The sequence below is a fragment of the Tasmannia lanceolata genome, unplaced genomic scaffold (assembly GCF_043159265.1).
Source record: "Tasmannia lanceolata isolate RefF3 unplaced genomic scaffold, GAP_Taslan_0.1 ptg000025l, whole genome shotgun sequence".
Taxonomy (NCBI): Eukaryota; Viridiplantae; Streptophyta; class Magnoliopsida; order Canellales; family Winteraceae; genus Tasmannia; species Tasmannia lanceolata.
In genome coordinates, this window is record NW_027518702.1 from 10,393,836 (window position 1) to 10,616,775 (window position 222,940).

Here is a 222,940-nt window from a genome sequence, read left to right on the forward strand (position 1 = left end):
CTCTCTTGACCTGTTCACTGAGCAAACGCGCTCGAATCTTGACGAAATTTTACGGAGGTCTATGAGAGACCCTAAACTACCCCGGGGTTTAATTTGGGACCCCAGCTCACTGATTTGACGAGGCTTTGTACAAGCAACTCGAACCCGGGTCCGGTCAAAATGGGGTGTCTACAGCAACAAACAAACAAAAGGGCGCGTTTATCACTTTATCCCCACAAATGCAAAAATAACGTGAAAAATAGCTAAATCAAACGGTCCTATTCACCCCTTTTCCATAATAATTTGGTCTTTATATTTTGTAAAAAAAATCTAATCTAATCTAATCTAACTACTATATATAATGGCAAAATGATGGGCTAAGTTCTTCCACCCTTTTGTGTTAATTCCAATTGAATTCCATTCATTTTCTACCTATCCTTTATGCATTTCCATTAGGATAATTTTGGCATTTCCTGCTCCTTTGAAAAGTCAAAAAGCATTCATTGCTCTCTTTTGCAAGGATGGGCTAAGTTCTTCCACCCTTTTGTGTTAATTCCAATTGAATCCCATTCATTTTCTACCTATCCTTTTTACAAGAGTATATGAAATTATGTATTTCCATTAGGGTAATTTTGGCATTTCCTGCTCCTTTCAAAAGTAAAAAAAGGATTCATTGCTCTTTTTTGCAAGGATTTGCTAGCCACAACCGACAAAGGAATTTCGCCCTATGTATGTCGCTTGTGAGACCAGCCACATAAGCTCACTTTTCAGTAGCTTTTGTCACGTTTCGTTGGATAAGTTTCTTCATTTCGAGAAAAAACTATTGCTTCGGATGAAGAGCGATAACGAGTGGGACAAGCGGAATTCCTGTGAGGGGTGTGACGTGTCGAGACGAGATGCTTTTATTGGATTGAAAAAAGAGAGCACAAGCGATTAAAGTGGTTGGGAATAAATCTATCCAGTAAACGAGTATCACGTGGCAATGTTCCGTATCATTTGGTGCAACTTGTCCGGATCGTGTTTGAACTGGTCTTTCTTTCTGTGGGGGGGCCCGCTTGACTCTCTCACGATGTTTTGGCAATTTTATACTCGAGATGCTAGGAAGAAGCGCGCGTGGCCACTTGTTCAAGCATTACTATCAATTGATGGGTCCCACAACAGGACATGGGTATTTAATAGAGACCGTCGATCTTGCAGATCATCATTAAGTGGTCCATATTCGCGTCATGAAATGTAGAACGGACATCCCATTTTGAGGTAAATACTTACCATTTAACTTTTCTTGGTGGAATTACCCCAAAGCAAGTGGTATAAATGAAGGAGTCACAATACGCGATCAAATTACTTATGATTGCGGGTCAAATCAACGGATCAGAACACGTCCACGTGGCATTGAACCATCTAAAGTGATCGCCGGTCTTAGTGCTCTTATACAATTTTCCTTGGATAGTTAGGATCACCCAATTATTTCGCTTTTTTTCTTCTTTGCATTGAATTATCTGAAGTGAGGCTTTCCAAGAACGGCTTAGATCAGCCATGGTTTGATTGATGATTGGTCATGAGGGCATGTTTGAGGTCATTAGGAGCGTCATCCCTGGGCCTTTTGTATCCCTCGTCGCAGAAATATTTGCTTGCACAGTTTGTCAAAAAAAGTATACAAACCTAAGTACTATTGAGATCATTCGGAGCGCCATGTCTGGGCCTTCTCTATCCCTTCTGCCAGAAATATTTGCTTGTGCAGTCGGTCAAAAAACATACAAATCCAAGTACTACATGTCATTTTCTTCTATCTTGTTTCTTTATTGATAGAGGAATAAATCTAACAATCAAGTATTTCAAAACGATATGTTTATTTTTTTTCTAATTTTTAAATGAATGAATGAATGTTCTGTACTGTATATAAGATTCCAAAATCTTATATATATGTAATTCTCAATTCGGTTTGATCATGCCATTGAAAATGGATATATTTACTATCCAATCAATGAGTATCAACATGCATTTTTAAACAACTTTAATGACGAAATATTTATCATTAATCAAATATGGCTTTTACAGTTTAATGTGCTAAAATATAAAATAATTCAATTCCGCACGTGCATTTTTACTAGTATACTAAATATATTAAAAAATATGGTTGGGGCATTATGGTCATTTGGAGTGACATTTCGTACAACTTATGTTTATGGTTTTGTAGAGTGGTTTTAGTATAGCCCGCCCTAGAATTTCATGGGGAACACCATTTGATGTGGATAGTGAGGGTCAGATTATGGCGTGAAAGCTCCACGAATGCTTTTTGGAAGTACGTACTTAGGGGTGCAAGTTTGGCTTTGTCAGCCATGACCCGCCCTAAGCCCGAACAGGGTCAGGGCTAGATTTTCCAACCCTGAGGGCGGGTCAGGGTTCATTTTTTTAGACCCTGACTCAGGTCGGGTTGGGTTCTGGGTTAATATCTCGGGTACCTGACCCGGCCGGACCCTAAGTTTTCTATTATAGAATTGAACCATCTGTGCATGTTTCTTTTGCTAATGTTTTCTATTATCTTGGATTGATGTTTCTTTAGATTATTATTATTAATTGTCTATGTTGCCCGTCATGTTGTTGAATTCATATTGTCTTATTTTGTTCCCTTTCTCTGTTTATTGATCATTTTGTTCTATATTATAAGTGGTTGCTTTATTTTTGGCACTCTTAACAGGTATTTGCACTAGGGTAAATTAGGGCCAGCCCGGCCCTGCCCAATCTGGGCCAATCAGGGCGGGCCAGGGCCAGCACTGAGCCCTGTAGAGCGGGCAACGGGTTAAGGTTTTTCGGCCCTGATAATGGGATCCAGGGTTGGGCTAGGGTTTTGAAAAACTCGACCCTGTTGCAACCCTATACGTACTTACATTGGAAAGCTGTTCAAAAGAGAATGATGCGGTTTGTTTTGTTAGAAGTTTTTTTAGGGTTAGGGTTAGTGTTAGGGTTTAACTCATGGGATTCCTTTAAAAGGGAAAGATACATTGGGTTGGGCCCCACTTCTGCTTTATTTACCTATCTAGGCCCGTGATCTATCAAGATTCATTTAGGGTTTAGGCCAGAAAAGAAAGCCAGTACACTTTTGTAGTCATTTATCCTACACATGGAATGTCCATTCAGTATGTGACCAAGACCACGTGCGTGGCCTTGTGATGTTCTACAAGATCACCTGTCGGGATTTCCCACATATGCCCCATATGCCACCTAAAAATGTCTTTTTAATAGTAAAAGTGACTATGCCTATTTTGATGTATATATTTGTTTGATTACAAGGTATTCGCGGGACACGTAAATATAGCAAAAAATGCAGTGGGACTCACACTACATTTATTCATTAATTGGGCCTCTACTTAAATATGTTGTGCCTCATAAATCATCTTCATAGGATGATCCTAACCCTCCAATCTGTATAGGCTTCTAAAGCGGGATGTCCACTTTAAACCTCTACAAATTAGAGGGTTTGTATCATTCTATGAAGATGATTTTTGGCCCACGGTCTATTTAAGTCAGGGCCCAACAAACAAATGGTTTGGATCATCGAAATAGTATGGGCCCCACTATTTTAGTATTTGTAGCTCCTCAATGCCGTGTGGGCGTATAGTCAATCATTTTTCAAAAAGTAGTGGGACCCACTTCATAGAATGATCCAAACCATTAATTTGTTGAGCCACAACGTAAATAGGCTATACCTGGAAAATCATGACCATAGGATGAACCTAACCTTCCGATCTCTAGAGGGATTAAAACCACTATAGATCAAAGGTTAGGATCATCTATGCACATGATTTTCTGGGTGTGGCCTATTCAGGTTGTGGCCCATTTGAATCATCCTATGAAGGGGGCCATTACTTTTGAAAAAGGTGCGGCTAAGGAGATCGCAGGTGGAACCGAGAGTGAACAAATCCCCACATGCCATATGCCATTGGATGTAGGTTTGCCATTTTAAGGGAAAAAAAGACAAAATAAGGGAATAAGATTGCCAACGTGTGAAGAGGCAATTTGATCGATTACACTCTCGGTCTCCAACTCGGCCACCATATCATTATTATTCTCACTGAGGGGGTGAGAATATACATGGTTTTAAATTTATACCAAAATCTAAAATTTTGGATTTCGGTGGAGACCGACACCGAAATCAACAAAAACCGAAATGCTCATTTATTTCAGCCGAAATTTCAGAATTTCGGTCTAAATTTTAAATTTCATTCGAAATTTCGATTTTGCCCGAAATTTAAACCAAAAAAACCTTTTTTTTTATTATTTTAATATTTTACCGAAATTTAATATTGAATAAAATACCATTTTGTTTGTGGTACCGGATTTCGGTCGAAAATTTGAAATTTCAGGGTCCAAAAGCGAAATTTTAAACCATGAGAATATATATAATTTTGCTAAAGATAATGATATATTAAGTAACCAAGAGGCACAATTTTTGGCCAACGTAAATGTGTAGCAAGTTTCCTTCAAGAACAATGATATGGCAACTTCAGGAAAAGTCATTTCGATTGGCTGACTTTTGCAAGTGGGAACAACCACCTCGTATGAATTAAATGAATAAGACAAAATTCTGCTAAAAAGAGAAACGATGGAGCCACCTCTTGCTGAATTTGTCATATTCATTTAATTCACAAGAGGTGGCACTTCTCACGAGAAAAAGAGACGATGATAATGCACCGGTATGGTCCTGCCAAACTTCAGCTTACCGAACTAAAGAAAGAAAAAACAATGATGCAAAATTGCTTCTGCGAAATTGCCTGAACATTCCATAAAAACATTAGTCATAAAAGCACATGTTTTACACGAATTATCTTTAGTGTTTGGTTGTCTTATGATAGAAAATGCTAAACGATAAAACATTCCCACAACGAATTCCGATCGATAATAAACCATACACAGGGAAGTATGTTTTGACGAACCATGCGCTAACTTTTAGGTCATGTTTGGTGACCATGAAAAGTTTTTCCATAGAATGATGCTGGGATGCTGTCAAGAATTACAATATTGTTGTCCAGCCATTTTGCAATGAAAGACTTGGGAGAAGTATCTTTAGAGACTGGAAGAATACGAAGCTTGGATTTTCACAGAAGATATCGACAAGATATTAGCTCGTTTTAACATTGAGAACTCCAAGAGAAGGTTGATACCCTCTAGATATGGGATCAAGCTCTCCAAGAAGATGTCCCCTAAGACATCTGAGAGGAGAAGGTGAGTCTTATGCCTTATGTTTTGGCTATGGCCAATATCATGTATGCCATGCTTTGTACTAGGCCAGACATCTACTATGCGGCGGCCGTGGTCAGCAGATATTTGACCGACCCAGGTCATGACCACTGGGCAACAATTAAACATATTTTTCAAGTATCTTAGGAGGACTAAATATTATTGCTTGGTCTATATTGGAGACAATCCGATCGTTTCCGGCTATACCGACTCGGACTTTCAGTTTGTTGTTGATGGCATGAAGTCTTGTTCGGGATTTGTGTTTACCCTGGCTAATTGAGCTATGAGCTGGAGGAGTTGTAAGTAGGAGACCACAGCGGATTCCACAACTGAGGTGAAGTATATTTCTGCATGTGATGCAGCGAAAGATGTTGTATGTCTTCAAAAGTTGTTGGACGAACTTGGAATTATAACTTATGTCGAGAGGCCCATTACGTTGTACTATGACAACAATGGGGCCATAACACAAGCAAAGGGACCTTGACCTTACCAGAAGTCAAAGTACGTCCTTCAGAAGTATTATGTGATATGTGAGATCATCGGAAAAGGAGATATAACCATCGAAAAAATTGCTTCGACGGACAATGTGGCGAATCCGATGACCAAGACCCTCATACAAAAAGTGTTTGACAAACATGTGGAGGGCATGGGTCCAAGATACATGCATAACTGGTTTTGATTGTAAGTGGGAGATTGCTAGAGTGCATGCCTTGAAAACCAGTCGCTATAGTAGTGAAACCACTATAATTAATAAAGTATCTTGCTTCATGACATTTACTGGGCGTTATATAGGAGTGTGTGATGTGCTTGTTTCCATTTGACACACATTTTCCATAGGCAGAATCGTAGGAATGGTTATGCCCATGAATTCACATATTCTAAGGGTAGGGGAGATGTGACATTTCAGCTCTTTGCAGACCTATAACGTTCCTGGGTGGGGTTGAGACTAGACATCGCTTCTTATACACAACCAGCATCAGATCTGCCTCCATACACACAATGGGATAGCATATCTCATCCGCGGGGGGTAATAGACCCTAACCCAGGTAACATGGGTGCGATGAATGGTTCACACACTGAATTGGATCATTTCAGAATAGCATGTGTACAAGGAATTGGATAAGGCTATTCTGTTTTTGAGGACCCTTAATATGTCCTTCGACCTGAGGGGTTGTATTTAGTTTGTGGGCCCTTGGCCTATTTGACAGTGGTCTCAATTTTCGGATTACTTAGAAATAGTGTTGGGTTATAGCGTAACCCATGGGATCAATAGGGATGCCCAACAAGGAATCCTCAACCTCCTTTAGGGAGGAAAGTTATTTACGGTTTAAATCTTAGCAAATAAGGCACGTTTATCATTTTCATCGTAGATTGGGCTACTTAGGTGTTTAATTGCATAATCGGGATCACTTTCAAAGTCTACTCAATAAGGTGATTCATCCATACGACCAGATTGGCTTGATTTGATCAATTTATGTCAATTGGCCCTTGATTTCTTCAATTTGCAGATGTGGACCCGGGAGTGTTCCGATTTCTCTTATTTATGACCTGAATTACCAACCTACACTTCAAAGCTGCCCCTTGAACATGCTTGTTTCTCTACACACAACTACACAAAAGAACATCGAGACTCACACATGGACGGCACCCTTTGGCACGTGTGAGATATGATAAGGAGGCTAATGTCTTATTCCATCTTCTAGAGATGTAATGAATCCATAAACAAAAGACGACTCCTCTTTTTCCATTTCATTTCTCCACCTCTGGATTGTAAGTATTTTCAGGAAAGTTTGCGAAGGGAACATATTTCCAATATTACCTACTTTATTTACACATGCAAAAGGATAGCTTCAACCAATCCGATTGAAGGAAAGTTTGTGAAGGGAACATATTTCCATAATTACCTACTTGATTTACACATGCAAAAGGATAGCTTCAACCAATCCGATTCACTTTTTACTTAGAGGAAGCTTCAACTTAGGATGATATCCCTCTAAATCAATCATATTTTTATTATTTTCCTCTAAATTGTGGAAAGAAAAAAATAATCCTACATGAATTTTCTCCTTAGAAACATTTTTCTTGCAATCCAAACAGAGCCTAAAGGATTGCCGGCGTTTTCTGGAGAAGTTTGGAAAGGAAATATATTTCTAAAATCAAGTTCTTACTTTTTTAACATATGAAGAAAACTTATACCAACCATATTCAATTTTTATTGGGAGATGATAAATTTGCACCCGGTGTAGGATGATTCACACCCGTTTAAGGTGAATTGACGTAAAAAAAAGCGTCAAAAAGCGTCAGACTTTTAACGTTTTTGACGTCAATTTACGTTGAAGGGGTGTAAATCATCCTACAGGGGGTTTGAATTTATCATCACCCTTGTTATTTAGATGACCACTAATTTATGACAGTATCCCTCTAAATTAACCATAATCATATGGAAAGGGTAATTATACCATCACAACCATGTTTTGATAATTGCATTGATCCATCTTGTCTTTATTATTTAAAGAGCTTCCAACGGTTATTACATATTTACAGTTCTCAAGAAACTCTTACAAACCAATTGAAAAGAAAAGACAAACTGCGTTTGTGCAATTATTAAAGTAAGCTTGTGTTGATATCACTTCCCTATGGCTCTGTTCACTTCTTTTCCCTGGTGTTGTTTTCCCTGGAACACATCCTTTTTTTTCCCTAACAAGACCTTGGCAAGACAGAATTTCTGTGTTCACTTCTTTTCCAGGGAAAAATATTAACAGATGTGGAATTTCTTATTTAAAAGCTGAAAATGACGTGGAAATTGATTTTTTCCCTGTTACTCGAGATTTGGTTTCCGATTAAATATATCGGAAAGAGGCTTTTCAAGGAAAACGAAACATTTTCCTTGACAGTTTCCCTGGATTCCTTTTCCTTCTGCCATGTCACCTGGAAAGGAAAGGAAAATGAAATCCTTTCCTTTCCTTTCCGGGGAAAAGAAGTGAACAGAGCCTATGGGAATGGTATCGACCGAGAATCAGAGCAATGAGAGAGCCCAACAATGAGTATGTGCCAAACAAGGCCTAGGCCAAAATCTAAGGAAAAAAAATCCATTAGAAATGTTTTTCTTACAATCCAAACAAGGTCCAGGCCAAAATTATTCCCAAAGTGAGAAAAAAAAAAAAACAGCTAACTCCAAAACCCAAAAACAGGCACAAACCATCTCACCTCTCACTACATATCCTTCTCCGCCATTCTCTTGTTCTCTACCGATAAAAGCATATCCTTCAAAATTCTCTTCCTTGGATTCTCAACAGATGAGAAAGCCAACAAAAACTAGTTCGAAACCTCCTTGTGTTATCTCGTTTTCCCCTATAAATGACAGCTGGAATGAGAACCCTTTTTCTTCTCATAACAAACTTAAACTCTTCTCTAAAGAAACTCACATAACTTTCATGTCCTTGGAAAAATGGAGACACCCAAAACGCTAACCTTAGATATCTACATCCTCATCTTTCTCCTTATATTTTTCCGGCAATCCGCAGTCGGCGATTACAAAGGTGACGAAAGAGAGGCCCTCTATGCTATAAAACATTCATTCAATCACCCTCTCCTGAATCGGAATTGGAATGGCTTACAATGTTACTTGAATGATCCACGTACTACATGGTATGGAATCACATGCATTAATGGTAGAGTGACCGGAATTTCGTTACCGGACTTGGGTCTCTCCGGCCAACTCAGTCCAAATGTCTTATTCAATCTCACTCAACTTACTCTCCTCAACTTTAGGAACAATTCCATCTCTGGAAATCTCATGGATTTCTCGGCGAATGGGAATTTGACACGTGTCGATCTATCTGAAAACATGCTTGGTGGGCCCATCTCTCCTTCCTTGTTAGGTCTTAATTCTTTGATATTATTGGAACTTCATGACAACTTCTTGACCGATGCAATTCCGGCCTTCAATCAATCTAGCCTTAGAGAGCTCAGTGTTGCTAATAATGATCTTTCTGGCAAGATTCCAGATACACATGTTCTTCAATCCTTTGACGTGTCTTCTTATATGGGCAATCCAAGCTTGTGTGGCCCACCTAGTCAGACCGTTTGTCCTGGCGACCCCGCCGGACCTCCGATCGAGAAGGATAAGAAGTCCAAGAAGATTCTTTCTGGGTCTACTTTGGTTGCCATTTTTGTTGTGGTGGGTGTAATTGCACTAGCAATTATCATATTTCTATTGTATGTTTACTATAAGAAAACAAAACCCACTAAGGGAGATGAGTTAGCGTCTCCAGTAGAGAAAAAAAAGTACAAGAATGAGGTGGGAAATGGGGAGAAGAAAATTGTTGCAGAGGAAGAACAAAGAGGGAAGCTTACATTCATGGTTAATCAAGGGGGCTTTGAACTTGGAGATCTTTTAAAAGCTTCAGCTGAGGGATTAGGAAAGGGGAATTTTGGGGCTTGTTATAAGGCAATGTTGGATGATGGATCAGCTTTTGTTGTTAAGAGGTTAAGAGATTTGAATCCTCTTTCAGGCGAAGAATTCGAAAAACATATGAGGCTTCTAGATGATCTAAAGCACCGCAATTTGTTGCCTTTGGTTGCTTATTACCATTCCAAGGATGAGAAGTTGCTGGTTTACGAATTCGTGCAGAATGGAAGTCTGTTCAGTCGTATCCATGGTGAGTTTACTAACATAGACTCCCCAATTTTAATTCTAGAAAAGAAAATGTCGTATCCCTGACCTAGGGGTGGAACTTGGGTCCGGTTCAACCTGAACCCAAAGTGTTCAACCGGATTTAAACTCAGGTTGCGTTTGTTGAAGTAGTATAAATGATTAAATAACACCAACTCCAATGGCTTAAGCTTTTGAAGGGTATCAGAGCTACAGGTTATCGGTTCAAAGCTTAGGCTTTTGGAGTGACTGATTGTTTTCACTAGGTTGAGTTTGGGTTGGGGTTGAATTTCAGGTTGGATTAGGGTGGAGGCCTTGAGTAACTCACCTGACCTGAACCCGACCCCTTCCTCCTAATTATATAGTCACTTTTTTCTATATCTTAGGTTCATGGTTTGTTTTATAATTTTTCTTTCTCTCTAGATGAAACCCGCTTTACCGTGGTTAGATGGGTTGGGTTAGGCTTAGGGTTGCGAGATTAATATGTGGGTTGAGTTAGGGTTGACCCTTCTCGACCTGAGACTCGGGTTCAGAAGGGTTAGGGTTGAGATAATGCCACCTCGGTTGTGTCTAGGGTTAGCTCAACCATAACTCGGCCGAGTTGCAATGATTTCTATAAAACACCTATTCAATTGAATTTATAAAGTTACCATAGTCATTGGATCTTGTTGTCATCAGCTATTGATCCATGATTGATAGACCAGATGGGCTTATATCCACCCTCTTTCAACGAGGGATTGTGTACATGATTTCTCGTATATATACTTCTTTTTTTTATAACATTAGTTATATATTAATGAAAGGAAAATGATATGGTAACCGAGAAGGTAACCGAATATATAAACCTTACGATGATGTTTTACCGTGTGGATTGGAAATAAAGTGTTTCTTCTATTCTCCTTCGCCCAATTAAATTTACCAAATTACCTAACTATAGCGGTTAATTTCCTATATAACATAGCGAGCTATGATTTGTTCAGCTCTATATTGGGCCATAAAATCGATTTCCCTATTTCTTTAGACATAAAATGGGTGTAAAACAAATTGTAATCCCATTTTAAGTGAAGCAATGTGCATAATATTTTTTACGCACATTTTATTATTTTTGGAACTATACTAAAAATTAGTATTATCTAGCAAGATGAATATTATTTTTGTTCCTTCAATCTCACAGCTTGTTTAATCCATTGTCAAATTTTGAATAAACTTTTCTAGCAAGGCGCAGGGGTAATGATCGAGTTCCATTCAAATGGAACTCGAGGTTATCAGTGGTTCAAGGTATCACTCGAGCAATGGCATATCTCCATGTCAACGCCAAGACCTCAATTACCCATGGGAACTTGAAGTCCTCCAATGTACTTCTCGGCGACGATGACACTGCCCTAGTTTCTGATTACGGATTCAGTTCATTGATCTCTATCTCCGCGATCCAACGAATGGTGTCATACAAAACGCCCGAATGTCAAAACCGTCGAAAAGTTTCTAGGAAATCAGATGTGTGGAGCTATGGTAGCCTTCTCTTAGAGATCATAACAGGTAGAATCCCAATTCACTCTGCTCCCCAAGGATCCGACGGTGTGGATCTATGCAATTGGGTTCATCGTGCAGTTAGAGAAGAATGGACAGCTGAGATTTTCGATTTAGAGATCGCCGTGCAGAAAGGGGCCTCAGATGGGTTGCTAAAATTGCTTCAAATTGCGCTCCGTTGTTGTGAGAAGTCACCAGAGAAGCGGCCGGAGATGATAGATGTTTTGAGGGAAGTGGAAGACATAAAGATCAAGGAGGCTGATGACAATTCGAATGACTCGTATGATCGATCGTACACCGATGACTCGACATCAACCAACGGCTGAGATGTATAGTTGGTGATGAGAGATAATCTCAACCCTTGATTGCAACAATGTCACTTAAATTTAAAGATGTTTATTAGGCTGAGTCTATGTCACTGTAAGTACAATGCCTAGAAATCTATCTAGGAGATCCATGAAGGGGATTGTTCTTAGTTCCAAATGATATTACCTAGTTATATTTTTCATTAATGCTTCTAAAACAATGTCATTTTTTGCTTAGTTACTTTGAGTTCAATAGAAAAATAATCCATTTCCCCCCAATCATTCTTTTTTTTTTAGATGTCTTGATTGTTAATTTGTTAACCACATGCTGCATGCAGCATATTGTTTCTTGAACCTAAAGTTCTCAATTTATGAGCATAGAGTCCAGAATGAAAAATAAAACTTAATATGAGGAATGAGTTCTTTATTTGAGCTTTTATAACGAATTCCAAACCCTAATGCAGTTTCTAAAACACAACACAAGACCAACTTTCTAAAGTTTCTAATAAGGGCATTTTGATCTTTTTACAAGGCGGTATTTTGGTCACAAATTTATGGCATGACCTAGTCTGCAAAATTTCCTCAAATGCTATTTGCAAATTGTCAAACTAGATGACCCTTTTTGCAAATAAAACACATTATTAATGACAGGTTTACATGATTTTCATCCAAAAAAGGAAATCTAAGGTAATGTTCCAAGAACATTATGGCCTTATAAAAGTATGTCTCTCAAAAGAATCATTATTCTTGCTTTTCCCAATAATTTAAGGGTATGTAAATGATGGGTTCTTCATAAAATATGAAAATCTAAATGTGAGGGAGATTAGCATTCCTATTGTTAAATACAAGAAATCTTCTGAATAATGTAACATTCAAAGATAGAAGTTTAAAATGATGGGGTGCCAATATCAAACAAAGGGCTGTAAGTATCGCTTTTTTCTAGTAATATTTTAAAAAATTACATATGCAACTGTACACTAGCAAAAGGGTGTAAGTATATATCTGGTGGGGGTCTGCCTAACCCCAAATTACCTACGAAAAAAAGAAGGGGGTGTACGTATTATTTTTGTTGGGAGATGATATTTTCACCCCCCCTGCATTACATGCACACCCCCCCTTATAACTTGATTTGACATGAAAAGTGGAGCAACTTTATGTCAAATCACATTATAAGGGGGTGTGCAAGTAATGCAGGGGGGTGAAAATATCATCACCCTTTTTGTTTTCTAGTAATTATTTTTATAATAATGTATACAAGTACTAGACACCCAATTAGGGCTCTTCTTTTTAATATTTTTTTTGTGGAAGGACTTGCTTTTTTGGTACATCTAGTGGGGGGCTCAGAACCCTAAACCTCTAAACCCACTAATCTCCTTACATTAAGAGCAGTCACAAAACACACACTTGCTCAAATTCATCTCCTGTACCATGTTTTCCATTGTTTGATTACTTGTATTGACTTGATCAAGTATTAAGTATAGTTCAAGTTCTATATACAGGAGGACTCTTAAATTTATAATGATGTCCCTAAAATTTATCCTTTCTCTCTAAATTGTGGAAATAAAATATTCATAGGGAAAATATTTTTCCATTCATGCTGAATTTGGATTGCTGGATCAAGAATTGGAATTGGTATCCTAATCTGATTCTTAATCCAATTAACTTGGAGATGGAATGGGAAAATATCAAAATAAAAAATTTAGGCTATTGATTCTGGGACTATCATGTTTCGATATTTGCACTAACACACTTGTCTTTTATTATTTAAACAGATGTCACCCAAAATGTACCCAAAAGCCAATCAAAACACAAAGGACAAGTTGAGTTAGTGCAATTATTAAAACATTTTAGTGCCACCATTAGTAGTCAAAATTTAATTTGAAAAAAAATTCAATAAGAATTCCTTTTGTACTAGGGCGAAATCAGAATACCACCTATTGGCAGTGAGAAACAGATACCAACATTTTTTCCCCATTTACGTCTTGTCATCATTAGATGCTGAAAACGAAATGAAATTTGGTTAGTGAGATTGCGAGAGAAAAATTGGGTGATAGACTTATTTTCTAATACTTAATATGTTCTAATATTTCATATAAAAAGATTCGATCGAGAAAATTAATTATAAGAGCACCAACTGTAATTCCCTTAGTGCCATTCTCATCCCTTAATTCCATTCATTTCTTTTGAACAAAACCCGGATTAGGAATAGGGTACAAATTCCAGCTCTGATTCCATCAATTAGACCTGGCGAACGCGACCCGTGCCCGCGGGTTGACTCAACCCAACCGCAAATTTGCGGGCACGAGTCGGGGTTTTAGTAACCCGCCAAAACCGATCCATGGGTGACCCAACCCGCAAAAACACGGGTCGGGTGGGGTCAACCCACGGGCACTTGCGGGTTGACCAAAATTATAATATGCTGAAAGTCTTAAAATAGATCTAAATTCCACTCTTCCCCGCGGGTTGACCAAAATTATAATATGCTGAAAGTCTTAAAATAGATCTAAATTCCACTCTTCAACTTCCAGATTCCAATGTTATATATGCTGAAAGTCTGAAAATAGGTTGTGCTTTGGATGATCCAAATTCCAAACCTTGACCCTAATGTTAATAGGTTGTGCTTTGAACTGAAAGTTTGAAACTCTGACCCCAATGTTATATATGCTTTGGATGATCCAAATTCCAAACCGTGCATTTGATGGGCCAAAATGTAAATAGGTTGTGCCTAAAAAATCATTAGCATAGGATGATTCTAACCCTCTGATCTAAAGAGGGACTCACAATATGGAAACTTCTATAGATTGAACGGTTGAGATCATCCTATGGCAATGATTTTTGGGGCACAATCTATTTATGTTGTGGCCCGTCAAATGGACGGTTTGGATCATCCTATGGTGCAGGTTGTACCGTCCATCTTGAAAATTAGGGGGTGAATTTATCGCCGGCCAAAAGAAACATTGTTTTGGAAAAAATTGCGGGTCGTCCTGACCCTCCCGCACTAGGTATGGGTCAGCAACTAGTGACCCGTAGGAATGCAGGTCATTTTGACCCGCAACCCGTGTGACCTGCACCCGCATGACCCGAGGGTCGACCCGACCCGACCCACCCGTTTGCCAGGTCTACCATCAATCCCACCACATTTCCCGAGAAAATAAGAATTGATAGAGCCGTTAGGCTCTGTTCACTTCTTTTCCCTGACAAGACTTTGACAAGACAGAATTTCTGTGTTCACTTCTTTTCTAGAAAAAATATTATCAGATGTGGAATTTCTTATTTAAAAGCTGAAAATGACGTGGAAATTAACTTTTTCCTTCCACCACATCACATTCCAGGGAAAAGAAGTGAACCTAGGGGTAATATTGCCATAAAAATTTCTCAAGAAAACAGGTATTCATCTGACAGAAAAATATCACCCCAGGATTTCCTTGTTTTAATGCTAGTTTCAGAAATAGAAAAAAAAAAAAAAAAAACAGATATTTATTTTTAGCGATTTTTTATTTTATTTTTCTCTCACACACTACGAGGTACTTTCTCCACTGTATCAGATTCCTCTCTTTTACATTTCTCTGTTTTCACTCCCTTTCATCTTTTTGTCAATCTCTTGTTTCTTCTTTTAATTTTCTGTGTGTGGGTTGGAATACCATTTTAAGGATAAGTTTTTAATGCCCCAACTACTCTTTCTGGTTTTAAGCTCTCTCTCTTTCATGCTTTTTTGTGAATAAGGGCTGCTTTCTTTTTCATTTTTTTATGTGGGTTTTGTTGGGAATCCCAAAAATGGAGGTTTCTTGAAGTGGGTTTTGGGGTTTTTTGGAGAAGGGTTTCTTCTCTTTTTTGTGAAATGGGTACCTGTCAAAATATTGAAAATTGAGGCCTTTTGAAGTGGGGTTTTTTTTTTTTTTTTTTCCGTGGAAAGAAAGACAGTTTTTGCTTTGTTTTAGTACCTTGAGGTACTTAATTTCTGTGTATCTTTTCTCTTAAATTGTTTGATCACATCAAAAATTTGAAGAGTTCATCTGCCCTTTACTGTTATTCCTTTTCCATTTTGATTTACCATTTTCGTCAGAACTCTCAAAATATAGTGAATTTCTGAATGAGGTTTGCTTTGTTTGAAAGTAGACTTTGAATGATTTAGGCATTTCCAAGCTAACTAGCCATGTGGAAAAGGGGTTTATCTGGCTCCTTTGGGGTCCAAAGATAATCCGCATCAGAATCATTCATGGGTCAATAGTATTTTGGATCATTTGAGTCCTTTGTTTTTCCTATCTAGTGTGTTTCAAGCACAGGGGTTGTTGGTTTTCGTACTTAAATGTATCATCTTTCTTTCCATTTAATAAACCAGTAGGGGTCTCCCCCAAACCTTAGCTTACCTACAAAAAAAAAGGTAGATTTCTAGGCCTTTGATACATTCATTCTTATACTAGATATCCTTCAGCAATCGAACAATAGAGACCGCATCGATTTTTAGTGGGAAATGGGTTGTTCGAATTCTAAATATGAGAAGAGCGAAGTTCTGAGACTCTGTAAAGAAAGGAAGAGATTCATCAAACAAGCAATCGATTCGAGGTATGCCTTAGCATCAGCCCATCTTTCTTATGTTCAATCTCTTCGTAGTATTGGAATTGCTCTGCGTAGATTTGCTGAGGCTGAGGTTTTGATAGAGTCCTCATTGTCCCCAACTGAACTGGATAAAACCCCTTCACATTCCTCTTATCCATCACCATCACATTCCAATAATGCCGAAATTGTCGATTCTCCTATAAACAATGGTAGCCCCTCTTCGCCGACCATGAGTTATATGAAATCAGGAGCAAGCGCTTCTTTGACTTTTAGGCTTAATTCTTCATCTATAAATCAATTTGTTGAAGATGAATCTATGGACTTTACTACGCCGCTGCCGCCACCTCCTCCTCCGCCAGGTTCTTCATGGGACTTCTTTGATCCCATCGGGGTCGAAAATGGGTACAAACAGAATTTTGATAATTTGACTGATTTTAGACAGTTTAGAGAAGAGGGAGTTGATCACTTTATAGGAGAAGAAATGGGGAATTGGGAGAAGTTTGGTTTAGTGGGCAAAGATGAAACCTTTATTGGCGAAATAAGGCGGGATTTCGAGAGGGCTCATGAATCTACCAATGGTATTACATTGGATAAATTTTCTGATTTAGAACAAGCTAGGGTTGGTGAGGAGAAAAGGATCCAGTCTGACGACATTGCTAGTGGGTCAGTTGAAGCTTTGCCTAGAAATCTTTCTTCTGAGCCAGGTGGTTCAAAGAGAGAGGAAAAAAGAGGTCTAGAGAAAGAAGTACATGCGGAAAGGGAAGATCCTTCTGAGTTCATCACCCACAGGGCTAAAGATTTCTTATCAAGTATGAAGGACATTGAGCATCGCTTTTTCAGAGCCTCCGAGTCTGGCAAGGAGGTGTCTAGAATGCTCGAGGCGAACAAAATTCAGCTACACTGTTCTGAGAGCAAAGGTAATGTGATAAAACTTGTTTTACAATGTCAAATGCCTGGCCCTTGACTGATTCTTTTAGTAGCTTATGATCTATTGATGAGTAATTTTAGTTTTCTTTTTCTTTTTTTTGTGGTGAATGGTTGGTGAGTAATTTTAGTTATATTTACTAATCATAAGTCTTGGAATTTATAATTTTTTGTTGACTTGAACTTTTCCTGTGGTTGTGAATCATGTGGGACAAGCTTCTTATTACATTTCTTGGGTTCACAGGAACGCCATCTGCATCTTTATTTCTTGCTGCCTGCCATCTAGTTTGTTGCAGGAGAGGGATTGAACCTGTTCCTCATGGTAAGTTGACCTTAATAGCCATTAGCCATTTTTCTCGAGAACTATTATATCGTTAGTTGAAAGACAATCATCCTCCCATATAAATGGGCAGTGATGGTGTTTTTTGTAATTTCAAGAAGTACCTAGTATATCATGTTAAAGTATAAAAGAGTAAATAACGTCATCTCCAACAGCTTAAGCTTTTGGAGTAATTGGTCATTTCACATGGTATTAGAACGATTGCCCTGGCTTCAAAACTCCTTGATATTAAAAATCCACATGTAATGGCCAACCCAAAAGAGGGGTCACATGTGCCACATGTAGGCCAACCCTAAAAAGAGGGGCCACACGTGAGGGGGAGTGTTAAAGTATAAAAGATTAAATAACGCCATCTCCAACGGCGTAAGCTTTTGGAGCAATTGGTTGTTTCACATAACATAGTGCATAAAAAGCTTATGGGAGTATGGGTTTTGGGCCTGCATGGTGATATCTTACCTCTCTCAATGTCTATGTAGAACCTCCCCAGCATGTGACAAAGGTTATCACTTGGAAAAGATCAACATCATCACAATCATCATCTTCGAGGAATCCTCTTGCATCAGCATCGAGAGATGACGTTGATGACAGTGGTAGTGATTTTGCCGAAGAGTTCTGCATGATTTCCGGGAGACATTCCTCTACCTTGGACAGACTATACGCATGGGAGAGAAAACTTTATGACGAAGTGAAGGTACTTGAATTTGAAGGACTCTGTACCTTGAACTGTTATAGTTCCAAGTTTATGCTTTTATATGGTTTATAGTACTTTATTTTCTCTTCTTATGACAATATAAATGATTATTGAGTCCAACTTTAATAGCGTACTTTTATGTTCATTACATTAAGGGAGATGATTTTTTCACCCCCCTGTAGGATGGATACACCACCCAGTTAACGTGATTTGACGTAAAAAAGCCTGCCCACCATTCATGTAAAAGGGGGTGTACCATTCTACTGCCGGGGGGGGGGGGGGGGGGGGGGGGGGGGGGGTGCGGGCACCTGAAAAAATCATCTCCCTTACATTAAACACTTCATTTTTGTTAGTTTCATTTAACAGTGCTTTCTACACTAAATTAATCTTCCTTTCTATTTGTTTATTTACCTTAGGTTTTTTTCTCTTGCTTTTGTCCATTATTGTGTAATTATATTTCCATCAATGTTCATAAATCGAGCCCTACCAAAAACCAAAATGTAAAATGAAAGAATAAAGAACACAGGGGAGTATCAGTTATTAACTATGGAGTGTTTGAATTTTTTAACTATAATGTGTGGGATTAGAAAAATCACCTATACTTTTAGAAAATCAATGTCTCAGTTCATCTTGCTATGTCCTCTTGTGTCACAAGGTCTAATGCAAATTCCTCATGCCGTCTTGAGTAAATGGATAGTTTCGTGGCAGGGGATATCAGTTATTAACAATGTTGTAGTGTTTGATGTTTTTAACTATAATGTGTGGAATTGGAAAAATAAATTATACTTGTAGAACCATTCAAAAAAATTATACTTGTAGAAAAATAATATTTCAGTTCATCTTTGCTATAAGGCTCTTATAGCATGCAATAGGGAAGATTCATGTTTGGAAAAATAAATTATACTTGTAGAATCATTCAAAAATTATACTTGTAGAAAAATAATATTTCAGTTCATCTTAGCTATAAGGTTCTTTTTTTTAAAGAAAGGTTCTTAGCTACATGCAATAGGGAAGATTCATGTTTGCTACATAATCTTGTGATACATTGTCATGTTATACTTCATTATTTACCTTCACTAGCTGGAATCTTGGGGTTTGGATCCCCTGAAAATCATTCAAAAATTATACTTGTAGAAAAATAATATTTCAGTTCATCTTAGCTATAAGGTTCTTTTTTTTAAAGAAAGGTTCTTAGCTACATGCAATAGGGAAGATTCATGTTTACTACATAATCTTGTGATACATTGTCATGTTATACTTCATTATTTACCTTCACTAGCTGGAATCTTGGGGTTTGGATCCCCTGAAAATCATTCAAAAATTATACTTGTAGAAAAATAATATTTCAGTTCATCTTAGCTATAAGGTTCTTTTTTTTAAAGAAAGGTTCTTAGCTACATGCAATAGGGAAGATTCATGTTTGCTACATAATCTTGTGTTACATTGTCATGTTATACTTCATTATTTACCTTCACTAGCTGGAATCTTGGGGTTTGGATCCCCTGATAACAATATTTTAAAAACCAGACTTAACTGGAACTGGTAGGTCTGCCAGTTTGTTTTACACTCAAAAACCATATTTTTGCTTTAAGTTTTGAAAGGTCTAGAGTTTAGACGATCCTGTTCAGATGGCTTTTTGTGAACCTGAAATTATTATTCTCTCTTGTACTGGTCAAGAAAACACTTATGCAAAAAGAATGGACCCCACATCCATTTATAAACAAAGACAAGAGCAGGGCACTTATCTAAAACTTCTTTCAAAATATTTTCTTTTGAATGATGAAGATTTCATTAAAAAAAAGGGGGGGGGGGGGGGGGGGGCGTGGTCAGTATTGGAAAAAGAAAAACAACGAAGGATCGCAACACTTGATCCTCCAAGAGGGAAGAAAATCAAAGATCTCCAGTCTGTCTCTACCAACACCCATCTGAGCTAATCTAACCGTATCAGTGTTGGCCAATCTTCCAACTTGCTTAAATGAACTAGGATAACTGGCCAATCAATCCTGGATCTCATCGAACAAGTTGTCAAGTCTCCAGGGATGAGGGTGACTGCCATCCAACCATCTAATGATATTGAGTGGTGAATTATAAATGATTAAAAACACCAACTCTAACATCTTATGCTTTTGGAGTCATTGGTTGTTTCACACGGTACCAACGCTATTGTCTCACGGCAGGTCCTGGGTTCAAAACCTAACAATTCCTTGATATTAAAATTCCACGTGTACAGCTAACTAATCAATTATCATTGAGATCTCTAACCTGAGCAAACTAAGCAATCCACCGTTACAACATCAATGGAGATCAGCCAATTTGGAAGCAGCTACTGTGGCTAAACCAATGTTACTTGGAACATGGTTTGTTTATGTACACTGTACAGGGTACGATGATTAGTTTGTATGTGATACGATGGGGTTCACTTAGTTGGTTCGATATTTGTGGTTGCTTTGGAGCGCTAATTCGGTTCGCTTAGGTATGTATCATGTATGTATGTATGTATGTATGTATGCATTCATGCATGCATGTACACACACGCACACTAGTATTCCGGGCCCATGCTATGCATCTTTGTAAAATGGTGGGCCTCACCCTAATACATAGTTGTTTGGCTAGAGATGGTAGACCCACCTCATGGGTAAAATAGTTGGCCCCGCGCTATACACAGGTTTTGGGTAGAGATGGTTATAAAATGGTGTAGCCCCATGTCTTCAGAGAGAGAGAGAGGGAGGCTAAGTTGCCCCAAGTCTTCTACAAAACCAAGCATCTGGTAACCAAAAAAACTGAACGCTTACAAAGGGGAATGAAACGTCAAAGTAAATGGCCTTTTAACCTCCATCCGTTTCAGATGTCGTGGTGTTGTACATGGTAGAATTTTAATATCAACATCTGAAAAATTTTTACAGCGGGAAATAAATATGCAGGAAATTCCTCTCCTTGGTGCCCAATGAAAAAGGAGATCGACTCTCCGCACTTTGACTCCTTAAGAGGTGGTGCATATTGTGGATATTTGATCTTAATCAGGAAATGAGGAGATTCACCTGAAGATTGGTTAAATTTATAGTTTGAATTATCTGAAATCTCTCATCCGTTTCAGATGTCGTGGTGATGTACATGAACCCTTACAAAGGGGAATGAAAGGTGAAAGTAAATGGCCTTTTAACCTCCATCCATTTCAGATGTCGTGGTGATGTACATGGTAGAATTTTAATACCGACATCTGAAAAAACTTTACAGCAGGAAATAAATATGCAGGCACTTACTCTCCTTGGTGTCCAATGAAAAAGGAGATCGACTGTCCACACTTTGACTCCTTAAGAGGTGGTGTATATAGTGGATATTTGATCTTAATCAAGAAATGAAGAGATTCATCTGAAGATTGGTTAAACTTATAATTTGAATTATCTGAAATCTCTTATCCGTTTCAGATGTTGTGGTGATTTACACGGTAGAATTTTAATATCAACTCCTGAAAAAACTTCACAGTTGGAAATAAATATGCAGACACTTCGTCTCCATGGTGTCCAAATATTCAATGAAAAAGGAGATCGCATATGCACACTTTGACTTTTTAAGAGGGTAGTGTATCTTGTGGATATTTTATATTAATTGGGAAATGAGGAGATTCACCCGAAGATTGGTCAAATTTATAATCTGAATTATCAGAAATCTCTTATCACTTGTATGGATTTCCAATGCAAAATATGATATAAGGGAATCAGAAACAAGTTTCAAATAAAGTGAACTTTATGAGGAAAGAGTACACAATAATAATAATCAACTGACAAGTTGGTGTGCTTGAATAACAATGGAAATGCCAAATTTTCAAGAGAACAAGATAATGGAGGAAGCATGATATCCGCGTGTAAATTGTAAGCCAAGCAGTTGGAGGGAAAAGCCCATGCTGTTGTCTCTCTCTCAAAGGGTGAAAACGTCTCTTCCATTTAGGGCATGCTCTCTCAATGTATTTTGACACGTGTCTTTCTTTTTCTCTCCCGTGGCATTTTAACGATATGGGTCCCAAATAAACTGTGTTTGGAGGGGTCGTACGACCCGGATCATCATTTTTAGTGATCTGAGTCGCAAATGAACCATGTTTCGGGTTGTGTGACTCAGTTCGTGGGTTGATGGGGAGAGGAAGGAGGTAGCGAGTAGCGACCCCAGTAACACCAGGCTAAACTGGCTTTCTATGGGCTTTTTTGTTTCTTGTATTTTTTTTTTTACGGACAGCTCACATTTTTGTATCTTGTTCTTTTTTTTTGCAATGCTACCTTCTTCAAAAAAAATTTGTTTCCTTTTTTCATATATGGTGAGTTATTGGAAGAGTTTTGAAGCATGTGCTTCTGTTGCATTTTCTTCTTCTTCTTCTTGTTCAAAAAAAAAACTTTTCTTTTTTCATATATTATTTGAATTTATGGTGAGTTATTGGAAGAGTTTTTGAAGCATGATCTATGATTAAGGTGTTCTCTTTTGTTTCTCAAGCTTCTTGGCTGTCACATTGCTTCAAGTAATATATGCACAGTTCTTTCCTCTTGTCAACCATTTATTCAATTTTTGTAGGCTAGTGAGTCCATCAGGAAGGAGTATGACCGGAGATGTAATCTGCTCAGGCACCAATTTGCTAGGGACTTAAACCCCCAAGTGATCGATAAAACCCGAGCGATTGTGAAGGATCTGCATTCACAAATAAAAGTAGCTATCCATGCAGTTGATTCAATATCGAAGCGAATTGAAAGGTTGAGAGACGAAGAATTGCAGCCGCAACTTGTAGAACTGATAAAAGGGTAAATTTCATATTTCTCCATTGTCCAATTTTGAATTCGTTACCCTTGAACCAGCTCAGTTGATGTGTTTTGGTTTTACCTCTATTTCATTTCTAACCTCGTGAATATATGTAGATGTATGTGTGATGCATCTACAAGTTATTAAAATTTAATTACCAATACAAGTTATTAAAATTTGGTATCAGGGATATACGTATGCACTGCAGATGGTATTGGATATCTGTTTTTTTTTTTTTTTTGAACCATTGGAAAGCGACTAGTTCTTTAGTTGCTTAATTGTGACATGGTTTCCTTTCACCAAAACTGTTGGATATTTTCCTAAAAATATGGTTTATCAAGAGCCTTTATCATTGAATACATGAAATTTCCCCATCTGTTATGTAGTGTAAATTCCCATTCTATATACCCCACAGTAAATATGCGATTATGTAATCATGGCTTCAGTAATGGCTTGAAATTACTAGTTGCACTTGTACATGGAAGCAAGGTTTTAAATTTCTGTTTCAGTGTTGGTTTCGGCCACCATCGAAATCGAAATATTTCAGTTTTGGTGGAAATTTCTGCCGAAATCTTGTCGGCGAAAATTTCGGTATTTTAAAAATTTTGGTGGAAATGTCTAAAATTTCAATGGAAATCTTGTTTTTTTTTTTTTTGAAATGGCTCGGTGGAAATCTTGTTAATAGGTGTGAAAACGAAATTTTGGTTGAAATTTTACCCACTTTTTCGAATTCGTTGAAATCTTGTAAAAAATCGATTCAATGTGCATTTCATTTTGTTCTTGACTGAGACCAAAACATTTCTCTGCCGAAACGACATGTCTCGGCTGAAATTTTAAACCATGCATGGAAGATCAGCAAGAGGAAGTTATAACAAAAGCATGAGAGGCAATATCAGTACCAAAGCGGAAAAAAAACAGTGAGTTATGTGATAGTTCTTGTTAGAACATACTTGAGTTTTAATTGTAGTCTTGTAGCTGTTTACTCTTTAGCATATTCAAAACGTCTATTTATAGCAATATCCAATTTCTTTACTGCTGGTACTTCGCAGATTGATCAGGATGTGGAAAACAATGCTTGAATGCCATCATACACAGTACATCACCATCTCACTAGCCTACCACACAAGAAGCTCATCAACTCTCTCCCAAAGCGAGTCCCACAGGCAGGCCGTGGCCCATCTTCAGAATGAAATTGAATGCTTTGGCTCTAGCTTTTCGGATTGGATCAAAGCCCAAAACTCCTATGTGGATGCTCTGAATAGCTGGCTTCAAAATTGCATTATACCATCCCAAGACCGTTCTAAGAGAAGAATGGCCTTCTCCCCACGCCGAGCTCTCGCCCCTCCTATTTTCGTCCTATGTCATGATTGGTTTGGTGCAATCAAAGCCTTGCCATCTTTGGAGCTCTCTGATGCCATCAAAGGCTTTATAACAGAATTGCATGATTCATTTGGGCAGCAGGTAGAGGAACAGAATAAGAAAGAGATAGCTAAAAATTTGGAGAACAAGAGAGAATTGGAGACTAAAGAGGATGAGAAGTGTGAAAAAGTTTCAAACTTAAGCAGTTTACAAGCAAGCTTGACGCGGGCATTTGATCGACTGACAAAGTTCGCGGAGGCATCTCTGAAAATGTATGAAGACATTCGACAAGCAAGCGAGAAAGCTCGTGCTGATTATGCAAACGCTAGAACGAGGTCGTGAGGTGGTGTAATTACTAATTAGATGGGCTCTATGTAAATTATCGGCGGTTGGAAGGAATTTCAGAAATGATTTGAATAAACTTTTGGGTTTTTGACAAGTTAGAACTTCCCAAAGATGAGACTAAGAGCTGTTAAAATCTTCATTTGTTAGGGGTCTGTAAATTTCTTTCTATTAATAAGAGCCTTCCATTAAATGGGTTTTATCCATCTTCCCTTCATCTTTTTATCATACCCACTGGGAAACATTTTCTATAGCTTAATGCATGGAAAAGAGCAGGTTTTGTACAGATCCAAAAACACTTTCAATGGAGCATATCAGTTCATTGATACAGGCACTGACAAGAAATGTTATCAGTTCATTAAGTTTTGAAACATGTAAATCTTAAGTTTTGATTACATTTTGACAAAAGAAAAGAAAAAATACAGGGCTTTCGGGTCCTAAATGACTGAATGAATCTACATCAGGTCATCAAGTTGGTAATCTCTTGCTAAAAATAGGTGGTTAGATGATTCTTTGAGAAGAACTCAAGCTGTAAAAGTACTGTCAGGGAGAAAAGAAATAAGATTCATTGGGTCATGGAAATTTTATTCTCTCCAAATCATGCATCTTCCAGGAAAACACAAGTCTTAAGAGTTTTATTCTCACTATGTAGGGGATAAGAGGATGGATTCCTATAGACTTTGCTCTTCCACATGATTTCGAGAAGAGTGGTGCAAATGGAATGTAGATGGGTCATGGAAAAGTATTGGTTCGATGTTGTAACAACTTAATACTAGTTAAGGATGAAGAGAAAATTAGGTGCCTATAGATGCCCCTCTTTGAAAGAAGACACGGTGGCTGCACACAAAATTTTGTTATTCTAATAAAAAAAACCATACGGATTTCAGTTCCCAAAATTTAACTCCTCACTAAAGAAATTGTATTGAGTCATCAAATCAAAATTTCCCGCTAAAAAGTTAAAAGACTTCTAAAAACATGAAAGCAAGCATTAAAATAAGGGATTTGCTAGGGACCATCGGAGGAGGCATTTTGCGGATCAGCTATTGCATGAGAAAGCAGCCACATAGGCTCTGCTCTTGTCTCATTCATTTAATTCATCTGACGTGGCTGCTCTCTCATGCAAAAGCCGGTCTGCGAAATTCCTTCTGCAAAATGCCTTCTTGACTTCTTATACGTGTGTACGATCACATAGAAGTTCAATGCCCATTGTTGATCCATAAAATAAAATTGGAGTGGGCCCAAATCAGGCTCCCACGTTCTTCTCTTAGTATTGTTAAAGGCGGGCCCACCACTAAATCTATTCCTAGGAGCCCATAACCCACCTTTTTTCCCTGGCAAAGACACGTGACACTCAAAATAGCTTTTCCCTCCATAAGTTTTCTAACTAGAAATCTCTCTCTCTCAAAAATACGAGCAAAGGTTAGTAATCTCAGAACCCTAACTTTTTTTTTGTTGAAAAGGAAACGATTTGAATCAAAATCTGTAAAACCCAGAACATTTCAATCTTTTTTAGTTTTTATGGGATGCAAGATTTCTCTCTTCTCTAGTCTTTGATTTATTTATTTATGATACTGTGATGATTTTGTTGTTTAATTTCTATCCTCCATCGATTCGTCATTTGTAGATCTTTATCGAAAGATAATAAAAAAAATCCGATCGATTGGTTTATTTATTATTTTATTTATTGGGTTTTCTACTCATGGGTTTTTTTTTTAATTTGAGTTATGCTTTGATTTTGTTGAATGGTTTGTTGAGTTCTCTTGAAATTAGAAAGTGATAAGCAGATTAAGTGACAGATGGGTTTTGGACTAATTGTGAAATTTGTAGTTTGAGATCATGATCTCAGGAAATTTTGTCTGAAAACTTCATGTTGTGATCATAGTTTCAAAATTTCCCCAGTGTCATTGTGGACTTCCCTGACTTGTCTCCCTTTTACATTGGCTGCATTCTTGTCTGAGTTCGCATTTTGCCCTACAAAGTCAATCAAAACTCCTTTTTGACTCTCCCTTGTTATGTTCGCATCAACCGAGTTCTCTGTCGTGTCTTGCCAAGTCGACTAGGATTTGCTTTGGCTGCGTTTTGACCTGCATTCACGTTTTGAAACACTGGTTATGATGAACAAAGACAATTCTCGTGATGGGTTTCTTGGACACCATAAGATTTTGGGAGACATAACCAATCGTCATGGGAAAAGGGAATTTTCGCTGGCTGTGGGTGATGTTGTTCTTGGAAATAAAAATGAGTTTAGGGAAAATGTTGGATGCAAAGCTGATGATGGTGAGTTTTCTCATCAAGTATGTCGAAAAATAGAGAATTTGGTTAAAGGGAAAGAGAATGTGAGTCGGGTGTCGATTAATTCTGAAAAAGTAAGCGGGAAGATAGAGAGTTTGGTGAACGCGAAAGAGAACGTGAGGACGAATTCTGAGAATGTAAGCCAAAAGATAGAGAATTTGGTTAAAGGAGAAGAGAATGTGAGTCGAAAGATAGAGAATTTGGTTAAAGGGAAAGAAAATGTGAGTCGGGTGTCGACGAATTCTGAAAATGTAACTGATGGTAACAGCACGGGTTTGTCTTTGTTGAATGCTAAGTGGCTCTGTCATTCTATGAATTCAGTTAATGGCAGTGAGTCCCTGCACAACAATGTAGCATTGGATGTTCCACGGAACCCTGATGAGATAAAGGAACTTTCAACTTTGTTGGATGATGATTTGCATTTCATAAGAGGCCACACTATGATGCATGGAATTGTCGATGGTGATGGGTCAAAAGATAGCTGTGTTTCTAGCATTTCGGTACCCAAACAATGCAATAAAGTTGGCATGGATATTACTAGGATTGATGGTGATATAAACGATACATTAGTAATAGGTGCACATGGTTATAATGACGAGGGAGAATGCGAGGCAGGGCATGGGCAGTTTTTTCCGTCAATTGATAGCAGTTTACACTTCATGGACTCCCAAGAAAGCAAAGTGGGTGGAAGTGAAAATTTAACTGATGCATCCTTGAACAAATCTAGTTTCATTGGACAATCAAGAACATCTGGTTCACAGGGCTGTAAATTGTTCAACTTAGAGAAAGATGTAGAAGAGAATGTTACTCTTAATGGTGAGGGTGAATTTAATACTAATGACAGCTTAGACATGGACAAAGCTTGCTCATGTTCTTTCTGTTTGAAAGGTATTTTCAATTCTTTATCAAGGGATTTGATTATCTATATGTGCCTTGTTTTTAATCTTGTTATAGTTTATAGTTACTCTACTGAATTTAGAATGCCATGGAGTCTGGATTTATACCTTCACACTCACGGGTGTGAATAAGTGGTTAAATTCATGGAACTTAATTTCTTTGTGTTGCAATGTATCTGATATGAAAGTTGTGTTGTAACTAGCTGCGTATCTGTGGTCTGATCTTCATTACCAAGACACCCATGGCCGATTAGCTGGTAAGCATGCAAAAATTATTCTTGAAATATACTGGGTTTTTTTTAGTTCACTTCATTAGCTAGTAATACTTTAATGTGTTTTATGAGGAAAATATTTTTGTAGATTTTATGGGGTGCTCTCTATTTACTTACTTGATGCGCATTACTTTATACAGCATTGGAGAAGAGTAGGAAGAAGGTCAAGCTTTTGGTAGGAAGAAGTTATAACAATGACAGTATTGGCACAATTGCTAGCGAAAACACCAAGAAATCAACAAAACTGGAATTTGATCTCATGCATCAATGGAGATCACTCTTCCTTCACACTGACGATGCCCTCGCACACGAAAAATCCCAGCTTGTGAGTGCCTTTCTTTATCCATGCCCTCTTGGGTCTTGGCTGCCTTGCTATTTCTTTCTGATTTTGTAATAATTTTTATTTCTTTCTTTGGCTGTGGAGTTCTACAATATATATCACTTTTTTTGCTTTTCTTAACAAAGGCCCCCATTAAAGCCCCATATTTTCAATCCTACCCCCTTCACAATACCTATTTTACCCTTCTTTAGGAATTTTTTATTATACATTTTGTCCACAAAGTCAACATGGTGGCGTTTTTTCTTTGCAAAATTACGGATTGGGTGCATATGTTACATAATACTACGGATTTTTGTGAACATATTACATAATACTATGGATCCAGGACACCTTTAAAAATATTGACGAATTCCGGGCACCTTAAGAGGAACAACAATTATGGAGACCTCTATAGATTGGAGGGCTAGGATCAGCCTATGGAAATGATTTTACTGGCACAACCTATTTATGTTGTGTTCCATCACATGGACAGTTTGGATCAACCTATGATGTGGTCCGTACAGTTCTTTGTCGGGTTTTTTACTAGTATATATATATGTGTGTGTGTGCGTGTGTGTGTGTGTGTGTGTGTGTGTGTGAGGAATAAGATTGGCGGTCGAGGGCCCAAAACTCATGTGGGCCCACATTGTTAGGATGATCCAAAGCATTTATTTGCAAGGCCCTTACATAGATAGGGTGTGTACAAAAAATCAGCTCCATAGGATCATCCTAACCCATCCAAAAGTGGAGGACAAAATGGACAGACACCGTTTGCCACAAATCTGCCCATTTTTGCCCTCCACTTTTGGAGGGGTTAGGATGATCCAATGGAGCTGATTTTTTGACACACCCTATCTACTATGGGGCCTTGCAAATGAATGGTTTTGGTCACCACAAAAAATATGGGACCCATATGTTTGGGCCTTCGACCGCATATAACCTTATATGCGGTCGATCGCACACTCCTTTTCCTCTCTCTCTCTCTCTCTCTATATATATATATATATATATATATTTCTTGGAGGGAATTTTGCATTCTTGGACTCTCTCTTGAATTTATAGTATATGGTGATTGCTCCAAACAATGTTATTAGTCTTTTGGTTTTGAAAAAAAAAATTAACAGGTATATAATATGTGTTTGTTCTTTGCTGTAGACACAATCTTGCCAAATTTGTGTATTTCCTAATGATGTAATTGATGTTCCATTTGTTAGAGATAGAAAGAGGGGATTAATAGTACAGTGTTAATCTGTGTTACCAGAAGAATAAATAGGAGTTAAATATTGGATAAACGACATAACTAGTGCTTCTAGCCTATAATTGAATAGAGAATACATTATATTTTTAAAATGGGGATGGAAAATTATATATGCTAAACTGAAGGAAGAAAAGTGTTTGAATTAAGTATAGTTTGGGATGAGTGAGTTTGGCTTTGAAAGAAGAGGAAGTGACAGTAAGTTAGTATCATAGTTACCGGATTCGCCAACTGCCCTTTGATCCGCGATCCGGGGTCGCACGATCCCAAACGTGGTTCGCTAGCGACCCGGATCGCCAAAAGTGACGAACCGCGGCGACTCGCGAGAGAGAAAGAGAGATATGCATGTAGACTAAGAGAGAGATGGAGAGAGAGCTACAAATTTTATATATTTTGGGTTGAATTGGAACTAGAGCTTTATTTTTTATAAAAATATGTAGGGCATACATGAGGTTTTTTTATAAAATGGATGTAGTATTGGACTATGGAAGGATATTCATATATTCCAGGAACTTTCTTTTTGAAAAAATATGTATGACATACATGAGGTTATTATATTTTGTGTATTAAATGTATGTAGTGTGTACTATGGAATGATATTCCTGTATATATATATATATATATGCCCTCATCGTACCGCGTACCTGGCTACCATCATACCACGTACCCCGCACCCGTTCCCGTACCACGTACCGGAACAATCCGCCTTCCAGGTAACATTGGTTAGTATTGCTTTAAAATGTCAACACATACTATTGAAGTAGTATGTATGGCAATGAAACAAGGGCTATCTCTTTGGGTCATGTTAGCGCAATTTGTACAAATCATCCCTTGGATTTTGCACCCTTTCTCCTGTCTTCAGTCTCACTACCTATGGGCGTTCCATTTTCTTTTCATGTTGCTATAATTCCTCCTTAACCGTATGTGAGGTTGCACTTCATCAATATGGGAGAGAGAGAACATTGTGATTGTATGTGAATTGAGTAATGTTATGTTACTATGATCTGCAAGTTGTTTCACCACCAGGTTCTTAATTATTTTTTGAAGTTGATCGTTAGCAAGGGGTGTTTACTTGAGGGAAAGTTATAGTTAAGAGTAGTGATATATCAATACCTAACAAAAGTATCAATGAGATAACCATTGAATATGTGTGTATATACAGTACTATGTGAGTATGAAAAAAAACAATAAAGAAAATGTTTAGAAAATCCGCCAGGCAAATCCGATCTAATCATGCACAAATTAACGGAAAAGATAAAACAATAAAACAAGCCACATGATGAACACCAAAATTTATGTGGTTCGGCCAAGCCTGCATCCACGGGCGAAAACATGATCTACTATGAGAAAAACAATATGCAATGATTACAATGAATCAAACACAAAACCCACAAACCTGTAACCCTTTCCTTGCTCCTCTCACCTAATACTGTACACTGAGAGTTACCCGAGAGAAAACCCCGAAAGAAAGATAAAATAAGGTTATAACACGCGTTCGTAGTATACACAACAATTGGTTCTCAACAAGAATTGAATAAACAATATATTATACCTTTAAAATGAGGATAGACAAATAGACATGCAAAATAAAGGAAGAATAGTGGATGGATTAACTATAGTTGGAAGAGTGTGCGTGCGTGCGTGTGTGTGTTGGGGGGGGGGGGATTGAGTTTGACTTTGAACGAAGGGGAAATAATCATGAGCTAGTATTGCTTTAAAATGTCAACGCATGAACTATTAGAGTAGTATGTATTGAAATAAACAAGCCCATTTCTTTTGACCATATAGTACACATCATCACTTCAATAGATATAATTGTCTAGGTGAATACAGAATGGTTTAGGCCTTCTCTAATGTAGTTGTTGAAGATCATTATCTATGGCTATCCTTTTTGTGCTTCCTCACTACAATAGTTGTTGTAGAAGAAGATGAGATCACGAATGACGAATCCTTACAATGATCAGTTTCAAGGAAATGGATGTGTAGGCTGGGACATAAGAGGCCTTTGTCAAAGACAATAGGTTGTGCTAAGATGCGATCTTGCAGTCCAGGCGAGAAGATGCTTACAATCAAGGTTTCAAAATTTTGTTTTGGTTTCAATTTCAATCAGCATAGAAACGAAAATGTTTAGATTTCGGTTGGAAATTTCGATAGAAATCCTATAGAATCATGAAAACGTGTGGAAACATGTGCAAATGATGGACATTTAAGATGAAACTTTCTGGAAGTGCTAGCATAAGCACAACTGCACAAATACACACTAAAAAATTATCACATAAGCAAAAAAAAAAAACCTATCTATAATGGTTTAACAACGTCCAACACCTAGGGACATGCGCTCTCTGATAATTCAGAATATACCACATTTCACATATAATTTATATAAACATTTATGCGTAACACATGCATCACATTTCACCCGCAATTCATATAAATATAATTACGCAACATATATTGGTATAGTATACCACCATAGTTGTCAACCCGTGACTCGACTCGACTCGACTGTTGACTCGTAAGAGTTTTTGACAAGAATAGAAATTTAAACAATATAATTATATATCAAAAGATGAAGCATGTAAACAATATAATCCAATAGCACATAGGCACCAAACCAAGAATACAAATAACTGTTGTTTGTAACTTGCATGCACAAAAATAATTTAGTTTCAAGTTCCAACTTCCAAGTTTTCAACCATCAAAACAAGAAAGCCTAGGCCAGCGACTTGACTTGACTCGTAGGAGTCTTATTTTTTTGAGTTGACTCCCAGCGACTCGTTCGAGTCTCCAGACGACTTGGACGAGTCTTCAACAGAGGAGAGTCTCCCATTCGACTCGCCTCAAAAGCCCAGTGACTTGACTCAACTCGACTCGAGAGTTGACTCGTAAGAGTTTGACAAACTGCAAGCCATCCATGCAACTCGCCTCGAAAATCCAACGACTCGACTCGACTCGGGAGTTGACTCTTACTATTCGTAAGATTTTTTTTTTTTTAATGACATAGGGTATCCCCACCCCAATTTTTAGGGCGAGACTATTCCTTACTGATGCGCGCAATCACCCATAAACCACACGCATCGGGCAAGCCCGGGGGGATTTGAACTCTCGTCACTGGGGAGCATACCCATGACTTTAAGCCAAAGAGCCACACCTATAGGGGTTTGACAACTATGTATACCACCACTACACTTGCAATTTTAGTTTCGTTGTGTATTTTGGTGGGGATGGAAACAAAAACATTTTGGTTGTTACGTGTCAATTTTGGTGAAAATTTAAAAGCATACTCACAAGACAAATTGCATAGATGGTCAAGTGGCTTTTTTTTTTTTGAATAGTAACTGATTTCATTAAAAGGGGAAGACCGAGAGAGTCCCCCCCCACACACCACATTACAAACACGCCCAGACAGAGAAAAATAGATGGTCAAGTGGCTATGGTGGTTCTTTGCCTTTCCAAGAGAATATGTGATGACCATTTGAAGATGCTTGTGCCTTTTTTTGTGGCAAAAGAGAAGGGAAAAGAATTGTTGGACTCTTCCATGATGAGATGGTTTCTCAACAGGTAAAAAAGAAAATCTTTGGTACCTCTCCCCTGTGGGAATCGAACATGAGACATCAGATAATGCTCATGAACCCTTACCACAAATATAACTGAGGGATTGGTAAAGAATGTTTTTTGAATTTTCACCCAAAGGGAGTCTTCCTTGAGGGGTTTGTGAGATGGGTTTGCTCAAATAGAAAATGGTCTTTTAGTAAGAAAAGAACACAAACTAGGAGTTTTGGTTAAAAGAAAAGTGAAAATTTTCCATTTCAAAAAAAAAAGTGACAGTTTTGATTCATTTTCTATTCAAAAAAAAAAAAAAAAAGGAAGAAGAAGAACAGAAAAGTGACAGTTTGGGAAATTTTTAGTAAGATTAATATATGCAAGAGAGATCTTTTGGCTTTTTGTTTCCAAGAGATTTTTCTTTTTTCTTTTTAATAATTGAGGTCTTTACAGGTTTAAACTTTATTTTCCTTTATTGTTAATGTTCATGTCAGCACTAATGTGATCTTTTCTTTTCTACATGGCAGCAATCAAATCTACATAGTTTAAAAGAATTGAGAGGGATCTACAAGAAGGATCTAGAGATGATTGAAGGGGCAAGTTCAGGTAAAACATAACATAAGATGTTTCAGATGATTTCAAAACCAGGATAACATCTGTAAGTTGCCTTGTTTGGCATTAATTTACACTGAGGTGTTAGTGAGTCAACATTTAGAAGATTGATTGAGATTTTTTTTAACTTATCAGTTATCACCATTCACATGGTTCTTGTATTTGTCAAACACCCATAACCTTTTATTAATTATTTTCGGCCATCTGTTTTCAATTATTAATTGGTTTCAGTGATGAAACCACTTCACAGTTTCCTTTGTCCTATGAAATGATATGTTTGCATCTCTAAGGTTATAATTGTTGTCTGATACATCTTAGTATTTTACACAGTATTGGCTCAGGTGGCATTGCCGTGGCAACCCAAGCGGGGGGGATTTGATTTAATAACTTTTTGTTCCAATTCTTAAGTAAAATAAAAAAAAAACAAACATAATTAAGAACTAGGAAGATAAAAATCAAGATTCAAAAGGAATATAAAATGAGTTAAGAGAAGTGCACCAAGAATTTTATAATGGTTTGGCCCAATCCCGGCCTATTTCCACTCTCATAGGGAAATTCCTACCTTGTGCTTTCACTATCCCAGTCTTCTTACGGGTGAAGACCAAACCACTTACAAGCTTTGTAGCCAAGCTCCTTCCGAAGTTGATGCGGTGCGTCCCACCAAACCAAGCTTTATCTCCAAGCTTTCTGACTGAAGGTTGATGCAGTGTCCTCACCAATTATAAGAAGAAAGGAAATAGTATTCAGAAAGGCAAATTCACAATTGAAGCATAGACACTCTCAAAGAAAATATTACAAGTTGAATCCTAAGCTAATCCCTCAAATGGTTGAACTTTGATGGTTCTAGTTTGGGAAATCCTGGACCAGCTGGCATTGGAGGACTATTGAGGAACGAAGAGGGGGTGGTGATTTGGGCCTTTAGAGGCCCCATCAGAGTCGCAGACGCAAATGGGGCGGAAGTTCACGCCATTGATTAGGGCATTAGGATGCTCCATAATGTGGATAAGAATAAGGTGGTTGTGGAAGGGGATTCCCTCAACATTATCAGATGGCTTCGGGGTGCCAAGGCAGTTCCTTGGAGATTTGGTGCCTATTTTGATGAAATTAATGATAATATTGCAGTGGCAGCAATCCCATTCAAGCATGTTAGGCGGTCTGCCAATGGCGAAGCGGATAGTCTAGCGAGAGCCGGGGTGCACAAAGAAAGCCTCGAACTGTTTGATTTGCTTCTTCCTTAGTTCTTTCTGTATGTTTTTGTCAATTTTTTCTGATTGTACTCCTTTCCAGGGTCCTTCTCGGTCCCTGTTTTTTAATTAATCTATTTGCCATAAAAAAAAAACCTCTTGTAATATGATTCAAGGTAAGCTCAAGTGTCTTGGACAAGTGTTTAGGGGCCTTAGGACCCTTTTTATAGAAGTTTGGAACCAAGATTAGCCGTTATAGGCTCCCAACGTTCAGATTGGACGATCCACGGACAACCGAGGTTTGTCCGTGCAACTAGCCATTGAGTTTCTCGTATGGCCGACCATGAGGCCCACGGTCGTCCGTGCAAGGATCTGTTCTGGTTTGGCCAATTTCCACAGTTTCAGGCCAGTTTGCACAGTCTCAAGCCAATTTGCACAATGTGCAGAGTTTTAGTCCTTCTAAAGCCCTGAGTGTGTTCCTTCATGGTTCAAACTCCACTCGGCTATTCGGATTTGTGTGCAATTCGTCTTATGTCCAATTTGAGCTTAAATACCTTTGTTTTAGATTATCCCTAGTGCTGTTAACTTACACACATTAGAGATTAGTTTCATACAATCAAAGACTTGACTAGTTAATCTTCAATGAACACTTCAAGTCTTCACTCCTTAAGCTTCCATGGATGTTTTTTAGGCATTGAGCCTTCAACTTCAGCTCCACTCTCCATGTCTCAAAGATCTAGCCTTCCTAATTCACTTGCTTGAATTTGACCTTTAACATAGTATTCTTAGACAACATTGAAGGCATTAGTAAAACACTAATATAAGTAACATATTGTTGTCATCAAAACAAGATTTGAGAGAATGACCAAGGTTGAACCCTTGGGCTTGCTTCTTTGAGTGCCAAGAATAGATTTCTTCTTAGGACTGAAACTGATCATTTAATTTAGCCGTCGACAAAACTGATCTTTGAGAGCTGGGAATTGATCATTTTTTAGGAATAAATTTTACGTAATAAATTTTACCCATAAGGGGAATAAAAGTATCTTAGCACTTTATATTGTATGTTTATATTTAAATCATGGACGCTTAATGCTCCTAGCTATTGCTTATGAGCTTGTCCTACATGGGTGTACTTTTCCTTTGCTTCACATTTTAAAAGACTCCAACAATTTTTTTTGAATGGTAACGTGAATTATTTGAAGCATGACTTCACATTTCCCAATAGTGAAGTTATGAGCAATATGCTATCTTTGCTTTTGTACCAAAAGTTGAGTTCGGTTCGCCTACGAGAAACAACCAATTACTCCAAAAGCTTAGGCCCTGTTCATTTGAGATTATGATAACCGATGGTGAGCCCCCAAACTATTTTTATACCAAGCAGTTGTTGGGGTTTGAACTTCCATGAGGCAATAGCTCTGATACCATGTGAAACAACCAAATACTCCAAAAGCTTAAGCTGTTAAGAGTTGTTGTTATTTAATCATCTATACTTTAACAATCTCAAAGCGTGCTCTTGGGAGAGGATAGTGTTTTAGGAAATGCTTACATGGCTTTTATGCTTCTGAATTATAATCCCTTATTTAATCTTGGTATAGCTGATTACTCCTTACTACTATGTGTAACCTTTATTTTCCAATATACAATGAAAGCTTAGGTCCTCCGTTTTGGATTCTGAGAACCGATCTTGAGTCCAATGATCAGTTTTGGACTCTTCTCTAAACATAGCCCAACAATCCTCCTAAATTTATATAGGGTTCCTCTGTTGCTCTTGTGGCTAGAGAATTATGCCAGGACTTTTCACCAATACTTTACAGTAAAAATACTGAACACCCACTTGGAATCAAATATGAAATGCTAAGGGCCTGTTTGTTTTGGATTTGAGAACCGATTGTGAGTCCAAAACTGTTTATTGGATTCAAATTGAGTCCAATAATCAGTTTTGGACTCACAATCGGTTCTCAAAATCCGAAACAAATAGGGCCTAAGCACCTTCTAGAAGCTTCTGCCAGCTTGATCCACTGGCAACTTGTTGGACTGTTCGTTTGAGATTATGATAACCGATGGTGAGACCCAAAACCGATGCTTAGGCCTTAACATTCACATCTATCTGAGCTGTGGATCATGAATGAGTGCAGGTAGAAGATTATTTATTTATTTTTTTGAAAAAGATAACTTTATTCCAAGTGTAAAAGAGATTATAGATTCACATCAATGGGAAGAGAGGACCTCTTGTAAACTATGTCCCTCAAAGCCCCAGATTTAGCCAATCTATCCGCTAGATCATTGGCGCTTCTGTGGATATGAGAAGGAAACAAAACTTTTGTTAATCAACTAATCTCAGACTGCAGGTAAAAGATTATCCACCTTATGAGTGTTGGGGAGGGTAACCTAGTGTGTGGAGGCAGTCAAAATGTAGCACATTGATCGGCATTTGGGGGACACCAGTGGCGGTGTTGTTAAGGTGAAAAAAAGTAAACACCTTTGGTCTTATTGGAATAGACCAAGGGGAGGAGGGAAGCTACACCACCACCTCCAGTTGTGCTGATATGGGTTGTAGGGAATGAGTGAAACCAATGGCTTTTATGCCTAGCTAGTTTGGACCACAGTCTTAAATTTCAAGAGAAACTGATACAAAATGTTATATTCCGACTGAAACAACCGAAATGCATAAGCCAAAATCATAAATGTAATAGTAGCACGTAAGCACGTGGCTTACGAGTGATTGCGCCCATCCATAGGGATTAGTCCCGCCCTAAATGGAGTGGGAATATCCAATGTCAAAAAAGAAAAATGTAATTGTAGTATACTAATATTAGGGATTTTCTAACGTCCACCGCAAAAGGCATTTCGTAGATGGTCTGTCACATGTCAGACCAGCCACCTCGTGAATGATGACAAAATTTGCTGAAAAGTGAGTTTCTGTGGCTGCTCTGACATGCGACAGACCATTTGCGAAATGCCTTTTGCGATGGACGCTAGCAAATCCCACTACATTAATATGTATTACATAATTATATAATTCCACTAATTATATTGTAGAAGGGATTTCTCGGGCCGGGGATTAAAAAAATTTCTCGAAGCGGGGACAGGGATGGGGATGGCTCTGGCCTGGCCCCACTCCACACCATATTCCCCATTTATAAAATTACATAAATAATCCATATATATCTTGAATATTATGAAAATACCACCATAAAGTGTTATATTTTAGTTTGGAACTTTATATTCTTATTTAATAATTGTTTGATTAGATTAAAAAGGTAGACATTGTTATTATAGAAGGGCAGAGATGGGGCGGGGAATTCTTCCCCATAGTGTGTTGGCTGGGACGGAGATTAGATTTCTCCCGGGGATGGGGATTCCCCACAATCCTTGAAGCGGGGACGAGGAGGGGATGAGGAATTTCCCTTGAGGTGAGGACTGGGATTGGTTCCCAAAAAAGCCCTCACTAGAAAAATAAGATATAAAAGACAAGCTGAGTTTCTGCAATTATAAAAACATGATTGTGCTGATATCATTTCCCGTTCGGCTCGTCTCGATTTTTATTAGTGAAGAGACCAAAATGTGAAAATACCCCCTTCTAGGCTTCTACTCTAAAGAAACTATAGGGGCAATTTAGGAACTTCAGTTCCTATAAATACAAGCCATTTCTAGGGTTTGCTTCATCTTCTATCTCACCTTTTCTAGGGTTTGCTTTAGTCTCTCTCTGCTGCTGGATCTCCGATTCAAGTAAGTTTCTCCGCCGAAACCCTAATTTTTCCTTCGATCTCTTCGTAGATTTGTTGAATCCCTATGAGAATTGTGTTATTCTCAGCGATTGAGCTCTTTTTTTCTCCAACTTTTTCCGATTCTCTTTGTTTTCTCATGTCAGATTTCATTTTATGGTGAGATGATTCATCTTCTGTATTTCAATACGGTTATTTTGTTGTTGTTTTGGTTCCGATCGTGTTGGATATGAGATTTGAGATTTTAGGGTTTTAGATTCCTTTAATGCAATGTTAGGGTTTTTTTTTTTTTTTTTGTTCCTTTTGGATTTACTGTTTTGCATGATGTAATCGATGCGATGGTGGTTTGAGTAATTTTATTTTGTTGTAATGATTGATTTTATGGAATTATTTTTTGATGATTTCTGTGTTTGTATTGTTTTCTGATTCTTTTTAAATTTTCTCTGGTTCTAGAAAATATATCATTGCTTTTTGTTTAGATGATTTGGAGTATTTATCATGATTTACAAGCTCTCTATTGTCTCGAATATTTTTTATGATTGAGTCTTTAAATCCTGTTTTCATAGTGGATCCAGATTCACCGTCGAAAATAAAATTATGGATCGGGATTTTGCATTTCCATGTTTTTGTGGTTGTCCTATGGTGAATACATGATTCAGCATCTATTTTATTTCTCAATATATATATGCTAGACATGCGATCCTAAAATCTATCTCTAATCTTACCTACTTTTTATATTGAAGTTTCTTTTGTATGCAGAATGAGAAATAATTGGAATTAGGGTTGGCAACTGATGTTGTGAATGTTGAATACTGAATAGGGGTGCAACTCGGGTCAAGTTGGATCGGGTTGAGGGCAACCCTAACCCAACCCAACCCAACCAGAGCCTCGGGTTGAAGATGGCCAACCCTAACCCAACCCGCCTCTAAATTTCTCAACCCTAACCCAACCCATCTACTCGAAATTGGGTCGGGGTGAGTCGGGTTGGTTCTGCTTCACCTTGGGCAAAATAGAAAAATACAATAACCCAAAGAAAATTGAGATAAAATTAGAGGACGGAGGTCAAGTTCGGGTCGGTTCGGGTTGCCGAGGCCTAAACCCTAACCCAACCCGAAATTAAATCGGATTGGCTTTTTCCAACCCTAGGAAATGCCAACCCAATCTGAGACAAAATCGGGTTGATCGTGTCAGGTCTGGGTTGAACCTGACCCAAGTTGCACCCCTAATGTTAAACCTCACTCATAGTTAGCAAAACACTGTTTTAAACGTCGTTTTTTAAAACATGTTTTATTGGTTTGCTGTTTAATACTCCGTTTGAAACTGTTACAGTAAAAAAAACTCCATTTTTTTAGAAAAAAAACATTTTAAACACATGTAAAATGCGTTTTTAGCAAACTTTCCAACTTTACCACAAAATTTTCAACTCATTTTTTTTGTGTTTCCATTTTTTTAGTACATTTTTTAAACCAATACCGTATTAAACTTGGAACTTTTCTCGTCCTGTGTTTTTACCGAAACACGTTTTGCTAACTATGACTACACTGCATGAGTGTACATAGTGCTTTTGAGGTTGTTGAGTAGGTGAGTGTACATAGTGCTTTTGAGGTTGTTGAGTAGGCTTTATAAAGAGTAATGAACGTATTTGAGGAAGTAGGAAGTATGCAAAATTGCAAATGACTGGGATGCCTTGCTCATTTCCTATTTGTTCCTTTAAAAAATTAACATTGTTTTTATCTGTTGTTGAAATTTACCTCTTCTATCTTCTATTTTCTATGAGTGGCTTGGAATTGCAATGTGATTCATTTTATTTTATTTTTATCCTTTAGCTTTTTAGTTTTACGGCAAAGCAGTAATGGGTAAGGAGAAGTTTCACATCAACATCGTGGTCATTGGTCATGTCGACTCTGGAAAGTCGACAACCACCGGGCATCTCATCTACAAGCTTGGTGGAATTGACAAGCGTGTTATTGAGAGGTTTGAGAAGGAAGCTGCTGAGATGAACAAGAGGTCATTCAAGTACGCATGGGTGCTTGACAAACTAAAGGCTGAGCGTGAACGTGGTATCACCATTGACATTGCTCTGTGGAAGTTTGAGACTACAAAGTACTACTGCACTGTCATTGATGCCCCTGGTCATCGTGATTTCATTAAGAACATGATCACGGGAACATCCCAGGCTGACTGTGCTGTCCTTATCATTGACTCAACCACTGGTGGTTTTGAAGCTGGAATTTCAAAGGATGGCCAGACCCGTGAGCATGCATTGCTTGCGTTTACACTGGGAGTCAAACAGATGATCTGCTGTTGTAACAAGGTAGCTACTTTTTCCCCTTACGTCATGTTATTGTTAATTTGCTTTTTAATTATAGGGGTTTTCTACAATTAAATGGTGCTAGTAAGCTGGTAGGAGTTGCTTTTGCCTTTATATTCTCTTTGAAATAACTCTATGGCACTAATGGGATAATAGAGAGATGTTTATATTCTGAAAACTGTGAAAGTACTCATAATTCTGGTTGGCTTTCTGCCTCCCTGATTTTTGACGGTTGTATGTATTTTAGTTTTGCAGCAGCTTTGTTGTAGCCTTGACTGTCTCAGTCGCAGGGTTTCTTTCTCTTCTTTTTAGTAGAACTCTCATCATTAAAAAAATCGGTTGGCTTTTTTCCCTATTGTAGCGAGCTAGATGCATTTTTATTTTTGAATTTTGAAAAAAGATATAAGTAGTACCTGTCCTAGTTTTTACAGGTGAATTATTGCTGTCAACTAAAGTTCTGTTTCTTTAATTTTATTGGAAGACTTTAAAAGAAAATTCTTTCATTCTAAAGGAGCATTACTAGTTATTCTGTGACATGCTTTTGGATCCATGGTACAATCCATTTGCTTAGGACTGGGTTTTTTATTTTGGGGGATCTAGCACAATTTAATTATTCATGTTTGTTCCCTTGTAAATTTATTCCTTGAGAATAGTTAAGCATGTTCATGTTGCCCTGCTATTAGTTTAGCCATTGACGATAAATGAATACATTTCTCCTCAGTATCTTCGTGCATAAATAGTAATTGGAGTTTCTTTCTTTGATTGATCTGTTCATAGATGGATGCTACCACTCCCAAATATTCAAAGGCAAGGTACGATGAAATTGTGAAGGAGGTCTCTTCCTACCTTAAGAAAGTCGGGTACAACCCAGAAAAAATCGCGTTTGTCCCCATATCCGGTTTTGAGGGTGACAATATGATTGAGAGGTCCACCAATCTCGAATGGTACAAAGGCCCTACACTTCTTGATGCTCTAGACATGATTTTGGAGCCCAAGCGTCCCTCAGACAAGCCACTCCGCCTTCCACTTCAAGATGTCTACAAAATTGGTGGCATTGGAACTGTCCCTGTTGGTCGTGTCGAGACTGGGACCATCAAACCCGGCATGGTCATCACATTCGGCCCCACCGGTCTCACCACTGAGGTTAAATCCGTGGAAATGCACCATGAAGCCCTCCTTGAAGCTCTCCCTGGTGACAACGTTGGCTTTAACGTGAAAAATGTTGCAGTCAAGGATCTAAAACGTGGGTTCGTTGCCTCAAACTCCAAAGACGATCCTGCTAAAGAGGCAGCTAACTTCACTTCCCAAGTGATTATCATGAACCACCCTGGACAGATTGGAAATGGGTATGCCCCAGTTTTGGATTGCCACACCTCGCACATAGCAGTCAAGTTTGCAGAGATTTTAACCAAAATTGATAGACGGTCTGGAAAGGAGTTGGAGAAGGAACCCAAGTTTCTTAAAAATGGAGATGCTGGTATGGTGAAGATGATCCCTACAAAGCCTATGGTTGTGGAGACATTCTCAGAGTACCCTCCTTTAGGGCGTTTTGCTGTTAGGGACATGAGGCAGACAGTTGCAGTGGGTGTCATTAAGAGTGTGGAGAAGAAGGACCCATCTGGTGCTAAGGTCACCAAATCAGCAGCAAAGAAGAAGTGAACCGCGGCAGGGCTAGGCACTATTAGTAGTTTTGAGTCAGTTTTGAGTGTTTGGATGCAGAACTGGGTGCTTGATCGTCGGTGGCGAAGGTATGTTTTGAGTTCCCCTTTTCTGATTTAGAGACCTGATCATTTTGAGTACTTTTTCCAGTTATCTTGCATGGATTCTATGTTTAATTTTGGTTGATGCTTGTCATTTAGATGTTTGTTTTGAGTGTTAGTTTGAAGAGAGTATTAAATAAAATTAGCGTTTTCGTATTTGAGAGGTTTATTTGATCTTGCAGCATTTTGTCTTCTCTAATCAAAGTAGATTTAAATGATCATGTACTTGGGGTGCTTAGCTTTCATGTATCTATGCCCTTAAACTACTACAAACAGAATCCCAGATGCTCTTAGGCCCTGTTTGGAGGGATTTTTTGGAGAAGGTTGGAAAAAAAAATATTTTTTTTTTTCCAGAGTTTCCTGTTTTCCCATTATTTGATTAACACACATGAAAAAAGAAACTTGGGCCCCCGCAGTTCAAATTTTACTTACAGTGGTGGACCTTCAATTTATGATGATATCTCTCAAAATGAGTCATCACCATTTCCCTCTAAATCATGGAAACAAAAAAATTCCACAAGAAATACTTTTCCTGGTATCCAAACAAGTCCCAAGTTCATTAGTTATTAATCTGCCCAGAAGTCATCATTCTCCTCTGCTTTATCAGTGGAAAAAATGAGGGTGAAAAATTGTCCTCTGGTCTCTGTTTCTTTCGATATAAATGGGCATAAAACAAATTTTACTCCTATTTAATAGTGGAAAAATGAGTGTAAAAAATTGTTTCTCCCATTTTATGTTGAAAAAGGAAATTCAGCCTTGGGGGGTGCATGGAGCAGCAGTGAGGGCGGCGGAGAGGTATTTTGCTGAGATGAATTTAACCCACTAGGAGTTAGGTTGGGTTAGGACTGCCATTCTAAGCTTCACCATGAACAGTTCATTCATGGCATAAGGGGGACAATGCCTAATGCCTAATGCCTATCACCAAATGTAACTTTTGTAAAGTTGAGCAGATCATCTGTAAACAAGAGTTTTAAAATATTGGCCATGTTTCAGCAAACCATGATTTTTTCTCTCCATGGAATACAAGTTTCTACTGTGGTTTTTTCAAAAGGGTGGGAGAGACTTGGGAGGGCATGAGTGGGTTGAGGGTGATAAAATGCTAGTAAATAAGGGAAAAAATAAATTTTGATGGCACTCTTAGTATTCTGTGAACCTGCTATCACAAGAATTCCAAAACCTTATTGACAACCTAACATGAGTATATAGCTCTACAATTAAGGAAAAGAGTTTCGTTTCGAAAAGCAATGAAAAAAAAAAGAACTTATATCCAGAGCTATATTTTGATAATGGCACTCGTGACTGACTCTTTCACTCGACACGGTAATTCAAGATTTTATTTTATTTTTTTGAAAAAAAGAAGAAGAAGATTCGAGCTGCGCAATTGAATCGATAAACTTTAGCAATTGTGTGTGATCTTTCAAATGACTGTAAGGAGAAGATTTGGGTCCAAAATGATCTTGCATTGTCACTAAAAGGTCATGTTTGGATACCACAAGATTTAGATTTCGATTTCTCGCATTTGCAGTTGAGATTTGGAACTAGATCAGATCCTTAGATTTTCAAATCAGCTACAACAGTGAAAAAAAAGTTAAATTTTCAAATCTGTTCTGCAAGGACATTATTTGGAAATCAATATTTGTGGCAATTACCTTCACCATCCCGCTCCTCGACCTTGTTGCAGCAGCAGCAAGACCCCGACACCTCCTCTCTCATGAGGATGATTGATGTAATTTGTATCCAAAACTCAAATCCAAATACAAAAGCATGAGGTATCCAAATGTGGCCTACTTTTATTTAGGAAAACATTCAAATCTTTCTAAAATCCTAAATTCATGGGAGGTGAAAAGGCAAAAGGTGAAAATATGAAAGTTTTATAATTGGGCATGGAATCGGATCGCCAGGTAACAAATACAAGATGGCATTGAGCAAACCAGGTAACAGATGGTGGGAAAACTGTCTGTCACGAAAAACTGTTTTGTTGTATAGTTACTAGGGATTTGCTATCCAATTTCGCTGAAAGCCATTTGGCGACTCACTTTTACAGGAGATAACCTAATCTCAGATGAATTAAATGAATAAGACAAAATCTGCTAAAAAGTGAGCATGTGTGGCTGATCTCTCCTGCAAAAGTGATCCAATCTGCAGATTGGCTTTCCACAAAATTGCCTAGCAAATCCCCTAATTACTAACTTACTATGATGGTGAAAGGTGTGGGAAGGCCCGGATTGGGATATTGAAGTATCAACTTTTCCCAAAGGTGAAAATTAGAGTTTATCATTAGTTAAGACAAAAAAAAGTGAAAAATTGCATACTAACCATTCGTCTGCAATCGATTGTCAGATGTGGGACCCAGCACTTAGTCAGCAATCAGACCCAAATCAGCTAACAGTCAGCAGGGTCCCACCAGCATGCAGCTATATCGTCCATTCCCACTTGGGATTTTTCTTTCCATTCTAAAACCATGAAAGATGAGAAGGGTTTGGAATCTCCTCTATGAGGTTTTGCTTACTCTGAAAAGGACCCAATGTCACTCCCTTTTGCTTGCTTTCTTATCTCCAAAGATAAGAAAATTTGGATGTGTCTATAGGAAACCCACCATCTCTTTATTGTTTTATTCTTTTCCCTCAACATGCAAAATACCCACAAATCTAGCTAAGGTTCACTTCTTTCATTAAAGCTTAAAATTGATGGGCAATAACCGACGATAGATTACAATAACTGGAAACTGTGAAAAGGGTAGATTAACAAAAAGAAAAACTAGCCTCATTAATTGCTTAAACTTATTTCATTAGTAGTGAACATGAAGCCACCAATCCTTTTAGAAATCTACTCCATCTCTCAAGTCAATTCCATCTTGTCCTTCCCTTCCAATCTCACCAACCCTTTTGCAGATAGCCATTCAATTGTCAACTAGAAGAGCACCATGCAAAGTTGACCATCAGCTAAATTTTCCGATTTCCATCTTCTTCTTGATCGCCCTTTGGCCATGGTATACGAACGAATCTAATATTCCAGACACTGTAAAAACACCTGAACATAGGCAAAAGTTGTAGAAAATTCAGTCAAAATTAAGAAACCCAACAAGATTATCGAGACCAGGGCACAATGCCCCAAGCTTGAAACTCAAAAATCTTTAAATGTTGAGATGTCTCTAGGTTGAATCAAATGACAAAGCCATCTCATATTTTCTAGAAACGGCAAAAAAACGTCTTGAATTTTAAATGAGCAAAGTCTGTAAATGATGGCTTCATGCAGAACTTCCAAAATTTTCAACACTAACAATGAAAATCCTAATGAATTTCTAAGAAATTGCTAGTGTCTGAGTTAAGTGCATAAGGATAATACGGAACACTAAATTTTAATGATTTAACCCGATCCAACTTTCCAAGAAATTCCTAGTACATGGCATCGAAAAGGAAGCACAATATTTAGATTGAAGGATCCAGAAAAAATACGAAAAAGGTGGAAAGAATACCTACCTCCAACTATAGCACAAACGTTTGTCAGGAAGTGTAAGAATGGCACATGTTCCTCAGTGAAAGTTACCTGCAAAACACATTCCTCTAGGATGAAAGAAGTCCACTAAAGTCGATGAAAGGTAATCAGGATCACTTGATCAATATTTCACGTGCTGATTTAGAGTTGTAGCATGTGAGAATCAAATAAACCGGTTTATTATCACTTTATCAGTTCAGAAAGGTATGGAAAGAATAACTACTATAATAACCAGAGCTAACAAATAGTTGTTAGCTCTGCTATGAATGTTAATTAACATATAACATTCACCAATTGAAGAGCAGTACAAGCAAGAATTTATGACCAGACTTCAAATATTTGGGGTTAGAATGAGAATTCCTCACCTTAATTGGAGAAAGGTCATAAAAGAAAAATACTCCAGGAAGAGACTGAACACGACCAAGTGAACCACCCGTAAAATGCTCTGTTACAGAGAACTGGAAAAACCAGCACTTGAACATATTAAGTGGTGATCATAAAATAATGGAAAGCAGAGAATAACGACTTAGATGTGTTAGTTGCACCTGATTTGACTGGATTGTGTGCCCATTTATGTCAGTGTAGACAGTAGGAACTACCTGAAAACCAGCAAAACCAAATAAAAGATAAGTCAACTCTTAGATTCTTAATTAGTGGATGGCTAAATAGATCCACTGAAAAGGCCAAATGACCCAGCTTCCACGAGAACTTAAGGGAGGTATAGCAATAAAGAAAAATTGTCTTGTGAAGAATAACCTTGATGAAATATTGATACATCCCATATTGTGTTTGTTGCATCCACTGCACCCTAAAAATTTCGGCAGTCAAATGCATGTCAAATTCCATTTGAACTCAATTGATAGAGAAAGAGGACATTCAAATAATGATTTCAAATTTCAAATGATTGAACATTTCAAAAGGATGAGAGACATTACCCATCAAGAGGATTGACGACACCTGGGAAATATTCTCCAAAAGCTAATCTATTAATTTTGTGGCTAATCTGGAACCATTAAAAGTGGATTTTAAACAATGGTTATCGTCGGATATAAGAGCAAATTGATGGGCAACAAGGAGATGAAAATTTTCAACTTTACTAAAATGAAAATTTTAAGCATTTCTTTTACACTAGAAGTTTTATGTATGAAAAATTGATCTTACATTAAAACTATCCTTCTGAAATGCCAGCAAATCATGCACGTGAACATTTGACTGTTGAAAGCTTTTCCCAGGGGCAAAATGAAAATTTCCAGCTACCTTATTAACTTCCAAGAACCCATAGATATTGCATCCTTCACCTTCTTCATCTTTAATTCTTTGGAGGAAACCCTCTCTTTTGCACTAAAATATTAAAAGTGGAGTTAGAATCACATCCATATGTATCTATTACAAATTTAAAACACATCATTACAAAAATAACAAGGCCTATCACATTATTTCCCATGGTAGCACAAATTGAAGCAAAAGAGCTACTCATATTGAAAGATATAGATGTTGTGCTTAACATTTTCACAAACTCTGTAGAATGATGTCGGAAATATGTTTACCATGTAATGCATTTGTCAAAATAAGGGTCCACAAGGCCAAGTGTAAGTGCCATTCCGTCCAACTACCTGTTGATAGTCCTATAGACCATAGCATATATTTCAACGGCGTGCGCGTTGAATCGTAGGATCATTTGAATCCCTCACCCAGTAATTTCCACATGCACTGTAACTGGCTTGTGTATTATGAATAAAGCGTTTCATTGCCAAGGAAGGATTGCCTCCAGTTCCTTATCTATTACACGTGATTTGTGCAATTTGCATGTGTAGATAGTGCTGTGCGGCTGAAGCTGCAATGTTGTGAGGCTAACTTAGTGGCACATGTGCTCTTTGAGTGCAGTATGAACGTGCCAAATAGTTGATTCATAAGATGGAAAAAAGTCATGCATTTCTCAGCTCACTGGGGTAGCGTCATCTTCCCTCACTTCCTGTATATCTGAATGTGGTATATTTTTTGTGGTGTTCATTTTTGTTTTAACTCTTTTAGAAGGGAAGCTTGCTTCCCCAAAAGCATGCTTCTAAGTTCCTCTAGCTTCCCAAATCTAGGGGAAGTGCTCTTCCCACACGCTTCCTATACGCTTCCTCTTAATTAAGAGTATGCTTCTCATTTAGGTGGTTAAATTTTCCTAAGATTATTTCTCAATTTGATAATGCTCAAGAAGCATATTTGAAATAAAGAAAGTATTTAAAACTTAAAACCTCATCTTATGTTTCAAATACACGCTTCCCATATTTTCTCTTTTCTAAACCACTCGCTTCCCGCATCGCTTCTCGCCCGCACTTCCCCCTCTGACAATTGAGTATTATAGTATTGACTTTTTGGAAGACAGACCTCCTCCAGAGAGTTTTTCTTTGGTAAATAAGAAAAAAAAATTCGAAATAACAGTAACATACAAAAATAACAAAAATGCATAAACAAAAAGTCTAAATCTGTGCTAGTAGCAATAGATACATCATATTGAAATGCACATCAAGACATATCTGAACACTTTTCTTAGGGTCTGTTCCAACAACTAGCGGCATAACTAATCTGCAGTAAACATCCAACATAAGTTCCCTTTGAAAGATCATATGGAGTCAAAATGATGTTTAGAGAACTTGTTGAAATACAAACTCGTAAAATAGGTGGCTACAGATATGATCTCCAAGAAGAGCACCTTGTTTCCAGTCCATAGACACTTAGATCCCAACAAGAAAACAATTAAGCACTAGCATTCATTTTGAAACCAATCACTATTCATGTAAGAAATTTGTGTGTCCCATATGAAACCTTGACGTGGAACAAATCTTGAAATCAAGACGAAATGCATACATAAAGCAGCTACAATAAAGTGAGATCAGATTTTTATATTGAGTGCCTTATGAACAAAATATGAAACGAAAATAATGGGTTTCATCCAGATAAAAACCTGGTCAATTAGATCAGGATTGGACATCCCCCAACCTTTCTTTCGATATGCTTCACGAACTTCTTCACAAGAGTTACAGCAGTCTTCATCAGACTGCAAAAGGAAGGAACTCAGAGACAATACAAATAAAGAACACACAAATAAGTTACTGGTTTCTTCTTTAAGAAGTGGAAAGCAAAGTGAGGTACAGAGTTTAAAGCAATCAAAATAGACGAGATAGGAAATAGCATACAACTACTTACCGGACTTTGAAGTGCGAAGGCTTTTACAAACACATGGTGTCAATCGTAGGCCAACATCACAAATATATGTAATTAAAGGTGCTAGAAACAAATTACGGTTTAAGTACTTTTGTTGTGTTTTGCTATGTGATGCATACCTATTTCGTCATAGTTCTCCACTATTATGGCATCGATCTAAAGTTCGGCATGGAGTATCAATTCTCTCTATTGCTCTTCTGAAGTCCACTGCGTCACTAGATATCCCTTAACACTAAGAAACCAATCCTCCCCAACCAGGATTCACAAAGCCATCAGCCACCTAATTCACTTTCCCAAGCGCATGAGAGATACATACACGGAATCCAGCAGTGGGTCATAAAAAATATGGTTAAGATTCCGAGAAGGAGAGACATAACTATACCACCTTATGACATTAAGAACATGTTTTTTTTTTTTTTTTGAATGGCATTAAGAATATCATGGTTGCTACCATAAAAAACATACTCGAAATATGCCTAGCATAGGAGCATTAAGACCATATATCATAAAGACCAAAAGGACAGGGAGAAGTCCATAAACACCAGGTCAATTATTCTCTTTTAAAAAAAAACCCATGTTTTGAGACAAATATTGAATTAGCATTTTGGGTTTCCTGAATTACTTCTCGCTTGATAAATGATAAATGTGCCCCTTTCCATTACTTGGGACACCCAGCTGCAGTGTATAATGCCAGTCAGGTCCCTGCATTCCTTCCCATGTGATGTGCATCAGCCACTTTGCAGTCATAGATGCAGTGCAGCTGGGTGTCCAAAGTAATGGAATGGGGCGCATTTATCATTTCCCTAATAAAAACAAGATTGCAAGTGCACTTCAGGGGCAAGGATGACCCCAAATACAAGGAATGTCTAAGTGCTCCCAATTTGGCCAGACGATCTACGAATTCGTTAGCATTTCTAGAAATAAGAGAAAAGGAGAAAGGCTTATCTTTGCACATCTCTTTAATCTAGTCTATGAATTGGCCTGGTCTCCACGTGCCCTCTCTTTTGCTCGATGCCCATGAAAAAGAGTTAGAAGAGTCACATTCAATACCTAGAAATCCATTCATTTGATTGAGAAAGATGCTAATGCCTCTTTGAAGAGAACTGACCTCCACTTCAACAACTGTTAGGCCTACTGGGCCTGCAAAGGAGTAGATGATGTTGCCCTCGGAGTCCCTAAATACGCCTCTTAGGCCTTCCTTGTCAAGGTTACCAATAGAGCACCTGTCTATGTTGAGTTTTGAAGCATTCCCCAGGGTGGTTTCTATTTGGCGATCACTTTAAATCGCTGAAGGGAAAACTTTAGCATCGTTTTCCAATTTCTCAAGAAGACGCCTATGGAATAGCCCAAGAAGTGATTGAGAACTTGACTTTCCAAACACAAAAATCTAGGGTTGGAAGCTCTATCTTCGAAGATCCGGCTGTTTCTTTCAAACCAGATTCCCCACAAGACAGCCATGGGGTGAGATGTCAGAGACTCGCCCGCATGGATATGAAACCTCCAGGATGCCTTTAAAAATCAAATTTCTAACCGAGTTTGGTAAATCTCACTGAATACCATATCATTCGAATACCTGACTCCAAATGAAGGAAGAAACTTTGCAATGAATGAAATAACGGGAGAACTCCCTCCTCTTCGCAAAGACAACACCTGTTCACCGATTAAATCCTACGTCTCTGGAGCCTATCCATAGTATTGATTTTGTTGAGCACAGCCAGCCACCCAAATGCTTGAACTCTCAGAAGTGTGAGTGGTCTCCAAATCTTTTGCCAAGGGAAAGACGTCATTGCAGGCAAACCCAGAAGCGAAAGAAAGATCTAAACGTAAAACAGCCCCGTGGGTCGGGGGTCCAGATTTTCCGGTCTGGATTATCCATAGATATGAAGGTTTCCTGCAAGCTAAACAAAAGGTTAGCGAAACGAACAATTTCAAGGTCTTTGATATTTTTACAGAACTCTAAAACCCAAACCACTAACTCCCCTACCCTTCGATAACTGTCAAAGACCTTGACTTCTTTATTTTTTTGCAATCCTATAGACTCAGATAGGCGTGTGACAATGGTCTATCCATCTATCATTCCAAAACCCCACTCTCTTCTCGTCTCCCACTCTAAATCTAATCCCTTGGGACAAACTTTTGTGAATAGGACTAATAGACTCGCCGAGCTGCGACCTCTACCTAGACTACCCGCCTCCCACCCATCCCTTGATTTCCCATATTTTCTTTCAATGGCTTTTTTCCATAGGGCATCCTCTTCTTCCAAGCACCAAAGCTATAAATTGCCAAGAGTGCTCAGTTTCTTCTGATTGTGCTACCAATCCTAAGCCTCATTCGCCCTTTGGTAAGAAAACCTGATCCCATTTAACCAAATGTTTTTGTTTTCTTTCCTCCCTCTTTGCCTTCCCACAAAATTTCTCTTCATAGTTTTTCTATTTTCTATGCCACCAATGTCGGGATCATGAACATTGACATGAAATATACCAAAAGATTAAACCATTCAAAAACAAAAACAAAATACCAACATATTAGAGAGGGTAGCTTTGATGAGAGCAATGTGCTCCCCTAGAGAGATAAACGACTTTTTCCACCATGCTAGCTTCTTTCCCATTCTCTCCACTATCGGATTTCATAAATTAGCCGCCGAAATGCCCAAAGCTATAGGCAACACGAGGTCAGTAATCAGCAAAGATGAGGTCAAGCAACCTAAAGTTTTGGTGAAGATTTGAAGAAGGGATCTATCAATGTTGCAACTTGCTAGGAGACTTTTTCCCAAGTCCACTTTCAGCCTGAACTCCAGATACCACTTCGAACCCTCTCAGAATGATATGCAAATCATGAAAGGGGATCTGGTTCGCTCTGCAAAAGATGATGGTATCGTCCGCGAATTGGAGATGTGATTGACCCCAATTCTCTTAATTCCAACCCTTCTAATAATCCAGCCTCCTCTACTTTGATTAGCATGCTGCTAACACTCCTTCATCCAACTCTTCTCTTTGGCCCAAAATGCATTCTACCAAGGAGATAGTCGACAAAGTGTCATTCCTCACGATTGTAAGCTTTGAGAAAATTGTTAACAATGGATCACCTTTAGCATTGAATCTGACATGTATTCAGATGCCAATTGTAATACCAGATGAGTATAAACTAGGTGACTTGATAATTCCGTCCAAATACTAACAAAAGAACAAACAAAAAACATAAACAAACATGGAATTCAAAAGATGAGAGACCTGGAGTCATGGAAAAGTCAAGGAACAATTTTAGAATTAAACATGGTGTTTTTACTTTTTAGCATAGTTAAGGAAGCTCCTCAGTTTGGTCGAAATCTCTCTTTGGAAGTGAAATTCTTCTTGCTTATGATAATGCCACAGGTGTGTATTTAAAAGTATAAAAATCCATCTTAAGTTTCAAATAAAACTTATGAGAATCTTTCTCCATAAACTTAATATTAAATCTAAATGAATAAAATATCAAGCCTGTAAAACTATAAACTCTAAAACTTGTAAAACTTTAAACCTGAATAAAATATCAAGCTTGTAAAACTAGAAATCTCTAAAACCTGCAATTCTAATCAGTTGTGAAGCCCTTTTTACTACTTTTAACCCTAACTATATTAAGCCTTCCTCCATAACCTAATATAACTCTCTTTTTATATGTTCCTTATTTGCTTCCAATAAGGCATATTACATGATCCATGTTGATTTCCGATGACGGTTCCCACTCATTCACTTCCCTCTGTGTACTTTCCTTACTACCTTTCACTTACTGCATTTTCTTTGTTATAGACCCCCCACTTCCCACTTCCACTTACTAGCTTCTCATACTCACCTGCCACTTTGGGAACTATGGCTTTTAGTGCGAATTCTACCAAAGAGGAGTCATCAAGAGTTAAATGCAAGTTAACTATCAAATGTTATCAAGAGTTAAACACAAGTTAACTATCAAATGGGGCCTACTTGCTAGTTGTTTCTTAGAAGATTAACACAAGTTCTCAAGCAGCACGGAAAAAAACTTACAGCTTCAGCACCATAGCAAGAACCACAGTATGTTTCATTGTGTTCAAGCCTTCCACCATGTCTCTGTAATGGTTTATCAATCTGTACAAAACAGAAAGATGACTTATCAGCTAATGCAAAAAAATAAGACAACAACAAAAACCAAATGTACAGCTGCATTATACAGAATTTCACAAATAGAGTATTTTAGCATTACATAACTACAATAGAATGTAAGAAATGATAAATCAAACTAGAAATAATTCTGCTAATTTAAGAAAATAATTGATAAGAGCCTACTCTCTCCATTAGACATAAACAATATTGCTAGTGCTTTCACACATTAATAATATCATATTTAAGAAAAGGACATAGGGATTTCTTAGCATTGTGTAACAAATAAGAAGGGAAAAAGGCCAACTAATAAGTTGGACAGGAGTTCCCAACTGAGATTGGCCAATCATTAGGTAAATCAGTACCAAATACTGGTCAACTGGAAAACTCTAGGCATACAAAATGAAGAAACCATTAGATTTGGTGGGGATTGGATTTGATTCAAATAATACATCTGTTTAATAATGCCATCAAATGCAAGATAGGATATTAGCCACAAGAAAGATCAAAGAGCGACACAGATGTCAAGATTTCCGGAATGGCATGCTCTGCAATAGCGCCAATATCGCTTTCAATTTCGTCAATTCTCCATACTGATAACCAATGTTTGATGCAATTAATGCGGTAGCACATGGGTATAGGGAACCCTCTTTCCAAAGAGTGCATGAGATACCTCAGTATTTAGCGAGGTAAAAAAACTCATGGAAATTCATTCGCTGTATCGTTATGACTGATGGTTAGACGGACACAAAATAACATTTGTTGACTAACTTCTTGGTTTCCCAAAAGGATTGATTTTATTATATATGTGGATGCATCTGGCATACTGAAGAATGCCAATGTCTTATTTGCCATTTTTATACAATCGTTACATAATTGGGTCTAAGCAACATTGTACAATTGGTAACCAATAGACAGTGAGCCCAGTTAAAAAGCTGCATGGACGAAATTAGAGGTGAAATGTGGAACTTTCTATTGGACCCCATGTGCAGCCCATTGTTTGAATTTATGCTAGAAATTTTGGTTAAGCCAGCTGTGTTGCCAATTATTGCTAACACAACAGAGAGAGCTCAGATGATAAACTGATTTATCTATAGCTACAGAGCGTCGTTGCACCTCATCAGGAATAGGATTGTTAGAAGGAAAGATTGGTGTCATCATACTTCGACGACACTTGCGACAAGCTTCTTGAGCATACAGTCTTATGGTGCACAGGTAAGCTCTGAATCAGATATTTGTATCTGATGAGTATTCTCTAGTAGGCATGCTAAACATCAACTTCGCCAGTAAATTATTAAAACATTGTTGGATGATTCTTTCTAGTCAAAATGCAAATTCATTCTTAGCATTGGTGATCCCTTAGTCAGAGCATTTCACTTGGTAGTTTGCAAAACAAACCATCGATGGGTTATTTGATTAGGCCATAGATAAGGCCAAGGAAACAGAAAGGGAGAAGTCAAAGAATAAGTCATTGTATGCCGACCTAGAGAGTTACTGATAGAAGATGGGACAACCAACTTCACACGCCCCCACCTTCTCCAGGCATAATGAAGGTCACCCAAGGTCAAGTGGTTGCATTAGCAAATTGATACCAGACGAAGAACTCGGAATATCATCACTCAGGTTACTTCGGCATATCTAGAAAATCTGCAACCGAAATAGAATCTAGATCAAGGTAAGTTGATTCATTTATATATTATGCTATGTTTTAAAGTTCACTTCATTTGAAAATTTAATGATGCAATACAGACTATGAGAGCTTTATCAATACAGCTGCATGTTGGCCTCAGTTTGGTAATGACGTCCTAGAATTTCAAAGCTTTGCAACTAGGATACTTGGCCAACATGATGCGAAAGGAATCAGTGTACTTTCAAGCATATCCACTCGACTAACAAAGGAGTTAATTGGAGCACCAAAAATTGGATAATCTGATGTTTGCCTACTATATACCTTGAAGTTTGGAGATGGGCATAATTTTTAATATAATGCTTGTAATTAATGTTCACCTGTTTCACGACTTTACTTTAAAGTTAAACTAATTAAAACTTCTATTATTTTTTAATAAGGATATATTGAGGAATACATCAACCACTGGTGGCCCTATCAGCTAGACAACCTTGATATTTTGATTGATGAACATGCTATTTTCACCATGGATGATTTAGGATGGCAACAAGTGGAACAGACGAGGGAGACAAGGACATTGTGGTGGACCTGGGCCTGCTGGTAGTGATAATGACGGACACCAATCGATTAAGTGCGATGATTAGGTTTACGCGAGTCCATAGGAGATGAAAGATGATTGATGGATGAGAGATTTGAGAGAATATTATGAACAGTTTCAGACTTGATTTATTTATGAAATATTTATATTTAGCACTTGGTATGAATTGTGAGTGTCATTGATGGTTTTCCTTGAATTTGATATTAGCTCATTAAGAGCCAATTTCATACCTATATGTTCTTAAAATGTGTCTATTTCTTAAATTTGGTTGATGCAAAGGTTTCTTATATTCTTCTAAATAATTACAATTTTATTATTTTAATTTTTTTTTACTATTAAAAAAAATCCACCAATCAAAACAAAACACCCACCAGAACAAAACAAAATGCCCACCTAAGGTTGCAACTCAACAGATGTAGAGGTTTTAATTTGTGTTAGGTTGTTTTCTTTGCTTGTAGGACCAATAGAGATCGTCATGTGTGAAAGTTTAATTATGATGGGATGTTTTTGGTCAAGTCATTTAATATAGTAATTACATGCCAGAATTAGCTTGTGTAGCTCACATATAGGCTTTGGTCTATTTGTGTCCTCCAGGTGTCCTTGTTTTTTGTGTGTTGTGCTAGGAAGCTAAGGAGATAGACTTCATCAGTTATTGCTTTCCAACTTGCCTATTGTCCTTCTTCAGCTCCTTATTTGGATGAGTTGGATGATGCCTAGATGTATGTTGGCTTTCATCGAGTCTAGGGTGGCATATTTCCCTCCTAGTAGAGGGAAAATATTTTGGAGGCTTTGTTTGGTAGCCACTTGGTGGGCAATCTGAAAGGAGCGGAACAATAGAATTTTTCGTGGCAAAAGATGTCATGTGCAGGAGGGTAAGGCGAAATTTCTATGTTGCATTGGCAGTTGGACTAGAGGTATGAAAGATTTCAACAGCTTCTCAGCGGCAAGGATTTCAGATTTTTTTGGATATTGCAATGCAATCAGCAAGAAACATTTTGAAGAAATTCAGTTTTAAAAAAAAAAAATTTTGAAGAAATCAGCTATATGTGGTCTCCTCCATTAGAGAATTCTCTCAAGTTCAATTGTGACGGATCCTCTTTGGTTCCTCCAGGCATAGGCAGAGTGACGAGAGGCCACCGGATTCAGTGAGATTGGATTTTTCGTGTACAATTTTTGGACCAGGGACAGCAGTGAGGTGGAGGTGATGGCTCTTCTTCAACGTTTAAAGCTTGCTGTTTCGTTGGTCAATGGATCATTGATGGTAGAAGGCAACTCTAGGAACAAAATAAAATGGGCTGCCCAAGAGTCTTATTTTCGGTGGAGGTTGGACTTGGAGCATTTTATCGAGATCTTGATTTGGCTTCGCTTTTAGATGTGAAAACCTGCCATGCTTGGAGAGAAGTAAACGAGATGTTAGTCAATTGACCAATGCAGGCATTTCGCGCGACTTGTTAGTTGTTGGTGACCAGTGACCATTGTAGTTTGTTTGGGTTTTTGTAGTGCCTACTGTTCATTTTCACTTTTTGTGATCCCTTTGCCCCTTATTTTGCAAGGGCGCCTATGAATCTAGCATTCCTCTTGCTCAAAAACAAAATAAAAATGTAAAAGCAACAACGATAGATATAAAAGATTAGGACACAAGAATAAAGAGATTCGATCGGATCCGGACCATGTTCGGAAATTTAAGACTGTGAACGAGGAAAGCAACAAGAGGCAACATGCTACTAACCTTAGGAGAACCAATGCCATCTGGTCTAGTCTCAATTACATTGCCATGAGCATCTATCCTTTTCTTGATTATATCATGTCTCTGCAAGGAACGTCAGGTGCAGATTAGTATATAGAACAATCACCAACAGCAAACTGTGGCACAGTTGAAGCAGATCAATTTAAAAAGAAGATTAGGGCAGCAGAGTCAACAAAAAGTTCACAATGTAAGCACACAACATAAAATTACAAGATGCCACTCTTTTTGTGATACATACTACATCTAAATGTTGCTCTCCACTGATATCCATAGCGTCAAGACTCACTATGGAGCATGGCAGGGCGGGAAAGGTGACGTCGAACTGCAATTTCAAAGACGAGGAAGGACATTAATAAATTCGCATTGCATTCTGTAAAAAATACTTCATATATGAAAAAATAGCTAAACTCATCCCAAAGCAACACTGTATGTAAATGGTTTACTATTACCATGGGTTAATACTTTTTTTTTTTTTTTTGAATGGCAGAGAAATATCATTAAAGAAAAAGGAAAGTGGGCCGAGGAGGACCACTACAAGAGAACAAGAAATACAAAAACAGAAAAAATGGAACAGTAGAAATACAACTACCATGGGTTAATACTTAGTACCCCAAATAGCCACATAAACATTCAACAGGGCTCTCAAGTAGTTATTCTTGAGTCCAGACTATGGACTAACATATGGCATCGGTGAACTTCAAGTAGAAAAGGAAAGCTTGAGAAAATCAGGACATGAAAATTAAAACTCAAAATCAGGATTCTGATAAACTACTTTAGAATTCAAAAGCTGTCTAGAGAGGTTCCAGTGAAACCTTGGAAAATCTTAATCACACAGAATACTTAGTACTAGCACAGAAGGAATCCGAATACATAAATTGAGTTCTTAAATAGTGAATTTATACAGTAAGAAGATGTGATAATACATTGATACGAAGTGTTTCTCCTCTTGAAGTATCTACTCTGAGCTGTGTTTCTGTAACTGCGTGAAGATATAGTCCTGAATAGAATGAAAAGAAAAACACAAAGTCAATGGATTAAATAAATGGAAGCTAAAAAAAGGAATCATAGAAACTGCATTTATTAATGTGATGTGAAAACAAGCAAGGAAATCTATAAGAAGACAAATCGACTAAAAATAGTATGTCTCTCTCTCTCTCTCTCTCTCTCTCTCTCTCTCTCTCTCTCTCTCTCTCTCTCTCTCTCTCCAAAATAGGAGATGGAGATATTTACTCCTCTCTTCCTATGAAACAGGGAAGGAGAAATTCTTTCCAAATAAATAGGGGAGGGACCTCCTCCAAGTAGATGTGACATGCCACCTCATTCCTTTGATGCATATCTTATTCTCTACACATGTGCAACATGTGTACCTGTGAAATATTCTCTTGCATGTAGGACCCCTTGATTTGGGACCACATACCTCTGAGATCCACTTGGACCATTCCAATGACTAGCCTCCAAGCAAGCCTAAAAGGACACAACTTAAATGTTTTTCAGAACACTAGACTTTGCCTGTCTAGTGAGCCACTAGGACACAGCAAATGTAGGAAAGCACTGGGACAAACTTGAACAGCTGCCCCAGAGAAAACTCAAATGGGTCATTATGAATTTCACCATGGGCCTGCTAAACGGCATCGAGTCCATTTCACCCCTTGTCCAACCCATAGTTGCCAGGGTGGGAAACGAAACAGGAAATAGAAACGGAAAACACAAGAAAAAAATAGAGGGGCAACAAGAAACGGGAAAACAATAAAAAAATCATATGAGAAACGTCTTAGGAAACACATTAGAAACGTTTCAGAAACGATAGAGAAGCGTAATGAAAACGCATGCGAAACATAAGGAATACATGAAATATATGGTTTTGTAGATTTAAATTTTGTTAGGTTCAAATTTCTATTTGGATATTTCTTACTTTAAGTTTTTATTACGGTATACGTTGTTGTCTTCATTTTTAATATCTATTCCAAAATCTTTTTATGTGTGTTTTTTTAAAATGATTTTCGTATGTTTCACACATATTTCCCACACGTTTTACATATGTTTCTACAGGTTTTCCATACGTTTCTTACATGTTTCATATAAGTTTCTTATATGTTTCTCATACATTTCGGAAATGAGTTTCCCACCTTTTAGGGGAAATGAGTTTCCCACCTGCCCAAGGAATTTCCGGCAACTATGGTCCAACCCCAAATTCATAAATGGCAGACATAGACATGTAATTGATTCAGAAACAAGCTTTGAAACATCGATGTATGTTGAGATCAAAGTTGTAAACATGTTGAGATCAAAGTTGAACTTTCGAACCAACTTCACTGGATGGAGACACAAAGCAAGTGAATGATAAATAGGTAAGTAAATACTCATAAAATGATTGCAGGGAATGTTATGAGACATATAAGCTCGTCCACTACAATTACGAGCATTGCTCCAAAACTCCCCCGCATGATCGTTGACTCCCCCGAGTCGATTCCCCTTTACATTGGCTGCGTTCTTGTCCAAATCTGCGGTTTTCCCTACAAAGTAAATGAAAACTCCTTTGACTCTCCCGATTTAAGACCGTGTCAACCGAGTACTCGACCGTGTCATGCCAAGTCGACTAGGATTTGCTTCGGCCACGTTTTGCACAAGGAACTCAATTTATGTCTGTAGGATGAATGGTACTATCATAAGTAGATTTCCAACAAGAGGGCATCTTATATGACTTCATCAAATTTCTTGAATGATAATAACACCAACAACACGATTTGTAATAGTACAATCTAGTCTCTCAAGATTACAAAATTGGTAATTGTACAAATTCTTACAAAAGATACCCATGTTACCCAATGCGAAATCGAAGATATGGGTCAAAGAGATATGTTGCCCTAAATCCCAAATACAGAAAACAGAGGCTAAAACAGAGAAAAAACAAAAAACCCAAATCATGAATTACATAGAAAGGGAAAGAATAGGGCATACTTAGCTCAGATATGAAGAGCAAGATCATGACTATGGAGGAAACAATGGTGATGAGACCTCCTGAGAGGGTTCGGCTATAGAAATCCTCGTTGACCTTTGGATATGCATCTAGGTTTCTGAGCTTGTTGAATATACCCTCCATTGAGAGAGAGAGAGAGAGAGAGAGAGAGAGAGAGAGAGAGGCTCTAATATGGGTTATTAATCTAAATTAATCTTCTGTTTAGGGAAGAATGGATAGATTAGGAAAGGGGATTTAGGGTTCTTCCTCGGCAGGGTTTTGACAGAAAAATAAAATCCCTTCTCTCATTTCTTTTTCCGATTTACCTGTTACTCTGTGTTAATGGAGATTTTATATGTCTGTGTCTGCACGTGAAGTCCAGTATTTTTCAAAAAGTAATGTGGGGCTTACTCAGTAGGATGATCTTAACCGTTCAAAATATGACCCACAACATAGATAGGTTGTACCCCGTGAATCATCTACGTAGGATGATCCTAACCCTAACCCTCCGATCTGTTGATAATTCACTGAGTGCAGCTTGTATACATGGTGGCCCAACAAATGAACAGTTTGGATCATCTTATGAAGTGGGCCCCACAATACATTTTGGTCTCACACACCATATAAAATCTTGTGTTAATGAATGTAAGCTAGGGGTGCAACTCAGGTCGGGCGGGTCGGGTTTTAATTTTTAAGAGGAAAACCCAATATTCGTAAACCCGACCCTACCCAAGATAGTTTCTTGGGTTGGCTTGGGTCAGGTCAGGGGTCGGGTTTTCATTTTTTAGCATAGATACAAGGGAGCCCTTGCATAAAGAGCCAAAAAAGGGCTCTTGATTGGATCCACGTAATTTTCAGTTACATTTTAAAATCGGTTGAAGTTACATTTTAAAATCGGTTGAAAAAGTAAAATCAGTTACATTTGATGACGTGGATCCAATCAAGAGCCCTTTTTTGGCCCTTTATGCAAGGGCACCCTTGTATCTATCATTGCTCTTTTATAAATAATGTAGAAAAAAAAACGTTCACACTAAAAATCTCTAAATTTATGTCATGAAGTGAATAAATTTAAGAAGGACACTACATTTTCACATAACATACATGATCACCTCAATGAAAACAATTGTATCGATATATTAGAAAATAATTTGCTATGTTATTCAAGAGATATTTAAGAAAGTCACAGTAAACCCATATGAGACGGGTCGGGCTTATGATTTTTGGTTTTTTTCTTTAAACCCAGCCCTACCCAAGATTGAGTCGGGTTTTCCAATTTGAAACCCGACCCTACCAAGGACCCATGATTTCTAAACCCGACCCATGTTATTTTAACGTCAGGTCGATGGGTCGATGCGGGTCGGGTAAAACCCACCACCCGACCCAAATTGCAGCCCTAAATCTAGCCATACAATCAGAGACCCTCGTTCTCCCTCCCATTATGTGCATGAGGCACTTTTATATATATGTCGGTTACGACAACCAAGGCCATAGCCAAAAAAAGAAAAACAAGAAATAAACGTGATCAAATTGATCCTAACCCTTCAAATCTTGTGATCGTTGCTCATCGAGCGGATCATTGCTGATTTTTCTCGTTGTAAGCCATTATTGGATAACTTATATCAACTTCTAATGTGAGCACATGGTGGTAGATTGGATCAATGGTTGTGATCGTATGCTAGTGCTATGTGTACACTGGAGATTACAACCCAAGCATTGGAGTATGTGGATTGTTAGATTGTCAACCTGGATTAAGTATTTTAGTGCAATGAGAGGTTATTTCACCTCTTATTGTAACTAAGTGAGTCGGCCAAATCAGCCTTTCACTTTTCTTGTGAAGGGCTGAGATTAATCTCACTAAAAACATGTTTTTAATCACTTTTTTGATGCATATTAAATGGGAGAGGGTAAGACCAGGATAGGGGCAGGTACTCCCAGTACCAGAAATGAGAGTAGTGCAGCCATCAGCGAGGGTCATAGATTGAGATGAAAGAGGGCTAAAGGAACTGAGTGATGATGAAGTACCTGTCACATGGTTCGAGGCTCCCAAATCAATGATCCAGGAGCTCGAGAGACTGAGAAGAGAGGCAGGGGTGCTACCTGGCTGTGCAAAGCCAGCACTGGGAGGGTGGGCGGCCAAGCGTAGGTGCTGGAGCTCATCATAATCAGCCTGAGTGAAAGATGGTACAGCCGGACTAGAGCCGGAGGAAGATGTCAAAGGGTCAGAGTCGTCGTGAGTTGAAAGGTGCGTTGATCGCCCAAAATAAGATGACTGCGGGGGACAACGCTCATGATGTAGCACATAAAAAGTCTCATCACGGTGGCCCTCGCGCCGGCAATGTGTACAATATGGACGAGGACGGACACTATACCCCTTGCCACCAGAATCACGGCCACGGCCTCGGCCAAACATCCCACCACCACGGGCAGACCGATCTCCTGCAGCATATGTCGCTGTAGCGGGACCATAAAAAACAACATGAGTAAGAGAGGCTGCACCGAGACACTGTTGAGCCCACTGATAGACTTCCTCGAGGGAAGGCATAGTACCAGAACCATAAATCTGTTGGCGAAAAAACATAAACTCGGGGCCCAAGGTCTCAAGAAACTGAACAACTCGGAGCTGATCCCGCTGTCATGCGGCTATGGCCAAGTCTGTCGTCAAGGGCATGAAAACATCAAGTTGCTGACAGTGAGAGACGAACTGGCCATAGTATGTAGAAAGAGGGGTCTCGCCACGCCGAAGATGCATCCACTCAGAATATGTGGCACAAATAAGGGAGAGGTTACCCACGCCAGAAAACATAACTGCAGTATGATCCCAAATCCTCTTTGCAGTCGGAAGCTGCATCATAGTCCCTGAAATCTGTGGGATCATACTCTGAAAGAGTAAACTATGGATACGAGCATCAGCTGTCTCCCACTGCTCATAGGTGGGATCCGAAGCCGAAAGAGGGTCATAACGTATGGGGTAGACCTTCCTTTTAGCAATGAGATAAACCTCCACCGCCACTTTCCAATTCATGTAATTGGAACCATCAAGTTTGACTGTGGTCATTGGGAGGAAGGAGGCATCACCCGATGAAGAGGAAAGGGATTGTCCAAGAGAGGGATTTTCTATAGGAGGGGGGTCCATAGAAGGAACGAAGGTGAAATAGACACAACACATGATGGCAAGGCAAGAAAGAATGGAAAGGAGAATGCCTCTAGGGCGTAAAGAGACCACTATGTCTGGCGAGATAATGTGACGCGACCCCGACGAATGAGAGGAGAAAAAGAAGACATAATATGGCCTGTAGGGCATAAATGGAGAAGATGAAAGGTCGGAGTCGCAAACAAAGAAGAAAAGAAGAGGGAAATAAATTTAGACCATAGAGAGAAAGAGGGTCAGAAACTTAGGAAGGGGGGCTAAGGGTTTAAAGGTTTAAGGGTTTATGAGGTATAAGAAGGGAGGGTGAAAAATGGGAAGAAAGAGAGAGAGTTGTGTGGGAGAAGGAGAGAGAGAGAGAGGGGTTGGGAAGAAGGAAGAGGAGGAGGGGCCGGGGGAGCGGGATTGGGTGGGAGGGAGGAGGTGGGGCGAGGGAGAGGGGTTGGGCGAGGGTTGGGTGGGAGCGAGGGAGGAGGTGGGGTGAGGGAGGATGTGGGGCAAGGGAGAGGGGCTGGGTGGTGGGGCGAGAGAGAAAGATGGGCGAGGGAGGGAGGGTTGGGGAGAGAATGGAGAAAAGAAGGAGAAGAAGGAGAAGGAGGGCTTCTCCAATGGTCCCTAGGGCACAAAAACCCCTAGGGCTTTGATACCATGTTAGAGAATGAGAAGAAGAGAAAAAGAAGAAGTTAAGCTCACTGCCCTTACTTTGATATATATATATATATATATATATATATATATATATATATAGAGAGAGAGAGAGAGAGAGAGAGAGAGAAAACGGTTCCTACACATGTGTAGATAAGTTATCTACACACTAGCTTAAAATACAGTGGGGGCCACATTATTTGGGTGATCCAAACCATTCATTTTTAAGACCCTCACATAGATAGGGTGTCCACAAAAAATCAGATCCATAGGATCATCTTAACCATTCGAACTGTGGAGGCAAAAAATGGACTAATTTGTGAAGGTTTAAAGACATCCATTTTACCTCCACAAATCGTAGGGTTGGGATGATCCTATGGATCTGATTTTTTGTAGACACCCTATCTATGTGAGGGCCTTTAAAATGGATGGCTCGGATCACCCAAACAATGTGGGCCCGCACTATATTTTAAGCTAGTGTGTAGAGAACTCTCCCGTTTTCTCATAGATATATATATATATATATATATATATATATATATATATATATATAAAGAGAACATACAAATGACCACTATGCCCTTAGGCTATGTAACACTATGTCTTCTAACACCTTCTAACAGATAATAACACCAACAACACGATTTGTAATAGTAATTACTATCTAGTCTGTCAAGATTACAAAACTGGCAATTGTACAAATTCTTACAAAAGATACCCATGTTACCCAATGCGAAATCGAAGATATGGGTCAAAGAGCTATGTTGCCCTAAATCCCAAATACAGAAAACAGAGGCTAAAACAGAAAAAAACAAAAAACCCAAATCATGAATTACATAGAAAGGGAAAGAATAGGGCTTACTTAGCTCGGATATGAAGAGCAAGATCATGACTATGGAGGAAACAATGGTGATGAGACCTCCTGAGAGGGTTCGGCTATAGAAATCCTCGTTGACCTTTGGATATGCATCTAGGTTTCTGAGCTTGTTGAATATACCCTCCATTGAGAGAGAGAGAGAGAGAGAGAGAGAGAGGGCTCTAATATGGGTTATTTATCTAAATTAATCTTCTGTTTAGGGAAGAATGGATAGATTAGGAAAGGGGATTTAGGGTTCTTCCTCGGTAGGGTTTTGAGAAAAAAATAAAATCCCTTCTCTCACTTCTTATTCCGATTTACCTGTTACTCTGTGTTAATGGATATTTTATATGTCTGTGTCTGCACGTGAAGTCTAGTATTTTCCAAAAAGTAATGTGGGGCTTACTCAGTAGGATGATCCTAACCGTTCAAAAAATGACCCACATCATAGATAGGTTGTACCCCGTGAATCATCTACGTAGGATGATCCTAACCCTAACCCTCCGATCTGTTGATAATTCACTGGGTGCAGCTTGTATACATGGTGGCCCAACAAATTAACAGTTTGGATCATCTTATGAAGTGGGCCAACAATACATTTTGGTCTCACACACCATATAAAATCTTGTGTTAATGAATGTACGCTAGGGGTGCAACTCAGGTCGGGTCTAATTTTTTAGAGGAAAATCCGAGATTCGTAAACCCGACCCCACCCAAAATAGTTTCTTGCGCCGGGTTGGGTCGGGTTAGGGGTCAGGTTTTCATTTTTTAGATAGATACAAGGGAGCCCTTACAAGAGAGCCCTTGTATAAAGAACTAAAAAAGGGCTCTTGATTGGATCCACATCATCAAATGTAACTGATTTTACTTTTTCAAACGATTTTAAATTGTAACTGCAAATGACGTGGATCCAATCAAGAGCACGTTTGTGGCTCTTTATGCAAGGGCACCCTTGTAGCTATCATTGCTCTTTTATAAGTAATGTAGAAAAAAAAAATCTCAACACCAAAAATCTCTAAATTTATGTCATAAAGTGTATAAATTTAAGAAGGACACCACATTTTCACATAACATACATGATCACCTCAATGAAAACACAATTGTATCAATATATTGGAAAATAATTTGCTATGTTATTCAAGAGATATTTAAGAAAGTCACAGTAAACCCATATGAGACGGGTCGGGTTTATGATTTTTGGTTTTTTTTTAACCCTGCCCTACCTAAGATTGAGTAGGGTTTTCCAATTTGAAACCCGACCCTACCCAAGACCCATGATTTCTAAACCCGACCCATGTTATTTTAAGGTCGGGTTGATGGGTCGATGCGGGTACGGTAAAACCCGACCACCCAACCCAAATTGCAGCCCTAAATCTAGCCATACAATCAGACACTTTTATATATATGTCGGTTACGACAACCAAGGCCATAGCGAAAAAAGAAAAACAAGAAATAAAGGTGATCAAATTGATCCTAACCCTTCAAACCGCGTGATCGTTGCTCATCGAGCGGATCATTGCTGATTTTTCTGGTTGTAAGCCATTATCGGATAACTAATATCAACTTCTAATGTGAGCACATGGTGGTAGATTGGATCAATGGTTGTGATCGTATGCTAGTGCTATGTGTACACTGGAGATTACAACCCAAGCATTGGAGTATGTGGATTGTTAGATTGTCAACCTGGATTAAGTATTTTAGTGCAATGAGAGGTTATTTCACCTCTTATTGTAACCAAGTGAGTCGCCCAAATCAGCCTTTTCACTTTTCTTGTGAAGGGCTGAGATTAATCTCAGTAAAAACATGTTTTTAATCACTTTTTGGATGCATATTAAATGGAAGTAGAATAAAAGGAAAATGCTGTCATTTTACAAGCAAAAACAAAGTAAAAGTAAAATTCATGTTTATTCTGGAGGAAGCTCAAAAGGCTATTATTTTGAAAATTGGTGGCAGACAAGGTATAAAATGAAGTGGCAACCAAATATTCATAGGAAAGGGTAAATGACATCTTTTTATTGTTTTTTTCTTACTTAAAAACTGTTTTGGTGGCGATCGAATGGACCCGATGACAATGAAGAGTGAGACCCACACACATGAACAGATCAATCATGGGACCATCCATGTATATGATACATTGAAATTACACTAGATCATTCAGTACTTGTTTTAATATTAGAGGCTACCTGATACATTGTAAACAATTGATTATTGTATTGTTAATTTCTTGTATTTAACCACTCTTGAGTTGGGGTGACAGTATGACTGCGCCAAGCCAAAGGTCCTAGTAAGTGACACACCTTGACCTGATGCTTAGGCTAAATTTAAGCTTACTCGAGTTGGGCTTAGACCTATTTCTCAAGCCCAAGCAAACATTGAATTGGTTTTGGGTACCTATTGATAAACCTGAAGAGGTTAAAAGGGCGGCCCAGTGCACGAGGCTCCCGGTATTGCGGGTTTTGAGGAGAGCTAGATGTACGCAGCCTTACTCCTGCTTTTGCAGAGAGGCTGTTTTTCATGACTCGAACCCGTGACCACCATGTCACAATGCAGCAACCTTACTGTTGCGCCAAGGCTCGCCCTCAGATGTTAGGCCATATAAATCAAAGATGCAACAAAGAATATGAAGACTGCGAAATTTGGATTGAGATGAGGCAAGGCTTTAGAACTATTCCAATAACAAATCTATGGGGCTACAGTGGGAGAGGAATTTCTCCTCCTCCAAAAAAGGGCTTTCTCCGTGTGATTTACTGTCTTCATTTGAGGCAAGGGGTTGTTTTTATTGACCATTACAATGTCTAATAACCGCAGCCTTGGTATTTCATCCCGATGGAAAAGTCATTGAGCACCAGTAAGGTTAGCGGCAGCAGTAGCTGTTTACAACGTTTATACCCTTACATCATTACATAGATGACAATTCTGTCATTTAAAAAAAAGATTAATCTTTACTATTAATCCAGAAGTTTGGTTTTGTGAAATTACCTAGACGCTCTCTTCTTATTATGGAGAAACTTGATGTAAAGCTCTCCTAAACCATGATTAATCTTTACTAATCCAGAAGTTGGGTTTGCTTTGATTCTCTATGGGCGGTGAGGAAACGTCTCTAAAAGTGAAAACCACTGAAGAAAGGTAGAGAAGATAAATATTCCAATCAAACTCAAAAGAAATATATTCGGTGGTGGTGTGACAAAAATCTTTACATTTTCAAATTATCTCATTTAATATGAAAAGTAAAAGTTTGCAAGAGTAACATCATATCCAAAACAGGAGATTTTATATGGCTTATGGTGGCAAAGACTTATATGATCCAAACCATTCATTTGTTGGGCCACAACAATGTGCATGCAGTTTCTCTGTAGATCGGAGAGCAAGGACCATCCTATGAAAATGATTTTTGGGGCACAACCTATTTACCTCGCGTCCCAGCAAATGAACGCTTTGGACTATCATATGAAGTGGGCCGTACTTACTATTTGAAAAATATTGGATTTTAGGGCCACACCATAGATTAGCATTTTGAGTCAAAAAGTTTCTCTCTCATGAATATTATTGAATTAAAAGAAAATTAAATTTGGGTCGTATAGAGAATGATTTGATGAATATTGCATATATAGAATGTTTAGTTATATCATCGGTTTACTTCACAAGCTTCTTTAATTCGACAGATTTATCTTGCACTTGTAATCTTTGTTGGCATTAATATGTGTGACCCATATGAACCAATATTTGGATTGGATGGCCAACTTCTTCTAAAAGGTAAATCCACTTAGTGTTTTAGTTAAGTGGAGTTTTTTTTTGTAGGTAAGCAGTTTGGTCCCTACCGGTTTATTAGTTGAAAAGAAAGATGATACATTTAAGTATGAAAACCAACTTCCCTATCCTTGAGACACACTATATAGGGGAACCAAAGGACTCAAATGATCCAAAACCAACATCGGTTTTTTCATAGTTAAGTGGAAGTTTAGTGATAATGCTTGGATTATCTTTAATTAAATAATTAAGAAAAATATAATTAGAGTTATGGTGAGTTTAGAGTTTTACCTCTAGTCTAATTGGTAAATACCCCTTTCCTTGATAGGAGGAGGAGGAGAGAGAGAGAGAGAGAGAGAGAGAGAGAGAGAGAGAGAGAGAGAGAGAGAGAGAGAGAGAGGGAGGTTCCCAATCTAAGAAGTAATCGTGGATGTGATTCCATCAATTTAACTATAAAACCTTCATCAGATCAGAAGCATACATTCACAGATCAAGAAGTGTTCCCGGAGATCGACACAATCAACGGATCATATCATCGGAATTCGTAGCATGAGGATCTAATCATCATGGTTGAATGTAAGTTTCCTATATTTACTCTATTAAATTAGGTTAATAATGAATTTGGCATTTTTATCAAAAATAAAATAAAAATGTTCAAAAGATTGATTAGATTGGAAATAAGAGAGTCGAAGGTTGAAATTAGACAATGAATACATTTCTGACCGGGTTATAATTAGCCAACTGGTGGACGATAAGTAATATCTAAGTTACTTAGGATCAGGATTTGGTTTCACTGATGCTAGAGAGGTGTGGGTCATTCGAGCAAGTTCATTAGCAGTCTATATTGAAAATCATATGCATTGGATTTTTGGTATGTGTACTTACTATGCAGGAGATCATTTTGTCTAGTCGGGTTAGGTTTTTATGGGAAAACTCGAGATTCAAAGACCCCTTACACAAGATAGTTTCTTCACTCGCGTGGGGTTGGACTTTTCTACCTGTACTCATTTCACCTTGAGAATACGTGAAAGTATTGTGCCATTAAACCATAGTGGACACAAAGATTCAACTAATGGTTTCGGGTTTGGAGATGTTTCTCCTATACATACAGAGATCTTTGATGCAACTAACGGTTTTCACTTTGGAGTTTGGAGGAATGAATGAGATTGAAGAAGGGATACGTGGACGGGTATCAGGTATTGGATGCGTTTGGTAAGAGATGAGAGTCTTTTATCTTTTTAAGTTTTTCTTTTTTTGATGGGCAAGCTGGGGTTAGGCAGGATCCCGACCAGAGTATATTAGAAAAAATCAGAAAGATTACAAAGAGCAGGGGTCCCTCGAGGGCAACACAGGCACAGGACCAAGAACAAAACAAAAGAAGCAAGGAAAAGAAAATTACAATCTAGGATACAAAGTTCCTTGTCTGTCAGCATCGATGATAGCTTGGAGGTCAAGAGTTATGAGGCTAGGTTTGATGTCCCATCCTTTGAGTGTGCAAGAACGTTTAGACAATAAATCAGCAGCGGTAAGAGATGAGTGTCTTTTATCTTTTACTCCGCTGCTGATTTATTGCCTAAACGTTTTATCTTTTAAGTTTGAATGAAAGAAGTGGAGAATTTTTTTTATGTCGGATTGGGTCAGGTTCTAGTTTTTTACTTTATGGGCTGTTTGGATTGCAGGAATTATATGGAAAAGTTAAACATTTCCAAAATCTAATGCTTTCCTCTAGAAATATTTTTCTTGCAATCCCAACAGGGCTTAAACTTGACCCAACTCGTGATTCGGTCGGCCGGGTTTTTCGACTTGGAAAAGATTCAACCCAAGACCCATGATTTCTCAACCCTACCCATGGTCGGGTCTATAAAAGTCCTGTAAAACCCAACCCAAGTTGCAACCAGTTGCAACCTTAGTCAGGACTCCTCCCTACTCAATTATCTACTCTATTCAACAATATATCCTGGCTATTCAATTAATAGTGGCCTACATTGACAATCAGAACAAAAATAAGTATTACTCTACACCCAACAAGAAAAATCTATTTATAAATTGAATTGATAGGACTGTCCAATGGTTAAGATTTTTCGACTACGACCAATCAACAGTGGTCCCGATAGGGCGTTCGGCCGAGATAGCTGACATTTGCCACCAATACAATGGAGAAAGGGAGGTGAAATAGATAGAAAGCAACCCTAATTATCTTTTAAATTAAAAAAATGTAAATATCATGATGATGATGATTAGATTAAGCAATCTGCTTACATTTCAAACCTAAACTCAATATGTCTTTTATCCAATTCCCATTTTCTGTTTTCTTCAATTTCAAATGATCAGATTTAAAACTGAATTTTTTTTCCACTTTTTACAGCTTATACTTATAGAATTCCCTTGCATGTATTGTGGTTGAAATAGCTAAAATATTCTCCCCTTTTCATTTGGGTTTGGTATGTGAATTAAAAGCTCATTCTTTTTCTTAACCTACAAAACCCAATTAATTAATTATGATTTATGAGGAATGATATTTGTAACTCCAAGCACCTCAATTGCACGAAAAAGATTCTCTCAAAAATATTCCTTGTAGAAATTTTTTTTCATTTTCACAATTTAGATACTACTGATGAAATTGAGGATCTAATATCGGGTTCGTCTATTACCTTCGATCATGTAGGGAGGAGTGCTAATGGGGAGGCGGATGGGTTGACCGTTTGGAGTTGGAGTGGTTCGATTTTCTCCCTCCGTAGTTGATTATGCTGTTTTTGTTTTTGTTCTTTTTTTTTTGTTCTTTTTCTTTCCGTGTAATTTTGGGTGGTGTCCATCTTGGTCCCCTTCCCTTTCATAATATACTTCTGTCATTTCAAAAATAAAAATAAAAAATGCTACTGATATGATTATTGCTTATTTAGAGGGATATTATTATACATTAAGGACCGCCTATTTATGGTTCAAGTTACATTTTTTTTTATGTGTTATCACTGGAAAATTAGGAAATTTTGTAAAAGATTCAAATTTCGGTTTGGTAGAGCCAAACCAATTCAAATTTCAAACAGAACCGAAACCTAACCGTTGCCCCTGATTTCCAATGATTATGAGTAAGGGGTGGCGAAATTGGCCGAACCAAACCGAAAATTCAAATTTCGGTTCGGTAGAACCAAACCGATTCAAATTTCGGTTCGGGGGTCAAACCAAACTGAAACCGAACCGTTGCCACCCCTACATGCATGCATGCAGACTAGAAATAGAGAGATTGAGGGGCTAGGGTTAGAATGTTTATCCAATTTTAGAGAGAGATACATGTATCCACAATTTTATATCTATCCCCATCTATGTAAGAATAATTAAGTAGTTGTTTAATTTAAAGAAAATAAAAAGGAGGGTGTCTGTATCAAATCACATAGCTAAATATCGTTATTTACTATGTGTATGTTTGTGTACAGTATTAATATGTATTGTGGATTGTTGCATCAAACTTGGGTTTGGTTCAACGAAACTAACCATCCAAAAGAAAAAGAAAAATGATATAATCTGGAAAAAAGATATAAACAATTACTGCAAGAAAATTAAAAATAAATAAATTGTTGTGATGAAATTTAATTTGGAATGGTTCAACCTAATAGCTATAAATGAACAACTCTAGGGCAAAACAAATTAAAATTAAAACTATTAGAAGTAAATAACTTGATCCTGTAAATATTTCTTAATAAATAACTTGATCAGAGAAAGTATGGAGACTGCTCTCAGGGACAAAAATCTGTCCTTTTAGAGAAAAATCAATTATCAAAATATCAGCTAGCTTACTCAAAAAAATAAAAAAGAAGAACAGTGAAAATTTCTAAATAATCACTTAATTATCTCCTTGAAAGAGACTGAATTATCTACTTGAGAGAGAGAGAGAGAGAGAGAGAGAGAGAGAGAGAGTTGGTGGTTCTGATCCATCTTTTCTTCATTTATTCAACCACCACCTCACCCCTCTTGGTTGCCTGCCTACCTCTCTCTCTCAACCTGAAGTTAACCCATAGTGTTAGCAAAAACACAGTTTAAAAAAAAAAAACATGTTTCAATGGTGTGCACTTCAATAATCAGTTTAAAACTTTTACAGTGAAAAAAATCCGCACCCCCCTAGGATAATTAGCACCCCTAGACATTTAAAACCGTTAAAGTAAGGCACATACTTTAACCTTAGAGGGGTGCGAATCATCCTACAGGGGGTACGAATTTATCATCGCCCTTTTTTTTGTAGAAAACATTTTAAACACAATTTAAATGCTCACATTAATTCTTTTTCTTACCAACTTTCCAAGTTGACCCCACTATATTTTGTAAATGAGAAAATTTTAAACTCAATTTTTTTTTTTTTTTTTTTTTTTTGTAGAGAAATTATATGATGATGGTTCGATGGAAGTACCACCCTTGATATTTTATCCAACAGCCGCTCCTCAAAAGTGAGCTGCTGTTGACTAAGTGTTGTTTTAACCAATACCATATTAAATTTCCCATCCCATTTCTTGCCAAATCACTTTTGCTAACTATGGGTTAACCTCTTTGTTATTTTCTTCCTTTCACACACAATGTAAACTCTCTCTCTCTCTCTGACCTGTTACCACCCATCTGCCCTCTAACAGCGACCCCACCTTGCAATCTTTAGAGGATCTTTTAAGTGGAAACATGACCATAAGCCGCCTCTCTTTTTAGAGAGAACAAAAAAGCAACCTCCTTCCTTCCTCTCCCTTCTCTCTTACCAAACCCTAATTCAACCCTAAACACAAACCATTTTCACATCTCTCTTCTCCCTCTTAGTATCTTTGACTCTTTTTTCTTCCCTCTCTCCCTCCTTTCTGTTTATACACAAGCAAAAGATGGAGCAAAGGACTGTTCTCACCCTCAGATCAAGCTTTCAACACATGGGTACTTTGTTCCCCCTTTTCTAGAAGACTCCTTATTTACAACATGGGTTTTATTGCATATCCTCTTTAATTGTCTTGTAAGAACCTCTCTCTCTCTCTCTCCCTCTCCCTCTCTCTAGAAGACTCCTTATTTACAACATGGGTTTTATTGCATATCCTCTTTAATTGTCTTGTAAGAACCTCTCTCTATTCTCTTCTTTTTAGAACCCGAATCAGTTCGCAACGTGACGTGATTGATCTTCTCTACCCACTTCAAGGGAAAGGTTAGTCCTCCTTTGTCCCCATGGATTCGGGTAACAGTGGGAGTATGCAATCATCAAGCGGGGGAGACGAAGAATACGATTCACGGGCTGAATCCATCTCAGCCTTCTTGAATTCTTCACCCAATCTTAATCCCATCTCAAATCCCCCACCTTCTCACCACCCAAACCCATCTTCCTTCTTTGATTCTTTCTCTAATTACGCCGCCTCCCCCCTAAACCCCACACCTCCCAACACTAATTCCCTTCTAAATCTCAATCCACTTTGGTCCAAAACCCTAAGATTGGACCCCAATTGCACCCACATAGGTGGCCTAATGAGCCCATCCTCATCATCAACCCAATTCCACACCCAAAACTTGTCGGCCCCATTACCTCCGGCCACTGAATCCGTCCTCCGCCGACCCTCTCCGGTGTCCATCAATCAACCCAACCCGACCCGTAACACAAAGAAGCGTTCTAGAGCATCCCGACGGGCACCCACCACCGTCCTCACAACCGACACGTCCAATTTTCGAGCCATGGTGCAAGAATTCACAGGAATCCCAGCTCCTCCCTTCTCACCTTCGACGTTCCCTCGAACCAAACTCGATCTCTTCACCTCCCACTCTTCCCCACCACCTTATCTCTTACGCCCTTTCGCTCACAAACCCCACCAACCCTCTTTCTCTTCTTCTACAATGCTTGACGTTAATAATGCTACTAATACTACTACTACTACTAGTAACTTCCAACATCAACATCTAGTAAACGCACAAAACCCAATTTTCACCTTCCAATCTCTCTTGCAAACTCCTGCAAAGTACCTTAACCCATTGTCGAATTTGCCTGAATTTTCCGCAAAATCTCAAGCGATAGATTCACAGCTTAAAATGGGGATGTTGGAGGGATTTACTATGAATCAAGGGCATGCAAACATAAATCTTAGCGAAAATCCTCCGAGCTGGGGAGATAGAGTTGGATCAAATGGTGGAGATCAAGCTAATTTGAGGGCTTTTAATGGAAATTACATCGATTCTCCACGGGTGAGTACTTGCAAGATGAACTACACAGCTTCTTCATCGGATTTCCATACGGAGAAGGCGTCGGAGAACGGGTCTTCGAGGGGTGAAGGTATGGTAGATTCATGGATTTGTTCCTCAGATTAGAAAATATTCAGAAAAACAGTACTCCATATATCTTCATCACCCCCAACAGAATACAATAGTCTTTATTATTTCTATGTAAAATATAGTCTCTTTTGTTCACTTTCTTCTTTTGTTATACAGCAACAAAACACTTGATTGTGAAAATTTTGTACAGAACCAATCTGGGAACTGTTCTTTCTTATATGCTTTATCCTAAAAACCAGAATGTTCAAAGAGCTGGGTGCAATTCAAGCGTTACTCCGGAATTTTCTCTTATTTTCTTCCTATTCTCTATGATCAAAACATAATTTTTTTTTTGCCATTGATATTCGCACTACAATGTTTTGATAATGACACAAACTCACCTTTTCTTTTAGTATTTAACCTGCTGTCAAAACTCAAAAGCTATTACAATCCCCCCCCAAGAGCTCTCAGAAGCCAATTGTAAAGGAAAAGACAAGGCGAGTTCGTGTCATTATCAAACATGGTGTAAATATCAGTAGCCTTTATTTCTGGGTTTGTTTATTGGCTGATGCATTGGAGTGATAGAAGGCGAGATTTGGGGAATTGTTAGCCGCCGAAATCTTAGGATTGAAATTTAAATATTTCATTTCTTTTCACTAAATAATAAGAAAAACCCCATTCAACTGCCCCATATGAATTTCTACACGAATGCACTTTATTAATTGAAATAATAGCCATGACAAGAGCAATAAGTAGACAATCGATGGGAAAAAAAAAAAACATACCTAAATGAGAGAAATTATATGATGCCCGAACATCAAGTCAAGTGATGGTGGTACTTCAGAAGTACCACCCTTGATATTCGATCCAACATCAGCCTCAGGTAGCTGTTGGATCAAATATCAAGGGGTTACAGTTTTGACAGCACTTGACGGTCGGACACCGTATAAAAACTCCCTAAATGAAACTACTTAAATAGATCAGTCTCCTTTCCATTGATTATTAGGGGATATTTAAAAAAGGATTAGCTTGTGATTCACACACGCCAATTATCCTTTGAATGATGAAGATGAATCTACAAGGAGTCATGGATATGAATTTTAGCTTAGTAGAAAGTAATCTCTTGTGGGTTGTGTGTATGAGATTCACTCCATGTGATTGCATTTTATCTTTCTCCAATTGATTATCATATGATCACCATATGATCTAACCTTTAAAAAAGAATAATGGAGATATTTTCCAAAGGTAAATGGTGGTTTGTAGAAAGGATTTTGTTGAGAGAGAGAGAGAGTACATTTCTTTTCATGCAAAGAAGAGAACTTTTTCATTTTTATTTTAACAATCTTGCAAAAGGAAGATGATTAGCCATGGGATTTTGAGAGATTGGGGCCTTGATATGTGACATGTGACACCTTGTTTTTGAAATCATGGTGGCCCATGCCAGTGAATAATCTGGTTTTTAGCAATGATGGCACCTCTTGTCTTTGATCCGTGGAATATTTGGGGGCATTTTTACCACTTCTGATTTTACAGCCCTAGACTTTCATTCCAACACGAAAGCCATTCAGCTTTTCTTATGTATCTTGCTTCACAAATGATGCCAATAACACAACCTTCCTTCGCAGAGCATATCTTCATAAGCATACCTCTACTTAGGCATGCAAATAAAATGGCACAGATCGAGAGAGAGATTGTCTTCAAACAAGTTCCAAGATAATTAATTAATGGTCCCCTACTTTGACATTTTCCTTTCAGAAGACTCCCTGGTTAAGTAACATGCAAAGAATACTAGAAATTTTTCAAACCTTGGAATCCTTTCTTATGGGTTCCCCAAATGTTTTTATATTATTATTTTTCTAACAAGTCTGTTAGCCCTTTATGGAAGATTTATTATTTTATGTTGGCTACTCCTTGTCAACTAATGCAGTTGAATATTCCATGTCTCTCTTCTTTTCTTGTCCTTTTCATTGTGGTATTTCTTACTTGAGGTTTTATATAATTTTTCTTCTTATGGGAGCTATGATGAATGCAGCCTGCAATGTGAAAGAGCCCAGGACTTGTGGCTTGACCAGTTGTTCGGATTTGCAAGGAAGGTCTACTTTGACTGCTTAATATTAAGGAGAGTTTGGATAGGTGGATTCGACAATCTATGATTGTAGCTTCTAGGTTTTAGCTTGAAAGTAGTGTTTGGATAGCTAAAATCTTAGATTTTATAATCCGTTGCTAAGAAATCCAGGTTTTAGAAATCTCTCTCCCATCTTGAAATGTAGATTGTAAAAAACGCATGGGATGACGTCTCTCTCCCCTCTCCACACCCTACGATAGTCTTCTTCTTCTCTCTGTATCTCATACAAAATTATCAAAACACCCATGTAATTTAGAATGACCAAAATGTCCCTACTTTTTAGAAAATGACTAAAACACCCACATTTCAAACGAATGGGAAAATACCCCATATCATAAAAAAATGACCCAACTACCCATATCCCATAGAAAATTATCAAAATACACATATCTTATTGAAATGGACCAAAATAATCCTATTTCATATGATATTACCAAAATAATTATATCTTCAAAAAAATGACAAAGATATCCTCATCTTGCAATCACCCATACCTCATAGGATTAGGTTATTTTGATAATTTTTTTGAGATAGGAGTACTTTGGTAATTTTGTATGAGAGATGGGTATTTTGGTAATTTTCATAAGATTGGTATTTTCATCATTTATCATGAGATGAGGGCATTTTCTTTGAGATAGGAGTATTTTGGTTTTAAGAATTCTCAATTAATTTTATTAATTGAAAATGTTTAAGAAATTAAATATTAAAAACCAAAATCAGAACTTTTCTTCATTAATTTTATTAATTGATAATTGAACCTCTCCAAACGATACAGGGTAATGCCAACCTTGGCCTAACAGATTTCTTCACTAAAAAAAGCAGTTTAGATGTTGAAAATCAAAGTACCATTTCTAGAGAATACACCACTTAGTGTGTATATGTAACCACTACTTAGTAGTCAAGATCATACTATGGTGGGTTCATTGATCACAATCATACAATTATTTAGCGGTGGTTAGCGAATTATACACCAAATGGGTGTGTGTATTAGATGTCATAAATTCAGATCACTTTTCTTTATGTTTTTACATTTCTGTGGGAAAAAAGTTCCCAAACTTCCTTGTCACTTGGACCCTTTTTAGCAATAAAAAATTCACCATTTTACATGGTTTTCAGCACAAGAGCCTAAGCTAAACCAAATAGAAGGTGGCTTCTAATAAAACATGTCTCTATCAGTCTATCCTAGTGTGGCTAGGTAGCCCACTAGAGAGAAGGTTTTGATGGAAAGAATATACACCACATTTATGCTTGTCTCTTGTAATTTGGTAAAGATGAACTCCTCTCTTGTCTGTTTTAAACTTTAGGGTAAATGTGTAATGGCATAGAAAATTCAATACTATAAATTTAGTCTTAAATACATGATTCTGCCTTATAATCTAGATTGATTTAGCATATAATAAACTAGATAAGGTACTTATAATTGTAGCAATCAATTCACATAAACCAATTTTCCTTGATTCTCGACATAGATTAATAACAAATGAAGCACTTGGGCCACTTTGATTTGTACAAGATCTGATAAGAATTGTGTAACGAAATTATCGACAAACAAAAGTCATTTATATTAAACTATAATTAATCAAATGGGTGCTAAACAAACCATACTTGTCTAAACTAAAAGTTAGAATGTATCAGTGATTCAAACGTAGGATTAACCTAAGGTGAAATAACATGACATAAGGAAAAGTTTGTTTGTTTGTTTGTTATGCTTGTAATGTATTGCATATTTTCTCATTCTTTTACTCGATTAGAAACCAATACATATGTCTCAAAACACTTACATTTAGTTGTCCTACTCCCCCAAATACTTACTCTTGTTGAACCACTCCACCGCAGTACTCACATACAAAAGTCCTATGTAGGGAATCTAACCGGGTAGAACTCACCCCTAAAAGCTAGCCATTAGAGGGAGGGTGCCCATTCCCTTATAACCCATCACCATTCATTTCACTTTTCTGATGTGGGACTATTTGCTTCTGCGTGGATCCCCAACAACCTATTAGTATTATTTTGCCAATTCCGTGTTGAGTTTGAGCTCTCGAACTGCTTATTGTGAGAGTAGCGGCTTTATATGAAGGTTGAGACATGTTTTGGATGCTCTTTTGTTTTTAGTTCACCAAAGAGTATACCCTTCCAATATTGGGAAGGGGGTTCCATGGCAAGTATTTGGGTTTGCATAGTGCCAAAGGAACCATTGAGTCCCATTAAGAATTGGTAGACCCCCGTTCAGATTGCAAATGGAACTGCAAGTCCTTGTTAGCCTCACATGTACATGTGGACAATTTGATATTGGGACCCAATTCATCCCACAAGGTTTTCAAGGCCGTTAAATATGACGAAAGAGATTGATGTTCTTGTCAAAATATACTAATAGAACATTTTAGTTCATAGATTCTTGGGCCAATTCATTGAGAAAAGTTCGTCAAGATCAAGCCAAACTTCGTGAGCACTGTCAGCACAACCAAAACTATTGCCAGTATATTTTTTTGTCCCCAATACTATTGCCAATATTAGTCACATGTTGTTAAGCGACTATGAAATGATCATGTTGCAACAACATTCTCAAGTCATGATGAAGGGTTGATGGAGACTTTAGCCTAGGCGAAGTTCCATCAACAAAACAAAGGTTATTCTTGGCTACTAGTATAACCTTGAATGCACTTTTCCAAGAGGGGAAGTTATCTCATGTAAGAGAATGAGATACAAGACTTGCCCCAGGATTATAAGAAGAAGTAGTCTGCGAAGAATAGACGAAGCTAGACCCCAACTTGAAGTTGTTCCATCAGCAAGGAGAGTGGTGGAGTTGGATTTATTCTGAGCACAACATTACAGTAATGGATGTAAACATTTTAAAGTCACGTCTCACATAGCATCTCTTGATCAATTAACCAAACTTTTATTGGAATATTTAGAAACCACCGCGCCTCACCCACCCCCCCACCCCAAACGCCCACAGACCATGCGACACACAAATTTATCCATTCTCTATCATGGTAGTTTGTCGCATGCATTTCATTTGTTTCTACTTACTTAGGCCCTGTATGTTTTGGATTATGAGAGCCAATTGTGAGTCTAAAAGAGATTATTGGACCCGCAATTATGTTTAGGCCCAGTACCATATGTAGCTTTTGTTAAGGAGCCTAATAATGAAAGGAATGATGTTAAGAATCTAGGGGTGTTGCGCTAGATATTTTTGGAACCTTGCGAAGAAGTCAATGTGTGGTTTTAATCATAGCCCTTTCTAAGTTTCTATAGTTACATAATATGAGCTAAAAAGTAAATCGATGAATTTGTAATAAGATTGAGATTCTCCACCCATCACTTTAATCCTCTTTTGGTCGGTGGCAATACTCTCCTTTATCCAACATCCACACAGGTAATTAGATTATGATTTAGACTCTCTCTCTCTCTCTCTCTCTCTGATTATGATTTAGGCTCTCTCTCTCTATCTATCTATCTCTAGATGTCTCTTGTTTTGTCTCTACTTGGGAACAAATGTTTAGAGGAGAGATGAATCTATGAGAAATTATACGATAAGCGGCGTACAAACATGTAAAGGTAGTACGATGTAAGTACCACCCTTGATATTTATCTAACTACAGCTTCTAAAAAGGTGGGAAGCTGTTGGATCAAATATCAAGGGCGATACTCCACTTCCCAAAGGAATAAAAAATAATAATAATAATAATAATATAGGAGACATGCTACACTGAAGGGCGCCTTGAAAAAATCACAGCCGAAAAGGCATCCTGGCACCCTATTCATCAAAGTGCATTTATTATTCCTTTATTTTTAAGTTTTCTAGTACTACCATAAATGCATTTTTTTTTTTTTTTGAAAAGACCATAAATGCATTTTGGTGATATGGATCCAATAAATGTACTTTGATGTTACTAAAGGGGTGCCTTTGCAAGTGCACCCTTCAGTGCAGCATTCCTCTAATAAAAATCGTACTACAATAAAAAGAATCTTATATATTACCTTGGAAACGGGATTGAAAAAGCTAAATTCAAAATTTTATTTCAAAAAAGATTCAATAAGAATTTCATTTCGACCAGGGTGGAATCATAACGTCGTCTATTGGGACGGGAAATAGATTTCCACATTTTTCTTCCCGTTTAATTCCACACTGGTGTCATCTTCGTCTCTTCATTGCGTTCATTTTTTCGAACCAAATTATGGAATCTGAATAAAATACCGATTCAAGCTCTGATTCTAGCAATCAAAAGACGACCAAAATGTTTTGATGGTGAATATTGTTGAATTAGTGATATAAAATCACTTGGGTATTCACTTTTTTGTAAAGGGCATTCTTGGAATGTGTCAAAAGTCTATTAAAGAGGGTTTTATCTTTAGTTGGGGATTATTCTAAAGAAGGTAATTTGGGACTTTTCTCTACAAGAAAAATGGTTTTCTCTCTCTAAGGGTTTCTTCTTCTTCTCTTGCAAGGGCCTTGATCCAAAGTTGTTGGGTTCCTTTTAAAGTGTTTTTTGGGGTTGTGAAAATATTGTAAAGAGGAGGTTGGTTATGTGCTTGGGTTTCAAGAAGAAGGTGTTGGTGGGAGTTTCATCGTTGTTGAGGTAAGGGTTTTAACCCTTATTTGTAATTTCTCATCATTGATAGTGAAGTTTACTTGCCGGATTGCCGTGGAGTAGGCCAAAGTGCCGAACCACGTAATTCTCTTATGTCTCTTGCTCTCTTGTTTTCTTTCTTTATTTCACAACATTCTTGATTTGTTGCACACACTCGTTCGGGCTAATTCCGTGGGTTGCCGGAGGCTATTTATCATTGTCTGCTTCAAGTAGTCTCCGATAACCAGATTTCAAGTGGTGGGGTCTTGCCGCAACAAATATGACATTAGAAATCACAAATTCTCAACAGCTCACCTTTTTGTGTTTGGCTGAGATTAAAATTCCTGTTTTTTAGTGGGATTAATCTTTAACCTAGAGAAGAAAAAGTGAAAGGATAAGTATAGGCAACACACTTAGTTAAGGTGAAACGACATTTAAGAAAAATGCCAAGCTAATTTTCTATGGGGGAATCATATTACCATGGGCCCACCGCTTCAATTCATTAAGAACGTGGTGGGACCACTAGATCAAGTGCGACCCATTCCCCTTCAAGTCACCACCACTTGATCTTGGACGATCATGAGATTCAGCAATAAGTAAATTCTTGTTGTGGGCACTCATTATGCCCAAAATGCTATCACTGTTTATTTGACTTTTGATTCAATTGCAAAAGAGAGATTTTATATTGTGTGCGCATGTCTACCAGTATTTTTCAAACAATGTGGGGTCCACTTAATTCGTAGGACGATCCAGACCGTTCAAAGCATAACCCACCTCAGATCTATAGAGGTTTCTATTATGAGCATTCTCTCCTGTGGAGATTATGTACAAGGTTAAGCCTATTTATAACGGTTTGGATCATCCTATAATGGTTTGGGTGATCCAAACCATTCATTTGTTAGGCCTGAGTATCTGGAAAGTGGGCCCACTGTAACGGAAATGACGTCCGTGCCACGGCAATGCTGACGGTTTGGAAGTGCTCAGTCACAATAAGGGTAGCGAGATTTACGGCAGGAATGGAGAAAATGAGGTTTCCGTTTCATCTGACAGTGACGGGGTGTACATATCAAAATAGGGGAGGGGTGGTAGGAATGAAATTTTTATTGAATTTATTTTAATTAAATTTTTTATTCTAAACCTTCCATTTTCCAAGGGTAAATGAAATAGAATAGGATATTCTGATTCCATGAATACAAATGCAGATGTGTTTGGAATGTTGGAATCAGGCACTCTACTGGCATCCTATTCCAATTCCGCTCTATGTTTGCTTTTAGTTCAAAAACTGAATTGATTAAGATGTGAAAATGACACCGGGGCTAAATTGAAGGGAACATTAGTGGAATCCGTTTTTAACTTCTGATTCCAGTAATCCAACTGCTGCTTTTACTTTCAGAATTACTAAAACCTTAACTAGGGCCCACCAATATGAGATCAATGTGATCTGGACCTTTTGTTTGGTGGGGGGGCCACAATTTTACATTTAATTAAGGGATGATTGGAATCGATTAATCGATAACCCATAGATGGACGACTAAGAAAAATTTGAGCAGTGGTCCCCACTTTCGAGTCCTCCTACGAAATGCCTAGGAAGGTTTTGTTAGAGTAATTTTGCTTTCTAATCATAATTCCAACCACGTCCTCGTGACACTTGGCAAGATGGGTTGGGTCATGGTGGCCCAAAAGAGGAAGAGAAGTGGGACCACTTGATTGATGATCCGAACCATTCATTAGGCTTTAATAGGGAACACCTACAGATTAAAGGGTTTAGATGAACATCCATAGAATGATCTTAACCTACCGATCTGTTGGATGTATAAAAATAAACCTCCACCAATCTATTAGACGTATAAAAATAAACCTCCATCGATCTAGGCCTCTAGGGTTAGGATAAGATATCTTCATCACATGTTTTATGAGAGGTTGCTGTTGGATCAAATATTAAGGGCGGTACTAATGATAAACATGTTGTAAGGGTGCATTTGGCAACCAAATGCCAAGATAGTTTAGGGGTATTGCTTTGCATTTGGGTGTCATGTCCAAGGTTTTAAATTTTGGTTTCAGAATGCGTTTAGGTCCTCACCGAAACCTAAATTTTTGTCAAAATTTCTTTCGAAATCAAATGAAATCATAAAAAGTAATATTTTATCCAGCCCAAAATTTTGGCCGGAATTTCAGTAAGTTCGCCCGAAATTTCAGGAAAATATTAAATAATTAATATTTTAACATGATCGGTCCGAAATTTTGAAATTTCAATTGAATTAAAGTAATGTTTCTGGTTTACCTAATTTCAATTTCGGTATCGACCGAAACCTGAAATTTTAGTCCGAAATTTTGGATTTCGATTGAAATTTAAAACCTTGGTCATGTCAACAAAATATCTTATGTGGTTGCAATGCAGCATCGAAATCCTTGGAGACTACGCGACAAGTTTCATAGGTTAATTATTGTCTAATGACTTTACATCCATGTCCCCTCTTTATACCTTCCAAGCCAAATTTCTCAAAAAAGGTGGAATTTGGCTTGGAGAATGATGCTCTCTCTCTCTCTCTCTCTCTCTCTCTTTCTCTCTCTCTCTCTCTCCTCTTCTATTCTCTTTCTATATCGGTAATAACACCCCCTGCCACTACTCTACGAGGTTGGCAACAAAACATTACGCAATATGCTACGAGGTAAATTCTAGGTAAATCAAATGTGTCTCCTTTGTGTGTAGATTTTAGCTTCAAACGAAATGACCAAAATATCGTCACAAGAAATTAAGGCCTCGTTTGGATACCCACAAGACTTAGATTTGGATTTCTGACATTTGCAGTTGAAATTTGGAACTCGATCAGATCCTTAGATTTCCAAATCAGCTACAACATTGAAAAGAAATCCGATTTACAAATCTGTTTTGCAAAACATTATTTGAAAATCAATATTTGTGGCAATTACCTTCACCCTCGCTGCTCCTCGACCTTACTATAGCAGCAGCGAGACGTCCCTCCCTCTCTCGTACAACATGAGCATGATGATGATTGATGTATTGTGTATCCAAAACTCAAATCCAAACCCCAATACAAAACATGAGGTACCCAAACGTGGCATTAATTCCCAATTAAGAGCGAGAAATTTTATGTGGCCATATGCAAGTATGCAACCACAGTGCACCGAAATCTCTTCTCCAAGCCAATATGGCATCAAAATGACCCTGGAAAATGAATCAGTGTTGGGTCTTAGTTATTGAAGTATAAATGATTAAATAACACCATCTCTAACAGCTTAAGCTTCTGGAGTAATTAGTTCTTTCAGAGGTCACTAGTGCCTAGTGCTTTCATAGGATGAGAAGAACAAGCACCCTCCTTCTATAGCAGAACAAGCAGAAGCCATACGCCCTCTGGACACTAATACATAAAAAATGCTAGCTGGTTCAAATTCTATGCAATTACCAGTAATGATGTCTTCTTCATCTGGTTAAGAGGCATTCCGTCCAGAGACAATGATCAGTGATGGTGCTCAGTCAGCTTGCCGTCGATTCTGCTGGAGATTCGGCCCTTGGACAGAGAGACCTTGATCCTAACCAAGTAGTCACAAGAAAATCATCCCCTGTTTTTTGCCTGCGAATCTTTTCCATTGCTTTCTTGACAGAGAGACCTTGAGCCTAACCAAGTAGTCACAAAATATGGGGTTCTATTTTAGAAGTGTTTTTTATAATTTAAATTGAACTTAGCAAATCCCTATATGCCACATAGCATAAGGACTTATTTTGCCAATTTAAGAAAAGCCAAAAAAAAATTACTAACATAGGGGCAAGTGGTAGTCAACCTGTTAAGAGACTATTGGTAGTTCCCTACTCTTGTTCGGTTTCCATATCATTATTCCTTAGACGTGGCAAAAACCTTTTTTTCAATTTTCCATTCATAATAAACTTTCAGCATGAAATTTGCCAAGAGGGAATATAAATTATATAATGATACCACTACAGGAACATAATAGAGCATGAAGCTGTTCTAGCAAAAGATAGAACCAGAAAAAGAAGCAGCATTTGAACCCAGCTTGACCTCAATGGTCTTGGGTTTAATGGTTTCAACCTTATCACCTGTCACGGTGAGCACCCCATCCTTATAAATGGCTGATATCACATGTGTATTCATATCGTCTGGAAGCAAGAATTTTCGAGAGAAGTTGCCGAACCTCCTCTCGGCTGTGGCGTACTTGACTCCAACCTCTTTCTCTCTATTTTGTTCGCCACTGATAAGCAACGCTTTGTTGTTGTCCACCAACTGGACGTTAAAGTCTTCAAGTTTTAGACCAGGCATTTCAACCAAGAAGGCATACGAGTTGGGGTACTCCTTCACATCCGCGCGGATGGACATGAAGGAGGCCCCTTGGTTTTTCGGAACAACGGCACGGACAGTAACCTCAACTTCGATTATACTCGTATCATTCACAATAAATCCTTTAGCTGCGTCGCAAAATTGAAGGAGAGACACGAACTTTGGGTAACCCCAACTATAGTCCCGTGCATCGAATTTGTGTTCTGAATCTACATAGAAACGGAAAGAAGCCAGAAGTATCACAACCAATTCATGACTAATTAAACTACTAATAATCAGTTAAGTAACACCTCCCATAGTGAATGAACTTACAATCATTCGAGTAATCAACCTATTCATGACAAATCTTAGCCTTCCACAAGTAAGTGAAAGGCAAATTTCTGGGCCAATCTAAAAAGAAAGGAGCGATCATTGATCTCAGACTATCTCTGGTCAATGTAGAGAGAGAGGCAGTACTTTCTTATTGCAAAAATCCTTTAATATTTTTCTAGGGATTTTGATTCTTGCCAATTAATCCTTTAATATTTTTCTAGGGATTTTGATTCTTGTCATTAAAAATTATCTATTTCCATAATAGTTAGGATTTCGAAAAATAATTTCTAAAACATTCTTAAAGTTAACTTCCTTCAATTGTCATTTACTTTACATAAGTCTATATTTTCTTGTGCAACCTTACCTTCTCCTTTCCTCCTTCCAGTTAATCTATTTTCCACTTTTTCTTTGCCTTTGTGGGTTATTGGGTCTTCAACAAGACTTTCATGTGCAGATTTCCTTTCCCACCTGCTCTTTTCCCCTTTTTTGTGGCACTCATGTTCTCCAATTGCTTCAGTTGAAACCATTTTTCCTAAACTTTCCTAATGCAATGCAATGGCTACAAGCCTACAACTACTTTCAGATTTTTGCATGTTAAAAGTAAAATTATAATTTAAAATATGTAGCCAAAACGTATCTGACAGAAAGTTTTAGGGATGGTTTGAAAAAATATAGGATCGATTGAGCAATATTTTGCATAGTAACGACTAAGTAGCAAAAGCCACATCTTTATCTAGTGAATTTCGAACAAAGCCATTATGGGGCCCTCTTTTTCAAAAGAGAAGTGCCAACTCATAGCGGAATTTGTCTTACTCATTTAATTCATATGAGTTAGTACATTCCTTCTCAAGATGAGAAGCTGCAAAATTGCTTTTGTGAAATTGACCAAACTTTCCCAACTTTTGTATGCGAAAGAACAGTTAGTCAAGAATGACCCTAGTGAAAATGATCTCACTAGTGCTGGGAACAGTCCCATTGTTGTAGGGATCAAGAAAGGGAAAGGAAGAGAAAGTGATAAGAGAGAGGTACTGTGTTTTATGGTAGATTTGTTGTGGAGTTGATCAATCAAAGCAAGGCTGTACTTCACATCTCGACTCCACCCAATTGGCAAGCTCACCCCATCAGCGACATTTAAGAATATCGACAGATGATCATTCTTGTCTATTCCCTTAGGATAAATCACCACTTTCCTATCTCAAAATAAGCAAGGATTGAAGATTAAGAAAATCCAGCAAATCAACCTTAGCTACTAAAAAGAAAAATAAAAGCAGTTAGATTCCAAAGATCACATACGAAACAATTAGAAGTTGGAAGACTAGAAGGAGATCTGCGTACCATGGACAGTCTCCCACAAGAAAAATGTCAGAGCAGTAAATAGAGTTCTTCAATGTAGAGAAGTTCTTGATAGTCCACCTTACTCCCCCACTTAATGCTTCTATATGTGACACTAGTGAAAAAAGAGTTCAAAAGGATAAAATTAAAACTATAATACTTTCCCATAAGAAATATAAAAAATAATTATACATTATTTCAATCCAAAGAAGTAGAGAAAATTACCATCCATTGATTCCCTTGAAACAGAGACACCTTTGCAGAACTCACAATGCCTAAAAATCTTAACGATAGAAATAAGTCCAGGACGTTTCAAAATCCAACCAAAGGGAGTAAAACCTTGCCAACTTGGGAATCTAAATCTCATAATTCTCCGCATATATCAGAACAAATGCACATCGTTTCAAAATCCAACAAAGGCTAGTAAACTCTTCCAACTTGGGAAACCCAAGTCACATCATTCGACACACAGATCAAAAATCAGTATTCAGAAAAGAGTAGGCGCACAAGCAAAACCGTGTATCCATCATTTTCCTCCAAAAATCAGTATTAAGTAAAGAGTAGACTAAACCATAAATTCATTCCCAAAATCTAGGCTTATTAACTTCACATGGCATCATGCGACAATAAATTTACATTTTCCTCGGAAACCATAAATTCAAGCCTAGGCACCAATTACTTATGTTGGAAATTACAGTTTCTTCCTATCCCACATGCCCCACCCATCACTTGTAAATTAGTGGGCCCCACTATCGTCAGGTAAATTGTAGGAGCCACATCAAAAGTCCTGGGTTGGTTCCCAATATAGCACTGATGTCTCTGGTAAATTATTACATGTTGCTGAGGTGCATTCCCGTCTCCTCCCTAATAAATTCAAGCGTTGGTGAAATTTTCACTACAAGAAACATTGGTACGAGCGACACACTAAATTGGGTCGATAATACTAAAAATACTGTTGCTAATATTAATAGCGACCATTTTTTTGGGTCACTTTGTGGTCGCTGATTGTCTTTAGCAACCCAAATTAACATGAGAGTCGCTAAATGTTATCCATTAGTAACCCATGAAACCATTGCTAATCAAATCATACAACCGTAGCTAAAGGTTTGTAAGCAACCAAAAAAGACAACCAAGTCGAGCATTAGCGACGGTCGGCGCGGTCGCTAATATATATTTGTAGTGATAAAATATTTTGGTCGCTAATAGGTCTCTCCTACCACTCTTTCTACGAGGTTGGCAACCAAACACTACTTACCACCATTCTACGAGGTAACTTCCAAGTAAATCCAATGCCGCTTGTCACCTCTTGTTGACTACTTAGATTATTAATCATGAGAATTTTGTCAAAGAACCCATCCGGGTTGTCCATACGGGGAAATTGGTTGGTAGAAGAATTTCATAGTGCATACACCCACAAATTAAACAAAGAAGTTTTGTTCTTTCAATTGGTCTATATAACTGGGACAGCCATTGGATGATCGAAATCCTTATTCTAATCGGACTGATTGTAGATGGTTGGGTTGTGGACCCCGATTTCGAGGACGGCGGCGGCGAGGATACGAGATCCCCGTCAATCCTCAAAGATCTTCACACGTGAAGGAGAGCTCTACCAAGAAACTCTCGAAATAAAGTGCCCATCACAGCATGGGTGGCTATATGTGAGATACCTCTTGATCCGGAGACCGAAGTCTCAAAACCAAGACGTACCTAAATATGAATAGTCGTCATCCAAGGAAGTCGGCCCTGGACCCCATAAAATACTCTGTCGCAACGGATAACCAGAGATACAAAAGTCTGTGCTTGGTAATGAATGAGGAAGGTCTGAAGAGCACCCCACCCGCTGTAGACACCCCATTTTGACCAGACCCAAATTCGTATTGATTGTGTAAAAACCTGTCCAATGAGTGAGTAGGTGCTCCGAATTTAACCCCAGCGTAGATTAGGGTCCCGTCCAAATCCTCACAAAATTTCGTCGAGATTTGAACCCATTCACCCAGCCAGCGAGCCGAGCAGTGCGGACAACGCAATCCGAAAAGGGGGGTTGAACTATCTGCATAAGGGGGGGTGTCCAGTTGAAATGGGGAGGTCGAATTTATCATACATTTCATCAAAACCCAACCGACCGAAGGAAAAGGGGGAGGGGTCTTCTGATTTTTCGCCCAAACACAGAGATTGAGAGGGAGAAGGAGATCTGGCCAGTTATCTTCTCCGGCGGGTTTCCTACCGGAAATCGGCAATTGGCTCAAGATCCAACCACGCACCTCGTTATCCGAGCGGCACAGAGCATGAAGAAGGAAATAGAAGAGATCAAGGGAAGAGAAATCATTTTCGGTGGAAAATAAGAGAGAGAGGGATAGAGATTAATGGGGTTTTTCTTCTCCGGCAAGGGTGCCGGAGCTCCGATCGTTTCGCACCGCCACCTCTTCATCCCAAATCCCAACCCTTCTTCTTCTTCTTCTTCCTCATCTTCTTCTTCTTTTTCTTCTGCGTCTCTTCCTCCTCCAAGCCGGCCGATTATTGTTAGATCTCAGATCTCAGATCTCAGATTTGAGAAGAGAGGGAGGACGAGGATCTCATTCTGGTAGATGGAGGGAGAGAGAGAGAAATTGCAGAGAGAGAGAGAAAGGGGGGGTTTTCTCGTCACTCCTCCGGCAATGGTGCCGGAGCTCCGATCGGCCGGCCACCTCCTCCGACGGCCAGCAACCCCACCTTCTTCTTCTTCTTCTCTGCAAAATCCCAAAAACCCAAACCCCTTTCATTTTTTCCTAAAATCTGTTGCTACCTCCACCTCACCCACCTCCGATCCAATCCCCAGCATCTGAGATCTGAGAAGAAGAGAGAGAGAGAGAGATGAAATTTCTTCTTTCGGCCATCTTCTCCGGGGAACTTGCCGGAGCTCCGGCGGAGCCTTCATCATTTAGGCATTTATGCTCTCTGCCTCGATCAACCTTTGTCATCTCAAATTTCTTCATCTCTATCATGTTCTTGGCCCTGTAAACCCATCTCCGCAGCTCCCACCAAGCTTCGGCCAGCCGCGTTCTCGTCTGTGCGTATTGCCATGGCTGCAAATCTTCATCTTTGGTGGCCTTTCTAGCAGATCTAAGAGGAGAGTTAGGGTTTTGGTTTAGCAAACAAAGAGAAAGAGAAGGAGCTTCGATTAGGGTTTGGGGAAGATTTATTCAGAATCTAAAAAAGAAATTCGACGGTTCTTGCAACTATGTTCATCTTCACCACTGTAAGTAGGTAATTTCCTCTTTTGTTTCAGGGCATTAACCCACTGTAGATGTAAATGTTTTGGTCAAAATCTTTCTGCCTTCCTTTTGGTCTGTACTCCTTTAATGTACATGTTGTTGCTTTGATTTTTTCTTGAGTTTGTGCTGAATTTGAGTATGAAATTGCAAGTCAAATACAAGGTTCAAAGTCCATAAGTTCTTTGATTGGTTCTCAATAAGGAAGTGACGGTTCAATGGTTGATTTTTTTTTTATAATCGAAATGTTCTCCCTTATATGTGTCTAAGTATATGCCTTGGAGATTATTATTCTTATGGCCTGTTAGGATCAGATTGAGGATCAATCATTGGAACCATGATTCTTTGAACTTTGATTTTTGATTTTTGATTTTTGATTTTGTCTTGCCTAAAACTATACAATTAAAAATTCATGTTGTCGTGCTTTAATGTGTATCTACATATAAGTACCTGTCAGAGAAAAACCTTGTGTAACAGCTGTTAGTGACTCTCAAGATTGGGCGATGAAGGCGATAGCCCAAGCCCATCTTTAGGGGACTCGCTCAATCTAAGTAGCGCTCCCCTCTTTTGTTTAGTAGGCGTACTCAACCTTTCAGATATGCCCCCTGTTATGCATCAAAATTTATAAAAATCAGAAATATCATTGCATGCATTTGTATAATCTATTAAATTTTTTAATATTCTTCTCTTGTACTAAACTTTGAGTTAGGTTCTGAAGATGAATTGACTGTCCAGGTGAGACTATTTTGAAAGCTTATTTTACTTAGGCTACCCAGCGGCTGGTCTGGGCTAATTAATTTTATTTCAATAAATTGTTTAATTGAAGGAGGAAATCAGATGACTACTCTATTCGATATTATCGACATGAGTACTGTCTGATTTCAAGGCGGTTTGTAGGAATATTATCCTGTGTATTTGTGATATCAGATGATTACTTTAGCATCATCTGATTTCACCCCCATATCGGGGCAGTGGTACTTGTGGTTGGGCATAGAAGTGTTTAATGTTGTTTCTTGCTTTATTAGGCTATCCAGCGGCTGGTCTGGACTAATTAACGTTATTTATCATTGTATGATTGTTATTATTACAGATTGTGCACTCTTTAGTTGTAGACCTTACTTTGCGGATATTTGATTTGTTTTTATAATAATTGAATGAAATTTGAGTTTACTTAGTAACCTTTTTCTTCTCTCTTTGGATAGACTAGCGTAGTCTTCTAGACTTCTTTAGATGATAGAGCATGTACTAAGAGACATACTCTGTCTTGTTAGGTAATCCTCCTTTGGAGGCAAGCCTCATTTGTAGAATCCTCTCTGAGGTTGTACTTCAGTTTGTTCCTTTGTTAATTAGAGACCAATTTGGTCAATTAGTTGTCTTAGCCTTGCTTCTCCCTTTGCAAGGGCAATGATAAGGTTGCTTAGAGCCCATCTTTGTGTGTTTGGGAGACCCGTCCGGTCTCATTCTCTCGTTAATCCTCTTTGTGCGCCGTTTGGTTTTGGAAGAACACCCTACTCGGCTTGGCTTCATACCCCTACCCTTATGGGTATTGGGTTGCACATTTGTTGCACCCTGAGGGCTAGGTAGCTGTCCGGCCCGGCTGGATGTTTTTACCTCTGCCAAATATGCATGAAGTTTCTTATTTCCTTTTAGACCCGCCCGGTCTCATTTCTCTTGCTAAACCTCCTCTTTGTGCGCCGTTTGGTTTTGGAAGAACACCCTACTCGGCTTGGCTTCATACCCCTACCCTTATGGGTATTGGGTTGCACATTTGTTGCACCCTGAGGGCTAGGTAGCTGTCCGGCCCGGTTGGATGTTTTACCTTTGCCAAATATGCACAAGGTCTCTTATTCCTTTTGCTTGTGAGCTTCTCCTTAGTCGATAGTCCATTCGTATAGGAGTCAGCCTTGATTAGAGAATCTTTGATTCATTCATCCTTTAGATAGTGTTATTAGAGAGTCTTTGACTCATTCGCCTTTTAGGTGGCATTATTAGAGAGTCATTGATTCATTTGTCTTTTCAGTAGTGTTGTAGGAGAATCTTGGATTCATTTGTCTTTCAGGTGTTGTTATTAAAAGAGTTCTGACTCAATCTTTCTCTTTTAGAGAGTCTTTGACTCATTTATCCTTTAGTCGGTGTTTTTGGAGTCTTTGACTCGTGTTTCTATCTCTTAGAGAGTTTTTGACTCGTATATCCTTTAGTCGGTGTTTTTGGAGTCTTTGGCTCGTGTTTCCATCTTTTAGAGAGTCTTTGACTCGTATATCCTTTAGTTGTTGTCAGTGGAGTCTTTCACTCGTGTTTTCTCTCTTAGAGTGTCTTTGAATCGTGTTTCCGTTTCTTTTAGAGAGTCTTTGACTCATTCGTCCTTTGGATGATTTTGCTGGGGAGTCTTTGACTCGCTCGTCCTTTAGATAGTGTTTTTAGAGTCTTTGACCTAGTTGTCTTTATTGTTCCTGTCGGGGAGTCTTTGACTCATTCGTCCTTTGGGTGATTTTATTAGAGAGTCTTTGACTCATTTGTCCTTTTAGGAGTGTTATTAGAGAATCTTTGATTCGTTTACCTTTGCTTTTGATAATATTATTTGTTTAGGGGTTTCCCCTATTTGCCCTAAGGTTTAGCCCTAGGGTTTTGCTTTGTGTATTTCTCTTAAGTCTTTGACTAAAAAGGTGAAAACAATTAAAATTCAAAAACATATTAAAGCATTTAAAAATCCCAAAACATTAAATATTTTAAAACTCAAAAACATTCGAAAAATCTTAAAAAAAGCCTAAAATGTTGAGTGTTTTAGAAGTATTAGTTAGGAGAGTTCGTTTCGAACTACGTTGGCTTGATCCTCTTCCGAGGTACGTAGTGCAGCTTGGGATTTACATCCCAAGTCCAGCCAAACTTTTTTTGTAAATAAATGTTTTAAACTTTCTTTAAAAACCTTTAAAACTTTCATTTTCAAAAGATCTTCCTCTAGAGTTAGGAGTTTCTCCTAGATAGAGAGTTTTAGAGTTAGGTTGTGTCTTTTGATAGGTTGTTTGTTTGTTTGCTTGTCGTGTGCTTGTTTTAGAGTTAGGGGTTTGTCCTAGAGTTATAGGAGCGCCTCCGTCCGGTCAGTTGGCGATTCACATCGCCGACTGATGACTAGAGTAGGATACGCTAGTCCACCCTTGGTTTTCCTTAGGAATACAGCCTAGTTACACATAGGTTGTAGGAACTACCTGCATTAGCCTAGGGCTAATCTGCATTTAGTTAGGGCATATAGGGTGTCCTAAAATCCACAATTCACTGGAATTTAAATAATCGTACAAGAAACTTTAATAACTAATCCGGTCTTTTAGATCGAGTCTAGGATAGAGGGTTAGGTGTCTTAGGCATCCTAGCTTAGAATAGGTGCGAAGAACTACGTTGCCTTGATTCTCGTGGAGGCGGGGATACGTAGGCTTCTTTGGATAAATACCAGACCATCCGAGGACTCGGGCTAATAATTTAGAGTCTTAGGATTTATTATGTTGTTATTATATGTTTTGATGTGTTTTCTTACTTTCTCGTACTGATCCTATACCTTTTGCTGTAGCTTGCATGTGTTTGCACATCAGAACTTAGACACCCATTAGGTTTGTCACTCATAACCTAGCTATGCTTAGGTGGCACATCTTTCATTTTATTTTATATGTGTTTATTATCTTTATCCTCAGGAAATGCATGCTTAGGTAGACGATTCTGGAGGATTGTTCCTATTTCAGATGATTTTTACCCAAACTTCTTTGGAGTTAATAATAAATGGCATAAGAGACCAAGTGCTTGCACTCGGACGAATCGGGGGTGCTCTCAGACCTTCCCCATTCGTAACCAGGCACGAACCCATATATATTTCTGGTTATCCATTGTACAGAGGATTTGATTTTAGGGTTCCATGGCATATCCATGGATGGGGACTCTGAGTTTATTTCAGGTATGTCTCGGTTTCGAACCTCGGTTCCGGATCAAGACATATCTCTTTCTTTTATATCGCCACTCGTGCTATGCTATGAGGGTGGCATCCGTTTTGAGAGTTCCTTGGCAGAGCTCTCCTTCACACGTGGATGATCCAGATGGTGTTAGGGACCCGTTCCCTCGCCGCCTATCTCGGATCGGGGTCCACACCCGCCCGCGTGCAAGCACTCGGTCTCTTATGCCATTTATTTATTAATTTCAAAGAATTTTGAGTGAAAATCGTGTGAAATGGAAACAGATATCCCCAATAAGACGTCTACCTAAGCATGCATGACCCGATGATGAAAATAATAACCACACACCAAATAAGTGAAAGAAATGTCACCTAAGCATAACTAGGTTATAAGTGTCATGCCTAGTTGGTGTCTAAGTTCTGGTGGGCAAACATATGCATGCTACAACTAAAGGTATAAAGTCTTTACAGGAAAGTAAAAAAACACAACAAAACACACAACACGACTCGACACTACATACAATACGACACAACAAACCCTAGACTCTAATGTGAAGTTTGACTCGGATCAGGATAGCCATCCCGGTTGCTCTATGTATCCCAGCCTCGGGAAGAATCAGAGTCAACGTAGTTCGGTGGCTTATTCTAAGCTACGATGCCTAAATGTGCGTAGACCACACTAGACACGACTCGACTCATGTTTAAGTTGCTTAAGTATTTTAGACACGCCTATATGGTCTTAAACTAATGCAAATCAACCTAGTCTAATACGAGTGGGCCTCACATCCTATGTGTAACTAGGCTGTATGTCCTATGAAAAACAATGAGCTAACTAAGTGCATTCTAATCTAGCCATCGGCTTGACTAAGTGTCTAACCGACCACGACTAGAGACCTCATAACTCTAGGGACACTCACACGAAACATGCAAAGCATCAACATAACCACGACAGGCTCCTAACTCTAAGACACCCCAAACATCTATGACAGGCTCCTAACTCTAGGGGAAGATCTTTTCGAAAATTGGGTGTAAAAGATTTGTTTGAAAATTTTTTGTGTTTTGAATGATTTGAACATGTTTATTTTAAAAAGTTTGACTGAACCTGGGATAAGGATCCCAAGCTGCCTACGTACCCTGTGGAAATGGATCAAGCTAACGTAGTTCGAAACAGCTTTTTGAAATACGTTTTTAGTGTTTTTTAAGTTTTTTTTTTTAATTTGATTTTTGTGTGCTTTTGTTTATCCCTTTTGATTGAAAGGGATTTTGGCTCAAGAGGTCGCCGTCCGTCGTGGCCTAAATCCGACGAGATATTCCAAAAAATGATGGGATCCCTAGACCGGTAGGAAATCCGAGGACTTGAGGAGAATAATCCTAAAAACAAAAATAGATTTCAAAAGATGAAGATACTCATGGAAGATCTGCGCCCGTAGATGCCCAATAAAAACAACCCTCATCACCGATCACAAAGAAAAGAAAGCATTATTATAAATGAGACAGTTAATGCTAGCACAAGTGGATTGGGGAACAGACATTACCTGAACCCTTTTTGGATAAAGAAAAGAAAGCAACAAACATTCCACTGGAAAATTTAATATCAGGGCCCTTCTCCTACACCACTCGAATATATAGATTCTGACAAAAATTACTATGGACTTAGGATAAGACCAAAGCTTTGTCACTGTCTTTTGGATAGCAACATGAAAGACCAGCATTAATACCTGGCATAGACCCAAAGACTTAAAACATCTCTGTCTCTCTAATGACAACCATTAAGGTAGATAAATCAACATGACCATAGACCCGAACAATTCATAGAGATCTTTCAATATATGATTTAAAACTTGTTAGCATACTCATCATATCCTAATAGAAGCATTAGAATCAATATAGGCTCAAAATAATCTAAAAAGAAAGAAAGTGAAATTTCCACCCAACATATAATTTTCACAAAAAGGGGTAACAAATGCCAAACAATTCATGGAGATCTTTCAATATATGATTTAAAACTTTTTAGCATACTCATCATATCTAACTGTAAGCATCAAAAATGATTTTAGCCCAAAATATCCTTGAAAAGTAATAAAAGGCAAAATCACAACTAAAGATGCAATTTTCACGAAAATAACTCAAAATGACAAGTAAATTATGGAAAACATCCGAAAGATGATTCATGACTTGCTACCAAGCTCAAAACATCCGAAACAACCGCTAAAAATGATTAGAGCTCATGTTATCCATGATTTTCAAGAAATTGCACAGTTATGTCATATAGTGTGAAAAATGCAACTTTGCATGGACTTTTGGACCCCTTAAACATCAAAACCATCAAAAACTCTACAAATCAAAATTGTATACATCAGCATTAGTGACACTCTCTCAGTTGAACACTTCATTTGGATCCGGCCAGAAGTGACCGGAAAATGGCCGCTTCCGATTCATCGCCATTAAAAGACATATTAGTGTTTCAGCTAAAAGTTCGCACTCCGTTTTGACACACAAAACGTCATTTCTGTAAAAGTTACTCAACGAAAAAGTTTTAGTAAATCATTCAAGGAACAACTTTGTCTTCTACGACTTCGGCCAGATCCGGACAGAAGCGCCCCAAAAATAGCCGACAATCTGTTGTTACAGCAAACACAATTTTTTCAGAAAACTAAAATTTTAAGTGTGGTTTTTGACACATCAGACATTGTTTCTGGAAAAATGAACACACTGACAAAGTTTTACAAAATCTCATGGTGAACAACTTTGTCTTCTATGGCTCCGACTGAATCTGGCCAGAAGCAGCCCAGAAGTTACTCGACACAATAAATTTCCAAAAACTTAAAAAATTAACACATTTAATGGCTGAAACTTAAAAAGAGCACAACTCTCTTATCTTTTGGCCAAATTTGGGCCGTAATATGCCAAATCGAAGATCTCGACAAGTTCTACAACTCTTATGTGAAGTATAACACTCAGTTCTAATCAGATTTTAGTGAAAACTTGAAAACATAAATCTTGGCAGCATATATTTTTAAAGTTTTTCAACATCTTACAAAAGCATTTCACATCAAAACCCTAGATCTATCATGGATTTTACTAGATATTCGCATCACACACATATTAATATATAAATTTTTAAATTCCAAAGCCAAACACATCAGATCTAAAGATTTTCACAAAAATATCAAAGAATTCACCATTTTAACCCTAATTTTCAGCTGAAATCTTAAAATTGACAGAACTTTTTCGTTTCTTAGCCAATTTGGGGCCATTATACGCTAAATCGAAGATCTCAACGAGCTCTACACATCTTCGCGAGAAATTTCACAAATTCCAACCGAAAATTGATAAAAATGTCAAAAACGAACCTGAACAGCACTTTATTTTGTCATTTTCACATCGAAATTCAACTAGAACTCAAAATCTGAGGTGAATTGCTTTAGATCTTCATGTGAGACATATTTTTAAACATATTTTGGTAGATTTTAGCCCTAGGTTGCTAGATCTAACAATTTTGAGGTATTTTCCACTTAGATTTCTCATTTTAGGTTAAATTTTCAAAGAAAACTCAAAATCTACTAACCTTTGATGCAAAAAACTAAAAATTCCAATCAAAATTGAGTAGATCTTAAAGCTTTTGATGTGAATTCCAGCAGCCTTGAGCTTCTCCTTTGATTTTCTCCCTTGTTAGCTCTTTTTCGTCTTCTTTCTCTCTTTCTCTCTCTATAAAGCTCTGTTTCTCTCTCTAGAAAGCTCTCTCCCTCTCTCTCTCTCTCTAAAAAGAGGTTAAAAACCCTAATCTTTTTTAGAATGAGAGCCCAAATGCTCTATTTATAGACTTTCTTCTTAATTTTTCGCCTCCCTTCGTCCTCGGGACACCCCTTTTAGTATATTATAACTGGTTTGTATAGAGAATAGGTGGTCTAGTGGAAAAAGTTTAATGAAAAATTAAGCAAATGAATTTCAGTTATTTCCATTGCCCAGGGACACCCCTCACTGCAAATTACACACGTTTTATTTCTCCAGGCAACCCCTTGGTTGGGATAATACACCCCCTTCTGCTACACTATACCACACAACGGTACAAATTACACTCCTCTTATTTGCCATTTCATGGCGGATTTCGATAGAATTTTAAAGGGACCTAAATGAGATCCTAAACTACTCTAGGGTACAATTTGGGACTCTAGTTCATTCATTTTGTAGGAAAGTTTATTCAAAAGCAAAGTCTCAGGGTTCGGTCAAAATGAGTGTTTACACCATGTCAAACTATAAGAAATGACTAAATTAAAAAATAAGGGGCCCATCATTGATTGATCTAAACCTTCCAACACTTGTGTTATAACTCCTATATATAGACTTGGCAAGAAGTGACCAGGACCCACGGGTCGCCCGTATTTTTCGGGGTCTGGGTCACTCATTCGTGACCCGTTTGAAAACGACCCGCAAGTCCACTAGGCCCGTGAAAACTTGGGCGGTCCAAGGAGACCCGCGGGTGCCCGTAGAAAAATGAAACAAGGTTTTATTTTGGGCTTTTTTTCATAATTGTCATGTTTTCATATATTTTATTTGTAGTTTTTTCCTTGTTATATAAAGGTACCTTCTTTCGGTACTTTTTTCCGTAGTTTTTTTACTTTCTAGCCTTTTTCCCATAATTTTTCTCCAAAGGACTTATGACATGATTATTATTCACCATGATTAATATTATGCTAGCCACCTTTGGAGAAGTGATATTTCGGTGCAGTTTTCACCACATCCAGAATAAGACAAAGTCACATAAATGGCTAACATCAATGGATGAGCGAGAAGTAGGCTTTGGCGAAGGTGGCTAGCAAATACCTATAAAAACAATAAAAATCTTAAAAAATAAAAAAATAGCAAAAAAATAGGAGACCCGTGGGTCCAACCGGCCAGTACAGGTGGGGTTCGGGTCAACCAACCTGTAAATTTCTGGGTCATTTTTTAACCGGACCGTACTGATCGCGTGAAACCCGGCCCGGCCCACCCATTTGCTAGGTCTACTCCTATGACATGAATAAAACACATTATTCAATGCTAGGATTAGTAAACGGTTGAGATGAGTCAAAGTTAGTATCCACTAATCCGTTGTTGAAACAGAAATGATTAAAAAAGCGGTTCTTGGAACATGTTTCCACTATAAGCAGTAACTGTATAGAATTGCTAGGGACCATCGTAGAAGCCATTTCTCTGGCCGGATGTTGCATGAGAGAGCAGCCACATAAGATGAGTAAACAAATAAGACAAAATCTGTTGAAAAATTTCTTCTGCGATGGCCCCTAGAAAATCCCCAAAAAACAAATCCAAGGCCACCACACCGGAAACGGATTCGAGCCGGTCAAAAACAGTCTAATAACTGACATATGTCGGTTTCTTGTGACCTTTCCTTGACGAAATCAAAATTCGAAACTTCAAATTTAAAATGTACGATACCGGCATCACAAAAATCACTATTCTTCTTCTTAAAGAAGCTTTTCTTCTTCTTCTAAAATCTCTTGTTTGGGAAAAAGAGGGAAATGGAAAAAAACACAGCTGTGAGAAAGCCTCACACTTCAACAGCAGATCTCCTCACATGGCCGGAGAAATCTCCGGCCGATTCACCGTCGATCGGTGCCGGAACTCCGGGATCTCGTCCGACGATCCGTACACATCAGGTAGATCTATTTCTTTCCGAAAATGGATCTTTCTCCGTTTTTTTTCTTTTGATTTCCGGAAACTTAAGATTTCCTTTTCCGGAAAAATTCAGCCTGCCGGCGGGATCAGTTCCGTGCTTTTCGGAGGACAGATGACAGAGGAGGAGGCTGAGAATTCTTTAAAAAGGTGAGATCTAGGGTTTCTCCTTTTTGTCAGTTGTAGTATTATCTGATTTTATTTCTGATGTTGCTATTTTTAGTCATAAATGCACTTTTATGATGAATAGATGTGGAGATTTCGTTCCTGTTGTGTTTGTCATGTCTGCATTCTGTTTAGGGTTTGACGTGTCTTTAGATTTCTGCGTTTGAGTGAGTTTGAGTGAATGTGCGCAGAGAGAGCGTGCTGAGAAGGTGAGATCTATGTGGTTTTTGTCTGAAATTTGTAGATTTCAAATCTGATGTTGCTATTTTTAGTAATAAATTCATTTTTGTGAGGATCAGGGGCGGAGATTTTGTTCCTGTTGTTTTTTTTCATGTCTGCATTTTATTTAGGGTTTGAGGTGTCTTAGATTTCTGCGTTTGAGCGAATGTATTTAGATTTCTACTTAGATGTCTCATAAATGCACTTTTATGAGGATCAGGTGTCTTAGATTTCTACTTTTCCGAGGACGGATGACTGAGAAGGAGGCGGAGAGTGTGTTGGAAAGATGAGGTCTAGTTTGATTAGGTAAAAAGCAGTAGATTGACTTCTCGAAATGGATATCTGATGCATTCTAGCGTATTGCTATTTGGTGAATGAACAGATTGCCTTTTTATGTACTTAAAATGTGTTATTTTGTGCGGTTTCAGCAATCTGTGATCATTCATGATGAATATCCAGAAAACATAAGGATTTTATTTCTTCTTCCTTTGGTCATCTGGTTTCTAGATTCTGGATCAAATTCTGGACCATGTTCACTTGATTCACAATGAAGCACACAGCGCGGTGTTTTTGCAGTGTTCTTTTGTTGTGAACTGTGGTTGTAATCAGCAGCTCTATTTATTTCGAGGGAAAAAATAGAGGGGTATGGAAGTCAACTATACATGTAATATTGTGATTCCTCCAGCCGTAGTTTTTTTTTTCCCTAAAATGAAATGCCGTTACGTCCGAAACACCGAAACGTTCCGTTCCACTGACCAAAATGAAACGGGGAACAGATCGGAATCGACAACTATGCATGTAATTCATATAAATTTTTTTCCATAATACCTGCACTGCATTTTGCATGCAAATCTTATAAATTTAATTATGTAATACATAATAATATAGTATACTACTATTACACTTTGATTTTGGTTTATCTATTTCAGTCGTTTCGTATGAGTTTTGGTGGAAATTTAAAACCGTGGTCTCATCTAGGGAGATGAAGGTGGAACATTAGGGGTGTAACTCTGGTCGGGTTGAGGCCAACCCGACCCGATTTCTAACTCGGTGAGGTTCAACCGGACCTAACTCAAGGAACCCTTTTTTCCTACCCGAGTTTTTAAGCTTACAAAAAATAAATTTGATAAAAATGTTGGGTTTCACTCGAATCGGGTTGCTAAATCCTCAACCTGACCCCGTCCCGAATCAACCCGGGTTTGGAAAACTCAACCTGACCCGACCTGACTTTTTTTTTCCGGGTCGAGCCCGACCTGAGTTCCACCCATATGGAACATGCCTAAGCAAGGGAGGTCTTGGAGGGTTATGCATGACCTAGGGTAGATCCAATCAGATGTGTTGGGGGTTCCACGCGAAAAGCAATGATTCCACACCGAAAAAGTAATTAGATGTGGAAGTGCGTATGAGGACTTGTTCAAACTCCCCTTAATGGGAAGCTTTTAAGGGTGAGTTCTACCCGGATCCCAACGAAGTGGTATCAGAGGTAGAGCATGGTAACCCCGGTGTACCATTGAGGGCGGGGAAAATGCCTCGGGGAAGATCTCGTAGTCCCCATGTTGCTTTCGTGTGGAGGGGGAGATTGTTGGGGGTTCCACCCGAAAACCAATGATCCAACATCAGAAAAGTGAATGGATGGGGAAGTGCTTATATGGATTAAGGAGGGGTACTTACGTAAATTTCTCATGTAATTGGCTATAAATAGCCATTGCCTCTCATTTTTTAATTTAGAACTTTGGATTGGAGAATTTGTAACTTTAGAGACCCCCTAGAAAAGCCTTTCAGAAAGGATACAGTCCTGATCAAATGGGGCAGGGACCAACTAAAGGGCGACGCTGCTTTCCTCAGCTTAGAAATTGTATCCCCATTTTTAGATCTTTCAGTTATTGAAATTCATTGACATTCCTGTGAAAAAAGCCACAAATCAGTAAGCTTCCTCTTTCCTGTCTGTGCCTAAGTTGTTTGCTAAGAGATAGTGGAATTCCTACCCATGACTCTTTCAATTAGAGCAATAGTCTTGTTCACCGTCTTAATAGGTTGGAACCGGCCGTTTGATGAGCTAGCCTGAGAGAAATTTGTTAAAATCACTCTCAGCTCTACATTGTAATGGTCCTGGCCTTTTAAATTTCAGCTCTGTATCACATGCGAGTTCTTGGTTTTGTTGTGCTTCCAAGATTTCTGGAAGAAAACTTCCAGATCCAAATTAGAAGTACATGGTTATAATTGTTGCAGGTGCTGAAATGAGGGCTTTTCATACCTCATTCTGATTATTACCGAAGGGTTGGGAAGCTCATCCAGTTCAAATGCATGTTTCGGATGAAAGAGAAAGTTCTATTACCATTTAAAAGTTTGTACACATTGATCTAATAAACACGATCAAAATTCATCAAGGTTTGGCATGCTTTTTTTGAAAATTCAATTTCTGCTGTAAGGCAATTCGTCCAATGATAGACTCTGACCGTGATATAAATATGAGAATTGATGGGATCCGTTGCTATTACTTGAGAGCTTCTCATACATACATACATACATATGTGTGTGTTGAAAGCAGCCATGGCAGTTTGTTTTGAATGTTGTTGAACACCAAAGTGAATGTCCACGATTGCGAAACGTATGTTCTCGGGCTTGACTGCTAGTTCGCTTTGCATTTCACTGGCTTATCATATTTTGACACCAGAGCTCACCCTACAACCTTGAGCAGTGCTTCCACGCTTCTCCACCTGCATCAAAGTGGTATCAGAGCAACCCTTTGACACTTCTGCATAAGCAAAAATTACATAATTAGCATTTCTACAAGCATATAAATGGTTATGTTAATTATGTTGGTGAATTTAACATGTTTTAGCTGTATCACTGGCATTGTTGATGGTTGAGTGCAGGGAAACGAGGCTAAAAACCTTACTGAGTACAACTAGAAACATAAAACAGTAGGACTTAGATAATCGTAGTAGATTTAGGCTAGAAACATCGAAGCTGTTTGACGGTAAAAACACATAAGTTGGTAGAAAGATTAAAATCAGAGATTGATGAAAAATATTTCACTTCTGATCTGATCTAATAAAAGCAATGGATCAAAAAGTTTCTTTTATAGGTTTAGAAGGATGATAAACCTTGCATTTCGTCATTTTTCACTTTAGGAGAAAAAATGACAATTTAAGACCCTTAGATGGCCATTTTTTTCAGTGGGGTTGGACAACCCTAATCAAGTTTTGCCTGGGCACCATTTTTGTGTGGGTTACAATGGAATCCTCTAGTACAACAGATGGCATACAGCATTTCCAAATAAAACTGATTTTTTTTCATTATCTTACCAGATACTATTAACACTTTCACTTTGTCAGGCTTGCATTAACTTTTCGCTCTGCCACTCTCAGGAAACCATGTTCAAACTCTAAATGGAGAGAGATGACTGGTAGTGGCATCTTCACCGATGATGAAAATGGTGTAACAGAATCTGGAAGTGTCACTTCTACTACAAGTAACAAAACTGGATTGCGAATCTACCAGGTATCTTCATGAAAAAATGATTCATTATGTGCTATATAGATTACGCACATGATTGTGTGCACTTGTCAACACAAAAAATCATTTACGCCTCTGCATTTCTGCTAGTGTTTGGCCTTTTGGGCACTTCAAAGTCAATTACCATTGGATTTTGAAATACTGGCATTGGATGTCAACCATAGTTTCGAACAATCACCCCCACACCCCCCCCCCCCCCCCCCCCCAAACACACACACACACCCCCACCATTATGGACCCCGCTCCCTTTTACCTTGGCTGCGTTCTTGTCTAAGTCCGTGTTTCGCACTACAAAGTCAAAGTCAATAAAAGGTTTAAAACTCCTTGGACTTTACTAATTTATGACCACATCAACCGAGTAGTTAGCTGCGTCAACCAAGTACAACTGTGTCATGCTGGGTCGACTAGGGTTTGCTTTGGCCGCATTTTGACCCGCATTCGCATTTTGAAACACTTCTCAACAGACACATTCATCATGCACAAGTACAGGTTGTCTTATAGTAATATTGAATCGTTTATGGTTGGCTATAACAGCAAGCTGTCAGTGGAATCAGCCAGATCTCATTCAGCGCTGATGAGGGCGTTTCTCCAAAGAAGCCAACATCCATAGCTGAGGTTGCCAAGCAGCGGGAGTTAAGTGGGACTCTAGAGAGTGAGTCAGATGCGAAGATGAAGAAGCAGCTGTCCGATCTCAAATCCAAGGAACTTAGTGGGCATGACATTTTTGGTCCTCCTCCTGAGGTTCCACACAGGCCATTGGCAGCACGTACTTTGGAATTAAAAGAAAACAAAGACGTTGAGGAACCTGCACCTAGAAACGTACGCACTTCTGTGAAAGTTTCTAATGTGAGTTTTTGTTGGGTGAGGCGATGACTTTCTTTGTTGTTAGTTTTTATTTATTTATTTTTTCTTAACCTTTAATTCTTTTTTTTTGATATACTTATGTGGTGGTTAGTCACTTTGAAGCTCGTTTTACTTTTGGGAAGTGTGTACATGCCATGTTTTTCTTTGTGTGTATGCATATGCACATATACACATTTATCTTTGTATTATACGTATGTGTAGTGTATGCATCGGTGTTTAAAAACTCGTTGACTTGACTCGGAACTCACCTGAGTCGACTCCTTTTTACCTTGGCCACTTTGCACCGCATCCGCATTCCGTGTTTTTCCCTACAGAGTCAAGAAAAACTCCTTTCACTCTCCTGAGTTAGGACTGCGTCAACCGCATTCTTGGCTGCACTGCGCCGAGTCGACAAGGATTTTTCTTGGCCGTGTTCCGCGTCACATCCGCGTTTTTAGGCACTGGTGTATATGTTTTGTGTATCAACTCCATGCAGCTTGCATGCGCACATGTTTGTGTGTCTGATTTGCTTTGCTGCTAATTCATTCTCGTTTGCTAATTCATATCCAATTTTTGCACTGGCTTATATTTGTAATCTATTCTTTCAGTCTTTAGATTTTCTTTGATCAAATGTGTAACCTTTGCTTGGCCCCTCTGGCCATTGCTAAAGTGCTCCAAATTATGCACAGTTATTTTGAAGGCCGAAAATGCTGAGAAAGAGAGGGTTGTGTTAGGCTCCTTCCTAGCAGACACTCTTCAGATCCGGCCTGTCTCCCTTGCTGAGAAGAGAGGGTTGTGTTAGCCTCCTTCCTGAGAGACTCTTCAGATCTGGCCTGTCTCCCTTGCTGAGAAGATAGGGTTGTGTTAGGCTCGTTCCTAACAGACATCTACATAAATAGTGAAATTTTCTTTTTTCGAGTTGGTCGCACGTGTGGATTTTCCCTCTCACCATTGTCCAAGCGAAAGCTGTAATCCTTGCCTGGGCTAAAGATTTCCAAATCTTTGCATGACTTGGATCTCTTAGATGTATAGGTTCAGGAAAGCATGGCAAAGACGCAACTCAACTACCCATGGGTCTACCCAAAACCTCGTCCCTTACCCCTACCCATCCTATATCTAACAAAGAGTTCATACAGAGATCTCGACGTACAAATAGACTTCCATGCTCCCATACAAAGACATGACTCCCAAACCTTTTCTCTCCTTTATGCATCATAGCATTTATAGAAGTGATCATCTACGCCTGTACGCATGCGCATTACTTTTGTTTTCTTCACTTACCTAGTGCTGTCTTCTTGTGTTTTCTTTTGTACTAGAGCAACATTTGTCACCTTTTTGTGCTTTCTTTTCTTTTCTTTTTCTTGATTGGGTGTTGCACTGTTTGCATCTGATCTGCTAGCCTGCTGGAGGACAGAGTAATATAATGTTCAGTGAGGAGACTCCGGTCAAGTCCGCAAAGAAAATTTACAACCAGAAAGTAGCAGAACTGAGTGGGAATGACATCTTTAAAGGTGATGCTCCGCCAGGATCAGCCGAGAAGCCTCTTAGTGTGGCAAAACTCAGGGAAATGAGCGGAAACGATATCTTTGCTGATGAAAAAGCGGCATCAAGAGACTACTTTGGCGGTGTTCGTAAGCCCCCTGGCGGCGAGAGCAGCATTGCCCTGGTTTGATTTTTCAAACATATTTTCATTATCATTTTATCTTCTGGTTTCTTCATTCTAGGTGTTTTATTTTTTGTCTAGTGGTCATTTCTTTGTGTTTCATGACCAGAGAGATGAAGGTATGGCTGTGTTATTATGATGTAATTCTAGGTTAACATCCAAACTAGGACAGTGGACTTTCTGCTAATTGGCCTTCTGATGTTTTTCTTGTCATAGGTTCTTGGCACCATAGCCACAATTCTATCTGATATTTTTTTAAGGAAATGATTTCAACACAAACATTTTTTATACAAGACGCTCATGTTTCTTGTCTTTTAGTATTTAAAGAGCTGTAAAAGGGTTTTACGGTTCCCAAAAAGCACTTACACGACAATTAAATACTAAAGGACAAGAAATATGAGCGTCTTGAATCAAAACATAGTTGTGCTGAAATCATTTCCCTTTTTTTTAATCCTCTCCACCCGACGGCCGGCTAACGTTAAACGTTAACGTATATGTCACTTTCCCACCATTTGACCGGTCTCTCTCTCTCTCTCTCTCCACATACACACAACAGGAACAGTTAGTGGGCCCAACAGCAACCGTTGGTGGAATGGTGGGCCCATCTTTGAACAACGTAGGCCCTGCCCATACCACACCATAGGATAATCCAAACCGTCCATTTGATGGGCCATAAATGTAAATAGGTTGTGTCCCAAAATATCACTTCCATAGGCTGATCTTAGCCCTCCGATCTAAATAGAAACTACATCTTATGCAACCTCTTTAGATTGTAGGGTTGTGATCATCCTATGGAAATGATTTTTTGGGCACAACCTATTTACATTGTGGCCCAATGAATGGTTTGGGTCATCCTATGGAGTTGGCCGTACAGTATCATTAAGGCCTGTCCACAACATAGGATGATCCAAGCCGTCCATGATTTGGATAATCTTATGGAGTTGGTCGTACACTAACATTAAAGCCCAATCGTAGGCCCCACCGATATGTTTCAAATTTAAGTGTACCGTCCACAACATAGGATGATCCAAGCCGTCCATGGTTTGGATCATCCTATGGTGCGGCTCGTAAAGAACATTTAGGCCCCACCCATATTTTTTAAAATGAAGTGTACCGCCCAACCCAGACCATAGGATGATCCGAGCCGTCCTTTTGATGGGCCACAATGTAAATAGGTTGTGCCCCAAAAATCATTTCCATAGGATGACCACAACCCTACAATCTATAGAGGTTGCATAAGATGTAGTTTCTATTTAGATCAGAGGGCTAGGATCAGCCTATGGAAATAATACTTTGGGACGTAACCTATTTATTTTATGGCCCATCAAATGGACGGTTTGGATTATCCTATGGTGTGGTATAGGCGGGGCCTATGTTGTTCAAAGATGGCCCACCATTCCATCAACGGTTTCTGTTGGGCCCACTAACTGTTCCTGTTGTGCGTGTGTGGAGAGAGAGACCGGTCAAATGGTGGGAAAATGTGAGGCAGCAGTTGGGGTGGGGGGGGGGGGGGGATATCAGCGCCCTTTAATAATTGCACAAACTCATCTTGTCTTTTATTATTTAAACAGCTGTCAAAGGTTATTAGAGTTCTTAAAAAGCTCTACAAGCCAATTATAAAAGAGATGAGAATCTGACTCTCTGCAGTTAATAAAGCATGGTATTGCCAATATCAGTAGCCTTTCGAAAATATAGCAGTGTTATTTTCTTTTTGATAAACCAACAAAAACATCCCAATGCTTTTTTTAAAAAATCTCGAGATATCTACATACTTTATTTGTAACAGATAAAAATATTGTGATTAATTGGCGATCCTTTTGTTGTCTTATTTTATCTGTATTTTGCTTTTGCCAATGCCGCTTGAAGATTATTTCTTCGTGTACGCGATACTATATTTACGAAGATCTCCATTAATTTTGAAAATATTGCAATATTATTTTGTGCATTTTTTTTATAAAACAACAAAATCCCAAAATTATCCTGAATTATTAAGAATATCAAGATATCTTTGCTATATTATTTTTGCCACAAGAATATTTTGATAAATTAAAGATGTTATTTTTCTATTTCTTCTTAGGGAGATGATATCTGCGCCAAGTGTTTTGATAAACATGCGCTCCACTTGTTTGTCGTCTAGCATTTAAAGGGTTTTAAGCGCTGTTTGACAACCGTAATATCCTACGACATCCCTTTAAATACTACACGACAAACAAGCGGAGCGCATGTTTATCAAAACACTTGGTGCAGATATCATTTCCCTTTCTCTTAATATATTTTTTTATATGTTAAATGTTTTATTTTAGTAGTTTTTTAGTGATTTGCTAGTGTCGATTGCAAAAGGCATTTCATGAATGGCCTATTGCATGTGAGAGGAGCCACATAGGCTCACTTCCTTAATAGGTCATGATTTCAAAACCGAACAATTCCCTGATATAAAAAATCCACATGTACTACTAACTCAAATAAGAGGGCCCACACACGAAGGGGGGGGGGGAGTGTTTGAATGGTTAAATAACACAAACTGCTACGGTTTAAGGTTTTTGAGTAATTGGTTGTTTCACGTGGTATCAGAGCTGTCGGTGATGCAACAACTAAGTTTTGTTCCCTCTCTATCTCTCTCTCAAGTGGAGTTAACCATGTAAAACTCCTGTTATTCCCAATGCAACAGTTAGAAATTGAAACAGTAAGCGGTCTATATTCAGCGGGTGAGTGGGGAATATCACTTCTCCCCATTCTGTTCCCTTGGCCACCTCCTTCTAGTGTATTTATTTATCTATGAGTTATGACTTCTCTTTTACAGTACACAGGGCTGCCCCCGGGGAAATTAGGGGCCGAATATATCATTACTGATTACCATTGCGAGTGGTGTGGCATTATTGTTGCTGCTAATTTTGGCTTCATTCGTCATCTCTTATCTAAACACAGCAAAGTCATTCATTTCTCTGTAACTGCCTTAAAAATCGACGGTTTTAGAATTCAGACTTAGAAGGGCCCACCCACATGACATTGCCATCGAATCTCATGGTAGGGCCCACTAGATGAGCGGTATCTACTATATTTATATGTATAGGGATGAGAACTGTGGCCCCACCTTTTTTATTCTAGTATTGACCACACAATTTTGTTCTTATACTGCACGAATAATGCAAATATTAAAAACATATAATGGGGCCTATATTAGTGGATTATCCATCCCATTCATTTACTGGGCCCCCAATTCAGATGGGCCATGCCAAAAAAAAAAAAACCATCTCCAATCGATAAACCTAACCCTTCGATGGATCGGAGGGTTCAGATCATCATATGCTTATGATTTTTGCCTATTTTAATCGAGGGATCAACAAATGAATGGCTTGGATCATCCAAAAATGTTGGCCCACTCATTGTACTATAGCCACATGTATACTAGAGATATATATTTTTTATGAAGGGAATTGCTAGCGTCCATCGCAAAAGGCATTTCACGGCTGCATGTTAGACACCACGTGAATGGAGACAAATGCTGTTGTCTTCATTCATGAGGTGGCTGATCTGACATGCGACAGAGCAGCCGGAAAATGCCTTTTGCGATGGACCCTAGCATATCCCTTTTTTGAATGATATGTACAGTAGAGATGATGCAGATAAGTAAGCGTAAGTAAGCGTATTGCTCTACACTCGCGCAAATCACAGTAGCACAATCTATTTTTAATTGGACTTTAAATATGGATGGTGGTAAATTCGCGCTCCTTTTAAGATAATTCGCTCCCCTGATAACGTCTTTTGACGTCAAAACGCGTTAAAGTCTGTGATAATTCACTTTATCAGGGGTGTGAATTATCCTACAGCACGTGCGAATTTATTATATTCCTTAAATAATCTCTCATAAATAAAGATATTCGAAATGGAATCCGGAACGTACGGAAACTTCCTTGCCACGTGGCGTCGTAACATTGGTTAACTTCTATTGAGGCGAATCAAATGGTGGGGTCATAAAGTTGTTGCTTTTCTCCGAAGAAAACTAAAAAAAGACAAGCTGCATTTGTGCGAACGATATCCTAACTTACGCACCGTGGGAAAAGACTAGAATGCCCTCAACTTATATACTAAATTAGTGAATTTTGAGATTTTATGTTGGAAAATGTTATCAGCTCAGCCATGTTTTTATAATTGCACTGGGGTATCTTGTCTATCAACTCTATCGCAAAGGAAAAGACAAGCTGCATTTGTGCAACTATTGAAACAAGTTTGTGGTGATATCATTTCCCATCGTGTGGAAAAGTCTAGTGTTTTTCAAAAAGTACACTAAGGCCCACTTCATAGGATGATCTAAACCGTTCATTAGTTAGGCTACTGCATAAATAAGATCATTTACATAGGATGATCAAAACCCTCCATCTGTAATTTGACTTCACATTATAGACACCTCTATTGATCGGAGGGTTAGGATCATCCTATGGAGGTGATCTATTGGGCATTGCCTATTTACATTATGACCCAACAAATGACTGCATTTTCACATTCCAACCCCTCTTGTTTGTCTTTTTCTAAAAAAATGATTGCATTTCCACCTCCTTTTGTTTGTCTTTTCTGACATTTTGATCTAGGAAAAGGAAAACCATGGAAAAAATATTCCATAGAAAAATAAAATTCCAGGGTCTACTGGGTTTGCAATTTTATATGAAAAAAGAAAAAGAAATTATTTTGAAACAGAAATCCATGAAAAATAAGTTAAACAAATGCTGAAAAATTTAATTTCCATGAAGAAATTTTCCCTACATCTAAACAGCTCCATAAATGCAAGAGAAGAAAATCATAAGAGGTAAAATAGTGAGAAAGGGGTGGAAATATCATTCTCGAATATACGAATAAGAAGAATTTGTATGGGGGTGTGGCCGTAGAGTAATACAAAGTTATAAAAAGGAACAGTGCCTTTATCAAAAGAGGGACCCATCTCATAAATAAAAAATTTCTTTTAACAAGGAAATTGTCTTTCCCTCGTTTTAATAATGGCATTCTTCTTTTCATTTTATATTTTTTTAATTATTATTTTTTAGATTTCTAATTATTAGTTTTTACTTTTTAGGTAAATTAAAAAATAAAAGGTATAAAAAAGAGTGCCTTCATCAAATAATCTACATTACCATTTTTTATAATTGCACTAAATCAGCTTGTCTTTTACTGTTTGAGAAATCCCATAGACTTCATTTATATTGGATAATTATAAGTTTATAACAAACCATAAACTGTACTATAGGGATAAGAATGAGAAGATAAGGTAAACCTGAGAAAGGATAATCTAAATCTAGTCTATTCCAATCAAACTACCTCTAATCTAATCCTTGATGATCCAAGGGTTGAGATATCTCACACTCTTAACACTATTGTAGTGCAATTACTAAAACATTGTAGTGTCAATATCATTGGTCTTTCTTTATCAATAAAGAAAAAGAAGACTAACAGTCATCCGTTCATTGGGAGGGTTATTTTGGTCTATCTTTCATATATTCTCCAAATCAGTTTTATGTACGTGGACGATTCTCCCCCGTTGGATCAGGAAAAAATCAACTCTTTGAATAGGAAAAATATCAAAATCCTGTAATTAATAAAAAATAAACCCTAATTAATTAGCTTAATTTACTATTAGAAGAACAATTTGTTTCCATATATATCCCCAATTATACACTTGGCAGTCTCTCTTTCTCTCTCTCTCTCTGTATATCCTTCTTCTTTGTTTTAATGGTGTGTTTGTACAGTAGACGAAAGTATCTTTATTTATACGCTAAAAACCGTATAAATAGAAACCCATTTCACCCTCTTTCTTATTCCTTTTCACTTCATCTTTGCATGCTTCACCAACTCTTAGACTCAATGCCCAAATGAAATGCAATTGAATTTTTACACCCCCTATTTCAATCCTTCCACCCCATTTCAGTCCTTCCAAAGATCTTCATACCCACAAAAAAAAAACTGGTAATCTCTTAAATTTGTATGGTTTTTAGTCTATTGGGTTAGAAATCTGATTTGGGTCTTGGGATTTTTAGATTAGTTTTTGTTTTTTGTTTTTATTTGTGTTCTTCCTATATAAGAACCATGGATGATGAGTTTGGGATGCTCTTGGATGAGATTCCTCATGCGATATATGTCCCTCTTTTTCATCAACATCATCAGAACAGTCATGTTCATGGTCATGCTCAAAGTGGCATTCATACACATACAATTCATGGCATGTATGATGATGACTCTCATCCAATATCTCTCCCTCCTTTTCATCATCAACCACAACATCATCAGAATAGTCATGCTCATCTTGTTCATGCTCAAAGTGGCATTCATACACATACAATTCATGGCATGTATGATGATGACTCTCATCCAATATCTCTCCCTCCTATTCATCATCAACCACAACATCATCAGAATAGTCATGCTCATCTTGTTCGTGCTCAAAATGGCATTCATACACAGACAATTCATGGCATGTATGATGATAACCCTCATCATCATCATCATGAACAACAACATCATCATGGTCATGCTCAGAGTGGCAGTCATACACAGACAATTCGTGCCATGTATGATGATGACCCATTGTCTCATGGGTATGTATGTGTATCCCCTGTTAGTGGAGTCTCTCTGCGGTCTGAAGGTTCCTCTTCAAGTTGGCTCTCTGCTGGCCTTTCTATAGACGATGAGGGCTCGCAATCTGAGGATATTAAATTCCAAATTCCTCCCAAAAAAACCCATTACCCAAATGGGTACTTGTTTTCCCAAGAATCAGAATTGCCCAATCCTCCAATAGAGAAGAACATCGACCATAGGATAATGGATGAACTGGGTCTGTCAGAAAAGCTCCATAAAATGCATATTAGACACGAAGAAGAAAGGTTCGAGCGGTCGGCATTGTTTGGGTCTCAGTTCGATGATCGATATTCAGTTGGGGCTAATCGTGGCAGTGTTGTAAGAACTAGTCCATATGAGGATTTTAGGAATGGGTTGTCTAATGATTGTATAGGGTTACAATCCTCTGTTGTTCCAAATTCGGCAATGCTTGATGAGGAGAGGAGATTGTTGATGTTGGGATTGCATAATCAAAGTCATATGGGTAATTTATCAGGCTTATATAACTCTTCTTATCAATCGAATGAGCGTTTTTCTTATCCGGGTCGGTATATAGACTCGATGAATTTTCCATGGAAACAAGCCAAAGAGCATCCAAGTGTTGAGTCATTAAATAGTTTACAGCACTTTGCTGAGGCCTCTTTTGGTGGACACTGTTATCACAGGGGAATTCAGGTACCAAACATGGTCCGTTCTGTAAACAAGCCTTCTATTAGTGATTCTAGTGGAGACTTTGGTGGGGTCATTTCATTGAGTTCACCTCATATGATGCGCCCAAATCCATCTTTGGGTGTGGGAAATCTAGTCAATTATAGGTTGCCGGTGTTTAACGATGGGATGAGAGTGTCACCACCACAGAGTTGGGCTCCTCAGTCCCCTTCTTCATTGAGAACTGCCCAAAATTTTGATGTTTCACGTTGCGAGGATAGTTTCATCATACAAGGGAAAAGTTTGAAATATGTGATAAACAATGGATGTAACCTTTCAAAGGATTGTAAGAGGGGTTCTTACAATGATATTGGTAGGGAGCACTCATATGTAAAAGATTCCCAGTTGGATAGTCAATCACATTCTATAGGAGTTCCTGCTGAAAATTCTATGTATTTCCCTTCACTTATGCCAGCAAAGTATAATTCATTGTCAGATATCAAAGGGTACATTTACTTTATCGCTAAAGATCAGCATGGTTGCCGGTTTTTGCAACGGAAATTCGACGAGGGAACTCCCAATGACGTGCAGTTTATATTTAACGAGATAATTGATCATGTAATTGAACTTATGATAAACCCATTTGGGAATTATCTCATACAAAAGTTATTGGACGTGTGCAATGAAGAACAGAGAATGCTTATTCTGCTTGTGGTAACAAGAGAACCCGGCGAGCTAGTCAAAATCTCTTTAAATACACACGGGTATTTTGTTTATGTTATTTAAGCTTGATTTTCTTTCATATATTCTTTCTGTTTAAAACATGTGGCACCTTATTTGATTATTATTATGTTTCCATTGCTTCTACAATGCTGAATTATTATCATTGTTTTTTTTTCAGCACTCGTGCAGTACAGAAGTTGATAGAAACTGTCAAAACCCAACAGCAAATTTTACTGGTTATTTTGGCGCTTGAACCGGGGTTTCTTGATCTTATTAAGGACCTTAATGGCAATCATGTTGTCCAACGCTGCCTGCAATGTCTTAGTATTGAAGATAATAAGGTATACATTCTTCTCTGTGTAAGGTTGTGTGGTGTTTTTTGGAAGGGCTGAGATGATACCAGCTAATCCTTGTGATCTTCTTTTATTGTACAATGTATCTTTATACAAATTGTTTTTCAAATACAGTCGGGGCTCTAATAATTAATATTGCCAGAGTGTATTAATTATCAAATAGGTGTGTCCATACCCTACGCCCCGGCTTACCCCTAGCCATGTTTTTCAACTCCAGGTCCTTACTCTACCTATGTTTCTGGTGCACCAGGTTTTATGCCTGTTTGTCTTACAATGAAAAAACCCGGCAACCTCCTATTGCCACTGCTACGGGGGGGGGGGGGGGGGGGACTCTGGTCCTGCTACCCTATCTTCATCAACCATTGGTGCCGTTGTCACAGCCACGCTAGAGTCCATGGCTGTTGTGACTACGATAATAAACTCTATTAAAGAGACTGAAGAACGTTTCTTATGTACCTACATACATGTCTAAAAAAAGGGCGGCCCAGTGCACGAGGCTCCCGCCATTGCAGGGTCTGGGGAGGGCTAGATGTACGCAGCCTTACCCCTGCTTTGCAGCCTTTCCCATGTCTATTATGTATAAATATTTATATATGCACAATTATATATTTATGAGTTCTATGCGAAATGTGGTACGTGTATTATGTATAAATATTTATATGAATTACATGTGAAATATGGTATGTACTATATTATCACACATGCTCGACAGCGCATGTCGCTAGGTGCTTGATGTTTTTAAACTATTACAGAGGGTTGTCATGCCTATATGATAGTTTCTACGCGCGTATATATGCTTATTCTAGCATTTCCTGAAATTTCATCTTTAAATTCTATCATTTGTATATGTTTCTGTGATTTCATAGGATTTCCACCAAAGTTTCCAACCAAAACCAAACCGTTTCTGTTTCCGTGGCGACTATGACCCAAATGTTGCAGCATTTAGGACATGGGTTTTCTAACCTCACCCTAACAACAACAACAACAACAACAAAAGAAAGAAAGAGAGGCTAGCTTTCCTTTCCCATTATCCTTCACAATGCTATCTACCAACCCATATTTTTATAGGTCTGTAATGTTGATTTTTCTATCACCACCTTTCTTACAAGATGGCAGTCCACTGCTATATGCTTGATACACTTTTCAATATACATCCTCTTAGCTTCTTAGTTATCACAATTCACAAAAGATGCCTTTTAATAACAATTTTCATTCACACCAACTCCACAAAAGCAATGCCATTGGTTTGTATTCCTAGTCCACTTCAGCATTTGATTCATTATAGTAGATTGTTTCGTAATCTTCCACATGGAAAGATCATCCCTAAGTAAAGTTGAGTGACCTATAGTGGATATTTTATCAGTGGGTGATCCAACACTATCTCTATAAGAATAAATTGAAATGTTAGCTTTTCAATTTGTGATACTATAATTCCTTTACTAGGAGAATAAATACGTACCTCAGTCTCCTCTTTATGGAATCCATGTGAGGGACTGTGGGAGCGTTCGTATATGAGACAATCTTATAACTGTGCTAAGTGACACCCAGCATGAATATCTCCGAAATTCAATTTTTTTTGGATGTCATTTCTTTAGTCTACTAAAGACAATTACTAGATGATATCCCAAGCAAACCTTCCCTTTTAATCTTCTCTATCAATACAATTTCAGTTTACTGATAGGAGAAAAAGATAGTCAGTCTACATAGGGTACAACACCAAACACTATTGATGGAAAAAAAGACTTTGGAAGTTAAGTTCATCTCGAGCTACTATTTGTGATCCATGGAAGGTCCAAAGAAACCACAGTTGATTTCTAAGGCTTCTGAAATAATGCTGAAATTTCGAGTTAGCCAACCTTCTAAATTGATCTTGGACAGTAAACCTGATTTATTTCATTCAAAAAAAAAAAAGAGGCAGAAAGAAAAGAAAAGAAAAGCTGACTTATTCACTTGTTTTCTATTATTTTTCATTTGAAGTGCTTGTATTTATTTTGGGTGGAGGAAAGGGAAATTCAAACGCGTGATCCATTAGATGATCCAGGATTGGCAGCCTCAAGGAAAACAATCATAGAAATGGTTCATCAAAAATTGACAGTGAACTATGAAGAGGGATCTGCTAAAGTTAAGAGGCAGGGGTGGAGGTAGGAGGGGGAGATCCACGCCTTGAAGGGGGAGTAGCTGACATGGTTGGCGATAATGAAGATCTTGTCATGGAATGTCAGAGAGCTGGGCTTCCGTCATAAAAAGGCTCGGGTGAAGCAACTGGTGACTAAAAAGACATTCACAGGGGTTCATGACCCAGTTCAAAGAGCTGATAGAAGGATCTTGTGGATAGAGTTTGATGAAGTTTTTTTTGTTTTTTTGAATGATTAGAGCTTGCTCAATTCAGAGCTAGATGGGCCCACCCGTGGTTCGTCGAAGGGGACTTTAACGAAATCAGAATGATTGAGAAGAGTGGAATGTAAACGATCATCTTAGAGTATGCAAGCCTTCTCAGACTTTATTTGTAGAAATGAACTCATGGATCTACAGTTAAGTGGGGCAATATTCACCTGGGCCAGAAATGAGAGCAGAAGTGGAATAGACCGGTTTTTGATTCGCTAGAGATGGTTAGATCTCCTTCCGGAAGTGAGACTGTTAGCTCTTCCTCATAGCACCTCGGGCCATTGCCCGATTCTTCTAATCCATGGATTGGATTTTTGGGGGCATGCCCCCTTCCGCTTTGAATTGGACTGATTGGAGAAGCATAAAATGGAGGATAAATTGGTAGGATGGTGGAACGATGTGGAATTCTCCGGCCCTGCAGATGTGGTGATAGGGAGGAAACTTTGGCACAAAAAGAGGAAGCTAGAGTGGAATCAAGAAAGATGGAGATCGTGAACAGCAAGAAAAATGTGTCCACTGGAAAGAATAAATGAAATTTCTTGGAAAGATGAGACGGGCATAGCCGCTAGCAAGGAAGTGGAGGAAATGGATGCCCTAAAGGAAGATCATAACAGATTTGTACTATGAGAAGAAATTATATGGAGGCAGAGGTCTAGAGCCAGATGGCTTAAGGGAACAAGAACACGGCACACTTCAATGGGTAGCTAGTTCGAGGAGGGGAAACCAAATTGGCATTTTGTAGGTAAATGAGGAGCTAGTGGAGGATAAAGATGCAATAGTTAAGGAGATAATGAATTTCTATACGGACTTGTACTCTTTGGAAGGGCTGATGCACCCTAAACCAGATGGTGTGACTTTTCAATGATGGGGAAAGGGAGCAGGAAATGTTAAAGAAACCCTTTGAAGAGGAGTAAATAAGGTTGGAAGTTTTTGCTTTGGGAGAGATTGTGCCCCTAGCCCTTACGGTTACTGCCTAGCCTTCTTTTAGAACTATTGGGACTTTGTCCAATCGGATATACTAAAATTCCTCAAAGGGTTTTTTGAAAGTCTGTAGTTGGACAAAGGAACTACAAAGGAACTAGAGCTACATTTATTTCTCTGATCCCAAAGATCAAGGGAGCGGTTAATATTTCGGAATTTCACCCTATAAGCTTAATGGGTTGCTTATATAAGGTCCGACAAAGGTGCTAGCGGAGCGATTAAAGAAGGTACTACGAACATTATATCCAATATTCAGTCAGCCTTTGTAGGCTGGAGACAGATCCTTGATTGCGCACTGATTACCAATGAGGTAGTGGACCTTTATCTAAAAAAAAGGGAGAAATGAATTGTTTGCAAGTTGGATATGGAGAAAGCTTGTGATCGAGTAGATTGGGATTGTTTAGAGTTTAGACTTCCTCCAATGAAAATGGGATTTGGGCAGAGATGGTGTGGCCGAATTTAGAGGTTGTATCATCGGCATGGTTTTTTATTCTAGTAAATGGCTGTCCCAAAGGCTTTTTTAAATCCTCCAGAGGCCTCAAGCAAGGCAGTCCTCTTTCCGTGTTCTTATTTGTCATTGTAGTGGAGACTTATCATAGAATGATTGAACCAAAAAATAGATCTTTTGGGCTGATTGAAGGGTTTAGAATCAGCGTAGTGGAGTTCTCACATTTTCAATTTGGTGATGACCCATTTATCTTTAGCCGACTGACATTTGATAATCTGATGAAACTTAAGGTGGTCTCGAGGTGTTATGAGCTGGCAGTGGTCGAATGTTCACAAATCAAGGATGCCCGGCGTCAATGCATCAAATGAAGAGGTAGTAGAGTTGTCTAGTATCTTGGGATGCAGTGTGGACCAGTTCCCCACATCATACCTTCGTCTTCCATTGGGAGGTGGGAGGCCTAGAAAGGGACAGTGAGACAAAATAGTTGAGAGGGTGGATAAAAGATTGGATACGTGGAAGCAAAATCTGGCCTCATTGGTGGGAAGAATCATGCTAATTAAGGCGGTTCTAGCAAACATCCCGAGATACCATTTATTCGTATTCAATTGTCCCATGAGTGTGATAAATTGAATTGAGAAGATCTATAGAAGATTCCTATGGGGGTGGAGATGAGATGCGGAAAATGAATTTAGTTTGTTCCAAGGATGTGTGCAAGGAAGACCTAGGTATCAGAAATCTGAAAAGTGTAAATAAAGCGCTTCTCAAAAAGTGGCACCGGAGATTCGACGAGGAAACCGAGCAGCTGTTGGTGAGGGTCATAGAAGGAAAGTATGGATCGACTCCTGGGCGGTGGACCTCTGATGACAGGTTTAGACATGGGAGCACGATAGTTTGGAGAGATATTCTAACCCAAAGCTACAAATTTAACGAAGGGATAAAGGTTAGAGTTTATTCAGGAGAGTGTATAAAATTTTGGTCCCGTAAGTTGTGTGGAGTGGCCCCTTTGAAGGAAATCTTTCATTTTATATTTTCAGTAGCGGTGGATAAGGAAGTATTTGTTAAGGATTGCTTTGAGCGGAAGGGAATAACATATTTTGGAAAATCAACTTTAGAAGGAACTTCTCTAATAGGGACCTGGATCAACTATCAAGGCTATTACGATTGCTGGAAGCTTGCTACATCAAGAAGTCTGGTGAGGACAAAAGGGTTTAGATCTGATGCCTTTAGTGTTAAATCATTCTATCATCATATTGCATCTACCCCTTTAGCCGCGCTCGTGGCCAAAGTGTGGAGCATTCCAGCTTCGCGTAAGGTGTGTGCCTTTGGATGGACATTGTTGGACAATATCCTCACAGTAGACCACCTGCATAATCGCCAGATGCTAATAGTGGATCACTGCACATTATGCATAGAAGCATGAGTCGGTGGAGCACATCTTCCCTCACTGCAAAAGGGCCAGGTTTGTGTGGGGCAAAATCTTTAGGAGATTTGGCATAGTATGGGTTTCCCCATCCACGATAATTGACTTTCTAGATAGTTGGGCCTTTGCTCTATGGAGAAATAAAGGAAAGGTTTTCTGGAATGCCATATTGATAGCCACTATCTGGGTCTATGGAAGGAGGGGAATGCCTGGGTTTTTAGGGGCTTAGTGAAAAGTCCTCATTACATTTTCACCAAGGTTGTTGCATTAACAATCTCTTGGGTGAGGGCTCTTCCTAGCTTCATATTCGTTTCGGCCTACGACCTGTGGCACGGTTGGAGAGAGCTGTGTACCAGCGGTAATGAGAGAGTCTCAATCTCCTAAGAATGGATACCTCCAAATCCAGGTTATCTGAAGCTAAACTTTGATGCCTCTAGCATAGGTAACCCAAGGGCATCAGGGGTAGGTGGTCTCATAAGAGATGAAGGTGGAGCAATGAGATGGGCATTCTCAGGCCCTATCGGGATTACACATTCCAATGAGGCAGAAATTAGAGTGCTTCTCCAAGGCATTAGGATCATAGACCCCACACTCATTTACAAAGTGATAGTGGAAGGGGATTCGCTCAATGTGATAAAATGGATAAAGGAATGTCTTTCTCACCCTTGGAGGTTTGCGCATTGGATAGACGAGATCATGACCGAGTGGAGGGATCCTCCATATCATATTGTCATGTAAGAAGATCAATAAATAGTGAAGCTGATAGATTAGCCAGGGATGGAGTCGCTAGGGGCGGACTACATATTTATGATTTTCTTCCCCCCTTTGGGGCGCTCTCTTTGTTCTTATTCTCTTCTTCCTTTTATTTTCCACCTCTATTATACTGACCATCTAGGTCGCAGGCCCCTGTTATTCTTTTCTTCTCATTAATATATTCTTTATTATTAAAAAAAAAGTGTTTGTATTTATTTTCTTATCTTGTTGAACCTGGTCTATCGTCATTCAATCAAATATTAACACATTTATATGGTTTTTTGGCAGTTTATTTTTGACGCCGCTGCAAAATATTGTGTTGAAATTGCATGTCATCGACATGGATGCTGTGTCCTGCAGCGCTGCATAGCTCATTCAACAGGAAAACAACGAGAAAAGTTGGTTGCAGAAATTTCTTCCAATGGGCTTCTCCTTGCTCAAGACGCTTTTGGGTAATTATTTGGATGAAATCACTAAGTCATTGCATCTTATTGTCGTCAACTGAAACATGCAAATTTCTGAAACTAACATTGTCTTGAAGGATCTTTTTGGTAGTAGTAGTTTTTACTTTTGATTATTGAAGGCATGTTGTTCACAAAAGGCAGGCGAAAGTGTCTGAGTCTACACTCATAAATTATGTCACACCTAGACTTAAAAGTATTAATCCCGATAACAGGTTAGACTATTCGTTATTACCTAGGCTATAATGTTTATGTTGCTGATCGCTATTGTCATTTGCAATTATGTGCTACATACTTATGCCATGCTATCATCATTTGCATCTGATCTTGCCATTTTCTATGACTACTTAGTTTTTTTTTTTTTTTTTGGTGGATTCAACAAGCACCAATAGGTCTCTTCCTTTTTAGTGATGTTTCCTGTTTTCCACTTGTAAGCTTCCATTGTACCTTGACCACGTCAGTCATTGGGGCTCGTCCAGCTTCTTACCTCTTAATAATATTTCACTGCCTTTCAAAATAAAGCACCAATAGGATGAGTGAAATCATTCACTCCTGAGAGCATTCAACTTAGAGAAGCTCGGTTGTTTGTTAGCCAAATTGGGCAGCTTTATGCCCGTTGCAGTAAAATATAAGTGGTGGCTTCTTGATGCAAATGTAGTGACTTCCTACAAGCCTCCAATCAAAGATGAAATTCCTTGCTTTTTATTATTTTCAGTGTCTCTCTAGGAATATTTTATGCTTCGAAAAGAGGAGGGACCATTCATGTTACTGTTCATTGGGGGGTTATTTTGTATTTTTTATGACTATCAAACAGTTCTAGAGCATGATCCAATCAACTCTTTTATTTTCTTGTCCTGTTTCGCTGAGGCTATTTTTATTTAATATCAGTATTTTCTGCAACAAATTGATATCAAAGCTGGGAAATCTGTGATTTCGTCGGTTTCTATGGATGGTATAGGAAAAAAGTTCGGGCAAGATGATGTACGCCCAATGTTTACGGCTGCAGTAGTGCCGAGGACTGTTGAAGGGTTCTGGAATTCTTAGAGAAGAATTTCTTCAATTTTCTTGTGAAATTGTTGGACGGTTCCAAGAAATGCCAAGATTAATAGACGGCCAAATGAGGAATATGCATGTTTTTAGGAGAAATTCAATCGTCAAAGGCCAAAACAAATCACAGAACCGGCCTCCAGATTTAGCTCCATGTGGAGAGCCACTGGAAGTTGTTATTTTTGCTTGAAATTTTCAAATCCTTGATTGAGGTATCATGGTTTTCCAATGCCATATTGTGCATGGGACTATTTTCAAACCAAATATAAAAAAACTTAATGAATATTTTTTGAAATATAATGCTAATTACTATGATTATGACGATGATAGTGTGATGAGGAAGACATAAATGAAATTTTCAATGATTACAACGATGAAAAGTAAGTCCTGAAGAAGAAATTTTTTGAGGTGTTCGAAGAATTTCTTCTTTTGGTAGGGAAGCTAAGATTGAGCTACGGGTTCAGCTCGCTTTGGGTACAGGGGCCAACGCCATGGAAGGAAAATTTAATTTTCGCTTTTGCGATAAAGGGTATTTCGGAAATTTCTTTATATAGTGACATTGATATATAACTGATCAAAAAAAAAAGTGACATTGATATATAAGCTACAAATTTGGGTTAAGGGTTGTGAGATTTCTTTGAGTTTTCTTGGTTGAAAGGAAAGGAGAGTTTTTTTTAACCCTAAACCAAAAATGGTGAAACTCTTCTCCCGTGGACATAGGCACACTGCCGAATCATATAAATCTTGTGTCCTTTGTGTGATTGTAGTTCTTGCATCTCTTCTTGACATTTATTGTACATCGTGTTTGATCCTATTTTGAGAGATTAAAGATCTCTCGGTTTTCTACACTTATATGGGCATTCTAATTGCCACTAAAAAAATGGCTTTCTAATCCGGGCCATTGGTGGGGTCTTTAGGAAAGATTTGGCACCATTTCATCAGCATGGCCAATCTACCCAAGATTGGCCATGCTGATGCGGATGTGGGTGAGATTCATGCTCTTCTCCTGGGCTTTCAAATTTTTTATAGGGGTTTGAGTGGTCTTTGAGCAAAGGGATTAGCATTGGTCTGTTGAGATTGGAAAAGTTTATGAACAAAGTCCTCAAAAGATGTAGAAGTAGATATCTCTTCCAATTACATCCCTAGGATTTGCAATGATTTGGCAGATAAATCAGCTAAATCAGGTGTTGGGAGGACACTTTGTATATAGGGAAACCTCTTCCTATTGTTGTAGCTTTGTAATTGTTATGGCTGTTACCTTCTTCAAAAAAATTTATTGGGATGTGAAACTACTCCAAAGTTTAAGAGCTGGTAATTAGGACTTTTGTCCATAGGATATATGATTTCTTATGCTTGAAAAAGAGGAGGTTTCTATTCATGTTACTACATGTTCCTCTCCATTCAAGGACTTTTTTATGTTTTTTCTGTTGACTGAACAGAGAGTTCTAAGTTTCGATCCAATCAATTCTTCTCATATTTTGTCTTGTTTTGCTAAGATTTTTCTTTATTTCAGCTGCATCACTTGTCCAAGGCTGTACTTAAATTAGTCAGACCCATGTTATTTCTCCTTTCAATGTCAACATTTTATAATGCTTGTATTTCCTCGCTGGTTGCAAGTCTTTGTATCACCCAACTGTTTCATATAAAGGGACCTTGAGTCATACTTAACACCCACGTGCACGGTGTCGCCTCAGGTAGCGGTGACTTAATCTTTTTTATGCTTTCTAGATTTATGTCTCTGTTGGTACCACAGTCATTCACTCAAGATTAAGTATGTCATTTTATGGGGGGGAAATGTTATCAGAATTACTGTATTTTGACGAGGGCACTCCTCACTTTATTAAAAGTAAGGTATGGCCCTCACCATAGGATGATCCAAACCGTCCATTAGATGGGCCACAGCCTAAATAGGTTGTGCCCCAAAAATCATTACCATAGGTTGATCCTAATCCTGCGATCTGAATGTTAGAGTGTTGATCCTAACCCTCTATAGATCGGAGGGTTAGGATCAACCTATGGAAATAATTTTTAGGGCACAACCTATTTAGGTTGTGGCCCATCTAATGGACAGTTTGGATCATCCTATGGAGCAGGCCATACCGTACTTTTAATAAAGTGAGGAGTGCCCTCATCAAAATACAGTAGTGCTGATAACATTTCCCTTTATGGGGTATGCCTCTGTAATCTTTAGCTCATCAATGCCAAGATTCACTATTTATGTTTGTCGCCATTTTGCATCATACCTATTATTATGTTTGGCTGCATTACATTTTGTTAGTATGCAATGGAGAAAGAATATTCTTTGCTTCTTTTTTTAATTAATTCCGTCTAAGATAATTGTGTCTCTTTTTCCGTCATCTGAGTCTCTTGTGGCATATTTTTAATTAGAATATCGTAGTAGAACCTTCTTTGTAATGTATGCCTTGTGGAAGACCTGACCTGCCTTTTTGTTTTGTATATTTACACTTTCCGCAGTGATCCTCATGATTCTTTATTACTAGTATTATATTCTTGAATCTGTTATTGCAGGCCTGTGATTCCAATAGTTTGGAATCTTGTAATACCCCACCCCATTAATGTAGATCAATTTAGTCGATCTTAGGCCATAGATTCCTTGATCGAAAGATCTGTGACCCCGTTAATGTAGATCAATAATCAATTTAGTTGATCTTAGGCCATAGATTCCTTGATCGAAAGATCTGATCACATCGATCTCACTAACCCTCAATCAAAGAGATCAATGTGATCAGATCTTTCGATTAAGGAATCTATGGCCTAAGATCGACTAAATTGATCTACATTACCAACCCATAGTGGGGTCGGGTATTACAAAGCTGCATCTCATTTTGCTTCTATGGTGGTAACTTGGAACATTTTTGGTGTGTTTAATATGTATGATCTGCATCTCACTTTGCTGCCATGATGGCACCTTGGAACATTTTTGGTGTGTTTTAACTTTTAAGTATTGTATGCATTCAATCTCCCCTAGTTGTCTGCAGATCTAACCTTTCATTTTCTTTGAGCAAGGTTTTGTATCTATACACTTTCCTCGGTAATCGTTGTGGTTTTTTTATTATTAGTATTCTATGCTTGCATAAGCTATTTCAGGGCTGTGATTAAGTCCTTGAATATCTCATGCTGTGACTTATAGTTTGCTATCTGATATTTTTTTCTGCCAATGTGGTATCTTGAACATTTTTGGTCGTTCGAGTAAAGGCATGTATTAGATCGGTCACAGTGTCCGCAGAGCTAATCTCTCTTTTTTTTACTCTGAGTCGAGCTTTAAGTGCGAGTCTTCACTTGACCATTTTCAGTTGCTAAGTAGGTGAAAAAATGTGTCTAGGAAATGGCTGAAATTAGTTATGTTGGTAGAATTCTGGTAAAATGGCTGAAATTCACAAGATATGCCTGTCAAATTAAACGGAGTGGGTCACACTATCTGTAATTTACTCGAAAATATCCTGATTAGTAACAGATTGGAAGTACATTGATGATATTGACATAAAGGTGAGATGGTTTCACAGAAGACAAGCAAAGTTTGAGGCTTGCGTTCCAAACTTTATTGTTACTGCTTGGATAGTTTGCCTCTGTTCTGTAGTGATTAACCTAACAAAAAAAAAACCCTACAAAAATGGATGATACGATTTGAGAAGTGTCTGTTAATTGGTACGAGTCTAGATACTTTCTGATTCAGTGGGAACCAAATTTCTTATTGCCAAAAAAATTGAACCAAATTTCTTAGAGATAAAAATTATGGTTGTTCACATTTTATGAGAGCTGGAGGTTGTGCCGGGATGTGACAAAAAAGGATGTCAGGATGGCTATGTTGTTGTGATTATCACCAACTTGGACATCTTTTCTTGTGACAATAAGAAAAAATATATTAAGAAAACAGAAAATATAGAAAATTACGGCAGAGGCAGAGATTGCCAATACATGCAGATGGGGTATTCAGTATTTACACCTTCAATGTGTTCAAAGAAATATTAATCCTTCTACTAATTTTGCTGATATCATTAATCGTATATTCAAGCCTCATAAGGATCCATGAAAGCCCATTTTCTGATGTAAGACAATTCTCTTTCCACTAAAAGTGTAACCCAATCTTGCCAAGACATCTACGAAGAGCATACTCGTTGTCCTTTGTTTGTATCTTTGGTTCCAAAGGCCCTGAGAGTTATCTCATTTGAATGCATGGAGATCATCAGCTCCTATTCCATCAAATGTTGAATCTTGGTACTATCCTATCTTTATTGGTGATTTCACTAATTGTACGTGTATATATCGTGTGAGGTATATATCTGAAGTATTTTCTATTTTTAATACTTTCATTGGGCTGCTTTGACTTGGTATAAATGTCCTATTTGTATCCTGTCTTCATTTTCAGCGGGAGGGTTCATGTCAACGGTTTTTGAATTGTCAATGTTAAGCTCCCCACACACACACACCCACACCCACACCTACACACACATTATTCCCCCAATATTGAAATGTGCTGTGGTTTTATTTATGCCCTCATTTTCTGTGCCATTTTGGGCTGATATAATGTTACCGCAGCGTACTTGGTTTATCACATCCAAGGTTCTGTTTAGAATATAATAATTTCTTATAAGTTAGTTAGTCATTTGGAAGAAGTGGGCTGGTGATTCTAAAGAAAATTTAGAAAAATTGTCTCACATATTTTCCATGGTTGCAATGCGTGGAAGCACATCATATGTACAATTAACAACAAAACAAACAATCGTGTTTTTTAGTTGATCTCATAGGAAGTCTCTTCTTTGACGCTGATGTCCATCTTGACAGAGATACTATCACACCATTTACTCATTTTTCCTGAATCCTTCTTAGATTTTCGGATTTTTAAAAAATAGTTTCATATAAGCACTTGTTTAATGCCTCCTCCTCCTCCTCTCTCTCTCTCTCTCTCTCTCTCTCTCTCTCTCTCTCTCTCTCTCTCTCATTTCACAATTATATTTGACAGTTAATTGGCATTTTTCCAAAAAGTTTTGGGTGGTCACTGTTTGGTTTGTTTGCAGCCTTAAGCTTATGAAGCTTTTCTGTTGTGTTTCAGAAACTATGTCGTGCAGTATATCTTGGACTTGAATACCCCATCAGCAACTGCAACCTTACTTTCTCAATTTGAAGGAAATTATGTACACCTCTCGATGCAGAAATTCAGCAGTAATGTGGTGGAAAAATGTCTCAAAATGCTTGGAGAAGAAATCCGCTCGAGGATCATTCGTGAATTGCTATCATCCTCTCAGTTTGAGCAGTTACTGCAACATCCGTTTGCAAATTATGTTATTCAATCTGCTCTGGTAGTTTCCAAGGTATCATCTCTAGTTCACATTGACTTGCAGCCATATTACACTGGTTCTTCTGAATGGGCGGAGTATCTATGTCAGACACGTGTCAGATACCAATATTTGAGGATTCTTTGCAACACTTTTAATCTCTTTTATCTGTTTTTTCTGAATGCTACTGCAACAACTTTACATTTATTGCATGTTTTGAGTTGTATCCATCCTAAGAGTAAGGTTTTCTAGAACTAAAACATTAGGTTTGCTTTAAGCTATTTAAAATTTTAATATATTACTTGTTATGACCATATTATTGTGTTAAAAAAATTAAAATCTAAGAATTGATTGTGTAGGAAATAAGGGCTATTTCTTGTGTGGAAATTAGATTGTAGTTGGGGGGTATTTATGTCTTTTTATGTCAAGTAGGGTTTTATCATTAATATACAGGAATAGCCCATAGTGGAAACTATGGAATGGCCCATAGCGGGAACTGTTCCACTCTCTCTCTCTCTCTCTCTCTCTCTCTCTCTCTCTCTCTCTCTCTCTCTCTCTCTCTCTCTCTCTCTCTCTCTCTCTCTCTCTCTCTCTCTCTCTCTTATATATATATATATATATAAGAGAGAGAGAGAGATAGAGAAGGGTTCCTGCAAATGTGTGTAGGTAAGTTACCTGCACACGAGTGCAGAAACAGGGTGGGGGCCACATTTTTGTGGGGATCAAAACCATTCACTTGGAAGGCCCTTCCATGGATAGGGTGTGGGCCAAAAATCAGTCCCATTGGATCGTCCTACTCCAATCAAAGGTGGTGGGGGTGGGGGGGGGGGGAGAGATCCAATTGGGCTGATTTTCGGGCCACACCCTATCCATGGAAGGGCCTTCCAAGTGACTGCTTTGGACCCCCAAAAAATGTGGGCCCCCACCCTGTTTCTGCACTCGTGTGCAGGAACCCTTTCCTCTATATATATATATATATATATATATATATATATATATATATATATATATATATATATATATATATACTACTTAACCTCCAGTAACTTACAACTGATTAAAATATTTTGACGAATCCATATAAATCTTTCTTTTCGAGGTTTGCCGAATCTGACATGCGTATCTGTACGGATGCAACAGTGACCTACGATATATTCGGGTTTTGATTTACAAAACATTTCTATTCTCACTCTCTTTTTTCACTCTGATCTAAAACCAGGGTCCTATTCACGCCTCATTGGTTGAAGCCGCCCGACCTCATGCAGCGGTCCTACGAACCACCCCTTATTGCAAGAGGATTTTGTCAAGGACCCTTTTGAAGAAGTGATGTACATTCTCTCTTTGGTAAGAACCAGCCCCTATTGCAAGAGGATTTTGTCAAGTACTCTTTTGAAGAAAGTGATGTACATTCTTTCTGGCAGAAAGCATGCTGTTTTTCACTTGTTCTCCATGAATATTACCAACATTTTGTAACTAGCGGATTTAGAAAATCAACTGTAAGAGTCTGTTGAAATCCCCAAGAAACTCAAATGACTTGTGGTGTATGGAGATAGCATGCGTGAGATTGTAGTGTAAAAATAAGCAATTTTGCTTTCTGTTGCTTAAGTACATATGCTATGTGAATTTTTAGTATCTTCCCTATCATCATTGTATTATCCTTGGGTCATCATGTTCTGGAATCTGATTGTCCTAATTTGGAAATGCTCACTGAATGATATTTGTACAGTGTTAGAATGGTTCAGTTTTGCTCCAATTGCTACCATTGTAATGTTATTTATAGCTTCTTACCATTTAATTCTGCATATAATTGAATAAGCAACAGCAAAAAGAGCTAATTGAGGATGCTTTGGTCGTTTTCTATCTTCCACAATTCGGAAGTAGGGAATATTATAACCATTGGTCAACACACTCATATGGCCATATGGCCCTGGTTGGATTGCATGATTCTTTTGGAAGGAAAAATATTTCTAAATTTATTACTTTATTTTTTGAATGGCAGATGATTTTATTAAGGGAAAAATACAGATACACCCCCTCAAATTTCTGACATTTTCAACGATAACCCTGACTTTTCAAATTCATCAACGACACCCCCTGACTTCTCACCGTCCATGAGTAGTAGACCTCTGACTTTTCACCCTATAGTTCAACCTGAACCCCCAACTTGAACTGACTAGAGGAACCCGTTTTTCCAACCTGACCTGACCCGATTTCCAACCCGACGAGGTTCAACCCAATCCGACCCGAGGAACCGTTTTTCCATTCCAACCCGACCCGATTTCCAACCCGACGAAGTTCAACCCAAACCGACCAGACCCGAGTAACCCTTTTTCCAACCCGACCCAACCCGAACCAAGTTCAACCCAACCCAACCCTAGTTCTTAAGCTTAAAAAAAATGATAAAGAATGTCGGGTTTCACTCGGCTGAGGTTGGCCAAACCCTCAACATGAGCCCAACCCGAACTCAAACTGGGTTGGGAAAACTCAACCCGAACTCAAACCCAACCTGAACACAAACTGACCCGATCCAACTTTTTTCGGGTTGAACCCGACCCAAGTTGCAACCCTAAAATTGGTTCAAAATTGATAACACTTTAATAGGATGATCCTAAGCCCTTGATCCATCAAGAAAAGCTTGCAATCTCATCTGCTTAAGTTAGCTTGCCCCCATAATCTTTTTCAAAATCAACGGTCTCGATTGCAGATATATTATCCCATGTGGGACCCAAAACTTGATCGTTGGATCAGCATTGATCCGGACCCACGGCCATATGCCACGCTCCGAAGCCTTCTCGCCACAAGAGTACGCACTAAATTGAAAATACCGCTGCATGTTTTCGTTTTGGGAAATGATATACTCGGCCTTTTTTTCCTACTTGGGACAGCCCCATCTACTATAAAAGAGGAGTCATAAATACAATAGAGGGGGCTGTCCTCTATAAAATAAGGGGAGAATATAAATCACTTCCCCATGAAGGATTATGCGCCCCACTTTTAAGTTGATTTGACGTCAAACAGAGGGGCGCATAATCCCATAGGGCGGGCGAAAAAATCAAGACCCAAAAAGAAAACAGGGCCTTACGAGCCACAAGTTCTGTTTAATTGCATGCCACGTGTCGATAATTTTGTGGTTCTAAGGAAAGTAACCAATAGAATTCTAGTAAATGATAGGATCTCATCTGATCCTCTCAACCACGAGTTTTGATATGCTATTTTTAGATCCACTTGCCACGCAAACACCATCTGTTCAATCAGTTGATATTGGCACTACCATTTTTTGATAATAGAACGAACTCATCTTGTCTTTTATTTTTTAAACACCTGTAAAAAGTTATTAAGTCAATTAGACAAGCTGAGTTTGTGCAATTAATAAAAATGGTAGTGCCAATATAAGTAACCATTTTCAATTGAATAAAATAATACTCCTCGTAGAGCAGAGAGAAGAAAAAAAGAGTTTGAAATTTCAGAGAGCAAAAGTCCTTCTTCTTTTTTTTAGGGTTTTGATTGGAGGTTTGGTTAGGGTTTTGTGACTTGAGTGAATAGTTTTTAACTTCCGATCAAAGACTGATTGGTTTGGTTAGGGTTTTGTGACTTCACTGAAGATTTTTTTTTTTTTTTTTTTTTTTTAAGGGTTTCAACAGAGGTTTTTTTGGTGTTAAACATGAGATCTTGTGGAACAGTTGTACATGTGTTTGGTGAAGGATAGTGGATTTTAGAGGAATGTCTGATTGGGGCATGTATGAGGTTAGTGTTGATTTTACTTTTGCTGTATGTGTGTTTTAGGTAATTGAATTATTATTATTTTCATGTGCCTTGCCAAATTTTACTCACTGAGAGTTATACATTTGATTGAACAGTTCCAAAGTGGGTGTTTCTATGTTATCTTTTCATTGATTTTTTTTTTTTTTTTAAATTGCTTGTTTGATATCGATTCTCAAAGCATGGAAGTTTTTGGAATACATGGTGTTGAAGTATAAAAGATAAATAACTCCTTTCCCCAACAGCTTAAGCCTTTGGAGAAGTCAGTAAGTTAACATGGTATCAGAGCCAAAGGTGTTGAGTTCAAACCTCCCGGATAGTAAAAATCCACATGCGATGGTCGGCCCAAAGTGGGATCACATGTGCCAAATAAATCAGAGAACTATATTTCCCCTATTGATTACAGATTTAGTAAAAGATTTATTTGGAAGTTTATGTTTCACATGTCATATTATTCTGCCATTTTGGTTTAAATCACGGATTAAGGAAAATCAGCCTCTTGTAGTGGCACAAGTTTTACTGAATAAATCTTCAGATAAAGATTACATATGCTTGTTTTGTGTGCCTTACCTTGCAATTAGTTTCACACAACAGGATGGGAGAAAAAAAATCTTATTGTTCTTTCGGATACTAACTCCTGTACATACCTTTTCTTCTTTGCAATCATAGATGCTCTTATTCTGTACTTGTATCACCATTGTGATAGTATCGATTTATTGGATTTACAAGTCACAGATGTGAGATCAAATATTTGTAGAGGTTTCTTTATTCTTTTATTGTTATTAAATTATCAAATGCTTATGTCACGCATGCAGTACTTTCGGATAACTTTGTTAATTAATTTTCCAGCTTGAAGACATCGTATGGGATGAGTTTGGTGTGGGTGATGATCATATAGTGCCTCATCCTGGTAGTGAACCCACAACAAATGAACACATAACTCAAGGTGGTTTCCATAACAAGCCAAAGTGTGAATTAGCAAATGCTGTTGGAAGGAGCACAGACAGCAAAAAACTCGTCTCTAAAAATGTTTTCCAGGGAAAGGAGACTGCTACCCATTACACTTTCAAGGATGGGAAGGCTCAACTGTTGGAGAAGGGTTGTTGGTCTCATGCTAACAGTAATGGTGATAGTAACCGTATCAACATCACTACTGGATTAGCTTCTGAAAGTTCCAAAATATCTGATAATTGCTTTAAAAGTACTGATGTGGATACAGTTGTCAATGAATTCTGTACGGATGTTCCTATCCTTGGAAATAGGAGTGTGTGCCCCTTCCAGCTTGATGATATTTCCCCCGAAGATAGTGATCTCGAGTTTTTTGGAAATGAATGTGAGGGCAAAGAGAGCAGTGATCTTTTGGATTATGGATGGCCTGATATCGCCAATTTTGAGGACATCGACAGAATGTTCAGGTGGTTATTATCTCTGTCACAAATATTGGAAATTTCTCGGCAAGGGAAAATCTTGGGATATTTTTATATTCTTCATTTTTTTTGGGGGGTTTATATTGGGAAAAAATGGTAAAAATATATTTAAAATATGAAATATACACACATTTTTAACGCAATGTTTTCAATTTCTCACAAGAAAATCTCGGGATGTTTGGGATTTGTTTCTTTAAATCACAGTCCTAGAGTGAAGGAGAAAATGTGGAGTTTTTTTTTAACGTCAGGTCGTGAATTTACCGTGATAATTCGCGGAAAATCGTGATAAACTTGTGAGAAAATCAATATATCACGAGAAATTGCAAATCTCACGATAAATTCACATGTTATCATTTAATCAAAATGTCGTGAACTTTTCGCGAGAATTTCAATTTCTCGCCGTTTCATAGTTGGGGTTTCAGTTAGTATGGTTGTGCTCCAACCTTTTGGTATTTCAATGCGCACTTTCTTGGTCGACGTTTAATAATGTATTTTGTAACTGGAGTGTTTGATCTTTCCTGGTTGTAAACTGTGCTTTGTGTTCCCATTTTTCCCTATCATTTGATTTTGCAGAAATTGTGATTCCACATTTGGGCAGGGGAGTACTAGTACTGCCAATGAGTTGTCATGGTTTTCAGCTTCTTCACTTGCAATTGATGGTTCGGAAGATGCATTCAAGTTAGGCTTCCAGGAGGAATCTCCATCCAAAGAGCAGGTTAGTAAACTATTCTAGTGCCATGGTTAATAAATTTTTCTCAGAGGACAGAATGAATGTACCCTTTCCTATTATCAAGGATTAAAAACTTCTTATATTCCTATATCTTTGCTGTCAATTGGGTATTATGGAGGGGATGTGATCAAAATATCACCTGTAGCCCAGATGAGCAAAGGAAGTAGTGTGACTGGATCGTAAGGCACTGATAGTTTCTGACTTGTTACATCTTTGTAGTTTTTAACGAAGTTTCCTTGATTCAGTATTAGTCTCATTAGGCTTACCATTAAAAACGCAGTTAATAATTTCAATCCAGGACTAGCCATTATGGTGCTCCGAGCTGAGAAGCTCTAGATGTAGACATATGGTTTAAAATGAACCCACCCTCCGATCTGGCAACCTATGCGCTTCTTCCAAAATGTTTGCAGTTTCCTTGTATTTCCGCTATCATATATCCTCCTATGGTGCCATATCATATATCCTCCTATCATATATCCTCCATTGGTAAGTTATCAATGTGCATTATGAGAACTTATAAAATTACCATCTATAATTTTATGAGTTCTCATCTCACCTAGTTTACTTCGCAGAGGTTCTGTACACATATGTTGTAGAGTTCTTCTTCTTCCTTATTGTAGTATTTTTTCTATCTGGAGAAGTATATTGTTTTTTTCCATGTTATCAAAGTACATTATGATCTATAATTTTCTGAGTACTCATCCCAACCTAGTTTACTTCACAGAGGTTCTGTACACGTGTATTGTAGAATTTTTATTCTTATTGTGGCTATCTTTTGTTATGGAGCAGTACATTGTGTTTTTTCCTTGAATCAGATCGATCTATTTGGGTACATTATGAGAAAATCATTGGCAAGATATCTGTTTTAAACATGTGCTGCTCAGATCCTTTAATTTTCATATTTGTATTATCATGTGACAGTTCAATAAGCCGAGAGAGCAACCAAAGAACCAGACTAAATCAGAACAAAAAGATCGATCTTCAGAGTGTTTAAGCAACACTTCTTTGCAATGTCAAAAGCAATTTTGGGGACCTGATTCCTTGAGTTACTTTAACACTTGCACTCCTTATGTGAGCCTACAGTACAGTCATTCTCTGCATCAAAATCCAACCCTACCAACACAATCCATTGTGAAATCTAAAAAGAAAAGTAAACTTGCTCTTTCTAATAAAGTCTTGACTAATGCTTCAAATAACGCAGCTGGTTGATGGATCTCCTGATCCATTATCAAAGCCTCCAGACATGACACAAGAGGAAAAGATAGAGAAACTACGTCAACGACAACAAATACGCTCCCAATTTACTACTGAGAATGAACTGGAAGAGACTGGCATGGAAGTCCCAACCGTAGAAGTAGATTTGTCAACTGTACAAGAGAGCTCTTGTATGAGCACTGTCTTATGTGATGAAATCTCACTAGAAGCAACTGGTTTTCGGAAACTTCAGAATGTTATGGAACAGGTATGATTGATGCTTCTGAAGCTTTTCAATGTAGTTACATCCATGGAGCACTTCAATTTTGACCATGAAACCTATTATCCACATATGTATTCATATATCATGATGCTGAAAGAGTCACAACATAGACTAGAATTAGTAACTATAAGCAATCTGAAAAAGTGCTCCAACCTATATATGTTCAATGGAATAACAAAATCTAGTCTTGGTGTTAGCGACCTATATACGTTCAATGGAATAACAAAATCTAGTCTTGGTGTTAGCCACATAGTTTTAAAACTCCCCTATGTCCGCGTCGACTACCCCGAGTCGAGTCCCCTTTACCGCATCCGCTTTCCACATTGTGCCGCATCCGTGTTCCGCGTTTTTCCCTACAGAGTCGATAAAAACTCCTATGACTCTCCCAAATTATGATCGCGTCAACCTAGTACTCAGCCGCGTCAACCGAGTACTTGACCGCGTCGTGCCGGGTTGACTAGGATTTTCTCCGGCCGCGTTCCGCGCCGCATCCGCATTTTTAAACGCTCCGTATTAATCAAATAATCTGAAATTTCAGCAAAGAACATGAGAACTTACTGATATGGTAGCATGATACCACAAAAAAAATTAAGCAGTAGGCAACATAGATCTCGAGTATCACATCTAAAGAAAAACTTATATCCTCCATCAAACTCTGGAAAATTATATACAGAACCATGAAAAACTCGAACAACGTACAGGTTGAAGTTGTACGACTTACTGATGGGGCCCGCTTAGTGACTTAAGGGATTTAGAAACTATCCCAAGTTCCTCTTCTTTTCTACTTTTTCTTTTCCTCCTTTTCCCCTAGTTAGTTCAACTCTTTCCATGGATGAAGGATGTTGCGCATCACAGCTTATATAATTTTTTTATGCGTGTAAGTAGCTAATCGGAACAACATTTATATCAATCATATTGTGCCCTGCATGGATTTCTCATGCAGGAAAAAATAAGGGTAACCTTGTTTAATGTGGTGTTTTATAGTTAATTGCAATGCCCTTGCTTCAAACATTCCCCCCTCCATGTAATCTCATAGGGGTGATAAATAAGGTTCTTTGGGAAAAGTGACTGTTAGGAACTGCTAATTTAAAAGGTCAAATTAGCAATTCTCCATCTACACACACACACATATATATATATATATATATATATATGTCTATTCATGTACAAAAATGAATTATGTATTTATATGCTTTAGGGCATGTGCGCATATGAGCCTGATTGAGTGAACTTTCTTGATTTCAGTTGGATATTCGAACAAAACTATGTATACGAGATAGCTTATATCGTTTGGCTATGAGTGCTGAACAAAGACACCATTTCTGCAACACAGACAATTATGTCAGAGAAGGCAGAGGCAGAACTAGTGGGGTGGCCGCAACAAAAGTATCAAACAAGTATGAGCAGTCACACTATATGCTCTAATTTCTCTACTCTTATTATGGAGAACTTTTTTTGTTGTGATGTTCTTAACTGTGTACTTCGCAGTTCTCTTTCCTTAATTTTAAAAACCATGAATGGGATGCAATATTTCTTCGCATGAAAGATTAATTCATTTTTGGTTTTACTTAATCGGATACTTGACTGCTTATTTTAGCGTAGTGTGTCTTGCTGATGCTAGAATTAGTTCAAATGAAAGCTTGGAATTACCTATTCTGCTCTTTCTTTCTATTTGTATTGTATGTTTCGGTCTGATCCCTATCATGTAGTGCCATAATAATCTTTTATTGAGCCAGGATCCCAATAGCATGTGCTTGCTTGTGCATGCTTTTGTTCTATTTTTGCACATGCAGGTATATGCTTTACATGGGATTTGATAATTCTTTGAGGTTGGATCAGCACATCTTGTATTTCTATTTCGTGATTTCCTACGACGAATTTGAAGGATGTTTGCAGTAACCTAGTTACCATGAAGAAGGAGGAGGAAAAGAGAGAAGTGAGGAATAAAAGTGAAAGTCTATAAAAGAACTCACATAATATGATATGTGTGTGACTACTTGGGTTACATAGGTAAAGACCAAAATACCCTTCTAACACTCCCCCTCAAGCCGCAATTGTTTAGTTAATACATCTGCCAACTGATCTCTAGATCCGTTTTGAAGCTTCTCACAAGAGAGAGAGAGAGAGAGAGAGGAGCGGACGGGCGGGGGCACAAGCGTAGGGTTTGGGGGCGGAAGACAAAGTGAGGTGAGAGTTTTTTTTTCTGTTGTTGTTTTGCTTTCTCACTTCTCTCCCCTTCGATTCAATGGATCTGCTCTAATACCATGTTATTGTGGAATGGAGGAGAAGAAGATGAGAGTCTCCGTGTGAGAGCTCCTATGCAATATGATATATATATATATATATATATATAGAGAGAGAGAGAGAGAGAGAGAGGAAAATGATTGTGAGCTTGAAGCTCATATAGCTTATATGAGCTTGAGGGCGCAAACACATGTGGGCCCACATTGTTAGGATGATCCAAAGCATTCATTTGAAAGGCCCTTACATAGATAGGTGTGTACAAAAAATCAGCTCCATAGGATCATCCTAACCCATCCAAAAGTGGAGGGTTCCTTATATATATATATATATATATATAGAGAGAGAGAGAGAGAGAGAGAGAGATACCCACACGTGCAAATAGGGTTTGCATGTGTGTGTGTGTGTGTAGATATAGACACGCACATGTGCAAGTAGGGTTACATGTAAAAAAAAAAAAGGGCGGCCAATGCACAAGGCTCCCGCCATTGCAGGGTCTGGGGAGGGCTAGATGTACGCAGCCTTACCCCTGCTTTGCAGAGATGCTGTTTCTGTGACTCGAACCCGTGACCACTCACAATGGAGCAACCTTACCATTGCGCCATGGCTCGCCCTCTAACACTTTATGACAAACACGACAAGTTGTTATTGACCCCTGAATCATCATAGTAAGAATATTGCACAAAAGCAAACGTTCAATTAAAATAGGCATTTGTTTTTGTGAGTGCTATAATGGGGTACATAGACATTATTTCTGTGAATTCAGGCAGCATGGACTTTTGTGTTTCATGAACCTTCCTAATTTTCATTCATTTGATTTGCAATCATTGAAGTTGGTAATGATTGTTTAATGGTGCCATTAAAAAAAAACGATTGTAAAATGGATAAATAACATGTGTTTTATTGATTTCAATCTATCACCCTATAATACTTTCCTTTTTCTTTGCAGGTGTGTGGGAATTATCAATACAGAAACTGATACAAATCCTATAGACCGGTCTATCGCACACTTACTATTTTACAGGCCGTCGGAGCCAGCTAAAGGGCCAGCTAATGATGCCATGTCTCTTGAATCTCATATAGTAGTAAGCTTTCAAACAAGTGGCCAGTGAACATTTGATTGTGTTAAAGTATAAAAGATCGAATAACGCCTTTTCCAACGGCGTAAGCTTTTGGAGTAATTGGTTGTTTCACATGGTATCATAGCAAAAGGTCCTGAGTTCAAACCTCCTTGATATTAAAAATCCACATGCAATGGTTAACCAAATGGAGCCACCTGTGCCACGTGTAGGCCAACCCTAAAAGGGGGCTACGCGTGAGGGGGAGTGTTAAAGTATATACCAGATTAAATAACGCCAACTCCAACCGCTTAAGCTTTTGGAGTTACTGATTGTTTCACAATGCTTAAACTATCCTATTCACCTTTTAACTATCCTACTGTGGAACTTAATAAACAGATTAATGGTTCTATCTCCAGTCAGCCTTTGTTGCCTGATCAAATGGTCTGTCAGAATGACATTGCTGGTGATAAAGATGGAAAGTTGCTGATTAGTGACCGGTAGCTGTAAAAGTGTGCTCAAGCTACAATCTCCGTGAATCGACTGCTGCCTCATCATATATAAGTAATGATTTTTTATGTCGCCAGTGAACAGGTCAGGTTAATGCCATCTTCTGAGAATGTACTCCTACCTAGTTTGTCAGATGGAAACCATCGATGTCTAATTCCTCCATCCATCTCATTTTTTTCATATCATGGCCATGTGGATGCTGGAAGTAGTAGTGTATAGAAGTGCATGTCATTGTGAAGTAACATAAATGGTGGAACTTTTTTTTATGTAGACAAGTATTTCTCTGTGTTAAGCATGTCTCTGCAAGGATATTTATCTAGTTATTACAGTAGGCACCTGTTGTGGTTTGGTTTTTATTCCCTCTATATGTTGTTGATATATATCTTTATTGTGATAAAAAAAAAAGCTGTACAATTTCTCATATCTATGTATGGAAGTATACCATGGTACGATGCATGTGCATAATCGTAATATCCATCTTGTATTAACATGGAACATTAACAAGTGCCATCTTTTATTTTAAGAGAACAACTGGTACTTGGCTCTTCAAAAATTTCACCCTAGACTAGTCAAAATAGGCTTTGCTCAACATGTTCAAAATAGAACGAAATCCATGGCTATTCAAAATTTTCACCCTAAACTAGTCAAACTAGGCTTTGCTCAATGTGTCCAGAATAGAACCAAATCCCACCACACGATTTCAGATCCTTAAAATTTCAATGAAATTTGACCCACCAGATCTTGAAATCTGACCACTTTGTAAATTCGATGGATGAGAGTAATCTAACCACCTATCAGATATTTTAACCAATTCATGCAGTTTGTTCCTGTTGATGACAATAGTAAAATCCTAACTTAATATGAGATTTTCTACTGTGCCCGATCGGGGCACGTACACTCGCGGGGCATCCGCCCTTGATATTTAATCCAACAGCAGCCCACTTTTTCAACTTTTTAAGGGGCTCCTGTTGGATCAAATGTCAAGAGCAGATGCCCCGGTAGTGTACCTGCCCGAACGGGCACCATATAATTTCTCAATATGAGAGTTTAGGTGGAAGTTGGAATCAAAATAGGGGTTTAGGGTTTGAGGTTTAGGGTTTATATAAGTCAAAAATATATATAGACTCTGAAAAATAAGAAAGTTGGAAGTTCAAATCCAGAATTGAGCAAGTGTCTCCAGCCACTTGCACTGAAAGTAAAAATAGATCTTGTGATTGAGCAGACCATTTGTTCAGTAATAAGGTTGAAGGTACATTTGGGGATAATGGGAAAACTGCTTAAAGAGTATAAGCTTTATATCAGTGAAAATGAAGAAAAGATTAAGATGATTTTTGTGAGAGATGGTTTACTGATGACAAAAAATAACGAATTAAATGTCGTTAAATAACAAACTTAAAATTATCATTTCTACGATATGAATTTGTGTGGCGAATCAGTCAGGTAGAATACTTGATTAAACTGCAGTTGCCTCAGTAACACCTTCCTGCAATTTCTGGGAGAAACCAAGCGGCGAATTGGCACCGTTGATCACTGGTGGGGATCCCGTTGATTCCTCGTAAGCAGCACAATGAACTCCAAGAGCAGCTCGGCCAGATGGGTCAGGGTTCTTAGACCAGGCTGAATCCCATTCCAATGCTTTGGCTGTACTGCAGGCCACACTTGGGCCTCCAGGGACTGTTGACCTTGCTGGATTCTGTTCAAAAACAAAATTTCTCAATGGTGTTGGAAACTTTTTCAGAAAGAATTGAAGAACTGAATGAGAACCAGAGGAAAACCAATGGCCTCAGCTAAATTATGATAAAATAGCAAGTATACATACATGAGTAGTAGTTTGTGTGTGTGTGTTGTTGTTGTTGTTGTTGTTGTTGTGATGAACTAACAAGAGGTTGTCGGCAAATTGAAAATCAAGGATGAGCATAGACAATTATCTTTTCCCATGACTGAGAAATGCTGTGTTTAAGTTTTGCAGAAAGTAAAACAAGTTTTACATAGAATAAACCTAGTGGTTTATGGATTAAGTATTTATTTCTATAAAATTTCTCAATCCCTTTTGTTAATGAGAATCTAGGCAATTTTGTACCCTGCTAATTTGTAGGGTGCTTTTGCATAGCACAACCACCACATCATTTCAATAAAGGCCTTGATTGTTTTGAATTGTGAGAACCGATTGTGAGTCCAAAACGGATTATAGCATTCAAGTTTACGTTTAATTTTAGCCCAATAATGAGTTTTAGATGTACAATCGGTTCTCGAAATCCAAACAAACAGACATAAACAAGTAACCTCTTTTTTAGGCGATGCGATGATGATTGCGATATGCAAAAGCGTATGAAATTTTGTAGGGTAGAAAGGTGGCCAGTCTTCCTTCCGAAATTATATCCCTTCATTAACTTGTTAGATCATGGAACGATATTTGGCAGCAACTATCCATCTGAAGATTGAGAGAATATTATTTGTCTGTTTAGGGCTCTTCAAAATTTTCAAATGAAATAAAGAATAAAATGAACTAAAACCATAAAAGTCAAAAAATAAAAAAACAATAGTCCCACCTTGGGAAAGAACTTCTCAAATACTGTACGGTAATAGTATGCCTCCTTTGTCGTCGGCGTATTCTCAGGATAAATGAAGCTTGCATGCATCAACATTGCATCAGAAACCTGGCCAATTAGAAACAGGACACATTAGTAGCTTGTATCACTAGTTAAGAAAAATACAACCCTTAACTAGCATGTATCGCTAGTTAAATGTTTCAGACAGGAATCATAGAAAAGTGTCGAGCCAGCACAGAGAGACCCAAAAAGTTAAGAATCAAGTACATGTTCATTGGCATGGTTTTTCAAGCCGTCAATCCAACTATACCCAACTCCATCACTGAACTGTTCTTTCTGCCTATAGAGGATGTGCTGCATAATAAGACAATCAAACAAAAGTGTCAGCTCCTTTAAGAACCAAGAAAATTATCATTTTGCTAATTTAAGTACGATGAGGAAAGTAAAGAGTAAGCACATTGTGGAAGCAAAGACGCTACAAACCTTTGGTAGATACGGATTCTGATCATCATCAAATGCATTCCGCAGAACCCATTTCTCAATTCTACCAAGATCTGGTCTAACCTATAATTGGTGGATGTGATCAACAGCAGAACAGTTAAACAAGTTGACAGACTTAGTTTGTCGATAAAAGAAAACTTACAAATTCAAGACCAAGATAAGAAAAATATAAATGATTAGAAATTGCCCTCCCTGCTTTCCTAAAGCCACCCCTCTGTCCTTTTAAGTCATATAGTTCAGTTTCAACCACCCCTTAGTTTGTCGCATCATATAGTTCAGTTTTGGCACTCTTGCAAGTCAGTGTTACTGTTTTTCTTCAACTCTTTTTTTCATTTTCAAGCGTAGGTCCTGAACTATATGCAATAGTAAAGGGAAGGTCATGTAATGCAAAATTTTGGAAATCCCACACTTACCATTTTCCATTCTGGATCAATGCCCATCGCTATACTTAAGAAATTTTTATCCAGAAAGGGCACACGAGCCTCCAAACCCCATGCTGAAGTTGATTTGTTAGCTCGCAGGCAATCGTATAAATGAAGAGCTTTAATCTAACAAAATTGAAAAGCAAGCATTAGCCTACCACATTACGGAAGAAGATTGCAGGCTAAAGATATAACGTACTAACTTATGTATTCCATAATATCCGCTCGCCTTCATATACCGTGTCTTCTCATAAAAATAAAATTCAAAAATTTACGCTGGAAAAACTAGTAGGAGACAGATATCAAATAGGAAAGAAGTTGCACATGAGAAGACACGGTAGTGGCAGAAAGAAAAAAAAAACCGAAATAAATCCTGCATGCCGGCATAGATGCATTAAGTTTCTTAAGTCGATATCACACTATAATCGAGACAAAAAAATAAACCTGCTCCACTTCAAGTTTCTAGGCATTCATGATGGATCATGTTTGGCACAGAAAGTATATTTTCTTCTTTTTTTGAAAATGGCAGCAAATATTATTTAAAGGAAAAAGACCGAGATGTCGATACGAGGGGAAGTCTATCTATTTAATTCTGTTAAGCCAATATTTATGAAACAAGTACTTGTTGGAGCTTATTGTGAATATCCTTGTGCCGTTACAGATTTGAAAATGCTCGAGCTCGTGAGAAGACTATCGTTCAGTTCTTTTCTCTTAATGTATGGGGCAGCTATTGATTTATGTACAATTCTTAGATGTTTACTTTGTAAAATTAGATGTAATAATGATCAGAAAAGGAAAGGAAAAGAGAAATGAGATAAGGGAGCCAGGCGTGGGGAGAGTAGTTCATTAATTTAAAAAACGAGCATACAATCAATGGCTTATATATGATGCAGTATTTTCTGACAACCCCGAAACGCTCCTTTGAATAATTCTCGGGTTGCCAATCAAGTTATAATATTGGTCTAAACTGAGAATCGGTTGTCAAGTTGATCTTGAGTAGAAACAAGCAAAGGTAGCACTTCCATCCTTCTCAACTTTCTCTCAAACGAAGTGGTAGTCAATTTTGATGTGTTTGGTTTTATCACAGAATAAAGGATTCGGAGACATCTTCACTGAACTCTAATTGTTGCATGGGGATATATGTTGGGCTTCAAATGTAATTCCTATAGGAGATGTATCCATGTAATTCCAGTTGTGGCTGATGTCCTGGCCTTACATTCAGCTTTTGAACTAGAACCTGATACCGATCACGGATAGTGACTGCACCTAACTTAAGTCGTGGGGTCTATCTTAATGTTTTAAGAGAATCTCACAAAAGTTAAATGATAAATTACACCTAACAGGGTGCATGTTACCAAGAGAAAAGAGGATTGTGAGAAAGAAAGGGTGAAACCCTAAAAATCAGATGTAGTAATGTGGAGAGAGAAACAGACAGAAAACAATCAAGGCAGCCACACGTGGGGAGAAAATAATTCATTAATTTTGGAAATGAGCATAAATGGTTTAAATAATGTGCTTGATAACATGACCAAAATACTCCTCACGGTATTTTCCAACATGTATCTATGTATGAAATCCAACTTTTATAACCCATATTTACATCTATGAATTGAACTTCTGTACTTGTTATGTACCTACTGTTATGTAAAATTATACTGCAAGTTGGCTCATTAATCATGAATGCTACCAACTTTGGTTCAAGCACGAGGGAAAGTGCATTGAGATCTTTACAAAGAAATATGAATACTAGATTTTTTCTTTTTTTATTTGAAAAACTATGAATACCAGTTCTTAAGTGATATAAAAAAGGGAAATCATTGCATGGATTACCTTTCGACATGTTTCCAAATGTAACTCCTCCTTGTTTGGTGCCTTGTGAAAGTATAAGTACCCTCCAAAAATCTCATCAGAACCTTCCCCAGAAAGAACCATCTTTACACCCAAGGATTTAATTTTTCTAGACATCAGAAACATTGGAGTGCTGGCTCTAACAGTGGTCACATCATATGTTTCAATATGATAAATAACTTCCTCTAGCGCATCTAAGCCTTCCTGATATAGAATAGAAACCAACGTTAGTATAAAGTCACATCCAGTTCCAATATATTATTTGGTTTTGTTTAGGTCATGGATAAGACAAGGATTACCTGCACCGTGAAATGAAACTCATGGTGATAAGTGCCAAGATAATCTGCAACCTCTTTGGCAGCTTTGAGATCAGGCGAGCCCTGGATAAGAAGCGTATAATTAGAAATATAATTAGTTATACTAATCTGAGTAGTCTTTGAATAATTTATAATTATAAAAGTATTGCATTAATCAATATAGAACTGCAGCGTTAAGAATAAATATCCCTTGAGTCTTGTTCAATTATAATACCATTCCACATAATTCGGCTTAATCCTGTTGGAGCTTTGGGCCTTTCGCCTTTTCAAACATAACATCTTGTCTGGTAATATAGGCATATATTTCCCAGAGCATTGTAATTTACATTGGTTTATTTGGGGAAAAAAATGAACTCTGAATTAATATGTGCCCGCAGGAATCCTAAGTCACAAATATCATTCTCTGGAATTTCTCGTCAAGGGAAAATCTCGGGTTATTTTTTACTTTTCGGATTTTTCTCGGGAAAAAACAATAAAAATAAAATTATGTAAAAATATATAAAAGGGGAGTGATATATTCACCCCCTTTTTTACTTGGGACAACCCCCTCTAGTGTACTTATGAGTTGTGAGCATGGTTTAAAATTTCGACCGAAATTTCGGATACCGGTGGGGACCGAAACCGGAAATTTCCGAAATTCAATTTTTCGCCATTTACCAAATTTCGGTTTAAAGACATTATTTATTAAAAAAAAAAAAGTGTCACAAAATTTCGGAATTTCGGTCCGGAATTTGGAACCAAATTACCGCGAAATCCGAAATTTCGGTTTTTGGTGGGGTCCGAAACAGTTACCGAAACCGAAATTTTAAACGTTGGTTGTGAGTCTGTGACTACTCTTTTACACTAGAGGGGGCTGTCCCAAGTAAAAAAGGCGGCAAATATATCATTTCCCTATATAAAAAATATAATTTAAGAAAATAATATAAAATAAAAATATCATAAAAATATCGCGATATTAACGAAGTAAATGATTAAAATGAAAATATTGCTATATTATTTAAGGGCAGTGATAAATCGACTCCCAAATATCTTAAATCGATTCCCCATGTGTCTTTCTCTCTCCTCTGGGTTAGAGAGAAAAAGAGGAGAGAGATAGACACATAGGGAGTCGATTTAAGATATTTGGGAGTCAATTTATCACTACCCTTTTAAATCTCAGGATTATTTTGGGATTTTTTCGTTTTAACCAAATGTCGGATAAATCACTATATTTTGAAAATATCGGAGAGCTTCAAACAGTACCACCATGTCTCAAATCGTATGTTGTCTTACTTGGGACAACCCCCTCTAGTGTACTTATGAGTTGTGAGTCTTGTGACTACTCTTTCACACTAGAGGGGCTGTCCCAAGTAAAAAAAGGGGCAAATATATCATTTCCCTATATAAAAAATATAATTTAAGAAAATAATATAAAATAAAAATATCATAAAAATATAGCGATATTAACGCAGTAAATGATTAAAATGAAAATATTGCTATATTTTTTCAATCTCAGGATTATGTTGGGATTTTTTTCATTTTAACAAAATGTCGTGATAAAATCACTATATTTTGAAAATATCGAAGAGCTTCAAACCGTACCACTAGGTCTCAAATCGTATGTTATCCGTGCAATGAGTGTAAATACAAGTTCACATGACTGTACTTTATAAATGGTTAGAGAATAAGCCCGCATATAAATGTAAATTTTCTCCAAGTAACACTTATTGAGTGCTGCTATGAAACCGAAATTTCAATCCTTGGGATGGGAAGGGTAGTTTTGCCATTTTTCGTGGAGGAAAAATGCAAAAATCAAGAGAAAGATATCTAAGTGTTAAGAGGCTTTTTGTTGGCTTCCACTCTTGGTCCCCAACTCGGTTACCATATCATTATTCATACTTATTTTCTGGCAAAGGGAAAAGTGATTGTGCTAGGTCGAGTAGATAAGCTTATCTACTCGGTTGGGCAAAAAACAGTGGGGGCCCACATTGTTTGAGTGATCCAAAGCATTCATTTGATGGGCCCTGACATAGATAGGGTGTGCCCAAAAAATCATCTCCGTAGGATCATCCTAAACCTTCGAATTGTGTAGGTTAAAAATGGACAGATTTGTGGAAAATTATACCCGTCCATTTTAACCAACCGAAATCAAAGGGTTGGGATGATCCTATTGAGCTGATTTTTGGGGCACACCCTATCTATGTCAGGGCCCATCAAATGAATGCTTTGCTTCACGCAAACAATGTGGGTGCCCACAGTTTTTTGCCCGACCGAGTAGATAAGCTTATCTACTCAACCGAGCACAATCACTTTTCCATTCTTGCAAAATTGTATCGGATTGCAGTAGCATATAGCTTGGCAGAGTATATGTTTAATCACAGAAAAATATATCGCACAGTCCAAAGCAATTTTCATAAAAGCACCTCCCAAAGGAAAGAAATTAATAATTTAACAGATTTTGACACATGGTAATGCCAGATGGAAGAAGCATAATGACCTGCAAACCAATGCAAAATGTATGCAACTGTGATCCCCACTGTCTAGCAACTTTTGATTCTGCCAAATAGCGTGAAGCAACAGCCGCAACAAGTGACGAGTCAAGTCCTCCAGATAAGAGTACACCAAAGGGTACATCCGTCATAAGTCTCTTAACCACAGCCTGCGTGACTCAAAAGAAAAAAAATGTAAGAAAAACATGAAAATGTGTATTTTAAGCTGAAATTTTCTTGAATGTTAAAACATGAAAATAAAAATCTTGAGATGTCAAACAGGGAACTAATTGAACCAGTAGAGCAAAATTTTATATTTTAAAGAAAGAGCTGTGCACACTTTCGAAATTTATGTTGCAAAACAGTGACCAGATTCTAAGAATTAAATTACTTATGAACTGTCCTTTAGTTTATAACCTCTTAATAGTATATTATTTTTAAAGGTTCCAGCCCTTGTAAAGTTATCCTATACCAATAGATTAGAGAACACATATATTACTGCCTAAAAGTATTCTCATCATCCTAAAAATGACTTACTTCCGAAAAATATTATCATTATCCTGAAAATGATGAGGTTGATGGGATACTCTCTGTAATTACAGCCTCAACTCTTCTTTCTTTTTTCTTTTTTTGAAAATTATTACAGCTTTAACTCTTAATACATAAAGACCGTTGCTTTGTATTCAAAATGGGAATATGGAAGGTTAAAGAACAAAAACACTTGTCTCTGTAATAAAGATGATCAAATCTGCACCAATGAAAGATCACAGGTATGTGCAGGTGAAAATATATATATATATATATATATATATATATATATATATATATATATATATATATATATGAGGAAAAGGATTGTACGCTCGACCGTACCTAAAGTTAGGTACGGTAGAGTGCCAAATCACATGGGTCCCACATTTTTGGTGAGCATCTAAACCATTCATTTGCAAGGCCCCATCATAGATAGGGTGCATACCAAAAATCAGCTCCATAGGATCATCCTAACCCATCCATTTGTGGAGGCCAAAATGGACAGACAGTGTTTGTCCACAAATCTGCCCATTTTGGCCTCCAGTTTTGGAGGGGTTAGGATGATTCAATGGTGCTGATTTTTGGTATGCACCCTATCTATGATGGGGCCTTGCAAATGAATGGTTTAGATGCCCACCAAAAATGGGGGACCCATGTGATTTGGCACTCTACCGTACCTAAAGTTAGGTACGGTCGAGCGTACAATCTTATTCCTCATATATATATATATATATATATATATATATATATATATATATATATATATATATATATATTTTTTAATTTTATTTTGTGAATTGTATGAAAACATAATATTTATGAATGAAAATTAGTGTAGATTAGATTAGATGGACTGATGAATTAATAAAGGTTAGATGGACCAGAAAATTAATGATTTATATAATTCCATATATGAAATAAGTCATCTCCTATGTGTTCCAGATACGATGTTAGTCCACTTAACCTTCATCAGGCATGATTTATCATTGCGACGTTGCCCTGTTTTTATTTTAATTTAAGAAAAGGCATGTTATTGGGTGTTACAAGATTCATGTGCACAGTCATGTGTAAGCTGTCATGTTTTCTCTGTCTCTTCCTTTTTCATTAGTGGAAAGTGCCAAATAACTTGGTAGCTGACATTATATTATAGAGTGGCTTTTCAAAAAAAAAGAAAAAGATTCATGTGCACAGAAGTACAAGCGGCGGCCAATAATCCAAAGCATTTATCTGCTAGGCCTTGCTATGGATGGACCATGCACCAAAGTCCACCCCCATTGTTCACACACATATTGAATGGCTGTTTAGTTATATTTTTCTTAGTTGAAAAATCAAATTGATTCCTTTGTGATGCGTATGTTCTATAAGTGGGAGGTTTTATCCTGCATTATCTATATTAGGAATCCTACCTCCTCAGTAAAAGGGGTTTGTGTCTCTCTCATGAATCAATACAACTATTTTAGAGATGGAAATAGTGGAGCAAAAGGGACCTCTTCCTTCCCTAGAGTGCCCCAAAATGTTGAAACTTACGGTTTATGCTTTCATGATTTCCATTTACTCAACAGTTAACACATGTAGCTATGATTAAAAGTTTCCAACAATTGTTTCTGAGAAAATAAATCTTTTATACAGTAAAAAGAAAATAGAGATGTTTTAGAAGAACCCAAAAGTACACAAAATCATCAGCAACATTCGGAATTATAAAATGTAGGAAAGATTCAGGGCATGCCTTCTCAAAGGCCTCACGTAAAACTAAGGGATCATAAGGAGTTGACGGTATCTGTTCCAAATACCATGGTGGATTATACCATCTTCTGAGCGCTCCTGCAGACATTCTCAAGTTAAACAAATAAGAAAAAGGAAACAAAGCATTAATTTCAACATCAAAAAAAAAAAGTATTAGTATACGTGCAAAAGAAAATCACACAGCAGCCATAATGGCAGGTGTTATGCAAAACTTTTTAAATTCGATGGCTAAAAGGAAAGCAAACTTCAATAAACCGGCCAATTTTTCCTTTTTATTTTTTGAAAATTTAAATATATTAATTCAGAAAAAAAAAGAAAGACAGAAGCCATGCAATAAGGGAAAAACTAAATTTATCATGTTTGAAAATGCTATCAAACTTTTACGGGTTTTAAATTTACAAAAGAGCACTGAAAAGTATTAACTCTATAGAATAGATCGCCTACCACGTTTGCTAGAATATATATGCCCTGGAAGGAAGACAGTGAAACGTTCACAATCATCACTAAGAGCTTTCATTTCTGAAGCAAACCAAACTGATCCTGGAAAAGATGGAAGTGGCTATTAAGTAAAAATCATTATTTAAATATATGCATTCTTGAATATCAAATCCCTAAAATATGCAGCATGCATAAACAAACTCATAAAAATTTTGTATCTTGTTGGCATTTTCAAAATGAGAAAAATTCATGACATCAACTCAAATAGTGGATAAATTATATCAGTTCAGCCACGATGTTCAAGAAATAATACATCCAACTTAGCTCAAATTAAATCCCAACTAGAAGAGCATCACACTAATCCAAATAGTTTCTCGATGGAGTCACACCACTGGGCTAGAAAAGAGTCAACTTCTCTAGAAACGAAAGCTCAGAGTTATTGCCGAAACAAAAACAGAGTTTCGATCTTTTGAACAGATGTCTCTCCCCCCTGTAGGGATCATACTGCAACATGTTGAACCCAGGTTTTACTCTGATACCAAATTGATTATAAGTACCTTGGTGCTCTCTTTAATGAGAGATAGATACACAGCACCCTCTAAATGTTACAACACATTAGTACAAGCTTACAGAGACTAAATTAAAATACAGAATATAAAACAAGGCGACTTTGAATCGGTGGATCTTCTCTTGGATGCCTTTTTATTGTGGATGGTCTCCCATCGTAAGAGCTGAACTCACGCACTTGGATCGGCTTGTACGATTCGGAATTGACACAGCTGAGATCTAAACTTTTGACTAACTCCCTCCTTGAGGAGCTTTGTGGTATACTTTTTATGCTTTATTTTGACCTTTCACTCTTTGATGCCTTAACAATATTATATCACCATTCAAAAATAATTGTTGCTTCATTTATCCATTTCTTCTTTCTAGTCTCATTTGATTTATCAAACAATTTAAAGTTGAAGCAAAAGAGTTATATGAGTGTAAATTTATGCCAGCCCCGATGTATAACACTATAACATTCAGGTTTTGGGGTCCATACAAATCACAGTAACTTACCATCAAGACCCCAGCCCATGTAGAGTGGGGTAATCCCAATAGCATCCCTTGCAGCAATAAAACTTTTGTCACGAGTGTCAAGGAGAACAAAGGAGAACATCCCATCCAACATGTCCACAAAATCCTCTCCATATTCTTCATACTGTTACAGAAACACAGAAAAACATATCACCGATTGCCATTAGCATCAGTTTTTTTTTTTTTTAAATGAGCCATGAATGAATGGCATAATGCAGGATACAAAAAAGTGCAAGCTTCTCATCCCAACATGGTTCGCTAATGAACTATAAAAATATCAATAAGTTACCAATTACTTACAAGATGAGCAATCACTTCACAGTCACTGCCAGTTCGGAATTGGTGAGACGTCAGCTTTCCTCTTAGTTCCTCATGATTATAGATCTCACCATTAACCTAGAGGTACAAATAGCCAGAAACTTTACATGAAAAAACCAAGAAGCTAATAACTCAGATTTATTGGAAATTTAATAATAAGAGTTTCTACAAATGTGAACCAAAGTCAGCATCAGATTAATCAGCGGAAAATGATATAACAGATAAGCCTCTAACATAAAAGGTTCTCGGAAAATGTTTGCAACTGATCAAAGAAAAAGCTCAAAGCTATAGTCACATACAGTGACAACGATTGTTTTGTCTTCATTGAAGAGTGGCTGATCTCCAGAAGTCGGATCTATAATAGCCAATCGTTGATGAGCAAGGTAACAGTCCTTGTAACAATGTAAGCCACTCCAATCAGGACCCCTATGCCGCAACCTAAGTTTGAAAAAAGAGAACATCAAAGACCAAAGTAGTTAGGTGCATATCTTGTTTGTGGAAAAATTAATGGAATGCCTATTCACAGTAGAAGAGGAAAAAATTGCTTGAGAAAAATGAACGTGAATTCACAAAATAATGCAACTAATAATAACATCTAGAAACTTTAATTTTGATGATGAAACTATCAAAAGAAAAATCTGACAATATAGTCCAAACAATTTCTTTTACTGATTCTGAGTTATGATAGTTCCAAGTTCCAACAATAAGAAGGTGAGTCCCACCTAACACCAGGGTCACCTCCAAAATATGTAATGCAAAAAGCCAACACCAACTATCAGCACAGCAGAAACGGAATTGGCTTCTAATGAATATGCGACGTGGAAGTTAAAACCTACTACGACTCCTCTGAGAAAATCATAAATCCAACAAAGTATTGATGGGAGCATCTTTCACAGGAATCAACAAGTTAGCTAGGATGGTGGGGCCATCATGAGCATTAGGGTGCCGTTTTTATTTTAGTTATTGATGCAAACCCAAGGTTTGAGGGTTCTTTGGAGAACTTTTAGGAGCATAATCTGTCTAAACATTCGATTGAAATCAGCACTACCAATCCAAGTCAGATTAAGTATTCAGAAATTGATCAAAGCTTACTAGGATTTTCACTTGTAAGTTAACCTGAAAGAAAATTCATCAACAAACATAATTCATTCCAAACAAATGATGCAGCAATAGTCTCATATCAAAAGAGAGCATATTCATAAATAGGGCAGCAAAATCTCAAATGTCTGTCTACAATCTGAAAAATAAAGGAAATAATACAGTAGAGCCAAAAATCACGTAGTTATAGTAGGGTAATCTCAAGACAAAAGATGGGTGAAAGGATGGCTGATCAGGAGGGAGAGGGCAGAAAAATATAGTCCATAAAGGTAGCTGAAATGAAATAGGACTGATCCCACCCGAAGGTGCACACGTTCCCCTATCTTCTCTTTCTTTTCTCCTCCCTACCTTCTCTTCTCTTCTCCTTCCCTCCTCTCTCTTTCTCTTTCCTTTTCCTTCCTCTTTCTTTTCCCTTCTTATCCTTGCTATCTAGCACACCCCGGCTGTTTGTGGTGCATGTACCAATTATTTCATATGGATTCCTTCACCTCCATTGCAGTCCTTTGCCACATTTTTTGTGGATTTTGGCATCGATGTCATAAGGAGGGGACAAGAATGCCACCTCAGTAGTCATGCAATAATTACCCACGAGACATCCCATGGATTCTCCACGGAGTTCAATACTATATTGGAAACCAAATGGGGAATTTTGCTTGTGTAGCACCCAAATGCCAAGCAAAATCCCTATGTGTTTGATTGCAAAAAATCCCGGCAACCATCTGGATTTTGTTTGGATTTGGGATGCCGTTCCTCATTTGGTTGCCAATATTGCATTGAACTCCCCGAAGACATCCATGGGATGTCTCTTAGGTAATTATTCCATGACTGCTGATGAAAGATCCCAGATCAAAAAGGGAGGAAAAGTTACTGGGCTATATATGTGGATTTCTCCTCTCCCTACGTAGTCGCGTTTTCAGCATCTCCAAAGGGGCGGGCCCCGCGGAGTTAGTCGGGCACGGTTAGTGCTGCTGGAAAAAAAAACCAGGGAGGGTAGATGACCCAGAACCGGACAATATCTACACAGTGGGGTCGGGGCGTGACAGCTAAGGTGGATTTCTTGTTCCCTCCTTACAACTTTCAAACCAAATTCCACAAAAAATGTGGAATTTTGCTTGAAAATCTTGAGAATTGTGCTCTCTCTATTCGTAATGACACCCCCTACTTATTCCCTTAATCTCTGAGTCTATGCCGCGCAACCAAATACTACTTACCACTATTCTCCGAGGTAATTCCAGGCAAATCCAATGCCTGTCTCCACTACCCTCGGAGTCTATGCAGCGCATGTTGGGCATTCTTAAAGTATACCCAATTACATCATCATCTAGGATTGGTAGAACAAACCACACTGAAAGATCAGATTGAGCATAGCTTCATAGAATCTGGAAAAAAAAAAATTCCCTTTGCATGTTGGGAGACTCAAACTATCTTCAAGAAACTGAATTACACAACACATCTAACCCGTTATTTAATTTGATATAATTCACATGCAACGTCTTCATTCTTTCTAACAGTTCTTTTTTTTAATGGGTTCTTTTTTAACAGTTCTGTATATTGTTTTCCAAATCCCTCTAAAATGTGTAACAACAATATAAGAGAGAGAGAGAGAGAGAGAGAGAGAGAGAGAGAGAGAGAGATTATACCTGCGAGAGAGTTCGATGATTCGAGACCTTTTTGCCTGAGAAGTGTCGCTGCAACCCAGAACGGCGAGGATTCCACACATGGTGACGATAACCAAAGGGAGGGCGAAAAAAAAAATGGAAGTCCTCTCACTCCTCTTTTTTTTTTCTCAGTTTCTGATATAACAGAGAGAGAGGGAGAGAGACAGAGAGGGAGAGAGAGAGTTTCTCTACCCTTATTACTGCTGTTGGATTCGAAAGACTTCAAAGATTCTGATCCTTAGGGGCTATCTTTTGATAATGAGACGAACTCGCTTTGTCTTTTATTTTTAGCTAGAGGTCAAAACTCAAAACTCTCGGCGGCTAAAAAGAAAAGACAAGGTAAGTTCGTCTCATTATCAAAATCTCCGAAACTTCTAATATTCCGATGGCTAAAAAGAAAAGACAAGGTAAGTTCGTCTCATTATCAAAATCTCCGAAACTTCTAATATTCCGATTCTAGGATCTGTTGATACTCCCACTACATGTTTTGATAACGGAATGAGCTCACTCTGTCTTTTATTAGTGAAGAAGTGTCAGAAGCTGTTACAATTTCTCCAGAAAAAAATAGAGCTATTACAATTCCAAAAAACCTCTCGGTAGCCAATTAAAAATGAAAAGACAAGGTAAGTTCGTCTCATTATCAAGCACTGGCAGTGCAAATATTATCATACTTCTAGGGTTTTGAAAGTTCTCCAGAATAGTGGGAGCGTAATGTTTCCATGAGAGTCACTTACGCCGAGATTTCGTTTCGGTCTTTTCACTTAATTTATTTTAACGCTGTGGGACCCAGCACCATGGAATAGTGAAGTGATATATTCGCCCCTTTTCTTCCCTGGGACAGCCCGTTGCAGTGTATTTATTATTGGCCCTTTATACACTACAAGGGGCTGGCCCAAGGAAGAAACAGGAGAAAATATATCAATTCCCACTAGAATACTGCTTTCTTTCTACTCAAACCAGAAAGTTTGAACAATTTATAAGGTGGCTATAAAAATTTAAAAAGGATTTGGTTTAGGGCGATGATATTTTCACCCCCTGAAATTACATGCAAGCTCCCCTTATAACGCGTTTTGACTATAAATTTTGCGAAATCAACCCCCATATATCTTAAATCGACCTCGATTTAAGATATATGGGGGGTCGATTTATCATTGCCCTAAATTTAGGCTATTGATATTTGCACTGCCAAGTTTTCATAATGGTCGATTTAAGATATATGGGGGTTGATTTATGGTAACCGACTTGGGGGACCGGACGAATAACCTCTTCAGCAATCTTGAGTCTATGTCTCATGTTCCAGTACGTATTGTAGAAATTCAATGGAGAATATAGATCTACAGACATTTCATATTGATACTCATGAGTATTGTTATTTTGATCTGTGAAGTTTCATAAGATCTCTCTTGGATCCCCTTGAGATTCATATCAAGGGAGACTCACTTTGATCGAATTTGAAAAAAGGAGTAGGTCTATCTCATTAAATTAATTTGAATTCTACTAGCTTCTTAGAATTTGATTTTAGTTTACTTTCACTAAAGATCCAGAATATTTCAGTCCTCAGTCAATTTGGCTCATGATTATATTGATCTAAGACTTTCATACCATTGATATTTAAAATAGATTACTTATCAATGCTCATTTCATCTTCCAATTCTATTGAGCAAAGTTCTCAGAAATTTGCAATTCAGAGTAAACCCCATAATTCTCGAATGTCGATACACCTTCAGAGAGTAGCATGTATTGATTCCAGTGAGTTGTATGGCAGTGCCCCTGCACAGCATGACTATTGGATCAACCGCATGTGAATTTCTATGAATTGCATGGGTATCTTTGTTTATCAGCTAGCTTTCTATAATTTTTTTTTGAGAAAACGGTTCCTACCCATATGTGTAGAGAGTTCTTTACACATTAGCTTAAAATACAGTGGGGGCCCACATTGTTTGGGTGATCCAAGCCATCCATTTTAAAGGCCCTCACATAGATAGGGTGTCTACAAAAAATCAGATCCATAGGATCATCCCAACCCTACGATTTGTGGAGGTAAAATGGATGTCTTTAAACCTTCACAAATTAGTCCGTTTTTTGCCTCCACAGTTCGAATGGTTAGGATGATTCTATGGATCTGATTTTTTGTGGACACCATATCTATGTGAGGGCCTTAAAAATGAATGGTTTGAATCACCCAAATAATGTGGCCCCCACTGTATTTTAAGCTAGTGTGTAGATAACTTATCTACACATATGTGTAGGAACCGTTTTCTCTTTTTTTTTTATCAAGCATGAATTTTGGATGACATGTTGATATTTTCCTCATTTCTTTCATTGTTTTGGATTCATACATGAGTATTATAGTAATGATGTGAAATTTTAACATGATTTGAGTATTTTTATATGATAGATTCTTAATCATCGAGTATAGATTGCCCAGCACCTTCCTACACTGTAACCTAGCCACAATTTGCCCTCTGGTATTGCAAATTCGATCAAGCAATGACCACCATTTTTTTATTTCACTGAAAAAAATATTTCAAAATGACTTTCAATAATAGTGCCTTGAAATCAACTTGAACTTTTTTTAATGACTTGAAATCAACTGGAGTAAAAAAATAAAATTGTAAGATCTCAGAAAGGTGGTAAATACACCACTCAATTTTTTAGTAAATGTTGTGAAAATCATAGTATAATACATCAAACACATTCTCCAAATTAACCTAACGAATTGAGTAGATGAAAAGAAAAAAAAAAACTCTAGTTCACATGGAAAATGCCTAATGCTGGCTTAAGTCAATAGAGACTGATAGACTAGGGAGAAGGTCTCCAAGGAGGGCTTGGAGTTGTTTGATTTCCTGCCCCCTGAGTGTTGTTCCCTATATTCTTTGTCTATACCTAGTATATCCTTTTGTTTTTTTTCCTTTGAATCACCCATCTCAGTCGGTTTTTATCTTTCCAATAAATTTTGCGGCCATTAAAAAACAAATGCAGGCTTAAGTCAAAAATATGCGGGGGAAATGCTTCGTATTGCATGGTAGATTCTTAATAAAAGCCTTTTTCGAAGACACATACCGGACACCTTGTAGTGCTAGCAAGGTGTATGGGATGATTTTTTGGAGATAATGATTTCTTGCGAGGCATTTTGGAGATAATGATCTTCATGATATGATTTTACGGGGTTTTTGTGGGTTTTTTGGGAGGTAATGATCTTCATATATTTTAGGTTTTTTGTGAGATAATTATCTTCATTGATCCAATTTTAATGGGCTCAACAAATTCTCCTTTTTTCATTGTCATATTATTCAGTTTCTAATTTGATTTGTTTTACAGATCTGCGAGAGGGGACAGAATGAAATTTCATATGTTTGAGAATATCTTTCTTGCAAGGTATTGAATATGATATACACAATTCACTTATCCGGCTTATGTTAAATAAGTAAATGTATGTAGTTAGATGTACTTTAATAAGCTTGGATGGAATAAACTGTTTGAGATGGTAAAGGCATCCATGCTCTTTGTAGGTAGAGCTTATGATGTAGTTTAATACATTTCTATCTTTCTAGGTAGCTTATCATGTAATTTGCTACTGTTCCATTTTATACAATGACAAAATATGGTAGTTATAATATTTCTAGTTATAATATTTTGCTCTTTAAAATATTGCATATTGAATGGGCAGTGGACCACATAGTAGAGCCCTAGATGGACATGGGCCTGACTTGGCCTAAACACAACGCCTAATGTGAATATAGTAAACTTTCCATCTACTTTCTCTCCAACTGAACATTAGATTTAACAATTTCTAGCTATTTTCTTTACATTTTCTTGATAACTGAACGCACAAATCCCATGTTTTTTTATCCCTTTTTTCTTTCCTTTTTCATTTGCCACGTAATTTCCTTTTACCGTGGGTTCATTTCCTTTCCTTTGTACCCGAAGGCTCTGTTCACTTGCGTCCCTTGGAAAGCAAATCCCTGGAAAAAAACTTATTTTTTCCCTAACAAGACAGAATTCTGGTGTTCACTTGCCTTCTAGGGAAAATAGAATTACACATCTGGAATATTTGCAAAAAAAGCAAAAAATGATATGGAAAAGCCCATTTCCCCATCTTTTAGGGATTTCATTTCCGACAAAAAACACACGGATTTCATTTCCCTGAAAAACTAGTGCAAAAAGAAGGGCAAGTAGTTTCCCTGGAAACCTTTTCCAACACAAGTGAGCAGTCTAGGGAAACTTTTCCCTGCACAGATTATCCGGATTTCTTTTCCTAATGCCATGTCAGATTACCGGGAAACATTTTCTTTTCCTTTCCTGGGAAAACAAGTGAACAGAGCCGAAGTGTCTCAAATGAACCGAGCCCAATGTATTTCCAAGGAAATGCATGCACACGTGTCATATCGTAGCAAATCTCAGGGAGAAAACAAACGATAATTCTCACGCTGTAAAGGAGGGTATGTGGCAGACCGTAAGGTTTTTTAACGTAGTTTTCAGGGGTGCGAATTATCCTACGGGGGGTGCGAATTTATCATTGCCCAAACAAATGCCACACACCGTGCCCAAAAACACGTATAACTCGTACTGAAAAAAAGAAGAAGAAAAACAATCACTCAGATTTCTCTAAAAATGGACGAAAAAACATCTCGCTCTAATCTGAAGCGCCCCCTTTCAGACGACGAAGGAACACACCAACCTCCCATGTAATTTTTCTCCCAAACCCTAATTCTCTCTTTCCCGCTTTTCTTCTTCTCTTTTTTAGGGTTTCTTAAAACAAGTTCTTACAACTTCGTTTCTAGCAAATCTCAGTGTCTTTTATTATCCAAGATTGTAAAATCCTGTATTTTACATGCTGAAACTTTGATCTTTAAGCTAAAATCTGGATTTTATAAGATTGAATGGTAATACACCTTATTTACGCATTTAAAATTTAGTTTTTAGGATTTCAAATCCAGGTTTTAGCTTAGGAATTCTAGGTTTTAGGTTTTAGAAGCTAAAACCTAGAGTTTTTTTAAAGCTAAAATCTGGATTTGATAAGATTGAGTGGTAACAAACCTTATTTATGTATTTAAAATCTAGTTCGTAGGATTTCAAATCCAGGTTTTAGCTTTGAAAATCTAGGTTTTAGCTTGTAAAATCCTGGGTTTTAGAAGCTAAAACCTAGATTTTTTTAAAGCTAAAATCTGGATTTGATAAGATTGAGTGGTAACAAACCTTATTTATGTATTTAAAATCTAGTTCGTAGGATTTCAAATCCAGGTTTTAGCTTTGAAAATCTAGGTTTTAGCTTGTAAAATCCTGGGTTTTAGAAGCTAAAACCTAGATTTTTTTATGCTAAAATCTGGATTTTGCAAGATTGAGTGGTAACACACCTTATTTATGCATTTAAAATCTAGTTTTTAGGATTTCAAATCCAGGTTTTAGCTTTGAAAATCTAGGTTTTAGCTTGTAAAATCCTGGGTTTTAGAAGCTAAAACCTAGATTTTTTTAAAGCTAAAATCTGGATTTTGCAAGATTGAGTGGTAACACACCTTATTTATGCATTTAAAATCTAGTTTTTAGGATTTCAAATCCAGGTTTTAGCTTTGAAAATCTAGGTTTTAGCTTGTAAAATCCTGGGTTTTAGATGCTAAAACCTAGATTTTTTAAAGCTAAAATCTGGATTTTGCAAGATTGAGTGGTAACACACCTTTTTTACTTATTGAAAATCCAGTTTTTAGGATTTCAAATCCAGGTTTTAGCTTGTAAAATCCAGGGTTTTACAAGCTCAGACCTAGATTTTTAAAGCTAAAATCTGGATTTTGCAAGATTTAGTGGTAACACATCTTATTTATGCATTTAAAATCCAGTTTTTACTTTTTAGAATTTCAAATCCAGGTTTTAGCTTTTAGAACCCAGGATTTTGCAATTCTGGATTATAAAATCCATACATCCAAACGGCGTCTTAGAGCTGGAAAATTCAATTCCTCCTACTCTCATTACTTCATTTTTTTCGAATTTCTGCCAGTTTTCTTTAAATTTTTATGTTAGATTAGGGCAAACTTGTTCCTTTATTTAGACTGGATTTTGCAAATTACAGGCAGAAGAGGCCAAGATTTCCCAAGGGGAAAAAGGTGAAGAAGGGAGATGAAATCGTGGGTGAAAGTAGAAATGAAGAGAGTTTGGACGATTTGAGCGACCCTCGATTTGCTGCCAAGGAGCGTGCAAAACGTCGGACTCAGATTACAGCGGAGCTATTCAGTGAGGCAAGCAGTGGGATTCTTCAGGATGTGTCTGGCGCTGAAGTGAATTATGAGGTTTATTCAATCGCCCCTCAAATGGGTTTTAATAATTTTATGTTCTGTTACTAAGATGTGCATACTATAATTTTGTTTTTGTTGTTTGTGGCGTAGTTGTAATTTAGTCACTATGTAGCCGTGCGAATGTGTTTCAGGGTCATGGGTGTTAGCTATTGCTTATGTGTCATGTAACTGGGTTAATTGGGTAGTGATGTCGCAATCCTTTGTGCCTGTATTTAATGAGGAATGCTAAACTCAGGGGCGCCCTTGCAAAAAAGGGCTGAAAGGGCACCCCCATTGGCTTCACCTTGCCAAAGTGCATTTAATGGTCTTTGACTTGCAGCCATTATAAATGCACTTTGGCCATGTCAGCCAATGGGGGCGCCCTTTCACCCCTTTTTTTGCAAGGGTGCCCATGAGTTTAGAATATCTCTTTAAGAAGTTACACCTGAATAAAAATGGAGAGAATTTTACACTAAAACAAAAACTTATGTTTCACGAGAGTCACGGTTCCTCTTGAATTGAACCGTTAGGAGATCTGGTTGCCTCAAATCATCCTTTCTTGCCCTCCTTTTCTATATTTTGCTTTGTTTATTTGTGTTACAGCCGATTAGGCACGCAACAGTTGCTGTATTTGATAAGATTGAAGAAGAAGAATAAAAGATACTTAGAACAAATCCAACGTATGGGGGGAATCCTCTTGGAGTATTTTGGTTGAATTCATAAAAGTGCTGATACGTTGAGAATCCTCTTGGAGTATTTTGGTTGAATTCATAAAAGTGCTGATTACAATAATTTTCTTCCTTTTATTCGTTGAGCAACTACGCCCAACAACTTCAACTTGTAAAGATGAAAGGACTCGTGAAGATGAAGATAAGGACTACTGCTATGTAAGGACTCTATCATCACTGACTTATTATGATAAGACTCCTCAATGTCAAAATATTGGAAATTGGCACGAAAGTGACTGCTAATCATCCCAAGTGGCATCCTCAGGACACGAGTTCGACTATTGTACCAAGACTTGTGTCACAGCCTGATTATTATGGTTGATAAGCCGTCGATCAAGGATTGCAATTGGCTCTAGTTGTAGGCGTCTATCATCATCGACTTCCGGCAATTGAGTTTAGGGGACAACATGTTGGCCCAACTTCCTTTTTTTCCCACAAGGGAGACATAGAACACCAGTTGAATCCGGAAATTAGAAGGAAGGTCCAATTGATAGGCTACCTTGTCAATATTTTTTCAACACCCGATGAGGAACAGAGTACCAAGGGGTGAGCTTTAGATTACGTTGGAGAACCATGGTAGTTTGTTGATGTGATTGTAGGCATAGGTACAACCAATCATCTTATTCGAATTCACGTTCAGTACGATACTACGATGGGAGTCCACGAACTTCTTCATCTTCCCCTGGGTTTAGTGCAAATGCTCACGTCGTAATCGGTTTATGGTCTCTTGGTCCCTAAAACTTTGATCAACTGCTGCCACGCTAGAGTCACCTAAAACATACAGGACATTTGAAGGAGGCGACTGTCCATACAAGGCCTCATGAGGGGCCATGTTGGCGGATGAATGATGAGTGGTATTATACCACCATTCTGCAGAGGAAAGCCATCTGACCCACTGTTTTGGCCGACCACTGGGCATGCATCGAACATAAGTCTCTAAACGTTGAGCACCTCCGTTTGACCGTAAGTTTGCAGATGATAAGACGAGCTGAGCTTAAATTGAATGCCCTGCAAGTGAAACTACTCGCTCTGAAATTTGCCTGTAAATACCGCATCACAGTCACTAACAATCGTTGACGGTGTACCAAGCAACTTGTAGATGTTATCAAAAATATTTCAGCGATATCCTTAGCAGTGTATGGGTGTGCAAGTGGCATGAAGTGGGCATACTTTGCGAGACGGTCGACCACAACGAGAATAACATCCTTGCCATGTGAGAGGGGTAAACCATCGATAAAATCAAACGAAATATCCGTCCGTACTCGGGTAGGAATCATCAATGGTTGCAACAAACCAGGATAACCAACCATTTCGGACTTGCAACGTTGACATGTGTCACCCTCCAAAATGAATTTCTGCACCTCATGCCATACTCCTTTCCAATAAAAGGATTGATTGATCCTTTTAATGGTCTCGTGAATTCCTGATTGTTCTCCAATGGGGCTGCTATGTGACTCTCGCAAAATTTGCTTTTTTTAACTTGGGTCATTGCAACCACAACTCGTTCCTTTTGAAGAACTTGGTTATGTTGCCACGCATAATGGAATGACAAAGCTGGGTTTTGCTTCGGCTCAGTTATAATGTAGTGTAAGTCAAGGTCATCCACCCAACTTCTCTTTATTTCGTCCAGCCATCGTGGAACAAGTGTAGATACTGTCATTGGGAACACAATTAGCCCTCTTTCCTACATTAGAACAACTTTGATTATGAAAATACAACTATGTGTTAGACCCAAGTAGATGATGGCAACCCAAGAAGATCTTTGCTCTTTTAAAAAACTAATGACAAATTTAAAACCAAAAGAACAATTTCCAATATAAACTTGAAAGATAAAAATAAAAGTACAGAGAGAGTGAGATGAGTGCACCAAGGATTTTTATAGTGGTTCGGTCTTAAACCCAAGACCTACATCCACTCCACCAACAACCGTTGATGGCTTCCACTAAAAATGATCTTCTTAACTTCGGTGAAGATCCCACCGTTACAAGCCAATCTTCTTAACTTGGTGAAGATATGCAAATTTGACCTAAGGTCCAATCCTTCTTAAAATGATTCACAAGAGGCACAAAGGGTTTTTTTTACTCAATAGGATGTTCAAAATTAAGTATAGAGATTGCGCTCTTTGTTTAAAGGGGTGGAAACCCATTTTATAGAGAGACCAACCCAAAACTAGCCATTATAGCTCTTCAACGGTCATCTTGGGCGATCTTCAGACGCTCGAGCAACTAGCCAAAAACTCCTTTCGGACGACCGAGACAGACGTCCGAACACTGCTTTGGTCGCCCGAAGCAACATGATTGAGAATTGCATGTGTTCTATTAACTTATCCTTCGGGCGTCCGACTCAAGGAAGCAGGAATCTCTACTCAGAATGTGGAATCTCGATTCCCTGAAAATCGGTTCGGAAACGGGAATCTTCTCGATTCCCCGATTTTTGGGAATCTCGTTTTGGAAACGTGGGAAACGCGATTCCCACTCTATGGGAAATTCGATTCCCACTCTATGGGAAACGCGTATCCCACTCTTTGGGAAGCGTGTTTCCTATCTACCCTTTTTGTCTCCTGCTAGTCCTCTTCTCTTCCTCTTCTAGTATTTACATGCAAAGTCATTTAAGTACTTAAGATTTACATGTCAGTAAGGGAATAACCCCCATTTGAATCTATTAAAAATAGTTTCAAATCCCAAATCTAAAAGGATAAAAAGTCAACTTTCTAGTTCTAGTACAAAATTCGAAAAAACGGGTCGGGTCAAAATCTTAACTTCCAAATGATGGGGTATTTTTTTTTTCAATTTTAAAAATTCATAAATTCTATCATGTCCAAACATTATTAAATCTCAAAAGTCCGATAAAAAAGATCTCATAATTTGGTTTCTAAAAGTATTTCTTCTTGTCAGGCACCGGTCAACGCACCAGTCAACAGACTGGTCAACACAGGCATTTCAGCTGATAGTGATTTTCCTTTAAGTAAATGTTAGATCTTTTAATAAAAAGTATTTTTTTATAAATATTTGGTTCATATATTTATTTCTTATATTTTGTTAGTAATTTTTTATTTTTATTTTTTTTAAATATCGAACTATTAAAAAAAATTCTCCGACCCTTCACGCTTCCTGCTTGCCGCTTCCCACCATCCTGAGAGCCTTTGCTTCCCGCTTCCCGCTTTTGCTTCCCGCTCTGGCAACCTTGATCTGAGTAGAGTATTTTGACAATTCTAAGTCTCTCATTGCTAGGGCTATCCACTTCGGGTTTAATTCATCCTTTATATGTTTAACCTATTCTAGGGTATTTTTTTACTTCCTTTGATGCCTCTTGAGGATCCTTGATGAGAATTGGTCTTATACATTTTACATGCTCTTCATCACTTCATGTTTTCATCCATTCTTGGATCCTTAATGCTTGACTTTCTTTGATTCTCCATGGTACCTCCCCAGCTTTGGTCCAAGCTTCCTAAGCTTTTAAACCTAGATGAATTTTCAACTAAAACAAACAAATATTATTAATACAAATGTCACTTGTGTTTAGAATCATAAAAACAAGACAGAGGATTACCAAGGGTTGAACCTTTGGGCTTACAGATTCCTATACCTAAAGCATCACACTCGTTAATAATTTTTTTTTTGAAAAATAGGCAATGTGAGAGCATGTGTTGTAATCATGGCTTGCTTCGAGGCTTTAAAGGCTTGTTCTGATTCCTCAGTCCACTGAAAAGAATCCTTCTTAAGCATATGAGTGAGTGGCTAATTTTACCATGATCGTGTATAAAGTGACGATAATAACCGATCAGACCTAAAAAACCACGCAAAAAATTGTGCAGGCTGTTTAGAATCTTGGGTTTTGGCCAGTTCATCATGCTTTCTATATTTGAAGGGTTGGCTGCCACTCCACCATTGCAAACCACGTGACCCAAATATTCTAATTCCCGCCGACCAAAAATGCACTTTGATTGCTTGCCATATAGTTGATGTTGTCGGTGGAGGGTCAGGACGAAGTGCAGATGTTGTAGTTGTTCCTGCCAACATTTGCTATACACCAAAATATCATTAAAAGAACCAAGATAAACTTGCATAAATATCGTCAAATTACCTCGTTCATGAGGCTCTGAAACGTTGGCGGGGCATTTGTTAGGCCAAAAGGCATGACGAGAAACTCGCAATGCCCTTTGTGAGTCCAAAAAGCCGTTTTGTGCACATCGGACAGTCCTTCCCTAATTTGATGATACCCAGAGCGCAAGTCTAGTTTTGAAAAAAATGGGCTCCACGTAATTCATCAAGTAGCTCATCTATTGTGAGTATGGTAAATTTATCCTTTATTGTGTCATGATTCAAGGCTTGATACTCGACACACATTCGCCACTACTTGTCCCTTTTAACAAACACAGCTGGAGATGTGAAAGGGCTAACACTCGGCCTAATAATAGTATAATACTGGCATCCAACATGTCTTGAACCGCCTTTTCAATTTCATGTTTTTGGACAACGGGATAACGGGCGGATATTGGATGGCTGGCTTCCCGGTTTCAAGGAGGTACAATGATCATGTGATTGTTTTGGTGGTAGGCTACTGCAAACCCGGCCTCTATCTCATTCATTCAAAAAAAAAAACATTGTGACTATCTCAGGTTCAGGACATACCTCTGATTTTTCTGCAGCCATAGAGAATAATTGTGCTACTACTCCTTGTAACACTCGGCCTTATAATACTGGCATCCAACATCTCTCGAACTGCCTTTTCAACTTCATTTCTTTTGGACAACGGGATAACGGTCGGATGTTGGATGGCTGGCTTCCTGGTTTCAAGGAGGTACAATGATCATGTGATTGTTTTGGTGGTAGGCTACTGCAAACCCAGCCTCTATCTCATTCATTCCAAAAAAAAAAAAACATTGTGACTGTCTCAGGTTCAGGACATACCTCTGGTTTTTCTGCAGCCATAGAGAATAATTGTGCTACTACTCCTTGTACGGTTTTTTTTTTTAAGAATTGCCTCCATGTGGTTATTATCAACAAGTTTGATTGTCCCTCCTATAGTGCCAGATAGCACTTGCAGCCTTCCGTTGGCTGAGGACTTCATTTTTAATTGCACAATGTGCTAAACAATAGGCCCAAATGAGGCTAGCCATTGCATTCCCAAGAATCCCAACACCGTATCACACCTGCCCAGTGGTAGATATTGCATATCTGTTTGGAAGGTGGCATCCTGCATAACCCATTGAAAATTTTGCACACTGCTGACTGCTGTGCTGGTAAGTTTTGTTCCATCAGCCACCAATACGGAGAGGGGTTTGTTGGATGCACATCATACCCCGTTCACCTAGCCACTTTTGGATCCAAAAAATTGTGTGTACTTACCGGGCCTATTAGAATGACAAGAGGACGTCTTTTTATGTACCCCTTAATCCGCATGGTACTGTAAGACGTAGACCCTGGCAAGGCGTGTATGGAAATCTCAAGTTTCTCTTTGGTTGGCTCCTCAATTTCTTTTGAAGCATCAGGTGGTTCCTCCTCCCCATCTATCAAAAAAAAAAATTATTGGTAGGTTCAAACATGCGAATTCCGACCCTGATTTTGTCTCCGAGACCATTGACGACGCAGGTCCCAAATAAACGCCTCTGGTAATCCATGGGTGCAATTAATGAGCTTGTCGAACTTTCTCTGATATGTCTTGGCCGAGTTGATCTGCCTCAGCTTGGTTAATTCTCCGATTGAATCCCCATACATCGTCTACCCATAATAGAGGCATAAGGATTGCACAAACTCTGTCCATCCAACAGGTCCTTTGGTTTTCTCAAGCCAACGGAACGAGTGCGGGGCTTTTTCCTCCAAGTAAATAGAGGCCAGTTGTCCCTTCTAAGCTTCATCTATTTGATTGAAGTCGAAGAATCTTCCACATCAATATGCCCAACCCTTGGGATCTTCCCCATTAAAACGTGAAAATTCAATCTTTGCAAATTGGGTTGGTATTAACCCATTAAATGAACATGGTGATTCGCGTGATGGGTGCGAGGATTCAGCGTGATTGTTGGCTCCTGGTGAAGAAACTTTTGTGACCAATTGCTCGCATTTCAGGTTCATGGTGGCCACCAATTGCCTAATCTGCGCCATAGGATCGGCTTGTTTTTCCCAACTCTCTTGAAGGTGCCTGACAGACTCCTCCAGACGTCTAATAATGTCTCCTGTTTTCTAGTCCCTTATTCCGTTATCACCTTATCCGGAAGTCAACATCCCTTCTGCTCTGATACCAAGTGATAGGATCAATGCAGAAGAAGAAGAAAAGATACTTGGACCAATCCCACGTCTGGGAAAGCCTTTTAGAATAATTTGGTGGAATTCATAAAAGTGCTGATTCCAATAATCCCCTTCCTTTTATTCATCTAGCAACTATGCCCAACAACTGCAACTTGTAAATGTAAAGGACTCGTGAAGATAAAGATAAGGACTACTACTATACAAGGAACCAACTACAACTAACTTATTATGATAAGGACTCCCCTAATCAATCTGCTTACAACTCATTTTAATCTCCTAAGATGTCTCTGCTAGCAAACTCCTTGGCATGCATGCAGTCCAAACAAGTAACAGAATTGGTTCTGAAATGTTTGGAATAAGCAAAAAGAGTTTAAATGTGTTTATCTGATACATCAATGTGAAAACTGTTCTGGAATCTTAACTTTAATTGCGATTGAATGATTTACTCCGTTAGGGGATTCCATAATATGAGTCCAATTAGTGAAATTCATTTCCCCTGCTCGATTGAAAATATTAAAAATTGCAAGGAAAGCAGTTCTTACCATTTATCAGATGAGGATACGACACTCTTTCCCTATTTCTGAATAATTAGGATACAACCTACTGGCCATTTTCCACATTGAATCTTAGGTTCAGAATGAAATCATTACATAGAAAGGTTGAAAGGACCAAACGTTTCAACAAAGCAGAATCATCACTAACATGGTGATGGGATCTTGTTGGAGAATCTTGGCTCCCGAGGATTTTTCTTGGTACTGCTGCTTTTCTTGGTACTGCTACTATTACCATATCTTTTTCTCAATGCTGTTAATCTTTTGTATGTTGTGTGGATATAAGTTTTTAGTTCGTGTACACTTAATATCATCTCTTTTACCTTCTAATAGATCTCTTTATCTTCTAAATCAATATATCATTTCATTTTATCATAAGGATGCGCCCAATGTGCTCCAAATCTTGGGAACCTCTGCACCATTGTAAAACTTTGTCTACTTTCTGCTAATCTTTCAGTTCGTTATTTGTGTCCAATACATTATATGCAATTTTATTCTTCATTTCTGCATAACAGGCTCTCGGTGAAGTCTTGAGTACAATATCTGAGTCTGCATATAAAAATGGTGGTTGTATTGCTGGCGTGCTTTCTCAATTAGCTTAACTTTCTTATTTTAATTTTGGCATATTTCCTTATTTTTCTTTTTGGATCAGCAACATTTTACAGTGGCATGGATAATTGTCAGTCTCATCAATTGTTGGCCACAGGATATCGGATAATGGATATTAATTTTGGCAGGTTAATGATCATTTTGAGGATGACGGAGTTCTAATTGAGCCTTTTAATCTGAAGCAAGAGAGGGAAGAGGGCTATTTTGACGCAGACGGGAATTTTGTTGAATATGTTAATGAAAAAGAAATTAAGGTACTGCATATGTTTATCCCTAATCTTTCATTCACAGCATGACAATGACATCTCTTTGACATTTCTTCTCTACTGATCCAGGATGCATGGCTAGATAGCATTGATGTTGAAGCAAGGTTCGTGGAAAGAAATTTTGGGGAAATAAATAAAAAAGAAGAATTTCATGACCTATCATCTGGGGACATTGGTATGATTAAGAGGCGTATTGCTAATGTGCTTCAGCCAGGGGAAACGGTAATTTTCACCATGATTTCAGATGTCTGTTAGGGGCTGTTTGGTTGGCAGGAAAGTGGAAGAAACTAGTGGAATGGAAAACCTTTTCCAGGTTTTCACCACTCTATTTGGTTTTGCAAGGAAAGGCTTTCCAAGATGGACATGCCTTTCCATCAGAAAAGGAAAACACCCATTTTTTGTCATAAAATTTTCCATCTTAAAACCTCAGATGCAGCTTTCCTTTTCATCTGGAAAGGAATGTTGGGAAACATTGGGACATATGGTTAGTTTTAGTAATCAATATATAACTTACTATATATTTAGGCCCCATTATTTTTCACAGTTGATCCCTCCATCTTAGCCCCTCTTTTAGCCTCATTATTTTTCACAGTTGATCCCTGCATCTTAGCCCCTCTTGTAGATCCTTGATTAACATATATATATATATATATATATGAGAGAAAAGTTACCTACACACTACCTTAAAATACAGTGGGGCCCACATTGTTTGGGTGATCCAAACAATTCATTTGAATGGTCCTCACATAGATAGGGTGTCCACAAAAAATCAGATCCATAGGATCATCCCAACCCTACGATTTGTGGAGGTAAAATGGACGTGTAAACCTTCACAAATTAGTCCATTTTTTGCCTCCATAGTTTGAATGGTTAGGATGATCCTATGGATCTGATTTTTGGTGGACACCCTATCTATGTGAGGACCATTCAAATGAATTGTTTGGATCACCCAAACAATGTGGGGCCCCACTGTATTTTAAGGTAGTGTGTAGGTAACTTACCTACACATGTGTGTAGGAAATGTTCTCTCTCTCTCTCTCTCTCTATATATATATATATATATATATATATATATATATAGGAAAAGGATTGTGAGCTTGAGCGTTGGAACATATTCGTGAGCTTGAGCTCAAAAACCATTGAGGCCCACATTGTTAGGATGATCCAAAGCATTCACTAGAAAGGGCCTTACATAGATAGGGTGTGTACAAAAAATCAGCTCCATAGGATCGTCCTAACCCATCCATTTGTGGAGGTCAAAATGGACAGACCACAAATCTGCCCATTTTTGCCCTCCACTTTTGGAGGGGTTAGGATGATTCAATGGAGCTGATTTTTGGTACACACCCTATCTATGATAAGCCCTTGCAAATGAATGGTTTGGATCCTCACAGAAATTGTGGGACCCATGTGATTGGTGCACTCAAGCGCACCATTCCTTATTAAAGCTTGAGCTCACGAACATATTCCTCATATATATATAGTGTGTGTGTGTGTGTGTGTGTGTGTGTGTGTGTGTGTGTGTGTGTGTGTGTGAGGTTTATTATTATTTTGCCTTTAGGCTCTCTATGTGTGTGTGTGTATGCAAGGTTTATTATTATTTTGCCTTTAGGCTCTCTATGTTGGCCCTACTAATATGTAACTCATTACTCTATACAGTCCCCTTTGGTTATTTGTCGTTTGGCTCTCAATATCATAGCAGTAGATCACTAATTAGTATGCATGTGAGGCCCATTACTTTTTTGCCATCAGTTGGTATCAACGCTACAAGAAACACTTTTCTTCCCTTGTAGTTTTGCATCATTAATGTTTGAAAAGATCAATCACTGACTCTATGCTTTGGCCTTAAATAGTCAAGAATTTGTTCTATTGTCTTAGTCAATAAAAACTTGGCAGATCAACCTTTAAATTGCCTGAGTCATCCCACTTTTGCCTTGGGGAAATTCTTGGTTATTATGATATTTTGTACATTAATATGGGATAGGAGCACCAGATGTTAATGTAAATTATCTAGGTTCAACAAGCTTTAAGAAGGTTTAAAGGTATTTCAATGACAGGCGCATTTATATTTAGAAATAGTTGTTTAATCTGTTCTCTCTTCATAAATTGCAGGTTCTACAAGCTTTAAGAAGGTTGAAAGGGACTTCAAATGATAGGAAGGAGAAGATGCCCGAAGAAACAAAGCGTATGTTCGACCAGCTAACAGAGGACTCCATGAAACTTATGGAAAATGGTGATTACAGTTAAGTGCGCTTACCATCTAGAACTGGTATTGTTATTTAGCTCCTCTGCAGAGGAAGCTGATATACAGTTCTTCAAGCGTTCCTAATGAACTTGATTTTTCTAATTCAGATTGATACTACACAAGGAACTACTAAATTACCTCTGTGTATCTTTTATGTTTGAATTTGTAAAATTATAATCATATCTGTAAAATTTAAGGTGCCAGCCTGGGTTCCTAGTTAAATTCCGGGTTAAAATAAAAAATTGTAAAATTGTAGATCTAGTGGTTTGAATCTAACATTTTGTCTACAAGAAGGAAAACTCATACTCTGCTTCTTCCGCATATTTGCAGATGTTTACCATGAAGAACGGGAGGTTTTTGAGCGAGAGGCTGGTCAGTATAATTTTGCTTTTGTTTCTCCACATGCATCCTGCCAATGGAACAATCATCCATGACTGAAATAGTTGTGCATGTTGACGTAGTACCATTATATATATATATATATATATATATATATATATATATATATATATATATATACACACACATATGAGAGAACATTTCCTACACACTTGTGTAGGTAAGTTACCTACACACTAGCTTAAAATACAGTGGGGGCCCACATTGTTTGGGTGATCCAAACCATTCATTTGAATGGTCCTCACATAGATAGGGTGTCCACAAAAAATCAGATCCATAGGATCATCCTAACCATTCAAACTGTGGAGGCAAAAAATGGACTAATTTGTGAAGGTTTATACACGTCCATTTTACCTCCACAAATCGTAGGGTTGGGATGATCCTATGGATCTGATTTTTACTGGACACCCTATCTATGTGAGGACCATTCAAATGAATTGTTTGGATCACCCAAACAATGTGGGCCCCCACTGTATTTTAAGCTAGTGTGTAGGTAACTTACCTACACAAGTGTGTAGGAAATGTTCTCTCTCTCTCTCTATATGTATATATATATATATATATATATATATAACTTGTACATACTCATTTTTTCTTCATTCGATATTTCTAGGTTTTGACTCATCGATTTTATTTATCAAATCTGTCTCCTTACACACTTACATTTTGGCATGGTAACATAGTTAAGAATCTACTTTCCTCGTTGAAGGGATTCAGATTTCCAGTTCTTTAAACAGCAATTATTGTTAAAATTTTCATCTGACTTTGCTGATATGATAATTTTTTATTTTTATGTAAAAGATTTTGGCATATGGTTATATTAAACTTTTTTATGTCCAACATTCAGTATCTTGTATTGCGGCATTATCAGATAAGAAACTAAGATTTCCCGTTTTTGTTTTCTTTCATTTCTTTTATTTTTTTCTTTATTTTTATATGCATGTTCCGTTCTTTTAATATATTCACATGTTAGAAAAAAACGACTCCTTCCCGGTCATTTAACATTTGTTTGCTAACATGAGCTTCATTAACGTTGTAACTTGATTTTCTTTTCTGTTTTTTATTTTACGAAGAAGGCTGCAACTTTGCATGGTGCTTTTGCGTAAGAGAACAAACAACCTAAAAATTAGCCTACCTGTTTGTCGCTATGAGGTGGCAGTTATTCATACACAAGAACATGTATGTATGTAAACTATAGATACACACACATACATTATATACATATATACATATGTGTAGACACACACACACCCACTCGCATATATCAAGATTCTGCTCACGAGCCATGAATTCTTGATGCATTTGATTGTGATATCTCTCTCTTTGCTTCCTTTCAGAAGGATATGAGCGTGTAGCTCGTGCAAAGGAAGGTGCAACCAGAACCACAGGCAATGGCACCTACAGCGCAGGAGAGGACATTTTCTCCAGTAGAGTAGGCTCCTCACTAGTATCTGACATGGCCTCGGTTCATTCAAACTTGAACTTGTCTACTACACAAATTTCATCTGGCGATGATAGTTCCACATTTGATATGTTTGGGGAAGATGATGACAACATCCCTTCAAATCAACCAGCGAATGGGGATAATTTGGACTCTGGTTCTAATCCTCAACCATTTGTTCAACCTGCATCAGAAAATTTCGGGTCAAACATAGAACTAGAAAGTAAATTCCTTTTTAATGAGTCATTATACTTAGCTGACTATTTTTTTTGAAGCAACATCTTTTATAAGCAGTTACTTTTTTGAATAACATGTCTTCCTTTATACCTTCATTTTGCAGAATCAATGGGTGGAGAATTGGAAGCTGATTATGTGTATGATGATTCATCTGGGTAAGCACTTGTGCAACTTCTTAGTACATGTGACTCTATAACATGTGACTCTATAACTTTGTGCGGATCTGAAGTAATTGCTGTATAATTTCGCAGTAACCAAGGAATATGCTTCATGCTTGCTCAATCAAAGATGTTTCCACTGTTAAAAAATAGTTTGATGATGCTCACTTCGACATGTTAACTATATGAGGAATGATAGAATGAAGAGCGCCCTTGCAAAAAACCATCTGCAAGGGCCCACTCATTGGTCAATCTCCACAAACTGCATTTATTGTTCCTTTATCTTTAAATTTGTCTGCGTGATTTTTATTCTTTTCTGTGCCCTAATAAATGCATTTTGTGGAAATTGACCAATGGGGGCGCCCTCGAAGATGCTTTTTGCAAGGGTGCCCTTCAGTTTATCATTCCTCTAACTGTATATTGTGATATCCATTTCAAAAAAAGAAAAGAAAACTATATATTGTGATATTATGGAAATATTTGACAGTTTCTTTTTTCTTGTTTGATATTTTTTGGATTGTTTTATTCTCCATTGTAAGGATTTTTCTGGGGGATTTCAATGCATGGTTTTACTTTAAAATGGAGGGCGATAGTGGAAATGAGGGGTGGAAGGAGAAGAGAACTCCTAATGGGTTCTGCCTCCGCATTGTGTTGTTGAGTTAAATTTCGATGGTTGCTCTTTGGGGAATCATGTTCAGCCGGGATTGACAGTCTTTACAGAGATGGGGGGAGGTTTTATTGGCCTACTCTGGGCCAATTGGGATTTCAGATTTGAGTGAAGCCAAACCGAGGGCTCTTTTGAGTTTTGACCTATTGCACATCTTCAGAGATGATCCATGTGGGGGATCTATTGGTTGAAGGTGATTTCTTGAATGCGATTGGGTGGGCTTTACAAAGGAGTGAGGGTCTTTGAGATTGGGGCATGCCTTAAATGATATTTTTATTTTGAGATAGATAAGCGAAACTTTATTAAAATCAAAGGGCAGTGAAGGTTCAAATTGGCGCAGAAACAGAAAATGCAAAGGGTCTGCCCATGTCTTAGATGCCATTTTAGATATTTGTAAAGATATGAATGTAGGTTTTTTTTTCATGCATTGGGAGATTTGAATGATGTTTCCGACTCCCTTCCCAAGGAAGAGGATGATTTAGCGGTTGAACAAGCTCTGCCCTTGATGTAATTTGTTTTGTTTCTCTATAATATATTAATATATTTTTCAAAAGGGAATCATGGACACAATGTAAGGTCCAGGAAAGCATGACACTAAGGTTCTGCAGATTTCACACTGTTTTTACATGAAACTTAGGGGAGTCTTTATGGCATTGAGGCACCCAATCGTCTTTGGTTTATGCTTTGCTTTTCAAAAAACATAGCAACTATTTTTGAATTTTGTTTCCTGTGAGATCGACTTAAACATGAGCAAGCCCACACAAGAGCCTATGGGACCTTAGGTGTCTTATGGTTCCATTTGGACTCCATAAAAAGGCCAGTTCTCATAATGACTAATCTTTGTACTAAATTATCAGTTGGCGCATGGTTTCCCTGGGCAATGCGAACAAAGGTTGTTAAGCATTGGGGTAGTGCCATAGAGTGAAGTGCAACTGAGTGCCAAGAGGAAAAAAGAGAGTTTTGTAACCCTAACCGAAAAAGTGAAACTCTCTTCTCCCGTAGACGTAGGCACATTGCCGAACCATGTAAATTCTGTGTACTTGTTTGCTATGTTTTGTGTTTCTTACATTTCATCATGTCGTTTGCTGCACATCATGTTTGATCTTATTTTGAGAGTATAGAGATCTCTCTGTTTTCATTACTTTGTGTTAATAAGGAAAATATATTATTTTGAAATACAGGTTACCATATAGGAATCCAGTGCCTTCTGTAATTCTTCATACAATTAATCATCCAGAATTGGGATCTTGTGAAGTGGTTATAAAAAAAAATTATTGAAAGTTTCCGGCAACCAATTTATGATCACCACCAGTCATACTCGTTCAAAATCAGTGCAGGTCTTGCAATTGATACGTGATTCTGAATTCAAGGTACTTGAAATAATACAAGTTTATAAAAGTCATCCTTTGGTTTAAACAGATAGTGAATGGTTCTAGGTTTTCCAGGATTGTTTGTAGAAACCTTGTACAGCTTGTTACTGGAATATATTTTTTCTAAGATCTTAAGTTCTATTTACAAAATTTTAAGTATTAAAATTTTGATAAGAGAGGATATAAGAATAACTTTGAGCTTGGTTATGATCGTTTGGGCCAAAACTATTTAGACTATTTAGTGTTATTGTGATTTACATATATTTTCCCCACAAGCAACTTTGATCAGTGTTTCAGTAAAAAAATTTGAAATCATCATTTGTTTAGCCTATTATTAAATTAGTTTCTCATTTGCTGGCGTCTTATTTTAATAGTGTGTGAAAAAAAAAATTATAGGTTCTACGAAGCTAAGAGGACAATTATTGGAGAATAATATCTTTATTGGTTTTCTGAGCTTATTTCAGTGTAATTCAGTAGTGTGTATCTACTATTCGAAAAGATTTTGTTCTGCTTACTTTAATCATTAATACATAGTTATCTACTATATAGTTTGAGAAAATAAGACATCATCATCAACTATACAGCCCACTTTTGGAAGGAACTCGGATTTTTTTATACTTCTGCTTGCCGCATGCTGGCAATTTTCATGAGTCAACTCTGTCATGTGAAAGATTGAAGTTCAGGGTTTTGAAGGCTTCTTTGTGATAGATGTCTTGTACATGTGGAGATGTTTCTCTGTGTGATGCTAGTGTTGAACATACAGGTGGTTGCACTAAGTTGGCGGGTATAGTTTGAGAAAATAAGACATCATCATCAACTATACAGCCCACTTTTGGAAGGAACTCGGATTTTTTTATACTTCTGCTTGCCGCATGCTGGCAATTTTCATGAGTCAACTCTGTCATGTGAAAGATTGAAGTTCAGGGTTTTGAAGGCTTCTTTGTGATAGATGTCTTGTACATGTGGAGATGTTTCTCTGTGTGATGCTAGTGTTGAACATACAGGTGGTTGCACTAAGTTGGCGGGTGGGGTACTATTGGTATTTTTTGAATTAAGTACAGTTATTTTAGCCTTCTTTGCGGGTTAGTCGTCGGCTTCTCAAATATTGTTGCATAATCTTTGTAGTCTGAATTGATGACTAAGATAATTCTCCCAATGTCCAAATAGCATACATGTTGAGCTTTTGCCTTTCTTTCCTCACATGGCCATGCATTATAATCGTTACCATATTATTTCACGTGTTTCCAAAGTGATAATTGTTGCCATATATCTGTGTGCTGTATGCTTCTTTTTCACAATGTTTTAGGTTGTACACCATTCTGTCCTCGCTACTACATATATATATGCCGTTTTGTGCAACCGATCTTTATTTCTTAAGTTGATTTCCCTTGGATTTTTTTAAATAAAAAAATTTATTATTTTTGGCAGTTACTACTATAGCAGCAGTCTGGGCTATTATTATGACCCCACTTCGGGGTTGTATTGCTGTGCAACATCAGGAACATGGTAAATTACACTCATCGTTTTCTTTCTTTGCTCCTGCTTGCTTTGAAGATAATTACTTGATTTTTAACATTGCTTCTTTGGAATGTGTAAGTTGACTTAGACACTATCTGTTGTTAATATGGCATTACATCATCTCATGGCAGATTTGTAGTTGCTGAATGCCGATTCGGACATTAGGGATTATGCATTAGATAAATTGCCCATTCCATATTACTGGTAAACACCCATTGTAGTAACTGGTGTGGGCCTTTTTTGTCACCTGCATTTTCGTAAAGACTTGCAACTCGGAGCTTCTCGTATGCCTGAAAGTCTTGGTATGATGCACATGTATCAGCCATACATGTTATTTGTATGCTGTTCACTCCTAAAATAGTTCCTCGTGCAGTGTACATTGAATGTCATGATTATATACTCTTCTGGCATGATTATATACTCTTCAAGCGTCCATCCGAGTTTGAATATCTTTTTTGAAATCACTCTTCCTCGATCTCAGCAAGCCCTTCATGCAAGAATTGGACCATTAAACTGTTTCTTTTGAGATTAGGAAGTCTAGATGGTAACGTATGTGGTGCCTTGAGATCTTCTCCTTTGGAGACGAGTTATAATACTTGGGAGCAGAAATCAAATTTTCTCCCTTATGTTTCTTTAGCGGTACTTGATGCTTCATCATTTTACATGCTACCTATGCGACCATGAGGACATTTACTTCCCACTTTCGCTAACTATTTTTTGACCCTGGCCCACGTACTTGATTTGCATTTCCAGAATCAGATTTTACCCCTACTCCGAGAATAGGCACCTTTTTAGTTTGTTGTTTCACCTGACAATCACCAAATGATTAAATAGACTAGGCTTTCATTGTTTGGTCCCCCATCTTTTAAATTCTTTTCAAGTATTTTTAGAAGGAACTGGAGGAGTGTTAAAACACCCATTTTGACGACACGAGGAAGCTGGTGGTCCATCACATGGTAACCTTCTCAGAATTATATTTTTGGACAAACACTAGCGAATTGCCTGCTGAAGAAAGATTTAAATCAAGTAAATCTCATATGGGTTAGTCATAATTTGTACATGATTATCAGCGAGGGGTCTATGCGTGACCTTTCTGCTTGGATTTCTGGATGCAAAAGGAGATCCTAGGAGTAGATTAATTTAATTCTTTAGGTTTGGTCATAATTTTGGCAGTTTGCTCGTTGGGATTGTAGTTATTGAATAACAAAGTGGGTCTCTGTTTATCTCAGATTGATATTCAAGAACAAAGTGGGTCTCTGCTTATCTCATTGATATTCAAGAACTCATTCTGCAGATTTTCATTGTGTGTTTACTATTTCATTTTCTCAAAATTTAGTCATCTACCATTCTAGTAGATAATTTACAGATTGCAAAACTGAAACCTTGAAAGTGAAAACAGGAAAACATGCTTATGTTATGGTTGGAGGGATTGCTAACATTGTGCATTGCTTTTGCTTGTATAGGTACTCATTTAATGACGAAACAGGCGCTTATGATGAAATCAAAGGGGAAGCTGCATCTGATCCTAACTGAAGTCGAGGGTGACCAATCCAAATCTCTATCTTCTTTCACTTTGGAAAATTGGGCGCATTAAGTTTTGGAGTAATTTTGGGTGTTTTATTTTCTTGAGAAGTTTGTACTATAGAAAGTATATACTTTTTAGTTTGTGAATGAGATCATCATAGATTATCACTCTGCTCTTCCATTCACCTCTGTACTGTACAGTGCAAGGAGATTTTATATGGAGTGTGCGCCCCAAGTTCAGCATTTTTCAAAGATTACTGTGGGGCCCACTTTGTAGGATGATCCAACCCGTTCATTTGGTGGGCCACAACGAAAATAGTCTGTTCGTGGTAAATCATCTACATAGGATGATCCTAATCCTCCGATCTGTAGATGTTTCTATAATGTGTAGTCCTTCTACATATCGGAGGGTTAAGGTCATCCTATGTGGATGATTTACGGTCTTACATTCCACCTAATACACTTCCCATTCTTAAGATAAAAGTACTACAAAAAATCAACGGTTCATATTTTCTTGATGAAACTCTAAACGAGGGTTGATTCATGGAGGGTTAGGATCATCCTGCTGGGTGTCCAAGTGATGAAAACTTTGAAGAGGGGCGCATTTATCATTTCCCTTTTAGAAACAAAAAAAAAATGATGGGTAATTAAAGTACATTTGATCGGATGGTTAGGATCATTCGATTCATTTGCTTTGTTGAGCTATGGACAGTTCAGATCATTCGAAGGTGGGACCGCCAAAGTTCTTGAATCTGGAGGAATTCTTCAGTAGGCCACGAACTCATTGCATCTTCTTCCTTTGGAAATAAATTTATTTGGACAACCTATTTATATTGTGGCCCATCAACTGTACGGTTTGGATCATCCTATGCTGCAGCAGGCCTTACAGTACTTTTAGAAAAATACGGGACTCTAAGGGCTTACACCATATAATTTCTCATAAATACGTAGCCGCTCTGGGAAATGTTATCAACACTGCTGCATGTTGATGAGGGCACTCTTCACTTTTTTAAATGTACGGTATGGCCCACACCATAGGATGATCCAAACTGTCCATTAGATGGGTCACAGCCTAAATAGGTTGTGCCCCAAAAAATATTTTCGTAGGTTGATCCTAACCCGTCGATCTATAGAGGGTTAGGATCAACCCTGTAACATCCAGATCGGAGGGTCAGGATCAACCTATGGAAATGATTTTTGGAGTACATCCTATTTATGATGTGGCCCATCTAATGGACGGTTTGGATCATCCTGTGGTGCGGGTCCATACCGTACTTTTAATAAAGTGAGGAGTGCCCTCATCAAAATACAGTAGTGCTGATAACACTTCCCGCTCTGTTTCCTAGGCTTTTCCTCTCTTTTTCAAATTACAAGAAAGTGATGCAACTCCACCGCCAAATGCTCAACAAAAAACCATTGTTCATTTGGAATTCAATGATTCAATCCTCCACAAAAAATGGGTCCTTCATGGAATCTCTCAATCTCTATGAATCAATGATTAAATCTGGAGTTCATGGTGATAACTTCACCTTCCCCTCTGTGGCAAAGTCGTGCGCAAAATTGGGTTTGATTAAAGATGGTATGAAAATTCACACACATGTATTCTTATTAGGTTTTCATCAGGATCTCTTTGTGCAGACTTCTATATTAGATATGTACTCAAAATGCTTGAATTTGGATGATTCTCGCCAATTGTTCGATGAAATGCCTGTTAGAGGTTTGGTTTCGTGGAACTCGATGATTTCCGCATATTGCAATGAGTTTCAAATTAATGAGTCGTTTGGGCTTTTGAAACAAATGCGTATTCTCGATTTGGCACCAAATTCGAGTACATTTGTGAGCATTTTGTCTGGCTGTAGTGGGTCTGAATCGGCTCTTAAACAAGGTTTATCGATTCATTGTTGCACGATTAAACTTGGGTTGGACTCGGATTTGCCACTTTATAATTCAATTATGAGTATGTACTTGAAATTTGATCTGGTCGACATTGCTCGTTCATTGTTCGATTTGATGGAGAAAAAGTCGAATGTCTCTTGGACGATGATCATTGGTGGGTATGTGAAACTCGGTGATGTTAGTGAAGCATTTGATCTCTTTAACCAAATGAGACGAGAACAAGTTAAAATGGATTATATCGCATTCTTAAATCTCATTTCCTCGTGTTCCCAAATGAGGAGATTGTCATTAGGTTCCATTCTTCATGGTTTCATAATAAAAAGTGGTTTTGATCATGAAGATAAAATTGCTAGTTCACTTGTGAGCATGTACACAACATGTGGAGACCTTATATCTGCACAAAGAATTTTCGATCTAATGAATGCGAAGAGTGTTTTCTTATGGACATCAATGATTGGGGGTTATGTTCAGAGTGGGTATACAGATGAAGCCTTGGTGCTATTTCAGAATTTGTTGTTGACAAATATAAAACCAAATGAAGTAGCAATGGTTCTTTCAGCTTGTGCTGATTTTGGGTCACTGAGTATGGGAGAAAAGGTTGAAAAATATGTTAAGGTTAATGGGTTTGAATCGAATTTGCGAATTCAGACTTCGTTAATTCATATGTACAGCAAATGTGGATGCATAGAAAGAGCAAAGAAAGTTTTCGATGGGGTTTTGAATAAAGATTTGGCAGTGTGGAGCTCCATGATAAATGGGTATGCAGTTCATGGTAAGGGTGAGGAATCTCTTGCTCTATTTGAGAAGATGAAAAGAGAAGGAATTAAGCCAGACACTGTTGTTTTTACAGGTGTTTTATCGGCTTGTAGCCATTCGGGTTTGGTAGAAGAGGGGTTAAAATATTTTAATTGTATGCAGATGGATTTTGATATAATACCTACTGTAGAACATTACTCATGTTTGGTGGATCTTCTTAGCAGAGCTGGTCATTTGGACTTGGCTTTGAAAGCCATTCAAGAGATGCCCATTAGAGCTCAGGCTCGAGTTTGGACTCCGTTATTGAGTGCATGTAGAACCCATCATAACCTTCAAGTTGGGGAGTTTGTAGCAAAGCAATTGTTTGTTTTGGAACCTCAGAGTAGTGGAAATTACATACTAATGTCCAATATATATGCCTCTGTTGGGAAGTGGAATGAGGCAGCAAGGATGCGAAGATTGGTGAATGCTAGAAAATTGGTAAAGGGGCCTGGGTGGAGTAGGGTTGAGGTTGATGGTGTGAGTCATGTTTTTCGCATGGGAGATAGGTCTCATTGTCGATCAATTGAGATTTATAAGAAGTTAGAGGAGTTGAATGAGAAACTTAGAGAGGTTGGATATGTTGCGGAAATGGAGATGGTGATGCATGATTTAGAGACTGAAGAGAAAGAGAATGCACTGAAAGTTCATAGCGAACTATTAGCAGTGGCATTTGGCTTGCTTAGTACTGAGTCGGGAAGTACACTGAGGATCATTAAGAACCTTCGGACGTGTTGCAATTGTCACTCTGCGTTGAAATTTATATCAAGGATCACTGGTCGGCATCTTGTTGTGAGAGATGGCTACCGTTTTCACCATTTCAAATATGGTTCATGCTCCTGTGGGGATTTTTGGTGATGATATTTTTTTTGCTTTTGGCATTGATTAGTTTGCATGTCCTTTATATGGAGGTTAAGAGATTAAGGCCATTCACGTTGAAAATCATCAACCCCATCAAATGAGACACATGAAGGAGTAAGCACAAGTTGCAATCACTCAGTCAGCCATCTTGATTAGTAAGATTTCATGCCTGTATGTGTTTTGTCTGAGCACTGTGTCCCCAAAGTTGAGATTCAAGTCACGTGTTTCCAACATGTAGAAAGCCGAGAAATACCTACTCAAATAGGATCAAACACAATTTGCAGCAAACGTTAAGAATGCGAGAAACACAACCACACAATGCAAGGAGAAAAGATTTACTTGGTTCGGCAGTGTGCCTACATCCACGGGAGAAGTGTTTCACTATTTCAGCTTAGGGTTACAAAACTCCTCCTTAGCCAAAGAAACCCTAATATGTGACTTATATATCAATGCCACTACATCGAGAAAATTACCGAAATGCCCCTTTAACGCAAAACCGTAAATTAAAATTTCCTTCCAGGCGCTGCCCCCTACACCCCAAACTCAACCTATGTGCATCACGAATATTAATCCGCCGGTGTCTTATATAATACCAGAATACAAGACATGCACAGCACAACATTTTCCTATTTTGTGCATTTTGCAGTTTATCTGTTACTCTACGAGCGAGGTATGGTGATGAAGTTTCCACTCCAAAAGTTTTAACCGGAGGAATGAAACTACAAATGCATCATGATGTTTAGTGGGTGCTATAAAGAGGAGGATCAAAACATCAAATGCGAAGTGGGGAGGTGCTGAATTTGAAGAACAAGCAAGCAAGAATTTAGCAAAAGTAGAACCTGTGATTGGCTTACTGGGTGGAGGTCCTAAACTCATTAGAGAGTTATATTTGGAATGAAATATCCTTTAGATAAGAGAAGGATGGTACACATGGAAAGTTCAACAAGTAAGTTTTTTACACCTTAAAATGATAGCAGATGATGACCTTTTGGTGGAAATATGTGATAAGTACTGGAGTGCTTGAAGCACTAGCATTGTTACGAATATTGGTTGGCTTTGTATGCTCATGATATGTCTTTCATCATTTGATTGAGGCCTTGATCATCTTCAACTGTTTTTATTGACCTTAATCTGTGTGTTCATAGATCATCTTGGTGTAGCTGGGTCGCAGTTGGAATTTTGTGGGTCCTATTTTACCTTTAACATGTTGTCATGGTTTTGATATCGGAGAAATTATATGATGTCCAACCGTGAAGTCCCGTCAAAGGTGGTACGTCAGAGGTACCACCCTCGATATTTGATCCAACAGCAGCCTCTTAAAAAGTGGTCTGCTGTTGGATCAAATATCAAGGGTGCTACCGCCTTGACCGTACTTCATGGTCGGCCGTCATATAAAAACTCTTGATATCGAGCCTGATTTGTTGTTATCCTTTAATTGCGTCCCATTGTGGTGGGGGCCTGACTTTTAGTTCGTTTTGCTTCTCAAAAATTTGTGCGACATTGTCTTATGCATCTTTTGTTGAGTACTAGAACCATTGAGGGCCTGTTTGGATGCACCACTTGTGTCCTAGTAGAGTAGTGGGTAAGTAGTCAACAGGTAGAGTAGTGGGGTAGTACTCTCTTAGTAGAGTAGCGGTGAATCCTATGGTGTGTTTGGTTGTCAAGGGCGGGTTCGTAGTCTCCTTAGTTGTCTCCTTGGAGAGAGAGAGAGACCCTGCTCCCAAAAAAACTACCTTTTAAAGGATTGTTAGTAGCGTTAAAAGGATGCACCCCTACTCCCAAAAAAACTACCTTTTAAAGGATTGTTAATCGAGTTAAAAGGATGACAACTCAGCAGGGAAGGCACTAGAAGGTGGTCTAGTGAGGGAATATATATGTGATTTTGGTTCACTTTTGCACCCAAACATCACATGACACCCCACTTTACTAGTAAACTACGGGTATGGTTTTAAATTTTGGCATTCGGTTGAGGCCGAAACCGAAATTCCGGCGAAATCCAAATACCGGGTTTTACCAAATTTCAGTTTTGGCCGAAATTTGGTAAGTAATCAAACAATAATTTTTTATTATTACCGGATTTCAGTTTCGGCTGAAATTTGGTAAATAATTAAATAACATTTTTTACCCAACTCCAACCCCGACCCCGACCATGAGGAACCCCTTTTTTTCCAACCCGACTTGACCCGACTTTTCTTTTTTTGATGGGCAAGCTGGGGTTAGGCAGACCCCTACCAGATATATTGAGAAAAAAGCATATTACAATCTTTCATAGAGGGACCCCAAAGAGTCCGAGGACAAGACCTCTACAACGGAGGGGGACAGAAAATTAGGGGGGAGATTATCACCCTTACAAAAATAATCCTGTTTAGAAATGATGTCTGCTGCTGCATTTCCTTCTCTCCAAATATGGGAAATTTTCCAAGAGTTTAAATTTCTGAGCTTACTGTGGATCATGGTTAGAGTTTGGAATTTCCTCCAAGGGCAAGCTTGGGTGCCTTCGATCACTTTGACTGCATGGATTGAGTCAGATTCAATCCATAAGCTGCGGATGCTGAGATTCTCTGCTAGTTTTAGACCGTGAAGGATGGCTTCGATCTCCAGGTGATGAATAGCTTCAGGAGGGACGATTTCCGAGAATAGGCCAATGGGGCAGCTGAGATGGTCTCTAATAAGGCCCCCAACAGATCCAGAGTTGTCCATGAGGGATGCATCAGTATTTAGTTTATGGTGGCTGAGGTCGGGGGGGGGGGGGGGGGGGGGGGGATCCATCGACAGAATTTTGAGGTTTTGGGTTGCTGGAAAACGGGGAGCGACAAGTTTGCCGCAATGTTGGAGCTGGCCTCTGAGGGTGAGTCTAAAAGCCTAAGGAACAGTATTTTTGTGCGAGAGGTCGAGAGAATTTGCTTGAGGAGGTCCTGCTTGTAAGTACATTTTTCATTATGGATTCTAGCGTTCTTCTCACACCAAATGTGATAGATAGAGGAAGCAAAGAGAATTCTAACAGAGATTGCAGCTTGACCTTTACCTGGGAAGGAGGATCGAAGCCATAATTCTTCTTCACCTAAACTTTTCTTCTGTTTTTTCCTCTTGGAGATTCTCCAAAGCACCAATCTCCAAATCCAGGCGGAGTAGGAGCAAGAGAAGAACAGGTGATCTCTGGTTTCAGGTTCGGCGTGACAAAGAGGACATCTAAGATCGTCTTGGCCATTCAGGAAGGGAAGGCGATCTCTTGTGCATAATTTGTTTTTAATTGCTTGCCAAGCGATGAAACTATGACGCGGTATGTTACCAGGGAACCATATAGAAGAAGACCAATCGACTTTGGCTTTTTGGGATCTGATGGTATTCCAGGCTGATTTTCAAGTGAAGATACCATCATTTGTTGGTTTCCAAATTGGACGATCAGAGGAGGTTTGAGAGAAAATAGCATCAGAAGTGATTTGTTTCAGCTCTCTGAGGTATGAATTTGATTGAATGGAGTCCCATTTTCCAGACTCTATTACATCCTTAACAGAGAAATTGCTCGGAATAACATTGAAAAAGGGGCCCATGGAAGGTTGAGAAATAATGACACCAGACGGGACCCAAGGTTGAAACCAGAAGTTTATGCTAGCACCATCACCCACAGCATAGCAAAAATGGGGCCTAGCATCGTCACGAGCTTTTAGGATACTCCGGACAGCCCAAGATGGGCTGTGGGGCATCTTGATAAGCCAAAAATTCCTATTTCTAATATATTTTGCATTGAACCAGTGATTCCAGGGAGTGTTTCTGTTCTGGGTTATATTCCATACCTGCTTGATTTGGAATGCTCTGTTTATATCTGAGAGGGATCTCAAGCCGGCTCCACCTTCTACTTTAGGAGTGCAAATGTCACTCCAAGGCAGAGGATGGTATTTCTTCTGTGGATTGCAACCACACCAAATAAAATTTCTGAATATCTTTTCTATATCGTTGAGGGTCGCTTTTGGAATGTGAAAGGAAGCCGACCAGTAAATTTGAAATGAGTTCAAGACGGATTTCACCAACTCAATACGCCCAACTCGAGAGAGAAGTTTACTGGACTAGGAAAGAATTCTTTTCTTAACTTTATCAATCAAAGGCTTGCAATCTTTTGAGGTTAACCTGGATGTAACTAATGGGAGCCCCAGATATTTGATTGGAAGATTGCCTTCCAACATGTTGAGAAAAGTGCAGATCGAGTCCTTCATATTGTTATCTGTTCCAGAGAAGAAAATTTCTGATTTAGATAGGTTAACTTCAAGACCCGAGCAGGCTTTGAATACATTAATGCAATCTAGAAGGCCTCTTGCATCAACAGTAGCAGCCTTAGTGAAGACCATAACATCATCTGCAAAAAAAATATGGGTTATAGATACAGATTCTTTGCAGAAAGGGGTGGTAATCGTTCCCAGGGATGAGGCTGAGAGTAAGATGCAGGAGAACATCTCCATCACGATACAAAAGAGAAGAGGGGAGAGGGGGTCACCCTGACGGAGGCCATTGGAGGATTGGAAGAAGCCTACAGGGGAGCCATTTATAAGAACCGAGAAGGAGGGAGTGGATATGCATTGGAATATCCACCCACACCAAGTCTCATTAAAGCCAATTTTCTTCATGAAGGAAAGCAGGGAATCGAATTTAACACTATCAAAGGCTTTTTTGAGATCCATTTTGATGCACATGGCGTTTTTTAGAATGTTTCGATGGAAGTTATGGCAGAGATCATGGGTTAAAAGGATATTGTCCTGGATGAGTCTACCTTTCACAAAAGCTGATTGAGAGGGGCTGATGATTTTGTCCATGAGAGGCTTCAATCTGTTGGCTATAAGCTTTGAAATTATCTTATAAATGAAGTTGCAAAAGGAAATTGGTCTGAATTTATCAAGGGAGCAATAAATGTAGAATTTATTTCTGGAAGGAACTTGCTAGTTTTGAAGAAATGAAGGATGGCTCTTGAGATGTCTGGTCCTATCACATACCAAAAAGCTTTGAAAAATTCCCCGTTGAAACCATCTGGGGCAGGGCTTTGTTTCCATCCATGGAGAAAAGAGTAGATCTGATTTCATCAAGGGAGAATGGTCTGGTGAGGAAATCAGCTTCTACAGAGGAGATATGGTTTTTCAGGTCAGGGGTAGGAGGGGAAGAGACTCTGTTAGTACTCTGGGAATTGAGAAGCTGATAAAAGAATTCCGTGAAGGATTTAGCAATCTGGGCTTGGTCGGTTGAAACTTCCCCATTAGGGTTGCTGATGCCATGAATAGAGTTCTGGTTTCTTCTGGCTTTTATAGTGGAGTGGAAGAATTGAGAGTTGGAGTCGCCCAAAGTTAACCATTGAATCCTTGATTTTTGTCTGTACAGGGATTCCTCTTTATTAGCTATAGAGATGTAGTCAGCTTTGATTTGAGATTCTTCAATTCTGAGCTCTCGATCAAGAGGATTAGTAGCCAACCTATTTTGGATGTCTTCTAGCTTGATTCTGAGGCGGGGAGCTTCAATAGCGATCCGGCCGAAGACATTTGCATTCCAGATTTTTATGAGTCTTTTAACTTCCTTTAGCTTCTTGGCCACGATGAACATCGGATTGCCATTAATCTCAACTGACCAAGCTCTTTCAACAAGTTCGAAAAGGGAGTCATCATCAAGCCAAGCATTAATGAATCTGAAAGGCTTTTTACCAGAGGGGGAGGGGGGAATCATCTGCACGATGATAGGAGAATGGTCTGAAAGACCCGGGGCTTTATAATACGCAAAGGAGGTGGGGAATTTGCAGAGCCACTCAATGTTTACAAGAGCCCTATCAAGCCTCCTGAGTTTGATTTCAGTGGTCTTTGCACTATTATTCCAAGAGAGAGTTTGGCCAACTGATCGCAGATCTGTGAGAGAACAATTGTCAATGCAGCGATTGAAATCATCGAGATCTGAGTTAATTGGGTCAGCACCGCCAAGTCTCTCATCAAGGAATCTGGTGGTATTGAAATCACCAAGAACAATCCATGGGTCATGAGTCTGAAGGGAAAGTTTCTGGAGATCATGCCATAGGGGGGTTCTTTCCTGACCCGAATTTCGGGCATAAACAACAGTGAGGTAGAACTGAGATTGGGTTTGGATTAGAGTTACTTCAGCATGCACAAATTGGGCAGATTCGCTTTTGATGATAACTTGGACGATAAGGGGGTTCCAAATCAACCAGATTCTGCCTCTGATAGTATGGAGGTAATTAGCATGGTAACTCCAACAGTTGTTGATGTCGAAAACATTTTTTACAAACGAAGGCTGATGAACCTTAGTCTCAAGAAGACAAAACAGGGGAAGATTGTGTGTATGGATGAGCCGGCTGATGTCTTCCTTTTTGGAGTGGGAGGCAATCCCCCTCACATTCCATACTGACATTGGAGGAGGTGGGAGAAGTGTGAGAGGCATTAGCCAAGATGGGGTTCTTTGGAATGAGAGATTCTTCAAGGGAATCATCTTCAAAAGGTTCATCTTAATGGATGTCTTCTTCAGCTTCAGCAAGAATAGCATACAGATTGAACACAACGATGCTCCTTTGATGATTATCAATTGATGGGTTGGTTACAGGTATGGTAGGATTTCCTGGATTTGCACTATAAATTTCGTCACCATTTTTTGAAGAGGCGGGGGGGTATTCCTGCAGGGAGATTTGTAGGGGTTCCTACATCATGATTGATCTGCCAGCAGGATTCTGATAAAGGGTTAATAGTAACCTTTTCAGGGATTGGGGCCTGGTTTGGAATGGGTCTCCATTCTTTCTTTTTGTTCTTTCCAGGTGGAGGGGGATGGGATTTCGGGCAAGAGGAGTTTGAGAGGTTGAAAGTTTTGCATTCACTACAGGATTGAGGCCTCCATTCGTATTCCACTTTTTGATAGGTAGTACCTAGAGAGGTCTTTATTTCAATCTGATCAGGGAGATCTATTCCTGCTTCTACTTCTATACAAACCCTTGCATAGCTGAGCCTAGTGGATCCAGTCGTTTGGGCATCCATGTAGATGGGGTTTCCAATCTTGCTGGCTATTTTGCTGAGACAGCGGGCAGACCAGAATCTGAGATTAAGACCATGGAATTTTACCCAAACAGGGATGGAGGAAAGGGAGAGTTTTTCGAGTTCAAGATCCTGAGACCATTTCCGAAGCACAAGAGGACGCCCTCCAAAGCTATAGTTTCCGTCATCCAGAACCTGACTTGACCTGACTTTTTAAGCTTACAAAAAACAAATTTCATAAAAAAGTCAGGTTTCTCTAGGGTCGGGTTGCCCAAACACTCAACCCGAGCCCGATTTGAAATCAACCCGGCTTGTGAAAACTCAATCCGAACCCGACCTTTTTTGGGGTTGAACCCCACCCAAGTTGGATTAGAGCTTCTATGAAAAAGACAAAAAGAAAAGGTTATAATTTTGCACAAAACAGTGGCCATTTTTTAACGAAAGAAATTCCTTATCCTCTCCGTCTACATCTATATATATGTGCCCTCGTCAAGATAGATATGAACTTTTTCTAACCCTAACCCTAACCCTAATCCTAGCACCCTTTCTATCTGCGGAAAAATGTCGCACTTCGGAAGAACTGGTCCTCCAGATATCAAAGACACCTTCTCCCTCCTTGTTCTCAACATCACTTTCAGTATAATCCCTTTTCCCTCTTTCCCTAACCCTAACCCTAACCCTAACCCTAATCTCTCTCTGTTTCTTTTTTTTTTTTTTTCTAATCTTTTTACCATTTTTTTCTTTGCTAGGAACAACGGCTGATGATCTCTTTCCCCTTTTTGATAAGTATGGAAAGGTCGTTGATATCTTCATACCGAGGGATCGAAGGTTCGTTGATGATTCTTCGATCTTCGTTATTCTTTTTTACTCTCTAAATGGATTATGTTGCTATTATCTTTTAGGGTTTAGGGTTTTTGTTTTTGGTCAATTTCTCATTTCCTTTATATAAATATAGGACTGGAGATTCACGAGGGTTTGCATTTGTTCGGTATAAGTACGCAGAGGAGGCTCAGAAGGCCGTGGAGAAGCTCGATGGCAAGTTTTTTTTTTTTTCCTTTAAAAAATCATTTTTATTTGATTTTCTCTGTTAACATTTTTTTTTTTGCAGGAAGAAATGTTGATGGTAGGGATATTATGGTTCAATTCGCTAAGTACGGGCCGAACGCGGAACCCATGTAAGTTAGCTGTAACTGTTGGGAATTTTGGCCTTTTAGATATAAATATCATAATGAAATTAATTGGGTGATTTTGTAATTTTGGTAGTTTTTTTGCTGGAACAATATTTCTCATGTTCAACGTAAATCGTGGTGTTGCGTGCCTAATTGGCTGTAACGCAAATTAACAAAGAAAGAAAGAAAGAGGGGGAGAGAGGTTGATTCAAGGCAACCAAACCTCCTAACGGTTCAATTCGAGAGGAACCCTGAGTCTCCTGAAACATAAGTTTCTGTTTTGGTTGCAAACTTCTCTACGTTTTCATTAAGATACAACTATTTAAATACAAACACAAAGGTGTGCCATATCACCAACCCATTTACCCATTTAGATGACATATAGTAAGTAACTAACACCCACAAATCTAAAATGCATAATCCTACAATCACTACCTTGTAACTCTATCTTATACATCATAGCATGTATGTATCATTCCTTCCCTCTTACAAACGACGTTGTTCTCAAGGTCGAATTATTGGAGAAAAACTTTATTCCACCGGAGACCCAAATATTAATGGCCGCGATCATTTGAATCCTGCCTTCATCTACCAATGTGATCAAAGTTGGAAAGAAATATAATTTTTTATGAAGTCGCATCGAAATGGTGGAATGATCAAATGGTTGAGCAAAATCAATATGATCCTTGGGATGCTGTTCAATTAAAGTACCTTCATCGTCATCAATTCTCGTAATTTTCTCTGCTTGAACATTAACATTTTCAAGATTTAACTTTTCTTGGTCTTTTTGCTTTTTTTTTTCGATCGCTGTGCTGATCTTGTTCAAGACTTCCGCAAATCATCATTGCTCTTCTATCGTTTTCGAGACAAGTGCTTTGATCTTCTGAAAATCGTCACGTATGGAATCCAAAATCTCCCAAGATGTAGCAATGACAGCAATGACGCAGGATCAGCTGCTTTGGTATCACTTGTTATTTGCCTAATTGGACGCAACACAAATAAATAAAGAAAAAAAGATAGAAATAGAGGGGAGAGATGTTGATTCGAAGCTACCAGACCTCCTAACTGTTCAATTCGAGATGAACCATGACTCTCTTGAAACATAAGTTTCTGTTTTGGCTTCATACTTCTCTACAGTTTTATTAGGGATTTGCTAGTGTCCATCGCAGAAGGAATTTCGCGGATGGGCTGTTGCATGTGAGAGCAGCCACGCCTGCTCATTTTTCAGCAGATCTTGTCTTTATTCATGAAGTGACTGCTCTCGTATGCAACAGCCCATCCACGAAATGCCTTCTGCAATGGACACTAGCAGATCCCTTTTTATATTTGATAAAACTCTTTAAATACAAAGTCAAAGGTATGCCACATCACCAACCCATTTATCCACTTACTCGCCACAACATAAGTAACTAACACCCAAAAATCTAAAATGCATAATCCTACAATAAGTACTCTGTAACTATGCCATATACACCATAACACGTATGCATGATATGGCCTAGCCATTTCAGTGTCTGCAGTTCTGATTTTTTTTCTTCTAATTCCTTGTTTATTTCTTCCTATCTTTCTTCACTTGATTGGTGGGATATCTTGTTCTCATTTCTGTTCATTAGATTGGCATCTAACCCTTTCTCTCTGATATAGTCGCTATGAAATTTAGTGTAAGATTCTACTGCTTGATTGATACCTTATGTCTTAAAATCCTATGCATTGACAGTGTTAGTTTTAGTGCCATTTTATATTTGAAAGCTTTACCGTTACTTTCATTGTTTCCAATTCTGTGATAAGCTAATATAAACTGTCACTTATGTCATTCTTAGGAATTTCTCTGCAAGGGAAAGTCTCGTGATATATTAATTATTATTTTTTTTTTTGGGTTTATATCGGGAAATAAATGGTAAAAATAAACTTATTTAAAAATAAAAAAAATATAAAATAAAATTATCGGGATAATGTCGTGATATTATCAGGATATTTTATCATAAAACGAAAGTATCGCTATATTTTTAAAATCTCGGGATTAGTTCGGGATTTTGTCGTTCTATCAAAATCTCGCGATAAAAATGCTATATTTTGAAAATATCGGAGATATTTGTGACATAGAATATAAACAGATCTTATCTTAAGAAATGGCTAGATGGTAGATAAACAAGCACCATTATTTGGTATGTGGGGATTTTAAGATTGTGTGCTGCCATGAGCCATCTTTAGAAGTTTATTGTGAATCATTGACTTCAAACTGAAAATTAGTGTATATGCTTTTTCTTTTATTTTTCTTACACTAGTGTTTTGACATGCACTTCTGTTTGTGTGATTTGAAAGTGCAATATACTTTTCCCTATTACTCGTTGGGTAGGTTGAGTTGATCACTTAGTGGGTTTATTCTGTTTACCAATTTGCAGTAAAAAGGGTAGAGTCGTAGAAGTGTTTCCAAAGAAAAAAGGTGGCAGGTCTAGAAGCCGTAGCCCTCGGCCAAGGTAACGACCCTTGAAAGCTTTTAATTACTGATTTTAGGTTAGCATTTAAGATGGCAGGAGCTTGAGGTGCTCAGTTATGCATTTCTTGTCCTAGCATGGAGTATAATTCTCAATCCTTTATTTAATTTTTGCTTACATAATGTCACTTGTTTTATTTTTTAAGATTTATTGATTCCTGTAGGGACCTTATGTAGATTCTTCCGTATAATCATGAGTTTGTAACAATGTCAAAGATGTTAAAATATATCCCCATGTACTTAAGATTTACATGTACCTTCCAAAAAAAAAAACGATTTATATGTAAATAAATAGGGAAATTTACCCCCCATTTGGATTTATTAAAAATAGTTTCAAGATCCAAATCTAAAAGGATAAAAAATCACTTTTCCAGTTCTAGTACAAAATCCAACATTTTTTCTGTTATTCTGGGCCAGGTCAAAACATTAAGTTCCAAATGATGAGGTATTTTGCCATTTTTTAAAATTCATAAATTTTATCATGTCCAGACATTGTTAAATCTCATAGAGGGCGTGGTCCCCCTAGGATGAAAAGGGGGTGAATATATCACTTCCCTTAATGAATTAGAAAATGACATGCAGCAAGGACAATGCTTACTGTGTACATTGTTGTAATGTTAGTTTTTTGCTGTGTTGCAAGAAGTTATCCTGTTGGTCCAATTTTGTCATGTTGCACAAATATATTCTTCTTTCACTATTGTTATGTTAGTTTTTATTAGTCATTTGATAAGCTATGACACAATGTATTTTGGAACTTCTTTATGTGAAAAAAATAACCTGATACACATTATAATTAATGTTATAGTATTTGGTGCAAAATTTATTTCAGTATGGCATATTATGTTGTTGGTATTCTTTTTATAATTGCTCTATGTTGTAATTGATTAATAATTACATCTATACTGTTATTTTCTTTGATCACGTCTGGCTGAATTTGGGTTAGCTGAGGTGCCACCCAAACAGAAAATTTCAAACCTGGTGATGGCTCGGCATCCTGTTAGTGTGTAAATGGTTAGAAATGTACACTATTTCCTACTCATCATCTTATCATTGGCATTGCTACATTTTTAGGCACCGAGATGATTATCGTGGGAGGGATTACAGAAAGCGAAGCCGTAGTCGAAGCAAGGACAGATATGACCGAGACAGGTACCACGATCGTGATAGGTACCGTGGGAAGGAAAGAGATTATCGTCATCGGAGCAGGAGTCGCAGTGGAAGTCCTGATTACTATAAAGGGCGCAGCAGTAGAGGCAAGTTGGACGATGAGCCGAGACGGAGTAGGAGCCGATCATCTGACAGGTACGTCTTATGCTGCATTTTTTTAATTCTTTGTTTGATTTCATATTTTTTTAATCTTGTTTTCTTTTTCCATTTGTAGTCCATCTCCTGCTAGGCGTAGTCTTAGTCCTCGAAGGAGTCTATCTCCACGCAGGACACCACCTTCCCGTCATGGAAGTCCTGGTAGACGAAGTTCTGATGAACGTTCCCCACCACCAAAGGTTTCTCCGCGGGTTCGACGTGCTGATTCTCGAAGTGTGTCCCCACGGAGCTCGGATGGTGATGTATGTGATTATTCTTACTTGTGCTGAGGTTTTTGATGAAATGATAGAATGATGGGCGCCCTTGCAAAAAACAGTTTCAAGGGCGACCCCTATTTGGTTAATTTCTGCAGAGTGTGCGCCGAAAAAAAGTTGATGGCTCCTAAAAAAGTGGAAACTGTGTTGACTTTGCAGAAATCAACCAATAAGGGCGCCATTGAAGCTGATTTTTGCAAGGACGCCCTTAATTCTATCATTACTCTTCTGATTTTATTCCAACAATAGGCGTACATTAACTTGGTTATTTTGGACTTTTTATTTGTAGGACTGATGCAAGTATTGGGGTTCCCTGAGGCAGGCATGAACCTTTGTTTGCTTAGCAACGAGGATTCACATGGATGCATGTTTTCTCAGCAAAGTACTAAATGCTAGTTTTGGTTGCTCTGGACTCCTTTCAAGGTTAAAATTTTCTTTTGTAGAACTTAATGTGTCATTCCACTTTGTTGGGCTGATCCGTAGTTCATGGGTTATTTGTAGATTGAGATATATCTTGGCGATAGCGTGGTGTATGATCTATTGTGTGGACTGAGGAGTTTATGATGCTTATAGACATCCTTTGCATGGCTTTATTTTGAGAAACATTTTATTCTTATAGCTTTTATTCAGTTTGTAAAATTGCGACTCACAATAGATTATATCCTCTGGGCTTTTATAGTTCTCTGTTCGGGAACGATGATTGTAGCTGATTGGCAAGATGATTGCAAAGGGTGTCCTTGCTGATGCTGTTTGTTCTTCCTAGATGATGTTCGTTTTGATGCTGCTAACAAACAAGAAGGATCCTGAGTTGTGAACCCAAAAAATGTTAAAATATATACTGTGATATTGTTATTGGTAAGGTTCATATTTCATCCTTATTCTAATACGGTCTTTTCGTCGGGATTCTGACTTTTTCCCTGATGATGATTCTCTCCTGGCCTTCTATGGTTTTAAATCCGGCTCCGAATGGAGTAGTTGTAGCTGTGACCTGTGATAGCCCAAGAGATGGTTGGAAGGAGAGGGGCATATATGTGGTTACCTGTAGCCGATGGTGCCAATGGAACAGTTATGCAGCTCACTCATATTGATGCTGTTGCAAGAGATGAAACCTAGTTTGCTGAGCTGACCTTTCCATGTAGCTGCGAGGTTGGGGAAAAGGGTAATAGATGAATGGTTGCTTATTTCCGGTAGGGTGTTTGGTTAGATAATCTATGTCATAAATATCGTTCTTGGGAATTTCTCGGCAAGGGAAAATCTCGGGATAGATTAATCTTTTTTATTTAATTTTTTTCGGGTTTATATTGGGGAAAAATGATAAAAATAAAATTATTTAAAATTATATAAATATATAAACTTTAATAAAAAATATAAATAAAAATATCATAAATATATCGGGATAATATCGCGATAGTATCGTGATATTTTATGATAAAAATGAAAATACCGTTATATTTTTAAAATCTTCGGATTATTTCGGGATTTTGTCGTTCTATCAAAATGTCGCGATAAAAACACGATATGTTGAAAATATCGAAGATATTTGTGACATATAGATTCACCTTTTTGATGTCGTCTTACATCTCTGAGCTGTTAGGATTTTGACTGGGTGAATCATGTACTGGGATGTGATAGCATGTGGGGTCGTGACTGTAGCTGTGAAGTTCAAATGATGGAATGGGCTGGTTGATACCCGTGGCCTTGGCAGACTGTTGCTGTGTTTTCTAGCTTCAGAGGTTGGGGCAAGTTTGGTATTGATTTCTGCCAATTAGGTGATGCCTGGTTTGGTTGGTGGCATGCAGGCTGCTCTAATGGATCTGCCTCCATTGGGTATGTCATTATCTCACCCAGATTGCTTGGACCTTGTTCCTCATATTCTTTATCTTACATTCTATATTTCACCAATTGCAACCTTGCTCCGGATCTCATCAATTTTTTGTTGCAAGAGAGGAATGCTAAACTGAGGTGCGCCCTTGCAAAAAAGGGATGAAAGGGCGGCCCCCCCATTGGCTGAATGTCACCATTGTGCATTTAATGCTCTTTGACTACCTGTCATAATAAATGCACAATGGTGACATTCAGTCAATGGGGGTGCCCTTTCACCCCGTTTTTGCTAGGGCACCCCTCGGTTTGTCATACCTGTATTTTTGAATATGTGTTGTACACTTTGACCATTTGATTCCACGTGTTGCCATAGTGATACTGTGATAGTGTTGATCTTATTGAATGGGATACCTTACTTTTGACTCAATTTGCTAAGATGAGTTGTTGGAAGCCTGCGATTGTCTATATGTCATATAAACAACTGTATTATAGTAGTTTTGGAGTTGATGGTATGTGGTTCTGTCTTTATTTCTGTTGAAGAGTAATTTTTGTTGCTATGGCTCTGTTTTGCTTTGGATTCTTAGTGTCTGCATAAGATATTCCAAACTTCACATTCCTGTCCAATTTTAAAATTCTTTTGATGCCTGCATATTGTGTGTTTTTTCCCTCTATCATGTATTTGAGCTTCTGTTCTGGTGCCATTGCTTTCTTTTAGTTCTTTGAAAACAAGCTTAAATTTATTGATCTTCTTCTAAGAAAGGCTTTTGGTGTCCTATAAGCACGCTATTGGATTGGGACTCCTAAGTTTGCAGGAAGCTTTGGGGTTAAGTCTGGGTTCTTTCAATCATTAAAGTTTTTTTTTTCTTGTGAGAATTGGCTGTGAATAATCACTTAACTCGACCATTCCTAGGAGTCCTAATCGTAGTATGTAATTATGCTCCATTAAAAAAAAAGTAAGTAATTATGCAAATAGCAAACTTGGAGATATGTTGAAAGGACTCCACCCCCTATATGAAGATTGGTAGAAGTATATTTACAGAAGCTTAGCATGGCATTCAACGTGGTATTAAATTCCACTATGCTGCTTATATGTGATTGTCGACTGGTGCTAGTTTTCTATACATTTTTCCTTGTAGTTATAATTGTAATGATATTTATTTTCTCCTCCGCTGAAATGCCCCAAATACTCTTACTGTAATTTTAATAAAAGGGAGGGACTTTTTTCTTATTTCAGCCTTAAGTTAGGAAATTCTATAACCTAAAGTTATAAATGCTTATCTAAAGCCTTTTCTCTCCGGAAGAAACCCTAGAAGAGAGAACAATTGCCAGAAATCGTGTTGTACGCCAGAGAAGTTAATCAAAGTTAAGAATTTGATGAAAAATCGTTGTTTTCACTGATCCCATCACATATATGTAGAATATAGAAGTTTTCTTCGAGAAGGGATAGAGATTTACTTGTGTCTTTGGTGTCGATTGTCGCCCGGTGAGTTTTTGGCGATCAAACTAGACCCTTCAGAATCCTCTCGTCATGAGGGATTCAACGAGCCTGGCCTTGGTCAATTCCGCCTTACAGAAAGTTGTGAAGATTTGAAGTTGGCAATAATGGGAAGAAAATTGCGCACGGTAGAATATGGAACCGACTCGAATGGATGACCTTCAACCCAAATAGTCAACTGCCGTCCGAGCACAGTCGACCATGGACTGAGACGGTCGATGAACCGGGGGCTCAATTTCCTGAACACGGTCGACCATGACCTAGTATTGTTGATCGTCCAAAGGTCTCTGTCGATCATTACCCACTATGGTTGGCCGTCCAAAGAGACTATTTTCCAGGTTTGGTTGGTCGACTGTGGTGCAGATCGGTTGACTGTAAGGGGGTCTTGTTCTTTGACCGTATTCCTTCCGTTTATAGCTCTAGACCATGCTTCTTGTATCTATGTGTATGGTAGGCCATGTTTCCGATCTCCAGGTGTTTTGAGAATTAGGTAACTGGATTCTGAATTCTGAGGGATTAGGAGAGGTTAGTAATATGACACATCTTTAGTGTTTCATACCCTGAAAGGCAATTCATAAAATTGTGATACCTGTTTTTGAGAAAAGTACTTGTGAGTTCAGGAAATTTTGAGAATTTTTACCAACCTTCATACTACACCTTTATGTTCGTTGAAACCGACACTAGCATACCCTCAAACGGGACTTGATACGTTGTCAACTTGGCACCCTATTATTGCCAAAGGAGTATAAATACGTTGGCCTTCCTGCCAATGGGACGTGATACGTTGGCCTTGTTAACTTGTACTTTGAGAAATCGGTTTCGATCCGTGTTGCCTGGCGCAATAATAGTTGATTCCGTGATGTGATCTACAATCTATACACATGAGATTCTGAGTTTTCGTACATGTTTGCGAGTATCCCGCTTTAGTTTTATCGATTTTGATGTAATTGAGGACTTCCCACATTATGCTTTATGCCCAGTCAATTCTTGATCATGCCTGTTTAGTCGTATGATTTGAACTTTTGTTCTTAGCATGGTTAGACTCAACTAAGGATTTGCTATATTGCTTACTAGCTTTGATTTCACTCGTATTGTTTGCCCTTTTTTAGACCCGGAATATTGATTTTGTGTGTGATCAGATAGAGCACCCGACTAGTCTAGCACTTGTGAGCTTTTAGTTAGTTTTGGAACTTTTATTTAAGATGTGAGTAATTACTTGTTTTAGATGATGTGGATGAATTGTAGTGGTTTATACTTAAAGATGGGGTTGTAAATAATGATCTTGATCGCTGTTTATATCTTTAGTTATGGAGACTTTAGTTACTCTGCTTAAGTGTATTGTGGATGCATTGTTAAATGCATTTGTCACGCACCCGGACCGAAGGTGCGTTAGGCACCACGAGCCTGCAAAGTAAAACCTTGCAAGCCCTTAAGGCATTTTTACCAGATAATTTTACAATTTTAACTATACATCCACCATGCATTGGAGCAGCAATCAGAGCAACTAAAATTTCTATAAATAAAGTGATAAACAACTATCGAAGTTCTTATTTGCAATCCTAAGACGATTCAAAATTTTCCAAAATAAAAGATGTCTCCAAAGTGCTAGACTGGCTAGACACTTTCCCTTGTCATACGCAAAATCAAATCTCAGGATCTGAAAAATAATAGAAACCACGAGTGAGCTCAAAAGCCAGTAAGCAGTATAACAAATTTTTAATTGGATCTAGGGATGCTGTGAACAGAAGCTAAATCATACAATTAAACGAAACAATGTCACGATAGGCTGGCAGAAAGCATAATACCAAAGATCTCTCAATTGCATCAAAACCGATAAAATCTGAAAACTCAAAATCTCATGTCTATAGACCAGAGGATCACATCAAATCAACTTACATTACGCAGGCAAGATAGATTAAAATTAATTTCTCAGAATACACGTCGACATGACCAACGTACCACTTCCATTTTGCGGGAGTGGATCGATCAACATGATATGCCACATAAAATCCTGGCACAGTGGCTTCCTAGCCATTAACATAAAATATATGCCCAGCACGGCATAATACAAATATTATAGATATGTATGTCTAGATTCATAGCATGAAAAGCCCATTTAATTCACATACAGATCATGTCAAACATTTGAAATACTCTTGTAATTTCTCATAAGCACCACGATAAAATTTTAGAGATAGTGCCTCAAAATATAGGAAATCACGATAATGCAAGATATCAGAAAACTCATGCTCAAGACATGAAATAAGCAACATGCAAAAAATTCTCGACAAAGCATGCTAGATCCGATTTTGAAGAGCAGAAGGACATGTTATAACGCTAGCAAAAATTTTCAGAATTTCATGCCATCCGAGTATTTTTTTCAAAAACAAAGTATCACAATTTTATAAATTGTCACGGAAGGTTTCAGGGTATAAGATACTAAAGATGTGCCATACTTCTTACCTTGAATACTAATCACAAGTTTCTTGGATTCAAAATCCAGTCACGCAATATTATAATCACTTGAAAATAAGAAAACAGATGCTTACAAGATGATTTGGTTGTGAAAAACAAGCCTTAGAATCAAAATAGGAGGAAATTCGGCCGAGGTACCAAACCCCCGGGACGGTCGACCTTGCAAGGTACTGGACTTTTGGACGGTCACCCATCTCCATTCCACGGTCGTCCGTCCAAGCCGGTTCCAGAACTTTTCCAGAAGCTTCACCGATTTTGATTCCCCATATCTCTCTAGCCAGCCAGGCGTCAAACTTGTTGGAAATCTTGTGATGAGAGAACTCCAACGGTCGGAAACCCACCGAACGGTGAGAACAAGAAAAATTCCCATTCCTTTTTGAAGAAAAGTAATTTATCTTACCTAAGTGTGATGGAATTCACTATAAATAACCATTTAAACCAACATCTTACCTTTGAGCAGCTTTTTCGGCGTCCATTTCTGGAGTTTCTTCTGAAGAAAAAGGTTGAGATAAGGATATTTATAACCTTTTGTTATTTCGAATGACTAAAATGCCCATGCCCTTCCATTTTTTATTAAATTACATGTTGAGTAAAGCTAAGTAGTGTCTTAAAATGGTTGTCTCAAAATATAAGAGAAACATCATTTATGACACTAGTAGTGTCCTGTTTAAAATCTTATGATTTTTTTTTTTTGAATGGTCAAAGATTTCATTAAAAGAGACCAAGATAGTCAAAAGAAAGAACGAAGAGAAAAAAGCAACAAAGCTATATACAAGCAAATAAAATCTTATGACCTTGTATAAAATGTTAGAGTTAATGCTAAGTTAGAGTTATGGAGAACTACTTTGGAATCCAAAGGTTTTATACCGAGTAGGACTAAGACGGAGTATATGGAGTGCAACTTTAGTAATGTAAGGAGGGCGGGATGAGGATGTAGTAAATATATGACTGGACAGAAGGTACCTACGAGAGATATCTTTTGCTATCTTGGTTCAATTCTACATAAGGAGAGATTGAAGAGGATTTTAACCATAGAATAAGAGCAGGTTGATTGAAGTGGAAGCTTGCCTCAGGAGTTCTGTGGGACCGTAAAATCCCTACCAAGTTGAAGGGAAAATTTTATAAGACAGCTGTGAGGCCAGCCATGCTGTACGGCTCAGAATGTTGGGCCACCAAGAATGTTGGGCCACCAAGAAGCAGTATGTGCACTTCCTGGTTGACAAAAGATATATGGACTTGTTTATTATGAGGTCTCAAAGTTCATGTGTAAAATGTGGGTAGAAAGAAATAGCTACGCTTATATCTTGTCTGGGATATCATGCACCATAATCTTTGGATTATGGAGCCAAATTCTGAGAAGATTTTGAAATGCATCGAACTTGTAGGTCTAGAGGGTCCACATGCCAGGGAGGAAGCTGGGGTCCATTTTATGATGAGGATACCTCGATGTTATGGTATATGGAGATGTTGTTGCCGTTGAAGCAGAAGCATAAATCTTGGAGCCTTCATAGTCATAATCTTTGAGACTGTTCAATGTTCAAACTATCCAAGTTGACTGAAAGGAATACCTACACATTAGTAAATGAACTAGTAAAAAGCACGCGGTAGTAATTGAACCGGAAAGGCCGTGTCCCAAGCTTTGATGAGATTCATGATATTGTACTTTTTTGTTGACTTTATTGTTATAGACATGCGTAACAACAGGCCACTAGGTGTTCGATGTGATTAAGCCACTATGGATGGTTTTGTTGCTTAGGTGATGATTTCTAAGTATGTATTTGTGCTTATTCTAGCATTTCCCAAAGTTTTATTGTAAAATTTCATCATTTGCATATGATTTTTAGAAGATTAAAAAATTTCATCATTTTCATATGTTTTCTTACGTTTCCTTGATCTTACAAGAGTTCCTCCCAAATTTCTATCAAAACGGAAGTGTTTCTTACATCTCGTGTTATCTTGCTCTCGTGTTATCTTGCTGTGCTTATTTTGCTTATTTGAAGTATGATACTGTTGCAGTGCCCTTCTGATGTCTTTGGATGATATATCTTGTTGAATGTTGATTGATGCATATAGGATCTTCCCTTGTATAACTCAATATGTGCAGCAAGATATAGATGTGACTTCAAGGATACATAAGAAATTCCAAACTTGACACTGGTGTGCTGCTGGAATCACTGTTAGGGTATTCACTAGCAAGCACCACTTGATGCCCAAGCAAGCTCCTAGGTTAAAAGGGTGGAGCAACCCACATGCTTATTCAGGAATGACCATCAAAAGTCTTGTGGTGACATACTTTGAAGTCGCAACAAGATGCATAACTTACGTAATACCTACCGCCTGCCTACTATTGATATTTACACACTTTGTTCATATGATAACATAAGTCACTGGCATATATGCCGAGACGAAATGGCCCTGTGATACTCCCCTACCCAGTTATGTTCTTTGTTGGCACCGCTTCCTATCAGGCACGAACTTGATCTTCTGGCAGGTGGCGTTTCTCCTTGGATGCAGAGCTGACGCCGAGTTCTTGACCAGTTGTTTAATATGAGAACTTGATGGGATTTTTATTGTCAAAATTAAGTTTTATTGTCATCTTGTTCAGATTCAGTTCCTGCTGGATGTCATTCTTAGGCATTCTCAGCACATAAAAAGTTTTTGCTTTGATGTCATTCTTGTGTGTGTTTGAGTGGAAATAGAACTTTTGAGTGTGATTGTTCCTAACAAAAAACAATCAAGAATCATCCGAGACTGCTGAAATTTTGGTGGGAATGAAGTTTGAATTGCTGAAATATTGTTGGAGACAAAGTCTTAATTTGCCGAAACTCTGGCCCGTGCTTAGATTAACTTAGATCTTGCTCTGCTTTACCTGATCTTTACCTCCATACAGATTTTGTTTTGAATTCTTTTTCTATCATGTGTACATTTGAAGGTTTATATCTGCAGTCTCTTAATTCTTATTTAATGGAAGAGCAACTGTTAATGGGTTGGGTAGAAAGCCTCGTTTATTTAAAGTAGGCTTTGATAAAAATGTAACCAAATGGTGAGATAATTAGTCTTGGACGAAAGAAGTACTTGCCTACCCAAAAAAAATGGATTCTAATGGAGTGGTAGTGGAGACTGTGGATTAGTTCCACGGTTTCAGGCTTGTATCATTGGAGGTAGAGAGGGTGACACCCTCAACGTTATTCGATGGTTGATCGGAAGCCACCCTAACCTTTGGGGAGGTTTTCACATTTGATGGATGAGATTGAGGACATAGAGGGGTCTAGATTTATTCTGTTTCATACGGCGGCAAATAGTGGAAAGACTTTTCCTACAAACCAAACAGGCCCTTAATATAATTTCTTCATCCATCAAAATCTCTGTCTATTTCCTAATATTTGCGCGTGAGACATTAGGAAGGCTCTCTCTCTCGTCGGCCTTTTTTTTCCTTGAAAAAGCTCAGTTATTTTTGCAGCGATGGAAGCTTTTCTTCAGACTTATCAGCGTCTCCACCGCCCTGCCCCCCCCCCCCCCCCCCCTACACACACACACACACACACCACCACACACATACACACAAATTCATGTTACAAAAGTCTCTCTCTTGAGATCTTATTTTATAGGGTCCTGGGTGTTTCAGTCTTTTTTGCAGTATTTTATAGGGTCTTTTGGTCACAAATGGATGGCAGGATTTGATTTTCAAAATCCTCTAAAATGTGAGGACTCTTTGGGCCTGTTTGATTTATAAAACTTGGGACAGGCCCCTGTAGTGTATGTATGACAACTCTTTTGCAATAGATTGGGGGTGTTCAAGTAAAAAAAAAAAGGGGGGGGGGGGCGAGCAAAACTTCCATGCTAAGACTTTATAAAGGGACCCCCTTATAGATGGGCAATATAAAATTCTGTAATCTCCATTATCTGATAATCTTATCCATCCGATAGTACAACCTTACCAAACATCGAATTGATATAATCCCAGGTTAAAAAAAATAAATTATCAGACAGACATTAAAACCAACTCTGGATAAGTTATCCATGACAACATCAGTTCGGGATAAGAGCTTATTCTAGCTAAATCCTATCCTGCAATCAAACAGGCTATGTAAATTGTTAAGCTAGAAGTCGGTTTTTGCAAATAAAGAAATGTACACAACACCCCTTTATTTATTAGCCCACAAATTTGAGAGTTACATCAAGTATATGGTTTGTGCTCGTTTGTTGGCTCCTTACATTTGGTAGCCCGTGTCCCAAAAATCTTGTCCCTTTATAGAAGACTACAAGATCCAAATTTTAGGTTTTCTTTGTGATTTTTTAGGCTTTTCTTGCCCTCTCCTCACAGAGTCCCTATTGTACACCGGAATCCCTCTCCCAGCCTCCCTCACCAGATGAAGAAGAATTTATCAAGAAAATAAATTTATGACTAACTAGAGTCTTCTAGCGGCGAGAGATGAGTAAGGTGGGTGAAGTGGCTAAAAATCAGGAAACAAAATTAAGGAACTAGTTGCTAAGTAGTGAGAAAGGGCTAAAAATCAAGAAACAAAAAACTCTACTCAAAATAAGATCCAGACTTTTTCCTTATTTTAAACCCTTATATCATTCCCTCAAATATCTATACTCCTTCCGACCCCCCCGCCCCCCTCTCTCACCACCCGGAGACACTAATTTATACTCAACTCAACTAAGCCTTTGTCTGAAACTAATTGGGGTCAGCTAATGAATCCTTTATTAGAAAATTTTCATCAAGAAGGTGAAAGAATCTACCCGGCTCAAACTGACTTAGTCTAATCCTTTACGTGGTGTTAGAGACACTAATTTATCATGAAACAAAATTTAATAGCTGCCAGAGATGCCATAAACGAGCTTGATGGATTAAGAGGCTAAGATCATCTGCTCCGGTCATTGCGGCGTCAAAGGAAATGGGCCAGACTTGTATCTATCATTGCTCTTTATTTTATAGGCAAAAAATAGACCAACGCATATCTTTATAATAGGCCCGAACTCAATTTGTCTCATATGCTTCAATTAGCTTTCTAAGCCTCAAAGCCTGCCGACAGCTTTCAGGGAATTGCAACAGATGGTCATATAGGACAAGCTGAATTCGTACCTCTTATCAAGATGGTTGTGCGGGTATCATTTCCTTTTTTATATTCTTGCAGGTTTAATTTAGTCAAAAGGCTGACTTATTTTTTTGTGGGCAATGATAAATTCACACCCCTCTAGGATGATTCACACCCCTTAATAGGGGTGCAACTTGAGCGGGCTCAACCTAAACCCGACGGGTTCAACCCGGAAAAAAGTCGGGTTGGATTGAGTTCGGGTCTGGTTCGGGTTGAGTTTGGATCGGGCTCGGGTTGAGGGCTTGGGCAACCCGACCCGAGTGAACCCGACATTTTTAATAATTTTTTAAATTTTTTAGGCTTAAAATCTTAGGTCGGGTCGGGTTTAGGTTCAGGTTGGCAAAATGGGTTCCTTGGGTCTATTCCGGTCGGGTAGGGTTCGGGTTGGCCTCAACCCGACCCGACCCAACCAGAGTTGCACCCCTGCCCTTAAACGGGAATCTACCTTAAAAAGTGTTGAAGTCTGACACATACCTCCAGAGGAGCGAATTATCCTACAGTTGGTGCGAATTTATCATCACCCATTTTTTTGATTTCTCACTTTATTGGGGGTATTTTGGTCAAATCACACTCAGAAAAAGGAGACATTCCTCCATGTTCTTCTTCCCACCATCCTTTCTCATTTGGTGGCGAGTCTAATACAGAAGGAAACTAATACTCACACCCCTCAATTTTAATATACACACCGCCCTCCTAACCTTCTCTTTCTCGCCATGGCCCCAACAAAGCGAAATAAAATGCCTTCAAATCCCGAAAACTCGAGCACAGAGGTGTGGCTTTATCTTATTCTCCTCACTTTGCAATACGGTTCTCAACCTCTCCTTTCAAAGAGTTTCATCAGGTTAGGTTTCTCCAAATCTTTCTTAATTTCTTAACCTTTTTTTTTTTTTTTTTGTTATTCGAATTGTGTAATTGATTGAATTCAGACGCTTAAACTGCTCATGAAATCGAAAATGATTTGGGTTTGTTTTCCTTGTTGTTGGGCATTTGGTTGTATGGATTGGTGAGCATTTTTATGTAATGGGGTAGGAATTAGGGATAGGGTTTGATTGGTATATAGATTTATAATTAGGAAGCTTATAAGGGCACCCTCTTCCATTTCTTCTTCTTCTTTTTTAAATTGTAGAGACGATGATACGTGCATGTTGGTGGTTTGTATGGGGTTTTAGTTATGATGTAGTTATTATGTGGTTGTGGGTTTTAAGGAATTAGGGTTAGGGTTTGATTGGTATACATTTATAATTAAGGAGCTGACAAGGGCACCCTTTTTTTTTTTTTTTTTAATTGTAGAGACAATGATACATGCATGTTAGGGGTGTGTATGGGGTTAGTTACGGTGTAGTTATCAAGGTTTTAAATTTCGGTTTCGGAGGTAATTTTGGTCCTATTCAAAACCGAAATTTTAGCCCAAATTCGGTAATGGGCGCTCAAAATGTTGTTTTTTGGACCAAAATTTCGGCTGAAATTATGTAAAGGAATAAAAAATTAATATTTTATCTTAAATTTCGCCGAAATTACTGAAATTTCGTAAGTTTCGGCAATTTCGGTTTCGGTCCAAATTTTGGATTTCGGCCAAAATTTAAAACCTTGGTAGTTATTATGCGGTTATGGGTTATGTATTTTAGGGTTGTGGGTGTTAGGGTTTTTTTTTGTCTGTGATGGGGTTTGACGAGGACCCCTATCGGTTTAATAGAAATAGAGAAAGATGATACATTTATGGGCACCCAACGCCATCCTTAACTCGGAACAGAAGAGAGGAAGATCCTGAACTCGGGATAGAAGAACACTAAACCTAAGAGCTCGAACTGCTCAATACTCATGAGTTACATAATCGGCTAGCCTGACGGGAGTGTGATGTTTTTAAGGTGAACACAGAGCAAAGAGGCGTCCATATAAAGATGAAGGGTGCCCATATCATCAAACTCTGTCTTTCTTAACTGCCTATTATCTTGAAGTAAATGTAGTCAATTGGAAGTAGAAGAAGATGAAAAGGGAGAAGGGAGAATACATGAATGGTTCCCACTTTACTCTGTTTGTACGTGTGCTCGATTAACGCCTTGCGACTGAGTAACTCTAGGCTTTTTAGATCCCCCCACCCCTTTTGAAGCAGTAATGAAAAACATGGTTGCCTTTTTGTTGGAAGTTAAAGAGATTCTGACTACTTTATACATTTGCCAAATTTAGGTTATTTCAGTAAACTCATTTGAAAAGTAGACCCAATTGATGTTTGAGGAGTTTCCTTTTAATGGGACTTGTAGAGAGATTTTTTCTCCAAAATGTTTGATGCATGAATCAATGTTACCTGGAACGCTGTTTGTTCCGGTACACGGAACGGTATGATGTACGTTGGTAGCCTGGTACACGGTACGTTGATGGTAGATTTAGTAGGTTCACTATTTGGGATCGCGGGTCGATTTGGAGTGCTAATTCGGGTTGATCTGGCAGTGTTTCAAAACAAGGATGCGGGTCAAAATTTGTCCGAAGAAAATCCTAGTCAACTTGGCATGGCGTGGCTGAGTACTCAGTTGACTTGGCTGAGTACCCGGTTGATGTGGTCATAATTCGGGAGAGTCAAAGGAGTTTTTATTGACTTTGGAAGGCAAAACGCGGAACACGGCCAAGGCAAAAGGGAGTCGACTCGGGGGGAGTCCACGATTACGCGGGGGAGTTTTAAAACTATACGATCTTGTACTTTGTGTATGCATGTGTGTGTGTGTGTGTGAGAGAGAGAGAGAGAGAGAGAGAGAGAGAGAGAGAGAGAGAGAGAGAGAGAGAGAGAGAGAGAGAGAGAGAGAGAGAGCATATGCTGACATTCTTCCCTTTCTTTATCTCTTGTGGGTTTCCATTTTTGGTGATCTAGGTTGCAAACGAACCCTGTTTGGGGTTGTGAAATCCGGATTGCCATTTTTAGTTATCTAGGTCGCAAATGAAAAATGTTTCGGGTCGTGCGATCCGGATCATTAGTCGATATGGGAGGGGTAGCGACCCCGGTAACACTAGCATGAATTTGCTTATCCGCAAGAACTTTGTCCTTTGATCTTAGGTTTTCAACAGTTGGGAACCAACAAAATTTGAAACTTTCAAACTATGTGAATGATGCACAAAAAAATATATTCCCTGTGGCCATTTTGTCTTATATGGAGCTAGGTTGTTTCCATGTGTCTGTGGATGTTCATGCAATAGACCATTGCACATTTGTTTCCGCCTTTCTGGTAATACTTTTTCTGCATGTATACTGGAAGGACAATTCTTTTTGAACTCGAATAATGACTTTATTAGGCTGGATAAGATAGAAAGTGCTTTATGGACTATTATTTTGTAGTTATTCTTGTTATGGTTCAGATGTTTACCAATACTTGATTCCTTAACTCATGTATTTTACATGCTAGTAACTTGTAATGACAAGGGCAGTTTGCATGAAGAAATTGTATTGGACTGAGTTGATTCGCCGAGTCCTAAAAATCTGTTTAAGGATACATATGGGTGGATGACCCTATACAATGTTACACTAACATATTGTTTTGGTTTACTCCTACAGACGGGAAGTTATTGTGACTTCATCTGTTCTAGCATGCGAGATAGTAAAGGTAATTGCTGTTCCAATTCAGATTTTTTTTTTCTGTTTCTGATTTTTGTAGCAGAACATATGATGTCGACTTGTGTTCTCTAGGTTGTCTGTGCTCTGATTCTCTTAGCAAGAGAAGGTAGTTTGAGAAGACTATACAAAGAGTGGACTTTGGTTGGTTCATTGACTGTGTCAGGCCTTCCGGCTGCTATTTATGCATTGCAGAATAGCTTGTTACAGATTTCTTACAAGAATCTAGATTCACTTACTTTCTCAATGCTCAACCAGACAAAGCTATTATTCACGGCATTTTTCACATATCTTATTTTAGGGTATGTGCTTATGGCTTAAGTAACTTCCCTTTCTATCAATAATCTTGGTTGCTCTGGAAGAAATGCACATCTTTCGGATTTGCATTTGTAAGTATATCATTTATCGTGAAAGTCTTATTTCCATTGCCTCATGCATTTATCTATGCATTTTATTAGTAGTTTATGAAGCCTGCACCTTATTATGGTTTCAATGTTAGCAGTTAGGTAAATTTGCATTACATAAAAAATGAAAAAAAAATTGCTGACAAAGAAATACAGGCCTTTGGACCTTTGAGGGAAATAGTGTAAAAAATGATGTTATTATTATAATTGCTACTAATACTACTATTATATGATAAATAAAAATTTTATTCAACCTTTGACACATGCAAGTCTTGAACCTGTAACCTTTGTGCCCTATTGCATCCGTATGGAAATCGAGTGTCGGATTCGGCAAACCTCAACAAGATTGATTTGTGAATTTGCCAAAATATTTTTATCAATTCTCAAATTTTTACATAATATATTAATATATGGTTATAACAAGTAACATATTAAAAAATTTATTATGTTAAGTAGATATAATGATTTATTTCCATTAAGAAACTTACTATTAGGATGGGTACAACTCAAAACATGGGTAATTGTAAAGTTGTGATAGTAGAATTTAGGAAAAAAAAGAAAGATAAAAGAGGTCTAGAAGTGTCTCGGCCAATCCAAAAGCGTTGGAATCTGAGACATGTCTACTTTGCCCATTTTGAAGAATCCATGTAACATGGCCTTTGTGCTATTAGCACAATAAAATTGATACATGTTATTTAGTCAAACTGGCTAACTCAGACAAGTTTTGAATTTGAGTTCTGAGTTTCTGAGCTCAGACCTGAATATTCAATAGTGCTTAGTGTCTCTTATGCTGCCTTCATTTTAGTGTGTGTTGCGTTGTTTGGCAATTCAATTAACCATTTACAAATGCAATTGATGATGGTCCATGTAGTCAATCCAATATGTCAAACTGCTAAACTATTTCCATTTGTTTGATAAACATTTAATATAGAATGGAACAGCTTTAATGGTATAAAATAAAGCCGTTTTGCTATTAGGTTAGCATCCTCCTATCATCATTTAATGGTATACATTAGAGCTGTTTTACTATTAGATCATTTCTTGAAGCACTATAGGATTCTTGAAATTAGTGAAGGATGCCGGAAATTGATTACTATCTTTACCTTCTATATTTGTTCGTCACCTCCTTGCTGTTGCTGTACAAATGGTACACTGATCGGTGCTGTTTGGTCTAGCGGGCCACCACCAGACCATCCAACGCTTGCCAATCCAATTCTGAATGGATGATCATAACTTCTCAATCAGAGAGGGTTTTTGTATGTGTTATCCCCAAATTGGATTGTTGAAACTGCAGGCTTTGATCAAAAGGACCGGATCTTGTTTCAACATGAGAGAGGTCTCTACCATACGGTTTGACGGTGGCCACCTGATTGATATCCCCGAACCCCGCACCGCTGTTTAAACATCCCACCCCTCTCCCCGTCGACTCACCCGAGTCGACTCCCTTTTGCCTTGGTCGAGTTATTGTAAAAATCCGAGTTTTGCCCTAACAATTCAATTAAAACTCATTCGACTCACCTGGTTAATGAAAAATTGACCGCATCGATCATAGAACCCGAGTCCGAGTTTTGAAACACTGCTCTACACACACACACACACACACACACACACACACGCACCATGTGGTCAGTGGGAGGAGCGAGTCACCAATCTATCGTTCTTGTTGTGATAGTAGTAAACCTCTTATGACTAATATTGTTATTACTTATTAGTTTCCCTGGAGGATTCTGATGTACCTTTCTTTTGTAGCTAATCCACTCCTGCAAAATCATTTTGCTCTGTCTTGCTGCTTATTGTTTGGTTATTATTAATATTATTGGTGCAAACAGTATGAGCACCATAGGGCTTAGCCTTGGTACAAGGAGAGGTTTTTTGAAATTGATTTTAACTTTTTCAGACATTTCCTGATACTCGCATTTCCCTTTCTCTATGAACTTATTGATTCCAGTGATTATTACTTGTTCTACACTTTCCTAAACACTGATCTTTCATGTATTTCCTACCCATTTAAATGTTAAAACAAACTTTTCATGTATCTGTTTAGTTTGTTAAGCACACGTGGCTAGCTACAATGGGCTGATGCAAGTCGTTTTCTATGGCTATGAGCTTGGAGATAAGTTCAGAATACAATTGAAATTCTCTAACAGTCAATTGCCTTTATTTTTCTGGAAATTGTTTCTGCAGGCAGAAACAATCAATCCAGCAAATTGGGGCCCTTGTCTTATTGATAATTGCTGCCATACTTCTAAGCATTGGAGAAGGCTCTGGTAGAGGTTCCAGTGGAAGTAATGCAGATCAAGTTTTGTTTCATGGAATTTTTCCTGTTTTGGTCGCCTCTGTACTCTCTGGTCTGGCTTCTTCTCTGTGTCAATGGGCTTCTCAGGTTAGACTACTCATTTCTTATTTCCAGAGATTAGTCTCAGTCATCTCAAACTCTTATCTATTGCCACTATTGTTTTTCCTTTTGGAACAGGTGAAGAAACATACCTCGTACTTGATGACTGTAGAAATGTCAGCCGTTGGAAGCCTGTGCTTATTGGCAAGTACCTACAAGTCTCCAGATGGAGAAGCCATCAGACGGCATGGATTTTTTCGTGGTTGGACTGCATTGACTGTGGTAACTGCTTGCTTTATCTGACATTTTCCTTAACCATTACAATAATCTAATCCCATTAGAAAAATAAAAGATTAAAGAAGAGAAAATCTGAAACCGATGCTCGGTTTAAATCCATGAAAAGCACTGAATGAGGCTCTGATATCGCTGGAAGTTTTGAATAATTTTTCTTCTTGATTATTCCTAGAATTAAAGTGATTTCAAACAACTTTTAAATCACATTCCAGATCATTATACTCTTGGTTTTCATGGATTTACAAAAAATAAAATCACAAAAAGAGGTTTAGGGTTCCCTTAGAAGCAACCCAATTGTTCTGCCTCATATTTATTCACCTCTTGTCTTCGAACTTTTCCTCTTCTAGATGTGATTTACAAAATTTACTAGAGATGGCCCCCTCCTTGTTACAATTCGTGAGCCCTGGGGTATCTTATATAACTAGGGTTTCCTAAAGCCAATAGAGTGTGGGTTCTCAAGCATTTTTAAAAGTCTCTAGTTGTAGTGACTCTAATTTGAACCTGTTCTATTCAAACTGGGAGGATCACTCCCTGAAAATGCTCATTTATATTATTTATTTGATTAAATACTATTAATGGACTTCTACCTATAACAATTAATGGCCATCAACACATTGCCATAAATCCCTAAAGTTTCGATTTTTTGTTTTTGTTTTTTGAATGGTAAGAAGTCTATTATTAAGAAAAGCGGAAGCCGCATACCCAGATGTTCAAAAAACAAAGAAAAATGGGGTACAATGGAACAAAGCAAAAATTATGACATTACAAATATACCAGCATCAAGGAGGCAGAATGTAACTACAAATATGTTCTTTCAACCCTCGTCCTTTCTTATAGAATTGCAAGTTTATCTCTCCACCGTACAATAGTTCCATTTGGCCCACTGGGACTGGATTACACTTACTGCCTTATCCCTTGGCCCATGAAATCCATACATGGTCCCATTAGTAATTGGACTCCAAAATTCCTTTGAAAATTTCATTTTCAAAATAACATTTTTACTTTATAATATTATTTAATAAAATCATTTGATAAAACACTTTTATCAAATCTCACAGGTATCAGATTTAGAGTCCAACACATACCTATTAGAGTGGTGGATTGCTTGTTGAGCATTCACATATTCTATGCACTATGTATATAATCCAATATAGCTATATGTCGTCCCCTGTTTGGTATCTTTGGTAACATCAAAGTTATGCATTCAATACATAGAATATCGTGGACCCCTTATGTCTAGGGATTATATCTCATGCGGATAGAGCATCCCTAATTATCAGGCAATGATAAATCCACTGGGTGTTTAACAAACAATGATCTAGTTCATTGTATAATCTTTACTTTATACACTCACATGCCTACTTAGGGTCTTCACCCTAGTAATTGAGAGAAGTCACACTCTTAGAGTAGGCATAACATGTGTCACTGTCAGCTGTACCAGTTCATTGTATAATCTTTACTTTATACACTCGCATGCCTACTTAGGGTCTTCACCCTAGTAATTGAGAGAAGTCACTCTCTTAGAGTAGGCATAACATGTGTCACTGTCAGCTGTACCAGAATGACGTCACAGTCTTCATCAATAGTTTGAACAATGTTAGGGCTACAAGAATCTGGAACACCATATTTCTTGCCAGGGATTCCTTAATCCTAGGCATGATATTCATACAATGTTACCTAAGGAACCTTACGTCAACATCTAATGTGACATTCAAATCAATATACTCACGACAATCATGATACTAAAAATATTAATGCCAAAACTTGTCCTATATTACATATAAGAATATAAACATAGATCCAATTTTAATAAGTCGAGAGTGTTTGGTATTCACTTGGATGAGGAAAGACTTCAAGGTCTAGCGGTTGTTATGGGATGTAAGGTTGACTCCTTTCCTTCATCCTACTTGGGCCTTCCACTTGGAGTGGGTAGAGAAAAAAGGCGTAGCTAGGATCACATAATTGAGAGGGTGGAAGGAAGGTTGGATACTTGGAAACGAAACTTAGTGCCCAAGGGAGGTAGACTTACTTTAATCAAAGCGGTCCTTGCCAATTTGCCTATTTACCAGATGTCTGTTTTCAAATGCCCAGCGAGTGTGTCTGATAGGATTGAGCAAATACAGCGGCGGTTTCTCTGGGGAGCACAAAGTGAAAAGAAAGGAATTCCCTTGGTTAAATGGGAGGTTGTTTGCACAAAGATAAAATTTGGAGGTTTGGGTATAAGAAGGATTAAGGAAGTGAATATCTCTTTGTTGGGGAAGTGGCTATAGAGGTTTGGTGAGGAAAGGTCTCATCTATGGGTGAAGGTTATAGAAGTTAAATATGGGGCGTCGCCGGGTCACTGGAGCTCAGAGGATAAGTTTAGATCTCCTGGAGCAACTCTCTGGAAAGATATTATGAAGTTCTTCCCCCTTTTTGTTGAAGGAATTAGATTCAAAGTTTATGAGGGAAATGGGATTCGTTTCTGGATGGATAAATGGATCTCTGACAGACCACTGAAAGTCTTATTCCCTGACTTGTTTGCGATTGCAGCAAGGAAAGACGGTTTTGTGGAGGATAATATGGAAAGAAGAGAAGATGGGGTCTTATGAAAGCAAGGATTTAAAAGATATTTTTTTTAAAGGGAAATGGACTCAATTGCTAGAATGTTGAGACTACTAGAAGAAGGCTATGTTAAGCGGGATGGGAAAGACAAAAAGATATGGATCTAGAATTCATCTGGTGACTTCTTGGTAAAATTTTTCTACTTCAACCTAATGGTTTGCCATGCATCCTCCAAAGTTGCTAGAGTATGGCCATATCAGGCTCCCCCTAAAGTATGCATTTTTGGGTGGGCGGCTCTGAGGAAAAGGATTCAAACAATTGATTTCCTTCGCAAGAGGAAGATGATCATTGTTGACCATTGTGCTCTTTGTATTGAGGCGGGTAAAACAACTGATCACCTCCTCATTCATTGTCGCATTGCAAGAGAAATATGGGGTAAATTGCTCAGCAGATTTGGGATTTCTTGGGTCTTCCCTAAAAAGCTTGTTGATCTTCTCCAATGCTGGTCCCTTGTTCCTTGGAGAAGCAGAAGGGGAAAACGCTTTGGAATGTATCCTTCCTGGTTACCATTTGGGTGCTATCGACGGATTATCTTTTCATTAGAGTCTTATCACTTACGATTTCTTGGGTAAAGATCATTCCCTCTTAGATTTGTCACTGCTTATGACCTTTGGGAAGGGTGGAGAGTGATATGTGGATCGGCGGCTTCGAAGCAAAAACTGACCCAAGCGTGGGCACCCCCAACGCCGGGCTTTGTGAAATTCAATTTTGACGGCCCTAGCTTTGGTAATCCCGGTTCTGCTGGTATTGACAGGGTTTTAAGGAATTGTGAAGGTGAGGTGTTGTGGACTTTTGCTGGCCCCATTGGGACCTCTGACGCAACGGAGGCTGAAGTGAGAGCGGTGCATCAAGGATTGTAGTTACTGGCTAGAGATAAGATGGATAATGTATTAATAGAAGGAGATTCTCTGAATGTCATTAGATGGCTCAAGAAATCTCAAAATCCCCCATGGCGTTTCGATCACCTATTTGATGAGATGCTTGATTGGATGGCTCCATATTCTTGGTCTTTTTGTCATATTTGCCGCTCTGCTAATCAAGTAGCCGATCGTTTGGCGAGAGAGGGTCTCTAAGGACGCTTTAGCTCTTTTCGATTCTCTTCCTCCTTAGTTCCCTCTTTTTCTTTGTATTTCGCTTTCTTGATGTATCTTGTTCTCATTCTCTATGTATTTGGCTTTGTACTTTCACCACCTCGGTCGCTTTATTTTATAAAATTGGCTATCATTTAAAAAAAGAAGAAAAAAGAATATAAACGTAGTACCATTCCCAAAACAAAAAGAAAAAAAAAGAAAAAAAGAAAATACACATAGTCAATACTGAAAATGACTTCTAAGGGCGTATTAGTTTATGCCTAACACCTTCAAACCCTGTAACCAAAGAATTTACCCTATCTCAAAGACGTATGCCTGGCCAGTAAAGAGTCATAGTTGGGTCTTAGGTCCCTTAACCTAGGTGGTGACTCTTTTATGGGTCTGTTCTCTAACTCAACCGGTTTACCTACCCTTTCCTACGGGCCGGATCCCACTATCGATCACGTTACAAGGTCCGCGGCTCCATATCCACCCTTGTATGTATGTTCCAGGGGAAGAAGGCAGCCCTACGTCCGAGCTGAGTAGCTTGACTTGACAAAATGAGTGCTTTAAAGCCAAGGGAAGACCGAGCAAGGCTCCGTATCCACTCCTGTATGTAGGTTCTAGGTGAAGAAGGCAGCCCTACGTCTGAGCTGAGTATCTTGACTTGACGAAATGAGTGCTTTAAAGCCAAGGGCAAGACGGAGCAAGGCTTCGTTCGGAACCTGAGTCAGAGGAGGGGTGGATCCAGTCTGATAAGTAAGCGGGAGAAGAGAGTTGTTTTCGTGCGTAAAGACGGTAAGCAAAAGCAGGTTCAGATGTAGCTGTGGACTCTCCTCGTCCTATTGGCTTTCCGCTGTTAGAGTAGTCAACAATCTTTTCAAGGTTTCGGAACCTCTTTCTTTCTATTTCAGTGGGCGAGACGAAGACTCTTCAAAAGCTTCATTCGAAACAGGCGTCTAAGTAGAGGGTTCAGGCTCAGCTGACTCGGGAAATTCTCCTCAGCCTATGCCTAATCCTTTATCTAAACTCTTTGCTCATCTAATAAATAGCCAGCTTAGCCGCTGACTATGTACACCTTTAGCTTTCCGACCTTCACCCAATAATAAGATCTAATAGTTTCTCTTGTTCTTATTCACCAAGACGTAAGTAGAGACTTATGTGCTAGATGTCCTGTATGTCCGCCATTCAAAAAAATACAACAAAAAAAAAAAAGGAAAAAAAAAATGTCCTACATGTCTAAATTAACTCCAAGTTGCTAGAGCAAAAGATGACTTGAAAACCCCATTTAAATCTATGTAACAGGTGAAATAACTAAATTGACCCAAAGATGATGGTGCAAGTTGTAGCTTTCCAAGTGTCCAACCACCACTAGAAATATGATTCAATTGTTTTCTGTTGCTTTGACACGGAGAGGACCTAGGTGCTAGTTGTTCTATACGCATACAATTCCAAGTGACCAGAAAAATGATAATATGAAAACCCTATTTTCCTCTTCAAAAAAAAATATGAAAACCCTATTTGCATTATGTAGAAGACAGAATAGCCCAGTTGGCCCAAAGATGATGGTCCAAGTTGTAGACAAATTTCCAGTCTTCTGTTTTGTTGAAAATCCTATTTGCATTATGTAAAAGACAGTTGACCCAAAGATTTTGGTTGTAACTCAAGACCTATGATATCGAAATACAGATACAGATACTGACACAAACACACGAATGGAGATGCGACTCGTCATTTTCCAAATATAAGATACGGACAAAACAAGATACTTCATTCAAATAAAGAGGCATATGTTTGAAACAAGACAATTATTTGACCAACAAAATTATCCGGGCATCGTGTTGTATATTGGGCCTCTAGAAGTATCCGAGTATCATACCTGTCAGTATCTAGTTCTGTTGCCTATCTAGTCTGTTGTTGCAGGATTTTCTTTCCTTGTTTTCTCAGTTGTTCAACAATAAGCTTGTGAAGGGTTAATAGTTTTGGGTATTTTAATCACCATCTTCCCTCAGGCGACACTTTTCAGGTTTAAACTGTAACTATGATTTCCTCCTGCAGGATAGAAAAAAGGCCAGCCTTTTAGTTGAATTTGATCTGTGATATTTATCACGACCTAAGCATCCTCTTGAAGGTAGAAAAGATTTATCTTTGTTCTTCAGGCAAACATTTAAGGTGTATGGTTTGAGACCTACCAATAGTAGGAGGGAACATCTTAAAGCAATAATCATGGTGTCTCAGCTTAAAAACAGGACCTAACACAAATTCCTTTAATTCACCATTCAAACAAACAAAAAACACACACACACACACAAATTCCTTTAACATAAGAACTATAGTAGGTGCAAGTTTGTTCGAATTTTAATTGAAACCCTGCAACGTCGGAACTTCTAAGTATGTGTTTTAAGAGGAGTCATGCATTTGAGAAGGTATTTTGGTAATTTCCTGAAGTTAAATGCTAATTTCATCTCTTTCCATTGACAGGTAGATTCATTCTTAAATTACATGGATTCTTCTAAACGTTGAAGTATCTGGGTTTGGTTACAATAATTTAGGATTCACCGTGACACTTTGAGATCTCTTTAATCTATTTCTTTCCAAATACTATAACAAATTTATAATTACCACGTGTTTTGAAATTATCTATCCTAATAGTAAGTTTTTTTTTTTATATTTGGAAATAAAACGTTATATTTACTTAACCAGCCAAAATTCCCGATAAATAACCATATTAATATCATGTCAAAGAATTAAAAATATATGAATCCACAAATCCTTTTTTTCATGTCGGATTCTGACACTCTTTTCCTTACTCATGCAACATAAATTCAGTTATGTCATGTCCTTTTGTCAGCTTGTACTTTTCTACAATTCTGTTATCTCTTATCGATTACAAATTTGATTTATCTGCCTCAGATACCAATTCTATCCAATGCGGTCGGTGGGATCCTAGTCGGGCTTGTTACGGCCCATGCTGGCGGTGTCCGAAAGGCAAGTGGAGCTCTATAATCATGTCACATAATCTGATTCTTGTTTGGGCCCTGTTCGTTTTAGATTGTGACAACTGATTGTGGGCCCCAAACTGATTATAGGACTCCAAATTACGTTTAATTTGGAGTCCAATAATCAGTTTGGGTCCCAATAATCGGATTGGGGCCCACAATCGGTTGCAACAATCTAAAACAAACAGGGCCTTTCTCTGTTTCTACATAATCTGATTCTTGTTTACTGTTTCTACTTGTCTACTTGTAGGGCTTTGTCATTGTCTCTGGATTACTGGTAACAGCCTTGTTGCAATTTGTTTTCGACGGAAAACCACCATCTTTGTACTGTCTCTTAGCTTTGCCTCTTGTGATGATCAGCATATCCATATATCAGAAATACCCTTACATGGTTAAGAAGAAGCAATCTTGAGTGACCCAAATCACCACCCATATTGGAGAAAAAGATCTATTTGGTTTTCTTGATTCTGTTTTCTTTTGGGGAGGCTAGGGGCCATTGAAGTTGAGGTTTTTGTCTGTAACATCATATGCTAATATAGCAAAGCAAAAGAAGATTGCCAGTAAGGGAAGGGAAAGGCAGTTATGTTGTCTTTCTCAGTTACAAACCAAGTTGGCCATTTGTGATGTTGAAGGCTATCTCACATGAATGTCATAAGAAAAGCACAAGTGGCACTATTTGGTAGCCTGCCCCACCACGCAAATTTTCTGATTTTTTTTATCTCCACCGTACATGTGTCACCAGAACAGGACATCCAGTATGGCATTAATCTTCTGATCTTACAGTTAGATCACCCGGTCTACGAGACAGTGGAAGGAGTCTATTGATCGAACGGTTAGGACTGTTTGTTTGGTTCAATTTCGGCAGTTTAGCTCTAGAGGTCACCTTTCGATTGTTAAGTAGGGGGGCACTCGGGATAGTTAAGTTCTTGTTTGCTTGCTCATCCATGGTGGGCCTACAGATGAATGGTTCTAAACTTCTAATCTACCTAGGGTGAGATTTGGGTGGGACACCCCAACTTGAGTTTGTTGTGCATAGGAGTGCAACTTGGGCCGTGTTGAGGGTAACCCATACCCAACCTGGGGTAGCATTACCTCAACCTTCAGGGTGCCATCGGGTTTTTTGCAAAGAAATGATTAACGCATTTGATGGGCAGATGATTTTTTAGGCACACCCTATCGATGTCAGGGCCCAGCATGTGAATGGTTTGCATCACCCTAACAACGGGGGCTCCACTCTTTTTCTGGTGGACGGACCAGAAACACTTTTCCCTTTAATATAATAATATATAAATTTCTTCAATGTAGTTGGTTTCTATGCATGTAAGTGCGCGCGTGAACTCCAATATTATTTGGGAAGTACAGTAGGGCTCTTCTTAGGATGATCCAAACGTTTACCTTATCGCCCACCGTGTAATTAGCCCATATCCTGTAAATAATCTCAATAGGATTATCCAAACCCTACGACCTTGTAGTGGTTAATTTCTTTATTTTGCAAACTAAAAGTTATAATGACACTAGCATTTTGATGCATAAAATTTGATTATTCTCTATTTATGTGTCTGGGTAGAGGTTAATTTCATAGACAATGACAAGCATGAGGTGTAACAGACAAATAGGCGAATTTCACATATAAGAGAGCCGATGACTGTGAATTATAATGACTTTATTTTAGATTGTATTTATGCATCACATGTTCCTTATTATACTGATGACATTAGATTAGATAAAGTCCATGCTACTACATAATAATCCCTTATTTCTAGTGATGGATGAAAAAGAGTATAGCTTATTCAGAAATCTGCATGGGAGCCTAATCCCTTATTTCTGGTTGATGGATGAAAAACCAGCAACCAAGTCAAAAATCATCACCAAATTCACTAGAGAACTCTTCCATGCTAAAGAAATTTCTAACTTATACCCGTGATCTTCAATTTGGAAGACACCCATTATAAATATCTCCATTCCAACCATGAAAATTCACATAAAATAAACATAAATAGAGCAGAGAAACAATTCCACAATGTCGATTGAAGCTCTAGCCATGTCGGGTGCTGATTATGTTGAATGTGGTATTGAATTTGAGCCGTTGGATGAGATTGAAAGAGATCGGATCCCGTTGTACCTACTGGTAGATGAAGGATCAAGAGAGGAGCACTATGATAGAGAGATGAAAGCGCGATTGGTAACATGGGCTAAACATGTTGCGGCAAGGGTGCGGACACTAATCCACACTTCATAATCCTTGTTTGTAAACTCACTTCCATTCTTTAATTCTTATCTAGAAGACCACCCTTGTTATGGACGGATAGACCTCTCTATTTGCCTTCCAAAAAATTGATCTAGCATGACTTTGAGGGAATTTTCAATGTGTTGAGTTTTGTTTGTTGTTCTTCATCCAATGTATTTATTTTCCAGTCTGATTTGAAATGGATTGTGACCCATACTAATCGGCTGTAATGCCTATTATGTTACAATCGGTTATTTTTAAAATTACTGAAATCTCCTAGCTCCGATTGAAAACTTGTGGTGGGACCCATTGTTTTTATCTGATCCGATGGTTAGGATCTTTTAATCAATAATTTTGGGAATTGCCCATCTACATTATACACTAGGGGAGCAGTTATAAATGAAGGTAAATGGGACCCACTTGTTTTTATGATCCAACTATATATGGAAGGGCCTTGCATCAAAATTCACTCATTGGAAAACAAAGAATTATATTCTCAGCCATAAATTGGAGGGTTAGAATCGTCCCTCTGGAAGGGGATTTCGATAGACTGCCCATCCACATTAAGGGCAATTCAGTAGGGCGCTACGTGATTGTAATACAGTGAGGTTCGGCTACTATTGATGGGTCCTACCTTGAATTGATCTGAACCGTCCATTGTCGTATCAGAAGTTGATGATGGATGTGGGCCCTTGTTTTTCTCCCACTCTCATTGGATCAAAGATCCGACTGTGATATGACAATTGATATGTCTGCAAAGCCCAAATGAGGATGAATATAGATTAGGAATGTTCAAAATTCCAAGATAAAGATGCCAATTTATATGAAATGGAAGTAATTCATAATGATCCTGAGTTGGGTTGGTTTGGGTTCACCTTTGACCAAACAGAAGAATACAATAACAGGAACAAAATCAGTATAAAATTAGAGGATAGAGGTCGGGTTCAGCTTCGGCCGGGTTGCCAAGGCCTCAACCCTAACCCAATCCGAAATTAAATCGGGTTGGCTATATTCCTAACCCTAACCCAACCCAGCCCAAGGAAATGCCAACCCAACCTGAGCCAAAATCGGGTTGAACCCCTGGGGTTCGGGTTGAGCCCGACCCAAGTTGCACCCCTATCATAGGCTTTTGATCCGCAAGCTCGTTTAGGATTCTACTAAGAAAAAAAAGTAAACAGTTGGTTTTTGGATTACGTAGACTGTACTATTTAATTGGCAGGAGGAAAACATGAGCCGCGAAGTCCGTTTCTGCAGATTCTCGTTTTGACATGACTAAATGATGAGAATATCTACTATTTTGGTGCATATAATTTGATTATTCTCTATTTAGTTGAGTCTGGGTAGATAATCTCATTGCAATGTTTGTATGTTTGTTAGCTGGGAGAAAAGAAAAGAAAAATTAACACAAAAAAAGATACCAATATAATATGCCAATTTGGCATATAAAAGCATCAATAAGTATGAATTATAATGACTTTATAGATTGTGCTTATGCATCTCATTTTATTAATAATGCTTATCTTAATTTTATTTGATTAGATAATCTCCATGCTACTAATAATCCTAATAATCCCTTATTTCTAGTGATGGATGTAAAAGAGTATAGCTTATTCAGAAATCTACATGGGAGCCTAAGCTTTACAGTATGCGGCAACTTCATCAGCATAGGAGACAGGCAAGTGCATACCCAGGAACATTTTGTGCCAACAAGGTTTGTTGCTCACATCGAGAACAGCCTTACAACATTGAGGTTGTATCGACAAGGAGCCAGGTGGATAAACGATTGAGTGAGTGCAGTTGGGTATCATATCAAAAGAATACCAACACGGATCCCTGTATAGCTGCCAATAGGGAAATGGTGAGGGTGGAAGTGCACCTATAACCTCATATTTAGGTGAAGATGGCGAGAGCTCACGTGCGAGCCCTGGTGTGGCCCACATGGCAAGTAAGGGCATCAACAAGAGCATGGCTACCTCAACCCCTTTCCTCATCATATATGTCAAATTGACCTCTCTTTTCTTAGTCGTACACCTCCCTTCTTCTTTGTT

The 222,940-nt window shown here is 38.2% G+C and overlaps 14 protein-coding genes and 1 pseudogene across 35 annotated transcripts; 12 read left to right on the plus strand and 3 right to left on the minus strand.

Annotated features, from left to right (window-relative positions):
• Positions 1-8,482: 8,482 nt before the first annotated feature.
• Positions 8,483-11,982, plus strand: LOC143858179 (putative inactive receptor kinase At4g23740). The gene is made up of 2 exons (XM_077368819.1): positions 8,483-9,878; positions 11,087-11,982. The coding sequence occupies exons 1-2, from the start codon at positions 8,666-8,668 to the stop codon at positions 11,722-11,724; spliced, it is 1,851 nt and encodes a 616-aa protein (XP_077224934.1). The 5' UTR covers positions 8,483-8,665; the 3' UTR covers positions 11,725-11,982.
• Positions 11,983-15,138: 3,156 nt separating this feature from the next.
• LOC143857915 (nitrate regulatory gene2 protein-like) lies at positions 15,139-24,899 on the plus strand. The gene is made up of 5 exons (XM_077368463.1): positions 15,139-17,177; positions 17,429-17,506; positions 18,001-18,215; positions 22,773-22,996; positions 24,044-24,899. Exons 1-5 carry the CDS (start codon positions 16,175-16,177, stop codon positions 24,693-24,695), a joined length of 2,172 nt encoding a protein of 723 aa, XP_077224578.1. The 5' UTR covers positions 15,139-16,174; the 3' UTR covers positions 24,696-24,899.
• A 1,231-nt stretch (positions 24,900-26,130) lies between these two features.
• On the plus strand, positions 26,131-35,145 carry LOC143857976 (uncharacterized). Its single transcript, XM_077368546.1, has 5 exons — positions 26,131-27,875; positions 28,087-28,140; positions 28,296-28,480; positions 33,800-33,878; positions 34,468-35,145. The coding sequence occupies exons 1-5, from the start codon at positions 26,807-26,809 to the stop codon at positions 34,584-34,586; spliced, it is 1,506 nt and encodes a 501-aa protein (XP_077224661.1). The 5' UTR covers positions 26,131-26,806; the 3' UTR covers positions 34,587-35,145.
• A 3,494-nt stretch (positions 35,146-38,639) lies between these two features.
• Positions 38,640-43,020, plus strand: LOC143857534 (elongation factor 1-alpha). 2 transcript variants are annotated; one of them, XM_077367996.1, is made up of 3 exons: positions 38,640-38,797; positions 40,620-41,107; positions 41,882-43,020. In XM_077367996.1, exons 2-3 carry the CDS (start codon positions 40,646-40,648, stop codon positions 42,761-42,763), a joined length of 1,344 nt encoding a protein of 447 aa, XP_077224111.1. In that variant the 5' UTR covers positions 38,640-38,797; positions 40,620-40,645; the 3' UTR covers positions 42,764-43,020. The 2 variants fall into 2 exon arrangements, with proteins under 2 accessions (XP_077224111.1, XP_077224112.1); XM_077367997.1 differs by lacking the exon at positions 38,640-38,797 and adding an exon at positions 38,825-38,952.
• A 2,550-nt stretch (positions 43,021-45,570) lies between these two features.
• Positions 45,571-65,583, minus strand: LOC143857690 (uncharacterized). 2 transcript variants are annotated; one of them, XM_077368124.1, is made up of 13 exons: positions 65,262-65,583; positions 58,577-58,650; positions 57,892-57,975; positions 57,636-57,716; positions 53,589-53,669; positions 49,313-49,405; positions 47,521-47,700; positions 47,295-47,362; positions 47,116-47,167; positions 46,905-46,958; positions 46,725-46,817; positions 46,344-46,410; positions 45,571-45,894 (listed from the first exon to the last, which is right to left on the minus strand). In XM_077368124.1, exons 1-13 carry the CDS (start codon positions 65,401-65,403, stop codon positions 45,803-45,805), a joined length of 1,161 nt encoding a protein of 386 aa, XP_077224239.1. In that variant the 5' UTR covers positions 65,404-65,583; the 3' UTR covers positions 45,571-45,802. The 2 variants fall into 2 exon arrangements, with proteins under 2 accessions (XP_077224239.1, XP_077224240.1); XM_077368125.1 differs by lacking the exon at positions 65,262-65,583 and adding an exon at positions 60,612-60,941.
• Positions 65,584-73,674: 8,091 nt separating this feature from the next.
• Positions 73,675-75,571, plus strand: LOC143858158 (uncharacterized). 3 transcript variants are annotated; one of them, XM_077368793.1, is made up of 2 exons: positions 73,675-74,072; positions 74,105-75,571. In XM_077368793.1, the coding sequence occupies exon 2, from the start codon at positions 74,184-74,186 to the stop codon at positions 75,306-75,308; it is 1,125 nt and encodes a 374-aa protein (XP_077224908.1). In that variant the 5' UTR covers positions 73,675-74,072; positions 74,105-74,183; the 3' UTR covers positions 75,309-75,571. The 3 variants fall into 3 exon arrangements, with proteins under 3 accessions (XP_077224908.1, XP_077224909.1, XP_077224910.1); XM_077368794.1 differs by having other exon boundaries at positions 73,675-73,977; XM_077368795.1 differs by having other exon boundaries at positions 73,675-73,901.
• A 10,241-nt stretch (positions 75,572-85,812) lies between these two features.
• Positions 85,813-88,136, minus strand: LOC143857635 (protein RESTRICTED TEV MOVEMENT 3-like). The gene is made up of 4 exons (XM_077368080.1): positions 88,130-88,136; positions 87,866-88,019; positions 87,602-87,762; positions 85,813-86,469 (listed from the first exon to the last, which is right to left on the minus strand). Exons 1-4 carry the CDS (start codon positions 88,134-88,136, stop codon positions 85,934-85,936), a joined length of 858 nt encoding a protein of 285 aa, XP_077224195.1. The 3' UTR covers positions 85,813-85,933.
• Positions 88,137-100,514: 12,378 nt separating this feature from the next.
• LOC143857857 (uncharacterized) lies at positions 100,515-107,378 on the plus strand. Of its 2 annotated transcripts, none has more exons than XM_077368376.1 (5): positions 100,515-100,740; positions 100,833-100,906; positions 104,512-104,644; positions 105,194-105,478; positions 106,902-107,378. In XM_077368376.1, exons 1-5 carry the CDS (start codon positions 100,603-100,605, stop codon positions 107,172-107,174), a joined length of 903 nt encoding a protein of 300 aa, XP_077224491.1. In that variant the 5' UTR covers positions 100,515-100,602; the 3' UTR covers positions 107,175-107,378. The 2 variants fall into 2 exon arrangements, with proteins under 2 accessions (XP_077224491.1, XP_077224490.1); XM_077368375.1 differs by having other exon boundaries at positions 100,516-100,740; positions 105,194-105,505.
• Positions 107,379-112,868: 5,490 nt separating this feature from the next.
• Positions 112,869-130,040, plus strand: LOC143858089 (uncharacterized). The gene is made up of 5 exons (XM_077368691.1): positions 112,869-115,177; positions 115,315-115,477; positions 121,765-121,928; positions 128,056-128,314; positions 129,498-130,040. Exons 1-5 carry the CDS (start codon positions 113,238-113,240, stop codon positions 129,603-129,605), a joined length of 2,634 nt encoding a protein of 877 aa, XP_077224806.1. The 5' UTR covers positions 112,869-113,237; the 3' UTR covers positions 129,606-130,040.
• Positions 130,041-131,709: 1,669 nt separating this feature from the next.
• LOC143858300 (dentin sialophosphoprotein-like protein) lies at positions 131,710-139,834 on the plus strand. 4 transcript variants are annotated; one of them, XM_077368952.1, is made up of 9 exons: positions 131,712-132,022; positions 132,887-133,159; positions 133,262-133,452; positions 134,038-134,179; positions 135,116-135,265; positions 135,396-135,656; positions 136,917-137,068; positions 138,862-138,997; positions 139,370-139,834. In XM_077368952.1, the coding sequence occupies exons 1-9, from the start codon at positions 131,999-132,001 to the stop codon at positions 139,472-139,474; spliced, it is 1,434 nt and encodes a 477-aa protein (XP_077225067.1). In that variant the 5' UTR covers positions 131,712-131,998; the 3' UTR covers positions 139,475-139,834. The 4 variants fall into 4 exon arrangements, with proteins under 4 accessions (XP_077225066.1, XP_077225065.1, XP_077225067.1 ...); XM_077368951.1 differs by having other exon boundaries at positions 131,710-132,022; positions 132,887-133,452; positions 139,390-139,834; XM_077368950.1 differs by having other exon boundaries at positions 131,711-132,022; positions 132,887-133,452.
• An 830-nt stretch (positions 139,835-140,664) lies between these two features.
• Positions 140,665-154,642, minus strand: LOC143858299 (asparagine synthetase [glutamine-hydrolyzing] 2-like). Its single transcript, XM_077368949.1, has 14 exons — positions 154,434-154,642; positions 151,995-152,133; positions 151,678-151,773; positions 151,360-151,501; positions 150,304-150,399; positions 149,843-149,937; positions 147,594-147,755; positions 145,100-145,180; positions 144,783-145,004; positions 142,944-143,078; positions 142,513-142,593; positions 142,297-142,383; positions 142,030-142,137; positions 140,665-141,173 (listed from the first exon to the last, which is right to left on the minus strand). The coding sequence occupies exons 1-14, from the start codon at positions 154,511-154,513 to the stop codon at positions 140,934-140,936; spliced, it is 1,764 nt and encodes a 587-aa protein (XP_077225064.1). The 5' UTR covers positions 154,514-154,642; the 3' UTR covers positions 140,665-140,933.
• Positions 154,643-158,980: 4,338 nt separating this feature from the next.
• On the plus strand, positions 158,981-178,843 carry LOC143857700 (CD2-binding protein-like protein). 2 transcript variants are annotated; one of them, XM_077368141.1, is made up of 10 exons: positions 158,982-159,139; positions 160,516-160,732; positions 168,979-169,104; positions 169,186-169,338; positions 171,229-171,358; positions 171,692-171,733; positions 173,098-173,424; positions 173,542-173,593; positions 177,062-177,139; positions 178,615-178,843. In XM_077368141.1, the coding sequence occupies exons 1-10, from the start codon at positions 159,066-159,068 to the stop codon at positions 178,682-178,684; spliced, it is 1,269 nt and encodes a 422-aa protein (XP_077224256.1). In that variant the 5' UTR covers positions 158,982-159,065; the 3' UTR covers positions 178,685-178,843. The 2 variants fall into 2 exon arrangements, with proteins under 2 accessions (XP_077224258.1, XP_077224256.1); XM_077368143.1 differs by lacking the exon at positions 177,062-177,139 and having other exon boundaries at positions 158,981-159,139.
• A 921-nt stretch (positions 178,844-179,764) lies between these two features.
• On the plus strand, positions 179,765-183,390 carry LOC143857846 (pentatricopeptide repeat-containing protein At4g33990 pseudogene; annotated as a pseudogene).
• Positions 183,391-189,685: 6,295 nt separating this feature from the next.
• On the plus strand, positions 189,686-203,054 carry LOC143858093 (serine/arginine-rich splicing factor SC35-like). Of its 13 annotated transcripts, none has more exons than XM_077368701.1 (10): positions 189,693-189,868; positions 189,981-190,059; positions 190,187-190,406; positions 192,803-192,877; positions 193,966-194,196; positions 194,276-194,459; positions 194,761-194,894; positions 195,151-195,658; positions 196,066-196,298; positions 202,279-203,054. In XM_077368701.1, the coding sequence occupies exons 1-7, from the start codon at positions 189,710-189,712 to the stop codon at positions 194,764-194,766; spliced, it is 954 nt and encodes a 317-aa protein (XP_077224816.1). In that variant the 5' UTR covers positions 189,693-189,709; the 3' UTR covers positions 194,767-194,894; positions 195,151-195,658; positions 196,066-196,298; positions 202,279-203,054. The 13 variants fall into 13 exon arrangements, with proteins under 13 accessions (XP_077224822.1, XP_077224816.1, XP_077224818.1 ...); XM_077368703.1 differs by having other exon boundaries at positions 196,104-196,298; XM_077368702.1 differs by having other exon boundaries at positions 195,151-195,630.
• A 2,907-nt stretch (positions 203,055-205,961) lies between these two features.
• On the plus strand, positions 205,962-219,340 carry LOC143858135 (Nucleotide-sugar transporter family protein). The gene is made up of 7 exons (XM_077368768.1): positions 205,962-206,205; positions 208,903-208,951; positions 209,035-209,261; positions 211,548-211,746; positions 211,837-211,980; positions 218,580-218,654; positions 218,916-219,340. The coding sequence occupies exons 1-7, from the start codon at positions 206,078-206,080 to the stop codon at positions 219,075-219,077; spliced, it is 984 nt and encodes a 327-aa protein (XP_077224883.1). The 5' UTR covers positions 205,962-206,077; the 3' UTR covers positions 219,078-219,340.
• The last annotated feature ends 3,600 nt before the right edge of the window (positions 219,341-222,940 follow it).

What these genes read in the sequence shown, in the direction of transcription:
- LOC143858179 (XM_077368819.1), top strand. Translation starts at nt 8,666, where the DNA reads ATGGAGACACCCAAAACGCTAACCTTAGATATCTACATCCTCATCTTT. An exon ending in TCTGTTCAGTCGTATCCATG is followed by an intron (nt 9,879 to 11,086) that starts GTGAGTTTACTA and finishes AAACTTTTCTAG; the next exon opens with CAAGGCGCAGGGGTAATGAT.
- LOC143857915 (XM_077368463.1), top strand. Translation starts at nt 16,175, where the DNA reads ATGGGTTGTTCGAATTCTAAATATGAGAAGAGCGAAGTTCTGAGACTC. An exon ending in GATTGAACCTGTTCCTCATG is followed by an intron (nt 17,507 to 18,000) that starts GTAAGTTGACCT and finishes ATGTCTATGTAG; the next exon opens with AACCTCCCCAGCATGTGACA. An exon ending in AACTTTATGACGAAGTGAAG is followed by an intron (nt 18,216 to 22,772) that starts GTACTTGAATTT and finishes CAATTTTTGTAG; the next exon opens with GCTAGTGAGTCCATCAGGAA.
- LOC143857976 (XM_077368546.1), top strand. Translation starts at nt 26,807, where the DNA reads ATGATGAACAAAGACAATTCTCGTGATGGGTTTCTTGGACACCATAAG. An exon ending in ATGTTCTTTCTGTTTGAAAG is followed by an intron (nt 27,876 to 28,086) that starts GTATTTTCAATT and finishes TGTTGTAACTAG; the next exon opens with CTGCGTATCTGTGGTCTGAT. An exon ending in CACCCATGGCCGATTAGCTG is followed by an intron (nt 28,141 to 28,295) that starts GTAAGCATGCAA and finishes TACTTTATACAG; the next exon opens with CATTGGAGAAGAGTAGGAAG.
- LOC143857534 (XM_077367996.1), top strand. Translation starts at nt 40,646, where the DNA reads ATGGGTAAGGAGAAGTTTCACATCAACATCGTGGTCATTGGTCATGTC. An exon ending in TGATCTGCTGTTGTAACAAG is followed by an intron (nt 41,108 to 41,881) that starts GTAGCTACTTTT and finishes ATCTGTTCATAG; the next exon opens with ATGGATGCTACCACTCCCAA.
- LOC143857690 (XM_077368124.1), bottom strand. Translation starts at nt 65,403, where the DNA reads ATGGAGGGTATATTCAACAAGCTCAGAAACCTAGATGCATATCCAAAG. An exon ending in ATCCTGATCTAATTGACCAG is followed by an intron (nt 47,701 to 49,312) that starts GTTTTTATCTGG and finishes TTAATATTTTAG; the next exon opens with TGCAAAAGAGAGGGTTTCCT. An exon ending in ACACAATCCAGTCAAATCAG is followed by an intron (nt 46,818 to 46,904) that starts GTGCAACTAACA and finishes TGGTTTTTCCAG; the next exon opens with TTCTCTGTAACAGAGCATTT.
- LOC143858158 (XM_077368793.1), top strand. Translation starts at nt 74,184, where the DNA reads ATGGATTCGGGTAACAGTGGGAGTATGCAATCATCAAGCGGGGGAGAC.
- LOC143857635 (XM_077368080.1), bottom strand. An exon ending in TTCCAACTTCTAATTGTTTC is followed by an intron (nt 87,763 to 87,865) that starts GTATGTGATCTT and finishes ATTTTGAGATAG; the next exon opens with GAAAGTGGTGATTTATCCTA. An exon ending in CAAATCTACCATAAAACACA is followed by an intron (nt 86,470 to 87,601) that starts GTACCTCTCTCT and finishes GTTTCTATGTAG; the next exon opens with ATTCAGAACACAAATTCGAT.
- LOC143857857 (XM_077368375.1), top strand. Translation starts at nt 100,603, where the DNA reads ATGGAAAAAAACACAGCTGTGAGAAAGCCTCACACTTCAACAGCAGAT. An exon ending in CGACGATCCGTACACATCAG is followed by an intron (nt 100,741 to 100,832) that starts GTAGATCTATTT and finishes GGAAAAATTCAG; the next exon opens with CCTGCCGGCGGGATCAGTTC. An exon ending in CTGGATTGCGAATCTACCAG is followed by an intron (nt 104,645 to 105,193) that starts GTATCTTCATGA and finishes TGGCTATAACAG; the next exon opens with CAAGCTGTCAGTGGAATCAG.
- LOC143858089 (XM_077368691.1), top strand. Translation starts at nt 113,238, where the DNA reads ATGGATGATGAGTTTGGGATGCTCTTGGATGAGATTCCTCATGCGATA. An exon ending in ATCTCTTTAAATACACACGG is followed by an intron (nt 115,178 to 115,314) that starts GTATTTTGTTTA and finishes TTTTTTTTTCAG; the next exon opens with CACTCGTGCAGTACAGAAGT. An exon ending in CTTGCTCAAGACGCTTTTGG is followed by an intron (nt 121,929 to 128,055) that starts GTAATTATTTGG and finishes GTTGTGTTTCAG; the next exon opens with AAACTATGTCGTGCAGTATA.
- LOC143858300 (XM_077368950.1), top strand. Translation starts at nt 131,999, where the DNA reads ATGTCTGATTGGGGCATGTATGAG. An exon ending in TTCAGAATGTTATGGAACAG is followed by an intron (nt 135,657 to 136,916) that starts GTATGATTGATG and finishes TCTTGATTTCAG; the next exon opens with TTGGATATTCGAACAAAACT. An exon ending in CTCTTGAATCTCATATAGTA is followed by an intron (nt 138,998 to 139,369) that starts GTAAGCTTTCAA and finishes CTTAATAAACAG; the next exon opens with ATTAATGGTTCTATCTCCAG.
- LOC143858299 (XM_077368949.1), bottom strand. Translation starts at nt 154,513, where the DNA reads ATGTGTGGAATCCTCGCCGTTCTGGGTTGCAGCGACACTTCTCAGGCA. An exon ending in ACAAAACAATCGTTGTCACT is followed by an intron (nt 151,774 to 151,994) that starts GTATGTGACTAT and finishes TTGTACCTCTAG; the next exon opens with GTTAATGGTGAGATCTATAA. An exon ending in CATGGGCTGGGGTCTTGATG is followed by an intron (nt 150,400 to 151,359) that starts GTAAGTTACTGT and finishes CATCTTTTCCAG; the next exon opens with GATCAGTTTGGTTTGCTTCA.
- LOC143857700 (XM_077368141.1), top strand. Translation starts at nt 159,066, where the DNA reads ATGGACGAAAAAACATCTCGCTCTAATCTGAAGCGCCCCCTTTCAGAC. An exon ending in TTAATGAAAAAGAAATTAAG is followed by an intron (nt 169,105 to 169,185) that starts GTACTGCATATG and finishes CTACTGATCCAG; the next exon opens with GATGCATGGCTAGATAGCAT. An exon ending in TGTGCAACATCAGGAACATG is followed by an intron (nt 177,140 to 178,614) that starts GTAAATTACACT and finishes TTGCTTGTATAG; the next exon opens with GTACTCATTTAATGACGAAA.
- LOC143858093 (XM_077368696.1), top strand. Translation starts at nt 189,710, where the DNA reads ATGTGCCCTCGTCAAGATAGATATGAACTTTTTCTAACCCTAACCCTA. An exon ending in TGTTCTCAACATCACTTTCA is followed by an intron (nt 189,869 to 189,980) that starts GTATAATCCCTT and finishes TTTCTTTGCTAG; the next exon opens with GAACAACGGCTGATGATCTC. An exon ending in GGGCCGAACGCGGAACCCAT is followed by an intron (nt 190,407 to 192,802) that starts GTAAGTTAGCTG and finishes ACCAATTTGCAG; the next exon opens with TAAAAAGGGTAGAGTCGTAG.
- LOC143858135 (XM_077368768.1), top strand. Translation starts at nt 206,078, where the DNA reads ATGGCCCCAACAAAGCGAAATAAAATGCCTTCAAATCCCGAAAACTCG. An exon ending in CTTTCAAAGAGTTTCATCAG is followed by an intron (nt 206,206 to 208,902) that starts GTTAGGTTTCTC and finishes TTACTCCTACAG; the next exon opens with ACGGGAAGTTATTGTGACTT. An exon ending in GTTGGACTGCATTGACTGTG is followed by an intron (nt 211,981 to 218,579) that starts GTAACTGCTTGC and finishes TATCTGCCTCAG; the next exon opens with ATACCAATTCTATCCAATGC.